The 288,358-nt window shown below is 38.8% G+C and overlaps 2 protein-coding genes across 6 annotated transcripts in view; both read right to left on the bottom strand.

The window, feature by feature from the left end:
- Positions 1–104,011: 104,011 nt before the first annotated feature.
- Positions 104,012–250,520, bottom strand: CPE (carboxypeptidase E). The gene is made up of 9 exons (XM_043483901.1): positions 250,056–250,520; positions 161,258–161,454; positions 159,418–159,585; positions 148,033–148,150; positions 146,254–146,436; positions 136,218–136,357; positions 118,899–118,998; positions 106,997–107,115; positions 104,012–105,196 (listed from the first exon to the last, which is right to left on the bottom strand). Exons 1-9 carry the CDS (start codon positions 250,357–250,359, stop codon positions 105,098–105,100), a joined length of 1,428 nt encoding a protein of 475 aa, XP_043339836.1. The 5' UTR covers positions 250,360–250,520; the 3' UTR covers positions 104,012–105,097.
- A 36,836-nt stretch (positions 250,521–287,356) lies between these two features.
- The window catches only part of MSMO1 (methylsterol monooxygenase 1), an 18,510-nt gene continuing 17,508 nt past the window's right edge, over positions 287,357–288,358 (bottom strand). For all 5 annotated transcript variants that reach the window (XM_043483863.1, XM_043483882.1, XM_043483852.1 and 2 more), the window contains one exon: positions 287,357–288,300. In XM_043483863.1, the coding sequence (XP_043339798.1) occupies positions 288,105–288,300 (196 nt within the window). In that variant the 3' untranslated portion in view covers positions 287,357–288,104. The remainder of the gene's footprint in view (positions 288,301–288,358) is intronic.

The following is a 288,358-nucleotide window of genomic DNA, read 5'->3' as shown; positions in this document are numbered from 1 at the left end:
CATTTCTCTAATAATTAGCAACATTGAACATCTTTTCATGTGCCTCTTGGCCATCTGTATGTCTTTGGAGAAATGTCTATTTAGGTTTTCTGCCCAGGTTTTTATTGGGTTGTTTTGATGTTATTAAGCCTCATGTGTTGTTTATAAATTTTGGAAACTAATCCATTGTTGATCACAAAATTTGCAAATATTTTCTCCCAATCTGTAGGTTGTCTTTTCATTTTGTTTATTTTTTCCTTTGCTATGCTAAAGCTTTTGAGTTTAAACAGGTCCCATTTGTTTATTTGTGTTTCTATTTCTATTATTTTGGGAGACAGTTCAAAGAAGATATTACTGCAATTTATGTCAGACTCTAGGAGTTTTGCAGTGTTTTGTCTCACATTTAATATCTGAGAAAGTGGTGAATATTGAGTAACAACCTATTTTGCTCTTAATTTCTTTAACATACATGACTGTTTAATTTGAAAATCATGGCATCTTATGTAGTTTATAATGCACATAATTGTAACACATATGACAACTACAGCATAAAAACAGAGGCATGGTCAATGGGCCTATATGGTTGGAAATTTTCTATATTTTACATGAAGCAAAGTGCTAATGTTAACTCTAAATAGAATGTGAGAAGTTAAAGTTGTATATTTTTATTGCTGAAACAGTGATTTTTAAATAAAAAAGCATATAACTAAAAAGCCAAAAATAAGCAAAAATAAACAGAGGACACAACTGGAAAATAATAATAACAAAAATAATAAGTGCATGTGAAGTCACTTCAGTCAAGTTCAACTCTTTGCAACACCATGGACGATAGCCCACAAGACTCCTCTGTCCATGGAATTTTCCAGAGAGGAATACTGGAGTGGGTTGCCATTTCCTTCTCCAGGAGATCTTCCTGACCTAAGGATTGAACCTGTGTCTCTTAAGTCTCCTGCATTCACAGGCAGATTCTTTACCACTAGTGTCACCTAGAAAAACTAATAATAACTACATGAAATATTAGTAGTCTTTATCAATTCAAAAAAAAATAGATTTTCACATTAGATTTTTAAAAGTAAGACTCAATGATATACTATCTATATAAACAATATAAATATTTTGTCAAGAGGGACTTGCCCAGCTTTATTATAAAACTGTAATAACTGATATAGTGCAAAGATAAGCAAACTGACCAAACTGAAGAATTATAGAATGCAAAAATAGCCCCCCAAACAGAAATGGATTTAATTTTTTCAAGGTAGGCAAAATCTTCTGTTTAGAAAAGAAAACTATAAGACTTATAGAAGACAATATAGGAAACTATGTATAAGACCTTGAGAGAACAAATGATTTCTCAAGACAAAGCAAAAACTAGCTGTGTTAGTTTCTTTCCAGAGAAAGAGAACCAATCAGAGATGATAAGTAGATACATAGATACACAGATAGATACATGGATAGATATAAATAGATGCGGGCATGCTAAGTTGCTTCAGTCATGTCCAACCCTATTCAACCCTATGAACCATAGTCTGCCAGGCTCTTCTGTCCATGGGATTCTTTAGACAGGAATACTGGAGTGGATTGCCAATTTCCTCCAGGGGATCTTCCCAACCCGGGGATCAAACCTGTGTCTTTTATGTCTCCTGCATTGGCAGGTGGGAAGATAGAAATAGATTTATTATAAGGAATAAGCTCACTTAATTAAAGAGGCTGTGTTGCTCTTCATCCTGTTCACAGTGCCAATTTTCTTGCCATTCACACTGTCAGCACTGTTCACTGAACCCAGGGTAGACAAGGTGCGAAGCTAAGAAGCCAGAAGAAAACTCAAGGAGCCATAGGAACTGCTGATGTGTTTATTCTCTCCTGGCTGGTGCAGCAGCCATAATAGTAGACACGCTATGTTCTCTCCTCTCGTGGCTGAACCAATGGACACAGCCATGACACAGCAGTAATGCCACCACTTTCTGGGTGGAGCTTACACATCCCTACAGCACAAAGTGACTTGTGACCAAGTAAGTACCTCGTGATGTGCATGCACAGTGCCATAAATGATCTCAGCTGCTACATAGTCATTATTTACAAAATGTGGAGCAAGAGAGCAAGAGAGCCTGAACATGTCATCTTGGCTAAGTAGCTCCCTCTGCACAGAGGCCAAGTCCCAAGATCTGAAGCCAGCAACCTGGAGACCTAGAAAAGCTGATAAAATTCCAGTCTGAATCTGAGTACTTGAGAACCAGGAGAGCTGACACTATAGTTTTTGTTTGAATGTGAGCAGGCCCAAAACCCAGAAAAAGACAATGTTCAAGTTCAAGTTTGTAGAACAAAAAGAACTGATGTGCCAGGTCGAGGCAATCAGGTAGAAGTTCCCTCATCATTTTTATTCTATTCAGGCCTTCAACTAATTTGATGATGCTCACTCACATTACAGAGGGCAAGCCACTTTACTCAGTCTCTGATTCAAATATTTGTCTCATTGAGAAACATCCCACAAACACAGCCAGAATAATTCCTACCAAATGTCTGGGTACCCTGTCGCCAATCAAGTTAATACATAGACTTAATCATTACAGGTTCACCCCTTGTCAGCTTGGCACCCATACACATCTCCTTAAACCATACTTAATTTCCAAGTAAAGACAATAACAAGGTCATAATTCAATCTTACACAATATAACTATGCTACCTACAACCAAAAATGCACTAACCCGATCCACAGGGCTTTTCCTTGAGTGATGTTTACTCTTCTCCTTGATGTCTATATCCTAACACCTAATGTCTATAACCTAAACACTATGATCTAAAATTAACAATGCTGAGGAGGCTGCAGAAGAAGGCAGAGTAGTAAGATGGAAGATTGTCAGCCTCCCCACAGATACATCAAAAACTCGTCAAGATATGGAACAATTTCTCTAAGGCAACCTCTGGGCGACAGCAGAAGACCCCAGACCTCCAGGGGGACAGGCAATGAAGTAGGAGAGAAGATGGAGACATAACAAGAGAAAAGACAGAGACCTTCTGGATGGGAGCTTCTGCCCCGAGGAAGGGAAAGAGTCCTGAAACAGGAGGAGTTCCCGTGCCCATAGAAGCTCCCTCGCAAGCAGGCCGAAGGGGAAGCTGCGGAGTCTCGGAAAACCGGGCAAAGCAGGGACTTAGAGGGCAGAAAACAGAGAAAGCCGCACTTCTCAGCCCTTAAACAGCTCACAGACTGTAGCCCTGACCAGTCTGCGGGCTCGGAGGACCGAGAGAAGCCCATAGAAACCCCAAGGCACAGAGGGCAGGCGTGGGGTGCTGAGAGAGGCGAAGCATACAAACCTCTCCAGAGCACACAACCCGCGGGGTGCAGAGGGAAGACCCGGGGAGCTGAAAGAGGAACACGCAAGTCTCCGCAATGCAGCAGGCATGATCAGGGACCCGAGAAAACATCCACACAAGCCCCTACCTGTCAAGCTTCAGTCAGCAGTGCAGGGAGGGACCAGGGAACAGAAGCACCAGCAATGATTCCAGGGACAAGTAGGGGGCTGGCAGCAGTGAAGATATGCTGAGAGGGTCACTTTGAAGTGTCTGTGGAAATAGAGGTGTCCAAAACTGCAAAAGCCAAAAGGACTGCCCAAAAACATACTGAACCCATAGACACCCCAAAACCTTCTACTGGACACTGAACTACCCTTCAGAGAGAGGAGATCCAACTCCATCAACCAGAACACAGGCACAAGCTCCCCCAACCAGGAAGACCTCACAGGACACTAACCCAACCCCATCCACAGGGGCAGACTCCACAACCAAGAACTACAACCTTGAGAACACTTTTTTCTTTTTTTCTTTTTTTCTTATAAATCACACTGTTCGTTCCCCCTACATATTTCTACCTTCACATTAACCTTTTGTGTTGCTGTGGAGTTTTGCTTCTTGCTTTTCTTGTTAAAAACAAAAATTCATGTTAAGATTTTTTTCTTTTTCACCTATTTTTTTGGTGATTTTTCTGATTTTGTTTTTTATATGTTTGACTGCTTTTCTTATAGTTCTTTACCCATTGTAGCTGTTTCTGAATATATATAAATCTTTTTCATATATGTATATTTTTATTTGCTTTTCTATTTTTTAATTTTATCTATTTTAACCCTCTTTTCCATCCCCTCCTTTTCTACTTTCTCTCCCTTCTCCTCTTTTTTTTTCTTTTTTTCTTCTCCCCTTTTTTCCTTCACTCTTTCTTTTTTTCCCCAACTAAGTTAAATTGTTGAGCTCTCTTTGCTATATTCCCCAGTTGGCTCATGCTCAGTTTTCCAGATTGAGCATTAGCTAGCTCTGCTTTTAATGGGTTAATATCACTTTTGGTTTCCCTTGTTCACAAAATCAATCTCCTGTACTCTTTTCTTTAGAATACTTTGGTTATAACTGTGTGTGTGGAAGTGTGTGTATATGTCCTATTATCTCTATAATTACCTGTTTGATCTGCTTGATCTCCTCACACTAGAACACAGGCACAAGTCACCCCTAATGAGAAGTCAGCACAAACCACTCAACCAACCTTTCTCTCCAAGGGCAAAACCAAAAGGAAGAAGAAATGCAACCCTGAAGCTTAGGGAAAGGAAACCTCAAGTGCAGAAAGTTAAAAAGAAAAATTAAAAGACAGAGAAAGTAAAAGTGAAGTTACTCAGTCGTGTCCAACTCTTTGCGGCCCCGTGGACTGTAGCCCACCAGGCTCCTCTGTCCATGGGATTCTCCAGACAAGAATACTGGAGTGGGTTGCCATTTCCTTCTCCAGGGGATCTTCTCAACCCAGGGCTCGAACTCAGGTCTCCCACATTGCAGGCAGATGCTTTAACCTCTGAGCCACCAGGGAAGCCCAAAAGACAGAGAAATACAGCACAAATGAAGGAACAAGGTAGAAACTCACAAGACCAAATAAATGAAGAGGAAATAAGCAATCTACCTGAAAGAGAATTCAGAATAATGATAGTAAAGATGCTCTGAAAACTTGAAAATAGAGTGGATAAAATGCAAGAAACACTTAACATGGTTAATACAATCACAAGAACATAGAAGAAATAAAGATTAAGCAAACAGAGATAAATAACACAATTACTGATATTAAAAATACTCTAGAAGGAACCAATAGCAGAATAACTGAGGCAGAGGAACAGAAAAGTGAGCTGGAGATAGAATGGTGGAAATAACTTCTGAAGAGCAGAATAAAGGGAAAATAATGAAAAGAATTGAGGAGAGCCTCAGAGGCATTTGGGACAATATTAAACACATCAACATTCAACTTACAGGGGTCCCAGAAGAAGAAGAAAAAGAGGTGCTGAGAAAACTTTTGAAGAAGCTATAGTTGAAAACTTCCCCAACATGGGGAAGGAAATAGTCAACCAAGTCCAAGAAGTGCAGAGACTCCCTTACAGGATAACCCAAGGAGAGACACATTGAGACACATATTAATCAAGCTAACGGAGACTAAACACAAAGAAAGAATATTAAAGGCAGCAAGGCAGAGGGGTGTCCTAAGATGGCAGAGGAATAGGACGGGGAGACCATTTTCTCCCCCACAAATTCATCAAAAGAACATTTGAACGTGGAGCAAATTCCACAGACCAACTTCTGAATGCTGACAGAGGACATCAGGCACCCAGAATGGCAGCCCATTGTCTTCAGAAAAAGGTAGGACAAAATATAAAAGATAAAAAGAGAGACAAAAGAGGTAGGGATGGAGATCCGTTCTGGGAAGGGAATCTTAAAAAAGAGAGAAGTTTCCAAACACCAGGAAACACTCTCTCCTGCGGGTCTGTGGGGAGTCTTGGAATCTCAGAGGGCAAAATAACCAGAAGGAAAAATAAATAAATAATTAAAACCCACAGATTACATGCCTAACAGCAACTCCCAGTGGAGCAGCAGCCCAGACGCTGGCATCCCCCACTAGCAAGCGGGGAGCGGGGGAGGGACAGGGAGGAGCGGGCTACATTGCTTAGGGTAAGGACCAGGCCTGAATGCCCTGAGGGCAATCTGAGGAATCTAGCTTGAGACAGCAATCCAGACTGTGGGATAGCTCTCCCTGGATCCCCATGAAAAGCCCTAACCTAGGACACAGCCAGGCCTGCTCACAGAACAAAGGACTGAGCAGAGCTAGCCGGCTGCAGACCAGCCCATCCCCCCACCCGAGACAGGCAGGCAAGGGCAGCCAGAGCCGGAAAAGGCAATAGGCCCCAGAGAGGCATCTGATACCAAACTGACTTCTCTGCTAACCAAGACTTCTTGGGATTCTGGACGGTCGTCATCTGCTGGAGGGATCGCAGCCAGAGACCAGCTCCCCAGAATAGACACACAGCACACCTAAGAAGGCGCACACATTGTACACCCAGAAAACAGAGCGGCTGGAACGGGGGAGGGGGTAAGCCGCAGCCTACAACTGGGGGCAAATACGCATGACAAGCACCTGGTCACCTGAGCTGCTTGGGCCTGGGCCGGGCGCAAAACGCAGGCCCAACCAAGTCTGCGCCTTTGTGGAGTACCCGAGACCCTGAACCTGAGCAGCTTAGACCTGGGAAGTGCATGTAAACCAGGGCCTGCATCAGACAGTTCCTGGCAGAGCAACCTAGAGTCTGAGCAGTGTAGACGGGGAGAGCACACACGCCATGAGCGGGGGCAACCCCCGTGTGAGCACTCGCCAGTGACAGTTGTTCCCAGTGTTCCTCCCTCTCCAAAGCACGACTGACCAAGCGAGCCTAAAACAAAAAAATAGTGACCACCACCGCACCCCTTGTGACAGGGCGGAAATTAGACACAGAAGAGACCAGCAGACAGAAGCTAAAATAAACAGAGGGAACCGCTTTGGAAGTGACAGGTGCAACAGATTAAAACCCTGGAATTAGCACCAACTACATAGGAAGGGGCCTATAGACCTTGAGAAGTACAAGCCGGACCAAGGAACTATCTGAAGATGAACTGACCCCACACTGTCTGCAACAGCTCCAGAGAAAGTCTCAGATATATTTTTACTACTATAATTTTTTAAATTAAAAAAAAAAATTTAAAAAAACTTTTTAAATTTTTTACTTTTAGTTTTTTTTATTTTTTAAGTCCCCATTACTCCTTTAATTTTCACTTTTATAACCTACTATTACCTTGCAAAAAAAAAGGCCCTATTTTTAAAACAAACTTCATATATACATATTTTATAATTTCTGTGACTTTATTTTTTTTGCTTTTTGCTTGTTTTTGTTTGTTTTTTTGTTTGTTGATTTGATTTTCTTTCTTTCTTTTTTTTTTTTAAATATTGTATTTTTGGGAATTTAACCTCTACTCAAGATTTTTAATCTTTGCTTTTTGGTATTTGTTATCAACTTTGTACCTTTAAGAACCCAACCTTCAGTACCCATTTTCACTCAGGAGCAGGATCACTAGCCTGATTGCTCTCTACCCCTTTTGACTCTCCTTTTTCTTCACCAGGTCGCCTCTATCTACCCCCACCCCCTTTTCCTCTCTGCCCAACTCGGTGAATCTCTTTGTGTGTTCCGGGCTGTGGAGAACACTTAGGGAACTGATTACTGGCTGGACCTGTCTCTCCCCTTCTGATTCCCCCTTTTATCCTCCCGGCCACCTCTGTCTCCTTCCTCCATCTTCTCCTCTCTGTGTAACCCCGTGAACATCTCTGAGGGGTCCAGACTGTGGCGAGCACATAGGGAAGCGATTACTGGCTAGCTTGCTCTCTCCCTTTTGATACCCCCTCTGTTCCTCCTGGTCACCTCTAACTCCCTCTTCCTTCTTCTCTTCTATGTAACTCTGTGTACCTCTCCGGGTGTCCCTCACTGCGGAGAAACTTTTCATCTTTAACCAAGATGTTGTATCATCGGTGCCGTATAGATGGAGAAGTCTTGAGGTTACTGTAAGAATAAGACTGAAAACCAGAGGCAGGAGGCTTTAGTCCAAATCCTGAGAACACCAGAGAACTTCTGACTCCAGGGAACATTAAACGATAGGAGCTCATCAAACGCCTCCATATCTATACTGAAATCAAGCACCACCCAAGAGCCAACAAGTTCCAGAGCAAGACATACCATGCAAATTCTCCAGCAACACAGGAACATAACCCTGAGCCTCAATATACAGACTGACCAAAGTCACACCAAACCCACTGACTTCTCAAAACTTATTACTGGACACTTCATTGCACTCCAGAGAGAAGAAATCCAGCTCCACCCACCAGAACACCGACACAAGCTTCCCTAACCAGAAAACTTTGACAAGCCACCCGTCCAACCCCACCCACAGTGAGGAACCTCCACAATAAAGAGGAACCACAGACTGCCAGACCACAGAAAGGCCACCCCAAACACGGCAATATAAACAGAATGAAAAGGCAGAGAAATACCCAACAGGTAAAGGAACAGGATAAATGCCAAAAAAACACACAAACAAACAAACAAAAGAGGAAGAGATAGGGAATCTACCTGATAAAGAATTCCAAATAATGATAATGAAAATGATCCAAAATCTTGAAAGCAAATTGGAGTTACAGATGAATAGCCTGGAGACAAGGATCAAGAAGATGCAAGAAAGGTTTAACAAAGACCTACAAGAAATAAAAAAGAGTCAGTATATAATGAATAATGCAATAAATGAGATCAAAAGCACTCTGGAGGGAACCAACAGTAGAATAATGGAGGCCGAAGATAGGATAAGTGAGGTAGAAGATAGAATGGTAGAAATAAATGAAACAGAGCGGGGTGGAAAGAATTAAAAGAAATGAGGACAAACTCAGAGACCTCTGGGACAATGTGAAATACCCCAACATTCGAATCATACGAGTCCCAGAAGAAGAGGACAAAAAGAAAGACCATGAGAAAATACTTGAGGAGATAATAGTTGAAAACTTCCCTAAAATGGGGAAGGAAATAATTACCCAAGTCCAAGAAACTCAGAGAGTCCCAAACAGGATAAACTCAAGGCAAAACACCCCAAGAGACATATTAATCAAATTAACAAAGATCAAACACAAACAACAAATATTAAAAGCAACAAGGGAAAAACAACAAATAACACGTAAGAGGATCCCCATAAGGATAACAGCTGATCTTTCAATAGAAACGCTTCAGGCCAGAAGGGAATGGCAGGACATACTTAAAGTGATGAAAGAAAATAACCTATAGCCCAGATTACTGTACCCAGCAAGGATCTCATTCATATATGAAGGAGAAATCAAAACTTTACAGACTAGCAAAAGCTGAGAGAATTCAGCACCACCAAACCAGCTCTCCAACAAATGCTAAAGGATCATCTCTACATAGGAAATACAGAAAGGGTGTATAAACTCGAACCCAAAACAATAAAGTAAATGGCAATGGGACCATACCTATCAATAATTACCTTAAATGTAAATGGGTTGAATGTCCCAACCAAAAGACAAAGTCTGGCTGAATGGACACAAAAACAAGACCCCTATATATGCAGTCTACAAGAGACCCACCTCAAAACAAGGGACACATACAGACTGAAAGTGAAGGGCTGGAAAAAGATATTCCATGCAAATAGAGACCAAAAGAAAGCAGGAGTAGCAATGCTCATATCAGATAAAATAGAGTTTAAAACAAAGGCTGTGAAAAGAGACAAAGATGGACACTATGTAATAATCAAAGGATCAATCCAAGAGGAAGATATAGCACTCATAAATATATATGTACCCAACATAGGAGCAGTACAATATGTAAGACAAATACTAACAAACATGAAAGGGGAAATCAACAGTAACACAATAATAGTGGGAGATTTTAATACTCCACTCACACCTATGGATAGATCAACTAAACAGAAAATTAACAAGGAAACACAAACTTAAAATGATACAATAGACCAGTTAGACTTAATTGATATCTATAGGACATTTCACTCCAAAACGATGAATTTCACATTTTTCTCAATCGCACACGGAACCTTATCCAGGATAGATCACATCCTGAGCCATAAATCTAGCCTTGGTAAATTCAAAAAATTGAAATCATTCCAAGCATCTTATCTGACCACAATGCAGTAAGATTAGATATCAATTGCAGGAGAAAAACTATTAAAAATTCCAACATATGGAGGCTGAATAACACTCTGCTGAACATCCAACAAATCACAGAAGAAATCAAAAAAGAAATTAAAATATGCATAGAAACAAATGAAAATGAAAACACAACAACCCAAAACCTATGGAACACTGTAAAAGCAATGCTAAGGGGAAGGTTCAGAGCAAAACAGGCTTACCTCAAGAAACAAGAAAAAAGTCAAATAACTAACTTAACTCTACACACAAAGCAACTTGAAAAGGAAGAAATTATGAACCCCAGGGTTAGTAGAAGGAAAAAACCTTAAAAATTAGGACAGAAATAAATGCAAAAGAAGCAAAAGAGACCATAGCAAAAATCAACAAAACCAAAAGCTGGTTCTTTGAGAAGGTAAATAAAATTGACAAACCATTAACCAGACTCATCAAGAAACAAAGGGAGAAAAATCAGATCAACAAAATTAGAAATGAAAATGGAGAGATCACAGCAGACAACACAGAAATACAAAAGATCATAAGAGACTATTATGAGTAACTATATGCAAATAAAATGGACAACGTGGAAGAAATGGACAAATTCTTAGAAAAGTACAATGTTCGAAAATTGAACCAGGAAGAAATAGAATCTCAATAGACCCATCACAAGCACAGAAATTCAAACTGTAATCAGAAATCTTCCAACAAACAGAAGCCCAGGACCAGATGGCTTCACAGCTGAATTCTACCAAAAATTTAGAGAAGAACTAACACCTATCCTACTCAAACTCTTCCAGAAAAGTGCAGAGGAAAGTAAATTTCCAAACTTTTTTATGAGGCCACCATCACCTTAATACCAAAACCTGACAAAGATTCCACACAAAAAAAGAAAACTATAGGCCAATATCACTGATGAACATAGATGCAAAATCCTTAACAAAATTCTAGCAAATAGAATCCAACACCATCTTGAAAAGATCATACATCATGACCAAGTGGGCTTTATCCCAGGGATGCAAGGATTCTTCAATATCTGCAAATCAATCAATGTAATACACCACATTAACAAATTGAAAAATAAAAACCATATGATTATCTCAATAGATGCAGAGAAAGCCTTTGACAAAATTCAACATCCATTATAATAAAAAAACCCTCCAGAAAGCAGGAATAGAAAGAACATACCTGAACATAATAAAAGCTATATATGACAAACCCTCAGCAAACATCCTCAATGGTGAAAAATTGAAAGCATTTCCCCTAAAGTCAAGTGAAAACAAAACAAGGGTGCCCACTCTCACCATTACTATTCAATATAGTTTTGGAAGCTTTGGCCACAGCAATAAGAGCAGAAAAAGATATAAAAGGAATCCAGATAGGAAAAGAACAAGTAAAACTCCCACTGTTTGCAGATGACATGATCCTCTACATAGAAGACCCTAAAGACTCCACCAGAAAATTATTAGAGCTAATCAATGAACATAGTAAAGTTGCAGGATATAAAATTAACACACAGAAATCCTTTGCATCCCTATACACTAACAATGAGAAAAGAGAAAGAGAAATTAAGGAAACAATTCCATTCACCATTGCAACGAAAAGGATAAAATACTTAGGAATAAATCTACCTAAAGAAACAAAAGATGTATATATAGAAAACTATAAAAACACTTATGAAAGAAATCAAAGAGGACACAAACAGATGGAGAAATATACCGTGTTCATGGATTGGAAGAATCAATATAGTGAAAATGAGTATATGACACAAAGCAATCTATAGATTCAATTCAATCCCTATCAAGGTACCAACGGTATTTTTCACAGAATTAGAACAAATAATTTCACAATTTGTATGGAAATACAAAAAACCTCGAATAGCCAAAGCAATCTTGAGAAAGAAGAATGGAACTGGAGGAATCAACCTGCCTGACTTCAGACTATACTACAAAGCCACAGTCATCAACACAGTATTGTACTGGCACAAAGACAGAAATATAGATCAATGGAACAGAATAGAAAGCCCAGAGATAAATCCACACACCTATGGACACCTTATCTTTGACAAAGGAGGCAAGAATATACAATGGAGAAAAGACAATCTCTTTAACAAGTGGTGCTGGGAAAACTGGTCAACCACTTGTAAAAGAATGAAACTAGAACACTTTCTAACACCATACACAAAAATAAATCAAAATGGATTAAAGATCTAAATGTAAGACCAGAAACTACAAAACTCCTAGAGGAAAACATAGGCAAAACACTCTCTGACACAAACCACAGCAGGATCCTCTATGACCCACCTCCCAGAATATTGGAAATAAAAGCAAAAATAAACAAATGGGACCTAATGAAACTTAAAAGCTTCTGCACAACAAAGGAAAATAAGCAAGGTGAAAAGACAGCCTTCAGAATGGGAGAAAATAATAGCAAATGAAGCAATGGATAAAGAATTAATCTCCAAAATATACAAGCAACTCCTGCAGCTCAACTCCAGAAAAATAAATGACCCAATCAAAAAGTGGGCCAAAGAACTAAACAGACATTTCTCCAAAGAAGACATACAGATGGCTAACAAACACATGAAAAGATGCTCAACATCACTCATTATCAGAGAAATGCAAATCAAAACCACAATGAGGTACCACCTCATGCCATTCAGAATGGCTGCTATCCAAATTTCTACAAGCAATAAGTGCTGGAGAGGGTATGGAGAAAAGGGAACCCTCTTACACTGCTGGTGGGAATGCAAACTAGTACAGCCACTATGGAGAACAGTGTGGAGATTCCTTAAAAAACTGGAAATAGAACTGCCATATGACCCAGCAATCCCACTCCTGGGCATACACACCGAGGAAACCAGAATTGAAAGAGACATGTGTACCACAGTGTTCATCACAGCACTGTTTATAATAGCCAGGACATGGAAGCAACCTAGATGTCCATCAGCAGATGAATGGATAATAAAGCTGTGGTACATATGCACAATGGAATATTACTAAGCCATTAAAAAGAAGACATTTGAATCAGCTCTAATGAGGTGGATGAACCTGGAGCCTATTATACAGAGTGAAGTAAGCCAGAAAGAAAAACACCAATACAGTATACTAATGCATATATATGGAATTTAGAAAGATGGTAATGATAACTCTATATGCAAGCCAGCAAGAGACACACAGACGTATTAAACAGTCTTTTGGACTCTGTGGGAGAGGGTGAGGGCAGGATGATATGGGAGAATGGCATTGAAACATGTAAATTATCATATGTGAAATGAATCACCAGTCTAGGTTCGATGCATGATACAGGATGCTCGGGGCTGGTGCACTGGGATGACCCAGAGGGATGGGATGGGGAGGGAGGTGGGAGGGGGGTTCAGGATGGGGAACACATGTATACCCATGGCAGATTCAAGTCAATGTATGGCAAAATCAATATAATGTTGTAAAGTAAAATAAATAAATTAATTAATTTTTTAAAAGCCTAAAATAAATAAATAAAAAAGAAACAAAATTTGTCTAACTCAAAAAAAAAAAAAAAGCAGCAAGGGAAAGACAGCAAGTAACATACAAGGGAAAACCCATATGATTAGCAATGCCTCTTTCAGCAGAATCCCTGCAAGTCATAAAGGAATGCAGGACATAATCAAAGTACTGAAAGAAACAAATCTACAGTCAAGATTACTATAACTGGCAAAGATTTCATTCAAAATTGATGGAGAAATCAAAAGCTTTATAGACAAGCAAAAGTTAAGAGAATTTAGCACCCCCAAGTCAGCCTTACAACAAATACTAAAGGGACTTACATAGCCAATAAACACAAGAGAAATTAAAGACCTACAAAAACAAATGCAAAACAATCAAGAAAATGCCAATAGAAACATGTATCAATAATTACCTTAAATGTTAACAGATTAAATGCATCAATCAAAAGAAAGAGACTGAATGGAAGAAAAAATAAGAACCATACATAAACTGCCTAGAAGAGATCACTTCAGACATAAAGACACATTCAGGCTGAAAGTAAAAGGATGGAAAAGGATATTCCTTGTGAATGGAAACCAAAAGAAAGCTAGAGTGGAAATCCTAATTTCAGACAAAATAGATTTTAAAATAAAGAATATTCTAAGAGATAAAGGGGAACACTATGTAACAATCAAGGGATCAATCCAAGAAGAAAGTGAATAAAAGAAAGTGAAAGTCGTTCAGTCATGTCCAACTCTTTGTGACCCCTTGGACTATGCAGTCCATGAAATTCTCTAGGCCAGAATACTGGAGTGGGTAGCATTTTCCTTCTTCAGGGGATCTTTCCACCCAGGAATAGAACCCAGGTCTCTTGCACTGCAGGCTGATTATTTACTAGCTGAGCCACAAGGGAAGCCCAATCCAAGAAGAGGACATAACAATTGTAAATATTTATGCACCCAACATAGGAGTACCTCAATACATAAGGCAAACACTAACAGATATAAGAGAGGAAATCAACAGTAACACAATAATAGTAGGGGACTTTAACATCCCACTTACACCAATGGAAAGATCATCAAAACAGAGAATCGATAAGAAAACACAAACCTTAAATGAAACATTGGATCCGTTCAGTCGGTCAGTATAGTCACTCAGTTGTGTCCAATTCTTTGCTACCCCATGAAGCGCAGCACACCAGGCCTCCCTGTCCATCACCAACTCCCAGAGTTTACTCAAATTCATGTCCATTGAGTTGGTGATGCCATCCAGCCATCTCATCCTTCTCTTCCTGCCCCCAATCCCTCCCAGCATCACAGTCTTTTCCAATGAGTCAATTCTTCGCATGAGGTGGCCAAAGTATTGGAGTTTCAGTTTCAGCATCAGTTCTTCCAATGAACACCCAGGACTGATCTCCTTTAGGATGGACTGGTTAGATGTCCTTGCAGGCCAAGGGACTCTCAAGAGTCTTCTCCAGCACCACAGTTCACAGCATTAACTCTTCGGCGCTCAGCTTTCTTCACCGCCCAACTCTCACATACATACATGACCACTGGAAAAACCATAGCTTTGACTAGATGGACCGTTGTTGGCAAAGTAATGTCTCTGATTTTTAATATGCTATCTAGGTTGGCCATCACTTTCCTTCCAAGGAGTAAGCGTATTTTCATTTCATGGCTGCAATCACCATCTACAGTGATTTTGGAGCCCAAAAAAATAAAGTCTGACACTGTTTCCCCATCTATTTGCCATGAAGTTATGGGACCAGATGCCATGATCTTTGTTTTCTGAATGTTGAGCTTTAAGCCAACTTTTTCACTCTCCTCTTTCACTTTCATCAAGTGGCTTTTTAGTTCCGCTTCACTTTCTGCCATAAGGGTGGTGTCATCTGCATATCTGAGGTTATTGGTATTTCTCCTGGCAATCTTGATTCCAGCTTGTGCTTCTTCCAGCCCAGAGTTTCTCATGATGTACTCTGCATAGAAGTTAAATAAGCAGGGTGACAATATACAGCCTTGACGTACTCCTTTTCCTCTTTGGAACCAGTCTGTTGTTCCATGCCCAGTTCTAACTGTTGCTTCCTGACCTGCATATACATTTCTCAAGAGGTGGGTCAGGTGGTCTGATATTCCCATCTCTTTCAGAATTTTCCACAGTTTGTTGTGATCCACACAGTCGAAGGCTTTGGCATAGTCAATAAAGCAGAAATAAATGTTTTTCTGGAACTCTCTTGCTTTTTCGATGATCTAGCGGATATTGGCAATCTGATCACTGGTTCCTCTGCCTTTTCTAAAACCAACTTGAACATCTGGAAGTTCACGGTTTATGTATTGCTGAAGCCCGGCTTGGAGAATTTTGAGCATTACTTTACTAGCGTGTGAGATGAGTGCAATTGTGCGGTAGTTCGAGCATTCTTTGGCATTGCCCTTCTTTGGGATTGGAATGAAAACTGACCTTTTCCAGTCCTGTGGCACTGCTGAGTTTTCCAAATTTGCTGTCATATTGAGTGCAGCACTTTCACAGCATCATCTTTCAGGATTTGGAATAGCTCAACTGGAATTCCATCACCTCCACTAGCTTTGTTCATCGTGATGCTTTCTAAGGCCCACTTGATACCACATTCCAGGATGTCTGTCTCTAGGTGAGTGATCACACCATCATGATTATCTGGGTAGTGAAGATATTTTTTGTACAGTTCTTCTGTGTATTCTTGTCACCTCTTCTTAATATCTTCTGCTTCTGTTAGGTCCATACCATTTCTGTGCTTTATTGAGCCCATCTTTGCATGAAATATTCCCTTGGTATCTCTAATTTTCTTGAAGAGATCTCTAGTCTTTCCCATTCTGTTGTTTTCCTCTATTTCTTTGCATTGATTGCTGAGGAAGGCTTTCTTATCTCTCCTTGCTATTCTTTGGAACTCTGCATTCAAATGGGGATATCTTTCCTTTTCTCCTTTGCTTTTTGCTTCTTTTCTTTTCACAGCTATTTGTAAGGCCTCCTCAGACAGCCATTTTGCTTTTTTACATTTCTTTTCCATTGGGGTGGTCTTGATCGCTGTCTCCATCCATCAAGAACCTCCATCCTTAGTTCATCAGTCACTCTGTCTATCAGATCTAGTCCCTTAAATCTATTTCTCACTTCCACTGATATCCTCAATATATGTAGAAAAATCCTTTGACAAAATTCAGCACTCATTTATGGTAAAAAATGCTTCAAAAAATGGGCATGGAAGGAAACTACCTCAACATGGTAAGGTCATATGATAATCCCGCAGCAATCATCATTCTCAATGGTGAAAAACCAAAAGCATTCCCTCTAAGATTAGGAACAAGACAAAGGTGTCCACTCTCATCACTATTATTCAATAGTGATTATAGTTTTGGAAGTGCTAGCTACAGCAATTAGAGACAAAAAAGAAATAAAATGAATCCAGATCAGAAAAGAGGAAGAAAAACTCTCACTGTTTGCAGATAACATACTATACATAGAAAATCCAAAATAAGCTATCAGAAAATTACTGGAGTTAATCAGTGAATTGAGCAAATGTCCAGGATATAAGGTCAATAAACAGAAATCACTTGCATTCCTATACATTAACAATGAAAAATCAGAAAGAAAAATTAAGGAATCAATTTTATTCACCATCAAAACAAACAAACAAACAAAAATTATCTAGGAACAAACCTACCAAAGAAGACAAAAGAATTGTAAATGGAAAATTATAAGACAATGATGAATTAAATCAAAGATAACCTAAACAAATGGAGAGATATTCCTGCTTAGGAAGAATCAATATTGTGAAAATGACTATATTTCCAAATTCAATCTGCAGGTTCATTGCAATCCCCATCAAACTATCAATGGCATTTTTCACAGAACTGGAAGAAAAAATTTCACAATTCATATGGAAAGACAGGAGAACCCGAATAGACAAAACAGTCTTGAGAAAAAAGAATGGAGCTGGAGGAATCAACCTTCCTGACTTTAGAATATACTACAAAGCTACAATCATCAAGACAGTATGGCAGAGGCACAAAAACAGAAATATAGACCAACGGAACAAGATAGAGAGCCCAGAGATAAACTCACTGACCTAGGGGTACTTTCTTTTGACAAAGGAGGCAAGAATATTCAATGGGCCAAGGAGAGTCTCTTCCATAAGCAGTGATGGGAAAACTGGACAGCTATGTGCAAAATAATGAAATTAGAACAGTTCTTAACACCAGACACAAAGATAAAGTCAAAATGGATTAAAGATCTAAATGTAAGACCAGAAACTATAAAATTTTTAGAAGAAAATATAGGCAGAACACTCGATGACATAAATCAAAGCTAGATTTTCTATGACCCACCTCCTAGAATAATGGAAATAAAAACAAAAGTAAACAAGCAGGATCCAATTAAACTTAAAAGCTTTTGCACAGAAAAGGAAACTACAAACAAGGTGAAAAGACAACCCTCAGAATTGGAGAAAATAATAGCAAAGGAAACAACTGACAAAGGATTAATTTCCAAAATATATGAGCAGTTCATACAATTTAATGCCAGAAAAACAAACAATCCAGTCAAAAAGTGGGAAAAAGATCCAAACAGACATTTTTCCAAAGACGACATACAAATGGCTAACAAACACATAAAAAGATGCTCAACACCACTCATTATTAGAGAAATGCAAATCAAAACTACAATGAGATACCACCTCACACCAGTCAGAATGACCATCATCAAAAAGTCTACAAACGATAAATGCTGGAGAGGGTGTAGAGAAAGGGAACTCTCTTGCATTGCTGGTGGGAGTGTAAATTGATACATCCAGTGTGGGAGTTGGCAAGGAGATTCCTTAAAAGACTAGGAATAAAATCACCATATGACCCAGCAATCCCACTACTAGGCATATACCCTGAGGAAACCAAAATTGAAAGAGAAACATGTATCCCATTGTTCATTGCAGCACTATTTACAATAGCTAGAACATGGGAGCAACCTAAATGTCCATTGACAGATGAATGGATAAAGAAGCTATGGTACATATATAGAATGGAACACTATTCAGCCATAAAAAAGGAATGCACTTGAGTCAGTTCCAATGAGGTGGATGAGCCTAGAGCCTATTATACAGAGTGAAGTAAGTCAGAGAAACATAAATATCATATACTGACGCATATATATGTAATCTAGAAAGATGATACTGATGAATTTAATTTCAGGACAACAATAGAGAACAGACCTATGGACATGGCGGGGAGGGGTGGAGGGAAAGGGTGAGATGTATAGAAAGAGTAACATGGAAACTTACAATAAATATGTAATGTGTAAAATAAACAGCCAATGGGAATTTTCTGTATAACTCGGGGAACTCAAACAGGGGCTCTGTGGCAATCTAGAAGCATGGGATGGGGAGGGAGATGGGAGGGAGGTTAGGGAAGGAGTGGACACAGGTGTACCTATGGATGATTTTTGTTGATGTTTGACAGAAAATCACAGAATTCTGTAAAGCAATTACCCTCCAGTTAAAAAAAAATAAATAAAATGGCAAAATGAGTAAAAAATAAAATAAAATTAACAATGCTTAAATACTACGATACAGGGTCCATACACCTTACATTACATTATAAGGGGATAAGAGAAAAAAGAAAACAAAATATATCTATATATATAATGTTCTATACATATTAAAATTTGTTGCATATTATATACATACACATACACTTTCATTAGAAAACAAGGAAGAAATGTTAATGACAGTTATAGGTCTTGTTTCTGTAACTGACATGCAGGACATAGCAGTCATATTTATAACCATGTTTTTCACTACCCATCTCATAGTCCCTTCACCCTCAACAAGCAGCTCAGCTAGTTATTGTTTTTCATCAAACCTTCATTCTGTTAGCAGTTTTTCCTGGGGTGGTTGTTTGTAGATTTCCATTGACCTTAATCACAGGGCAAGGTAACACTAAGAGATGCCCTATAAAATGTCTTGTATTCTAGATCTAATACTCTTCCTCTAGGCCAACATGGGCTTCCCAGGTGGTGCCATGGTAAAGAATCTGCCTGCCAAAGCAGGAGAGGTAAGAGACGGGGGTTCGATCCCTGGGTCAAGATCCTCTGGAGAAGGAAGGGGCAACCCACTCCAGTATTCAAGCCTGGGAAATCCCACGGCCGTGGGAGCCTGGTGGACTACAGTCCATGTGATCACAAAGAGTTGGGCACAGCTTAGCACACATGTAAGCAGGCCAATAGAGCATAAGTTTGTAGCAATAGGAAGCAAAGAGTTTCCTAAAGGTGTCTTTCTTATTTTTGTCATACCTGGACCAGTGAACCCTGGCTATGAGAGAAACAATGTCATATATTAGACACTGATTCAGAGCATATATAGCCTTCAAGAGTACCCCCACTTTAGTGGCAACCACTTTATGAACTGGGATTTCATCTTCTATTACAATGCAACCAGTTGCAGGATGAGATTCTAGGCTTGATATTCAGTAGTCTCAGCCTTGTAGCAACAGGAAACAAGGGTTTCATTCATGGCAGGCAAATTCAAACTCTTAAGGTCATCCTTTTCTTGTATCACTTTGTCCAGTGGAACAGACATCTGGAAAACCAGCCTAAGAACAACCAGCCTGCAAGTTACATCCACTGGTCTGACAAAAAAGTTTGAAACACTATATTCACAGTCACCTATCTCCTTGCTTTTTGATGGATTTGGAGTGCCCAGTGGTGAGATTCTGAGTATCTCTCTTCATCATCAGATCATGCCATGGATTATCAGTGTTCTCTACTTCTGGAAATAGAGCCATTAGCATCTTCAAATGTAATTAGGTTAGAGAGCCAATTTCAGAAACCAATTCAAGATATCTTGAATTTTTATCAGAACAGATTTAAAAACAGATACTTAAAGTTCTGTTCCTCTAAAACCACTCTTGGTACCAAAATCGGTATTAGTCAAGGTAACCATTGGCCTAGTCAAGTTGACACATAAAATTAACTATCACACTAACCAAAAGAAACATTTGATAAATGTAACCACATTAACTGTAAGAACTTCTTTTCATCAAAAGATACTATAAATAATTTGAAAAACAAGTCACAAATTTGGAAAGGACAATTGCAAAATAAGTGGTCACATAAAATTAATATCTAGACTATTTAAATAACTCTTGTGAATCAATCTCACTTATAATCAAAGAAATAAAATTAAAATTTAAAAGGCAGGATTTTATACCCACAGGATTGATAAAACAATATCAAGTACTGATAGGCTATGAAACAACTCTTACACACTTTATTAAGAAGGAAATTAGTCATAATAATCATCTTAGAAAATCATTTTACATTGCCTAATAAAATTCAGCATGCACAAATCCTATGACCCAGGAATTTTCTTAGGAATACATTCTAAAATCACACAGCAAATCTTGCCCTTGCCCAACAAGTCCTTCACAGAAATATTCTTACCAGTAAAGCTCAGTAATAATAGCGAAAATCTGAATAAAGCCCAAATACCTATCAGCATTAAAATTGAGACATCAATATGAAATAAACTTTTTAAAAATAAATTGAAGCATCAGGGCTTCCCTGGTGACTCAGTGGTAAAGAATCTGCCTGCCAGTGCAGTTGCCACAGGTTCAATCCCTGATCTGGGAATTGCCATGGAGCAACTAAGCCCATGTGCCACAACTATTCAATCTGTGCTCTAGAACCTGTGAGTTGCAACTACTGAGCCCATGCACCACAACTATTGAAGCCTGCATGCTCTAGACCTGGCACTCCACAACAAGAGAAGCCACCTCAATGAGAAGTCTTGTGGGCACCACCGCTAGGAAGTAACCCCTGCTCACTGTCACTAGAGAAAAGCCCATGCAGCAACAAAGACCCAGCACAGCCAAAAGTAAATAAATAAATATTTTTTTTTTTAAATTGAGGCATTAATCCTGTATGTATAATGGAACTCTATATGACAGTGACAATAAATATAGCTGCATGCACCAATAGTATATGGGGCACTGAGTCACTGAAGAATATAATAACAATAGTAATAATATATACAATTATTGTTCTTATCTTATAGATGAGGAAATTACAAGAGGGATGAAATAATTTGCCCAAATTGACCCAGCTACCTAGTGAAGAGGTTATAAAGTGGATTTCAAGCCCTAAGAATACAAGAGAAGTCTATTGGGTAAAGTTGGGTATGTAAAAAATGATTTGAGAATACACATAAGTATGTTTATTATGATATGAGAAAATATGTTGGGATGATTCACATAATGTTATTCCTCTAGATACAATTAAAGGAGGGGAATTTTGATATTTCAATATTAGTAGAATTATTTATTTCTTAAGCTGAGTGATATGTATATGGTTGTTCACTCTATTATAATTCTTGAGCCTCTGTTTATATATATATTATATATATATATATATATAATGTAAATATATACACTTACACATGTAAGTACACATATCTGTAAATGTGATTTTATATATGTGGCATGTTTGTGCACATATGTACACACTCCATGCTATGGTTGGATATGCTTTCCTCTTACTCCTTTACTGTAATCTCTGAAACTCAAGCCAGGAGGAAACTTCTGTCTTACTACAGACCTTCTTTACCACAGTGACACAGAAGGACCCTGTTCATAAATGGGGATGGAGAAAAACAAAAGGAAAAAAAGAGTATAAAGGAATAATTAGCTACTATTTAAAAAAACATTATACTATCACAGAAGAAGGAAATGTGAGAGAAGAGGAAATACTTGATAAGGTAGGAAGGGAAAAGAAGAAGAGACAGAGGTAAAGATAAAGTGATATTGAAGACAGGAAAAGGAAAGGAAGAAGGAGAAAAGGAAGGTCAACAAGTGTTTCTCTGAGTGGATTGCATAGTTTATCTGTGAGATGCTGAAAAGAATCTATGCCACTAGACACTTGTAAAAGGCCAACTATCATTGCCTGCCAGGAGTGGTCTCATGTACACCCAATGATCTAGAGATCTACAATAAATACCCAATGATCAAAGTTTACTTTAACTCTTATTAGCTATCCTAGTCACCATTCCTAGATACTTAAAGAATATATTTATTTGACATTGAATGCAAAAAGAAATTAAAGAATGGTTTAAATAGATGTTTACATTGATATAAATTTTAGCAAATCAATCAGGCTCACTCTGGGAGGAAGATAGAAATTGTGTGCTCCTAGAAAGCTCCTAGAAAGCATTTGAATATCATTTCTTTAAAACTCTATGCACTGAGAAGAGATATTCCTTGAGTACCACCCGGAAAGCTTACAAATTGTATTTCAGGCCCTGATTTATCACTGGGTGATAAATTTATTTATTTATTACCTGATTTATTGGGTGTTTTTCCAAGATAAAACAGTAAGAATCAAAGCTTATGAAAATTTTCAAACCTCTAATAATAAAAGAAATTAAACACCCTCGAGATTTCAATCAATAAATCTTGTGCAAGCAGAGACTTCTTATAACATCCACTGTTGTAGAGGATAAGAGGAAATGTGCATCCTCACAGAATAATGATTGGCAACATGAATAAGAAGCCTTAAGATGTGCCTATTTTATTATGATAATTCCATATCCAGGACCTTGATCTAAGGAAATTATCATGAATATGCTCAAAGTTTTAACTACATAAATGTCTGTTTCAATGCTATTATAGTAGTGAACAACAAGGGAAATGCCCAACTACTTAAGATTAAATAGTGGCATATTTACTGAATGGAATAATAATAATTTAAATGATATCAGAGAATGGAAATCAACATCAAAAATTAAAATATGTTAAGTGGAAAAATTCTTCTTAGAACCTATACATACAACTCTTCTGCCAGGTAGTTAACTTTAATATTTGAAGGAAGGAAATGGGAAGGAACAAGAGCTTCCCAGGTGATGCTAGTGGTATAGAATTCACCCTGCCAGTGGAGGAGACATAAGAGACATGAGTTTGACCCTGGATAGGAAAACTTCCTTGAAGGAGGGCATGGCAGCACACTCGTATTCCTTCCTGGAGAATCCCATGGACAGAAGAGCCTGATGGATCACTGTTGATAGGGTCACAAAGAGTAGATTATGGCTGAAGCAACTTAGGATATGCACACATAGATATGAAACATGGCTGGCAAAGAAAGTGAGTCTCACCAGTTGCCTAAGTCCAACACTGGTTGTAAGGCTCAAAATAAAGACTTGTTTCTTTTTCTAAAATAAATGATAAGCTATGTTCTATAAATACATACTATCAAAGAAGAAATGATTAAGAATATTTAAATTACCTTACTTTATTGATGGAGAAGGCAATGGCAACCCACTCCAGCACTCTTGCCTGGAAAATCCCATAGACGGAGGAGCCTGGTAGGCTGCAATCCATGGGGTCTTGAAAAATCAGACACGGCTGAGAGACTTCACTTTCACTTTTCACTTTCATACATTGGAGAAGGAAATGGCAATCCACTCCAGTGTTCTTGCCTGGAGAATCCCAGGGACCTGGGAGCCTGGTGGGCTGCCGTCTAAGGGGTCGCACAGAGTCGGACATGACTGAAGCAACTTAGCAGCAGCAACAGCAGCTTATTGATAAGGGAAAGAGAAAAATTTAATGAGTATTCAGTTTGCATACACGCCCATTAAGACTTTCTGATCATGGCTGATGTAAAGAAATTAAAATCAATCATGTTAAACCCCAATGAAGAAAACAAAATGTTGAGATGGTCAAAGCTCTGTAATCACAGACAATCATTCTTGAGAATGCCAATAGCCCATCTCCAAAAGTGGTATATTAGTCCTGGATCATTGATCTGGAACTTTGCAAAGGTAATTCTAATTGTTTATGTATTTTTATCCAAGAGAACAAAAACTTTCTCTCATCTACTTCCTAAAGGAAATTTATACATTCTTTCCCATAGGAATCAGGATTGGAATAATTGTATCCAGGATTTTCAACACATCTCACATATGTATGGAAAAAGAAATTATTATGAACTAAAAAGGCAAAACATTTTACATCTGTAAGACAAAGTGATTGAAAAGTGTATGTGTTAAAAAGGATGTTAAAGTCATGAAGAGCATGCATTTGTTGACCATAAACACAAACCACTAAATCTCAAAATACTAAATATGAGCAAAAAAAGAGATAGTTCTGGAACAACTTTACTAAACATATGAAATTCATTTCCCCCAATAAATTGTGTGAGGCAAAATTGGAATAATCCTAGAAGCAATTGGCTAGAGTTCTTTTGTTTATGGATTCCATATATTATGAAAAGAAGGTAGTAACGACAGTCTATGAAGACCATCAGAGCAGGAAATAGCCAAGCTCTTCCAAACATGTGTTCTCATGTCACTGACAGTTCCCAAATGGATTCTGTACAACGTCATTTATTGTATTTTACTTGCATTAGCACAGTGCCTGGTATAGAGCAAGTACTTAATATATATTCACTCAGTGACACCAAATAAAATCTATATATCCCAGTATCCTTCAAACCATCTTTTATCTTCAAACTGCTATGTCATTGCTCTTCAGTTCAGTTCAGTTCACTCAGTTGTGAGTCAGTTCTTCACATCAGGTGGCTGAAGTATTGGAGCCTCAGCTTCAGCATCAGTTCTTCCAATTTACTTAAAGTTGCCGTTATTTATATCTGTCATTTTAACACAAAAAACACTACTTAGCAAAGAATCTCATCATGCCACATCTCCTTCATCCAACAATTGTTTGATGAAATTTTGTTACTTTTTCAAAAGATCTATGAGAACTACAGGGGTGGCCACTCCCTGGATAAGATCATCCTTCAAGGGACAGTGAAAGTTGCTCAGTCATGTTCAACACTTTGTGATCCCATGGACTACAGTCCACGAAATTCTCCAGGCCAGAATACTGGAGTGGGTAGTCTTTCCCTTCTCCAAGGGATCTCCCCAAACCAGGGATTGAACCCAGGTCTTCTGCATTGTGGGTGGATCCCTTATGAGCTGAGCCACAAGGGAAGCCCAAGAATACTGGAGTGCATAACCTATCCCTTCTCCAAGGGATCTTCCTAATCGAGGAATTGAACCAGGGTCTCCTGCATTGCAGATGGGATTCTTTACCAACTGAGATATCAGGGAATCTGACTCAATGCAGGAGACCCCGGTTCAATTCCTGGGTTGGGAACATCCACTGGAGAAAGGAAAAGCTACCCCCTCCAGTATTCTGGCATGGAGAATTCCATGGACTGTATAGATCATGGGATTGCAAAGAGTCAGACATGACTGAGCAACTTTCACTTTCACGACAACTACAGAGTTGTGACTTGAATTCTATCTTGTCTTCTTGTCTTTGGAGAATAAAATTTGTGGAAAAATAAACCCTGCTTTCTTTCCTCTCTACCAAATTTTCTTATGCAGAGGCACCCAAAAACATCCCTTGCAAGTAGTAGTTCAAAATGCATGGCTACCTTTCAGGGTTGCCAAACTCTGTCAATAAAAGGAAATAGGCAAAATGCTATAAAATGCACTGTATGTGATGGCTCTGACAGATGTGTATGTAATAATTTACAAGATATTTCCCTCCTACCTGTTCCAACCTTCCCCTGAACCATAAGGAATGTGCCATGTATTTTTTTTTTTTTTTTAATTTTTTTATTAGTTGGAGGCTAATTACTTCACAACATTTCAGTGGGTTTTGTCATACATTGATATGAATCAGCCATAGATTTACACTTATTCCCCATCCCGATCCCCCCTCCCACCTCCCTCTTCACCCGACTCCTCTGGGTCTTCCCAGTGCACCAGGCCCGAGCACTTGTCTCATGCATCCCACCTGGGCTGGTGATCTGTTTCACCATAGATAGTATACATGCTGTTCTTTTGAAACATCCCACCCTCACATTCTCCCACAGAGTTCAATAGTCTGTTCTGTATTTCTGTGTCTCTTTTTCTGTTTTGCATATAGGGTTATCATTACCATCTTTCTAAATTCCATATATATGTCTTAGTATGCTGTAATGTTCTTTATCTTTCTGGCTTACTTCACTCTGTATAATGGGCTCCAGTTTCATCCATCTCATTAGGACTGATTCAAATGAATTCTTTTTGACGGCTGAGTAATATTCCATGGTGTATATGTACCACAGCTTCCTTATCCATTCATCTGCTGATGGGCATCTAGGTTGCTTCCATGTCCTGGCTATTATAAACAGTGCTGCAATGAACATTGGGGTGCACGTGTCTCTTTCAGATCTGGTTTCCTCAGTGTGTATGCCCAAAAGTGGGATTGCTGGGTCATATGGCAGTTCTATTTCCAGTTTTTTAAGGAATCTCCACACTGTTTGGAATGTGCCATGTATTTTAATCAGATTTCTTTACTAACCGTCTGGAACTTGCTATTGTAGCTGCAGAGAATAATGAGTCAAGATCTTCTCAAATTTCCAAGCTATCACTTCACATATCAATCAAAAATGAGTCTCAAGAGAAAGTGTATCCACAAAGGGATTCCCATAAGGATAACAGCTGATCTATCAATAGAAACCCTTCAGGCCAGAAAGGAATGGCAGGACATACTTAAAGCAATGAAAGAGAATATCCTACAACTTAGATTACTGTACCCAGCAAAGACCTCATTCAGATAAGAAGGAGAATTCAAACGCTTTACAGACAAGTGAAAGCTGAGAGAATTCAGCACCACCAAACCAGCTCTCCAACAAATGCTAAAGGATCTTCTCTAGACAGGAAACACAGAAAGGGTGTATAAACGTGAACCCAAAACAACAAAGTAAATGGCAATGGGACCATACCTATCAATAATTACCTTAAATGTAAATGGGTTGAATGTCCCAACCAAAAGACAAAGACTGGCTGAATGGACACAAAAACAAGACCCCTATATATGCTGTCTACAAGAGACCCACCTCAAAACAAGGGACACATACGGACTAAAAGTGAAGGGCTGGAAAAAAATATTTCATGCAAACAGAGACCAAAAGAAAGCAGGAGTAGCAATACTCATATCAGATAAAATAGGCTTTAAAATGAAGGCTGTGAAAAGAGACAAAGAAGATCACTACATAATCATCAAAGGATCAATCCAAGAAGATGTAACAATTATAAATATATATGCACCCAACATAGGAGCACCACAATATGTACGGCAAATGCTAACGAGTATGAAAGAGGAAATTAATAGTAACACAATAATAGTGGGAGACTTTAATACCCCACTCATAACTATGGATAGATCAACTAAACAGAAAATTAACAAGGAAACACAAACCTTAAATAACACAATGGACCAGCTAGACCTAATTGATATCTATAGGACATTTCACCCCAAAACAATCAATTTCACCTTTTTCTCAAGTACACATGGAACCTTCTCCAGAATAGATCACATCCTGGGCCATAAATCTAGCCTTGGGAAATTCAAAAAATTGAAATCATTCTAGTCATCTTTTCTGACCACAGTGCAGTAAGTTTAGATCTCAATTACAGGGAAAAAATTATTAAAAATTCAAACATATGGAGGCTAAATAACACGCTTCTGAATAACCAACAAATGATAGAAGAAATCAAAAAAGAAATCAGGAGACAAGTGCTCAGGCCTGGTGCACTAGGAAGACCCAGAGGGATTGGGTGGAGAGGGAGGTGGGAGGGGGGATCTGGATGGGGAATACACGTAAATCCATGGCTGATTCATGTCAATGTATGACAAAAACCACTACAATATTGCAAAGTAATTAGACTACAACTAATAAAAATAAATGGGAAAAAAAAAAAACCTGGAAAAAAAAAGAAATCAAAATATGCATAGAAACAAATGAAAATGAAAACGCAACAACCCAAAACCTATGGGACACTGTAAAAGCAGTGCTAAGGGGAAGGTTCATAGCATTACAGGCTTACCTCAAGAAACAAGAAAAAAGCCAAATAAATAGCCTAACTCTACACCTAAAGCAACTAGAGAAGGAAGAAATGAAGAATGCGAGGGTTAGTAGGAGGAAAGAAATCTTAAAAATTAGGGCAGAAATAAATGCAAAAGAAACTAAAGAGACCATAGCAAAAATCAGCAAAGCTAAAAGCTGTTTTTTTGAAAAAATAAACAAAAATGACAAACCGTTAGCAAGACTCATTAAGAAACAAAGGGAGAAGAACCAAATTAACAAAATTAGAAATGAAAATGGAGAGATAACAACAGACAACTCTGAAATACAAGGGATCATAAGAGACTACTACCAGCAGCTCTATGCCAATAAAATGGACGACTTGGAAGAAATGGACAAATTCTTAGAAAAGTATAACTTTCCAAAACTGAACCAGAAAGAAATAGAAGATCTTAACAGACCCATCACAAGCAAGGAAATCGAAACTGTAATCAGAAATCTTCCAGCAAACAAAAGCCCAGGACCAGATGGCTTCACAGCTCAATTCTACCAAAAGCTTAGAGAAGAGCTAACACTTATCTTACTCAAACTTCCAGAAAATTGCAGAAGGAGGTAAACTTCCAAACTCATTCTATGAGGTCACCATAACCCTAATTCCAAAACCAGACAAAGATGCCATAAAAAAAGAAAACTACAGGCCAATATCACTGATGAACATAGATGCAAAAATCCTTAACAAAATTCTAGCAAACAGAATCCAACAACATATTAAAAAAAAAATCATACATCATGACCAAGTGGGCTTTATCCCAGGAATGCAAAACTTCTTTAATATCCACAAAATAATCAATGTAATACACCACATTAACAAATTGAAAGATAAAAACCATATGATTATCTCAATAGATGCAGAAAAAGCCTTTGACAAGATTCAGCATTCATTTATGATTAAAACTCTCCAGAAAGCAGGAATAGAAGGAGCATACCTCAACATAGTAAAGGCTATATATGACAAACCCACAGCAAGCATTACCCTCAATGGTGAAAAATTGAAAGCATTTCCCTTAAAATCAGGAACAAGACAAGAGTGCCCACTCTCACCACTACTATTCAACATAGTTTTGGAAGTTTTAGCCACAGCAATCAGAGCATAAGAAGAAATAAAAGGAATCCAGTAGGAAAAGAAGAAGTGAAACTCTCGTTGTTTGCAGATGACATGATCCTCTACATAGAAAACCATCAAGACTCTACCATAAAATTGCTAGAGCTAATCAACGAATATAGTAAAGTTGCAGGATATAAAATTAACACACAGAAATCCTTTGCATTCCTATACACTAACAATGAGAAAACAGAAAGAGAAATTAAGGAAACAATACCATCCACCATTGCAACAAAAAGAATAAAATGCTTAGGAGTATATCTACCTAAAGAAACAAAAGACCTATATGTAGAAAACTATAAAACACTGATGAAAGAAATCAAAGAGGACACAAATAGATGGAGAAATATACCATGTTCATGGATTGGAAGAATCAATATTGTCAAAATGACTATACTACCCAAAGCAATCTATAGATTTAATTCAATCCCTAACAAGGTACCAACGGTATTTTTCACAGAACTAGAACAAATAATTTCACAATTTGTATGGAAATACAAAAAACCTCAAATAGCCAAAGTAATCTTGAGAAAGAAGAATGGAACTGGAGGAATCAACTTGCCTGACTTCAGACTATACTACAAAGCCACAGTCATCAAGACAGTATGGTACTGGCACAAAGACAGAAATATAGATCAATGGAACAGAATGGAAAGCCCAGAGATAAATCCACGAACCTATGGACACCTTATCTTCGACAAGGAGGCAAGGATATACAGTGGAAAAAAGACAACCCCTTTAACAAGTGGTGCTGGGAAAACTGGTCAACCACTTGTAAAAGAATGAAACTAGAACACTTTCTAACACCATACACAAAAATAAACTGGATTAAAGATCTAAATGTAAGAACAGAAACTATAAAACTCCTAGGGGAGAACATAGGCAAAACACTCTCTGACATGAATCACAGCAGGATCCTCTACGATCCACCTCCCAGAATATTGGAAATAAAAGCAAAAATAAACAAATGGGACCTAATGAAACTTAAAAGCTTTTGCACAACAAAGGAAACTATAAGCAAGGTGAAAAGACAGCCTTCAGATTGGGAGAAAATAATAGCAAATGAAGAAACAGACAAAGGATTAATCTCAAAAATATACAAGCAACTCCTACAGCTCAATTCCAGAAAAATAAATGACCCAATCAAAAAATGGGCCAAAGAACTAAACAGACATTTCTCCAAAGAAGACATACAGATGGCTAACAAACACATGAAAAGATGCTCAACATCACTCATTATTAGAGAAATGCAAATCAAAACCACAATGAGGTACCATTACACACCAGTCAGGATGGCTGCTATCCAAAAGTCTACAAGCAATAAATGCTGGAGAGGGTGTGGAGAAAAGGGAACCCTCTTGCACTGTTGGTGGGAATGCAAACTAGTATAGCCACTATGGAGAACAGTGTGGAGATTCCTTATAAAACTGGAAATAGAACTGCCATATGACCCAGCAATCCCACTCCTGGGCATACACACCGAGGAAACCAGATATGAAAGAGACACGTGCACCCCAATGTTCATCACAGCACTGTTTGTAATAGCCAGGACATGGAAGCAACCTCGATGTCCATCAGCAGACGAATAGATAAGCAAGCTGTGGTACATATACACCATGGAATATTACTCAGCCATTAAAAAGAATTAATTTGAATCAGTTCTAATGAGATGGATGAAACTGGAGCCCATTATACAGAGTGAAGTAAGCCAGAAAGATAACGACCAATACAGTATATTAATGCATATATATGGAATTTAGAATGATGGTAACGATAACCCTATACGCAAAACAGAAAAAGAGACACAGACGTACATAACAGACTTTTGGACTCTGTGGGAGAAGGCGAGGGTGGGATGTTTCAAGAGAACAGCATCGAAACATGTATATTATCTATGGTGAAACAGATCTCCAGCCCAGGTTGGATGCATGAGACAAGTGCTCGGGGCTGGTGCACTGGGAAGACCCAGAGGGATCAGGTAGAGAGGGATGTGGGAGGGGGGATCGGGATGGGGAACACATGTAAATCCATGGCTGATTCATGTCAATGTATGGCAAAAACCACTACAATATTGTAAAATAATTTGCCTCCAACTAATAAAAATAAATGGAAAAGAAAAAAATAAATAAAAATAAAGTTGATGTTTCTACAGAAAAAAAAAAAAAAGTGTGTCTTAGAAGCCCAAACTTGCTGTTCCTGCATCATCCTAATCACTGCTGGGATATAGAGGGAGTTGAAGTCATTAGAGCTAAACACCACACAGGAGACAAAACTAATAAGTCAAAGCATAAATTTTACTTCCTAGAATGAAGATAAAGTAGAGGAAGACAAGATAAAATAGTCAGTGGGAGTTTGGAGAGAGTCGATTTATAGGCAGGTTGATAAGAAGTCCAAGGTCCCCAAGGAGGAAAGAGGGATCTGGGGCTCTTGAAGAGGAGATAGGGGTCTGGAATTCTCAAGGAGGAGAAAAGAACAAACTTTCTTTTTTCTGCATTGCTTTGTCTTGGTCAATATAACATGTATCTTACTTTGTTTATCCTTAACAAGAACCTTCTGACTAATCTTGTTATCTTAAAACCTGTATTGCGGGAGTGGGTCTGGTAAGACCTTTCTATTGTTAGTTCTAATCTTGTTCATTTAAGATGTATGTTGTGGGAACAGGTCTGGTGAAAGAATATAAGACCTTGATAAGACTAGTGAGTGTAGGCAGTCTCTGTCCCCTCCTGATGTGTATGTCAGAAGCTTTCTCTGTCCCTTTTTGTACCTTAATAAAAATCCTGCTATACAAAAGCTCTCGAGTGATCAAGCCTGGTCCCTGGTCCCAAGGCTAAATCTTCTTCTTCGGAGATCACGAATCCAACATCGTTCAACATAAGCTCTCTGTTTGATGTTTAGTCAGGAAACGAAAGCACATGCCCTGTGACAACCTAGAGGGGTGGGGTAGGGAGAGGGAGGTGAGAGGGGAGATCAGGAGGGAGGGGACACATGTATACCTATGGCTGATTCATGTTGAGGTATGCGAAAGACCATCACAATGTTGCAAATTAATTATCCTCCAATTAAAATAAACAAAATTTTTTTAAAAATTTAAAGGATGGAAAAATATTTTCTCTCAATGATTCTCATAGACAGTATCTTTTTATTTTGAAAAAGTTCACATCCATACAAAATTGAAAGAATAGTACAACACACACTGGTATATCATTTACCTATATAAACCCACTGATAGTAAGCTTGTTTCATCTGCTTCATCTCTCTCTATGTTGCTGTTCAGTAACTCTGTCATGTCTGACTCTTTGTGACCCCATGGACTACAACATGCCAGACTTCCCTGTCCTTCGCTATCTTCCAGAGTTGGCTCAAACTCATGTTCATTGAGTCGGTGATGCCATCCAACCATCTCATCCTCTGTTGCCACCTTCTCCTTTCACATTCAATTTTTCCCAGCATCAGAGTCTTCCAGTGAGCCAGCTCTTTGCATCAGGTGGCCAAAGTATTTGAGTTTCAGCCTCAGTATCAGTCCTTCCAATGAATATTCAGGGTTGATTTCCTTTACGATGAACTGGTTTGACCTCCTTGATGTCCAAGGGACTCTCAGAAGTCTTGTCCAACACCGCTTCTCTACATCAGTTCAGTTCAGTCGCTCAGTCGTGTCCGACTCTTTGTGACCCCGTGAATCACAGCACACCAGGCCTTCCTGTCCATCACCAACTCCCAGAGTTTACTCAAACTCATGCCCATAGAGTCGGTGATGTCATCAGCCATCTCATCCTCTGTCGTCCCCTTCTTCTCCTGCCCCCAATCCCTCCCAGCATCACGGTCTTTTCCAGTGAGTCCACTCTTCACATGAGGTGGCCAAAGTATTGAAGTTTCAGTTTCAGCATCAGTTCTTCCAATGAACACCCAGGACTGATCTCCTTTAGGATGGACTGGTTAGATGTCCTTTCAGGCCAAGGGACTCTCAAGAGTCTTCTCCAGCACCACAGTTCAAAAGCATTAACTCTTTGGCGCTCAGCTTTCTTCACCATCCAACTCTCACACCCACACATGACCACTGGAAAAATCATAGCTTTGACTAGACGGACCTTTGTTGGCAAAGTAATGTCTCTGATTTTTAATATGCTATCTAGGTTGGCCATCACTTTCCTTCCAAGAAGTAAGTGTCTTCTAATTTAGTGGCTGCAATCACCATCTGCAGTGATTTTGGAGTGCCCAAAAATAAAGTCTGACACTGTTTCCACTGTTTCCCTATCTATTTGCCATGAAGTTATGGGACCAGATCTTTGTTTTCTGAATGTTGAGCTTTAAGCCAACTTTTTCACTCTCCTCTTTCACTTTCATCAAGAAGCTTTTTAGTTCCTGTTCACTTTCTGCCATAAGGGTGGTGTCATCTGCATATCTGAGGTTATTGATATTTCTCCTGGCAATCCTGATTCCAGCTTGTGCTTCTTCCAGCCCAGAGTTTCTCATGATGTGCTCTGCATAGAAGTTAAATAAAGCAGGGTGACAATATACAGCCTTGACATACTCCTTTTCCTCTTTGGAACCAGTCTGTTGTTCCATGTCCAGTTCTAACTGTTGCTTCCTGACCTGCATATAGGTTTCTTAAGAGGCAGGTCAGGTGGTCTGGTATTCCTATTTCTTTCAGAATTTTCCACAGTTTATTGTGATCCATACAGTCAAAGGCTTTGGCATAGTCAATAAAGCAGAAATAGATGTTTCTTTCTGGAACTCTCTTGCTTTTTCAATGATCCAGTGGATGTTGGCAAGTTGATCTATGGTTCCTCTGCCTTTTCTAAAACCAGCTTGAACACCTGGAAGTTCACAGTTCAATATCTAAGCCATAGTCAAATGGCCCCACTTGTCCCTAATATGTTCTTAGTAGCTTTTTTAAACATTCAGGATATGGTCAGATCTACATATTTGAATGCCATATGTACATTTCATCTTCCATTGTCTCCCACAGACCTTTATGACACTAAATCTTTTGGTGAATCCAGGCCAATTGTTCTACAGAATATTCCACTTTCTGAATTTGTTTGTTTCCTCAATGGATATGAATAAAACATTTCTGTCAAGAATTCCACTTAGGTGATGCTGAGTAATCACCTACTGCATCACACCTGAAGGCACCAATTTTAGGCTTGGCCATTGATGCAGGGCTGAGCTCCACCGTTTTATACAGCAGTTGCTGCCAGATCTTTCCACTGTTAAAGGCACGTGTTGTCACATTGGAATTAACAAGTGATATGTGGTGTGACACTTTGAAACCATGTTAATACTCTGTCACTCAATAACCTAAAATCTAATTGGCATTTAGAGATGTTCCTTGATTAAATTATTTTACTAGGAAATTTACAAAACAGAAAAATTTCTAATTCTGTCATTCCTTCTGCACTTATTACCTGACATACTGTGATCCTTTCATGGATCACAGCCTTATCATGTTGAAGGGGTTTGCATAACTCAGTGAAGCTATAAGCTTTGCCATGCAGGGCCACCCAAGATGGAAGAATCATAGTGAAGAGTTATGACAAAATGTGGTCCACTGGAGGTAGAAATGGCAACCCACTCCAGTATTCTTGCCAAGAGACCTCAGGGACAGTATGAAAAGACAGAGCGATATGATACCATATGATGAACGTTCCAAGTTAGAAGGTATCCAATATGCTACTGGGATGAATGGAAGTGGCTGGGTCAAAGCAGAAATGACACTCAGTTCTGGATGAGTCTAGTGAAAGTCCAGTGCTATAAAGAACAATATTGCATATGAAGTGGGAATGTTAGTTTCATGAATCAAGGTAAATCGGAAGTGGTCAAGAAAGAGAAGGCAAAATTGAACATCAACATCTTCAGAATCAGTGAACTGAAATGGACAGGAATAAGTGAATTTAATTCAGATGATCATTAAATCTACTACTATGGGCAAGAATCCCTTAGAAGAAATGGGGTAGCCCTCATCGTCAACAGAAGATTCAGAAATGCAATTCTGAATGCAATATTGAGTGCAATCTCAAAAATGATAATATGATCTCTGTTCCTTTCCAAGGCAAACCATTCAATATCACAATAATTCAAGTCTATGCCTGAGCCACTAATGCCAAAGAAGCTAAAGTTGAACAGATCTATGAAGACTACAAGACCTCATGGACCTATATATATATATGACATTCTTTTCATCATTGGGGATTGGAATGAAAAAGTAAGAAGTCAAGAGATACCTGGAGTAACAGGCAAATTTGGCCTTGGAGTACAAAACGAAGCAGGGTAAAGGTTGCTGAGTTTTGTCAGAGAACATACTAGTCATAGCAAACATTCTTTTCCAACAACCCAAGAGATGACTTGACACATGAAAACTACCAGGTGGTCAATACTAAAATCAGACTCACTATGTTTTTTGCAGCCTAAGGGGGAGAAGCTCTATACAGTCAGCAAAACCAAGACTTAGAGTTGATTATGGCTCAGATCATGACCTCCTTATTGCTAAATATAGGCTTAAATTGAAGACACTAGGGAAAACCACTAGGTCATACAGGTATGACCTAAATCATATCCCTTGTGATTATACAGTAGAGGTGATGAATAAATTCAAGGGATTAGATCTGATAGACAGAATCCCTGAAGAACTATGAGCAGAGGTTTATAATAATGTACAGGAGGCAGTGACCAAAACCAACCCAAAGAAAAAGAAATGCAAGAAGCTAAGTGGTTGTCTGAGGAGGCTTCAAATAGCTGAGGAAAGAAGAAAAGCACAAGGCAAGAGGGAAAGGGACATATATAACCAACTGAATGCAGAGTTCCAGAGAATAGCAAGGTGAGATCAGAAGACTTCTTAAAAGAACAGTGAAAAAAAATTGAGGAAAACAATAGAATGGGAGAGATGAGACAAGAAAGAAGAAAATTGGAGATATCAGGGAAAATTTCACACAAGCATGGACAAAATAAAGGACGGAAATGTTAAGAATCTAATAGAATTAAAAAAGATTAAGAAGAGGTGTCAAGAATACACAGAAGAACTACACAAGAAAGTCTTAACCTAAATAACCATGATGGTGTAGTCACTCACCTAGAGCCAGACACCCTGGAGTGTGAAGTTAAGTGGAGGAAGCATTCCTATGAAGAAATATTGTGGCAGTGACAGAATTCTAGCTGAATAATTTTTTTAAAAAGATACCATTAAATGCTGTAGTCAATATGTCAGAAAATTTTGAAAACTCATCAGTGGTCACAGGACTGGAAAAGGTGAATTTTCATTCCAATCCCAAAGAAGGACAATCCCAAAGAATGTCCCAACTACCATACATTTGTGGTCATTTCATAAGTTATCAAAGTTATGCTCAAAATCCTTCAAGCTAGGCTTCATCAGTACCTGAACCAGGAATTTTCACATGTACAAGCTTGGTTTCGAAAAGGCAGAGGAAACAGAGATCAAATTACCAGCATTCATTGAATCATGGAGAAAGTAGGAGTTCCAGAAAAACATCTACTTCTGCTTCATTGACTATGCTAAAGCCTTTGACTGTGTGGATCACAACAAAATATGGAAAATTCTTAGAGAGATGGGAGTACCTGACCACCTTATCTGTCTCCTGAGAAACCTGTATGCAGGTCAAGAAGAACAGTTAGAACTGGACAAGAAACAAGGAATTGGTTCAAAATTAGGTAAGGAGTACGTCAAGGCTGTATATTGTCACCTGACTTATTTAAATTATATGCAGAGTACATCATGAGAAATTCTGGGCTGGATGAATCACAAGCTGGAATCAAGATTGCCAGGAGAAGTATCAACAACTTCAGATATGCAGATGATACCACTCTAATGGCAAAAAGTGAAGAGGAACTGAAGAGCCTCTTTATGAGGGTGAAAGAGAAGAGTGAAAATGTTGGCTTAAAACTCAACGTAAAAAAGAGTAAGTTCATTGGGGCCAGTCTCAATCACTTCATGGCAAATAGATGGAGAAACAATGGAAGCAGTGACAGATTTTATTTCTTGGGCTCCAAAATCACTGCCAATGGTGACTACAGCCATGAAATTAAAAGATGCTTGCTCTTTGGAAGAAAAGTTATGACAAACCTAGACAGTGTATTAAATAGCAAAGACATCACTTTGCTGACAAAGTGTAGCCAAAGCTATGGTTCTTCCAGTAGTCTTGTATGAATGTGTGTGTTGGATCATAAAGAAGGCTGATCACCAAAGAAATGATGCTTTCATATTGTGGTGCTGGAGAAGACTCTTGAGTGTCCCTTGGACTGCAGAGATCAATGAAGTCAACCCTAAAGGAAATCAACCTTGAATATTCATTGGAAGGACTGGTGCTGAAGCTGAAACTCCAAGAGCGCTCTAAGAGCCAACTCATTAGAAAAGACCCTAATGCTGGGAAAGGTTGCGGGCAAAAGGAGAAGGGGGTTCCAGGGGATGAGATGGTTAGATAGCATGACTGACTCAATGGACATGAATTTAAGCAAACTCTGGGAGACAGTGGAGGACAGAGGAGCATGGTATGTTGCAGTCCATGAGGCTGCAAAGAGTAAGACAACTTAGTGAGTGAACATCAACATCAAAAATACAGATTTATAGAAGAGCTTTTATTTTCTTCTCTCTTTCTCCCTCTTTTTCTCCCTTTCTTTCTAATATCATTATGGAATCAAGGAGTTTTCATATTTGCTATCCTTTATTATCCATCAGAGGGCAAACAGAATGGAAACCACAATTATAGAAAACTAATCAAGCTGATCTCTTGGATCAAAGCCTTATCTAAGTCAATGAAATTATTAGCCATGCCCTGTAGGGTCACCCAAGACAGACAGGTCATGGTGGAGAATTATGACACAATGTGGTCCACTGGAGAAAGAAATGGCAAACCACTTCGTATTCTTGCTTGGGGGAACCCCATGAACTGTATTAAAAGGCAAAAAGATATGACACTGAAAGATGAGCTCACAAGTAGTTGGTGCCCAATAAGCTACTGGAGAAGAGCAGAGAAATAGCTCCAGAAAGAATGAAGAGGCTGAGCAAAAGTGAAAACAACACCCAGTTGTGGATGTGACTTCTGATAGAAGTAAAGTCCAATGCTGTAAAGAACAATATTGCATAGGAACCTGGAATGTTAGGTCCACAAATCAAAGGTAAATTGAAAATGGTCAAACAGCAGATGGCAAGAGTGGATATTGACATTTCAGAAATCAGTGGACTAAAATGGACAGGGACAAATTTAATTCAGATGACCACTATTTCTACAACTATGGTCAAGAATCACTTAGAAGAAATGGAATAATGCTCAGAGTCAACAAAAGAGTTTGAAATGCAGTACTTGGGTGCAATCTCAAAAACAACAGAATGATCTCTGTTCATTTCCAAGGCAAACTATTCAATATCACAATAATACAAGTCTATGCCCCAACCACTAATGCTGAAGAAGCTGAAGTTGAACAGTTCTATGAAGACCTACAAGACTTTATTGAAATAACACACACACACAAAAAAAAGTCCATTTCATCACAGGGAACTGAAATGCAAAAGTAGGAAGTCAAGAGATACCTGGAATAATAGGCAACTTTGGCCTTGGAGTACAGAATGAAACAAGGCACATGCTAACAGAGTTTTGCCAAGAGAAGGCACTGGTCATAGCAAACACCCTCTTCCAATAACATATGAGACAACTCTACAGATGGACATCACCAAATGGTCAATACCAAAATCAGATTGATTATACTCTTTGTAGCCAAAGATGGAGAAGCTCTATGCAGTCAGCGAAAACAAGACCTGGAGCTTACTGTGGCTCACATCATGAACTCCCTGTTTCAAAATTCAGACTTAAATTGAAGAAAATAGGGAAAACTGCTAGACCATTCAGGTATGACCTAAATCAACACTCTTATGATTATACAGTAGAAGTGACAAATAGATTCAAGGGATTAGATCTCATAGATAGAATGTTTGAAGAACTATGGATGGAGGTTCATAACATTAGACAGGATGTGGTGGTCAAAGCCAGCCCCAAGAAGAAGAAATGTGAAGATGCTTACTTTGAGGCACTAGTCTGCCATTTTCTCAGTCTGCTGGCTCCCCAATTAAAATCTCTTTGTTGCTTCAGCACATCGTTTCTCAGATTCATTGGCCTATCATGCAGTGAGAAGAGCAAGCTTGAACTTGGTAACAATTCTCTACTTTCAGGTTTTACTGATGGAACTGCAAGAATGGACTAAAAAGGCAACTGTAATTGAAGGACCAAAAGCCAGAGGCAGGAGACTTAACTCCAGAACTTTAGAATATCAGAGAACTCCAGACTCCAGGGAACATTAATAGACAAGAGCGCACCCAAAGTCTCCACACCTACACTGAAACCAAGCTTCATCCAAGAGTCAACAAGATCCAGTGAAAGACACACCACAATAATTCTCCAGCAAAGCAGGAACACAACCCTGATCATTAAAAAATGGGCTGTCGAAAGTCATGCTAGACCCATAGAAACCCCAAAACTCACTACTGGACACTTCATTGCACTCCAGACAGAAGAGATCCAGTTCCACACACCAGAACACAGACACAAGGTCCCCCAACCAGGAAACCTTGACAAGCCAGCAGTCCAATCCCACATAGAGGAAGAAGACTCTACAATTAAGAGGAACCACAAACTTCTAGACTGCAGAAAGGGCACTCCAAACACAGTAATCAAACAAATGAAAAGGCAAAGAAATATTCAACAGGTGAAGGGGCATGATAAAAACCCACCAAACCAAACAGAAGAGAAGGAGATAGGGAGCCTACCTGAAAAAGAATTCAGAATGATGATAACAAAATGATCTAAAATCTTAAAAAACAAAATGGAGCTGGAGATAAATAGACTAGAGACAAGAATTGAAAAGATGCAAGAAATGTTTAACAAAGACCTAGAAGAAATAAAGAAGAATCAATCAATAATGAATAATGTAATAACTGAGATCAAAAGCTGGAGGGAACCAACAGTAGATAAACTGAAGCAGAAGAGAGGATAAGTGAGATGGAAGATAGAATGGTGGAGATAAATGAAGTAGAGATGAAAAAAGAAATAATTAAAAGAAATGAAGACAACCTCAGAATCCTCTGGGACAATGTTAAATGCCCCAACATTCGAATCATAAGTGTCCCAGAAGAAGAAGATAAAAAGAAAGGGCATGAGAAAATAGTTGAAGAGATAATAGTTGAAAACTTCCCTAATATGAGGGAGGAAATAGCCACTCAAGTCCAAAAACCCAGAGAGTCCCAAACAGGAAAAACTCAAGGTAATACACCCCTAGACACATATTAATCAAACTAACAAAGATCAAACACAAAGAGCAAATATTAAAAGCAGCAAGGGAAAAACAACAAATAACACACAAGAGGATCACCATAAGGATAACAGCTGACCTTTCAATAGAAACTCTTCAGGCCAGAAGGGAATGACAGGGCATACTTATAGTGATAAAAGAAAAAAACCTATAACCAAGATTACTCTATCCAACAAAGATCTTGTTTAGATATGAAGGAGAAATCAAAAACTTTACAGACAAGCAAACCTGAGAGAATTCAGCACCACTAAACCAGCTCTTCAACAAATGCTAAAGGATCTTCTCTAGACAGGCAACACAGTAACGGCTTATAAAAACAAACCCAAAACAACAAAGTAAATGGTAACTAGATCCATACTTATCAATAATTACCTTAAAAGTAAATGGGCTAAATGCTCCAGCAAAAAGACAAAGACTGGCCAAATGGATACAAAAACACTACCCCTATACATGCTGTCTACAAGATACCCACCTCAAATCTAGGGACACATACAGATTGAAACTGAAGGGCTGCAAAAATATATTTCATTCAAATGGGAACCAAAAGAAAGCAGGAGTAACAATACTCATATGAGATAAAATAGACTATGAAATAAAAATTATGATAAGAGACGAAGAAGGACACTACATAAAGATCAAAGGATCAATCCAAAGAAGAAGATATAAAAATTATAAACATTTATATACCCAACATAGGAGCACCTCAATATGTAAGGCAAACGCTAACAAGCATGAATAGTAATACAATAATAGTGGGGGACCTTAATACCCCCACTCACACCTATGGATAAATCAACTAAACAGAAAATTAGCAAGGAAACACAGCTCTAAAAGATATGGACCAGTTAAAGTTAATTGATATCTATAGGACATTTCACCCCAAAACAATGGAATTCACATTTTTCTCAAGTGCACAGGAACATTATCCATTATAGATCACATCCTGGATGATAAATCTAGCCTTGGTAAATTCAGAAAAATTGAAATCATTTCAAACATCTTTTCCAATCACAATGCAGTAAGATTAGATGTCAACTACAGGGGGAAAAAAGCTATTAAAAACACAAACATATGGAGACTAAAAAACATGCTTGATCATGGAAGAAATCAAAAAGAAAATCAAAATATGCATAGAAAAAAATGAAAATGAAAACCCAATAACCAAAATTCTATGGGATTTAGTAGAAGCAGTGCTAAGAGGAAGATTCATAGCAATGCAAGCCTACCTCAAGAAACAAGAGAAACATCAAATAAACAACCTAACTTTATATCTAAAGCAACTAGAAAAAGAAGAATAGAAGAACCCCAAAGTAAGCAGAAGGAAAGAACTTATAAAAATCAGAGAAGAAATAAACGAAAAAGAAATGAAAGGAACTATAGCAAAATAAAAAAATAAAAACTGGTTCTTTGAGAAGAAAAAATAGACAAACCATTAGCCAGACTCATCAAGAAAAAAAGGGAGAAGAATCAAAGCAATAAAATTAGAAATGGAGATGGAGAAATCACAACAGACAACACAGAAATACAGAAGATCTTAAGAGACTACTATCAGCAACTATATGCCAATAAAATGGACAAACTGAAAAAAATTGACAAATTCTTAGAAAAGTATAACCTTCCAAAACTGAACCAGTAAGAAACAGAAAATCTTAACAGACCCATCACAAGTACAGAAATTGAAGTTGTAATAAAAAATAACCAAAAATATTCCAACAAACAAAAGCCCAGGACCAGAAGGCATCACAGGTGAATTCTACCAAAAATTTAGAGAAGAGCTAACACCTATTCTAGTCAAACTCTTCTAGAAAATTTCAGAAGAAGCCAACCCAAAAACTCACTCTGTGAGGCCACCACCACCCTAATACAAAAAACTTACAAAGATGTCACAAGAAAAGCAAACTACCAGCCAATATTACTGAGGAATATCCTCAACAAAATTCTCATCAAAATTTCCCAGCAAATATCCTTAACAGAATTCTAAAAAGCAGAATCCAACAACATATTGAAAAGATCATACATCATGACCAATTGGGCTTTATTCCAGGGATGCAAGGATTCTTTAATATTTGCAAATCAATCAATGTGATACACCATATTAACAAACTGAAAGGTAAAACCATATTATTATCCCAATAAATGCAGAGAAAGTGTTTGGCAAAATTCAACACCCATTTATGATAAAACTCTCCAGAAAGCAGGCATAGAAGGACCATACCTCAACATAATAAAAGCCATATACGACAAACCCACAGCAAACATTATCCTCAACAGTGAAAAATTGAAGAATTACCTATAAAATCAGAAGCAAGGCAAGGATGCCCACTCTCACCACTGCTATTCCACATAGTTTTGAAAGTCCTAGCCACAGCAATCAGAGAATAAAAAGAAATAAAAGGAATCCAGATTGGAAAAGAAGTAAAACTCTCACTGTTTGTGGATGACATGATCCTTGAGAGTTTACAGTGATCAGTGTTGGATTCATGATCTCCAGAGAAGATTTAGCTTCAGGACCAGGGACCAGGCTTGATCATTCAAGAGCTTTTGTGTAGCAGAGTTTTATTAAAGTATAAAAAAGAACAGAGAAAATCTTCTGACATAGACATCCAAAGGGGGACAGAGAGTTCCCCATTCTCTAGTCTAAGAAAGGGAATTATACACTTTGTTTATTATTTATTACAATAAATCAAAAGAATGTCTCAAGGTTGTAAAAGTTTTACCAGACCCACTCCCAGAATATACATTCTAAGATATCAGGATTAGTCAGAAGGTTTTCAGGAAGGAGAAATTGTCCTCAAACAGGATACAATGCTTTATATAATCCTTAGAACAGAGTTTAAACTAAGTTGTTTGTTGTGTAATCATCAGTTTACCAAAATTTATGTAACTAAGACTAAGGAATGTAAATGGGGGAAAAAAGATATTTGTCCTTTCCTCCACCTTGAGAATTCCAGACTTCTATCTCCTCTTCAAGAACCCCAGACCCCCTTCTCTTCCTCTGGGACCCCAGACTTCTTATCAACCTGCCTAGGAATTGATTCTGTCATCCTCTACATAGAAAACCCTAAAGACTCCACCAGAAAATTACTAGAGCTTATCAATGAATATAGTAAATTTTCAGGATATAAAATTAATACACAGATATAACTTGCAATTCTATACACTAACAGTGAGAAAACAGAAAGAGCAAACTATCCCATTCAGCATTAAAATGAAAAGAATCAAACACCTAGGAATAAATATACCCAATGAAACAAAAGACCCTTATATAGAAAACTATAAAACACTGATGAAATCAAACTGACACAAATAGATGGAGAAATATACCATGTTTGTGGATTGGAAGAATCAATATAATGAACATGAGTATACTAGACAAAGCAATCTATAGATTCAATGTAATCCCTATCAAGCTACCAATGGTATTTTTCACAGAACTAGAACAAATAATTTCAAAATTTGTATGGAAATACAAAAAAAAAAAAACAAACCCTCAATTAGCCAAAGTAATCTTGAGAAAGAAGAATGGAAATGGAAGAATCAACCTGCCTGACTTCAGACTATACTACAAAGCTACAGTCATCAAGACAGTATGGTACTCGCACAAAGACAGATACATAGATCAATGGAACAAAATAGAAAGCCCAAAGATAAATCCATGCTTCTATGGACACCTCATCTTTGAAAAAGGAGGCAAAAATATACAATGGAGAATAGACTATCTCTTTAACAAGTGGTGCTGGGTAAACTGGTCAACCACATGCTAAAAGAATGGAACTAGAACACTTTCTAACACCATACACAAAAATAAACTCAGAATGGATTAAAGATCTAGATGTAAGACTAGAAACTGTAAAACTTTTATAGGAAAACATAGGCAGAACACTCTCTGGCATAAATTACAGCAAGATCCTCTATGATCCACCTCCCAGAGCAATGGAAATAAAAAGAAAAATAAACAAATGGGACCTAATTAAAGCTTTTGCACAATGAAGCAAACTATAAGCAAGGTGAAAAGGTAGCCTTAGGAATGGGAGAAAATAAGAGTGAATGAAGCAACTGACAAAGAATCTCCAAAATATACAAGCAACACATGCAGCTCAACACCAGAAAAATAAATGACCCAATCAAGAAGTTGGCCAAAGAACTTGGTGATCATTTTACAATACATACAAGGGTGGAGTCATTGTGTCATCTACGCAAAGCTAATATAATGCTAGAAGTTACTTATGCCTTAATAATAATGTGAATCAGTGAATTTGTATCAGATCAGTTCAGATCAGTTCAGTTCAGTCACTCAGTCATGTCCGACTCCTTGCAACCCCATGGACTGCAGGACACCAGGCTTCCCTGTCCATCACAAACTCCCAGAGCTTGCTCAAACTCATGTCCATCAATTCAGTGATGCCTTCGAGCCATCTCACCCTCTGTCATCCCCTTATCCTCCTGCCTTCAATCTTTCCCAGCATGAGGGTCTTTTCCAATGAATCAGTTCTTCACATTGGGTAGCCAAAGTATTGGAGCTTCAGCTTTAGCATCAGTCTTTCAAATTAATATTCAGGACTGATTTGCTAAGATTGACTAGTTTGATCTCCTTGCAGTCCAAGCGACTCTCAAGAGTCTTCTCCAAGAACACAGTTCAAAAGCATCAATTCTTCAGCGCTCAGCTTTCTTTATAGTCCAACTTTCACATCCATACATGACTACTGGAAAAACCATAGCTTTGACTAGATGGACACTTTTTAGCAAAATAATGTCACTGCTTTTTAATATACTGTCTAGGTTGGTCATAGATTTTCTTCCGAGGACCAAGCATCTTTTAATTTCATGGCTGCAGTCACCATCTGCAGTGATTTTGGAGCCCCCCAAAATAAAGTCTGTCAATGTTTCCATTGTTTCCCCATCTATTTGCCATGAAGTTATGGGACAGGATGCCATGATCGTAGTTTCCTGAATGTTGTGTTTTAAGCCAACTTTTTCACTCTCCTCTTTCACTTTCATCAAGAAGATCTTTAGTTTTTCTTCACTGTCTCCCATAAGGGTAGTGTCATCTGTGTATCTGAGTATCTAGAATGCCCAGTTGTGGATGTGACTGGTGATGAAAGTAAAGTCTGATGCTTTAAGTCCAATATTGCATTGGAACCTGGAATGTTAGGTCCATTAATCATGGTAAATTGTATCAAATATTGACACAGGTTATGTGAATTGTATTTTGACACTAACTTTATTGTCCAAATTCTATTTTGCTTAAGCTCTTTAAGAAATTTGTCTTCTTGGAGTTTACAATGACATATATGAGGTAAAGTGCATCAGCCCTTAAGTGAACTATCTTCTGAATGTAATTTTCAAATGTAAAGTAAGTGTAAGTCACACTTACTTTTTATACTTACAAAGTATGTGTAAGTCACACTTACGTCAGCCTTTCTTTGTCTTGTTACTGCCCTAGCTTAGGTGTTTAGTTCCTCTCACTTGGACTTCAACATAACATGATAGGATGATAGGATGTTTTAGAATTCACATGTTGAAGTACTTGACAGTGAAGAGGCAAGATGCATGAAACATACCTTCAAATAGTCAGGAGGGAAAACTACAGAAAGCAAGTATGGAAAAATGTTAAGAATTGAACATAGAGGCTGCATATACAGGTTTTCATTGTGCTTATCTTTAAGCTTTTCTGTGCTTGAAAATTTTACAGCAAAATAAGGAAAAATAACTCCTTAATGGATTCAACCTACTCATCCTCTAAGTCTTTGCAAAGCAACTATAATTGTCTTCTTTAAACCTAATGATAATGTCACTCTCTTGTTTAGAAGACTTCAGGAACTCCAAAATCACCTCGTAGCATTGAAGACACTGTTTATTAATAACACTGATGATAAATATGGGCCCTGTGGTCGGACCACTTAGGCTCAAGTCCTAGAGTCCTTGTTATCTTGTGAAATGGACACATTTCTTAACCTCTCTGTGCCTCAAATTCCACATATGTGAAAAGAAAAGTGAAGTCACTCAGTCGTGTCTGACTCTTTGCAACCCCATGGACTGTAGCCTACCAGGCTCTTCCATCCATGGAATTTTCCAAGCAAGAGTACTGGAGTGGGTTGCCATTTCCTTCTCCAATATATGAAAAGAAGATAAATAATATCAGCACCTACCCCCACAAAGTGTCATAAGGATTAAATGGGCAAATACATGTAGCTCATAAAAGACTGTGTGCCTAGCACATAGTTACATATCACTGGTAGTTTTATGTAGGTTTAAGTTACTTCCTTTCATAATATTATTTTTAAAGGGTCCTTTGGTTACAAGCCTTTAGAAAAATGCCAGATTAAATTAAGTAAACAAGAATCTTGACTGTATGGATTCTAATTACAATTAAATATTTTAATGTCTCTAATGAATCTTCAGATATGTAAATCTCACATTCAGTGCATCTCCTTGGACAAGTACATTGTAATGTGACTTAGGGAACTGCCAAAGTAGGAAACAAAATCTCAGTTCCTTCACTTGTTTTTGAAGGGCTTCCAGGACAAAGCTCTACCCACCTGTCAGCCTCTCAGTCTTCCACTTTCACTTACTTTACTCTTCAGCCAAACTTCAATCCCTGCTACATCCCAGTGTGCCATTCATTTCCCCAAGAGTGCTTTCCTGTCTGCCTGCAGAAATTTTTTTCCCATCTCCACCCATCAAAGCCAGCTCATGTGGAGTTGCCTTTACAAAGACCACCCAGAAGCTCCCAGGTAAAATTAATTTTCTATCCTTACTCCCACTGCATATTTTGTTTGTTGTTGTTTAGTTGTGAAGCTATTTTCAACCCTTTTGCAACCCCAGGGACTGTAGCCTGCCAGGCTCCTCTGTTCATGGGATTTCCCAGACAAGAATACTAGAGTGGGTTGCCATTTCCTTCTCCAGGGGATCTTCCTGACCCAGGGATAACACCCACATTTCTTGCATTGGCAGGTGAATAATCTACCACTGAGCCACCAGAGAAAACTGAGTATTTTGTTCAAAATAGTGTAAAATTCTATGAAAATAAATGACATTTTATCATATATTATGGGTTTTTACTTTTATTTTTATGAAAAATTGTATTGGAATTATCTGTAATTGTGTAAGACGAGAAGCACATTCAAGATATAGAGGAAAACACTTGTTCACCACCGATTTTAATCTCTTCCCTCAAAGAATTTTTTAATCCTTTGTGACACACACTGGTAGTAGTATATTCTGAACTGAACATGTCTGTGTCCATACAAAGCTACACATTGCTAGAGGGTCACATTGAATCTGGTCATTTTCTACATCTCTCATAATACCTAACAGAGTTCAATCAGTTCAGCTCAGTTCAGTCGCTCAGTTGTGTCTGACTCCTTGTGACCCCATGGGCTATAGCCGGCCAGGTCTCCCTGTTCATCATCAACTCCCAGAGCTTGCTCAAACTCATGTCCATTGAGTCGGTGATGCCATCCAACCATTTCATTCTTTGTTGTCCCCTTCTCCTCCTGCCTTCAATATTTCCCAGCATCAAGGTCTTTCCAATAAATGCCATGTATGCTACATAAACATGTGGAACATTATTGACTATACAAAATCTGTACTCACACACTTTGATTCAGAATAGAAACAAGAAGAGAAAGAATAACTTTTAAAGTAATAGCTTTTTTGGAGAGGTGGGCAAAATGGCAAAGTAGGAAGACCCTGACCTCAAATCTTCCTTCTGTCACACTAAAAAAATAATTACAACTATTTGCAGAGCAACTACCAATCAGAATGGTCTGAAAACTAATCATAGAAAAGATTTTCTGCAACAAAATATATGAAGAAGGAACTACACTGAAATAAGTTGGAGGGGCAGAGTCCCAGTCTAGTCTAGACCCATATCCCTGGTCCATGACTCACAAAGAGGAAGATAATGAATCACAATTGCAGAGGTTCTCATCAAGGAGTGATGGATCCAAGCCCCACATCAGGACTGCAACCCAGAGGTTTTGCACCAGAACGACAAGGTCCCAGGATGTCTGGTTTTGAAGGCCAGTGGGGCTTGCATGGGGGAAAGATGGAGGGCTATAGTAAGCAGAGACTTTGCCCTTAAACGGCACACTCAAAATCTCACACATTTCAAGTCTCCCAGTGCAGAGTCAGTCATTAGAAAGGAGTCTGTCAGACCCACTTGCTTGCTGATCTTTGAGAGCTTCCTGGAGAGACAACTGAGACTCTCTCTGGTAGAGACAGTTGTGGCAGGTATTTTGGGAATCTCATTATACCATGAGGCCACTAGTGCTGGCAAGCACCATCTTTGTGTCCTTCTAACTTATTAGAGTCTGAGGCTTACTCACACACAAGTAAGTTAACACCAGTCCTGGGACACCTTGGGCCAAACTGCCAGCCATACAGGGACCCAGTCCCACACACTGAAGAGCTAGGCTCTTGCCCCCACAGCCAGCTGCCCTGAATCCAAGCCCTGCCCACTAGTGGGCTAGTAGCCAACCAAGCCAAAGGCCAGCCCCCCCCACCCCCCCACCCCCCCACAATTACCATTCTCCTAATAGCCCCACCACAACAGATAAGACAGAGTGCTGCTGGGCCACATAAGACATCATGTACATAAGACCATTTCTCCAAGATCTGAGAATTTGCCTGACCTATTTAACACATAGAAATAAATACAGATGATTAGGCAAAATGGGGAGACAAAGAAGTATGTTCTAAATAAAGAAACAAAGCAACAGTTTACAGGAAGAACTAAACAAAGTGGAGATAAGCAATCTACTTAATAAAGAATTCAAGGTAATGGTCATCAAGATGTTCAATGAACTCAGGAGAACAGTAGATGAACACAGAGAGAACAAAGTGTTAGAAAACAAAGAACCAAACAGAGTTGAGGATTACAATAACTGAAATTTTAAAATACACTGGAAAGAATCAAAAGTAGATTAGGTGATAAGATAATCTGTGTATTCAATGCAACCTCTGTCATAATTCCACTGGCATTTATCACAGAACTAGAACAAAAAATGCTAAAATGTAAAAAAATGTAAAATGTAAAAATGTAAAATGTAAAAAAAAAAAAACAAAAAACAAGAATAGTTAAAATAATATTGAGAAAGAAGAACAAAGGAAGAGGTATTATGCTTTCTGATTTCAAACTACAGTTTGAAATGTGCAAATCTACAGTAATCAAAATAGTATGGGAGGGGACATATGTATATCTATGGCAGATTCATGTTATGTTCGGCAGAAACCAACACAATATTGTAGAGGAATTATCCTTCAATTAAAAATAAATAAATTTAATTATATTTACCAAAAAAAAAAAAAACCAGTATGGTTCTGGAACAAAGATAGATATATGTAGATCAATAAAATAGAATAAACAACCCAGAAAGAAATACATACCTATATAGTCAATGAAGACTATACAATGGGGGAAAGGCAGCTTCTTCAATAAATAATGGTGGGAAAACTGGACAGCTATGTGCGGTAGATTATGTGCAGTGGATTATTTTCACACACTATACAAAAATAAATATATAAACTCAAAATTGATTAAAGATGTAAATGTCATATCTAAAGCCATAAAACTCCTGAATGAAAACATAAGTAGGAAAGGATTTTGACATTAGTCCTAGCAGTATTTTTTTTTTCAATCTATCTCCTCACACAAGTGCAACAAAAGCAAAAATAAACAAATTAAACTAGAAAGTTTACTCAAAATTGCTTTGGCAATTCTGGATATTTTGTGGTTCTGTATAAAATTTAGGATTATTTGTTCTAGTTTTATGAAAACATCATAGATATTTTCCATGCATATTTTATGAAAATGTCATGGGTAATGTCCACAAAGAGTCAGACATGACTAAGCAACTGAACTAACATGGGTATTTTGACAGGGATTACAATCTGTAGATTGTTTTAGGTAATATGGCCATTTTAACAATATTAATTCTTCCTAACCCAAGAGCATGAGATACCTTTCCATTTCTTTGAATCATCTTCAGTTTCCTTTACCAGTGTTTTATGGGTTTTAGCACATAGGTTTTTCACTTCCTTGGTCAAGTTTATTCCCAGATATTTTTTGATGCAATTTGAAATGGGATTTTATTTTACTCTCTCTTTCCCATATTTCACGGTAGTGTAAAAAAAAAAAAAAAATGCAACAGGTTTATGTGTGTTAATCTTGTATCCTGATACCTTGCTTAATTTATGAGTTCTAATAGTTTCATGTGTAATTTTTAAAAAGAAGATTCACACCAGTCATAAAGGCTATCCTCAAAAAGTCTTCAAATAATAAATGCTAGAGAGGGTGCAGACTCTGACACTCTTGATAGGCATGTAAAGTGGTACAGACATTATGGGAAATAGTATAGAGACTCCTTAAAAACTAAAATAGAGATACCATATAGTCCAGCAATTCTGTTCTTGGACATATATCCAGAAAAGGTGAAATTTTAATTTGAGAAAGATATATGCACCCCAGTGTTCATAAAAGAACTATTTACAATAGCCAAGACACAGAAACTACTTAATTGCCTGTCACTGGACAATTAATATAAGAAGCTATATATGTTGGAGATTGGCTTTTGCAGCAAATCTATGGACCTAGAGAAAATCATACTAAGTGAAGTAAGTCAGACAGAGAAACTCAAGTATTATATCATTTATATGTGGAATCTTATTTTTTTTATTTTTTTTAATAAAAATTAATCTACAAATAAAACAGAAACAGAATCACAGGCAGAAAACAAACTTATGACTACCAAAGAGGAAAAGGGTGGGAGGATGATAAATTAAGCATACGGGGTTAATAGATACTAGTTCAGTCCAGTTTCTCAGGCCTGTCCAACTCTTTGCAACCCCATGGATTGCAGCATGCCAAGCTTCCCTGTCCATCACCAACTCCTGGAGCTGGCTCACACTCATGTCCATCTAGTCAGTGATGCCATTCAACCATTTCATCCTCTGTTGTCCCCTTCTCCTCCTGCCTTAAATCTTTTCCAGCATCAGGGTCTTTTCCAATGCGTCAGTTCTTTGCATTAGGTGGCCAAAGTATTAGAGTTTAAGCATCAGTCTTTCCAATGAATATTCAGGACTGATTTCCTTTAAGATGGACTGGTTTGATCACCTTGCAGTCCAAGGGACTCGCAAGAGTCTTCTCCAACACCACAGTTCAAAAACATCGATTCTTTGATGCTCGGCTTTCTTTATGGTCCAACTCTCACATTTATACATGACTACTGGAAAAATCAAGCTTTAACTAGACGGACCTTTGTTGGCAAAGTAATGTCTCCACTTTTTAATATGCTGTCTAGATTGGTCATAGCTTTTCCTCCAAGGAGCAAGCATCTTTTAATTTCATCACTGCTGTCACCATCTGCAGTGATTTTGGAGCCCAAGAAAATAAACTCTGTCAATGTTTTCATTGTTTCCCCATCTATTTGCCATGAAGAAATGAGATCAGATGCCATGATCTTAGTTTTTTGTAATGGGTCAGATCATGAGCTCCTTGTTGCAAAATTCAGATTTAAATTGAAGAAAGCAGGGAAAACCACTAGATCATTCAGGTATGACTGAAATCAAATCCCTTATGATTATAAAGTGGAAGTGACAGATTAGGGATTAGATCTGATAGAGTGCCTGAAGAACTATGGACAGAGGTTTGTGATGTTGTACAGGAGGCAGTGATCAAGACCATCCCCAAGAAAAACAAATGCTAAAAGGCAAAATGGTTGTCTGAGGAGACCTTACAAATAGGTGAGAAAATGAGAAAGTGAAAGGCAAAGGAGAAAAGGAAAGATATACCCATCTGAATGCAGAGTTCCAAAGAATAGCAAAGAGAGATAGGAAAACTTTACTCAGTGATCAACTTAAAAAAAAAAAAAAAGAGGAAAACGATAGAATGAGGAAGACTAAAGATTTCTTTAAGAAAATTAGAGATACCAAGGGAATATTTCATGCAAAGATGGGCACAATACAGGACTGAAATGGTATGGACCTAACAGAAGCAGAAGATGTTAAGAAGAGGTGACAAGAATATGCAAAAGAACTATACATAAAAGATCTTCATGACCCAGATAACCACGATGGTGTGATCACTCACCTAGAGCCAGACATCCTGGAATGTGAAGTCAAGCGGGCCTTAGGAAGCATCACTACAAACAAAGCTACTGGAGGTGATGGAATTCCAGTTGAGCTATTTCAAATCCTAAAAGACAATGCTGTGAAACTGCTGCTCTCAATATGCCAGCAAATTTGGAATACTCAGCAGTGGCCACAGGACTGGAAAAGGTCAATTTTCATTCCAATCCCAAAGAAAGGCAATGCCAAATAATGTTCAAACTACCACACAATTGCACTCACCTCACATGCTAGCAAAATAATGCTCAAAATTCTCCAAGCCAGGCTTCAACAGTGCATGAACCAAGAACTTCCAGATGTTCAACCTGGATTTAGAAAAGGTAGAGGAAACAGAGATTAAATTGCCAACACCCATTGCATCATAGACAAAGCAAGAGAATTCCAGAAAAACATTTGCTTCTTCTTTATTCACTGTGTGCATCACATCAAACTGTGGAAAATTCTTCAAGAGATGGGAATACCAGACCACTTTATCTGCCTCCTGAGAAATCTGTATGAAGGTCAAGAAACAAAAGTTAGAACCAGATGTGGAACAGTGGACTGGTTCAAAATTGGGAAAGGAGTACTTCAGGGCTATAAATTTAACTTATTTGGAGAGTAAATCATGCAAAATGCTGGGCTGGATGAGTTGGAATCAAACAAAAGCTGGAATCAAGCTTGCTGGGAGAAATATCAATAACCTCAGATTTGAAGATGACACCACCTTTATGGCAGAAACAAAGAAGAACTAAAGAGCCTCTTAATGAAAGTGAAAGAGGAGAGTGGAAAATTTGGCTTAAAACAAATACTAAACTATACATAAAATAGATAAGCAACAGGATTTACTATATAATGCAGGGAATTATAGTCAATATTTTGTGAGAACCTACAATGAATGTATATAAATTATATATATATATATATATATATATGTGTGTGTGTGTGTGTGTGTGTGTGTGTGTGTATCACTTTTTTGTACACTTGAAACTAACACAATGTTGTAAGTCAACTTTCTGTACTGTACTTTCTGTGCTAATTTTTAAAAATAAAGAACTTTTTCTGCTTCTCCATTTGAATGCTACAAACTACCTGAAGAAATGAACTCTGTAAACCAACTGAACATTTTAATTTCACTTTAGTAATGGCAACAGTCAAGGTGCAGAAATCAAAACTTACTATGGAGAAAGCAAATGTTATTTGGGCAGCAGAACTCACTGACATGAAATCCGGTAGGAAATGGTGATTTGATATGTTCAGATTCTGATCATCTGGAACTATAGCTTTTGTTCAGCTGCTCAGTAGTGTTTGACTCCGCAACCCTATGGACTGAAACATGCCTGCAATCTTTCTTGTCCTTCACTGTCTCTTGGAGTCTGCACAAACTCATGTCCATTGAGCTGGTGATGCCATCCAACCATGTCATCCTCTGTCTTCCTCTTTTCCTCCTGCCCTCAGTCTTTCCCAGCATCATGGTCTTTTCCAATGAGTCAGTTCTTCACATCAGGTGGCCAAAGTATTGGAGCTTCAGCTCCAGCACCAGTCCTTCCAATAAATATTCAGGGTTGATTGCCTTTAGGAAAAGAATGAATGATACACATCTAATGAATTGTTTTAGAACTTCCCTATAGGAAGCTTCTAAGTTTGATTTGTGTTGGAGAAATTTTGATTAAAAAAGGAACATGTGCATGGTGTTATGAATATAGTACAAAAAGTGGCCTTCTTGGACCTCAAATCATGTAATTCTAGAAGACAACATAAGGAGAGTAATGTCTGGAGATATCCACCTAGAATTTCTAATCTCTCAGGCAATAAGCAATTTGATATTTTATATGAGACCCTTTACACCAGAAACAAAATGCCCTACCAAAAATTGGTGCTGCAAATTCTGTAAGCTTTAAGCACTGTGAGTGATTCCAAAGCAAAAGGAAACAACTAAATTGTGTACAGACAACATTTCATTCCCATGCAGTAGTGACATTAGCAGAGCTTATTTTAAACCAGGCCAAGGAGGGCTGAGAGGTATAGATTTTGGCTGCTTTCAGAAGGGGGCTAAAGGCATTTGTAGAAAATAATAACATGAAAATTCTGTGGACTTATATAGATTAAATCACAAATCAGTCTTTCTGGAAACATAAAGACAGTGAAAGGGGTCATCTTGTTATTGTTCAAAGGTATTATGGTACTCAAATGACTGAACTAATCATAAGTGAAGCAGAGAAGGAAGAATCTGACTCTCTAGCTTTTCCAGGCATCATTGGTCTAACCATGACTTAGACGTTTGACTCTGTTTGGAAAATTTAAGTGGATATGAAAAAATTGCCAGGCTTCAAAATCTTCATGGAAGCAAATTTAAAAACATAATTACCTTGGGTCCTGCAAAAAAAAAAAGGGGGGGGGGAATGCATTTGTCTATATTATCATTTGAAATAACAAGTATGTTCTCATGTGGTTTTCTTCTTCCTACTCCTGAAATGTGAATTGCAATCTTAAAGCCTTCAGTTATAAGTAATGTACTTCATATGTGATCTCCTGAAGCAAATAGTTTTTGTAGAAGGAGAAAGCTGGAATAATGGTCTGAAGAGCTTGAAAGATGACTTCTTTCAAATCATGGATTGGCCACTCACTAGGTTGTATCTTTAGTTAAGACTCCAAGCTTCAGTTTCATGATCTAAAAAATGGGATAAATTATACCTACTATACAGTATTGTAAAGATAAAATAAGACAATTAATGTACAGTGCTTTACCTGTAGTAAGTCTGCCTTTATTTTTCAGTCTTTCTATTTGAGAATCTAGGTAAAACCATGTTGTTGTTCAGTCACTCAGTCATGCCCAACTCTTTGCAGTCCAATGGACTGCAGCATGCCAGCCATGACAGATAGTAAATACATATTTTATTATCTAATATAGTCTATTTTTCTCAACCAGAAAAGTGTCTGACTGCTTCCATATTCTTCATCATAAAATTTAATTCCTTGGTGATGCAAAGCAGTAAAATCACTGTGTGATTACGACCATCAAAGTCTTGTGTGTGCTAAGTCACTTCAGTTGTTCTTTGTGAACCCATGGAGTGTAGCCCATCAAGCTCTTCTCCAGGCAATACTGGAGTGGGTTGCCATGCCCCCCTCCACATAATCTTCCCAACCTAGGGATCAAACCCACATGTCATGTCTCCTAAATCGGCAGGCTTGTTCTTTACCACTGAGCTACCTGGGAAGCCCTACCATTGAAGCCTTACTATTTATCATTCAAGTACTTTGAGTAACTTTTTATATTCTCATCTGATTCTCATGGTAAAACTAGCTTTATGCCTTTTTTTTTTGCTAAAGCAGGCAATAGAGCACAAAAACTTAAACAATCTGCTTATAGTTACACAGCTTATAAGTGGCAGCCCTGAAACTCAACCCCAAGCAGTCTGACTCAAGGGCCCATACTCTCAGAAACTATTACTTACAATGATGAATACACACTCAGTTCCTAGAATACTTTTGTTCCCAGTGAGAGAGACAATGTGTGCTGCCATCACTTGATAACAACTGCCCTCAGACCTCTCCTGCTCTCACACACACAAGTACAAAGTCATTTTCAATGATAAAGCTCACGCCTCATTTCATATGAGATTCTTTAGGAACTACCAGGAAAAGTGCTAGGATTTCACCTACTTCAGTACTGCATTGAAAGCTTATATACCTATTAAAGGAAAGCTACCTTCTGACTCCAAGAAACTTGTCTGTGTGTTGTGCCAGCATATCCAACTTTTTGTAAGCCCATGGACTTTAGGCCACCAGGCTCCTCTGTCCATGAAATTCTCCAAGCAAGAATACTGGAGTCTGTTGCCATTTCCTTCTCCACCAGAATCTTGTCTGGTATCTAACAAAGAAAACCTATCATTAGTCTCTTCCTCCATTTTTCACTTCATTGGTGGATTAGTAGATTAGTGATGCCATTGAGGGGAGAGTTATTCCTCTCACTGTCCACCAGCTAATTTCTTCATCCTTCAGACCCCCTCTTGATTCCCTTTCACAGACTCTTAAGCTACTCACTCACCCAGCCTGTAACTTTCAATACCATGAAATGGTAATGATGTCAGTTCCTAAATTTATACCTCCAACTGAGACAAGGTATTGACCCCTGCAATGATCAACACACATTTCAATCTTGACATGTCTTAAACTGAATTCCAGGTCCTCAACCTCAAAACCTGCCCCATCCTCAGTCTCTCTCATCTCAATTAGTGGCTCCTCTACTTTTAAGTTGGTCAGACCAAATGTCTGTCCAACAGACAAATGATCATGCCTCCTCTCTTTATCTCCTGCTCTCTTTAAAAATGTTCCATCCAAAACTAGAAAAAATGGTACTGATGAACCTAGTAGAAATGGATTTGTGGACATAGTAGGGTATGGTGAGGATGGGATGAACTGAGAAAATAGCATTTACCTATATGCTCTATCACTTGTGAAACAGTTAGTGGGAAGTTGCTAAATAGCACAGGGAGCTCAGTCTGGTGCTCTGTGATGACTTAGAAGGATGGGATGGGGGAAGGAATGGAGGCTCAGGAAGGAAGGGATATATATATAATTATGAGTGGGTCACATTGCTGTTTGGCAGAAACCAACACAAAATTGTAAAACAATTTTCCACCAATTAAAAAATATTTTTTTTTAAATTTCCATCCAATCCACCAGGAAATTCTATTAGCTGTACCTTCAAAGTCTAACCTGAATTTTACCACTTCTCAATACCATCCACATCCATACTACTATAATATTTCTCTGATTTTTGGGTATCTTGGCATCCCTCTTTGATCCTTTAAAACTTTTGTCACAACAGCAAGAGTGATCCTCTTATAAGTAAGATGATGTCTCTGTTCAGAACATTATGGCTCCTGGTTCTGACCAAGATAGTGTTTCAATGGCCTACAAGGCCCTACGTGGTCTGCCACTCACTACCTCTCTGACAAGTCCCCTAAATCTCTCTATTCCTTCTGGCCACATTGGCTTCCATGCAGCTCCTTGAACTCACCAGCTGTGTTCCTGCTTGCTCCAGGAGCTTGCACTTTCTCATCTCTGACCACAGCTATTTCTCTCATTTCTTTCAAGTTTTCAGGCATACTTTGCCCTCTCAAAAAGGCCCTTTCTCACCACACCATTAAAAATTGCAGATTCTTACTCTGTGCAGTTTTTCTCCTTTCACAGCTTTATTCTTCTCCATAGCACTTATATTGGAAGCAATCTACTACAAAATTAGCTTCTTTTGTTTGTCTGTGTCACTAAAGAAACAAGTCAAAAGAATTCAATATGGAAATCTTTCTTCAAAAGCTTGCTCGAATCTGGGAGGTATCAAAATCTCTTCCAAGAATAAGAAAGAAGAATGTTATAGGATTATTTCAGCATATTCCAAACAGAAAAATCAAGTTACAAGTCTGAATTATCTGAAGCCTGAAAGAAAAGAGGTTAGAAAACTTTTTACTCCTAAGAGCAAGCTGACTTTGCACTTTTATTTTTTAAAAATTTGGTGTGCTTTTGATATATTTTGTGTTCTCTTTTTGTTTTGTTTTTACTCCTAGTACACAATTACCCCCCTCAAGACAGCTATCTTTATTTAATTTTTTTCATTTATTTTTATTAGTGGGAGGCTAATTACTTTACAATATTGTAGTGGGTTTTGTCATACATTGACATGAATTAGCCATGGATTTACATGTATTCCCCATCCCGATCCCGCCTCCTGCCTCCATCTCTACCTGATCCCTCTGGGTCTTCCCAGTGCACCAGCCCCGAGCACTTGTCTCATGCATCCAACCTGGGCTGGTGATCTGTTTCACCATAGATAATATACATGTTTCAATGCTGTTCTCTTGAAACATCCCACCCTTGCCTTCTCCCACAGAGTCCAAAAGTCTGTTCTGTACATCTGTGTCTCTTTTTCTGTTTTGCATATAGGGTTATCATTACATCTTTCTAAATTCCATATATATGTGTTAGGATGCTGTAATGTTCTTTATCTTTCTGGCTTACTTCACTCTGTATAATGGGCTCCAGTTTCATCCATCTCATTAGAACTGATTCAAATGAATTCTTTTTAACAGCTGAGTAATATTTCATGGTGTATATGTACCACAGCTTCCTTATCCGTTCATCTGCTGATGGGCATCTAGGTTGCTTCCATGTCCTGGCTATTATAAACAGTGCTGCGATGAACATTTTCCTGCAGTTCAATTCCAGAAAAATAAATGACCCAATCAAAAAATGGGCCAAAGAACTAAACAGACATTTCTCCAAAGAAAACATACAGATAGCTGACAAACACATGAAAAGATGCTCAACATCACTCATTATCAGAGAAATGCAAATCAAAACCACAATGATGTACCATTACATGCCAGTCAGGATGGCTGCTATCCAAAAGTCTACAAGACAGCTGTCTTTAAACTGCGATAGCATACGTTAAACTTGCTTTGAAAATGGGGAAAATAAATTTTCTTAGCTTTTTGTTGGTGTTATATTGCCATCTAGTGATGAAAAACTATATGACTAGTACACAGCTAAAAGGCAAAATAACAGTAAAATCTCCACATGACTTTTCCTTTCCTTTCCTTTTTAAAATTTTATTGGAGTGCGGTTGGTTTACAATGTTATGTTAGTTTTATGTGTATAGAAAAAATGAATTAGCTATTTATATGCATATATCCATTTTTTTTTAAAGATTCTTTTCCCTTATAGGTTATTATAGAGTGTTAAGTAGGGTTACTGTGTTATGTGTCCCATATAGGTCATTATAGAGTATTAAATAGGGTTACTGTGTTATGCAGTAGGTTCTTAATAGTTACCTATTTTATATATAGTATTGTGTATATATCAATCCCTCGCCCATATCTCCTGGTATCCTTAAATTTGTTTTCTACATCTGTGATTGTGTTTTATAAATAAGTTCATTTGTACCCGTTTTTTAGATTCCACACATAAGTGCACATATAGGGCTTCCCAAGTGGTGCTGGTAACTAGCTCCTGCCTGCCAGTGCAGGAGACTTAAGAGACACAGGTTTGATCCCTGGGTTGGGAATATCCCTGGAGGAGAGCATGGCAACTCACTTCAGTTTTCTTGCCTGGAGAATTCCATGGACAGAGGACCCCAGTGGACTAAGTCCATAGGGTCATAGAGTTGGACATGACTGAAACCACTGCACTGCACATAAGTGATATTATATATTTTTCTTTGTCTGACTTACTTCACTGACTTTACTTCAGTCTCTAGGTTCATCCATGTCACTGCAAATGGCATTACCTCATTCTTTTTTATGGCTGAGTAATATCCCATTGTACTTTATCCATTCCTCTGTTGATGGACACTTAGACTCCTTCCATGTCCTGGCTATTGTAAATAGTGTTGCAATGAACATCGGGGTGCATGCGTCTTTTAAAATTATTATTTTTTCCAGATATATGGTCAAGAGTGGGATTGCTGGATCATATGGTAGTTCTAAAGCAAATATAAACAAATGGTACCTAATTAAACTTAAAAGATTTGCACAACAAAGGAAACCATAAACAAAACAAAAAGACAATCACAGAATTGGAGAAAATGTTTGCAAATGAAGTGACTGACAAGGGGTTAATCTCCAAAATAATCAGCATGTGCAGCTCACTATCAAAAAAAGAAAAAGAAAAAAAATGGACAAAAGTTCTAAATAGCTATTTCTCTAAAGAAGATATACAAACAACCAAAAAAGCACATGAAAAGACTCTCGACATCACTAATTATTAGAGAAATGCAAATAGAAACTATACTCACACTGGTCAGAATGGCCATCATCAAAAAATCTACAAACAATAAATGCTTGGGAGGTTGTGGAGAAAAGGGAACCCTCCTACACTGGTTGTGGGAATGTAAATAGGTACAAAAAGCTATGTGGAATGTAGAAAAGGATACAAATGCACTTACTTACAAGACAGAAGTGGAGTCAGAGATGTAGAAAACTAATCTACAGTTACTGGGGGACAAAGCAGGGAGGGATAAATTAGGAGACTGGGATTGATATATACACACTACTGATAGTGAACAATGTCAGAAACCTGATCTCCAAAGCAGATTTAGCTTCAGGATCACTCAGAACCAGGCTTGATCACTCAGAACTTTTGGGTGGCAGAAGTTTTATTACAGTGAAAAAGGACAGAGAAAGATTCTGACACAGACTTCAGAAGGACAGAGAGTGCTCACTCGCTAATCTTAGCAAGGGAGTTATATACTTTTTCAATTGGTTATTACTGTAAATCAAAAGAATGCCTCTAGGTTATGCACTTCTTACCAGACCCACTCCCACAATTTACATTTTAAGATAACAGGATTAGAGCTAACAATAGAAAGATCTTACCAGACCCACTCCCACAACATACACTTCAAAATGACAGGATTAGTCAAAAGGTTCTTAAGGAGAAACATGTCCTCAAGCAGAATACATTGTTGTTATATAAGCATTGGTACAGTGTGTGTGTGCTAGTTGCTCAGTTATGTCTTTGTGACCCCATGGACTGTAGCCCTCCAGGCTCCTTTGTCCATGGGATTCTCCAGGCAAGAATACTGGAGTGGGTTTGCCATTTCCTTCTCAGAGCTTAAGGAAAAACATATCCTTGAGCAAGATGAGTTATTTTGTTGTATAATCATTAACTCTGGGATTAAACAAAAAATGTTTGTCATTTTCTCCTCCAGAGTCCCAGACCCCTTTCTCCTCCTCAGAGACCCCAGACTACCTAAGAATTAACTCTCTCACTACTATAAAATAGTATAAAATAGATATATAAAATAGATAGTATAGCATAGGGAATTCTACTCAAATCTCCATAATGATCTGTATGGGAAAAGAATCTAAAAAAGAGTGAATATACGTATAACTGAGTAACTTAACTGTACAGCATAAGCTAACACAACATTGTAAATCAACTATATTTCAATAAAAATTAATTATAAAAAAACTACACATCCAGCTTATCAAGCTTTGCCTTGGACATCCCTTCCAGATAATCTGCTGAGTTAGAACTTCCTCCTGACCAAAGCTTGCCCCTGACATGTCCAATGGAAAATGATTTCTGTATTTGATAACTTCCCTGTACCAAATAAAAAGGGCTTTCCTAGTAGCTCAATTGATAAAGAATCCGCCTGCAATGCAGAAGACCCTGCTTCAATTCCTGGATTGGGAAGATCCTCTGGAGCAGGGATAGGCTACCCACTCCAGTATTCTTGGGCTTCCATGGTGGCTAAGCTGGTAAAGAATCTGCCTGCAATGCAGAAGACCTGGGTTCGATCCCTGGAGAAGGGAACAGCTACCCACTCCAGTATTCTGGCCTGGAGAATTCCATGGACTATATGGTCCATGGGGTCTGAAAGAATCAGACGTGACTTTCCCTTTCACTTTTTCCTGTGCCAAGTTGACAGCTTTTGCATGATTCATAAATCACTTTAATGGTACTCATGAAGAAAACACCCTATTTGGGAGATGTAATTCACTAACATCTCTTCTGGCTTCAGGGCGATCAGGGGATGCTTTGGTCAGGGACTTGAAACACTTTTCTATCCACTTCAAAGCAGAGAAACTGTTGAGACCAGTGTAGTTCCATTTATATACATGTGAACACAAATATTTATGCATATTTTTGGGATCAATGATAATCACAAAACACTCATATTACATAAAGTTATTCATCTTCTGATAAATTTACACTATTGCACTCAACTGACACTTAAGCCCCTGGAAATTACCAGCTTTTATGAATATTTTTTTCTGTCTAATAAGCCCAAACTGCTAGTTTATTTGCCTTTCATCTCTCACCACACTTATTTTATATAATAAATACATGTGATAATTTTATAATAAATATTTTAATTGGCTTATTCTAAAGATAACATATAAAGAAAAATCTGATACAGAAATTAGAATACATTCACTTAGTTGCTTTTATATGAACAAAAAGGGATTGGTATATACATATAAGATCATCTTGTTTGGTTAACATCTGGTGTGGATATATTTAGAGAATAAGGAGGTCTCCAGAGAGATGGAAGCATATTTACAAAATGAAACAGAGATGGTGGTACAAGCCTTGTAATCTAGCAATTTATTGCCACTGTGAAAAGCAAGGATATCCTTCATTTTTATTCAAGGGAGTTAAATGTGTTTCTCATGGGAAAGATTGTTACAGTTATGGATACTGTGTGCTACCTCAATCCATTCAGTTACTATAACAAAGTATCATAGACTGGTATTTATAAACAACAGACATTTATTTCCCAAAGTTCTGGAAGCTGGAGTTCAAGACACAAGCAGGTTCAGTGTCTGGGCTCTTGCCCACTTTCTGGTTCATACATGGCTATTTTCTTGCTGCGTCCTCACAAGGCAGAAGGGATAAGGGAGCTGTCTGGGGTCTCTTTATAGGGGCACCAATCCATTCATAACTGCTACATCCTTGTGACCTCATCACCCCACAAAGGCCCCACCTCCAAATACCATTACAATGGGCATTGGGATTTAACATATGAATTCCGGGGGGAGAGACACAAGCATTAGGTCTACAGCTTATGTAAACAACATATTCTTATAAGAAGGGACAGTAAGGTAAGGTGTTTATTGAAACTCCAAAAGCAGAGACTAAATCTTATCTATTTAAATAGCTCATTAGTAGATAATGAGTAATTAACTGATTTTATTTTGCCTTGTCTTGGTAGCAAAATTTTAAAATAAAGCTTAGAAAAGTGTCTGATATACCATAAACTACACACAAGTTGCACACAAGATGACTGAGTAGAAGGACATGTGCTTATCTGCTGCAAGAACTCCAAAATCACAACTCACTGCTGAACAACCATTGACAGGAGAATGTTGGATCCCCCCAAAAAAAGATACCCCACATCCAAAGGCAAAGGAGAAGCCCCAGCAAGATAGTAGAAGGGGTGAAATCACATTTAGAATCAAACCCCATATTTGGAGACAGCCTCAGAGAGTTCAAACAAAACCTACTGCACAGCAGGATCCAGACACCCCACAGAGACTGATCCAGGCCTGCCTGTGAGAGTTTGATTGTCTCCTGAGAAGGTACAGGTCAGCAGTGGCCTGCCAGAGGGGCAGGGGCTCTGGGTGCAACAAACCTGGGTCACACAGCATATGGCATAAGCCCCTTTTGGAAGAGGTTGCCATTAACCCCACCTTAGAACCACCAAGCAGACAACCAACTGCAGAACAATTATACCAAATAAATTCTTACACTGTTAAGAAAGTTCCAGGGCCAATAACAGATTTTCCAATCAGGGGATCTGGAAAAGGGACTGAGAACCCCCAGGGAAACTGACTTTGGAGGCAAGTGGGATTTGATTACAGAATTTCCATAGGACTGGGGAAATAGGCTCTTGGAGGGCACAAACAAAACCTTGTGTGTACCAGGATCCAGGAGAAAGGAGCAGTGACCCTACAAGAAACTGCCCCAGACTTGCCTGTGAGTGTCCAGGAGTCTCTGGCAGAGGCATGGGTCTGCGATGGCCTGCTGCAGGGTTGGGGGCACTGAATGCAGCAGTGCCTCTTTTGGAAGGAGGCCAACATCATCTTCATTAACTCCACCAAGGTTTGGTATCAGGTCAAACAACAGGGAGGGAACACAGCACTGCCCATAAACAGAAAATTGAATTAAAGATTTACTGAGCATGGCCCTGCTCAACACAGCAGGATCCAGTTTCCCCCACAGTCAGTCTCTCACATGGACCATGGCCTTGTCTAACTCAATGAAACTGCGAGCCATGCTGTGTAGGGCCAACAAAGACAGACGGGCTATGGTGGAGAGTTCTGACAAAATGCAGTCCACTGGAGAAGGAAATAGCAAACCACTTCAGTCTTCTTGCCTTGAGAACCCCATGAACAATACGAAAAGGCAAAAATACATGACACTGAAAGAAGAACGCCCTAGGTTGGTAGGTGCCCAATATGTTAATGGAGAAGAGTAGAGAAATAATTCCAGAAAGAATGAAGAGATGCAGCCAAAGCAAAAACAACACCCAGGTTGTTATATGACTGGTGATTGAATTAAAGTCCAATGCTGTAAAGAACAATATTGCACAGGAACCTGGTATGTTACGTCCAGGAATCAAGGTAAATCAGAAGTGGTCAAACATGAGATGGCAAGAGAGAACATCAACATTTTAGGAATCAGCCCTAAACTGGGCTGGAAGGGGTGAATTTAATTCAGATGACAATTACATCTACTACTGTGGGCAAGAATTTCTTATAGGAAATGGAATGGCCATCATAGTCAACAAAGGAGTCCAAAATGCAGTACTTGGATGCAATCTCAAAAATGACAGAATGATCTCTGTTCATTTCCAGGCAAACCGTTCAATAACACAGTAATCCAAGTCCATGCCCCAACAAGTAATGCTAAAGAAGCTGAAGTTAAAAGGTTCTATGAAGACTTGCAAGACTTTCTAGAACTAACACCAAAAAAAGATGTCCTTTTCATCATAGGGGACTGGAATGCAAAAGGAGGAAGTCAAGAGTTACATGGAGAAACAGACAAATTTGGTCTTGGAGTACAGAATGAAGCAGGGCAAAGGCTACCAGAATTTTGCCAAGAGAACACACTGGTCATAGCAAACACCCTCTTCCAACAACACAACAGAAAACTCTACCCATGAACATCACCAGATGACCAATACTGAATCAGATTGATTATTATTTTTCCAGCCAAAGATGGAGAAGGTATATGCAGTCAATTAAAACAAGACTGTGAGCTGACTGTGGCTCAGAACATGAATTCTTTATTGCAAAATTCAGACATAAATTGAAGAAAGTAGGGAAACCACTAGACTATACAGGTATGACCTAAATCAAATCCCTTATGATTATACAGTGGAAGTGACAAATGGATTCAAGGGATTATATCTGATAGAGTGTTTGAAGAACTATAGACAGAGGTTTGTGACACTGTACAGAAGGCAAGGATCAAGACCATCCCCATGGAAAAGAAATGCTAAAAGGCAAAATGATTGTCTAAGGAAGGCTTACAAATAGCTGAGAAAAGAAGAGATGCTAAAGGCAAAGGAGAAAAGGAAATATATACACATTTGAATGCAGAGTTCCAAAGAATAGCAAGGAGAGATAAGAAAGCCTTCCTCAGTGATCAATGCAAAGAAATAGAGAAAAGCAGTAGAATGGGAAAGCTTAGAGATCTCTTCAAGAAAATTAGAGATACCAAGGGAACATTCCATGCAAGGATGGTCACGATAAAGGAAAGAAATGGTATGGACCTAACAGAAGTAGAAGATTTTAAGAAGAGGTGGCAAGAATACACAGAAGAACTGTACAAAAAAAGATCTTCAAGACCCAGATAATCACAATGGTGTGATCACTCACCTAGAGCCAGACATCCTGGAATGTGAAATCAAGTGGACCTTAGAAAGCATCACTATGAACAAAGCTAGTGGACATGATGGAATTTGAATTAAGCAATTACAAATCCTTAAAAATGATGCTGTGAAAGTACTGCACTCAATACGCCAGCAAAGTTGGAAAACTCAGCAGTGGTCACAGGACTGGAAAAGGTCAGTTTTCATTCCAATCCCCAAAAAAGGCAATGCCAAATAATGTTCAAACACAATTACACTCACCTCATATGCTAGCAAAGTAATGCTCAAAATTCTCCAAGCCAGGCTTCAGCAGTATGTGAATCGAGTGCTTCCAGATGTTCAAACTAGATGTAGAAAAGGCAAAATAACCAGAGGTCAAATTGCTAACATCTGTTGCATCATAGAAAAGCAAGAGAGTTCCAGAAAAATATCTACTTCTGCTTTATTCATTACTCCAAAGCCTTTGACTGTGTGCATCACATCAAACTGTAGAAAATTCTTCAAGAGATGGGAATACCAGACCAACTTACTTGCCTCCTGAGAAATCTGTATGCAGGTCAAGAAGCAACAGTTAGAACCAGACATGGAACAGACTGGTTCCAAGTTGTGAAAGGAGTTCAACAAGGTTGTATATTGTCACCCTTCTTATTTAGCTTATATACAGAGTACATCATGAGAAACACTGGGCTGGATGAAGCACAAGCTGGAATCAAGATTGCCAGGAGAAATATCAATAACCTCAGATGACACCACCCTTATGGCAGAAAGCAAAGAACTAAAGAACCTCTTGATGAAAGTGAAAGAGGAGAGTGAAAAAGTTGCCTTAAAACTCAACTTTCAAAAACTTAAGATCATGGCATCTGATCCCATCACTTCATGGCAAATAGATGGGGAAACAATGGAAGCAGTGAGAGACTTTCTTTTCTTGGGCTCCAAAATCACTGCAGATCGTGACTGCAGCCATGAAATTAAAAGACACTTGCTCCTTGGAAGAAAAGCTATGCCCAAACTAGACAGCATATTAAAAAGCAGAGACATTATTTTGCCAACAAAGGTCCTTCTAGTCAAAGCTATGGTTTTTCTAGTAATCATGTATAAATGTGAGAGTTGGACCATAAAGAAAGCTGAGTGACAAAGAATTGATGCTTTTGAACTGTGGTGTTGGAGAAGACTCTTGAGAGTCCCTTGGACTGTAAGAAAATCAAACCAGTCCATAGTAAAGGAAGTCAGTCTTGAATATTCATTGGAAGGATTGATGCTGAAGCTGAAGGTGCAATATTTTGGCCACCTGATTAAAGAACTGACTCATTGGAAAAGACACTGATGCTGGGCAAGATTGAAGGCAGGAGCAGAAGGGGAAGACAGAGGATGAGATGGATGGATGGCATCACTAACTCGATGGATATGAGTTTGAGCAAGCTCCGTGAGTTGGTGATTGACAGTGAAGCCTGGTATGCTGCAGTCCACAGGGTTGCAAAAAGTCGGACATGACTGAGCAACTGAACTGAACTGATACCATAAACATTTAATAAATAATAGTGACTCACTAATCGAAGTTGTGCTATATATTTGAGCTGTTAGAGGCAAAAGTGGCTCAGACGGTAAAGGGTCTGTCTACAGTGAGGGAGACCCAGATACGATCCCTTGGTCAGGAAGATCCTCTGGAGAAGGAAATGGCAACCCACTCCAGTACTCTTGTTTGGAAAATCCCATGGACAGAGGAGCATGGTAGGCTACAGTCCATGGGTTCCAAAGAGTGGGACACGACTGAGCGACTTCACTTTCTTTTTCTTTAGGGCAGAAAGTGAAGAGGAAGAGAAAGCGAAGAAGTCGTTTTCATAGTAGGGGACTGGAATGCAAAAGTAGGAAGTCAAGAGATACGTGGAGTAACAGGCAAATTTGGCCTTGCAATACAAAATGAGGCAGACAAAGACTAACAGCGTTTTACCAAGAGAATACACTGATCATAGCAAACTCTGTCTCAGCAACTGGCAAATTCATGTTTTATATATCAGGTTTAAAAAAAAATGTAAGAGCAGCTAATGAATAAAGAGCCAGAACCGACACTGAAGTCCCAAAGATTTGTGACTTCTAACTACTGCACTACTGCCTCCAGTAAATAATATACCATGCACATCAGTTAATCAAATATTTCTTGAGAAACTATTATGCTACATTTTTTCATTTTAAAAATAGGGCACAGTGTCTGTATCAAGCTTACACTGGGAATAAGAATATAAACAAAAATTTAACGAAGCGTGATACATCCAATGAAAGAGTTATAAGGTTGTGAGAGCACAAAAATGTTCAGCAATTCAGGAAGTAAAGAGGAGGAGAGTAGGGCTGGCCTCACAGAATTTCAAAGCTGTGGACACTAATATGTGTTTGCACACATGAAAAATACATGTATTTAAGAGAAAGAACAGCTAAATGCAAATGTGTTATTAGCCTTTCAGAGACCTCTTGATGCCAACTTGCAAGGTCTGTTTGGCCTGCAGTTCTTTTGGAAGCCAAGAGGGTGTCACAGTGAAAGGTTGTTGCTGAACGATAAGACGCCAGGATTCTGGGCCTCCGGAGGAGACGAATTCAATCCGGGGCCAGAGACGAGGCTGGATCGCTCAGAGCTTTTGTGTAATAAAGTTTTATTAAAGTATAAAGGAGATAGAGAAAGCTTCTGACATAGGCATCAGAAGGGGGCAAAAGAGCACCCCCCTCCTAGTCTTTAGCTGTAAGTTATATAGTCATTCACAGTCTGTTAATGAAAAGAAAGGAATGTCTTAGAATTTAGAATGGCACCAGATAATTCATCCCTGGCCATAAAACGATTGACTTGAATCTTGTAGAAGGGCAGATTACCAAACAAATAGTTTCATTTACATAGATTAGGGTTAGTAATAGTAAGTAGGTTAGGCCCTTTGGCGAACCAACTTGAAAGATAGAGTCTGGGGTACATTAACATAGCTTAAGACAACATTTCCATAAGAAAAAAGAAATGTATTGGTTAACTCAAGGTTTGAGAGTAGTTAGCTTCAGGTGAAACCAGGTGTCATGGCAACACAGCATTTTAAGAGAAACCATCTTTTAAATTTGTATAGAGAAGGAAAAAAAGTATTTATAGTTTGTCTCCTCCTGCCGCTTAAGAGAGATAAAAATGTCTGGCACTTGCAGCCTGTTTCCTCCGTTTGGAGACCCCCTGGCCTTCCTGCCTGTTACCCTCTCATTCCCCCCTCTTCTTTTAGAAGAATTATGTTGCCTAGGGAAAGCGGGCATAGTTCTCATTCCATAACTGCTTCTGAGCTGACAAGGGGCATTGTCCCTAAATTGGTGAGGCAACATATTCTCCTAATCCTCATAGTGAGGATGTCTGATCAAGGGGCCCCAAATAGTGGTCCGAAGAAGCTGCAGTGATAGCAGGAGTTTGAGCAACCATTTGTAACTTAAAAGCTTTCATGTGACTAGAAACAAATCCAGTTACACAGTTACAGATGCAGGGAGCAAACAGCAAAAACAAAACAATCAGAATTATTGTAATTAAGATAGTTTTCCACCATGGGGAACTAGTTAACATCTTCCAAAGTGAGGCGATTGAGGCTTCAGGAGTATCCATGGCCCCAATCATCTTGTTCATGTGTTTAGTGAAGTGAGTAACATTAGTGCTTGAAAGGTCGGGGCATGCCCCCGGGAAAGTGCTGCAAGGCAAATTCCGGAGGCTGGCTAAACTTCCAGGGGCTGGTCCCCTGCAGCCTGGTCCAATCAGGTACCAACTTAGAGCCCTCGGACACTGACCACCGCTGTAGCCCGCGCTTTCTTCCTTATATGAAAAGACCTGGCCTGGACACCCGGCCCGGACTATAAAACCCCTCCCCACCCCTCATACCTTGCAGACTCCCTTTGTCTCCTCACTCACCAGCCCCCGGGAGTTCTGCGCGAGAGCGACGCTTAATAAAAGGCCTTTACCACCGGTCCTTAGAGGCGGCTTTTTTTTTCTCCCGCGGCGTTTTCTAACAGTGCTCATATCAGGTATATATGTACAGCATTGGATATGAATGATGGCACAAGTTCCTCCTTGTGCAGCTGTCAGAATATCTAAAGCCAATCTGTTTTGTAAACCCACCTTTCTAATTTGTGCTTGTTCAGCATTAAGAACTGAAATCGCTTTTTGAGAATCTTGTAATGCCTGTTGAGTAAAATTAGTCAAAGCATCCACTCGAAGCATAACATCTGCAGTTCCCAAAGAGGGGACAAACACTGCAGCCAAATAATCATACCAGTGAAATACAGACCTTGCCCACCGAGTTTTAAGGTGGGGTAAATTAGCAGGTTTTTCTGGAAGCTCTGAAAATATAAAGCCATGAGTAAAGGCTAGACCCAGGGTGCATCTCCCTATCCAGCCAGGGGGAAGCCAAGCCCATAGGTAAAAGCCACATATCCAATAAGTCCCATTTGGAGCAAGCCAGCGTGACTGAGATATCCAGTCCCAATTAGTGCCTGGCCAGACAAAGGGAGATCCTGAACTGGGGTTGGAAAACACGGGAATGATTATGTTACATATTTCCTGAGGCAAAAATCCCAATTGTTTCCAATCATTGTAATTAAGTTGTTGGCTAACTTTGGGGGATGGCTCTGTTTGTTCCCAGCATATAGGGGCAGTAGATATTAGATGTCCTTTTTCAGGAGTTAGCCATATAACCTCATCCCATATTTGATAAACATCAGGTAAAAAACCATCAGATCTAGACCTATTTGTCTTATGTGTAGCAAAATAGTCATTAAACTGAGACAGTGTATAATCAGAATTAAAAGTCACGTTATGTCCATAGTTAAGGTACAAAGTATTGCACCAGTCCATTCTAAGGTTGTTAGATGTCATCAGATGAAGAAGAGGCATCACCTGTGATTGTTGTCAAAGGTATTCGCAGACCTGGAGAAAGTCTTTTCCTTGAAGTGGAGATGTCCACCACGGGAATCCTTCCACTGATGAAGAGGGGAGTGCTCCGCAGACCCAGCAGTTAGACTGATTGTGGAATGCAGCATAGGAGTGAGCCCAGGACAGGAAAGCATTGTCTTGAGGATCAAGCGGCAGACTCAGGATTTCTGGAGTCAGCAGAAGTAGGCTCACATAGATTATCAGGCCCATCTGAAACATATAAAGTCAGAGCATAGAAAGTAAAAACATAAAATGACATCACTTAGTTCTGGTCAGGGTGCCATTGTTAGGGGAAGCACACTGATTGAAACCGCCCACCCTGGCCAGGCACCATAGTAACCATTTGCATGAGTTGTTTTATGGCAGGAGATCCTGATAAGGAATACAGAACTAATAGGCCACCACCAGCCGGAAGATCGAGAGGAGACACTACCTGTCCGTCCACTTCCCAGAATCCCTCTTGCTAGCATCCATCTTGGCTGAGCGATGCGTGCGCCACCAGGAAAGACTCTGAATTAGAATGATTGGCCAAAGACCACCTGGAAACTAATCCCATCACCATAAAACCCAAGACTGCGAGCCACGCGGCAGAGCAGTTCTCCTGGGTTCCCTTACCTACTGCTCTCCACCCGGGTGCCCTTTCCCAATAAAATCTCTTGCTTTGTCAGCATGTGTCTCCTCGGACAATTCATTTCCGAGTGTTAGACAAGAGCCCAGTTTCGGGCCCTGGAAGGGGTCCCCCTTCCTGCAACACCATCTCTTGACTCGAGTGTGATGTACCCATGAATCAATTCCTGGCACTTTGACAGCTGTGGGAGAAGAAAGAATGACCTGGTAAGGGCCTTCCCAGAGGGGCTCAAGGGATGGGCCCCCAGATCCCAATGTTTTTATGAGGACCTCAGTTCCTGGCTCAAATAGAGTCTTTCTGGATTCAGGGGCTGGAGTCGTCTGCCAGAGTTCTGTTAATGCCTGTTGAAAAGCTGAGAGCTGAGTTACATAATTAGTTAACTCCAAGGCTTCAGGATCTATAACAATGTCTGTGCGTAAGAAAGGCCTTCCATAAATACATTCAAAGGGGGACAGTCCTTCCTTTTTTGGGGCAGTTGGAGCCCTCATTAAAGCTATGGATAGGACTTTAATCCAGTTGTCCTGCGTTTCTTGAGTTAATTTGCACAGATGTCTTTTGATAATGTCATTAGCTTTTTCAACCTTTCCTGAGGATTGGGGTCTCCAGGAACAGTGTAAGTGATTCTCTATTCCTAGAGCTTTAGACACACCCTGAGTTATAGCAGTTTTAAAGGCGGAGCCATTGTCACTCTGAAGGCTCCGTGGCAGCCCAAACCTGGGGATAATTTCATGGATTAAAATCTTTATAACCTCCTTAGCTCATTCACCACGACAGGGGAAAGCCTCAATCCATCCAGTAAAAGTATCCACCCAAACTTGTAAGCAAGAATATCCATTAGCTTTTGGCATATGAGTAAAATCAATTTCCCAGTCCTCTCCAGGATACTTTCCTTTTCATTGTAATCCAGATTTTGCTAGCTTTTCAGTCTTTGGGTTATTTTTCTGACAAACCTCACACCGTTTGATAATGTTCTTTAAAGTTTTCATTACATTTTTACCTTCAAACAGATGAGAAGCCATCTGGTAAGTACTTTCTACACCCAAATGAAAACTCTGATGCAATCCCTTAAGAATTTTCCACTGAGCACTTTCAGGAATTATTAATCGTCCATCCTCGGACTGTAACCATCCTTTATCAGTAATCTTTGCTCCTCTTTTCTCATATCTTTTTAATTCTTCCTCAGTATATTGTGGTTTTTCCTGTTCCACAGGACCAGTCCAGATCAAAGGCGTCTGTAGGGAGGGGGTTTCATAAAGTGCCGCTTTTTTTGGTTTGAGAGTCAGCTAGCAGGTTACCGGAGGCTACTTTACTCCCATCCCTGCTGTGCCCTTTGCAATGCATAACCACTACTTCTTTAGGATAATAGATAGCAGTTAAAAGTCTCTCAATCTCTCTGAAATGCTTAATAGGTTCTCCTGTTGCTGGTTTAAACTGTCTTTCTTTCCATATTGCAGCATGAGCGTGTATAGTTAAATAAGCATACTTAGAATCCGTGTAGATATTTACCCGTTGCCCTTTTCTTAACTCTAGAGCTCGGGTCATAGCCACAAGCTCCACTAACTGGGCACTGGTTTCCTGGGGGAGAGATTTTGCTTCTAAAACCTGTTCAGCAGTCACCACAGCATAACCTGCTTTACGCTTTCCATCCCGAACAAAAGAACTGCCATCTGTAAATATTTCCATGTCAGGATTGTCTAATGGGGTATCCATTAGCTCCTCCTGAGCTGCATAGTTTAAAGTTAGGAATTGAGAACAATCGTGATCAGGTGTTTCATTTTCCCTCTCGGGAAGGAAAGTAGCAGGATTTAAATTTTCACAAACTTTAAGCTTAGTTACTGGTCCTTCTAACAATGACTGATATTTAAGAAGCCTACTGTCTGTCATCCAAATATTAACCTTAGAATTTAAGATTCCACTCACATCATGAGAAGTCAGTACAGTAAGGTTTCGTCCATTAATTATTTTTAAAGCTTCAGGTGCTAATAAAGCAGTGGCCCCAATTACTCTTAGGCAGTGGGGCCACCCACGTGCAATTACATCTAATTCTTTGCTTAGATAAGCAATAGGTTACTCGTGAGGCCCTCGGGGTTGTGTCATAACTCCCAAGACCACACCTTTTCTTTCAGTGACAAACAAGTTAAATTCTGACCCTGTGGGCAAACTCAAAGCGGGAGCTTGCAGGAGAGCAGTCTGAAGAACCTTAAAAGCCTTTTGAGTATCTGGAGACCAAACCAGTTTGTCGGTTAGGGCCTGCTGAGTTTCAGCTATAAGTTTATATAAAGGCCGGGCAAGTTCCCCATAGCCCGGAATCCAAATATGACAGTAGCCTGTGATTCCCAAAAATCCTCTCAGTTGTCTTAAAGTCATAGGTAGGGGATGGTTTAGGATAGGTTTAATTCTCTCAGGGCCTATGGCCCTAGTCCCTTCTAATATGATTAGGCCCAGATATCTAACAGATTGTTGACAAAGCTGAGCCTTCTCTCTGATGCCTTGTAACCGCAGCCTGCCAGAAAGTTTAAGAAATCTTCTGAGGCTCGTGAACAAGCTTCCTCTGTCTCAGGACAGAGCAAAATATCATCTATATATTGTAACACCACCGCTATAGAGCTATTAAAGTTTTGTAGATCCCGTGACAAACTTTGTCCAAATAAGTGAGGACTGTCACGAAATCCCTGGGGCAAAACTGTCCAGGTTAACTGAGAAGCTGGCTGCGCGGGGTCTTCAAAGGCAAATAGAAATTGACTTTTCTCCGCCAAAGGCACTGAGTAGAAGGCATCTTTCAAATCAATTACTGAGAAATATTTGTCTCATTAAGGAATTTCAGACAATAGAATATAAGGATTAGGCACTACGGGGTATAAAGGAAACACAGCCTCATTTATTATTCGTAAATCTTGAGCTAGTCTCCATTTATCATTTGATTTCTTTATACCCAAAATAGGAGTGTTGCATGGACAGTTACAGGGAATTAATAGTCCATGCTCCTTTAAATTCTCAATGATGGGTTTTAACCCTTCCTTAACCTCAGGTTTCAGTGGATATTGCTTCTTATGTGGGAATAAGTGTGGGTCTTTGAGCTTGACAACTACAGGAATAGCATTTTGTGCTCGACCCACAGATTTTTCATCAGCCCATACTCTAGGATTCACATTTTGTTCAATTAAAGGGAAAGAAAGGGAGGGCTCCATATTCATGAAAACAGAGGCATGGACCTTGCTCAGTATATCCCTCCCCAAAAGGGGTGAGGGTGATTCTGGCACTATAAGAAATTCGTGTGAAAATAGCACAGAATCCCAGTTGCAAGATAGAGAATAACTGAAATAATACCTTTTGGCTCGTCCAGACAGTCCCATTATGGAAGCGGATTGGAAAGAAAGTGGGCCAGGGGCTTCAGTAAGCACGGAGTAAGTTGCCCCAGTATCTAAAAGGATATTGACGGATTGGCCTCCCACTGTTATCAATACCGGGGTTCCTCAGGTGTAATTAGGATGGGAGCTTGTGTGGGGACCCCCAGGCACCTTCATCCTGATTGTCTTGAGAGTCAGACCCTTGAGACCTATGCCTCTGGGGACAGTCTCTCCTCCAATGTGGTTCCTTGCAGACCGGACATGGAGCCGGGGCGGCTTAGATGCCTGAGGGCAATCCCGCTTGAGATGCCCCTCCTTTCCACAGCAATAGCAAGCCCATCCCTTTTCACCTGGGTCCCTCTGGGCATTTTTCTCAGGCTGTTTAAGAATGGTTTTCATAGCCATTGCGAGGGCTTCCGCCTTTTCCTTCATCTTTCTCTGCCTTTCTTTCTTTTCCTCATATTCCCTACCATAATAGACTGTCTGAGCCAGTTGTAACAGATTATCTAAAGACTGATTTGGTCCATACGCCCGTTTTGATAACTTACGGCGAATATTTGGAGTGAGAAATCTATCCTTTAAGATCACTTTTCCCTCTTCACTTTCAGGATCAATCTCAGTGAATCTGCGAAGGGCTTCTCTCAGTCTGTCTAGGAATTTACCAGGAGCTTCCTTCTCCTCCTGTTCTATGTCTGCCAGTTTGCCATAGTTTAAAGACTTAGAACGCGCCTGCCTGAGTCCTTCAAGAATACATCTGACAAAATGACTCTGATCCCATCTTCCTTTAGCAGTGTTATAGTCCCAGTCTGGTTCTGTAGCTGGGACTGCCTGACTCCCAGTGGGGAGGGCATTTATCTCGTCCTCCCTCTTTCCTACTGATTCATTACCAAGCCATTCATCTCCATAAGCAACCGCTTTTCCCAAAACTCGAGCTTTTGAGTCAGGAGTCAACGTTTGTCCCAAGATATATATCACATCCTTCCAAGTAAGGTCATAATGCGGAGTAATACCTTTAAAAGCTCTAATATACTTTTCTGGGTCCTCTAAATAGTCTCCCAGATCCTCCTTAATTCTTTGTATCTCTTGATAAGAAAAAGGCTTATTAACTCTCATAGACTGATAATTTCTCCCAGTGGGTACTTCATGAAGAGGCAACAGCATGAGTGGCTGTCCCTCAGTCTCTCTGGCTGCTCTGCGCATGTCCCAGGGATAGATTGGAGAAACCTGCTTTTCTTTATCTCTTACTTCAGTGGTCTGAGTTTCTACTGAAACCAGAGTAGTCTGAAGTCGTACTGAGACAGGAATTGTTTGGACCTCTACGTGAGCGGTTCGAGTCTCAATTTGGGTTCCCACTGAGACCGAGGCAGTTTTAATCTCAGTTGGTGTTTCCACTGAGACCAAAGCAGTTTGAACCTCAGCTTGAAGCCCCGGATATGGGGGCAAAGTAGGAGGACAGGGGGGAGCTGAAGGTTTCACACCCAAATCTACACCCTTAGGACATAAGTTTGGCATATTTCACAGAGAGAAAAAGGGCAACACATACACTACTTCTACCCATTTCCCTTGTTTTTTACAGAACCGGTCTAATTGTAAAACAGTATTATACTTAAGAGACCCTCCAACTGGCCACCGTTTGCTGTCCTCCAGTGGGTACCACAGCCATGCAGTATCACATAGGAAGACCAGGTGTGTTCTTTAAGCTCTGGGGATCAAATCTATCCCAGTTTTTCAGGATACAGTTCAAAGGAGTGAGGCTGGAACTGTTAGCTCCCATCTGTAAGAGAGAAAAAAAGTGACCAGCACCATTTTTCTACCAGAGGCGTCCCTCCCTGCTCTAGATGGGGGTGTAGACGGACGTTACACCAAAAGCTTTTCCTTCCTGGTCGGATTTAGTCTGTTCCTTACCGACCCAGGCGTCAGACTCGTCCCTCCCGGTTCTATCACCGAGACGGGGTGGGGAGGCACCAGGGGTAGACCTGATGGCTTCCCTGACTGACGTCCAGCTCTTCACCTTGCTTGCCTCTGATGCCACTCGGGGTGCAATCAGAGTAACCTTCCAGAATGCCTCCCAAACTAAGACCTCTGGGGGAAACATTCATCACCTGAGTGCCTGTACACGACCCTGAGTGTATTCCTGACCACAATAAGACCTGTACGAAGTTAAAACTGACATGTTCTTTGCAAGCATCACCACACTGGTATAAGAGCCTCCTCTGGTCCACTAAGAGCCAGTGTTAGCAAAGGAAAAAAACCATTGCAGTTCCAATCCGAGTAACCTTTAACCTCAGAGATGCTCTTGGAGTTAGAGCTCCATCTAGCTTCCAACTTTCCATGCCTAAAGAGGCTAGGCGCTTCCTGACTACCAATCCCAGTTTGAGACCTAGGCCACAGTAGAGTAGAAACATAGATCACAAGCCCCTTGAAAGTCTATGATCCAATAGATAAGGTTAGTACTTCTAATTCCCAAGGAGTTATGAAATGGTCAAAGAGACCGAAAAGTTTGACCGAGAAGGGAGAGTTCAGTCCACACGCTTTGCCCATTTCTGGTCGGTTCCTGAGGGAGACATTGGTTGCATCTTGGCAGTGGCAGGTCGGTATAAACCCCTGACAGGTTTCTGCCATAAGCCTTATGAGGTTGCCGCAGAACCGCAGAACAGGGCTCCTCACTTGCTTCACGCAGGGCGTGTCATTCATTCACACAAGCACACCGTAGAGTTAGTAAAGTACAGCGGAAAATGTGTTCACTCGGAGAACAAAGAACTAGAGCTCCAAGCATCCTTACCTTGTCCTGAAGGATCCCGGGTGAGCCCCCAAGATGAAAGGTTGTTGCTGAACGATAAGACGCCGGGATTCTTGGCCTCTGGAGGAGACGAATTCAATCCGGGACCAGAGACGAGGCTGGATCACTCAGAGCTTTTGTGTAATAAAGTTTTATTAAAGTATAAAGGAGATAGAGAAAGCTTCTGACATAGGCATCAGAAGCGGGCAAAAGAGCACCCCCTCCTAGTCTTTAGCTGTATGTTATATAGTCACTCACCGTCTGTTAATGAAAAGAAAGGAATGTCTTAGAATTTAGAATGGCACCAGATAATTCATCCCTGGCCATAAAACGATTGACTTGAATCTTGTAGAAGGGCAGATTACCAAACGAATAGTTTTGTTTACATAGGTTAGGGAACAATATCTGAGTAAGTAGGTTAGGCCCTTTGGCGAACCAACTTGAAAGATAGAGTCTGGGGTACATTAACATAGCTTAAGACAACATTTCCATAAGAAAAAAGAAATGTATTGGTTAACTCAAGGTTTGAAAGTAGTTAGCTTCAGGTGAAACCAGGTGTCATGGCAACACAGCATTTTAAGAGAAACCTCCTTTTAAATTTGTATAGAGAAGAAAAAATATACCGCTGGTTTGTTTCCTCCTGCCACTTAAGAGAGATAAAAACGTCTGGCACTTGCAGCCTATTTCCTCTGTTTGGAGACCCCTGGCCTTCCTGCCTGTTACCCTGTCAACAGTGAATCCCAAATCAGTGAGAAATGAAACTGAAAAGTTTTTAGAACAAATTCATTTTACTTTCTAAAAAGTATGCTTTTTCTTATCATTTATATGCCATATTTTATTAAGTGAACTAACAAAAAGGTAATGAATATAGCTTAAAATATGATAAAAATACTGACTTTGAAATTTTGCATATGAACTTACACCATGGGCAGGACAATAGGCTCCCTTGAACAAAGTAGGCATGACAGAGAAGCAAGGATGATGAGTTATGAAGATATTTTTACTTTATAAACAGATACAAGGGATTCTCTATTTATTATTTCCTCAGACTGATGTATCCTTATTTCTTACAGAAAAATAGTGTTATAGATCTTATTACAAAAACCACACATACTGAGATGTACTTGAAAAGATACACAAAGTTATTTCATTCTTTCACCAAGTTGTAGACCCTTGGTGAAACTTCCTCTCTAGAAGGAAAGACAGAACACACCTTTGCATCATTCATGAAAAAAAAACATAACCCACAAGAGACAAAGTACAGACCAGAAGTCAGTCTTTTAAGAGATCAGCCAAAAAATCTTAAGCGATTTTAAAATTTTAATCTTGAGTGCCCCAGAAATATGCAGGTGTGAGTTTGTCAGCATCAAATGCGGTTGATCATGTGGTAAAAGCAGTTTTCTTATGGCATCCTAGCCATAAAAAGCTGCCATTGCCCTTCTAAGATACACAGAAAATTTTCACCTTATAATAAGTGAGCACTGTACTTAGAAAAAAAAAAAAAAAAAACCTTCTTTTCAACTTTATCCTAGCCTACAAATCTAACTTAAAAACTTCCAGATGTTCAAGCTGGATTTAGAAAAGGCAGAGAAACAAGAGATCAAATCGCCGACATCCACTGGATCATCTAAAAAGCAAGAGAGTTCCAGAGAAACGCCTACTTCTTTTTTATTAACTACGCCAAAGCCTTTGACTCTGTGGATCATAACAAACTCTGGAAAAGTAGGGAAAGCGGCCAGTGAATAGTGGACACCCAGCAATATATTTTTCTCCATCATTTCCTTAATTCCCATTACTCCATACTCAGGCATTTTGATAAGTTTAAGATGCTCTTTACTTGATGACACAGTCAAATAACTCATTCAAATATTTGCTTTTAGTATGTTTCTAGATATTTCTCCTATAGGAGAAATCGGCAAGGGAAATAAAGCCAAAATAAACTAATGGGACTCCACCAAACTAGAAAGCTTCTGCACAGCAAAGGAAACCATCAATAAAAAAAGACAGCCTACCAAATGGGAGAAGATATTTGCAAGTGATATATCTGATGTGTTAGTATATAAAATATATATTTACACATACATAATACATATATCACTATAAAATTTTATATATAAAATACATAAAGAATTCATACAACAGAAGAACAAAAGTCATCAGAAAATCTGATAGACAACTTTCCAAAGAAGACATGAAGATAGCCAACTGACACATGAAAAAGTGTTCTCACACCACGAATTATTAGGAAAATGCAAATTAAAACCACAATGAGATATCACCTTACACTTGTCAGAATAGCTGTCATCAAAAAGATGAAAAATAGCAAATGTTAATGAGGAGGTGGAGAAAAAGGAACACTCATACACTATTAGTGGAAATGTAAATTGATGAGGCTGCTATGGAAAATAATATGGATGTTCCTCAAAAAGCTAAAAGTAGAGTTGATGGAAAGATGGCAGATGAGCAAGATTGGGAGATAAACTTCCTCCCCACAAATACATCAGAAATACATCTGCATGTGGAACAACTCCAACAGAACACCTTTTGAATGCTGAATGAAACCCAGATTTTCAAAAAGTAATCTTTGTTATATTGCATTTTTCCCATGTTTTTGATTTTGTACTTTTGCTAATCTAGTTTTAAGTATTCATGTTCACTTATGGGTTTGTTTATTGACTTGATTGCTCTCTTTTTTGATTCTTATTTTTAATTCTTTCTTTTTCTCTTTTTACTCTTTGTAAATGTGTAAGTTTCCTTGGCTGATCTTGGCTGTTAAGTGTTGCTTTTACCATTAGTCTTGGAGTCTTGTCTTCTGTGCTGTGTGGACTATGAAATCTTGGTGCTACAGTAAGGAGGTGGGCCTGAACTTCCAAAGAGGGAGACCTAAGTCCAGGACTTTGTACCACCAGAGACCTCCTGCCCCATGGAGCATTAATCAGTGAGAGCTTTCGCAAAGGCCTCCATCACAATTCTAAGGCTAGATTCAATCCAAAGAACAGCAAGCTCCAGTGCCAGATGCCTCATGCCAAACTTTCAGTAAAACAAGAATGCAATCCTGTTAGCAGACAGTCTGCCCATAAGAATACCAAGCCCCTAGAAACCCCCAAACTCACTACTAGACATGGCACTGCCCTTCAGAAAGACAAGATATAGCTCCATCCGCAAGAACACAGGCACAAGTCCCCCCAACCAGAAAAGCCTAACAGGGTCCAACCCCACCCATGGAGGGAAGACACCACAAATAAGGGGAACTACAGTCTTTGAGCCGGCAGAAAGGAGATGACAAACATAGTAAATTAAACAAAACAAAAAGACAAAGAAACATGCAGCAGATGAAGGAACATGGTAACACCCACAAGACCAAACAAATGAAGGAGAAGCAGGCAGCCTACCTGAAAAATAACTCAGGGTAAGAATAGTAAAGATGATCCAAAATCTAAGAAATAAAAGAGAGACACAAAGGGAATGGAGGCATGGATCAAGAAGATACATGAAATATTTAACAAGGACCTAGAATAAACAAAGAACAGACAATCAGCAACAAACAACAGAATGAGACAAAGGATGTACTACAGGAAACCAGTAACATAATAACTGAAGCAGAAAAACAGATATGTGAACTGGGGTGGAAATAGTTGAAGCAGAGTAGAATTAAAAAAAAAAAAAAAAAGGATGAAAAGAAATGAAGACAGCCTCAGAGGCTCTTGGGACTACATTAAGTGCACCAACATCCAAATTATAAGGGTTACAGAAGAAGAAGGAAAAAAGAAAGGGTATGAGAAAATACTTGTTGAGATTATAGTCAAAAAAATCCTCTAACATGGGGAAGGAAATAGCCTCCCAAGTCCAGACAGACAAAGAGATCCATAAAAAAATAAACCCAAAGAGAAATATGCCAATCAAACATATTAATTGAAACATATTATTCAGAAACATATTAATCAAACTAACAAACACAAAGAAAAATATTAAAAGGAGCAAAGAAAAAGCAACAAATAATATACAGGGGGGTCCCCATAAGACTAACAGCTGATCTTTCAACAGAAATTTGGCAGGCCAGAAGGGAGTAACAGGATATACTTAAAGTGATGAAAGGGAAAAAACCTACAACCAAGATTACTCTATCCAGCAAGGATCTCATTCAGATTCAAAGGAGAAATCAAAAACTTTACAGATAAGCAAAAGTCAGGAGAATTCAGCACAATCAAACCAGTCTTACAACAAATGCTAAAGGAACTTCTCTAGAAAACGAAACATAAGAGAAAGAAAAGGCCTACAGAAACAAACCTAAAACAATGAAGTAAATGTTAATAGCATCATATATATCAATAATTACCTTAAATGTAAATGGATTTAAAGATCCAACCAAAAGAAGTAGATTGGGTGAAAGGCCATAAAAACAAGACCCCTATATCTGCTGTCTACAAGAGACCTACTTCATAACTAGAGATATATACAGATTGAAAGTGAGGGGATGGAAAAAGATATTCCATGCAAATTGAAATCAAAATAAAGCAGAGGTAGCAATACTCATATCAGATAAAATAGACTCTAAAATAAAGACCATTTCAAGAAACAGTGAAGGACTACATAACAATTAAGTGATCAATCCAAGAAGAAGATATAACAATTATAAATATACATGCACCCAACATAGGAGCATCTCAATACCTAAGGCAAATGCCAACAGTTCCTAAAAGTGACTCAGAAGTAGCACAATAATGGTGAGGGATTTAACACTCCAATCACATCAATGGACAGATCATCCAGACAAATTGAAATTATTTCAAGCATCATTTCTGACCACAGTGCTATAAAATTAGATGTCAAATACAGGAAAATGCCTATAAAAAACACAGACACATGGAGGCTAAACAATATGCTCTGAATATCCAAAGGGTCACTGAAGAAATCAAAGAGGAAATTAAAAAAAAAAAATACCTAGAAACAAATGACAATGAAAACACAACTAAAAACCTATGGGATGCAATAAAAGCGGTGGTAAGAGGGAAGTTTATAGCAATACAAGCCTACCTTAAGAAACAAGAGAAATATCAAATAACCTAAACTTACACATAAAGCAACTAGAAAAAGAAGAACCAAAAACTCCAAAATTAGTAGAAGGAAAGAAATCCTAAAGATCAGAGCAGAAGTAAATGAAATGAAGACAATAGCAAAGATCAATAAAACTAAAACTTGTTCTTTGAGAAAATAAACAAATTTGACAAACCATTAGCCAGACTCGTCCAGAAAAAAACTGAGAAGACTCAAATCAATAAAATTAGAAAAGAAAAAGAAGTGACAACAGACAATTCAGAAATGCAAAGGATCATAAGAGACTACTAAGAGCAACTATGCCAATAAAATAGATGACCTGGAAGAATTGGAAAAATTCTTAGGAAAGTATAATCTTTTAAAACTGAATGAGAAAGAAGTTGAAAATTTGAACAGACCAATCACAAGCAGGGACATCAAACCTGTGATCAAAAACCTTCCACAAACAAAAGCCCATGGCCAGATGGCTTCACAGGTGAATTCTGGCAAAAGAGCTAATACTTATCTTTCTCAAACTCTTCCAGAAAATTGCAGAGGAAGGAACACTTCCAAACTCATTATATGAGGCCAACATCACCCTGACACAGAAATCAGACAAAGATATCACAAAAAAAAAAAAACACACACACACACAAAATTACAAGCCAATGTCACTGATGAACATAGATGGAAAAATCCTCAACAAAATTCTAACAAACAGAATCCATGATCAAGTGGGCTATATCCCTGGGATGCAAGGTTAGGTTGCTTGCATGTCCTAGCTATTGTAAACAGTGCTGCAATGAACATGTGGGTACACGTGTCTCTTTTCATTCTGATTTCCTCAGTGTGTATGCCCAGCAGTGGTATTGCTGGGTCATATGGCAGTTCTATTTTCAGTTTTTTAAGGAATCTCCACACTGTTCTCCATAGTGGCTGTACTAGTTTGCATTCCCACCAACAGTGGAAGAGGGTTCCCTTTTCACCATACCCTCTCCAGTATTTATTGTTTGTAGACTTTTTGCTAGCAGCCATTCTGAATGGCATGAAGTGGTACCTCATTGTGGTTTTGATTTGCATTTCTCTGATAATGAGTGATGTTGAGCATCTTTTCATGTGTTTGTTAGCCATTTGTATGTCTTCTTTGGAGAAATGTCTGTTTAGTTCTTTGGCCCACTTTTTGATTGGGTCATTTATTTTTCTGGAGTTGAGCTGCAGGAGTTGCTTGTATATTTTGGAGATTAATTCTCTGTCAATTGCCTTGTTTGCTTTTATTTTCTCCCATTCTGAAGGCTGTCTTTTCACCTTACTTATAGTTTCCTTTGTTGTGCAAAAGCTTTTAAGTTTAATTAGGTCCCAACTGTTTATTTTTGCTTTTATTTCCATTACTCTGGGAGGTGAGTCATAGAGGATCTTGCTGTGATTTAAGTCAGAGTGTTCTGCCTATGCTTTCCTCTAGAAGTTTTATAGGTCCTGGTCTTACATTTAAATCTTTAATCCATTTTGAGTTTACCTTTGTGCATGGTGTTAGAAAGTGGTCTAGTTTCATTCTTTTACAGGTGGTTGACCAGTTTTCCCAGGACTATTTGTTAAAGGGATTGTCTTTTCTCCATTGTATATTTTTGCCTCCTCTGTCAAAGATGAAGTGTCCATAGATGTGTGGATTTATCTCTGGGCTTTCTATTTTGTTCCATTGATCTATATTCCTGTCTTTGTGCCAGTACCATAATGTCTTGATGACTGTAGCTTTGTAGTATAGTCTGAAGTCAGGAAGATTGATTTCTCCAGTTCCATTCTTCTTTCTCAAGATTTCTTTGGTTATTCAAGATTTTTTGTATTTCCATAGAAATTGTGAAATTATTTGTTCTAGTTCTGTGAAAAATACCATTGGTAGCTTGATAGGGATTGCATTGAATCTATAGATTGCCCTGGGTAGTATACTCATTTTCACTATATTGATTCTTCTGATCCATGAACATGGTATATTCCTCCATCTATTTGTGTCATCTTTGATTTCTTTCATCAATGCTTTATAATTTTCTATATATAGGTCTTTTGTTTCTTTAGATTTATTTATTTCTAAGTATTTTATTCCTTTTGTAGCAATGGTGAACGGATTGTTTCCTTAACTTTTTTGTTTTCTCATTGTTAGTGTATAGGAATGCAAGGGATTTCTGTGTATTAATTTTATATCCTGCAACTTTACTATATTCATTGATTAGCTCCAGTAATTTTCTGGTGGTGTCTTTAGGGTTCTCTACATAGAGGGTCATGTCATCTGCAAACAGTGAGAGTGTTACTTCTTCTTTTCCAATCTGGATTCTTTTTATTTCTTTTTCTTCTCTGACTGCCGTGGCTAAAACTTCCAAACCTATGTTGAATAGTAGTGGTGAGAGTGGGCACCCTTGTCTTGTTCCTGACTTTGGGGGAAGTGCTTTCAATTTTTTGCCAATGTTTGCTGTGGGTTAATTATATATGGCTTTTATTATGTTGAGGTATGTTCCTCCTATGCCTGCTTTCTGGAGAGTTTTTGTCGTAAATGGATGTTGAATTTTGCCAAAGGCTTTCTCTGCATCCATTGAGGTAATAGTATGATTTTTATCCTTCAATTTGTTAATGCAGTGTATCACATTTATTGATTTGCAAAATTGAAGAATCCTTGCATCCCTGAGATAAAGCTGACTTGGTCATGATGTATAATCTTTTCAATGTATTGTTGAATTCTGTTTGCTAGAATTTTGTTGAGGATTTTTGCATCTATGTTCATCTGTGATATTGGCCTGTAGTTTTCTTTTTTTGTGGTGTCTGTCTGGTTTTGGTATTTGGGTGATGGTGGCCTCACAGCATGAGTTTGGGAGTTGACCTTCCTTTGTAATTTTCTGAAAGAGTTTGAGAAGGATAGGTGTTAGCTCTTCTCTAAATTTTTGGTGGAATTCACCTGTGAAGCCATCTGGTCCTGGGCTTTTGTTTGTTAGAAGATTTTTTATTATAGTTTCTATTCTGTGCTTGTGATGGGTCTATACAGATTTTCTATTTCTTCCTGGTTCAGTTTTGGGAAGTTATACTTTTCTAAGAATTCATCCATTTCTTCCAAGTTGTCCATTTTATTGGCATATAGTTGCCGATAGTAGTCTCTTATGATCTTTTGTATTTCTGTGTTGTCTGTTGTGATTTCTCCATTTTCATTTCTAATTTTGTTGATTTGATTCTTCTCCCTTTTATTCTTGATGAGTCTTGCTAATGGTTTGTCTATTTTATTTATCTTCTCAAAGAACCAGCTTTTAGTTTTGGTGATTTTTGCTATATTCTCCTTTGTTTCTTTGTCATTTATTTCTGCCCTAATTTTCATGATTTCTTTCCTTATACTAACCCTGGGGTTCTTCACTTCTTCTTTTTCTAGTTGCTTTAGTGTAAAGTTAGGTTATTTATTTGATTTTTCTCTTGTTTCTTGAGGTAAGCTTGTAATGCTATGAACCTTCCCCTTAACACTGCTTTTACTGAATCCCATAGGTCTTGTGTTGTCATTGTTATCCTGGGCCATAAATATAGTCTTAACAAATTCAAATAAACTGAAATCATTTCAAGCATCTTTTCTGATCACAATGCAGTAAGATTAGATGTCAACTACGGGGGGGGGGGGCACTATTAAAAATACAAACATATGGAGGCTAAATAACAGGCTTCTGAATAACCAATAAATCATGGAAAAAATCAAAAAGGAAACCAAAATATGCATAGAAACAAATGAAAATGTAGTTACTTTGGATTCTGTCTTTCTTCAAGCTGGTTCTGCCTAAGACTCAGAACTGATAATGGCTCAACAAACCAATAGGTTTTACTCATGGAAATGTTCTTGTAAGCCATGTTAATGAAACTATGTATTTGCTTGGAAATCTGCCTGTCTTCAAAATTCATGTCAACTGTTTTATGGCCTGGGATGACTCCACTTTTGCCAATGCTATCTCAAAATGCAAGTTGTGGGTGAGGGGCCTGGGATCACTCTGACTTTGAGACATTTTCTTTCTCTAATTAGCAGCTTACTAATAGGAAAATCCTATGGATGGAGAAGCCTGGTAGGCTACAGTCCATGGGGTCACCAAGAGTCGGACATGACTGAGCAACTTCACTTTCACTTTTCAATAGGTATATAGCTTCTTGCTAAAAACTAGTAAGGGAGGCACTCTTTCTGCCCCCTGCTGATGTCTATGTCAGAAGCTTTCTCTATCTCTTTTATACTTTAATAAAAGTTTGTTACACAAACGCTCCAAGTGATCAAGCCTCATCAATGGACCCAGATCAAATTCCTTTTCTCCAGAGGCCAAGAATCCCAGGGTCATTCACAGCTCATAGTGACAACCTTTCACAGGGATGGACGTATGCCTGGTGGTGTCAGAGCTGATTTTTTCAGGAATTTCCAGAGTAAATATTAGTATAAATGTGGGTGAGAAGAAACAGCAATTTTAGCCAAAAGGTTCAGTGGAAAGCTGTAAGTCATCTAATCATAACAATAAGAAGAATGCATTATTATGATACATGAAATTTGACTAACTCAACCTCTGGTTTACATATTTTGTATTTGTTATGCTTCCTTTTGTGGTAATAAGTTAGTGATTTCTTAGAAATTCAGTAAATATTCATTAACCAGGTTTTTTAAGTCCATGAATAGGTTTTCTGCCAATAAACACAGAGTTAGTTACCATTTAATTCTGAAAAATCATATAGAAAAGAAATATCAGAAAAAGACTGTACTTTGTCCAGTTTTACAACAATTATAGTAGGTACATTTTGTGTTAAGTAAAAAGGGCAGGGTTATTTGTGTCTATTTCATCAGTGTTTTCTTCCTTGTAAGTTTTCTAAACTTGTCAAATGGATTGCTTGCTGTTGATCAGACTCTGATCATATTTGTGCATCAATGTTGGACAACTTTGTTCAAGGTCCGCCTGTTTTCCTGACACCACGTGCCTTCCTTTCCCATATCATCATCCTTCTGAAAGATACCTGAGGATAGACATTCATGCCCAGTAACTCTATGTCCCACCATTTTCCATCACTGGCCTCTCAACATGGATGTTTAGCTGAAGATATTTCAGAAGCACCAAGATTTCAAAATGCAGGCTGAACACTAACCTCACAAATCTTAAAGTACTGATTCATTATGGTTTTATTGCTCTTTTTCATTTTATCATTCTGGCTTTATGATTGCTAATTAAATACAACAATGAGTAGCAAAATATCAATAATTATTTTATATCATTTTCAGTTATTCAAATACCACTATAGATGACACTAAAATTATACCTAAAGAAGATCCTTTTACATAAGGCTCACATCACTTTTCCTTTTCTGCCCACTGATATCATGGTCAGGCTCAAATCAACTTTGGCTACCTGGACTGATCCTGATCTAACAGAGGGATATTTAAACAGCTCTAAGAGTCTTTTTTTTTTTTTTTTTAGCTCTAAGAGTCTTATCTCCATCTCAGTATTATACCATTGCACTTCTGATAACTAGGTTTTCATCTCGTTTCCAAGTTCTGATCCCACCTGTGGGTCTTTTACCTGGGATTTTTTTCATGATTCCAGTTTCTCAGTACCGAATCTAGTAACTTATCTTGCAATAAAAGCAATAGTATAACATATCTTTGGGTAATAATAACACATTGTTGAGAAATAATAATTACATTTTGAGCACTTACTACATACCAGGCAGTTTTCAAAATGCATTACACATTAATTCATTTAATATGTGCATCACAGGTGCTTCCTGCCAGCCTGCCTCCTAGAATTGTAAACTGACTGAGAATCTTCATCCAGGAACAGAAGCCTCTCTCTTCAAGGAGAGCAGACTTAACACTAAGGGTCCCTTCATCCCTTTAGTGAAGTGTTAATACATCAACTTCTACCTGACTTTAGAGGCTCTACTATTTCATTTTGTATCTTCCCATCCACTGTTGCTGTAGCTTATCCTGAATGCAATGTCAAGAAAGACAGTTTCTGAAATTAGAGCCAGCAGTTTGTCAGCTTCCCAGGAAGTGGGGAATAAGAGGCATTTGTGGTGCCAAGCTCTCCTTTCCTCAAGTGCCCTGCTTTGTTATCAGTTACTGACATGTCCTGGAAAATCCTAAAATGCATCTCTCTACAGAATTCATTTGAGGGCTAAATATCACCATATACACAAGGAACTTGATGGAACTAATTGATTCACACTAGTTCCATGTAGCGAGAAGCTATCAAACATAAGCTTATCATATTTATTTGCAAAATGTTCTAAAATTGTCTTTAAAGGGCTTTTTTTCAGAATAAGTAATAAATACTCCCCAGAAACCCAAAATATAGCAATCAGCGTATGTGAAATACTCAAAAATATATAACAAGAGTTTGCTTAATCAGGAAGAATACAAATCTTCCCAGGTCATCCTAGAAAAATAAGGAAACAGGGAAGGCTCAGGGTCAAGCAATCGGGAGTGTTAATCTTGGTCTGTCACTTACTAGCTGTGTGAAGTGAGGAATTTAAGTTCTGCATCTGTTTCTTCATCTGTTAAATAAAAATGCTGAGACATTTCTGTCTTATCGGGCTGTGACGTGGCTTCAAAATATGGCATTTCATATTTTGAAATGCCTGTCACGGAGAGTGACACAGATACATGCTCAGGAGTGGTGAGGATGCTACTGATGTAATGCTGATGAGTACAATGATGATGGCCATGGACAGGACCCTGGAGATGTGCTACTTGGCTCTCTGGGAGAAATCACAGGATAGGATGAACATTTGGTAATTGATGAAGGAAATGTCAAAGAAAATAATTGAGAAAGGAAAAGAAGGGAAAGGGGGAAAAGAGCTAAGATATATTAAAAACTAGAAGAGTCCCAAGAAAGTAAAGCAACCTAAACAATCTAAAGCAATTTGAAACCAGCCTTGTAGCCCCTGGCATCATAAACATTTCCTACAAGCTTCATCAAGGTGATTTTTCTTTTCTCAGCCATTACAGATATTTGAAAATCTGCTTAGGTTGCAATGAGGATCCTTAACCCAACTGAGTTTTGCACTGTCTTTAAAAACATTGATTCTCCAGGAATTTGAGATGATTTAAATTAATCATATGAAACTAAAGGTATGCATTCAATATGACACTATGCTACAAACAGAAGTTAGAAATTGGGTTGATTCTTTGGCTGTCTTGTAGAAAGAAATCAAGGATAAAGAATCAGAACATTCATAAGTACCTAGAATGAATGTTTACCTAAGAATAGCAAAAGCAGGAAATAGTATATACATAAAGTGAGCCCTGAAATTCTGTGCTATTCTACCAGATTTTTCTGAGGTAGACTCCCCAAATGTTATCCAATCACAACAACAGAAGATGACCCTCATCAGAGTTTTGAAAGAGAAGCTGAGTCATATTTTGGAAAAAAATGATGTTTTTAGTCTCCCACAACATCAAATTGTGGAAAGATTTCAGAAGTATAAGTAAAATATGACTATATGAATACCAAAGTTTAAAGTTCCCTTCCTGCAAGTTTATCTTGGGATGAACTGAAAATCAAAATGTGAGTGGAGGTTAGCTATTCCTTCTGTAGTAATGTCTAATTTTCATTGTCAATGAGGAAAAAACAAAGTTCAAGTATGCTCATTATTTCACTAAAATCAACTGCCTAGTCCTCTCCCTTCCTGATTTTGGTTACCTAAAATAATCTGGTCTTGTTGTCTATGGTTTGATTTGTTTACCCCTCAGCTTTCATAACCCTCATGTTCTTCTCTGCTCTAACTTGTACTTTCAAATCAAATCAGAGTTTACATTTATGCTAAGTTATGTGAGGCACAAATGTGACATAACCCTCCAAAAAAGGTAAGTGTCATCTTGGAAATAAGAGAAGTACACTATTCAAAATGCAAGAGGTGCTGGTCCAATTTCACCTTTGGAAAAATATTTCACTTTTGGAAAAAAAAGAAAAGAAAAGTCACACTGAACATATTATTTATGTCTCTTAAAGGTTTTAGGGATTCAATACATAATATCCATTTCTTCCATTGCTGAGTTTAGAACCAACTGAAAAATAAGACACAGAAGACTAACATGTTAAACTGTCAACTTTATTATTGGTAAACTAATTGGAGAAGGTGACATTTAATCTGTGGACAAAAGAGCCTGTTAATTCTCCACTCCTACAAGTCCTTCCTGCATCTCAGCAGACACACCCACACCTCCTTCAGTGCTTTGGGGGAGTCTGAAGTTGTCTCTGCCTGGGGCAGAAGAGGAAGGAAAAGGGGGAGGTTATAGTTCTTTCATAGATTTGTTACACTCAATTAGCTTACTTGTCATCACCTATTTGTTCCGGGCTTCTCTGTATGAAAGAGTGAGTGAAGGATGAACTGGAGGCCAAGAGACTTGTTCTAGCAGGGGTCCTTCAATGTAGAAATATTGACCAAATGAAAGGAATTTCCTTGTTGTTGTTCAGTTGCTAATTTGTGTCTGACTATTTGCAACAAGTACAGACTTTCCTGTACTTCACTATTTCCCAGAGTTTGCTCAGACTCATGTCCATTGAGTCAGAGATGCCACCCAACTGTCTCATCCTGTGTTGCCCACTTTTTCTCCTGCCCTCAGTCTTTCCCAGCATCTTGTCAGCTCCTTGCACCAGGTGACCCAAGTATTTGAGCTTCAGTTTCAGCATCAGTCCATCCCATGACGATTAAGGGTTGATTTGCTTTAGGACTGACTGGTTTGATCATCTTGCAGTCCAAGGGACTCTTACCCTTGGAGTCCAGCACCACAGTTCAAAAGCATCAGTTCTTTAGTGCTCAGTCTTCTTTATGTTCCAACTCTCATATGCATACATGACTACTGGAAAAACCATAGCTTTGACTATACAGACTTTTGTCGACAAAATGACATCTCTGCTTTTTAAAACGCTGTCTACATTTGTCATAGCGATTCTTCCAAGGAGCAAACATATTTTAATTTCATGCCTGCAGTCACCATCTGCAGTCATATTTTTAGCCCAAGAAAATAAAATCTGACACTGCTTCCATTATTTCCACATTTATTTGCCATGAAGTGATAGGACCAGATACCATGATCTTAGATTTTTGAATGCCAATTCTAAGCCAGCTTTCTCATGCTCCTCTTTTGCCCTCATCAAGAGGCTCTTTAGTTTCTCTTCACTTTCTGCCATTAAAGTGGTATCACATGCATATCTGAGATTGTTGATATTTCTCCCAGCAGTTTTGATTCAGCTCAGCATTTCCCATGATGTATTCCCATTGTATTCACCCAGTCCAGCATTTCCTTTAAGGAGGGCTGAGAGGAGCTACTCCACGTTCAAGGTCAGGATGGGCGGCTGTGAGAAGATACCCCCCATCTAAGGTAAGGAGAAGCCGTGAAGAGATACCCCACATCGCGGTAAGAGAAAGCCAAGTAAGACGGTAGGTGTTGCAAGAGGGCATCAAAGGGCAGACACACTAAAACCATAATCATAGAAAACTAGACAATCTGATCACAGGACCACAGCCTTGTCTAACTCAATGAAACTAAGCCATGCCATGTGGGGCCACCCAAGACGGTCGGGTCATGGTGGAGAGGTCCGACAGAATGTGGTCCACGGGAGAAGGGAATGGCAAACCACTTCAGTATTCTTGCCTTGAGAATCCCATGAACAATATGAGAAGGCAAAATGATAGGATACTGAATGAGGAACTCCCCAGGTCGGTAGGTGCCCAATATGCTAATGGAGATCAGTGGAAAAATAACTCCAGAAAGAATGAAGGGATGGAGCCAAAGCAAAAACAATACCCAGTTGTGGATGGGACTGGTGATAGAAGCAAGGTCTGATGCTATAAACAGCAATATTGCATAGGAACCTGGAATGTTAAGTCTATGAATCAAGGCAAATTGGAAGTGGTCAAACAGGAGATGGCAAGAGTGAATGTCAACATTCTAGGAATCAGTGAACTAAAATGGACTGGAATGGGTGAATGTAACTCAGATGACCATTATACCTACTACTGTGGGCAGGAATCCCTTAGAAGAAATGGAGTAGCCATCATGGTCAACAAAAGAGTCCAAAATGCAGTACTTGGATGCAATCTCAAAAATGACAGAATGATCCCTGTTCATTTCCAAGGCAAACCATTCAATATCATGGTAATCCAAGCCTATGCCCCAACCAGTAATGTTGAAGAAGCTGAAGTTGAATGGTTCTATGAAGACCTACAAGACCTTTTAGAACTAACACCCAAAAAAGATGCCCTTTTCATTATAGGGGACTGGAATTCAAAAGTAGGAAGTCAAGAAACACCTGGAGTAACAGGGAAATTTGGCCTTGGAGTACGGAATGAAGCAGGACAAAGGCTAATAGAGTTTTGCCAAGAGAACGCACTGGTCATAGCAAACACCCTCTTCCAACAACATAAGAGAAGACGCTACACATGAACATCACCAGATGGTCAACACCAAAATCAGATTGATTATATTCTTTGCAGCCAAAGATGGAGAAGCTCTATACAGTCAGCAAAAACAAGACCAGGAGCTGACTGTGGCTCAGATCATGAACTCCTTATTGCCAAATTCAGGCTTAAACTGAAGAAAGTAGGGAAAACCACTAGACCATTCAGGTATGACCTAAATCAAATCCCTTATGACTATACAGTGGACGTGAGAAATAGATTTAAGGGACTAGATCTGATAGAGAGCCTGATGAACTATGGATGGAAGTTCATGACATTGTACAGGAGACAGGGATCAAGACCATCCCCATGGAAAGGAAATGCAAAAAGGCAAAATGGTTATCTGAGGAGGCCTTACAATAGCTGTGAAAAGAAAAGAAGCAAAAAGCAAAGGAGAAAAGGAAAGATATTCCCATTTGAATGCAGAGTTCCAAAGAATAGCAAGGAGAGATAAGAAAGCCTTCCTCAGCGATCAATGCAAAGAAATAGAGGAAAACAACAGAATGGGAAAGACTAGAGATCTCTTCAAGAAAATTAGAGATATCAAGGGAACATTTCACACAAAGATGGGTTCGATAAAGGACAGAAATGGTATGGACCTAACAGAAGCAGAAGGTATTAAGAAGAGGTGGCAAGAATACACAGAAGAACTGTACAAAAATGATCTTCATGACCCAGAAAATCACAAAGGTGTGATCACTCACCTAAGCCAGACATCCTGGAATGTGGTATCAAGAAAGCATCACAATGGACAAAGCTAGTGGATGTGATGGAATTCCAGTTGAGCTATTTCAAATCCTGAAAGATGATGCTGTGAAAGTGCTACACTCAATATGCCAGCAAATTTGGAAAACTCAGCAGTGGCCACAGGACTGGAAAAGGTCAGTTTTCATTCCAATCCCTAAGAAAGGCAATGCCAAAGAATGCTCAAACTACCGCACAATTACACTCATCTTACACGCTAGTAAAGTAATGCTCAAAATTCTCCAAGCCAGGCTTCAGCAATACATGAACCGAGAACTTCCAGATGTTCAAGCTGGTTTTAGAAAAAGCAGAGGAACCAGAGATTAAATTGCCAATATCTGCTGGGTCATCAAAAAAGCAAGAGAGTTCCAGAAAATCATCTATTTCTGCTTTATTGACTATGCCAAAGCCTTCGTCTGTGTGGATCACAACAAACTGTGGAAAATTCTGAAGGAAATGGGAATATCAGACCACCTGACCTGCCTCTTGAGAAACGTGTATGCAGGTCAGGAAGCTACAGTTAGAACTGGGCATGGAACAACAGACTGGTTCCAAATAGGAAAAGCAGTATGTCAAGACTGTATATTGTCACCCTGCTTATTTAACTTCTATGTAGAGTACATCATGAGAAATGCTGGGGTAGAAGAAGCACAAGCTGGAATCAAGATTGCTGGGAGAAATATCAATAACCTCAGATACACAGGTGACACCACCCTTATGGCAGAGAGTAAAGAGGAACTGAAAAGCCTCTTGATGAAAGTGAAAGAGGAGAGTGAAAATTTTGGCTTAAAGCTTAACATTCAGGATCTTAGATCATGGCATCTGGTTCCATCACCTCATGGAAATAGATGGGGAGACAGTAGAAACAGTGTCAGACTTCATTTTGGGGGGCTCCAAAATCACTGCGAATGGTGACTGCAGCCATGAAAATAAAAGATGCTTACTCCTTGGAAGGAAAGTTATGACCAACCTAGATAGCATATTAAAAAGCAGAGACATTACTTTGCCAACAGTGGACTGTCTGGTCAAGGCTATGGTTTTTCCAGTGGCATGTACGGATGTGAGAGTTGGACTGTGAAGAAAGCTGAGCACCGAAAAATTGATGATTTTGAACTGTGGTGTTGGAGAAGACTCTTGAGAGTCCCTTGGACTGCAAGGAGATCCAACCAGTCCATCCTGAAGGAGATCAGTCCTGGGTGTTCATTGGAAGGACTGATACTGAAGCTGAAACTCCAATACTTTGGCCACCTGATGCGAAGAGTTGACTCATTGGAAAAGACCCTGATGCTGGGAGGGATTGGGGGCAGGAGCAGAAGGTGACGACAGAAGATATGATGGCTGGATGGCATCACCGACTCGATGGGCATGAGTTTGAGTAAACTCCGGGAGTTTGTGATGGACAGGGAGGCCTGGCATGCTGAGATTCATGGGGTCCCAAAGAGTCGGACACGACTGAGCGACTGAACTGAACTGAACTAAGGGAACATTTCATGCATAGATCAGCACAATAAAGGACAGAAATGTTATGGACCTAAAAGAAGAAGAAGATATTAAGAAGAGGTGACAAGAATACACAGAAGAACTATACGTAAAAAGATCTTAATAACCCAGATAACCATGATGGTGTGATCACTCACCTAGAGTGAGACATCCTGCAATGTAAACTCAAGTTGGTCTTAGTGAAATCGGAAACCAAGTTCTTGTTTGCAGGGCAAAAGAATGAACTTCAAGCACACAGATCTCACAGTAGCAAGCAAATAGGATTTATTTTAAGAAGAAAGTACAAATCTCTCAGCATAGACACTGAGAGCGGGCAAAGAGTCCCCTAAAGGTGGGATAACAGCAACTTATATCCTCATTAGTATTGATCTGTACATTTGGTATTGATCTGGTTGGTTCCTGTCCATAACATATGTCATTTCTAGCCAATCATTTTAAAATGTTTAACTTGATACTTTTACGACTTCTTTTGATTCCCAGTTTCTAAGTCTCCTAATACATTGAGTTACCATCCTGTGACCCTACCTTATGACCTTCGCCATTCCACAAAGGACCAGATATAGGCCAAAAGTTGATTTTCTACCTTTTGTTTTTCTTTTAGATAAGAGGGCCAGGAGTTAATGGTTGTCCTGTCCAGGATCTGAGTGTTCGATCTACCAGACTGAAGATGAATTGCTCTGAAAGTCAGGAAACTGAAACAAAGGGTATAGCTTTAGGTTGTGGAGTGAGATGTTTACTGAAAAAAAGATGGAGATCAAAGAGCCCTACACTGACTGCCTGCCTAGCAATTTCTACCTCATTAGGAAGCATCACTATGAACAAAGCTTAAAGGAAGTGATGGAATTCCAGCTGAGCTATTCCAAATCCTAAAAGATGATGCTGTTAAAGTACTTCACTCAATATGCCAGCAAATTTGGAAAACCCAGAGTAGCCACAGCACTGGGAAAGGTCAGTTTTCATTACAATACCAAAGAAGGACAGTGCCAAAGAATGTTCAAACTACAGTCCCATTGTGCTAGTTTCACATGATAGCAAGGTAATACTCAAAATCCTCCAAGTTAGGCTTCAAACAGTATGTGTACTGAGAATGTCCAGATGCACAAGCTGAATTTAAAAAGACAGAGGAAGCAGAGATCAAATCCCCAACATCCTTTAGATCATAGAAAAAGCAAGAGAATTCCTGAAAAACATCTACATCTGTTTAATTGACCACCCTAAAGCCTTTGACTGTGTCAATCACAACAAACTGTGGAAAATTCTTCAAGAGATATGAATGCCAAACCACCTGACCTGCCTCCTGAGAAACCTATATGCAGTTAAGAAGCAGACATGGAATAATGGACTGGTTCCAAATTGGGAAAGGAGTACATCAAGGCTGTATATTCTCACCCTGTTTATTTAATTTATATGCAGAGTACTTCATGTGAAATGCCAGGCTGGATGAAGCACATGCTTGAGTCAAGATTGCTGGGAAAAATATAAGCAACTTCAGATATGCATATGACACCACCCTTATGGCAAAAAATCAAAGAGGAATTAGAGTCTCTTGATGAAAGTGAAAGAGGATAGTGAAAAAACTGGCTTAAAACTCAACATTCAAAAACTAAGATCATGGTATACAGTTGCATCACTTCATGGCAAATAGATGGGAAAACAAAGGAAATATTGACAGACTTTATTTTCTTAAGCTACAAAATTACTGCGGCTGGTGACTGCAGCCATGAAGCTAAGAGATGTTTGTTTCTCAGAAGAAAAGCAATGAGAAACGTAGACAATGTATTGAAAAGCAGAGATATTACTTTGTCAACAAAGGTCCATATAGTCAAACCTATGGTTTTTCCAGTAGTCATTCATGGGTGTGAGAGTTGGACCATAAAGAAGGCTGAGCACTGAAGAATGAATGCTCATGAACTGGTGTTGGAGAAGACTCTTGAGAGTCCCTTGGACACCAAGGAGATCAATCCAGTCAATCCTAAAGGAAATAAACCCTGAATATTAATCAGAAGAACTGATGCTGATGCTGAAACTCCAATACTTTGGCCACCCAATGGGAAGAGCCAACTCACTGGAAAAGACCCTGATGCTGGGAAAGACTGAGGACAGGAGGAGAAGGGGACGACAGAGGACAAAATGGTTGTATGGAATCACTGACTGAATGGACATGAGTTTGAGCAAGTTCTGGGAGATTGTTAAGTATAGGGAAGCCTGGCATGCTGCAGTCCATGGGTTTGCAAAGAGTCAGACATGACTGAGTGACGAGCAACAACTACTTCTAGCTTAAAACCATTCAGTGATTCTAAAATCAAAACCCCATAATCTCAATTCTGGTCCATAAGGTCCTGCATGACTTTAGGCCTGCTGACTTGCCCAGCCTTGACTTCCCACCTCCCTTTCTATTCCTTCAGCAATCCATGTTCTTTCCTACCTCCCAATGCCTCTACATCTGCTGTTCCTTCTACCTAGCAGAGACTGCAGGTGTTCACCAAAGATCAAGTTCTCCTTCACCAGCCGAGGTGTGCTGATGGACTACGTTTCCTAGATTCTCTTGCAATTATTATGGCCAGAGGATACAATTCTAGGCAATATTATGTGAGTAGAAGTAGCATATACTACTTCCAGGCCTGATTCATACAGGCAACCCTAACCTGCTACTCCATGGTCTTTCCTCTTTCCCACTGGCTACAATGAAGACGAACACCAGCAACTTTGGTGGCCACATGTAGAAGATGGCAGATCATCTGTCAGAATGAGACTCAGAATGGCAAGGTAGAGAAAAGTCATCTAATTTTTCTGTCTTCTGCTCAGTACAGGTATCTGAGCAAGAAATATAATTCTATCATGTTTAAGCCAGTATATATTTTTGCAGCTATTACAATGGTTAAAACTATGTAATAAAAAACCTATACCCACCTTAAATTGAAAACAGTATAAAAAACCACTAGGCCATTCAGGTATGACCTAAATGAAATCCGTTATGATTATACAGTGGAGGTGAATCTATTCAGATTCAAGGGATTAGATCCTGTAGATAGAGTGCCCAAAGAACTATGAACAGAGGATCATAACTTTGTATAGGAGGCAGTGACAAAAAACAGCCTTAAGAAAAAGAAATGCAAGAAGGCAAAGTGGTTGTCTGAGGAAGCCTCATAAATAGCTGAGGAAAGAAGAGAAGTAAAAGGCAAAGGAGAAAGGTAAAGATATATCCAACTGAATGCTCTGTTACAGAGAATAGCAAGGAGAGATAGGAAGGCATTAAGTGAATAATACAAAGAAATGGAGGAAAACAATAGGATGGGGAAGACTACAGTTCTCTTCAAGAAAATTAGAGCTACCAAGGGAACATTTCATGCAAAGATGGGCATGATAAAGGACAGAAATGGTAAGCTAACAGAAGAACAAGAGATTAAGAAGAGGTGGTAGTAAGAAAGCACAAAACTATACAAGAAAGGCCTTAATGCCCCGGATAACCATGACGGTGTAATCACTCACCTAGAGCCACATGTTTAGTGCTGCACTGAATATGACAGCAAATTTGGAAACCTCAGCAGTTGCCACAGGACTGGAAAAGGTCAGTTTTCATTCCAATCCCAAGGAGGACAATGACAAAGAATGTTCAAACTCTTGTACAATTGTGCTCATTTCACATGCTAGCAGGGTAAAGCTCAAAATCCTTCAAGTTAAGCTTCAACAGTATGTGAAGTGAAAACTTCTAGATGTACAAGCTGGATTTAGAAAAGGCAGAGGAATCAGAAATCAAATTGTCAATATTTGTTGGATCGTAGAAAAAGCATGACAATTCTAGAGAGACCTCTACTTCTGCCTCATTGACTACCCTAAAACCTTTGACTATGTGGATCACAACAAAATGTGGAAAATTCTTAAAGAGTTGGGAATACCAGACCACCTTTCTTGTCTCCTGAGAAATCTGTATGCAAGTCAAGAAGCAATAGATAGAACTGGACATGGAACAATGGATTGGTTCAAAACTGGGAAAGGTGTACAACAAGGCTGTATATTGTCACCCTGCTTATTTAACTTACATACAGAGTACATTCATGCAAAATTCTGGACTGGATGAATCACAAGCTGGCATCAAGTTTTCTGGGAAAAATATCAATAACCTCAGATATGCAGATGACACTGCTCTAATGGCAGAAAGGGCAGAACTAAAGAGACTCTTGATGAGGGTGAAATAGGATAGAGAAAAGGCTGGCTTAAAACTTAGCATTCAGAAAACTAAGATCATGGCATCCAGTCCCATAACTTCAAGGCAAATAGATGGGGAAAAATTGGAAACAGTGACAGAGTTTATTTTCTTGGGCTTCAAAATTACTGTGGCCAGTGACTGCAGCCATGAAATCAAAAGACGCTTGCTCCTTGGAAGAAATGCTGTGACAAACCTACACAGTATATTAAAAAGCAGAGAAATCACTTTGCTGACAAAAATCCATATAGTCAAAGCTATGGTTTTTCCAGTAGTCAGGTATGGACGTGAGAGTCAGACTATAAAGAAAGTTGACTGCTGAAGAATTGATGCTTTTGAACTGTGGTGTTGAAGAAGACTCTTGAGAGTCCCTTGAACTTCAAGGAGATCAAACCAGTGAATCCTAAAGGAAATCAACCCTGAATATTTGTTGGAAGGACTGATGATGCAGTTGAAATTTCCACCTGCTATGAAGAGACAACTCATTGTAAAAGATCCTGATGCTGTGAAAGATTGAATGCAGGAGGAGAAGAGGGCAACAGAGGATCAGATGGTTGGATGGCATTACCGTCTCAATGGACATGAGTTTGAGCAAGTTCTGGGAGATGGTGAAGGTCAGGGAACCCTGGTGGATTGCAGTCCATGGGATCACAAAGAGTCAGACGTCAATTAGTGACTGAACAACAACATCAACCTGAAGCATTGCTCAACCATATCACCACCACCATACATACAAATGCATGCTCAGTAACTCTGCATTGCTCACACATACTCAGTTGGTAGGAGCCCAATATGCTCCTGGAGATCAATGGAGAACTAACTCCAAAAAGAATGAAGAGACAGAGTCAAAGCAAAAACAGCACCCAGTTATGGATGTGACTGGTGATGGAAGTAAAGTTCAATGCTGTAAAGAGCAATTTTGCATAGGAACCTGGAATGTTAGGTCCATGAATCAAGGCAAATTGGAAGTGGTCAAACAGGAGATGGTAAAAGTGAACATCGACATTTTAGGAATCAGAAAACTAAAATGGACGGGAATGGGTGAATTTAACTCAGATGACCATTATATCTACTACTTTGGGCAAGAATCCCTTAGAAGAAATGCACTGGCTATCATACTCAACAATAGTCTGAAATGCAGTATTTGGATGTACTCTCAAAAACGACAGAATGATCTCTGTTCATTTCAAAGGCAAACCATTAAATATCACAGTAGTTCAAGTCTATGCCCCAACCAATAATGCTGAAGAAGCTGAAATAGAATGGTTCTATGAAGACCTGCAAGACCTTCTAGAACTAACACCAAAAAAAGATGTCTTTCATTATAGGGGACTGGAATGCAAAAGAAGAAAGTCAAGAAATACCTGGAGTAAGGAGCAAATTTGGCCTTGGAGTACAGAATGAAACAAGGCAAAGGCTCACAGAGTTTGGCCAAGAGAACACACTGGTCATAGCAAACACCCTCTTCCAACAACACAAGAGAAGACTCTACACATGGACATCACCAGATGGCCAACACCGATATCAGATTGATTATATTCTTTGCAGCCAAAGATGGAGAAGTTCTATACAGTCAGCAAAACCAAGACTTCGACCTGACTGTGGCTCAGATCATGAACTCCTTATTGCCAAATTCAGGCTGAAATTGAAGAAAGTAGGGAAAACCACTAGACCATTCAGGTATGACCTAAATCAAATCCCTTATGACTATACAGTGGAAGTGACAAATGATTCAAGGTGTTAGAGCTGATATAGTGCCTGAAGAACTCTGGACAGAGGTTCGTGACATTGTATAGGAGGCAGGGATCAAGATCATCCCCAAGAAAAAGAAATGTAAAAAGGCAAAATGGTTGTCTGAAGAGGCCTTACAAGCCACTATGAAAAGAAGAGAAGTGAAAGGCAAAGGAAAAAAGGAAAGATTTACCCATTTGAATTCAGAGTTCCAACGACTAGCAAGGAGAGATAAGAAAGCCTTCATCAGTGATCAATGCAAAGAAAGAGAGGAAAACAACAGAATGGGAAAGACCAGAGACCTCTTCATAAAAATTAGAGATACCAAGGGAAATTTTCATGCAGAGATGGGCACAATAAAGGACAGAAATGGAATGGACCTAACAGAAGTAGAAGATATTAAGAAGAGGTGGCAAGAATACACAGAACTATACAAAAAAAGATCTTCATGACCCAGATGATCACAATGGTGTGATCACTCACCTAGAGCCAGATGTCCTGGAATGCGAAGTCAAGAGGGTCTTAAGAAACATCACAACAAACAAAGCTAGTGGAGGTAATGGAATTCCAGTTGAGCTATTACAAATCCTCAAACATGATGCTGTTAAAGTGCTGCACTCAATATGCTAGAAAATTTGGAAAACTCAGCAGTGGCCACAGGACTGGAAAAGGTCAGTTTCATTCCAATCCCAAAGATAGACAATGCCAAAGAATGCTCAAACTACCGCATAATTCTATTTATCTCCCACGCTACCAAAGTAATGCTCAAAATTCTCCAAGCCAGGCTTCAACAGTACATGAACCGTGAACTTCCACATGCTCAAACTGGATTTAGAAAAGGCAGAGGAACCAGAGATCAAATTGCCAACATCCGTTGGATCATTGAAAAAGCAATAGAGTTCCATAAAAACATCTACTCCTGCTTTACTGACTACACCAAAGCCTTTGACTGTGTGGATAACAACAAAATGTGGAGAATTCTTTAAGAGATGGGAATACCAGACCACCTGACCTGCCTCTTAAGAAATCTGTATGCAGGTCAGGAAGCAATAGTTAGAACTGGACATGGAACAACAGACTGACTCCAAATAGGAAAAGAAGTACATCAAGGCTGTATATTGTCACCCTGCTTATTTAACTTATGTGCAAAGTACGTCATGACAAATGCTGGACTGGATGAAACACAAGCTGGAATCAAGATTGCTGGGAGAATTATCAATAACCTCAGATATGCAGATGACACCAGTCTTATGGCAGAAAGCAAAGAACTAAAGAGCCTCTTGATGAAAGTGAAAGAGGAGAGTGAAAAAGTTGGCTTAAAGCTCAACATTCAGAAAACTAAGATCATGACATCTGGTCCCATCACTTCATGGCAAATAGATGGGGAAACAGTGGAAACAATGACAGACTCTATTTTGGGGGGCTCCAAAATCACTGCAGATGGTGACTGCAGTCATAAGATTAAAAGACACTTGCTCTTTGGAGGAAAAGTTATGATCAACCTAGACAGCTTATTAAAAAGCAGAGACGTTAGTTTTCCTACAAAGGTCTGTCTAGTCAAAACTATGGTTTTTCTAGTAGTTATGTATGGATGTGAGAGTTGGACTATAAAGAAAGCTGAGTGCGGAAGAACTGATGCCTTTGAATTGTGGTGTTGGAGAAGACTCTTGAGCGTCCCTTGGACTGCAGGGAGATCCAACCAGTCTATCCTAAAGGAAATCAGTCCTGAATATTCATTGGAAGGACTGATGCTGAAGCTGAAACTCCAGTACTTCGGCCACGTGATGTGAAGAACTGACTCATTTGAAAAGACCCTGATGCTGGGAAAGATTGAATGCAGGAGGTGAACGGGATGACAGAGGATAAGATGGTTGGATGGCATCACCGACTCAATGGACATGAGTTTGAGTAAACTCCGGGAGTTTGTGATGGACAGGGAGGCCTGGCATGCTGCAGTCCATGGGGTTGCAAAGAGTCGGACACGACTGAGCAACTGAACTGACCGAACTGAGCTCATAGTCTAAGTATGGGCTTAACTTGCACTGAGAGGCCATCCCTGAATCTAGTCTAAAGCAAGTTGCTCTGACATTTCTTTTTATCCACACTCTAGTCCTTCCTATCACTTTACTCATCACAATGCTTAATTACATATTCATTTTTGTGTATATGTATTTAAAGTTTATGTCCACACCTGATCAATGGAATCACATTTTGTCCACCAAAACAATATACACAGTGCACGCAGTGCAGTGCTTGCACTGTGCTTGGCATACAGCAGTAACTTAATAAATTTAAAATTATAGAAGATGAATCAATGAAAGGATGCTCTCAAGGGAATATGTTTTTTATCACAAGATCAAAACTGTAGACCAAACATAATAGAGAATTAAAATACATACCATAGGGATTTTTTAAAATCTTTATTCATTCAGAATGCAATTCTGAGACAATCTACAACCAAGAGAAACCCTACCCTTTGAAGTAGTGTTAGCACACTGAATAATATAACACTATTGTGCCAATGTATACAGCAAGAAATCAATTTCCACTTCTTTCGTAAAACTTCTCACTAAACATGTACATTTTATTGCCGTCAAGAATGCGTTAACAAGATCATACTCCTATAGCTAGACAGTACAATACACAATGATGATTAATACAGGACTGTTTAAGTCTTTCAGTATGGTGTTCACAACTCAAGCTGTAGCTGTTGACCTTTCCAATGGTATTCATTATGTGACACTGTCACCAAATACATTAATTAAAAGGACTCACTATTTTTTCTTTTTTTTTGCTTTTAACTTTTATCATGTCAAAGTACCCCTTGTTTACTCTCCCCCTGTATCCATAGCACAGATGCTTTTTCAAATACATTTTCCTTATTTTTTTTTTTTTTTTAGGATTTTTAAAGTTTTTTACTTTATATTAGAGTATAGTCGATTACCAATGTTGTGATAGTTTTGGGTGTATGGCAAAGGGACTCAATCATGTATATACATGTATCCATTCTCTCCCAAATATCCCTCCCCTCCAGGCTGCCAGATAACACTAAGCAGAGTTCTCTGTACTATACAGTAGGACCTTGTTGGTTATCCATTTTAAATACAGCAGTGTGTACATGCTGATCCCAGACTCCCTATCTCTTCTTCCCCTATGGCAACCATCAGTGGACTCACTAATTTTTAAAAGCTAGAATTACTCAAAAAGTTCTGTACTATAAATAACACATGGAATATTATATCTAAGCCTAAAATGGTATAATCACTTAAATCTCCTCTACAGTCCTCTGTATCACATATATAGGAAAAAGAATGTTATAGACCATGTTCTTATATTTTAACCTAAGAGTCTATTTTAAGTAATGTTTATTAATATTTAAATGATCAAAAATAAATGTTAAATATTAACTGCACAAAATCTAAAAGAAAATGGCCACATTACATCATACTACATACATTATATAGATTAAAAGCAATTAATTAGAAGCCTTCTTAAAAATTTAAAGTTTCTGACATCATCTTCCACCATTCCATTAATTCTTCCTTCTCTTCTTCTTTCCTTTCAGAAAATGACTCCAGTTCAAAATCAACCTAAAGGAGAAAATAATAATATATTATTATCAAATTGATTATGCACTTATAAAAACTAAAATTAAAAATGAAGAGCAGGTTTAGAGTTTATTAGAATAATCTCAATCTAGCCATCTGAATTAAAGTAAATCCTAAAAAATCTCTCATGATAACCAAAAAGATACTTTTGGGGAAAAAGAATAGTTAGGGGAAAAGTCATTATGTTTGAAATGTGCTTTGATCTAATAGGGTCTCAAAGAATCGGACATGACTAAATCAATTTAGCACATGCACAGGATTATTGGAAAGCAGATTATTTATAGGCAGATTATTTAAAGACAGTCTTTTCTCCCATAAAAAGATGTAACTTCCCTCACATCACCCCACTGTCTCCTCCCTCACTGCGTCCAAACGTCTGTTCTTTACGCCTGCGTCTCCTTTGCTGCCCTGCTAGCAGGATCATCAGTCCTGTCTTTCTAGATTCCATATATGTGCATTAATATTGTCTTTCTCTTTTTAACTTACTTCACTCTGTCTAGGGCTGATTAATACTGATGTATGGCAGAAACCATCACAATATTGTAAAGTAATTATCTTCTAATTAAAAATAAAAATTAAAAAAAAAAAAACCCCATACATAGCTTTTACAGGGTTCTGTTTTCCAGAATCTTGAATCTGTGAAAGAACTGATGGAAATACACACACCTCCAAACCACCATGAAGATCAGTAACCCAGGAGCTCAACTCTCCTATAGACTGGTCATCCTCATTAGGTCTATGGAGAATTCATACATTTCCCCACAAAGGACTATTTAAAATATGCAACCTCTTTTTGACCCATGAAATAGCCCTGCTCCATTCCACATGGAGCTAAGAGCTCTTTTATTTGGCCATTCAAGCTTATGGTTATTTAACAGTGTGACTACTCAATACCTCCTTGAATTAACACATAGCAGAAAGGCCAAGGGTCAAAATAGTTGAAATCTTTTATAACCTGACTCTGAAGGCACATTTTTCCAGGATTTATTTGTTCAAATTTACCTCCTGATTTTAATACATATCCATCCTAATAAACACATACAATCAAAACCAAAGGACCATTTAAAAACCCAAGATATTTAGCTTGCAAATCCAAGCATTTATACTCCAAACTTTGGGTATATAACCAAAAATACAATAAATTCTTTTCAAGTAAGGCTTTCAATTGGAAATCCTGTAGGCCATTCCATAGTAATATATTACAAGGATAATAGTATAATCATGCTCTATGAAAATTTTGGTCTCATCACCATCACCCTTACTAGTAAAATACCAATAAATGGCATCTACTTAAATAGGTATCATTTTTTATAGTTCTTATCATAGAGACCTGACTTTGCTCATAGTATGTGCTTAATAGATGTTTAGCGCCTAAAATTATGTTGCAGGCCTAATTTATTTTTCAAAATACTTATTGAGTAAGGTATGATACTAGCTGTTAGGGATAAAAAGATAAACAGAGCATTATTTAGATGTAAATCAAGATCAGCAAATAGAAGCTTAATTTTTTAAAGTTTTATTTAATTTTTTTCGTGGATATCCTCAGAAAATGAGAAATGGTAACAGAGTTTCACACTGAGTGTTATTAAATTAAACACTGAGCCTCTGCGCAAGTCACTTAACTTTTCGAGGCCTCAGTTTTCTCATCTCTTAACACATGGACAACAGGGTAATAATAATTCTACATCATAGAGTTATTATGAAAGCTAAATATAATGATTTAAATATGCCTGACCCACGGTAAGTGCTTAATAAATTTTAGCTATTATCACAATCACTTACCCTGACAGCAGGGCTATAAGGAACTGCTACTTTCTTTGCTATTGCCAGATAGCCTGGCGCTGAGGCTGTAAGTTTATAGTTTCCAGGAACGAGCAATCTCCAGTAATCACCATCCTTTGCTGTGGGGAACAGAATATCAAGTCACAGGCACAGGTGAGAAATGCATAGTTATGCCACCTAAATTCAATTTTTATTCCCTGTCTTTAGATATTTATAGAATTTCATGAAATTCCATTGAAAAGAGTATGACACTCTCTAGAAAGCACCATTTCTTATAGCAGTTTTACAGATATTAATGATATCTAATGAATCTTCTAATATGATGAACCATCATATTCACATCAGAAATAACACAGATTAATGGATATTCTCAAGTCCCCAAGCTGCTGGCACCATGATTTGATTCTTACTGCCATCTGGCTGTGAAGATCTGAGAGTCTGGGTAGGCATCTCACAAAGTGTGACCCAATGGCATCTCTTTGGAAATCCCGAGGGATGTGTTAGAATTTAGATTTTTAAAGACTCAGAATAGCTGGTCTGGCCTGCTTTCTAAGATTGCATTTTCAACCAGTTTTCCAGAGGATTTCTAAGCAGAGTTGTGTTCCTGCACCTACATCCTCTCCTTGAGCAGCTTAGGTTCCCAGGCTCCCCAGTCATCCACTCACATGTCTCCTTCAACTGATGTACTGTTCCCCACCTGCTTATATGCCTGGCAAGCCACCAGCACTGGGAAACACCCACCCCTCTACTCTCTGCCTGCCTCTGTGGCTGCAAGGGGCTCGGGAAAACACACACCGATGATGAGCTGTCCCCTGTCTACAAACACAAGGCCCTGTCCTGCGCTGTCTTCCTCTCAAGTCCTTTCACTTTCCTGTTTCCTAGATTAGTGCACATCAATCACCTGGGAAATAGTAAGGAACAAATTCTAATTCCCTAGATCTGGGGTGAGGCCTGAGATTCTGCATTTCTAGCTAGTTCCAGGTGATGCTGAATTCAATCTTGGTAGGGGCCACACTCTGAATAGCAAGGTCCAAGTGGAATTCTCCCTTTTCCTAACACCTGTACAGCATTCTCTTCATCCTCACTCTTAGTTGATGCTTCACATTGTATTAATATTTCACTGTGAATATGGAAACCATCTGAAAAAATAAGCTCCCATCACCATCTCTTCTCCTCTCTGGACTCTACATCTTTAAGCTAGTGTCTCATTTCTCTTCACTTTACAGCAAAAGTTCTAGAAAGACTTGTCAATACTCCCCATTTCAGGCCCTTTTCTCCTCCTCCACAGTCCACTGAAATAGGCTCATCAAGCCTCCACAGTGCCTCATTCAAAGGTGCATCTTTCCTGACAGTTCACATTTCATCTCTCCTGAAACACTTTCAGGCTTCCCAGACAAGGCACTAGGTTTTCTCCCCACCTTTGACTCCACTGCCGCATTGCTTGTTTCTCCTGACTACCCTATGCTGCCCTTGAAAAGCTGCAGTGTCAAGGGAGAACAAGACGGCGGAGGGGTAGGTGGACGTGGAGTACATCTCTCTCCATGGATACATCAGGAACACACCTTCAGACACAGAAGTGCATGTAGAACACCAGCTGAGAGCGGACAGGAGGACCTGACCAGCGGAAAAGAACATAAAGACCCACGCAAAACTCGGTAGGATGAAGGAAGTGGGGGGGGGGGGAACAGGAGTGTTAGTAGGACTGGATCTGCCTCTGGTGGGTGGGGGAACTGAAGCAGGGGTCAGACCCCACATCAGGTCTGAGTCAGAGGAGAAACATTTAAGGCTGAGAGTAAAACAGCTGATCTGTGGCAGCCTAAATGGAATGAGAATCAGACAGTCCTTGCCACAGCCATACATACCCCGGGCAGGAATGCTGGTCTCCTGGAAGGGGCAGCTGCTGGATGCTGGAGTTTAGGGATTGTGGAGCAATCTCAGGGTGAGGGCTGCTGTTGACTGCAGAAAGATGGATTGAGGGGATGTGAGGGAGGAGACAGTGGTGGGAAATGCTGGTAGAAGAAAGCCAGGCAACCATGGAAGCAAGGCAATACTGCTGAGTCACACATATGGGGTGGAGCCATCACCATAGCCTCTCTCTCCCCACACGCCAGCATTGGCATCTGAACAACAGAGGCTGGCCCATCAAATGCCCGACTGCACTGAACTACAGAGTAGGACCCCATCCAGGGTGCTCCTTTCAGTGACTGATGCACCAAACTACAGAGTAGGAGCCCACCCAGGTGCCCCTTTAAGTGTCCCATGTGCTGATCTACAGAGTATGACCCCAGCCAGGGGGCCCCTCTATGTGCCTGACACAGCGAACAACAGAGAAGGACCCCAGGCAAAGGAGCCTCTAAGTGCCTGAATGGGTGGAGCTGTGAAGAAAGACGGGCCACAGAGGCCTTCTGAGCACCAGCCACAAGAGGCTCAAAAAAGACTCTGGTAGGGCCATAACTCCTGCAGGGGAAGCGGTCTGTGTCCCTGCACATTTGGCGCCGCCAGGGTCCCCAAAACCCAAGCAGCTGCGCCATGTTCATGCTCAACTCTCACTGGGGCAGAGATGCCATAGTCAAAAAAAATAGCCTTGCATTTATGCACGTGGGGTCACTTTGGTCGTGTCCGACTCTTTGCTACTCTGTAGACTGTGGCCTGCCAGGCTTCTCTGTCAGAGAGAGGGTTCTCCAAACAAGAATACTGGAGTGTATTGGCTAAGACTACTTGCCATCCCTTCTAGAGCACTGTTTCCTGCTGCCCTAGCCGCCAACCCCCCTGAGTACCTGGTGCTGCCAGAACCCCTGCGACCCAAGCAGCCACACCACCTCCACACCTGGCCCTCACTGGGGCAGACCCAAGTCCTCCAGGGCAGCCTCAGGAGCAAACCCCACTGGACGACCCACATGCAGAGGTGGGAATAAAACTGCAACTGAAACCCAGGGGCAGTGAGGCTAAGAAAGAAGATTCAAAACCTTCCCACCAGATGTACAAGCTGCAGATTAAATCCACACAACCAACTAAGCAGATTTTGTGTCTATGGAATGTATAAAAGGCCATTGAGAGCGCCCACAAAAGAAAATGCACTAGCTCTGATAGCTGTGGACACTGGAGGCAAGAACACACAGGAGTAAGACCAGATTAGAATCTGAGCAGCCCCCACAGCAGGTTCAGATATCAGCACAGTGTTGGAGGGCATCCTAGGGAGGTGAGGTGGACTGTGACTCCCAGCGTGGGAAAGGACCCTTACAGCACTGACTCAAGAAAAACATTTATTATTCTTCTTTTTGCTTTTTCTTTTTTCCCCCTCTGTTATAGTTGTTGATTTTATTGGCATTAAGAAATCCAATTAAGCTTTTGAGTTTTTTCTTTTTTTCCCTCAGTCACATTTTGTATTGTTGTCATAAACTTCTGCCTTTACACTGGCTTTTACAGTTCTGTGGAGTTTTCCTCTTTTTGTTTTCTGTTTTTTTTTGTTTGTTTGTTTGTTTTTAATTTTTAATTTTTTAAACGTATTATTATTTTTTCCACACTTATTCCTTTGCTTGCTGTTCCTACTGTTCTTTTCCCCTTGCAGTTAATCTTTAACATATATAAATCTTCTTTATCTATCTCTATTTAACTTTGCATATCTATTCTTTCTTTCTTTTCTTTCTCTCCATTCCTCTCAACATATTTGTTAGTTTTATCTTCATTGCTTTATTCCCCAATTGGCAGCTTTCTTTAGTTTTGTTTTCCAGTTTGTGCTTTAATTAGTTTTGTTCTGGTAGGTATAATTTTTGGTTTCCTTTGTTTGCTGGGTCAATATATTGTACTTTATCTTTGTAGGACTGTTTTGACTTTGCTTATGGGTGTATATGTATATGTGCATATCCAGTCACATTTTCTATTGTTGTTATAAACCTTTGCCTCTACACTGCACTTTTGCAGTTCTGTGGAGTTTTCCTCCCCCCACCCCCCTTTTTCTTTCTTCTTCCTTTTTTTCCTCTTTTCTATTTTTAATAATTTTAATTTTTAATTTTTTAAACCTATTATATTTTTTCTACATTTATTCCTTTGCGTTTCCTACTGTTCTTTTCCCCTTGCAGTTAATCTTTAACGTATATAAATCTTCTTCACCTACCCCTATTTAACCTTGCATATCTATTCTTTCTTTCTTTCCTTTCCTCTTAACATATTTGTTAGTTTTGTTTTCACTGCTTCATTCCCCACTTGGCACCTTGCTTTAAGCTTTGTTTTCCAGTTTGTTCTTAAGTTAGTTTTATTCTTAACTGGTAAATATAATTTTTTATTTCCTCTGTTCGCTGGATCAATGTACTGTACTTTATTTTTGTTGGATTGTTTTCATTTTGCTCATGGGTGTATATGTATATGTGTATATTCCATTATTTTAACTATTATTTGCCTGATTTTGTAACTGCATTTGTCTGGGGTTCATCTTTGGTTTCTCATTTGGATATTTGTTTTAATCTCACTTAATGCCATAACAAATCACTTGTGGTCTTCATTCCTGACCAGAAATCAAACCCTGAGCCTTTGGAGTGGGAGCACTGACTCCAAGACTCTAGACTACCAGAGAACTAACCCTAAGGAGTATCAAATAGTGAGAACTCATACAAAGGAAACCACTGAAATAAAAGACCCAGCATCACCCAATCACCAGTAGCACCCTGTGCAGAATGCTTCATCTAAACAAGAAACAAAACAAAAACACAAACGCAATCATCAGCAGACATCAGATTACCACCTCACTCAGCCTTGCCCATCAGAGGAAAAACAAGCAACCAAAAACTCAGCACAAATCTCACCCTATATGAAGCTCACACAAATACCAGGTGAATCTTAGGAGGGCAGAAACCAAAAGGAAGAAAGAAGTCAACCTTCTTCAAGGAAAGAATTCAACTTTCCTTCAAGCCTGGGAAAAGGAAACCTTAAACACAATAACTTAAAAAAAAGAAAAGAAAAGGCAGAGAAATGCTGCACAAATGAAGGAACAAACTAGAAACACAGAAGTCCACATAAATGAAGAGGAAATAGGAAAATTACCTGGAAAAGAATTCAGAATAACGATAGTAAAGATAATCAAAACTTTGAAAATAAAATGGAGAAAATTCAAGAATCAATTAACAAAGACCTAGAAGAATTAAAGAATAAACACAGAGACAAACAACACGATTACTGAAACTAAAAACACTCTAGAAGGAACCAATAGCGGGATATCTGAATCAGAAGAATGAATCAGTGGGCTGGAAGATACAATGATGGAAATAACTTCTCAGAAGCAGAATAAAGTAAAAAGAATTAAAAGAGCTGAGGACGGTCTCAGAGACCTATGGAACCATGTCAAATTCACCAACATTCGAATTATAGGGGTCCCAGAAGAAGAGAAAAGAAAGGGTATAAGAAAATTTTTGAAGAGATTATAGTTGAAAATTACCCCCAACATGGAAAAGGAAACAGTCAACCAAGTCCAAGAGGCACAAAGAGCCCCATACAGGATAAACCCAAGGAGAAACAGGCCAAGACACATACTAATCATACTAACAAAAACTAAACACACACAAAAAATATTAATGTTGGGACCAGCCCAACAACAAACCGACCTGAGGGAGTGGTGCCACAGAACAATAAGGAAAAAGAAGACTCAGAAATAAAGTGGGGATCAGGGGACTGATGCCAATTACAGGCAAAAGCCCAGATACTAATCCTTGCATGCCTTTTATTGTTAATTTATACTTCCTTACTCGTGCACTGGAGATATCTATTCTTTACAATCTCAGATCGGGGATAAAGATATACAATGCACAGTCCTCAATGTCAAACCTCCAGGCCTTTCATGACTTTCTTTAGCCCTTTGACTAGTGATACCCTTTCTCAGCAACTCCCTCAAGGCTCTGGCTATGGGAACAGTCACTAATGGTTTTCCATCAGTCACATCAGTACTTCAACATCTTGTTTTCAAGATGTCTTTCCACGATGTACCTTTTACTGCTCCCAGCCCTTCACCTGGGGGAGATGAGAAAGTTATTCTTATTTTGCAAAGAGGCCCTGTTAATTATAATACAGGTTTGTGCATAGCAAAGTGAAGTGAAGTGAAGTTGCTCAGTCGTGTCTGACTCTTTGTGACCCCATGGACTGTAGCCTACAAGACTCCTCTGTCCATGGAATTTTCCAGGCAAGAGTACTGGAGTGGGTTGCCATTTCCTTCTCCAGGGGATCTTCCTGGCCCAGTGATCAAACCCAGGTCTCCCACATTGCAGGCAGACACTTTACGATCTGAGCCACCAGGGAAGCATATTCCCTACAATTAAAAGCAGCAAGGGAGAAGCAACAGTAACATACAAGGGAAACCCCATGCCCTTACCAGCTGATCTTTCAGCAGAAATTCTAAAGGCCAGAAGGGAATGGCAGGATATATTTAAAATATTGAAAGGGAAAAATCTACAACCAAGATTACTGTCCCAGCAAGGATCTCATTCAAAATTGTTGGAGAAATAAAAAGATTTTCAGACAAGCAAAAGTTAAGAGAATTCAGTACCACCATCCAGCTTTATGACAAATGTTAAATGGACTTACATAGTCAAAAAAAAAAAAAAAACAACAGAAGAAAAGAGATCTACAAAATCAACCCCAAATAATTAGAAAATGGCATGGGAACATATATATCAATAATTACTTTAAATGTAAATGGATTAAATGCTCCAACCATTCAGAGTGGCTGAATGGATACCAAATAAATAAATAAATAAATCCATATATATGCTGTCTACAAGAAATCCACTTCAGACCTCAAGACACATACAGACTGAAAGTGAGAGGACAGAAAAATATATTCCATGCAAATGGGAAGCAAAAGAAAGCTGGAGTAGAAATCCTCATATCACACAAAATAGACCTTAAAATAAAGATTACAAGAGATAAGGAAGGACACTACATAATGATCAAGGGATCAATTCAAGAGGAAGATATAACTATTGTAAATATCTATGCACCCAACATAGGAGCACCTCAATATATTAGACAAACACTAACAGACATAAAAGGAGAAATTGACAGTAACACAACAATAGTAGGAGACTTTAACACCCCACTGACACCAATGGACATATCATCAAAACAGAAAATTAATAAGGAAACACAAGTCTTAAATGATACATTAGATGGGACGGATCTTATTGATGTCTTCAGGATATTCCATTCAAATGCAGAAGAATATACCTTCTAAAGTGCACCTGGAACCTTCTCCAGGATAGACCACATCATGGGTCACAAATCAAACTTCAGTTAATTTAAGAAAATTGAAATCGTATCAAGCATCTTCTCTGACCACGACATGCTATGAGACTAGATATCAATTACAAAAAGAAAGAAAGAAAGAAAGAAAAACTGTAATAAATGCAAACACATGGAGATTAAACAACACATTTCTAAACAACCAACAGGTCACTGAAGAAATCGAAGGGGAAATCAAAAAAATTTCTAGAAACAAATGACAGTGAAAACACAACAACTCAAAACCTATGGGATGCAGCAAAAGCAGTTCTAAGAGGGAAGTTTATAGAAATACAATCCTACCTCAAGAAACAAGGAAAACATCAAATAGACAACCTAACTTTACACCTAAAGCAACTGGAAAAAGAAGAACAACAACAAAAAAAAATTAGTAGAAGGAAAGAAATCATAAAGATCTGAGCAGAAATAAATGAAAAAGAAATAAAAAAAAATAGTAAAGATTAATAAAACTAAAAGTTGGTTCTTTGAGAAGATAAACAAAATTTACAAACCCTTAGCCAGACTCATAAAGAAAAAAATGAAGAATCAAATAAACAAAATTAGAAATGAAAAAGGAGAGGTTACAATAGACAATGCAGATATACAAAGGATTATAAGAGACTATTATGAAAAATTATATGGCAATAAAATAGATAACCTAAAATTATGAACAACCCAATTACAAGCACTGAAACTGAAACTGTGATCAAACATCCCCCCTAAAAAACCAAAAGCCCAGGACCAGATGGCTTCACAGGAGAATTCTATCACACATTTAGAGAACTAATGCCGATCCTTCTAAAATGCTTTTAAAAAATTTCAGAGGAAGGAACACTTCCAAATTCATTTTATAAGGCCACCATCACCCTGATACCAAAACCAGACAAGGACAATACAAAAAAGAAGAAAACTACAGGCCAATATCACTGATGAACATAGACGCAAAAATCCTCAACAAAATTTTAGCAAGCAGAATTCAGCAATACATCAAAACACTCATATATCATGATCAAGTTGAGTTTGTTCCAGGGATGCAAGGATTCTTCAATATATGGACATCCATCAATGTGATACACCACATTAACAAATTGAAAGATAAAAACCATATGATAATCTCAATAGATGCAGAAAAAAACCTTTGACAAAATTCAGCACCCATTTATGATTAAAACTCTTCAAACAATGGGCATAGAAGGAACCTACCTCAACATAGTAAAGGCCATAAACATTATTCTCAATGGTGAAAAACCAAAAACATTGCCTCTAAGATCAGAAACAAGACAAGGGTGCCCACTTTCACCACTATTATTAAACATAGTTCTGGAAGTTTTAGCTACAGCAATCAGAGAAGAAAAAGAAAGAAAAGGAATGCAGATTGGAAAAGAAGAAGTAAAGTTCTCACTGTTTGCAGATGACATGATACTGTACATAGAAAACCCTGAAGATAGTATCAGAAAATTACTAGAGCTAATCAGTGAATTTAGCAAAGTTGCAGGATACAAAATCCATACACAGAAATTACTTACATTTCTATATACCAACAATGAAAAATCAGAAAGAGAAATTAAGAATCAATCCCATTCACCATTGCAACAAAAAGAATTAAATATCTAGGAAGCAACTTACCTAAGGAGACAAAAGAATTGTACACAGAAAATTATAAGGCACTAATGAAAGAAATCAAAGAAGACATAAACAGAGGGAGAAATATACCATGTTCCTGGGTAGGAAGAATCAATATTGTGAAAATGACTATACTACCAAATGCAATCTACAGATTTAATGCAATCCCTATCAAATTACCAATGGTATTTTTCATAGAACTGGAACAAAAAATTTCACAATTCATAGGAAACACAAAAGACCCTGATTAGCCAAAGCAGTATTGAGAAACAATGGAGCTGGAGGAATCAATCTTCCTGACTTCAGGTTATACTACAAAGCTACAGTCATCAAGACAGTATGGTACTGGCACAAAAACAGAAATACAGACCAATGGAACAAAATAGAGAGCCCAGAAAAAAAAAACACAAAAAACCATGCACCTATGGGTACCTTATTTTTGACAAAAGAGGCAAAATACAATGGGGCAAAGAGAGCCTCTTCAATCAATGGTGCTGGGAAAACTCAACGGCTACACGTAAAAGAAGGAAATTAGAACACTTCCTAACACCACACACAAAGATAAACTCAAAATGGATTAAAGACCTAAATGTAAGACCAGAAACTATAAAACTCTTAGAGGAAAACATAGGTAGGATACTTGATGACATATATCAAAGCAAGATCCTCTATGACCCACCTCCTAAAGTAATGGAAATAAAAACAAAAGTAAACAAGTGGGACCTGATTAAACTTAAAAGCTTTTGCACAGCAAAGAAAACTATAAGCAAGGTGAAAAGACAACCCTCAGAATGGGAGAAAACAATAGCAAATGAAAAAAACTGACAAAGGGTTAATTTCCAAAATATACAAGTAGCTCATACAACTCATTGCCAGAAAAGCAAACAGCCCAATCAAAAAGCGGGAAAAAGACCTAAACAGACATGTCTCCAAAGAAGACATACAGATGGATAACAAACACATGAAAAGATGCTCAATATTGCTCATTATTAGAGAAGTGCAGATCAAAACTACAATGAGATATCACCTCACCCTAGTCAAAATGGCCCTTATCAAAAAGCCTACAAACAATAAATGCTGGAGAGGGTGTGGAGAAAAAGGAATGCTCTTGCACTTCTGCTGGAAATGTAAATTGATACAGCCATTATGGAAGATGGTATGGAGAGTCCTTAAAAAAAAAAAAAAAAAACTAGGAATAAAACCACCATATGACCCAGCAATCCCACTTCTAGGCATATACCCTGAGGAAACCAAAATTGAAAGAGAAACATGTAGCCCGTTGTTCACTACAGCACTATTTACAAAAGCTAGAACAAGGAAGCAACCTAGATGCCCATCGACAGATGAATGGATAAAGAAGTTCTGGTACATATACACAATGGAATATTACTCAGTCATAAAAAGGAATGCATTTGAGTCAGTTCTAATGAGGTGGATGAACCTAGAACATATACAGAGTGAAGTGAGTCAGAAAGAGAAAGATAAATACTGTATTCTAACGCATATATATGGAATCTAGAAAAATGGTACTGAACAATTTATTTACAGGGCAATAATAGAGAAACAGACATAGAGAACAGACTTACAGACATGGGGAGAGGGGAGGAGAGGGTGAGATGTGTGGAGAGAGTAACATGGAAACTTACATTACCATATGTAACATAGATAGCCAACGGGACTTTGCTGTGTGGCTCAGGAAACTCAAACAGGGGCTCTGTATCAACCTAGAGGGATGGGATGGGGGGAGATGGGAGGGAGGTTCAAAAGGGAGGGGACATATATATAGCTATGGCTGATTCATGTTGAGGTTTGACAGAAAACAGCAAAATTCTGTAAAGCAATTATCCTTCAATAAAAAATAAATTAATTTTTAAAAAAGCTGCAGTCCCAGAACCTGCTCTTCAGATTTCATTCCTTTCTACCTATTTATACTGCCAATGTGAGATTTTCCTAAAATTTTCACATCTGGAATGCAGAGAAAATAATGTTTACATGTTACTAAGGTTAACAAAAGCAGTTGATTGTGGCCATAAGGCGTACGGCCTAGGTCCTTCAAGAAGTCCGTCCCCGGGGGTGAAGGGAGCAATAATTTGGCACAGATTCTGGTATATTGGTTCAGAAGGTGGGCTGGCACTTCATCAGGTGTTGATAAGCACTGTCGTTTGAATAAATAAATGGAATTTTAGAAAAAAAATCAAGATTAAAAAATACAAATTATAAATGTGGAGGTTAAATAAGAGTTAATGGTATAGGATGTTTGGGAACTAATTTAAAGGTTAACTAATGCAAAGGTCTTGAAACTTGTAGAGTTAATAGCTAAAAAGATATTGTTGTTTTTGATAAGATACCAACAAATGAGAATTACACTAAAATGAGTTGGAAAGATGTTTATTAACTGGAATAGACAAGTTTGCCAGAAAAACACACCATTTCCCCCAAACTAGGAAAATGGAAAGAGGGCTTTAAACCTAGAAATAACAAACATCAACTTCAACCCTGTAAGGTCCTTTTCAACCTTGGATACCTCTGGCTTTATGACACAGATCAAATGAAGAAATGGATGGGAAATCCTAGACAATAAAACACAGGCAGTTACCCTTCTTCCTACTCTTCTGCTCCCTCCTGAGGTCCACCAATTAACAGCACTTTAAAACCTCTTCTTAGGAGAGATCATTAAGATACAGCATTTTAATTCCAACTGGTTCATCTTCCTTTGCCTTGACAACTGCAGAGCCTCACAGATGGCCCAACCTCACAGCTCTGGGGTGAGACAGCTGAGGAAACTATGCCACCTGCTGCACCCCAATTTCTAAATAGAGCAGCCATCCTAAGTAACTGCCTGACCTGTTCCCCAGATAAAAATTTAACCAGATCAAAGCTGGAGAGAGACAGTGTAAAGAGACATGAGGCATTTAATTGCTTTGCAAAGAACAGTATAAGAATATAACGATGCTAAGAAGTAGCCACGGTTTCCTATGCAATACTAGAGCCTCTGATCACAGCAAAGAATACCCACCAGATGTGACATCATGGTCTATTCCTTCCACAGAGATGGTGGCATTGGCAATTGGGTTACCCTGAAGATCTCGGACAAATCCTTTAGCTCCTCGGTGTATCTGTGATGGTCAAGAATAACCAAAAATATTTGTATTAGAAACAACCTAAAAACATGCTTAATATCAAACATCTCCTTATTTTCTAGCAAAATACTGCAGATTCCTATTTTTTAGGAATCAAAACAAGCCCAAAAAGTCACTAAATTTTGTGTACATTCTTTACTCTGCTTTTTCTCAAGTAGACAAATGAGAAGTAACCCCTGGAAAATTGATTTCTTATTCTGAGTCAAATAAGACTTTGAAATACCTTCCAAATCACCAAAACAAACAAACAAACAAAAACCTGTCAATATGTAAAACACCTCTGGTCTGAACGTATGTCATTTCTTTCTACTTTGCTGCTGCTGCTGCTGCTAAGTTACTTCATTCGTGTCCAACTCTGTGTGACCCCATAGATGGCAGCCCACCAGGCCCCCCCGTCCCTGGGATTCTCCAGGCAAGAACACTGGAGTGGGTTGCCATGTCCTTCTCCAATGCATGAAAATGAAAAGTGGAAATGAAGTCGCTCAGTTGTGTCCGACTCTTAGCGACCCATGGACTGCAGCCCACCAGGCTCCTCCATCCGTGGGATTTTCCAGGCAAGAGTACTGGAGTGGGGTGCCATTGCCTTCTCCGGCTTTCTATTTTAAATTTGGTTAACTATGTATACTTTATATGCCAGCTGTCAGTTAACAAGATATCACATTATAGCCCTTCAATACTTGTTCCTTTTAGATAAAAGGATATACATACTGTGAATATTTTTGCATTAAACCCACTAATAATGTTATTTTGGTTGAAAATCAGTGCATGAAAAGTCAGTGAACTTACTAACTGAAAACTGGGTTTATTAATAAAATAGAAAATTTTATATTGAGAAAAAGCTATTGAATTAAGTTGCTGTCAGCAAGTAACTACTACAATGAAAACTACAAAAACAACTTTATTTCTAAATGATAATTCAACTATGTCAACATGTATTTGAAGTAAAGGAGGGTCTGAGAAAGTACTGCTTCTGAAATGTCAAATGATAATCTATCAATCTTGATAATTTAGCAAAACACCATCCACCCAGCTCCAGTTGCTCCCCACTCATATGACCCCAGAAAATGAATTTTATTTTGCTACTGATGATATTCACATATTTTCCTACAGAAAGTAGGATAAATCTCATGTGTCCCTTTGTCACTAGAGAGTAAATATGACAGTGGTACAATGTTTTATCAAAGAGATACCCTTTGTATAATAGTAAAAATTTTTTTGAATTTGTTATTTAAAAAAAAAAAGCAAAACTCTTTAAAAGTAACACATAATTCTTATCTCTAAAGGCAATTTACTCATGGCAAAAAAGTGATACAGGGACTTTCCGGGTGGTTCAGTGGCTAAGACTGTGCGCTCTCAATGCAGGGGAGCTGGGTTTGATCCTTGGTCAGAGAACTAGATCCCACATGCCACAACTAAAAAATCCTGCATGCTGAAGATTGAAGATCCTATGTGCTGAAACTAAGATCCAATGCAGCCAAATAAATAAACATTTTTGTAAAAAGTGATATGTTTGCAGTAATAATAATAATTTTAATGGCAACCAGGAAAGTAAGAAGAGAGTAAACATGTTTTTAGAACAAAAGGCATTTTTAACCTTTTCCCAAAGACTCACCTGTGGACTAGCCACCAAAATTGAATAAGACTGAAATTTAGCTACTGGAAACAAGAGAAGTTAGCTTTCTGAATGAAATTCACATGGTAAAAGTATTAGAAAAATTGTGGAGATCAATTTATTCATCTCCGGGCACTATAATCCTGATATGTAAGTTTGAAATTTCCTCACCATTGAAAAAATAAACCAATCACTTCAAAAACATATAATTCACCTACATTGGGTATAAATATATCCATTGATATTCATAACTGTACTTTTTTCTGCCTCTGCAATCCAAGACTTAAATTACAGTATGTGATTAACAAATAGTTATGTTAGGTAGGAAATTAGGCATGAGCAACAAGCAGTGGCCTAGCCAAAAAGGATGCAAGCTGATCTCTAGACTCCATCCTAGACACACCCAGGAGAGCTCACAGACGTGCTACAAAAATAACCACAGAGACTTTTCCAACTCCTGCACATGCACCCTAGGCACGCAGTGAATACAAACTAACCACAGGGGCTTCTCCAAGTAACCTTAGGCAGCTAGGGGCCCATTAAGGGCTCATAAATACTCATAATATGTATGGCTTTATGGATTCTTACATAGTCATAAATACGTATGTGTTCATATACACATATATCTGATTGTACAAACTGAATTACGTGAAAGACATGCACAACAGAGACTGTTGCTGTGTATCTTGCAACTGCCAACTGGCCTTGAGTGTGTGCCCTTTCCTGATAGGTGGTGAGTAGAGGCCCTATTTTGCACAGCACAGAACCAAGAGGAAGAGGCAGGAAGTATAAAAGGAGAAGCCAAGAGGGATTGTTATGACTCCTTTGGGGTTGGCCTACTTCCACGTTTCTTTAATAAAAGTTCTGCCTGCTTGAGCTATAACTGAGCTGTAACTTGTCTGTTGCTTCAAGCCCTTTAGTCTATCATTCTAAATCTTTGTTACTATGAGACAAGAACCAAGGGTGAGAGATAAACCAACTTGACGGTTAAATAAATAAATGTCTCATATGCCAATTACGGAGCATTATTTTTCTGTTTCAAATTTTCCACTATAGGAATAAATCTCAATGGAAATGTTATGGGATAACAGGACTCCACAGGAATGCAGACTGGAAAACACAGTCACTTTATGGTGTTTGCAAAAGAAATCCCAGAAGTTTATTAATAAATTTCACTCATATCTGGGGAAGTTATTTTACTACACCTGTTCTTCCTATAATTCTCCCTGCCCAGATTCCAGACATTTAAATCAAGCAAGGCCAAAAAAAAAAAAAAAAAATTAAAAAATCAAATTCTTCATTGTTGCTAGAATTGCTTAATGCCAATAACCCTTAAATCTTCAAATACTTAAGTGGCCCCCAGAGGGATTGCTGAAATTGAGACTCTGGGGTCCTCCCTTCAAGGAGTGTGATTCAGTGTTGAGAATGAAAACTCATTTTTAACAATAATCTAGATGAGTCAGAGGCAAGTGATCGTGAACGATTCTTTGAAAAATTCTTTGGAAATTTTGAGAACTAGACAGTTCCATGGCTATTCTATAGGAGCTGTTCTTAGAAACTATTTACGCTGATTAACTTTACAACTCCAGGTCCTAAAAACATCCTCTTAAGGCTCTGCAAGAGATTTCTTCTCAACCAATTATTGAATTAGATCTCCTAATCACCAATCGAATTTTGCCAAGAAATGCACTGGTCATAGCAAACACCCTCTTCCAAAAAAAGACTCTACACATGGACATCACCAGATGGCCAACACCAAAATCAGATTGATTATATTCTTTGCAGCAAAAGAAGGAGAAGATCTATACAGTCAGCAAAAATAAGACCAGGAGCTGACTGTGGCTCAGATCATGAACTCCTTATGCCATATTCAGACTTAAATAGGAGAAAGTAGGGAAACCACTAGATCATTCAGTTATGACCTAAATCAAATCCCTCACAATAATACAGTAGAAGTGAGAAATAGATTTGAGGGACTAGATGTGATAGACAGAGTGCCTGATGAACTATGAATGGAGATTCATGACATTGTACAGGAGACAAGGATCAAGACCATCCCCAAGAAAAAGAAATGCAAAAAAGCAAAATGGCTGTCTGAGGAGGCCTCAAAAATAGCTGTGAAACAAGGAGAAGTGAAAAGCAAAGGAGAAAAGGAAAGATATTTCCATTTGAATGCAGAGTTCCAAAGAATAGCAAGGAGAGATAAGAAAGCCTTCCTCAGTGATCAGGGCAAAGAAATAGAGGAAAACAATAGAATGGGAAAGACTAGAGATTTCTTCAAGAAAATTAGAGATACCAAGGGAATATTTCAGGCAAAGATGGGCTCAATAAAGGACAGAAATGGTATGGACCTAAAAAAAAAAAAAAAAAAAAAGATATTAAGAAGAGGTGGCAAGAATACACAGTCAGTTCAGTCAGTTCAGTCACTCAGTCGTGTCTGACTCTTCGCGACCTGATGAATCGCAGCACGCCAGGCCTCCCTGTCCATCACAAACTCCCGGAGTTTACTCAAACTTATGCCCATCGAGTCGGTGATGCCATCCAGCCATCTCATACTCTGTCATCCCCTTCTCCTCCTGCCCCCAATCCCTCCCAGAATCAGGGTCTTTTCCAACGAGTCAACTCTTTACATGAGGTGGCCAAAGTATTGGAGTTTCAGCTTCAGCATCAGTGCTTCCAATGAACACCCAGGACTTATCTCCTTCAGGATGGACTGGTTGGATCTCCTTGCAGTCCAAGGGACTCTCAACAGTCTTCTCCAACACCACAGTTCAAAAGCATCAATTTTTTGGTGCTCACCTTTCTTCACAGTCCAACTCTGACATCCACACATGACCACTGAAAAAACCATAGCCTTGACCAGATGGACCTTTGTTGGCAAAGTGATGTCTCTGCTTTTTAATATGCTATCTAAGCTGGTCATCATTTCCTTCCATGGAGTAAGCGTCTTTTAATTTCATGCCTGCAGTCACCATCTGCAGTGATTTGGAGCCCCCAAAAAATAAAGTCTGACACTGTTTCCACTGTCTCCCCATCTATTTCCCATGAGGTGATGGGACCAGATGCCACGATTTTGTTTTCTGAATGTTAAGCTTTCAGCCAACGTTTTCACTCTTCTCTTTCACTTTTATCAAGTGGCTTTTTAGTTTCTCTTCACTTTCTGCCCTAAGGGTGGTGTCATCTGCATATCTGAGGTTATTGATATTTCTCCCAGCAATCTTGATTCCAGCTTATGTTTCTTCCAGCCGAGCATTTCTCATTATATACTCTGCATATAAGTTAAATAAGCAGGGTGACAATATACAGCCTTGACATACTCCTTTTCCTATTTGGAACCAGTCTGTTGTTCCATGCCCAGTTCTAACTGTTGCTTCCTGACCTGCATACACGTTTCTCAACAGGCAGGTCAAGTGGTCTGGTATTCCCATCTCCTTCAGAATTTTCCACAGTTTATTGTGATCCACACAGTCGAAGGCTTTGGCATAGTCAATAAAGCAGAAATAGACATTTTTCTGAAACTCTCTTGCTTTTTCAATGACCCAGTGGATATTGGCTATTTGATCTCTGGTTCCTCTGCCTTTTCGAAAACCAGCTTGAACATCTGGAAGTTCTCGGTTCATGTATTGCTGAAGCCTAGCTTGGAGAATTTTTAGCATTACCTTACTAACGTGTGAGATGAGTGCAAGATAACACAGAACTGTACAAAAAAGATCTTCATGACCAGATAATCACAATGGTGTGATCACTCACCTAGAGCCAGATATCCTGGAATGCGAAGTCAAGTTGGCCTTAGGAAGCATCACTACGAACAAAGCTAGTGGAGGTGATGGAATTCCAGTTGAGCTATTTCAAAGCCTAAAAGATAATGCTGTTAAAGTGCTACACTCAATATGCTAGCATTTTTGGAAAACTCAGCAGTGGCCACAGGACTGGAAAAGGCCAGTTTTCAGTCCAATCCCAAAGAATGCTCAAACTACCACACAATTGCACTCATCTCACATGCTAGTAAAGTAATCCTCAAAATTCTATAATTTTAGAATATATTTTTTAAAAAAATATATAAAAGATAAAAAGAGAGACAAAAGAATTAGGGATGGAGATCCGTCCAGGGAAGTGAGTCTTAAAAGAGGAAGTTTCCAAACACCAGGAAACCCTCTCACTGGCGTGCCTGGGGGAAGTTTTCGAATCTCGGAGGGCAACCTAACCAGGAGGAAAAATAAATAAAACACACAGATTACAAGCCTAAAAGCAACTCCCAGCAGAAAAGTACCCCAGACGCCCACATCCGCCACCAGCAAGGGGTGGCTGAACGGAGAGGAGCGGGAGGCATTGCTTAGGGTAAGGACCAGGCCTGAATGCCCTGAGGGCAATCTGAGGGACCTAACGTGAGATAGCAACTTAAACTGTGGGATAGCAAGAGAGAGAGAGAGAGAGAGAGAGAATTAACCTGTGAAAAGCCCCAACCTAAGGCACAGCCGGCCGTTCGCAGAACAAAGGACAGAGAAGAGCTAGCCAGCTGCGGACCAGCCCATCCCCCACTGGAGGCAGGAGGCAGCCGGGAGGCGGCTGCCAGGCCAGAAAGGGGCAAACTCGGCCCCAGAGACGGCATCCCCTACCAAACTGCAAACAGGCTTCCAGTTTCTAACCAAAGACTTCCTGAGATTCTGGATGGTTGACATCCGCCGGGAGGGTTGCAGCCAGAGATCAGCTCCCCAGAAGAGACACAAGGCGCACCGCATGGGCACGCCTGGAAATCGAGTCTGGGACGGGGAGGGGAGAAGTCCTGCTCGTCAAGCTCCTGGTTGCCTGAGCTGCTAGGACCCTGAACAGCACAAAACGCAGGCCCAACCGAGTCTGCGCCTTTGTGGAGTACCCGAGAACCTGAACCTGAGCGGCTTGGGCCTGGGAAGTGCACATAACTCAGGGCCCGCTCCCTGTAGAGCAGCCTGGAGCCTGAGCAGTGTAGACGGGGAAAGCACATGCGTGAGCGGGGACAAACCCAGTGTGGCCGGAACACTGTGAGTGCTCCCCACACACACCAGTGACATTTGTCTGCAGCGCCCCTCCCTCCCTGCCGCACGACTGAACAAGCGAACCTAAACAAGAGACCACCTCCGCCCACTTGTGTCCCGGTGGAAATTAGACACTGAAGAGACCTGCAAACAGAAGCCAAATAGACAAAGGGAACCGCTTCAGAAGTGACCGGTGCAACAGATTAAAATCCCATAGTTAACACTGACTACACTGGAAGGGGCCTATAGATATTGAGAAGTGTAAGCTGGAACAAGGAGTTATCTGAAACTGAACCAAACCCACACTGCCCGCAACAGCTCCAGAGAAATTCCTAGATATATTTTTACTACTATTATTTTTTTTAATTAAAAATTTTTTTCCTTTTTTTTTTAAGTCCTCTATTACTCCTTAATTTTCATTTTTATAACCCACAAAACCTTGCAAAAAAAAAAAGACCCTATTTTTAAAGCAAACTTCATATATATTTCTTTCATTTTTTTGTGATTTTGGTTTTTTTAATATTGTATTTTTAAGAGTTTAACCTCTACTCCAGATTTTTAATTTTTGTTTTTCAGTATTTGATATCAATTTTGGACATTTAAGAATCCAATCTTCAGTACCCATTTTTACTCAGGAATGTGATTACTGGTTTGATCACTCTCTCCCCCTTTTGACTCTCCTTTTTCTCCCCCAGATCACCCCTATTTCCTCCCTTCCCCTTCTCTTCTCAATCCAATTCTGTGAATCTCTGTGGGTGTTCTGGGCTGTGGAGAACATTAGGGAACAGAGTACTGCCTAAATCTCTCTCTCTACTCTTGAGTCCCCCTTTTTCTCCTCCTGCTCACCTCTATCTCCTTCCTCCCTCTGCTCTTCTTCATGTAATTCTGTGAACCTCTCTGGGTGTCCCTCACTGTGGAGAATCCTTTCCCCATTAACCTAGAAGTTTTATTATCAGTGCTGTATGGAGGGAGAAGTCTTGAGGCTACTGAAAGAATAAGACTGAAACCCAGAGGCAAGAGGCTTAAGCCCAAAACCTGAGAACACCAGAGAACTCCTGACTACAGGGAACATTAATTAATAAGAGATCATCCAAAAGCCTCCATACCTACACTGAAACCAACCACCACCCAAGAGCCAATAAGTTCCAGAGCAAGACATACCACGCAAATTCTCCAGCAACGCAGGAACATAGCCCTGAGTGTCAATATACAGGCTGCCCAAAGTCACACCAAACCCATAGACCCATCTCAAAACTCACTACTGGACACTCCATTGCACTCCAGAGAGAAGAAATCCAGCTCCACCCACCAGAACACTGACACAAGCTTCCCTAACCAGGAAGCTTGTTAAGCCAATCGTCCAACCCCACCCACTGGGCGAAACCTCCACAATAAAAAGGAACCACAGACTACCAGAATACAGAAAGGCCACCGCAAACACAGCAATCTAAATAAGATGAAAAGGCAGAGAAATATCCAGCAGGTAAAGGAACATGAGAAATGCCCACCAAGCCAAACAAAAGAAAAGGAGATAGGGAATCTACCTGGAAAATAATTTAGAATAATGATAATAAAAATGATCCAAAATCTTGAAAACAAAGTAGAGTTACAGATAAATATTCTGGAGAAAAGGATTGAGAAGATGCAAGAAATGTTTAACAAGGACCTAGAAGAAATAAAAAAGAGTCAATTAAAAATGAATAATGCAATAAATGAGATTAAAAACACTCTGGAGGGAACCAAAAGTAGAATAACGGAGGCAGAAGATAGGATAAGTGAGGTAGAAGATAAAATGGTGGAAATACATGAAGCAGAGAGGAAAAAAGAAAAAAAGAATCAAAAGAAATGAGGAAAACCTCAGGGACCTCTGGGAAATGTGAAACGCCCCAACATTCAAATCATAGGAGTCCCAGAAGAAGAAGACAAAAAGAAAGGCCATGAGAAGATACTCGAGGAGATAATAGCTGAAAACTTCCCCCAAATGGGGAAGGAAATAGTCACCCAAGTCCAAGAAACCCAGAGAGTCCCAAACAGGATAAACCCAAGGCGAAACACCCCAAGACACATATTAATCAAATTAACAAAGATCAAATACAAAGAACACATATTAAAAGCAGCAAGGGAGAAACAACATATAACACACAAGGGGATTCCCATAAGGATAACAGCTGATATATCAATAGAAACTCTTTAGGCCAGAAGGGAATGGCAGGACATACTTAAAGTAATGAAAGAGAATAACCTACAACCCAGATTACTGTACCCAGCAAGGATCTCATTCAGATATGAAGGAGAATTCAAAAGCTTTACAGACAAGCAAAAGCTGAGAGAATTCAGCACCACCAAACCAGCTCTTCAACAAATGCTAAAGGATCTTCTCTAGACAGGAAACACAGAAAGGTTGTATAAACGTGAACCCAAAACAACAAAGTAAATGGCAACAGGACCATTCTTATCAATAATTACATTAAATGTAAATGGGTTGAATGTCCCAACCAAAAGACAAAGACTGGTTAACTGGATACAAAAGCAAGACCCCTATATATGCTGTCTACAGGTGACCCACCTCAAAACAAGGGACACAGACAGACTGAGAGTGAAGGGATGGAAAAAAATGTTTCATGCAAATAGAGACCAAAAGAAAGCAGGAGTCGCAATACTCATATCAGATAAAATAGACTTTAAAATGAAGGCTGTGAAAAGAGACAAAGAAGGACACTACATAATGATCAAAGGAACAATCCAAGAAGAAGATATAACAATTATAAATATATATGCACCCAACATAGGAGAACCGCAATATGTAAGGCAAATGCTAACAAGTGTGAAAGGGGAAATTAACAATAACACAATAATAGTGGGAGACTTTAATACCCCACTCACACATATGCATGGATCAATTAAACAGAAAATAACAAGGAAACACAAACTTTAAATGACACAATGGACCAGCTAGACCTAATTGATATCTATAGGACATTTCACCCCAAAACAATCAATTTCACCTTTTTCTCAAGTGCACACCGAACCTTCTCCAGACTAAATACATCCTGGGCCATAAATCTAGCCTTGGTAAATTGAAAAAAACTGAAATCATTCCAGTCATATTTTCTGACCAAACACAGTAAGATTAGATCTCAATTACAGAAAAAAAAAAAAAAAAAAAGTTAAATATTCCAACATATGGAGACTAAATAACATGCTTCTGAATAAGAAACAAATCACAGAAGAAATCTAAAAAGAAATCAAAATATGCATAGAAAAGAATGAAAATGAAAAGAAAACAACCCAAAACCTATGGGACACTGTAAAAGCAGTGCTAAGGGGAAGGTTCATAGCAATACAGGCTTACCTCAAGAAACAAGAAAAAAGTCAAATAAATAACCTAACTCTACAACTAAAGAAACTAGAGAAGGAAGAAATGAAGAACTCTAGGGTTAGTAGAAGGAAAGAAATCTTAAAAATTAGGGCAGGAATAAATGCAAAAGAAACAGAAGAGACCATAGCAAAAATCAACAAAGCCAAAAGCTGGGTTTTTTGAAAACATAAATAAAATCGACAAACCGTTAGCCAGACTCATCAAGAAACAAAGGGAGAAGAACCAAATCAACAAAATTAGATGAAAATGGAGAGATCACAACAGACAACTCTGAAATACAAAGGATCATAAGAGACTACTACCAGCAGCTCTATGCAAATAAAATGGACAACTTGGAAGAAATGGACAAATTCTTAGAAAAGTACAACTTTCCAAAACTGAACCAGGAAGAAATAGAAGATCTTAAAAGACCCATCACAAGCACAGAAATCGAAACTGTAATCAGAAATCTTCCAGCAAACAAAAGCCCAGGACCAGACGGCTTCACAGCTGAATTCTACCAAAAATTTAGAGAAGACCTAACACCTACCTTACTCAAACTCTTCCAGAAAATTGCAGAAGAAGGCAAACTTCCAAACTCATTCTATGAGGCCACCATCACCCTAATACCAAAACCACACAAGGATGCCACACAAAAAAAGAAAACTATAGGCCTATGTTCACTGATGAACATAGATGCAAAAATCCTTGACAAACTTGTAGCAAACAGAATCCAACAACATTAAAAAGATCATACATCATGACCAAGTGGGCTTTATCCCAGGAATGCAAGGATTCTTTAATATCTGCAAAACAATCAATGTCATATGCCACATTAACAAATTTAAAGATAACAACCGTATGATTATCTCAATAGATGCAGAAAAAGCCTTTGAAAAAATTCAACATCCATTTATGATAAAAACTCTCCAGAAAGCAGGCATAGAAGGAACATACCTCAACATAATAAACGCTATATACGACAAACCCACAGCAAACATTATCCTCAATGGTGAAAAATTGAAAGCATTTCCCTTAAAGTCAGGAACAAGACAAGGGTGCCCACTCTCACCACTACTATTCAACATAGTTTTGGAAGTGTTGGCCACAGCAATCAGAGCAGAAAAAGAAATAAAACGAATCCAGATAGGAAGAGAAGTAAAACTCTCATTGTTTGCAGACAACATGATCCTCTACATAGGAAACCCTAAAGACTCTACCAAAAAATTACTACAGCTAATCAATGAATACAGTAATGTCATAGGATATAAAATTAACACACAGAAATCCTTTGCATTCCTATACACTAACAATGAGAAAACAGAAAGAGAAATTAAGGAAACAATACCATTCATCATTGCAACAAAAAGAATAAAATACTTAGGAGTATATCTACCTAAAGAAACAAAAGACCTATATGTAGAAAACTATAAAACACTAATGAAAGAAATCAAAGAGGACACAAATAGATAGAGAAATATACCGTGTTCATGGATTGGAGGAATCAATATTTTGAAAATGACTACGGTACCCAAAGCAATCTATAGATTCAATGCAATCCCTATCAAGCTACTAACGGTGTTTTTCACAGAACTAGAACAAATAATCTCACAATTTGTATGGAAATACAAAAAACCTCGAATAGCCAAAGTAATCTTGAGAAAGAAGAATGGAACTGGAGGAATCAACCTGCCTGACTTCAGGCTCTACTACAAAGCCACAGTCATCAAGACAGTGTGGTACTGGCACAGAGACAGAAATGTAGATCAATGGAACAAAATAGAAAGCCCAGAGATAAATCCACGTACCTATGGACACCTTATCTTTGACAAAGGAGGCAAGACTATACAATGGAAAAAAGACAACCTCTTTAACAAGTGGTGCTGGGAAAACTGGTCAACCACTTGTAAAAGAATGAACCTAGAACACTCTCTAACACCATACACAAAAATAAACTCAAAATGGATTAAAGATTTAAATGTAAGACCAGGACCTATAAAACTTCTAGAGGAAAGCATAGACAGAACACTCTGACTTAAATCACAGCAAGATCCTCTATGACTCACCTCCCAGAGTAATGGAAATAAAAACAAAAATAAAAAGTTGGACCTAATTAAACTTAAAAGCTTTTGCACAACAAAGGAAACTATAAGCAAGGTGAAAAGACAGCCTTCAGAATGGGAGAAAATAATAGCAAACAAAGCAATTGACAGAGAATTAATCTCCAAAATATACAAGCAACTCCTGCAGCTCAATACCAGAAAAATAAATGACCCAATCAAAAAGTGGGCCAAAGAACTAAACAGACATTTCTCCAAAGAAGACATACAGATGGCTAACAAACACATGAAAAGATGCTTAACATCACTCATTATCAGAGAAATGCAAATTAAAACCACAATGAGGTACCATTACACGCCAGTCAGAATGGCTGCTATCCAAAAGTCTACAAGCAATAAATGCTGGAGAGGGTGTGGAGAAAAGGGAACCCTCTTACACTGCTGGTGGGAATGTAAACTAGTATAGCCACTATGGAGAACAGTGTGAAGATTCCTTATAAAACTGGAAATAGAACTGCCATATGACCCAGCAATTCCACTCCTGGGCATACACACTGAGGAAACTAGATCTGAAAGAGACAAGTGCACCCTAATGTTCATCGCAGCACTGTTTATAATTGCCAGGACATGGAAGCAACCTAGATGCCCATCAGCAGACAAATGGATAAGAAAGCTGTGGTACATATACACAATGGAATATTACTCAGCCATTAAAAAGAATTCATTTGAATCGATTCTAATGAGACAGATGAAACTGGAGCCCATTATACAGAGTGAAGTAAGTCAGAAAGATAAAGACCAATACAGTATATTAATGCATATATATGGAATTTAGAAAGATGGTAACTATAACTCTATATGCAAAACAGAAAAAGAGACACAGATGTATAGAACAGACTTTTGGACTCTATGGGAGAAGGTGAGAATAACATTGAAACATATATATTATCAAGTGTGAAACAGATCGTCAGTCCAGATTGGATGCATGGGACAGGTCCTCAGGGCTGGTACACTGGGATGACCCAGAGGAATGGGATGGGGAGGGAGGTGGTAGGTGCGTTCAGGATGGGGAACACATGCAAATCCATGGCTGATTCATGTCAATGTATGGCAAAAACCACTACAATATTTTAAAGTAATTAGCCTCCAACTAATGAAAATAAATGGAAAAAAAAAAAAAAAGAAATAAGATGGATTGATGAAGAGAGAGATAAGAAAGAGAGAGGAGTTAGATAAGTATGTGACCAGGGATATACAGTTAGATATTAATTACAAATCCAATGGAGAGAGGAATGTTCATTATACATTAATTTCCATTTTTGCTATATGTTTGAAATCTTCTGTAATAAGGGGTTGGAATAAAAAAAAATAAAAAAAAAAAAAAACGCTTCCTCCTTGGAAGAAAGTTATGACCAACCTAGACAGCATATTAAAAAGCAGAGATAAAAAAAATAATTTAAAAAAATAAATTAAAAAAAATAAAAAGCAGAGATATTACTTTGCCAACAAATGTCTGTCTAGTCAAGGCTATGGTTTTTCCAGTAGTCATGTATGGATGTGATAGTTGGACTACAAAGAAAGCTGAGTGCTGAAGAATTGATACTTTTGAACTATGGTGTTGGAGAAGACTCTTGAGAGTCTCTTGGACTGCAAGGAGATCCAACCGGTGCATCTTAAAGAAAATCAGTCCTGAATATTCATTGAAAGGACTGATGCTGAAGCTGAAACTCCAATACTTTGGCCACCTCCTGCGAAGAGCTGACTCATTTGAAAAGACCCTGATGCTGGGTAAGATTGATGGCAGGAGAAGGGGATGACAGAGGATGAGATAGTTGGATGGCATCACCGACTAAATGGACATGAGTTTGGGTAGACCTCAGGAGTTGGTGATGGACAGGGAGGCCTGGCGTGCTGTGGTCCAAGGAGTCACAGAGTCGGACACGACTGAGTGACTGAACTGAAATGAACTGAATCTCATATTTTCATCTGTTATAAAACTAGTCAATGATTAGATTTTAGGCGCAGGTGTTCAATTATTAATCACCAGCATAATGTTCTACTGTCAAGAAACAATTTCAACACAAAAGTTCTGGCAGCCTTCACTGATATTCCACCAGCCTTTGATTCCCTAATCTGGAGTGTCCTTTGAGGCAAGCTGGTGTGGGTTCACTGCAAATACCAATCTTACTGCTTCCATACATTCTGTACAATAATAGTGATGTTACACCAGGATGGGTCACAGTGATCTGTAGACAGATCAAATTTTCATTTCAGGTGGCATAAAACAGGACTGTATAAAACATCTGATCCCTCTTCTTTTCTGCTGATTCTTACATAAACTGATACAGCTTTTAGATTAATTAATGCACCTGCCACCATAAATATGACAGTCATTCTACTCTTTCTGATGGCACACATTTGGGTTTTGTTTTATAGTGCATTTTTTCTCAAGAACTAAGATAGGACTTCCTTGGTAGTCTAATGGTTAAGAATCCATCTGCCAATGCAGGGAACATGGATTCAATCCCTGGTCCAGGAAGATTCCACATGCCATAACCATGCACCCAACGACTGAGCCTGGGCACCACAACTACTAAGCCTGTGCTCTAGAGCCTGTGAGCCACAACTACTGAGCTTGCACACTCTAGAACCCATGCTCTGAGACCAGAGAAGACACCACAATAAGAAGTCTGCACACCACAACTAGTGAGTAGCCCCCACTCACTGCAACTAGAATAAGTTCATGTGCAGCAATGAAGTTTCAGCACAGTCAAAAATAAATAAATTAGAACTAAGAACTTAAATAGCAGCTGAACTTTTTCTTTTCATTGTTGATGGGGTAAAAATTTTACTGACATCAACTGTAGGGAATCCTAGAGCATAGCTCCTAGAAGCCTTTTCTGAACTGGCAGCACTGGGTTAAGGACCCTTCTGTGTACTGCTATTGCTCTTTATTTTAGCATTTATCATCCTCTCTTGTAGTTAGGTATTGATATCTGAACTTAAGACTAAATGCACTCTCCCCAGAGCCTTACAGGGTGCCTAGGACACAAAAGTAGCTTAATAAATTTTTGCTGTAAAAATAAATAAATAAAATGAAAAGCATTGAATTAAGGATGCATTCTTTGATATCTAAGGAAAGAACACACCAAATAACCCCATCTTACTTACTCAGCCTACAACTTTACTTTTCAATTTTGCTCTTCAAATATCCATCCAAATATAGCTCTCCTCAAATGACATTCTACAAGGGTACCCACTAAGGTTTTTTCAGAATCAACATAGCTAATTAGCTTTGTTGTTGGAAAATATCTTTTTGTGTTAACATGTACTTTTATGTTAATTCCACTGACTGATAAAAATCCTGTATAATGGATGTTTTTTAATCACTGTCATCACTGTATCTATTCCATGATAATACCGCTTAGTAAGGTATATGGATACTTGTGGAGAAGGCAATGGCAACCCACTCCAGTTCTCTTGCCTGGAAAATCCCATGGACAGAGAAGCCTGGTAGGCTGCAGTCCATGGGGTCGCTAAAAGTCAGGCACGACTGAGCGAGTTCTCTTTGACTTTTCACTTTCATGCATTGGAGAAGGAAATGGCAGCCCACTCCAGTATTCTTGCCTGGAGAATCCCAGGGGCGGGGGAGCCTGGTGGGCTGCCATCTATGGGGTCGCACAGAGTCGGACATGACTGAAGCGACTTAGCAGCAGCAGCATGGATACTTGACAAGTGTAAAAGAATTCTTAAGCTGATTTCACATTTTTAATGCATTGGGTTCACGTGTATATGTTTCTATGTACTTGTGGGTGTGAGCTAAGTCACTTCAGTGGTGTCCTATTCTTTACAACCCTATGGACTGTAGCCCACCAGGCTCCTCTGTCCTTGGACTTTCCCAGGGGTTTCCATTCCCTTCTCCAGAGGATCTTCCTGACCCAGGGATCAAACTCGCATCTCTTATGTCTCCTCTATTGGCAAGCAGGTTCTTTACCACTGATGCCACCTGGGAAGCCTGTTTATATGTACATGTATGTGCAAATAGCTACTTATCTATATAATAGCATTTGTTTATAACAAATTCGTTTAAAAATCAGTCTATACTACCTGCCAGTATATGAAACTAATATCACTCTCCCTGACTTCGGACGTAAATGGCCACATACAGGATGGAAAGTGAAACTGTCCAGGCACTGCAAACCAAGAACAGAGTCCTTAGGTCTTTCCCAACAGTACTGTCCCTGGTGTCAGTCTCTACCTAGTACAGAGGGGTGGGGCTAACAGGGAACTGGCCTGGATCAAGTCTGAACAGGTATTTTACTCTGACACATGGTGAGGTTCTCCAAAATTCTGTACAGTGACTCTCTGCTAAAGATCTAAATTTATGTCATGAGAGGCAACACAGCATGGTGATTCTGGAACAAGAGAGCCTGGATTCTGGCAGAATAACTTCAGGCAAGTTGTTTAACTTCTCTGTGCCTCTGATTTCTTATTTTTAATTCATGAATGATAATGGTGGTGGAATTAAAGAAGATGATGTTGATGATGATATAACTTTCCTCATGGGGTTGTGAGAATTAAATTAATAGATTACTACATGTAAGGCATTTAGAATAATGCCTGGGAAAGAGTTAATGCCCAGTAACTGTAACTTACCCATCATTACCATTACCTCATCTCCAGTTGAGTCTGGGCTGAGATGAGTGAGACATAAGGAGACTTTCACTCCTAGGTGCTGATCCTACACCTGCATAACCCTGGGAGTGAATGGCTCATTAAATTTTGCATCCTGGGTGCCTCATTTACTTCATTCTAGTTTTGTCCCTGCCTGGAATGTCTGACAAACCCAAGGTGATCAGGGTAGAGGAGGATCCTAGGATTGCCCTTGATTAATGCAATATGAAAGAAAATAGGGTGTCACCCTACCTTTCTATAACTCCAGTGTAATCAGTTTGCAGCAAATATTCATGAACTAAAAAACCAATTACAAATGAAAGACTATTTGAATAATGACTGATGCATTTTCCAAATGCATCATTCTTACTCTGGGTCAGGTGGATTCATATAGTCTGGGATCCTCTTAGGGGACTACTGTGCACCAGGTTACTATTGTGCACTTAGATCTCCCATTTTATGCTGGAGACTGGGTTTACCTGCTGAATGTAGCTAATGAGGGAGTTTTTGTTATCCTCCCAGTAGTTCTTCAAAGTCTCTTCAGGTGGAAACTTTTCACAGCTAAGCTCCACAGTGATCTCAAAGCAGTTGCTGCTGAGGTAATTGAAATCTTGCATTCCTGCCAAAACACCAAATGAAAAGTTAAAATATGCATGTGGCGACTAGAACCCACACCGACTGTTCTGCTAACAGCCAGGTAAAAACTGTACCAATCCATGCATCTTGAGGAGACTGTGGGAAATTGCAAATGAAATCACCTACTATATGGGAAGGAACAACATTCTTGGGGGATAGTTACCACTTCACAAGCACAGATTCTCTCAGGTTCTTAAGCAGTCATTTAGTGTAATGCACTGCTGTTGTATAGTGCTAAAGCAAGATCAGCCACATCCTACAGTGCTGGAATCAACTTCAAAGACAACAGGAGAGTGACATCATCAAAATGGTGAGGCAGGAATTTTCTACTGTCTTCCCTCCCCCCAAAAAACACAAATTTTAATAATTACCCATGAATAGAGTGTGTTTGTGGAAGTTCAGGAATCTAATGGAAAAGTTAAAGCACACCACTGGAGAAAAAATTCAAGATTGGACATGTTGAAGGGAGGAAGAGGAACAGTTTCACTTCACCTGTATCACCTCCTTCCCTAAGGTGGCATAGCTTAGTGCCAAAGAGACCTAATTAGTAATATGAAAACATATAAAAACATACAACACACTGATAAAGGTAAGTATATAGTTAGATTCAGAATATTCTAGTACTGTAATATGAAAGTGTTTTATTCACTTAACTCTACTATAAAGTTTTTAAAATATTAAAAATAAGTATAGCTACAATAATCTGTTCATAGATACACAAAATGGAAAGATGTAAATTGTGACATCAAAACATAAAATGTAGGGTAAAGTTTTTGCTTGCAATCAAAGTTAAGTTGTTGACGGCCTAAAATGGACTATTACACTATAAGATGTTTTATGTAAGTCACATGGTAACCATAAACCAAAAACCTATTCAAAAACAGTAAACAGAAAAGAATCAAAGCATACCATGGTAGAAAATCATCAATTCACAAAGAAAGAGAGCAAGAGAGGAAGAAACGAACAGTAATTTCAAAACAGAAAACAACAATATGGCAAGGCCTTACCTGCCAATAATTATTTTAAATGTAAACAGATTAAATTCTTTAATCAAAAGGCATAGAGTAGTTCAATAGATTTAAAAAAATAAGGCCCAACTATGTGATGCCTACAAGAAACTCATTTCGGGTTTAAGAACACACATAAGCTCAAAGTGAAGGGATGACAAAAGATATTCAGTGCTTATGAAAGCCAAAAGAGAGAAGAGGTAGCAGTACTTTTCTCAAAAAAAATACAGTTTAAGTCAAAACCTGTAATAAGAGACAAATATCATATTTTGATAAAGGGGTCAATTCATCAAAGGATGATACACTATCAAAAATACATAAACACTCAACATTGGAGTATCTAAATATATTAAGCATATATTAAATATATCTAAATATATACTAATAGGCCTGAAGAGAGGAATGACTACAGTACTATAACAGTAGGGGACTTCAATATCCTACTTCCAATAATGGATAACTAGATCATCCATACAGTCTCAGCAAGGAAACACTGGCCTTGAACTATACTTTATATTAAATGAACCTAACAGCCATACAGAACAAGCCATCCAACAACTGCAGAATAAACATTCTTCTCAAGCACACATGGAACATTCTCTAGGATAGATCATATCATAGGTTACAAAACAAATCTCAGCAGACTAGAGTAGGCTGAAATCATGCTAATTATGTTTTCCAACCATAATGGTACAGAACTAGAAATCATAACAAGACAAAAACTAGAAAATTGACAAACATGTAGAAAAGTAAACAACACGCTTTTGAACAAGTCAAAGGGAAACCAAAATATCTTGAACAAATGAAAACAATAACACAACCTACCAAAACTTATGAGATGTAGCAAAAGCAATCCTAAGAAAGAAGCTCATTATGATAAATGCATACATTTAAAAGAAAAAAGAAATGTGTAAAATATACTCTTTAATCTTACACTTCAAAAAACTAGAAAATGAACAAATAAAGCACAAAGCTGCAGAAAGATGAGAATAATAAGGATCAAAGCAGAAATAAATGAAATAGAGGCAGGGAAAACAATAGAAAAGATAAATCTAAGGGCTGGGTTTTTTTTATTTTTTCTTATTGTTTTATTTATTTTTTAATTAATTTATTTTAATTGGAGAAGAATTACTTTATAATATTGTGATATTTTTTGCCACACATCAACATGAATCAGCCATGGGTACACATGGCTGGTTTCTGAAAAGATAAAATAGACAAAGCTTTAGTTAGACTTACCAAGAATAAAAGAAAGGGGAGAAATTTCAACTAATACCATAGAAATGCAAAGGATCATAAAAGACTGTGAACAATTATAGCCCAAAACCGGACAACCTAGAAGGAGTGGATACATTCAAAGAAACATACAACTTACCAAGACTGAACCAGGAAGAAACAGAAAAAAAAAAAAAAAAAAAATCAATTACTAGTAGGGAAATTGAATCAGTAATCAAAAACTTTCCAAAAAGAAAAGCCAAGAATCAGAAGGTTTCACTGGTGAATTCTACCAAACATTTAAAGAAGAATTAACACAAATCCTCATCAAAATCTTCCAAAAAACTGAAGAGAAGGGAACACTCTCAAACTTTTTTTTACAAGTCCAGCATAATGCTGATTCCAAAGCCAGATAAGGGTACTACAGAAAAAGAAATTACAGGCTAATTATCATGATGAATAAAGATGCAAAAATTATCAACAAAAAATTAGCAAACTGAATTCAACAGCACATAAAAAACATCATACACCATGATCGAGTGAAGTTTATCCCTAGGATGCAAGGATGGTTCAAAAAAGACAAATCAACAAATATAATATACTGCATTAATAGAATGAAAGATAAAAATTAAATGATCATCTCAAAATATGAAGGAAAATCACCTGAAAAAATTCAGCATGTTTTCATGATAAAAACTCTCAACAGGTTGGGTAGGAAAGGAACATACCTTAACATAATAAAGTCCATATACAACAATTCCATAACTATCATTATACTCAATGTTGAAAGATTTAAAGCTCCTCCTCTAAGATCAAGAACAAGACAAGGAAGCCTACTCTCACTATTCCTATTCAATATAGTGTTAGAAGTCCTAGCCAGAGAAAAGAGGCAAGAATAATAAATAAAAGACACACATGTTAGAAAGGAAGAAGTAAATTTACCTCTGTCTGTAATGATATAACCTTATCTATAGAAAACCCTAGAGACTACCGAGCACACACACACACACACACACACACACACACACACACAAAACTATTGGGATGAATAAAATAATCCATTAAAGTTGCAGGATACCAAATCAACACACGAAAACCAGTTACCTTTCTATCTGCTAACAAAAAACTACCCAACAAACATATAAAGAAACCAATCTCACCTACAATAGCAACAAAAACAATAAAATACTCAGGAACAAATTTAACCAAGGAGATGAAAGAGCTGAAGAAAGAAAATTATAAGACAGTAATAAAAGAAATGAAAGAAGGTACAATGATAATGGAAAGATAGCCCATGTTCATAAATGTAATACTGTTAAAATATCCATAGCACTCAAAGCTATCTATAGACTGAATACAATCCCTGTCAAAGTACCAATAACATTTTTCGGAAAGCTAGGGGAAAAATCTTAAGATGCATATAGAAACACAAAAGACAATGATAGCCAAAACAATCTTGAAAAAAAGAACAAAGAAAAAATAAGCACTTCCTTATTTCAAGTGAAAAGTGAAAGTGTTAGTACTCAGTCATGTCCAACTCTGCAACCCCATAGACTGTAGCCAACCAGGTTCCTCTGTCCATGGAATTCTCCAAGCAAGAATACTGGAGTGGGTAGCCATTTCCTTCTCCAAGGGATCTTCCCAACCCAGTGATCAAACCCAGGTCACCTACATTGCAAACCATATTACCAAACTACAATAATCAAAACAGTTTGGTATCAGCATAAAAACAGATACATATCACTGAACAAAATCAAGAGTGAGCCCAGAAATAAACCCTGATATATACAGTCAACTAATATTTTACAACAGAGCCAAGAATGCTCAATGGAAATAAGATAGTCTCTTTAATAAAAAGTTTTGGGAAAACTGGATACATACCTGTAAAAGCATCAAATGGGACTTTTATCTTACACTAACACAAAAATTAATTTAAAATGGATTAAAGGATTAAATTCAAGACTTTGAACTGTAAAGCTCCTAGAAGGAAACAGAGAAAAAAGCTCCCAACATCAGTCTTAACTAAATTTGGGGGGTATGACTCCAAAAGTATAGATTAGTGCAAAAGTGTTTGTGGTTTTTGCATTGTTGAAATTTGTCATTTGATACTGGAATATATTCTTAAATAAATGTGGTTATTTTATACATCATTTTACTGCACAACATCTAGCTTTATGTTTTTTGCTAATGACTTATTACTTGCTGTTTATTTTATATTTATTTTAGACTATAGAAATGATGCTATACAAAAAGCAAATTTGAGTGATCATCTGATTTGAGTTCAAAATGAGTCATAAAGCAGTGGAGACAACTTGCAACAACACTGCATTTGGCCCAGGAACTGCTAATGAACATACAGTGCAGCAGTGGTTCAAGAAGTTTGGCAATGGAGACAAGAGCCTTGAAGATGAGGAGCACAGTGGCTGGCCTGTGGAAGCTGACAATGACCAGCTAAGAAGATCATCAACACTGGCCCTCTTACAACTACACGAGAAGTTGATGAAGACTCAACATCAGTCATTCTATAATCATGAGGCATTTGAAGCAAACTGAAAAGGTGAAAAAGCTCAATAAGTGAGCTGATTGAAAATTTAAAAAATCATTTTATAAGCGTCATCTTCTCTTATTCTACATAACAACAATGAACCATTTCTCAATCAGACTGTGATGTGCAAAAAAAAAGTGGATTTTACATGACAATAATGCAATAACCAGCTTAGTGGTTGGACCAAGAAGAAGCTCCAAAGCACTTCCTAAAGTCAAACTTGCATCAAAAAAAGATCATCGTCACTGTTTAGTGGTCTGCTGCTATCTGATCCACCACAGCTTTCTGATTCCTGGCAAAACCATTACATCTGAGAAGTATGCTCAGCAAATCAATGAGATGCACCCAAAACTACAATGCCTGCAGCTGGCATTGGTCAATGGAAAGGGCCCAATTCTTCTGTATGACAACACCCAACTACACATCACACAACTAACGCTTCAAAAGTTGAATGAATTGGGCTATGAAGTTTGGCCTCAACCACCATATTCATCTGACTTCTTGCCAACCATCTACCACTTCTTCAAGCATCTTGAAAGAGTTAACTTAGGCAGGTTGATAGGCAGTCCAGGGCCCTTTAAGGAGAAAGTGAACATTCTCACTCATGCTTTCCTTAAGCCTTGTGCAACAGTGTATCTTGCCCAAGAGAACTGGCTTTTCTTTAGATATGGAGCTAATGAATATACAGCAGCCATATATTCTACTCGGGAAAATGCTTTTCTTAGACCCCATTAGGCTTTACTTAGGCTCTATGTTAATTATTATAATTGTAACAAAGCTTGTCTGCTGTTTCTCAGCAACAATATATCTCACCCAGAAATATGTTGCCAGGAACTTATTCCTTCTGGCTAATCTTGTACTGAAGTTATCTCAGGATGCATGCCTTGGGAGAGGGCCTGGTAGAACTTTTATAACCTTGAGGTATTCTTTTTATCTATTCTTAGCAGCCAGTTGAAAAGTATATAATGCTCTGCTTAAACTAGTGAGTTGGGTACTCTTTCTACCCCTTTCTGATGTCAGAAGCTTCTATGTCAGAAGCTTTCTCTGCCCTATCACTATATATAATATTTTGCTGCTGCACAAAGCTCGGAGTGACTGAGACTGTGTTGGTCCCAGAGTTAAATCTTCTCGTTCAGAGACCACAAACTTGGCACCAAACACCATAAGCTATCAATCTCAAAAACGTTTTACAAAGAAAATGCTTCCACAACCAGCAAGAGGCAGAAAAAGCTTTCCTAGATTTCACTGAATCCCAAAGCATGGATTTTTATGTTATAGGAATAAACAAACATTTCTTGTTGGCAAAAAGGTGTTCACTGTAATGGTTCCTATTTTGATTAATAAACACGTAATTTGAGCCTAATTATAATAATGTAAAATTCATAGTCTGAAACCACAATTTTGTTTACACCAACTTAATAGAAGTAACAAAAGCAAAACTTAATAAGTGGGACTGCATCAAACTGAAAGCTTCTGCACAGCAAAAGATACAGCCAACAAAATGGAAAGGCAATTTAAGGAATGAGAGAAAGTATTTCCAAATCATATATTGGATAAGGAGCTAATATCCAAAAAAAGTAAGGCACTCATACAACTCAAAACTTGATTATTATTTAATGAGCAAAAGACCTGAATAGACATTTTTCCAAAGAAGACACACAGATGGCCTACAGGCACATGAAAAGATGTTAAACATTGTTAGTCATCAGAGAAATGCAAATGAAAACCACAATGAGATATCACCTCACACCTGTCAGAATGGCTATATTCAAAAAGGACACAAATAACATCAGTTGACAAGAATGCAGAGAAGAACCCCAAACACTGTTGTAGGAAATGCAAATTGGTGCAGATACTACAGAAAACAGTATGAAGCTTTCTGAACAAACTAAGAATAGAAATACCATATAGCCCGACATACATCCAAAAAGAGACAAAAACACTAATTCAAAAATATACATACACCCCAACATTCAAGCAGCATTATTTACACTTGACAGAATATAAAAGCAACCTAAGTATCCATCAACAGATGAGTGGATGAAGATGTGGTATATACACACAATGGGACACTCAGTTCAGTTCCGTTCAGTTCAGTCACTCAGTCATGTCCGACTCTTTGCGACCCCATGAATCGCAGCACGCCAGGTCTCCCTGTCCATCACAAACTCCCGGAGTTTACTCAAACTCATGCCCATCGAGTCGTTGATGCCATCAGCCACCTCATCCTCGGTCGTCCCCTTCTCCTCCTGCCCCCAATCCCTCCCAGCATCAGGGTCTTTTCCAATGAGTCAACTCTTCGCATGAGGTGGCCAAAGTACTGGAGTTTCAGCTTCAGCATCAGTCCTTCCAATGAACACCCAGGACTTATCTCCTTCAGGATGGACTGGTTGGATCTCCTTGCAGTCCAAGGGACTCTCAAGAGTCTTCTCCAACACCACAGTTCAAAAGCATCAATTTTTCGGCACTCAGCTTTCTTCACAGTCCAACTCTCACATCCATATGTGACTGCTGGAAAAACCATAGCCTTGACCAGATGGACTTTTGTTGGCAAAGTAATGTCTCTGCTTTTTAATATGCTATCTTGGTTGGTCATAACTTTCCTTCCAAGGAGTAAGCATCTTTTAATTTCATGCCTGCAGTCACCATCTGCAGTGATTTTGGAGCCCCAAAAAAATAAAGTCTGACACTGTTTCCACTGTCTCCCCATCTATTTCCCATGAGGTGATGGGACCAGATGCCATGATCTTAGTTTTCTGAATGTTGAGCTTTAAACCAACTTTTTCACTCTCCTCTTTCACTTTCATCAAGAGGCTTTTCAGTTCCGCTTCACTCTCTGCCCTAAGGGTGGTGTCATCTGCATATCTGAGGTTATTGATATTTCTCCCAGCAATCTTGATTCCAGCTTGTGCTTCTTCTACCCCAGCATTTCTCATTATATACTCTGCATATAAGTTAAATAAGCAGGGTGACAATATATAGCCTTGACGTACTCCTCTTCCTATTTGGAACCAGTCTGTTGTTCCATGCCCAGTTCTAACTGTTGCTTCCTGACCTGCATATAGGTTTCTCAAGAAGCAGGTCAGGTGGTCTGTTATTCCCATCTCTTTCAGAATTTTCCACAGTTTATTGTGATCCACACAGTCGAAGGCTTTGGCGTAGTCAATAAAGCAGAAATAAATGTTTTCTGGAACTCTCTTGCTTTTTCGATGATCCAGCAGATATTGGCAATTTGATCTCTGGTTCCTCTACCTTTTCTAAAACCAGCTTGAACATCTGGAAGTTCTCGGTTCATGTATTGCTGAAGCCTGGCTTGGAGAATTTTGAGCATTACTTTACTAGCATGTGAGATGAGTGAAATTGTGCAGTAGTTTGAGCATTCTTTGGGATTGCCTTTCTTAGGGATTGGAATGAAAACTGACCTTTTCCACTCCTGTGGCCACTGCTGAGTTTTCCAAATTTGCTGGCATATTGAGTGTAGCACTTTCACAGCATCATCTTTCAGGATTTGAAATAGCTCAACTGGAATTCCATCACATCCACTAGCTACTCAGCCATAAAAAAGAATGAAATTTTGACATTTGCAATATGAATGGACTTGGAGGGTATTATGCCTAATGAAATAAGTCATACAGAGAAAGAAATACTGTAAATCCCTTACACACATGATCTAAAAAATAAAGCAGTGAATATAACAACAACAAGGAAAAAAAAAAACAGATTCACAGATATAGAGAACTAACTAGTGGTTATTACCAGTGGGGAGAGCAAGGAGGGGAGGGGAAAGATAGGAGTAGAAGTTTAAGAGGTACAAATTATTACATATAAAATAAATAAGCTACAAGGATATATTATATAGCATAGGGAAGATAGCCAATATTTTATATGGCAACCCACTCCAATATCCCTGCCTGAAAAAATCATATGGATAGAGGAGCCTGGTGGGCTACAGTCCATGGTGTCACACAAAGTCAGACATGACTGAGCAACTGAGCACAAAGAAATTGAGTACAACCTTTAAAAATTCTGAATCACTATGTTGTACACCTGTAACTTACATAATATTGTACATCAACTACCTCAGTTTTAAATAAAACAAGTTAAACATATATCAGAAAGAAAAATATCTGAAAGAATATACTTATCAAGGCATAATTCAACAAGAACAACAACAAAATCTTATTAAACAAACCAAGTCCTATAATTAGCCACTACTGCTACTGTCCTAATTCTCTTTTCACTTTCCTTTTCAGGTGGGCCACAAAAAATTGTTCTTAGGCAGAGGAAAAAACAGTATCTTTACATTTCACTCTTTATCCTTGGTAGAGGTGATACTACACAAATGTGAGTGATCCAGGTAGCCAGAAAAATAAGAGTTCTTCAAAGTTCATACTCGAACAGAGAGCTGTAAGAGCTGCCTTGATATCTAGAAATGCTTCCTCCAGCTGCGCTGAGGTGGGTTTTTCCATTTCCAGACTCAATAAAATGTGTAGAGCTTCCTGAACTGATAATAGTACTTACTGCAGTAATGAATAAACATCCCATATGAAGTGGAACTTATTAAGTAAAAACAAAAGGTATGTGAACCAAGATATGCTAAAGGCCAAAGCCAGCCCTCTAAAATATACATTTACATATGTCAAAGCATGACTAACATATAATCATGATGGTACCTTGTTCCCTAAAGCCAGAATTTGAAAACTAGGGTAATTAACAGTGTTCAATTTGTATTTTCCCAGTGGATATCTTCAGTTCCTCTCCTATGTCTCTTCTACATCTCAAACTCATGTCCATTGAGTCAGTGATGCCATCCAACCATCTCATCCTCTGTCCTCCCCTTCTCCTCCTGCCTTCAATCTTTCCCAGCATCAGGGTCTTTTCCAATGAGCCGGTTTTTCTCATCACGTTGCCAGAGTATTGGAGTTTCAGCTTCAGCATCAGTCTTTCTAATAAGTATTCAGGACTGATTTCCATTAGGGTTGACCAATTGGATCTCCTTGCAATCCAAGAGACTCTCAAGTCTTCTCTCATACCACAGTTCAAAAGCTAAATATAAACGGTAATTATTTTTTAAAAGCCACTACTCACATGGAGAGTGAAAGGGAAACTCACCTCCAGGCACGCTGTACCATGCAGCACCATTGGTCGTTCCTTCTACAAAGCTGCTGTCGTCATCATTCTTGCGACATGGGGGCCGATCTGGGTCCGACATCGGGGGGTTGAAGGATGAGTACGCCCGAGCTAAGCTTTGGAAGATGTCGTCATCTGGGCAGGAGCTGTATTCGTGAGCACTGCCTGGAAAATAAAGCCACAACACTAAAGAAACCGACACAAACCAGCACTGCATGTTTCCTGAATATGGATTTAGTGTTGATCTCCTGCTGATGCATTTTCAGCTCATCACTATGGGAAAGGAGTGAAGGCTTAAGTTCTCAACAATTACACTTAGTTTTCTTTCAGGTTTTATAAGGTCCACTCCTGATACCGCAAAGTAGAAATTGAGTAGAATGTACATTCTTCTAATGAATTGAAAGCTTCACAAGAAAAGATGACAAGCACATAGTAAATTGGACTTGGGAAGACAGTAAGGAGATTTCCATTGTTAAAATTTTTAATTTATAAATTGCGCCTGTACAAATCCAATAGGCACCGTGAACCACTGTCACACATAGTATCACACACATATAGTGTCACACATAGTATCTGAATTTACAGTTTTTAAAAATCTCCTACCACTGAAATAAATAATATATATTTTGGCACACAGTATTTTTATTCTCTATTACCAGATATATGAGTCCTTTAAATCTCCCAGCTATTGACAAACCATAAAGTCTCTAAATTTCAAGGATGTTTCACCAAAGAATCTTCAAAATTCAAAGTTTCCAATATATACAACTATCCTGTGTTGGTGCTTTCAAACTGTGGTGCTGGAGAAGACTCTTGAGAGTTCCTTGGATGGCAAGGAGGTCAACCCAGTCAATCTTAAAGGAAATGAACACTAAATATTCATTGGAAGGACTGATGCTGAAGCTGAAGCTTCAATACTTTGGCCACCTGATGTGAAGAGCTGACTTACTAGAAAAGACTCTGATGCTGAGAAAGACTGAGGGCAGGAGGAGTAGGGAATGACAGAGGATGAGATGGTTGAATGGCATCACCAACTCAGTGGATGCGAATTTGAGCAAACTCTGGGAGACAGTGAAGGACAGGGAAGACTGGCATGCTACAGTCCACAGGGTCACAAAGCATCAGACATGGCTTAGAGGCTGAACAACAACAATATTCTGTATTACAAAGACCTAACTCTTCAAAGTCTCCTGAAAATTGATTCAAAGCAGGTAATTTCTTGGAACAACAAAAATTAAGCTGAGAATATCTATCTGGCTAAAGTTTGCTGTGGCTGAAGATTAGCTAAAACTAGTTTTCACTTCTTCTCCCTGACATTGCCAAGAAACAGTTCCAAATGTAGAAGTGTGAATGCATAATAAGACACATGCAGAGATATTCATGGGCCTCTGATGGAGTTCTAAAAGTTTGCCTTCAGTTTTAAGCTGTCTTGTACATAAAACTACATAGATCTATTATTCCTCCATTTACTGGAATCCAAGAGTTACCCAAGTTCACGACTTCTGTTTTTTTTCCCCTTTCTCTTACCTAAGTGATTATGCTTCTCTTCACTTAATTTTTTTTTTAATTACAGTCTTTTTTTGCCAGGTATATGCCAATGCCACATGAAACAGGGGATATTCCAGTGAAACAGATGTATTTCTATAGGCAAAATCACTGAACAACCAGTTCCTTAAAAGAATATTACAGAAATCATTCAATAAACCCTTGTAAAGTAATTGTAAACCTTGAATTAATTAAAGAAACAGGAAGAACACCTACCACTCCGCGTCTCATCATATGGATAATTGGCCACAAGGTCTCCTCCATGAAGATTGGCTGAGAGCACAAAAGGAATATCCATAATCCAATGAATGACAGCCTTCGTCTCAGGAGCAAGCTGTATTAAAGATTAGAGATTGAAAGGATTCTAAATGCTTTGGTGGGGTCACTTGACAGAAAAGACATATAAAAGGTAAGAACAATAACAACTCAAATCTGGTCATATTCCAAGCAGTCTGTGATTGTTTTCATAGAAGAAAGAAAACAGGAGCATTCCTCATCTCTATCTTTCTCAGACTTATAATAAAAAATATTTCTACTTCCTTAAAAGTTCTATTTAAAAGCTGCCAGTTTTCTTTCTTTGTAACTTGAAAAACAGCATACAAATCATTTACAAATTTGGATACATCTCCATCTGAACTTGTTAATAATAACTAATGATAATATAAGGAGAAAAGAAAATATCTGAACTGAACAAGGTTCTTCTTTATGGTGGTTCAACTCAAGAAAGGTGGTAGATTTTCTGTCCAAGTTTTGCTTACTATTTCTCCAATTCCCTTCAACCACATCAACATTTTTCCTATAAAAAAATTAAATTGAGTCTTTATCAGATTTCACCACCAAATAATGCACTTTGGGATGATCATTAAAAATTTTAAAACAGCAAAAGTTTTAGGAATTCATGTGGCCTTTTGAAATTTTCACAGCCCCTCTTACCTTGGAAGCAAAACAAAGGAGGAAAGAAATCTATACCAAAGAATTAATCTGAGCCAAAAGCTTGATACTTTTATGTGATGTGTTTTTAATAGCAACTAGGAAGATTCTCAAACTCCCAAGTACCTTTTTGATTTGAATTCCCCCGCCTCCCACTGGAGATGTGGTTCATATTGTTCTTAGGGACAGAATATCTAAAAAACGCTGGATAGTATATTTCACATGGGTGAGTTCTATGTTATGTGAATCATATGTTAATAAACCTGCTTTTTAAAAAGAGAAAAAGAAAAAATAATACAGTCCTGAGTACACAAAGTAGTATGTAACTATTAGATTTTTGCCTACTGTTAGTTCCTATACAGAGACTTACTTACATATATTGCATATACTGTTCATGTTACTAAATGATCAAAAACAAACAAACTCTACAATTTTATCAATTAAACTTAATTTCTCTTTGACTATTAATAGAGTCTTTTAGACTGACTAAATGATGAAATATCCTCAGTACTGTAATCACATATTTAACTAATCCATAGAGGCGGCTTTGGAGCACCCCTAAATAGGGCTGGTTAGGCCAGTCCTTAACAGAATCCAGAGCCAAATATAACCTACTTTTTAAACTTTCATTGAGAGACTATAAATGTTCAAGTATTATGCTCTATAATTACATAACCTGGCTCTTAAAATATATCAAAGCCATGTTTATTCTATATTCTTCACAACTCTAGCCACTAAAGACAAGTATTTAATATAATTATTTGATACAACCATTGTTTGGATGGAATCCAAGCCAAGGCCCATATACTGAGCCCAGATAATGGTGGACATAACCAGACTGAAGGCCTCAAGAACAGATGAGAAATGATTCAGCAGGAAGAACTCCAGGGAACAGAAGAGACCCTGTGCTCAGAGAGGTTCAGAAGAGCAAAGAGACCATCTGGAGGACTTGGTAAAAATGTATATTCCTTTCCATCACTCAACCCCTTAGCATATACACCCCAGACTTCCTGATTCAGTATTCACAGGAATCTGAATTTTTTAATTGACATATAGTTGATGTACAATATTACATGAGTTTCACGTATACAGCATAGTGATTTTCAATTTTTAGAGGTTATATTCCATTTATAATATAATTTTATTATAAAATACTGGCTATGTTCCCTGTGCTGTACAATATATCCCTGCAGCCTATTTATTTTATTCATGGTAGTTTGAACCTCTTAATCCCCTACCCCTATCTAGCTCTTTCCCTTCCCCCTCCCCGCTGGTAACCACTAGATCTCTATATCTGTGAGTCTGCTTCTTTTTTGTTATATTCAGTAGTCTGTTTTATATTTTATTTTATTTTTTTTTTTTTTAATTTTTAAGCTTGCTTTACTTGAACCTTTTGGGCTACAAAAATGCTGATCACACCATTTTATGAGATTTGGTCACACGGAATTGTGTTTTGGACAAAGCCTGGCACCACTATGATTCCATTAGTTAATTTAGGTTCAGTCCCTCAGTCGTGTCTGACTCTTTGTAACCCCATGGACTGCAGCACACCAGGCCTCCCTGTCCATCACCAACTCCCAGAGTTCACCCAAATTCATGTCCATTGCATCGGTGATGCCATCCAACCATCTCATCCTCTATCCTCCCCTTCTCCTCCCACCTTGAATCTTTCCCAGCTTCAGGGTCTTTTCCAATGAGTCAGTTCTTCGCATCAGGTGGCCAAACTGTTGGAGTTTCAGCTTCAAAATCAGTCTTTCCAATGAACACCCAGGATTGATCTCCTTTAGGATGGACTGGTTGGATCTCCTTGCAGTCCAAGCAACTCTCAAAAGTCTTCTCCAACACCACAGTTCAAAAGCATCAATTCTTTGGTGCTCAGCTTTCCTTATACTCCACTCTCACATCCAAACATGACTATTGGAAAAACCATAGCCTTGACAAGATGGACCTTTCTTGGCAAAGTAAAGTCTCTGCTTTCTAATATGCTGTCTGGGTTGGACATAACTTTCCTTCCAAGGAGTAAACATCTTTTAATTTCGTGGCTGCAATCACCATCTGCAGTGATTTTGGAGCCCAAAAAAATAAAGTCTGTCACTGTTTCCACTGTTTCCCCATCTATTTGCCATGAAGTGAAGGGACCAGATGCCATGATTTTAGTTTTCTGAATGTTGAGCTTTAAGCCAACTTTTTCACTCTCCTCTTTCACTTTCATCAAGAGGCTCTTTAGTTCTTCTTCACTTTCTGCCATAAGGGTGGTGTCATCTGTATATCTGAGATTATTGATATTTCTCCCGGCAAACTTGATTCCAGCTTGTGCTTCATCCAGCCCAGCGTCTCTCATGATGTACTCTGCATATAAGTTAAATAAGCAGGGTGACAATATACAGCCTTAACGTACTCCTTTCCCTATTTGGAACCAGTCTGTTGTTCCGTGTCCAGTTCTAACTGTTGCTTCCTGACCTACATACAGGTTTCTCAAGAGGCAGGTCAGGTGGTCTGGTATTCCCATCTCTTGAAGAATTTTCCACAGTTTATTGTGATCCACACAGTCAAATGCTTTGGCATAGTCAATAAAGTAGAAATAGATGTTTTTCTGGAACTCTTAAGATTTCACATATAGGTGATCCCATACAGTATTTATCTATCTCTGTCTGACTTAGTCCACTTAATACCCTCCATATCCATCCATGTTGTTGCAAATGGCAACATTTTACTCTTTTTTCATGGCTGAGTAGTTTTCCATTGTGTGTGTATGTGTGTGTGCTTCTTTATCTAGTCATCTGTTGCTTCCATATCTTGCCTATTGTAAATAAGGAATCTGCCTTTTTAATCTTCATTCCTACAACTCTATAGATTTCAAAACCACTCTAATGATACAACATCTTCCCTCATAGCTCAGTTGGCAAAGAATCTGCTTGCAATGCAGGAGACCCTGGTTCAGTTCCTGGATAGGGAAGATCTGCTGGAGAAGGGATAGGCTACCCACTGCAGTATTCTTGGGTTTCCTTTGTGGCTCAGCTGGTAAAGAATCTGCCTGCAATGTAGATCTGGATTCGATCCCTGGTGAAGGGAAAGTCTACCCACTCCAGTATTCTGGCCTGGAGAATTCCATGGACTGGATAGTCCATGGGGTCACAAAGAGTCAGAAACGACTAAGCAACTTTCACTTTCTAATGATTCAGAGAACAGATTGATGGTTGCCAGAGGCAAATTACAAACTCTGGATTATAAAATAAATCCTGGGCATGTAATGAATAGCATAGAGACTATAGTTAATAATACCATATTGTATACTTGAAAGTTGCTAAGAGAAAATATCTTAAAAGTTCTCATCACAAACAAGAAAAAAAAAAGTGTAACTATGTATGGTGATAAGTGTTAACTAGACTTATTATCCAATCATCTCACAATATATACAAATATCAAATCAATATGTTGTATGCTTCAAATTAAATAATGTTATACATTAATTTTATCTATAGGTATGTGTCTATATCTATACCTATACATATCTCTCAGTTCAGTTCAGTTCAGTCGCTCAGTCATGTCCGACTCTTTGTGACCCCATGAATCGCAGCACACCAAGCCTCCCTGTCCATCACAAACTCCCGGAGTTTACCCAAATTCATGCCCATCGAGTCTGTGAAGCCATCCAGCCATCTCATCCTCGGTCGTCCCCTTCTCCTCCTGCCCCCAATCCCTCCCAGAATCAGGGTCTTTTCCAATGAGTCAACTCTTCGCATCAGGTGGCCAAAGTATTGGAGTTTCAGCTTCAGCATCAGTCCTTCCAATGAACACCCAGGACTGATCTCCTTCAGGATGGACTGGTTGGATCTCCTTGCAATCCAAGGGACTCTCAAGAGTCTTCTCCAACACCACAATTCAAAAGCATCAATTTTTTGGTGCTCAGCTTTCTTCACAGTCCAACTCTCACATCCATATGTGACTGCTGGAAAAACCATAGCCTTGACCAGACAGTCCACTGTTGGCAAAGTAATGTCTCTGCTTTTTAATATGCTATCTAGGTTGGTCATAACTTTCCTTCCAAGGAGTAAGCGTCTTTTAATTTCATGCCTGCAGTCACCATGTGCAGTGATTTGGGAGCCCAAAAAAACAAAGTCTGACACTGTTTCTACTGTCTCCCCATCTATTTCCCATGAGGTGATGGGACCAGATGCCGTGATCTTAGTTTTCTGAGTGTTAAGCTTTAAGTCAACTTCTTCACTCTCCTCTTTCACTTTCATCAAGAGGCTTTTTATCTATAGATATATATAAACACAGTACCTACATACCTACATTTGAGCTATTTCAAATCCTGAAAGATGACGCTGTGAAAGTGCTGCACTCAATATGACAGCAAGTTTGGAAAACTCAGCAGTGGCCACAGGACTGGAAAAGGTCAGTTTTCAGTCCAATCCCTAAGAAAGGCAATCTGAAAGAATGCTCAAACTATCACACAATTGAACTCATCTCACTTCTTAGTGAAGTAATGCTCAAAATTCTCCAAGCCAGGCTTCAACAGTACATGAACTGTGAACTTCCAGATGTTCAAGCTGGTTTTAGAAAAGGCAGAGGAACCAGAGATCAAATTGCCAATATCTGCTGGATCATCGAAAAAGCAAGAGAGTTCCAGAAAACATCTATTTCTGCTTTATTGACTACGCCAAAGCCTTCGACTGTGTGGATCACAATAAACTGTGGAAAGTTCTGAAAGAGATGGGAATACCAGACCACCTGACCTGCCTCCTGAAAAATCTGTATGCAAGTCAGGAAGCAACAGTTAGAACTGGATATGGAACAACAGAGTTGTTCCAAATAGGAAAAGGAGTACGTCAAGGCTATATATTGTCACCCTGCTTATTTAACTTATATGCAGAGTACATCATGAGAAACGCTGGGCTGGATGAAGCACAGACTGGAATCAAGATTGCCGGGAAAAATATCATTAACCTCAGATATGCAGATGACATCATCCTTATGGCAGAAAGTGAAGAAGAACTAAAGAGCCTCTTGATGAAAGTGAAAGAGGAAAGTGAAAAAGTTGGCTTAAAGCTCAACATCCAGAAAACAAAGATCATGGCATGTGGTCCCATAACTTCATGGCAAAAAGTTGGGGAAACAGTGGAAACAGTGACAGACTTTATTTTGGGGGACTCCAAAATCACTGCAGATGTTGAGCACAGCCATGAAATTAAAAGATGCTTACTCCTTGGAAGGAAAGTTATGACCAACCCAGACAGCATATTAAAAAGCAGAGACATTACTTTGCCACCAAAGATCTGTCTGGTCAAGGCTATGGTTTTTCCAGTAGTCATGTAGGGATGTGAGAGTTGGACTATAAAGAAAGCTGAGCACTGAAGAACTGATGCTTTTGAACTCTGGTGTTGGAGAAGACTCCTGAGAGTCCCTTGGACTGCAAGGAGATCCAACCAGTCCATCCTAAAGGAAATCAGTCCTGAATGTTCATTGGAAGGACTGATATTGAAGCTGAAACTCCAATACTTTGGCCACCTGATGGGAAGAGCTGACTCATTTGAAAAGACCCTGATGCTGGGAAAGATTGAAGGCAGTAGAAGGGCACGACAGTGGATGAGATGGTTGGATGGCATCACTGACTCAGTGGACATGAGTTTGAGTAAACTCTGGTAGTTGGTGATGGACAGGGAGGCCTGGCGTGCTTCATGCCATGAGGTTGCAAAGAGTTGGACACGACTGAGCGACTGAACTGAACTTAACATACCTTCATAGCACTAAAAGGCTAAGAAGAGGGAAGTGAGAAAGGGGTGATGTGTAATTACATGAATGAAATGCCTATTATGTATCTTGTACTCGGCCATGTCAAAACACTGTCTAAGCCTAATTGACAAAGATGGAAAAAGGAGATGAGGCAGACATGGGCAATATCATCCCATGATTTAAGCAGATTTAGTGAAGATTTAGTAAAATATAAACAAATCTTGCTTCTGTTCCAGAAAAGAGTTCAAAACTTAATTTTTATATATTTCTCTTTTTATTACCTTTATAATACCCAGGAAAGGTATTGGCATTGAGACTTTTTAAAATAAAAGCTCTAATTTTTTTTTTTTAAATTGTCATGAACAGGCATCTTTTTTAAAGTATTGCTTAAACTAGATATATGTAAATAATATAAATCTTATAGAAATATTATATAGGTTCCATTGGGGAAGAGGATGCAGTGCTGGCTGAAAATGACAGCATTTTCACTAAAACTGTTGATCTAATATCCTGTCAACATGAGTTTATTTCATGATTGTTCAATGGTTGGTAACATGAATTCTTTTTCTCATTGCTTAGTTTCTTTTTTTCTATACAATAGTAAAAGATGTTTATCAGTTTTCATAAGCAATAGACAAAAAGTAAAAGATAATTACAATTGCAAGCCATGATAGTTACATGATTCACTTAACAATGTAAAATAATTACATACAATTTGGGGGGTCAAATAGAGTGATGTAGTAAGTGGAAGTGCATACATGCACATGTTTTCATCCACCCAATCAATCTATGTTTTTTAGTTGGTGTGTTTAATCCATTTACATTTGAAGTAATTATTGATATGCATGATACCATTTTCTTAATTTTGGGGGGTTTATTTTCTGTAGGTCTTTTCCTTCTCTTGTGTTTCCTGCCTGGAGAAGTTCCTTTGGCATTTGTTTTCAAGCTGGTCTGGTGGTGCTGAGTTCTCTTAACCTTTGCTTGTCCGGAAAGCTTTTGATTTCTCCATCAACTCTGAAGGAGAGTTTTGCTTAGAGTATTCTTGGTTGTAGGTTCTTCCCTTTCATCACTTTAAATGTATCATGCCATTCCCTCTGGCTTGTAGAGTTCCGTTGAGAAATCAGCCTGATGGGAGTTCCTTTATGTTATTTGTTGTTTTTCCCTTTTTGCTTTCAATATTTTATCTTTGTCTTTAATTTTTGTCAATTTGATCACTATGTGCCTTGATGTGTGTCTCCATGGGTTTATCCTGCCTGGGGCTCTCTATGTTTCCTGGAATTAGTTAACTAGTTCCTTTCCTATGGTAGGGAAGTTTTCAGTTATTATGTCTTCAAATATTTTCTCAGGACCTTTCTCTCTCTCTTTTCCTTCTGGGACTTCTATAATGCAAATGTTGATGCATTTAATATTATCCCAGAGGTCTCTCAGGCTGTCTTTATTTATTTTCATTCTTTTTTCTATATTCTGTTCTGTGGCAGTGATTTCCACCATTCTGTCCTCCAAGTCATTTATCCTTCTGCCTCAGTTATTCTGCTATTGATTCCTTCACATCTTCTCCATTCTTTCCCCAAGAACCTAGATCATCTTCACTATCATAACTCTGAATTGTTTTTTCTGGAAGGTTACCTGTCCCCACTTCATTTAGTTGTTTTTCTGGGGTTTTATCTTGTCCCTTCACCTGGGACATAACTTTCTGCTTTTTCATCATGACTAGCTTTTTGTAATGTGGTTTTTGTTTTAGCTGCTATGGGACTGCAGTTCTTCTTGCTTCTTCTGCCTGCCCTCTGATGCAAGAGGCTAAGAGGCTTGTGTAAGCTTCCTGATGGGAGGGACTGGCAGTGGGAAAAACTGGGTCTTGCTCTGGTGGGCAGGGCCTTGCTCAGTAAAGCTTTAATCCAATTATCTGCTGATGGGTGGGGTTGCACTCCCTCCCTGGTAGTTGTTTGGCCTGAGCAACCCAGCCCTGTCTATGGGCTCTACGGTAGAGTTAATGGTAACCTCCAAGAGGGCTTTCATCAAAGAGCACCTTCCCAGACTACTGCTGCCAGTGTCCCAGTCCCTGTGGTGAGCCCTGCTGACCCACACCTTAACAGGAAACCCTTCATTTTGGCTCAGTCTTCTTTGGGGTCACTGTTCCTTTCCTCTAGGTCTTGGTGTGCATAAGATTTTTATTTGTGCCCTCCAAGAATGGAGTCTCTGTTTCCCCCAGTCTTGTGGAAGTCCTATAGTCAAATCCTACTGGCCTGCAAGGTCAAGTTCCCTGGGAATTCCCCCTGGGATCCCCAGGCAGGGAAGTCTGATGTAGGGTTCAGAATCTCCACAACAGTGAGAGAACTTCTTTGGTATTATTGTTCTCCAGTTTGCAGGTCACCTACCAGCAGGTATGGAATTTGATTTTATCATGATTGCACCCCTCCTATCATATTTCTCTGTGATTTCTTCTTTGTCTTTAGATGTGGAGTATCTTTTTTGTGGTGGGTTCCAGTGTCCTCCTATTGATGGTCGTTCAACAGCTAGTTGTGATTTTGGTGCTCTCACAGAAGGAGATGCTCTCATTTCTTAGTTGTAATAGACAGCATGGGCAATGAGGAAAATCTGGGAAGATAGCCACACTAAGCTTTCAGAACAATTTTTCATTTCTGTCTTATGCCACAGCACACAGGACTATCCTCTTTTCCCTTCTGATCACCGCTGCCCTTTTCTTTTCCAGTCCTCCCTTCTCCCAGAAAAGGTGGTTTAGGGGCAGAAAAAATGAAGATCTGTGACTCAAAAGCAACAATGTTTAAGTCACCCATTTATCAAGTTCTGCCAAAATCCTTGGCCCCAGGCAGCCCTTTCACAGACTGATCCCCATTTATAGACTCAGCCCAGGTTTCTGGGATGAATTCTAAATATAGACAGGAAAATTTTTAAGATTTTTAGACCAATAATCTGAGACTCCCTCTCTCCTGGATCTAACAGTGTCCCAGCCATGTGCTGAATGCATGTCTGGAACTCCAGCAGCTGGTTTTCAGATGTTGTAATATGCTTGCCATGCTTGATTGAACTCATTCATAATAGGCGTCAAGCCTACTATGTGTTAGATTCAAATAAGAATTCTAATTCCTGTATTCAAGGGACTGAAATCTAAAATCAAAAAGAAAAACAGCTATATAAACACATAATAATATGACATATATAAAGTTCTATGTAACTATAAGCACCAGGCTGGAAGTATATATAAAGAACATAAAAGCAGGCTTAACAGAATGTCTGGAAGAGCAGAGAAAGGCTTCACAGAGGAGGTGATATGGAAGGAAAGTGAAAAGTACTGTGAAGAGCTGGAATAAGCACATGTATGAAGACATAAAGTTATTAGAAGATGGTACACTTAAGGAGCACATGGCATATCAAAGCCAGATTAAGGAGTGGCTGAACTGGCAGCTACTAGGGGCCAAGGGAAATTTGAATGGTCCTGGAGCTATAATAAAATGGAGACACTGTCCCTTCCAATCTCTCACTTGGAAAGGTACTAGGAGTTGATAAGTAAGAGTGGAATTGCCAGGAAAGACACAAGAGGCAGTAGGGGCTGCCATGAGCAGTCCTCACCATTCCTCCATAATGGGCTCACTTCCTCTCCATGGAACTAAACACAGTGTTCAAACAGTATAAGCTTAAGACTCAATGTTTAGTGGGTGTATGTGTGTCCATTTGACCCTATGGGCCATAATAAAGCACTGAGAAACAACGCTGACACAGGAGTGAGAATTCTAGATCCTGACCTCAAGCACTTCAAATATACTAACTCACTCAATCCTCATAACCACTCTATGCAATAGACACTATAATCATCTCCATATTTCAGATGAAGACAAGGAAGCACACAGCGGTTAAATAACTTTGCAAAACTCATACGGCAAGGACAGAACCAACATTTGAACCAAGGTGGCTGCCTCCAGAATCTTCACACTAAACCATCACAGTGGTCTCACATTTTGAGCTTTTACTTTGTTCTTTGGAGCAATGGAGATCTGACAAATTTAGAGGTTTTAAGCAATTTATTTTAAGCATTTTTTTCTGTATGAAGATCACTCCGGAGGAATTTGAGAAGACTGAAAGGAGTTGAGAAAGGCTGAACCCAAAACAAGGATGGGGGCTACTTTCCTCATCAGAACAGAAGACCATAGGGCCTGAGTTTTCAGAGAAGAGAGAGGCTGAGAGTGTCACCGAGATCTGGTAACATTGTGTGGGGAGTGGTGACAGACAGAAAATTCAAGGTTTTGATGATCGAGTAAATGAGAGAATAGTGTTTTCTTAGGAAAAGATTTATTTCTGACCATGCTAAGTTTGAGGCCCTAGATGTCACCAGATGAAGGGACTGAGTGAGTAAGTGAAGAGATCTGGGAGAATCTCAGATATAATCTCAGGTATAATCAACAACACACGAAAGGTACAGAAGAGGATGAAAACCCAGGGAGAGAAATAACGGTAGCAGATGGGACCCTAAAGGCCAGTGTTTAAGCCAAGGCAGAAGAAGCAGGGAAAGAAACTCAGAAGTGATTTAAAAGGTACTAGAAGAGGTAGAAGAAAGTAGAGTTCTACAAAGCAGGAGAAAGTTCTGGAAAAGAAGAAAAAGTCAACAGTGTAAAGTGCTGTAGAAGAAGTGAATCAAATGTGCTGATAAAGGGCCCTTAAATAGGCCAAAAATACTTTCTAGACAACTGGGTTACTCCCTCCTGCCCCTACCATTACATTCTATGCCATAAATTCATGACCAATTCTAGTGGCAGGACTAGTTTCCAGGCCCCAGGCTCCCAGCCTTGACTTTCACAGCCTCAGGGCAGTATCCCATACAAGCATTCATGACACTTCTGCATCCCTCATTGTTATGAAGATAATAGATGTATTTCCTTAGGCTGGAGGACAGAACCCAAGAAAACCATACATGTTCTCTACCTTTGTGTTTTGATCCACAATTTTCTTCAGATTTTTCAACAGATGATTATTTGGACCACCTTCTTTCTCATTAACATAAACTATTCTGTCTAGGTCAGGAAAGTTCCGATTCAGATCTATTCCCTGGGCATTGCTTCGACCCACAAACCAGTCCTTCAGCTCACCAAGCTAGAAAAAAATCAGAGGAAAATCATCAGTTATTTTTTGTTAATGTTATCATCTATTTAAAGTCTTCATTAATGGCTTTTAAAATAATTTATAAGACTATTCATTTCAACAATATCCTCCTACAGTGGCATTTCACTATCTAAGTGATACACGCATGAAAGTATCAGGTTTAAAGCATTTGTTATGGATATTTTGAAAACATTCTCAATGAACAATATTTTAAATGTTAATTATACATACAAGATATTCAACACCAAACTGCATATATGTTAGCTGTTAATGTAGATGGCATGTCTCACAGCACAATACTGTTTACTTGGTTTAAGCAAAATACTCACTGTCTCTGAAAACCACAGCAATCTACTCACAAATATTGGAAAGAATAAATTCCTAAAGAAGGTTAGGCATTTAAAATGAGTTTAACGTGATTTATTTACATATTACCTCTCTCTAATAGTCTTAATGAAAAAATGTGAGCTCTGTAACTTTTGTTTCAACTTTGTAAATTGAAAATTTTCTGCTTAATTCTAAACACTTCATTTCACTAATGATATAATCCAGGAACTTAATAAATTTCTAGCATACTCAGTTACATTCCATTTTTTGTTTTACTATTAATACTAAATCTCTAATACAGAGATAATGTCCATATTCTTAAAGTCATGCAAGTTCAGATAGCTTAGAAAGTGAGGAATCAAAATCTATAAGACAAAAGATAGCAATGACAGTTTTTTGTCCATCCTGACAGTCCTTAATATCACTTTAAAATAGTCAATAATTTAATTCTCTAGGTACTAGAATATACTAGAATTTTTCTCTTCATAACTTTAGAAATTATAACAACACTATACTTATAGAAATTCACTGTTTGGGTTTCTTACAAGGTCAAATGGTAATTGGATCTTTTATTTTTATTGTACAAAACAAATTCTTAGCTATAGATTAACATACTGAATATATACTTTAATATGTTCCCATTAAACATGAAAATTATTTCAAACTGCAGAAAACAACAAATAAAATGTCCTCCATCCCTGTCCAAACAAAAAGGGAGCAAACTTAATTATGAGAACATAATTACTACCCAGTGTCTCTAACAGTTAAAATTTACTAAACTAGTTTTTTATTTATGGTAGGAAGGTTTTGTTCTGTTTATTTGTTTGTTTTCTACTTTATGGATCATGTATATCAATAGATAAGAAAAGGATTAAGCATCCATAAAACATTATCTAGCCAAAAATCCTTATTTCTTGATTTCAGTAGATGGCAATATGATATCATCTCATTTAGAAACAGCAATGGCCTCGCTCTTCAATACATGGGAATAGATAACTGTCAACCTTCTGGCTTTCTAGAAAGAAAGTTACCTAGTGACAAACATGAATGAATAAATATGATTCATTTAACAACAATAACAAAACAATTAAATATTGACTTATAAAATTTCTCATTTGAAATTTCTGTGGAAGAAACCCTCACCCACCATTCCTTACCTTCTAAACATTTTTCTTACCCAGAAATTGAATACCATATCACTTATACCCAGCCCTTCACTCTCTGTAAGCTTCATGTGAGCATATATTCCTTGTCTATAATTATATACGTACAAACCTTAAAAAAAAATCATAAAAAAAAAAAATTCATGCTCTGCTGTGATCTGACCCACACCCACCTGAGATGCTGCCTTTTCAAAGCCATCAGGGTTCAGGGAGGGCATGATGTGGATTCGGGTGTTGTGGATCAGCTGGACAATTGTCTCATTCCCTTTTTGGTACTCATTGCACAGGTACTGGGCCAGAAAAATGAGCAGCTCCCGTCCAACAGCTTCATTGCCATGCATATTCCCAATGTATTTAAATTCAGGCTCACCTAAAAGCCCAAAAATAAATAATATAGATACTTTTTCTATCATACCAAAGAGAAGGCAAATAACATACTGTGTAAAAAAAAGTTATACAGTTACTAAGTTATTACACAAAGATTATAATTTCTTTGCCCTCCACAATTGATATCTAAGAAATCTAATCTAAACATAAAATACTTAACATTTCCCTTCCATCTTTTGAGTTCTCTCTTCCCAGTTTCCCACTTACTGTACACTGAATTTTGACCTCCAAAATCATAAGTCTAAATCCTAAGTTTGAATGTAACTGTATCTGGAGATATGACCCTTAAGGAGGTAATTAAGGTTAAATGAGGTCATAACCCAGAAGGACTACTGCCCTTATAAGAAAATGAAGAGAGAGATAGCAGAAGCAAGAAGAGCTACAATCCTAGAGCCTGCAAAATTAAAGCAACAATTGCAGAAAGTTAGACAAAATGAAAATGCAGAGGATTATGTCCTAGATGAAGGAACAAGATAAAATCCCCAGAAAAACAACTAAATGAAGTGGAGATAGGCAAAAGTCCAAAAAAAAAGAAAAAAAAAAAAGAAAATTCAGAATAATTATAGTGAACATGATCCAGGATCTCAGAAAAAGAATGGAGGCAAAGACTGAGAAGATGCAAGAAAAGGTTAACAAAGACCTAGAAGAACTAAAGAACAAACAGAGACGAACAATACTATAACTGAAATGAAAAATTTACTAGAAGGAATCAATAGCAGAATAACTGAGACAAATGAGCAGATAAGTGACCTGGAAGAAAGAATGGTGGAAATCACACTGAAGAACAGAATAAAGAAAAAAGAATTAAAAGAAATGAGGATAGCTTAAGAGACCTCTGGGACAACATTAAATGCACCAACATTCACATTATAGGGGTCCCAGAAGAAGAGAGAGAGGGGACTTGAGAAAATATTTGAAGTCATGATAGCTGAAAACTTCCCTAATATGGAAAAGGAAACAGTCAACCAAGTCCAGTAAGCACAGAGAATCCCACGCAGGATAAACACAAGGAGAAACATACCTAGACACATACTAATCAAATTGACAAAAACTAAAGACAAAGAAAAAATATTGAAAGTAACAAGGAAAAAATGAAAAATAATTCACAAGGAAACTCTCATAAGGCCATCAGCTAATTTCTCAGCAGAAACGATGCAAGCTGAAGGGAGTGTCATGATATATGTAAAGGTGTGAAAGGGCAGAATATATAACCAAGAAAACTCTACCCAGTGAGAATCTCATTCAGATTTGATGGAGACATAAAAAGCTTTACACAACTAAAAGCTAAGAGAATCCAGCATCACCAGACCAGTTTTACAACAAATGCTAAAGGACTCCTCTAGGCAGAAAAGAGAATAGGAGTTATAAGAAAAAATAATTCTACACATTCAGTTCAGCTCAGTCCACTCTGTCGTGTCTGACTCTTTGTGACTTCATGGTCTGCAGCACACCAGGCTTCCTTGTCCTTCAGAACATGCTCAAGCTCATGTCCATTGAGTTGATGATGCCATCCAACCATCTCATCCTCTGTCATCCTCTTCTCCACCTGTCTTCAATCTTTCCCAGGATCAGGGTCTTTTCCAATGTGTCGGCTCTTCTCATCAATTGGCCAAAGTATTGGAGCTTTAGCTTCAGCATCAGTCTTTCCAAAGAATATTCAGGACTGATTTCCTTAACGTTTGACTGGTTTGATCTTCTTGCAGTCCAAGGGACTCTCAAGAGTCTTCTACAGTGCCACAGTTCAAAAGCATCAATTTTTTGGCACTCAGCTTTCTTTATGGTTCAATTCTCACATCCATACATGACTATTGGGAAAACCATAGCTTTGACTAGACGGACCTTTGTTGGAACTAATGTCTTTGTTTTTTAATACGCTGTCTAGGTTTGTCATAGTTTTTCTTCAAAGGAGCAAGCATCTTTCAATTTCATGGCTGCAGTCACCATCTGCAGTGATTTTGGAGCCCAAGAACATAAAGTCTCTCACTGTTTCCATTGTTTCCCTATCTGCCATGAAGTGATGGGACCAGATGCCATGATGTTTGTTTTTGAATGTTGAGTTTCAAGCCAGCTTTTTTCATGCTCCTCTTTCATTTTCATCAAGAGGCTCTTTAGTTCCTCTTGTTTTCTACCATAAGATTGGTGTCACTTGAATATCTGAGGCTACTGATATTTCTCCCAGCATCTTTGATTCCAGGGTGTGCTTCATCCAGCCCAGCATTTCACATGATGCACTCTGCATACAAGTTAAGTAAGCAGGATGATAATATACAGCCTTGAAATATTCCTTTCCCAATTTGGATCCAGTCTGTTGTTCCATGTCCCGTTTTAACTGTTGCTTCATGACTGGCACACAAATTCCTCAGGAGGCTGGTAAAGTGGCCTGGCATTCCCATCTCTTTCCGAATTTTCCACAGTTTGTTGTGATCCACACAGTCAAAGGCTTTGGTGTAATCAATAAAGCAGAATGGTGCAAAGAATGTTGGCAATTTGATCTCTGGTTCCTCTGCCTTTTCTAAATCCAGCTTCAACATCTGGAAGTTCTCAGTTCACGCACTGTTGAAACCTAGCTTGGAGAATTTTGAGCATTACTTTGCTAGTGTGTGAAAAGAGAACAATTGCATGGTAGTTTAAACATTCTTTGGCACTGCCTTTCTTTGGGATTGGAAGGAAAATTGACCTTTTCCAGTCCTGTGGCCACTGCTGAGTTTTCCAATTTTGTTGGCATATTGAGTGCAGCACTTTCACAGCATCATCTTTGAGGGTTTGAAATAGCTCAACTGGAATTCCATCACCTCCAGTAGCTTTGTTTGTAGTGATGCTTCCTAAGGCCCACTTGACTTCACATTCCAGGATGTCTGGCTCTAGGTGAGTAATCACACCATCATGGTTATCTGGGTCATGAAGATCTTTTTTGTATAGCTCTTTGGTGTATTCTTGTCACCTTTTCTTAATATCTTCTGCTTCTGTTAGGTCCATACCATTTCTGCCCTTTATTGTGCCCATCTGTGCATGAAATATTCCCTTGGTATCTCTAATTTGCTTGAAGAGATCTCTAGTCTTTCCCATTCTATGGTTTTCCTCTATTTATTTTCTTGGTCACTGAGGGAGACTTTCTTATCTCTCCTTGCTATTCTTTGGAACTCTGTTTCCATGTTGAACAGTTCTATGATGACCAACAAGACCTTTTAGAACTAACACCAAAAAAAAAAAAAAAAAGATGTCCTTTTCATCATAGAGGATTGGAATGCAAAAGGAAGAAATCAAGAAATACCTGGAGTAACAGGCAAGTTTAGCCTTGGAGTACAAATGAAGCAGGGGAAAGGCTAACAGAATTTTGCCAAGAGAACACAATGGTCATAGCAAGAGATGACTTTATACTTGGACTTCACCAGATGGTCAATACTGAAATCAGATTGATTATATTCTTTGGAGATGAAGATGGAGAAGCTCTATACAGTCAGCAAAACCAAGACTGGGAGTTGACTGTGGCTCAGATCATGAACTCCTTATTGCAAAATTCAGACTTAAATTGAAGAAAGTAGGGAAAACCACTAGACCATTAAGGTATGACCTAAATCAAATCCCTTATGATTATACAGTGGCAGTAACAAATAGATTGAAGGGATTAGATTTGATATACAGAGTGCCTGAAGAACTATGGACAGAGGTTCTACACATTCAAATTATTATATCAAAACCTCATGGGAATAGGAAACCCCAAAGCTACAATAGATATACACACACAAAAGAAAAAGCAATGCAAACACAAAAATAAAGATGCAATCAAACCACAAGAGATGAGAACAAAAGAGGAAGAGAAGAAAAAAGACCAACAAAAACAAATCCAAAACATTAAGCAAATGGCAATAAGAATACACATCTCAATAATTACCTTAAATATAAATGTAGTAAATGCACCAACCAGAAGACATAGACTGGTTGGGTGGATTTAAAGAACAGTATCTTTATATATGCTTTCTATAAAAGACCTACCTCAGACCTAGGGACACATACAGACTGAACATGAGGGGATGGAAGAAGGTATTCCATGTAAATGGACATCAAATGAAAGCTGGAAAATCAATATTCATAATAGAGAAAATAGACTTTAAAACAAAAACTGTTACAAGAGACAAAGAAGGACACTACATTATGATCAAGGGATCAATCTAAGAAGATTTAACAATTGTTAAGTATACATGCACACAACATAGGAGCACAATATATAAGGCAAATAATAACAGCCATAAAGGGAGAAATTAACAGTAACACAATAATAGTAACAGAAGTCAGCTCCCGATTTTCATCAATGGACAGATCATCCAAACAGAAAATCAATAAGAAAACACAGGCTTTAAATGACAAATTATACCAGATGGACCTAATTTTTATTTATAGAGCATTCCATCCAAAAGCAGCAGATTCTTTCCAAGTGCACATGGAACATTCTCCAGGATTGACCACATGCTAGACCATAAAGCAAGCCTTAAAATTTAAGAAAACTGCAATCATACCAAGCATCTTTTCTGATCACAACACTATGAGATTAGAAATAAACTATAGGAAAAAAAGTAAAAAACACAAACAATTGGGGCTCAAGAATATTCTACTAAACAACCAATGGATCACTGAATAAATAAATAAAAAAAATACCTAGAGACAAATGAAGGTGAAAGCACACTGATTCAAAGCCTATGAAATGCAGCAAAAGCAGTCCTAAGAGGGGAGTTTACTGCAGTACAATCTTACCTCAGGAAACAAGAAAAGTCTCAAAGAAACAACTTAACCTACATCTAAAATAACTAGAGAAAGAAGAACAAATAAAACCTTAAGTTAGCAGAAGCAAAGAAATCATAAAGATCTGAGCAGAAATAAATGAAACAGAGACAAAAAATAATAATAATAATAAAAATTTATGAAACTTAAAGCTGGTTCTTTGAAAAGATAAAAAAAGATTGATAAACCTTTAGCCAGACTCTTCAAGAAAAAAAGGAGAGGGCTCATATCAATAAAGTTAGAAAAGAAAAAGAAGTTACAGTTGACACCATAGAAATACAAAGGATCATAAGAGGCTACTACCAGCAACTGTATGCCCATTAAATGGACACCCTGAAAGAAATGGACAAATTGTTAGAAAGATAAAGTCTCCCAAGACTGAATCAGGAAGAAATAGAAAACATGAACAGACTAATCACAACACTGAAATTGAAACTGTGGTTTAAAATTTTCCAATAAACAAAAGTCCAGGATCAGCTGGCTTCACAGTCGAATTCTATCAAACACTTAGAGAAAACTTACTATGTATCCTTCTAAGAGGATTAACAATCATGTAAGAAGGCCAGGGGTCCCCAAGCAACAGGAGGAAATAAACTGCAAGTGGCAGACATTTTTTTCTCTTCTAATTCTGTGCTGTCATGATGACACCTGGTTCTGCCTGAACTTAACTTTTCTCAAACCTTGAGCTGACCAATGCGTTTTTCTCATTGAAATGTTTTTCTTAAGCGATGTTAATGAACTATGTATTTGCTTGGAAATCTGCCTTTCTTCAAGATTCATGTCAATTGTTTTACGGCCAGGGATGACTCCCCTTGTGCCAGTGCTATCTCAAAATGCATGTTGCAGGGGAGGGGGCCTTGTACAACTCTCTCAGTCTTGAGACATTTCTGTTATCTGGTTAGCAGCTTGCTAACAAACATATCGGAGAAGGCAATAGCAACCCACTCCAGTACTCTTGCCTGGAAAATACCATGGACGGAGGAGCCTGGTAGGCTGCAGTCCACAGGGTCGTGAAGAGTCAGACACGACTGAGCGACTTCACTTTCACTTTTCACTCTCATGCATTGGAGAAGGAAATGGCAACCCACTCCAGTGTTCTTGCCTGGAGAATCCCAGGGACGGGGGAGCCTGGTGGGCTGCCGTCTATGGGGTCACACAGAGTCGGACACGACTGAAGTGACTTAGCAGCAGCAGCAGCAGCAACAGGTATATAACGCTTTGCTAAGAGCTCACAAGGGGGCACTCTTTCTGCCCCTTCTGATGTCTATATCAGAAGCTTTCTCTATCTCTTTTATACCTTAATAAAACTTTGCTACAGAAAAGTTTTGAGTGATCAAGTCTCATCACTGCCTGTGGATTCAAACCCTCTCCTCTGGAGGCCACGAATCCTGGTGTCATTCACAGCTCACAGCCAGAGCCTTTCACTTCTGAAAATGTTCCAGAACAACTGCAAAGGCAGAACAATTCCCAAACTCATTCTGTGAGGCCACCATCACCCTTATACCAAAACCAGATAAAGATATCACAAAAAAGAAAATTACAGGCCAATATCACTGTAAAGAATATGCCTAGAATGTAGCAGACCTGGGTTTGATCCCTAGGTTGGGGATATCTCCTGAAGGAGGGCATGGCAACCCACTCCAGTATTCTTGCCCAGAGAATCCCCATGGACAGAGAAGCCTGGCGGGCAACAGTCCATGGGGTTGCAAAGGGTCAGACACAACTGAGCAACTAAGCACACACACACATCACTGATGAACATAGATGCAAAAATCCTTAACAAATATTAGCAATCTGAATCCACAGTCCATTAAAAGGATCATGCACCATGATCAAGTAGAATTTATCCTAGAGATACAAGGATTTTTCAATATCAGCAAATCAATCAGTATGATATACCACATCAACAAATTGAAGAATAAAAACCATATGATCATCTCAATAGATGTGGGAAAAGTTTTTGATAAAATTCAACAGCTATTTATGATGAAAGCTCTCCAGAAAGTGTTATACAAGGAACATACCTCAACATAATAAAGCCCATATACAGCAAACCTGCAGCTAACATCATGCTCAATTGTGAAAGGCTGAAAGCGTTTCCTCTAAGATCAGGGGCAAGATAAGGATGTCCACACTCACCACCTTTATTCAACACGGTTTTGGAAGTCCTGGCTACAACAATCAGAGAAGAAGAAGAAATAAAGGAATACAAGTTGGAAAAGAAGATAAACTGTCACTGTCTGCAGATGACATAATACTATACATAGAAAATCCTAAAAATGTTACCAGGAAACTACTAAAGCTCATCCAGGAATCTGGTAAAATTGTAGACTACAAAATTCATACACAGAAATCTTTTGCATTTCTATACACTAACAATGAAAGTTCAGAAAGAAAAATTCAAGAAACAATCTCATTAACCACTACATCAAAAAGAATAAGATACCAAGGAATACACCTATTTAATGAGAAAAAAGACTGTACTCTGAAAACTATAAGATGCTGATGAAAGAAATTGAAGAAGACACAAGCAAATGAAAGATATACCATGTTTGTGGATTGGAAGAATCAATATCATCAAAATGACTGTCCTACCCAAGGCAATCTACAAGATTCAATGCAATTCTTATCAAATTACCAATCGCATTTCTCACAGAACTAAAACAAAAAATCTTAAAATTTGTATGGAGACATAAAAGACATCTAATAGCCAAAGCAATTTTGAGAAAGAAAAATGGAGCAGGAAGAATCAAGCTCCCTGACTTCAGACTATAAAAGCTATAGCCATCAAAGCAATAAGGTATCATGGAATAGGATAGAAAGCCTGGAAATAAACCCATGCACCTGTGGTCAATTAATCTATGACAAAGGAGGCAAAACTAAAGAATCATAGAAAGACAGTCTCTTTAACAAATGGTGCTGAGAAAACTGGACAGCTACATGTAAGAAAATGAAACTAGGTCATTCTTTTAAACCACACAAAAAAACAAGTTCAAAATGGATAAAAGACCTAAATGTGAGACTAGACACTATTAAACTCCTAGAGGAAAACATAGGCAGAACACTCTCTAACATAAATCACAGCAATATCTTTTTCAATCTATCTCCCAGAATAAATGGGAATAAAAACAAAAATAAACAAATGGGACCTACTTAAACTCAAAAGCTTTTGAACAATAAGAAAACAATAAGCAAAATAAAAAGACCACCAATGGATTGGGAGGAAATATTGGCAAATGATGTGACCCACAAATAGCTCATAAGGCTTTATATCATCAAAACAAACAACCCAATCAAAAACTGGACAGAAGACCTAAATAGACATTTCTTCAAAGACATACTAATGACCAAGAGCCACATGCAAAGATGTTCAACATCACTTATTATTAGAGAAATGCAAAACTACAATGAAATATCACACAAGTCAGAATGGCTATCATCAAAAAATCCATAAACAATAAATGCTGGAGAGGTGTGGAGAGAAGGGAACATTCCTATACTCTTGGTGGGCATGGAAGTTGGTACAGCCACTATGGAGAACAGTATGGAGGTTTCTTAAGAAACTAAAAATAGAGCTACACTATGACCCTGCAACTCTACTCCTGGAATATATCCAGAGAAAAACATGGTTCTAAAGGATACAAGCTCCCTAAGTGTCATCACAGCACTATTTACAATAGCCAAGAAAAAGAATGAATAATGCTATTTGCAGCAACATGATGGACACAGAGATTGTCATACTGAGTGAAGTAAGTCAGACAGATAAAGAGAAACATCATGATATCCCTTATATGCAGAATCTAAAAATAAATGAAACAAATGAAACTATCTACAAAATAGAAACAGACTCACATACTTAGAGAACAAAATTATGGTTACAGGGGTTGGGGAGGAAAGATGGAGAAGGGATCGTTAGGTAGCTTGGGATCAACATGTACACACTGCTATATATATCGTGGATAACAAAATAAGGACCTAAGTATGGCACAGGGAACTCTACTCAAAATTATGTGGCAGCCTGGATGGGAAGGGAGTTTGGGGAGATTGGATACACATATATGTATGATTGAGTTCCCTTTGCTGTATGAAACTACCACAACTTTGCTAATTGGCTATACTCCAATATAAAATAAAAAGTTAAAAAAAAAAAGAAGAAGAAGAGGAAGAGACCCCAAAGATTCCTCCCTACCCTCTCTCTCTCTTCAGATGCATGAAGAAGAGCCAATGTGAGGACACTGTGGAAAGGCAGCTACCTAAAAGCCAGGAAGAGGGGCTTCGTTAGAAACCAACACTGCAGATACCTTGACCTTGAAATCCCAGCTTATAGAACTGTGAGAAAACAACTGTCCGTTGTGGCATTCTGTTATACCACAAATATACCACTCTACCCCCAATAACTAATAATAGTACATTCTGTGTCTCCTTTCCTTAAACACTGAACTTTCATATTTTCTTATTTAGTCCCTATCAAACATCTTAAAATAGGTATTATTATCCACCTCTACTTTAAGGTAAGCAAACTAAAATTAAGACTGCTTAAGAGGCCTCACCTCAGTTACACAGCCAATGGACCCAGGATTCAAACGTTGGTCTCCTTATTTAGTTAAGAATCTACATTTTTTTGTTAAAACCATCATGACAAAAAGCATTAACTTCTAGAGTCAGACTGTGTGTGCTCAAATCCTGGCAGCAATTCTTGCTGGCTGGCCTCAAGTACTTATTTTAGCTCTCTGTGGCTCTATTTCCCCATTTATAAATGAAATACTAGATTCTACCTCACAATGTTACTATAAGAACTAAGTGAAATAATGAGTGTCTGGCCAAAAAAAAAAAAAAGTGTTTGCTTTATTTTTTTTAAATATCATTATCATATCACATTATCTTGTCATTGTGAGAAGCTTTACCTCACATAATCTAGTTTTCTCTTTGTAAAAGCTCACTAAAATACTGAAGACACTTATTATCATTATTGTAGAAATGCAGCAAAAGAAGGTAAGTTTCGTTTAAGGGCCCAGAATTCAAACATAAACCATGCTGCCCATTTCATTGCATTTTATAAGGAGTAATAAAACTGCAGAGCATGGCTGCAAAATAATCTGAATTAATCTGTTGTTCTGATCCTTTCTGCTTCACCCATCCAACAGGCCCAATTTCTGCAGTGGAAAAGATATTCCCATTAAAAAAAAAAAAAAAAAGAAGTTGGAATTATCCTTCTCTGAGAAATACATTATCTAAATATTTTCTGTGTGATTTGAGTGACTGCCAGCTTTAGAAACCATGTCCCTTGTGACTTCTCAGCCTGAGCTGAAGCTAATCCTAACCTAAGGATCAGGTGGGAGCAGTCAAAGCTATATTTATATGACCTTCATTTTTCACTTGGAAGGAAGGTCCCCATAAAACTACACTCAGGGACTCGCGCAGAAGGTATGTATGTGGGAAGTAAGTTCTTTCCTTCTGATTGGAAGTCATAATAATCTTGTACCTTTCTGTCAAACTCACCCTCTCGGTGTGTGTGTTGGTGGGACTGAGGTGCAGGGGAAGCCGCCATAGTCCACTGAGACTGGACCAAAAGAAAACAGAGACCAGGATGCCAGGAGGTCTCAGAAGCCTGCCTCCCCAAAGTATTTGAGAAGATTGCAATGTCGGAGGCTTTCTGGTCATGTTGCTTTACCCCAATACAACTTTGAAGCTTCAGTCACTCAAAAGAGCTTGGCCCACAACCCATAATGAGCACATTGAAATTTTCTATTTCTCTTCTGGATTAAAAAACAAAAAAAATTTTAATGACTTAAAGGAGAAATAGTAAACTCAGTCACTTAGCCAAATTTGGCTGCCAGAGCCTAAACTTGTGTTTGAATCTGAATGCTCTGGCATAGAGCATACAGTTTCCAGTCTGCCACAGGTGGCGCCATGCCATATCACTGCTTTATTTGTTTCCAGAGTCACAAAATTTCCAGTGTGGTTTTACTTCTTTAACTATGTAGAAAATCTCAGAAACAAATCTCTCCCAATACGCTTATTATATTTGTAAGAAGGTAGTAATGACAATAGCAATGCTTTAGGCTGACATAAAGGTAGGATTGTAAAGGTCATTTTAGGGAAGATATTCATATATGGAAATAAAGTACAAGGCATATATGCATTAGCAAAAGAAAATAAAGTGTATTTTCATACACTTCTTTGGTCTTCAGGAATAAATTTTATTGCTAGATAATGCTACCACCAGAAAATAGAAGGGTTATAATCTTTTAGGGCTTCCCTTGTGACTTAGATGGTAAAGAATTTGCCTACAATGTGGGAGACCTGGGTTCAATCCCTGGGTTAGGAACATCCCTTGGAGGAGGGCATGGCAATCCACTCCAATATTCTTGCCTGGAGAATCCCCATAGACAGAAGAGCCTGGTGAGCTACAGTCCATGGGGTCACAAAGAGTTGGACACAGCTGAGCAAGTAAGAACACCACAGCACAGCACATGATCTTTTAAGTTTACTGTCTTATGAGATAAGGAAGATTCACAGTTCAAATACAGCATTTGTTGAATGTATGCAAATATGCAAATCCCTGTGTCAGAGAGTATAGGGGCTCCAAAGCATGTAAAGCAGCACTCTTAAACTCAAGGAATGCAGGGTCTAGAGGAGGGTGCAGACATGCAGACAGCAGTCAGGAAGGAGGCAAACAGGAAGAAGTAAGAAATGTTGTGTCCATAATCAACCAGCTTCAAGTCCCCAAGATGAAATGCCACCACTGCTCTGGCCTCTTTCTAGCCCTTTTCCCTCCCAAAGCCAGAGCTAGTTTTTGAGAAATAAAATATTTTCTGCCATATCAGTAAACAAGGATGTCACAGTCAGCAGTGGTTACAGCCCTCCAATGTCAGCTGGTGAACCCTAAGGGCACTGAGGAAGGGGAAAAATATGTGTGAATTACCACTCACCAGACTGCAGCCACTCCCTACGCAGAGCCCCAAGGGAGCTCAGGAAGTGAAAAACAATATACTGGCCCCAGATAAGTGAGGTACATGTGAAAGAAATGATTTCAGTGAGCCCAGACTCTTGCATCTTACCATACATAGAAAAGTGCTAAGTTCTTTAATTGGGGATGCCTGGTTTTCTTTCAGTTCAGTTCAGTCGCTCAGTCGGGTCCAACTCTTTGCGACCCCATGGATTGCAGCAGGCCAGGCCTCCCTGTCCATCACCAAATCCTGGAGTTTACTCAAACTCATGTTCATCGAGTCGGTGATGCCATCCAGCCATCTCATCCTCTGTCGTCCCCTTCTCCTCTCGCCTTCAATCTTGGCCAGCATCAGGGTCTTTTCAAATGAGTCAGCTCTTCCCATCAGGTGGCCAAAGTATTGGAGTTTCAGCTTCAACATCAAGTCCTTCCAATGAATATTCAGGACTGATTTCCTTTAGGATGGACTGGTTGGATCTCTTTGCAGTCCAAGGGACTCTCAGGAGTCTTCTCCAACACCACAGTTCAAAAGCATCAGTCCTTCAGCGCTTAGCTTTCTCTATAGTCCAACTCTCACATCCATATGTGACCACTGGAAAAAACAAAAAACAAAAAAACAAAAAAAAAAACAGAAAAACCATAGCCTGACAAGACAGATATTTGTTGGCAAAGTCATATCTCTGCTTTTTAAATATGTTGTCTAGATTGATCATAACTTTTCTTCCAAGGAGTGTCTTTTAATTTCATGGCTGCAGTCACCATCTGCAGTGATTTTGGAGCCCAATAAAATAAAGTGTACCACTGTTTCCACTGTTTCCCCATCTATTTGACATGAAGTGATGGGACCGCATGCCATGATCTTTGTTTTCTGAATGTTGAGCTTTAAGCCAACTTTTTCACTCTCCTTTTTCACTTTCATCAAGAGGCTCTTTAGTTCTTCACTTTTTCCCATAAGGGGGGTGTCATCTGCATATCTGAGGTTATTGATATTTCTCCCAGCAATCTTGATTCCAGCTTGTGCTTCCTCCAGGCCAGGGTTTCTCATGATGTACTCTGCGTATAAGTTAAATAAGCAGGGTGACAATATATAGCCTTGACATACTCCTTTCCTGATTTGGAACCAGTCTGTTGTTCCATACCCAGTTCTAACTGTTGCTTCCTGACCTGCATACAGATTTCTCAGGAGGCAGGTCAGGTGGTCTGGTATTCCCATCTCTTTAAGAATTTTCCACACTTTACTGTAATCCACACAGTCACAGACTTTGGCATAGTCAATAAAGTAGAAATAGATGTTTTTCTGGAACTCTCTTGCTTTTTTGATGATCCAGTGGATGTTGGCAATTTGATCTCTGGTTCCTCTGCCTTTTCTAAAACCAGCTTCAACATCTGGAAGTTCACGGTTTACGTATTGTTGAAGCCTGGCTTGGAAAATTTTGAGCATTACTTTGCTAGCATGTGAGATGAGTGCAATTGTGTGGTAGTTTGAACATTCTTTGGCATTGCCTTTCTTAGGGATTGGGCTGAAAACTGAACTTTTCCAGTCCTGTGGCCACTGCTGGGTTTTCCAAATTTGCTGGCATAGAGTGCAACACTTTCACAGCATCATCTTTTAGGATTTAAAATAGCTCAACTGGAATTCCATCACTTCCATTAGCTTTGTTCATAGTGATGCTTCCTAAGACCCACTTGACTTCACATTCCAGGATGTCTGGCTCTAGGTGAGTGATCACACCATCGTGGTTATCTGGGTGATGAAGATCTTTTTTTGTATAGTTCTTCTGTGTATTCTTGCCACCTTCTTAATACCTTCTGTTTCTGTTAGGTCCATACCATTTCTGTCCTTTATTTTGCCCATCTTTGCCTAAAATGTTCCCTTGGTATCTCTAACTTTCTTGAAGAGATCTCTAGTCTTTCCCATTCTATTGTTTTCCTCTACTTCTTTGCACTGATACTTGAGGAAGGCTTTCTTATCTCTTCTTGCTATTCTTTGGAACTCTGCATTCAGATGGATATACCTTTCCTTTTCTCCTTTGCTTTTGACTTCTCTTCTCAGCTACTTGTAAGGCCTCCTCAGACAACCATTTTGCCCTTTTGTATTTCTTTTTCTTGGGGATAGTCTTGCTCCCTGACTCCTGTACAATGTCACGAACATCTGTCCATGGTTTTCTTCTATTAACAATAATCTTTTGATGTTCAAACTACCTTCCCTTTGTTGCAAAACTTCTAAATAACCTGGTTCCGCTTCATGCCTCCTCGGAGCAGTTCTCTCAGGGTTACTTAAGATGCTGTCTTCTGGGCTTGGAGTTCTAAAAATTCCCACTGAATAAAATATAACTCTCAACTTTAAGGTTGTGAGCATTTTTAAGTTGACACTTCTCAAAATACAGTCTTCATCTGGTTCCCTCTATGTGAAAATATATCAGCTAACTTCCCACTGGCCTATTCTATAAACAGCAAAGTTCTTCATAGTGTTTCAGCAGGCAGGTAGCTGGATTGAGCAGAAAAAGGAGAGCATGAGCCAGTTGGCTGGACACCATGCATCTTGTAAACAGTGCACATCCGTGGACAGATAAAGAAAAGGAGGAACCTTCAGACTGACAGGAAACCACACATTTTGGGGTGATAAGCTTCCTGGAGGCAGACAAAGAAAGGTGGGAAAAGCCGAGAATCTCCAATGTCCAAATGTAACCTGTTGCTCATTATGTTATCATTACAATAAAATTAGCCTAGAAGCTAAGAAGTACCCATCATGCACTGATGCCCTAACAATTCTAATCTAAGCTAAATAAGGACAAAAATCCCTCCTCCCCTCGGGAAGGTGGAGGTGGGATAAAAATCAAGGAAGAAGACCCTCCAAACTCCTTCTTCCCCAATGAATATTCCACCCATTCATTTGTATGCCCCTCATAATGAGCTTGCCAAAGAAACCCAGCTACTCACTTGTCTGCCAGCTCTCCCTCTGAGAGCATATTCTTACTTAAATAAATCCTCACTTTACTCTCTTGATTTCCCTGTCTCATTTCTGAATGAAGGGTCTGGCCTGAGGACTCTGGTGTCTCCTGAGCACCATCTCCTCTCCCATCTTCCAGCCATACTTCCTTCAGTGCAGGGCTCTTCCTGTGATGCTCTTTACTCCTCACACACATTTTGATCTCTCATCTCTATGATCATGTTAACTATGATTTCCTTAGAGCACTTTTGTCACAGTTCAGTTCCTTTGTTATCTTTAATATCTCAGTTGGAAAATGTACATTAATCAGAGTGATTATATGTTTAATCCCCACCCCACACTGTATGTAGTGGGATGGTGTCCATGTCAGCTTACATATTTATCACCTGTGCCTGGCACTGAGTCTGAGACACAGTGAGAGAATAGTTAAACACATTATTAAGTAAATAAAGGAAGACTCTTCTAAATCCCATGATCCCAGCAGCATAGCTAAGAGTAAAACTTGCCCTTGAGATGTTCCTTTCTGGAATAGTGAGAGGAATAATTGAATAACTGAAGGGGGCCTGAGGCAGGGTCAGGGAAGTCAAGCCTGAGGCCTCAGCACTTGTTGCCCTGTCTCACATTCTCAGGCAGGAATGGAAATTCTTCTTTGGGAATGAAGGCAACAGTGTTGTGAACAGCTGATCTCCTAGGAAGAAGATTAATCTCCATGATCACAGAGAACCACAAAAACTCTCCAGGCAAGCAGCTCCCTAAGGTTGTTTTTGCTGAAAGGTCCAAACAAAGGATTCTGAAGAGACTTTGCCTTCATAATCTTTAATCCAGAAATAGAGATAAAATGGAAGGATTTAGACTTGGTATAAGCTTCTCTGTGTCAATTTAATTTCAATTTGTTTAACAAAAGAGTGGCAGCTTTTCCTCAGCAGTTACTTTTGTTTTCTGTGGCTATACAGATGGAGTTTACAACAGGATGACATATGCATTCCTGTTTAGCAGATCCAAGGTTTAACGTGGACGTCATTCCTCGTGGATATAACTGGTGATGCATGTGTACCTGGGCGTGGGCTTATCTCTCTCCTGGCAACAAGAAGAAAATGCAGCAGCCACACTTCCCAGTACACTTGGGAATGGTTGTTTTTACTTTTGTCTTACTTTACTCAGTATCTTTTTATGAAGTAGTTACCCTGTTAAGTGATTCTGCAGGTGAGGAATCACACTTGCACAGGCTGTATACCATTGGCTCAGGAAGTACAGTTTTCCTGTGGCATCAATTTTTCCTCAATTTTGTGAACTATCAGTTTTCCAGTTTTCCAAGCACACAATCCTCAATTAGGCCAGCATTAAAAGACAGTCAACTCACAAACCACATTCAGTCTGGTTGGGCTGAGTTTCTGTCTTTCTCATCTGTGTCTCAGAATGCACCTGAGTGGATCTGTAGTCTCATCAGAACAAGATAAGAATAACTTACAAGAATTTTTAAACCTAAGATCCAAACTTGTATTGAAGTCAGAAATAATAAATACTAAACTGGAGCAAACAAATGATTTTAAACTCAATTTTTCCCACGTGAATTGATATGATTTGAATAACTAAATCAGGAAGAAAGGAGAGGGGAAAGGGAGGAAGGAATTTCTATTGCTTTAAAAATAAAACATAAGTATTTTCCAGCCCAGAACCCCACCTTTCAGCATTTGAGTGAAGTCTGCAGCTGACAGCAGAATGGCAAATCCCCAAATAGGAGTAATTAATGACCAGAGAGACCATGAAACAGAATCCATATTCAATCAGCTGAGCCTGAAATAAAATGACCAAATAAATGGGGGAAAGTAAAAAACAATACTGCCTGCCTTTCCCACAAAAAAACTTTCACCTCCTTATTTGACCCAATTAGTCCCTCTAATATGTTTTCCTCCTGGAAATAATTGACAGACAGGCTGACTATTGGGTAGAATAAGTGATCAAATATTTTAATACCCTTTTAAATCTTAGAGTCAGTTATTTAATGACTTTATGGGAAGAAACCTGCAGAGGGAAAATATCTAGTGGAAAATGAGATAAATGTGAAAGTGGGTGGTAAATTGTGAAGTTCTATTTAAGAGGTGTAGCATCACTATACAGAAAAAATAGGCAGACTAAGGGTACTTTAAGAAAGAACTTGATGATAGTAACAAACACTTCATCTTTCATCCTGAATCCTGAAAATAGAAATGGAACTCATACCAAGATTAATCCACCAACATCAAGTTATTACCAAAATATAATTTCAGCAACTCATTTGAAGTAAATATATGTGCTCAGTTGTGTCTGACTCTTTGGGACCCCATGGACTATAGCTCACAAGGCACCTCTGTCCATGGGATTTTTCAGACAAGAATACTGGAATGGGCTGCCATGTTCTACTCCATATAAATTCTCCAGGCAAGAACATTGGCATAGGTAGCCATTCCCTTCTCCAGGGGATCTTCCTGACCCAGGGATCAATCTCAGGTCTCCTACACAGCATGAAGATTCTTTACCATCTGAGTTACCAAGGAAGCCCCCACCAGGGAAATGCTCAAATACCTCCATATACTTAACTCACTGATTACACAGTTCTTAGAGCTAGGGACAATTCCAAATACATGTCCCCTGGTACATGTAATATACTAAACACACTGCCTAATATCTATAGCATCCAAAACTAAAACCCCATTTCCCAAAGACATTATGTTAAAATGAGAACATAATCAATGATTTTGAGAAACAGATAAACAGTTACACAAGCAGCACAGTCACTGAACTGACTTGATTCACTGTGCAAGCAAGTCAGATACGCCTTTGGAACAGATGGCCTTTTAATCAATGACCTTCCTTGCTCAGTGCTAAACCTGAGATTAAGACATTAGTGTTAGTAATGATTTCCAATTGTTTGACATCCTAATATATTATAGCCTGTAAATCATTCTTACAGAGTGAACCCTGCAAGTCTCCTAGAACTTGTGGACAAATAATAGTCATTAATTGGCTCCTGTGTTAGCACATCTTAGCAACCTAAAATGCTGAGCAAATTCCTAAAAGAAATGCAAATAATCAATGGAAGAGAGTGACTATGGTTATAAAATTATATTCCTCTTCTACAGAAGTGATGAGAAGCAAAGAAAGAAGGAAGGGAAAAAGAAATATTTTAAAGAAATATTTGTAAAGAAGTATTTACAATACTTGTTTTCACATGTGAATGCTAGATTACAATGCAAAGCTGGTAAATATTTAATAGCCAGCTCTGATCTGTAGCATTTGCTAATTTCCATGCTGTAAATACTCCCACCATAGCCAATTTGAAGCTATATATTGAGGTCAATTTGCCCACAACTTTACTGAACAGTAAAAAATAGGTCTCATAAACTAGTACAATCATATACCAGCATACCACTGCATATGGAGAGCAATTATTTGGGATGTATGACTTTCAGTTTCTTTATAAGTTTTCCAGAAGGGGAATCTGAGGCCTAGAAAATCTGAAGGCTTTTCAAATACATGATAAGAAATACAATCAGATTAGCTTCTACTCTACTGTCTTTATGTTTAGTTTTATACAGGAAGAATTGAAAGAGGTTCAGATTTTTTTTTTTTTTTCTTATATTGAGATAGACCTGTTATCCAAAACACTGCACCATTGTTCATTCATTCTAGGAGGAAGGAAAGGTAGAGAGAAGTGGGGAATATTTTGGGGCTGAGTTAATTATCCTAGCAGTTACTAATTCACTGGACCCTTTGCTCTAAACTTGGTCACAATAAATCAATGAAAAAAAATTTAACTTTAACCTATTCAATAGTTTTTCTAAGATATTTATCAGCAATTTCATGTCTTCAAAGTTCCTCTGTTCTTCTTACAGTCTTGAACTACAAGGCTATCTTTATGATGGAAAAGGCAATATAATTTCTGTGCCCACTCACAGAAATCAGTATTTAAAATTAGTAATGTGAAACATTTCATAATTACTGAGGAGAGACTGCCCACAAAAACCTTTAGATTCAGAAAAATCTTTGACTAAAAAACATCTTGAAGTGAACACAGAAAACTTTTAATACAGAAATGAGATAAGGCAGTTATTGTTTTAATTATATAGTCTCATGATAGATAATCTTTCTATAATCATAGAATTGCTTTAAAGCACCACAACAGTTATAGATCTCCTCAAAAGCTTGGTAGGATGTGTTTGTGCATTCATTTACTAAAAATGGCTTTTGGACCTTAAAGCATCCTTTGAAAGTATTAATTTCTAGTTATTTTAGATAACTCAGAAGATTTTGCTGTCTTTCACCAGTATTCTTATCAAATAAAATAAACTATAAGGAAAATTTTATCTAAGAGGCCAGGAACAGACTAGAATTAAAAGAACTGGCAGTAGAAGAGAAGAAAGGAAACAGGAAAGGACCTAGTTTCAGACAACTGATTATGATCCAGTCCTTGCCTATTCTCTCACTAACATATTTGGCTGTGATTGGTATGTCTATTTGAAAAATTAATGCTCATGAAGAATTCACTTTGTATCTTGAGAAGATTAGGTGTAGCATCAAGTTTCTGAAGATTGAACTTTAAGTTTCCTAAAGTTGTTATGTAGGGAAGGATTTAACTGATTCTGCAAAAGTCCAGAGGACAAAACTAGAATTGAAACTAGAAGGTTCCAACAGGGAGCATTTAATACAGGTGAAAAACAAATCTTTCAGCTGGAGCTGTTGAAAGATAGAATGGCTGGGATGAAGTCATTAATTCCTCTGAAAGGCATAAACCTATCTCAGAGATGGTATAGAGGTTGGACTGGATGGTCTCTTAAACATCATCCTATGATTCCATTGAAATAGGACCTTTGACAAACTATTGGTATTCAAGCATCTAAACTTGTACTATACAAATCACAACCCTCAATACATGATAGTTGACAATTTTGATAGTTCTCTGGAAGAGAAAATGGTGAATCATCATAGTGAACTATGACATGATCACAAAACATAATGAAAAAACATAAGTCTATTTCCACCAATGCCGATGAATAAAGAGTTCATCTTATTTCAAAAATGAATATTTGAGAGGGTGAATAAAATTTGTGTGGGTGGAAAATGCCAAGCATTTCTAGCAGACATGGATGAATGATGAAGAAAACCCTCAATTTTCTAATAAGCAGATAAAGTGGTAGCACAAGTATGTGCACTACCTAAAACAAAATCAGCAATGTAAAAGCTTAGTTGATCAGTCCCTCCCCAGAAACTCCTTGGTAATTTTTTTTCAATTTCCTCAGGAAAAAAACAACTCCAAAGTCAAATTTATTTGTCAAAATATCTTCAAGATGTTGTTTTTTTCAACATCATAACTAAAGACTTGCAATGCTAAACATATACCAGTCTCAGAAGAAATGGGCAATGCAGTAGAATCTTTGAAGATGAGCAAAGGATCAAATAGAGCCTGGGTCTCTCTGCTGCCTCAGCACTGAAGCCAGCACCTAGCCAGTTATGGCTCACCTGTGGGAGGGCTGGGTCTACTCCAGGTCTCCCTCCAGATCACTCCATATCAGGGCATGAATGAAGTATCTGCTCTTTTTTTCAAAGTCTTTAAAGAAAAGCATGTTGACATAACAGCTCTGTAGGTCAGAATCACTTGTGGGCTTCCTATACATACAGATTTCTGAGCTCCATTACCATAGATCATACTTCAAAAGGGCTGAGGAAGAGGCTGAACACATGTATTTTTTAAAGGATCTAGAGGCGATTCTGATGCCCTTCCAGGATTGAGGAGTGGTTAAGGAGGCAGGTACAGGGAAAGTCTAGTGGTGGGAGGAGGTCAATAATGACACCAGACAGGTGGGAATTTCAACACCTAATTCCATCAGAATATAACCTGAGTAGAGTGATAGTTCTTAACAATTTGTGGGTCATGAACTTTTTTTGAGAAGTTGATTTAAAACAACACTATGAATTCTTTTTCCTCACATTTGCAAGAAAAAAATCCACAAAATTATGTAAAGATCTTACAAATGTAAGGAATTGTATACTAAACAATGTATGGAAAGAGGGGATTTACATGTCAGGAAAGAGGGAAAAGCATAGCCACCATAAATATTAATCTCTTACACAGGCTTGTTTTCTCTTCTAAACAAACAGGAGACTATTATGTGCACTTCCTTCCTGCAGATGGAACACGAAAGCAATTTGGCATTGTTTAAAAAGTTGGGGAAGTGGGGAGCATGCACTTGGGTAAGACAAACTTGGGTTTGAATTTCAGCTCTAACATATCTAAACTTCTGCACCTTCTCTGAGCCCTAGTGTTCTTTTCTGTAAATTGGCTTATTAAAACCTCTTTAGTTGACTTGTTGAGAGGATTAAATAAGAAAATATATAGATATTTTGCACCATCCCAAACAAATAATAGGTAACCAACAAATGGAAGTAACATCACCAATGACAAACATTGCTATGATGATATGAACAATCGTCCCTACCCAAGACACATAGAGGCTAGAAGTTCCCAACAGGAATATGAGGTTATGCTTGGATCTTTCAAAGAACTATGGAACCAAAGTGGGTTTGGAAAACTAACCAATCCTTCCAGGAATGTAGATGATAATTTCAGCATAGTGTCAACCTATCCCATATAGCAGGCTCTCTGAGACTGGACATGCACATGAATGGCCTGGAGATCCTGTCAAAATGTAGATTCCAATTCAGTAGCTCTGCAGTGGGGCAAGAGAGCCTGAAGCTCTAATAATCTCCCTGTTGATACCATGCTGTTAGTCTGTGGACCACTTTTTCAATATGGAAAGACTATCTGAAACCTCTAAAATCAAGAATAGGGGAGAGAAGGAGATCATAAGAGAGACTGACTTTTAAATAATAATAACTTTTTAGAAACTTGAGTGCTTTTTCTTATTGTTGGCTTACTCTAATCAACCTAAGTGCCTACCACCCCTAAGGCATACAGCATAATTCTGGAGGCCATGACACGGCCTTAGGTCTAAGATTCACTATAAATGCTAAACTGTGTGACTGAAAAACTAGCTGCTGGTGTATTCCAAGCTAGATGCAGCAAGATGGTAGACTATTACAGGGTTTCCTGAAATAACCCTAAACGCTCTGAAACTATTCAGATCACAGGAAAGCACATGGCTCTTCTCAATTCTAAATTCAATGTTTAACTTTTAAATATACATGAAATAATTATGTATAGAGCTACATTTTTAATATAGGTATGAATAAATTATGAGTAGAGTCTTTAGGACATGTACTATCATATTTTTATTTTGTTTATAGTTTTCTCATTAAGTACTTTCATGATTTTCACTGATTGAAACTATTCTAATTTTACCTCCCACTCCATCTCACCCATTTTCTGTTACTCTTTGTATTTCCTCAGAGACTAAGACCTATAGAAAAAAAATTTTTGCAATGAAGAGAAAAGGTTAGTAAAATAAGGGACAACATCATACAAGGTCAAGTAGACAACTAAACAAATCCACATGGCCCCCCAAAAGACTAGAGATTTCTGATCTTATATAATACTTCATATTAGCTTGTATTGGTATTTTACCTTTTTCTTCCCTTAGGGATTCTTTAATGTTATTTTAAATAAATGTTCTACAAGCATTCAAAAGTTAAAAAAAAAAACAAAACAAAAAACCTGAAATGTTTTTATGAGTTACCTGGCTTCAGTTAAAAGATGATGAAGAAATAATGTCCTAAGTATTAACTAATTACTTTTAATTTCATGTGATCACAAATAAACCATATCTAGAATCCCAAAATATCAACATAATTTTTTATATTGAATCTTGTTACTTTTGCTATCATTGGTTTCGTTCATGATTCTTTTAAAGCTATTTAAGACTGTATATTTGGATGGTTTGAGATATCTTGTCAAAACATTCTTATGGGTACATTTCTTACTGAACAAAATAAACAGTTGTCTGTTTAATGATAAGAATCATCATGTGCATCAAAAGTTTCTATCTAAAAAGATTTGCTAACTGCTTAACATCTCAGAAAAAGAAACATAATTATATCTCAAGCCCAACAAGAGAAAAGAATGTCTTTTCTGGGAACAGAATTAAATAACTAAAAACAAACAGAAAAAATGCACATGAAACTGCACAAAATTAAAACAACCAAAAACTTACACAGCTCTATTTACACAGATAAATATGTATACTTCAACAGCTTCTTCCAAAAAGTTACAGTAATTCACATACCCATCAGCAATGTATGACAGTATTTGTTTATCCATACCATTGCCAGCAATGGAGCTTATTGCCTATTTTCAATTTTAATAATAATTTCAATTTAATTTTAATTTCTTTTATTACAGAAGTTGAACTTCTTTTATATATTTCATACATTTGTACTGGCCATCTGCCTTCCATCTTAAATACCTTGTTTAATTGCAGGCTTTGTCTATTTTTTTAACCATATTTCTACTTTTCTTATTGTTTTATAGAAGCTCATTGAACATTAAGTACAAGTTTCTTATTTATCATGTAGTCTTGCAAATATTTTCTCAGTTTAGACTTATTTTCTTACTTTTTGTTGTATACTTCCCACACAAAAATTCCTAATTTTGTTAGTCAAAAATTTTTCAACTCTTTTTAAGATTTTTCCTCTCTTTTAAGGAAAATTAAACAAATGTAATTCTAAAGTTTCTTCTATTTATCATTTTAATCTTTGTATTTACATCTTTATTCTACCTCATATATATATATATATATATGATGTGAAATAGCTTTTAACTTTATCTTGTTCCAGATGGAGACCATAATTGGAGGCCTATAACATTTTCCCTCTGAATTTAAACTAGACATTTATCACAAATTAGATTTCCATATATAACTTAAATCTATTTCTGGATGTTTTTCTTTTCTACTAGTTCCTGGATTTCATATCATGCTGTTTTGATTAGATAATCTTAAAAGTATATTTGAACAGCTGGTAATACAATATAATTTTCCTTTTCCAAGATATTCTCTAGAATTCTGATACATTCATTTTTTCACACAAAAGTGAAAATAATTTCTTTCATTTCAAAAACATAAGACTCCGGTTGGAATTTCATTAAAAATGCACATTCATTTTGGAAGAATTAGTATTTTCATGATTTTAAGTCTTCCTGTGAATTCAGTTTTCATTTATTCAACTCATCAATAATGTTGTACATCCTTCCTCACACAAAAACTGCACCCTTCTTGTTAAATATATTCCTAGATATATAATGATGAAGGGAATATATTTTCCACTACTATATCTAACTTATTATTGCTACTATTTTTAAAAAACTGTTAACTTTTTGTCATTCCCTTTATTTTTTCAAAGGCAAAGAAAATACTAAGAACTAAGAATGGCCTTCCCTTGGGCATCCAGTTGGTATAACTTGTCCCTATTTATACACTTTGGTTTAAAATAAGGCTTTTAAATAGATAATTCAGGCATGTGACTTAAATCTCAGGTTACAAAAGGATTGTCTCTTTTTAGTTAAAAGATACTGTATTTTCATGAAGAAATTTAAAATTCTTATTATGTTTTAACACTTCTGTTTTCTTTGTTGCACGTTCCTTTTCCTGTGCTTATGTATTTTAAGATATTTCAGTTGATGTACATACAATTTTGTTTTTTACTTAGGTATTATAAATTGCAGGGTTGTATATTTGATTTCTTTTTATATCATAAGTCATTCACATAGAACTGGTCATTTGGTTGCTTGTCAGTGATCGCTCTGTGATAAAGCATTTTTAAGTGTGAAAAAAAAAAAAAGAAAATACTAAAATCAGCAAAAGAAGGTGGGAAATTTTCAAAGCTATAAGCAAAAATTAACCAATACAATAGGAAATATTAATTAAATAAGTTTTCTTGAGCTTGAAAAGAGGGGAAAAAAAAAGGTAAAATAAATTTACATACTATTAGAAGAAAGGGGAAAACTAACATAAATGTAGACAAAGTTAAAATCACTTTTATTCTTATTAGTAAAAAAAAAAAAAAAAGGCAACAAAAGAGAAAGGAAACAAGTGGGACTACATCAAACCTGTGAACTGTTTTCCCCACTTGGCCATCATCATTCCCAAACCTCCACCTCAATTAAAAGCTATTTCTTTGTCTAATATGTTTCAAACCCAAATCGGCTGTCGACTTAAGAAGATAATGTCAAAATGCAAGTTCTGGAGATAGACAGGCTAGATTTCTGTGTTTTATCATTTACCAGCTGGGAAACTTTGGGCAAGGTATTTATCGTCTGTACCTCAGTTTCCTCAACTCGGACACTGGAATAACAATAAAACCTACTTCATAGTGTTATTGGGAGGATTAAATTTAAAAATCTATTAAAAGCACTTAGGATAGTGGCTTGCATGTAATAAATGCCTCAAAATGTTAACTATTTGATAATGGTGATGATGGTGGAGAGGAGGGAAGAGAGAGGGGAGTAGGAGAAAAGAGAGGAAGAGGAGAAAGCACTCTGCTGCTTGCTAAATTCTTTATCCTGACTTCTGTGTGGAAGGCACTTCCAATGACTCTTAACATGCTCCTTCTCAGAATTCCTAGAGAAACTTCAAAATGATCCGAACCTCAAGAGAGGCCCAAATCTTTGTACTTAGGACCCCTTTAACTGGTCTTTGCTAAGCTCTTTCATTTATTCATTCACATAAGTATTAATTGAGTGTCTGCTATGAGCCAGGCCTTGGGGTCACAGTGGAAAACAAAGCAGATGTAGACCTTGCCTTCATGAAACTTCAAGTCTCTTAGACCTTGGGTTCTGAATTCTGGGATTACTCTTAGGTTTCATTGCTCTTCCTCAAAGTAACATAACGGCTTCTCCTAGAGCTCTGACTCAATAGCACAGAATCGGATCCGAAGACACAACTGTAGGTTGACTCAACTTTATTTTCACTGCAGAATAAAAGGAGTGTTGATACAAAATCTGCCTATTCCTCTGTTATCTCAGTCCAGTAGAACTTTCTGTACTGTTGACAATTTCCTATATCTGTGCTGTCCACTATAGTAACATGAGGGCACCCAAAATGTGGCTAGTGCAACTGAGAACTGAATTTTTAATTATATGTAATTTTAATATCTGTATGTGGCTACCATATTGAAGAACACAATATTGAACACATATTGAAGAAAATTTTTGTTTGTAACAATCTGGAAACTGAATTTGGCCTTATTATTATTATTAATTCCCTGTAGGCTGAGTTTATTTACATTGCAAAAAAAAAAAAAAGGTCTGAGGAATATTGGAAGGAAGTTCAGAAATAGTACTGTGGACAAACAAGCACAAGCTGCAGTTATACTTTGGAATAAAACTTCATTCTTTTGCATAGAAAGAAACGTTCTTTAGTAGGGAAATTTTAAAAGGTTCTGCCAAACAAGAAATGCTACTTGAATAATAAGAATTTACTCACCTCACTCACCCCCCCAAAAAAGAATTTACTCCCTTCTCTTAGCAGGAGAGATGATCAATGATTAGAACAATTTACAAATGTCAGTTTGAACACATCTGCATTCATAGCCTGGGACAGCAGTGAGAGAATGGAGGGGATGTTGCAGCGCCTGAATCTCCCTTGCTTTGTCTCCCTTTTGATGGTCTTTGTACTGATGAAAATTTCCATTCAGTGACATCCTGCAGTTCCTTTAAGGTACAGTATTTTCTATTCTTCTTTTACTTATGAGATTAGATTAAAGGGAGTGGATTTTTAAGATTTCTGTCATACTGATATTTTTTGATGCTGTCCCTACAATAAGGAGTATAGAAGCCACACTGGAAACCAAGTCCCTAAGTCAGAGCGGGTTATCAGACATTCAGTAGCCAGTGTTGATCAAGAATTCACAGGTCTCAGGGAAAGTCCCTCAAGGCAAGTATCTCCCAGTTGGAGATACAGAGACAGATGTGGCCATACTTTCTTGCTCAGTCCTTGGAATTAGCCCAACACTGATGTTAACATTTACTAAAGGTTAGAAGCTCAAACTACCACACAATTGCACTCATCTCACACGCTAGTAAGGTAATGCTTAAAATTCTCCAAGCCAGGCTTCAACAATACTTCAACCGTGAACTTCCAGATGTTCAAGCTGGTTTTAGAAAAGGAAGAGGAACCAGAGATCAAATTGCCAACATCCACTGGATCATCAAAAAAGCACGAGAGTCCCAGAAAAACATCTAGTTCTGCTTTCTTGACTATGCCAAAGCCTTTGACTATGTGCATCACAATAAACTGTGGAAAATTCTGAAAGAGAAGGGAATACCAGACCACCTGACCTGCCTCTTGGGAAACCTGTATGCAGGTCAAGAAGCAGCAGTTAGAACTGGACATGGACCAACAGACTGGTTCCAAATAGGAAAAGGAGTACGTCAAGGCTGTATATTGTCACCCTGCTTATTTAACTTATATGCAGAGTACATCATGAGAAACGCTGGGCTGGATGAAGCACAAGCTGGAATCAAGATTGCCAGGAGAAATATGAATAACCTCAGATTTGCAGATGACACCACCCTTATGGTAGAAAATGAAAAAGAACTAAAGAGCCTCTTGATGAAAGTGAAAGAGGAGAGTGAAAAAGTTGGCTTAAAGCTCAACATTCAGAAAACTAAGATCATGGCATCAGGTCCTATCACTTCATGGCAAATAGATGGGGAAACAGTGGAAAGAGTGGCTGACTTTATTTTGGCGGGGCTCCAAAGTCACTGCAGATGGTGACTGCAGCCATGAAATTAAAAGATGCTTACTCCTTGGAAGGAAAGTTATGACCAACCTAGACAGCATATTAAAAAGCAAACACATTACTTTGTCAACAAAGGTCTGTCTAGTCAAGGCTATGGTTTTTCCAGTAGTCATGTATGGACATGAGAGTTGGACCATAAAGAAAGCTGAGCACGGAAAAATTGATGCTTTTGAACTGTGGTGTTAGAGAAGACTTTTTGAGAGTCCATTGATATGCAAGGAGATCCAACCAGTCCATCCTAAAGGAGATCAGTCCTGAGTTTTCATTGGAAGAATTGATGTTGAAGCTGAAACTCCAATAGTTTGGCTACCTGATGGGAAAAGCTGACTCATCTGAAAAGACCCTGAGGTTGGGAAAGATTGAAGGTAGCAGGAGAAGGGGACGACAGAGGATGGGATGGTTAGATGGCATCACTGACTCAATGGACATGAATCTGGATAAACTCTGGTGTTGGTGATGGACAGGGAGGCCTGGCGTGCTGCGGTTCATGGGGTCACAAAGAGTCGGACACTACTGAGCTACTGAACTAAACTGAATAGGTCATAGTGACACTATAACATAGCTCAATTGGGAGGGTATGAAGAGCATATCCTGTAAAGTGGATAAGGCTTTATTACACAGAAATTATTATAAAAATTTACTCTTGTTCATTACCATGGTGTTTCTATGAATCATAAAATCAGTGACATTTCCCAAAACCTTGGAAGTAATACCAATGTTCCAGAAACCAGTTTGGAAGGGGGTATGGCAATAGCTGAGTTTTCCAAATTTGCTGGCATACTGCATGCAGCACTTTCACAGCATCATCTTTTAGGACTTGAAATAGCTCAACTGGAATTCCATCACATCCACTAACTTTGTCTGTAGTGATGCTTTCTAAGGCCCACTTGACTTCACATTCCAGGATATCTGTCTCTAGGTGAGTGATCGCACCATCGTGGTTATCTGGGTCGTGAAGAGCTTTTTTGGATAGTTCTTCTGTGTATTCTTGCCACCTCTTCTTAATATCTTCTGCTTCTGTTAGGTCCATACCATTTCTGTCCTTTATCAAACCCATCTTTGCCTGAAATGTTCCCTTGATATCTCTAATTTTCTTGAAGAGATCTCTAGTCTTTCCCATTCTGTTGTTTCCCTCTGTTTCATTGATCGCTGAGGAAGGCTTTCTTATCTCTCCTGGCTCTTCTTTGGAACTCTGCATTCAAATGGGAATATCTTTCCTTTTCTCCTTTGCTTTTCACTTCTCTTCTTCTCACAGCTATTTGTAAGACCTCCTCAGACAACCATTTTGCCTTTTTGCATTTCTTTTCCATGGGGATGATCTTGATCCTTGTCTCCTGTACAATGTCACGAACCTCCATCCATAGTTCATCAGGCACTCTGTCTATCAGATCTAGTCCCTTAAATCTATTTCCCACTTCCACTGTATAGTCATAAGGGATTTGATTTAGGTCATACCTGAATGGTCTAGTGGTTTTCCCTACTTTCTTCAGTTTAAGTCTGAATTTGGCAATAAGGAGTTCATGATCTGAGCCACAGTCAGCTCCCGGTCTTGTTTTTGCTGACTGTATAGAGCTTCTCCATCTTTGGCTGCAAAGAATATAATCAATCTGATTTCAGTGTTGACCATCTGGTGATGTCCATGTGTAGCATCTTCTCTTGTGTTTTTGGAAGAGGGTGTTTGCTATGACCAGTGCATTCTCTTGGTAAAACTCTATTAGCCTTTGCCCTGCTTCATTCCATACTTCAAGGCCAAATTTCCCTGCTACTCCAGGTGTTTCTTGACTTCCTACTTTTGCATTCCAGTCCCCTATAATGAAAAAGGCATCTTTTTTGGGTGTTAGTTCTAAAAGGTCTTGTAGGTCTTCATAGAACGATTCAAATTCAGCCTCTTCAGCATTACTGGTTGGGGCATAGGCTTGGATTACCATGATATTGAATGGTTTGTCTTGGAAACGAACAGAGATCATTCTGTCATTTTTGAGATTGCATCCAAGTACTGCATTTTGGACTCTTTTGTTGACCATGATGGCTACTCCATTTCTTCTAAGGGATTCCTGCCCACAGTAGTAGCTATAATGGTCTTCTGAGTTAAATTCACTCATTCCAGTCCATTTTAGTTCGCTGATTCCTAGAATGTTGACATTCACTCTTGCCATCTCCTGTATGACCACTTCCAATTTGCCTTGATTCATTCCTAGCATTCCAGGTTCAAAGCAGAGATATTACTTTGCCAACAAAGGTCCATCTAGTCAAGGCTATGGTTTTTCCAGTGGTCATTTATGGATGTGAGAGTTGGACTGTGAAGAAAGCTGAGCGCCAAAAAATCGATGCTTTTGAACTGTGGTGTTGAAGAAGCCTCTTGAGAGTCCCTTGGACTACAAGGAGATCCAACCAGTCCATCCTAAAGGAGATCTGTCCTGGGTGTTCATTGGAAGGACTGATGCTGAAGCTGAAACTCCAGCACTTTGGCCACCTCATTCAAAGAGTTGACTCATTGGAAAAGACTCTGATGCTGGGAGGGATTGGGGGCAGGAGGAGAAGGGGACAACAGAGAATCAGATGGCTGGATGGCATCACCGACTCTATGGACATGAGTTTGAGTAAACTCTGGGAGTTTGTGATGGACAGGGAGGCCTGGCGTGCTGCGATTCATGGGATCACAAAGAGTCAGACACGACTGAGTGACTGAACTGAACTGAACTGGTGGCAGTAGCTGAGGGAATTATGAAACTTATGCTTGGTTCATTTCTGCTTCAAATTGAATACTTTGGTAATACTTTCATTTGCTAATATACATGTTATAAGGGGGTCTTCAGTTCAGTTCAGTTCAGTTCAGTCACTCAGTCATGTCCGACTCTTTGCAAGGGAGTCTTAGATGATCTGAATTCTGAATAAGTAAACAAAGTTATTTTCTATGATGGTGAAGATTAACTCTAAAGCCACCAATCTTCCTGCCTCCCACTGATTCAGCACTGACAAAACCATTAGGGGCCTTTGTGGTTAAAGACATCACTGCATGAGAAGTATTTTGAAAACTTGGGAAAGATACATGGAAAATAAAAACAGAAAACACACATAAACACACTGTGCTTTTTGCAGGAAAAACTGAACAAGAAAGAAAGGCTGGTGTGGAAGTCTTATGTAAAGCAACATAACAGCATAATTATAGAATGAAAACAATAGACTTTCAGCTAAGGTATTCAAATCTAAAAAACTCTAGAAAGTGTAGAAGTAAATCTTCAAACAGGAAAATTGTATTTTGTTCATTCATCAGGTTAATGAGTTGATCTGGGAAAGTTTAGCTGTCTCGTAAGTCCATCAGCTCCCCATCACCTAAACATTCTTTTCTCTAGAACACTGACATTTTCTCAGTTTAAGAAATCTGCTCTCCTTTTCTAATCAGATGGCTGCCCCAAGCTTCTGGTATACAGAGAATTCTAGCAGCAACTGCAAATTTATATTCTCCTCATTAGTAACAGCATCCTTTTATTGTTAGTCTCTGAATTTTTTATGAGTAGGAAATGCAGCATTAACTTTTTGTCACATAAGATATGTTTAAAATTGAGATAAAATCTTCAGAGACATAAAAAATTGCTGTAGCCAGCTTCTGCCACAACATATTGTTTTACCCATGTGGATAAATCAGCAATAGAGAACACAGATGGCTCTTACTTGAATAATTTACTTTTAACAATTTAAGTAGGGAATGAAGTCCTCTTAACTTATACATCAAAATGAAAAACAAGGACATGGCCTACTTCCTTCCCCAGTTAAGTCTATGGTTTTTCCTCTCTTCTACCTTATCTATTTCCCTTTTCAGATGATCTTTTTGTTGCCTTGATAAATTTTAAAGTTGACTTAACCCAAGGCCACTCTTGGCAATTACTCAGTTCAGTTCAGTTCAGTTGCTCAGTTGTGTCTGACTCTTTGCGACCCCAAGGATTGCAGCACACCAGGCCTCCCTGTCCATCACCAACTCCCGGAGTTTACTCAAACTCATGTCCATTGAGTCAGTGATGCCATCCAACCAGCTCATCCTCTGTCGTTCCCTTCACCTCCTGCCTTCGATCTTTCCCAGCATCAGGGTCTTTTCAAATGAGTCAGTACTTTGCATCAGGTGGCCAAAGTATTGGAGTTTCAGCTTCAACATCAGTCCTTCCAATGAATATTCAGGACTGATTTCCTCTAAGATGGACTGGTTGGATCTCCTTGCAGTCCAAGGGACTCTCAAGAGTCTTCTCCAACACCACACTTCAAAAGCATCAACTCTGTGACACAGCTTTCTTTATAGTCCAACTTTCATGTCCATCCTTACATGACTACTGGAAAAACCATAGCTTTGACTAGACAGACTTTTGTTGGCAAAGTAACGTGTCTGCTTTTTAATATGCTGTCTAGGTTGGTCATAACATTTCTTCCAAGCAGCTAGTGTCTTTTAATTTCATGGATACAGTCACCATCTGCAGTGATTTTGGAGCCCAAAAAAATAAAGTCAGTCACTGTTTCCCCATCTATTTGCCATAAAGTGATGGGATCAGATACCATGATCTTAATTTTCTGAATGTTCAGCTTTAAGCCAACTTTTTCACTCTCCTCTTTCACTTTCATCAAGAAGCTCTTTAGTTCTTCTTCACTTTCCGCCATAAGACTGGTGTCATCTGCATATCTAAGGTTATTGATGTTTCTCCCAGAAATCTTGACTCCAGCTTGTGTTTCATCCAGTCCAGCATTTTTCATGATGTACTCTGCAGATAAGTTAAATAAGCAGGGTGACAATATACAGCCTTGATGTACTCCTTTCCCGATTTGGAACCAGTCTGTTGTTCCATGTCCAGTTCTAACTGTTGCTTCCTGACTTGCATACAGAGTTCTCAAGAGGTAGGTCAGGTGGTCTGATATTGCCATCTCTTTCAGAATTTTCCACAGTTTGTTGTGATCCACACAGTCAAAGTCTTTGGCATAGTCAATAAACAGAAGTAGATGTTTTTTCTGGAAATCTCTTGCTTTTTTGATGATCCAGTGGCAATTACCAGACAGCCAGTTTTTACGTTTTGTTATTTGGAGGTGGGGGTTTTTTGGTAGTGGTTATTAATTGGGTTGGTTTCTTCGTTGTTTTTTTAGAAACGTGAAACTAGACTATTTACCCAAAAATATCTTTTGTGAAACAGGCAAATGAAATGCTTTCTCAATATTCTTTTTTTCTATGTCAGAATTAAAGAGCCAGATTCTCTGAAGGTTTAAGTCTCTTCCCGGCTGCAAATCAGACACCTTTGAAAAATACACTTACTCTTTTAGAACACCAGGACACATTAGCCAGAACTGCCTTGTGCCAAATCACCCATTGTGAAAGGGACAAGTCTTCACACTGGAAGTGTGTCCAAGCACCTCTGCCTCTGCCCAGTCTTTGCACTAAAATAATAGTGAGCTTACTATTTTTTCATTTCCTTATATATTTCAGGAGTAAGAGTTTTTAATGTTTTAACAAAAAGTTTTAAAGATTGTAACTTTTCCCATTATTCATTAAGACTGCTCTGTATGGTCAGTCATTTTTATGATCCTACATTGCTATGTGAAGAGGAAACTGCCTATGTATTTAGGTATCATCACCACAAAAGTGGCATCTAAAGCTGTGACACTGTGTGAGACCTACTTAGGAAAATGTTTTATCAACTGCTGGTGGTGACTCATAAGTGTGTACTACAATGAATTTAGTGGGTGTAAAGAGAATGTTTAATGAATTAGAAAAGAGAAAAGAATACATCAAAGTGCATTGTGTTGGGAGGACTTTGACGCGGTGTGTGTGTGTGTGCACGCACACGCGTGCGCTCAGGAATCTCATCAAATGTAATTTTTTTTTTTACTACATATGAATCAAAATGTGTTTCAAAGTCATTGAGCAAAGAAATGTATACAGACAGAGAAAAAGGATCAAGGACAAAGTCCCAGATACTCTAAATATTTGAGTTTGGGTAGTAGAAGGAACTATAAAGCAAATAGAGAAGAGTCAGCCAGTGAGAAAAGAGAACTAAGAAACCAAGTCAAAAAGTGTTTTAAGAAGGAAGAAATGACCAGCAAGAGCGACTACTGATCCAATTACTACTGTATCAGCAACGTGGGTCCTTACAGTCTCAGTCACGGAGACAGTAACCTTCAGTGGAATTGAAGGAAAAAAAGCTTAACTGGAATTTATTCAACAGGAAGGAAAGTGAAGACTCCAACACAAAGGTCTTCCAGTAAAATGGCACAGATTGATACACCAAATGTGTGAGGGGCATGGCACCAATGAAGTGAAAAATGTCAGTACACATGTTATCAATTATGGCACATAAACTGTGCTCAAAGGTACTATTATACATATTGTTTTTCTCCCCTTCTATACCTTTTATGAATCATAGAGCTAAGAGGGCACACAAGAGGTAATAGTACTCATATTTCCAAAACTTTAGGTAATTTTTAATATTTTGCATCATAGTTATAATCATTTTCTATGACTAAACAACCTATGACCTGTTCCACTAAATTAACTATACATCTCTTTGTAACAACCCAAGCTCAAGCTTTCATCCTTTCTTCCTTTGTTTCTCTGAATTATTTTCCAAGTTGTATTCTCTTCTACAGTCCAAAAAGCATTAGCATTTCAATTCCCCCAGAGGTTGGGAAATTAAAATGGGGGAAGCCTGTGGGGGAAGCCTTTTTCAGGCTTCAGAAGCAGGAGAGCAGGCCTCTGACCTGCCTGGACACTGCCCGGATTCTGTGTCTGATGGATATGGAGCCCACTCAACACCAACGCTCCTGAGCTCACAGGAAATATGGCTCATAGATCAATACAAGAAGATCTAAAGCAAAAAAAAAAAAAAACCTAGGAGGCTGGGGAAAGGCAGGGACATGTTGAAAACTCACTAGGAAATGGGGCTGGAGCTCCATCTTTCCAGAGTGAGCAGCTGCAGCAGGGGGCTGAGGCCAAGGGCTGAAGGGCTGGCTATCTTTGGAGGTAAGTTTACTGGAAAAGGCCAGAGCACAGGGCTGCTCATGAGCAACCAGCAAAGCCAGAGTTTCCTCTGATAGGGCAGGCGCTGCATCAGTAACAGGAGACGATGGCTCAGACATGCCCAGTGTCCCTTTCAATCCTTAGTCTCCTCCAGACTGTGCCAGCATCCTTCAACATAAATCCAAATATTCAACTTAAATCATTTTCTGATCGCTCTTTTCACTTCTGAAGAACAACTTGCTCACCCTAAATTTCGCTCTCCATTAATAAGCCTGAAAAGTGTATATCCTTAAATTTCTTTTTACATTTCTTTTATAAAGCATATAGATATATCATTTTCATATAGATCTATATTTTTTTCCAAACTTCAACATGAAATGAAAACTATATATTTTACTAGCACGCAGTTTCAATTATCAATCATAATTTGAATTTCAGAGAGCCCTTATTACCGTCCTTTTGGGACTTGTGCTAAAAATGATAATACTTAATATTAATTGACAACAATTTTAGTCTGTTACCTTCAAAATGTCATTGAAATGGGATCCTGTGGAATATATCTATAAACATCATTCTGAAATCCCACACAAGCACTTAGGTTTAAAATCAGGCCCCCATAATAGTTTTCATGTTATTTTGTCACACATTGTTTTGCACTGCTTTAAAAAATTTTGTGCAAACATACCAGTGTGACATTTTCTCCAGAGAAGTCTTGTAGCAAATATAACTAAGGTTATTTCTTCCCAAAATTGAAGTTAAATTTTCCAAAATAAGTTAAAAAATTCCCAAAAACTAGTTAAAAATTAACTTATTAAGCAGATAATTTTTTTAATCAAAACTATCCCTTATATATATTTACATACACATATACATGGAAAGAGGGCAAAAAAAGACTAATGCCAAAAGCACTACTGTGATTATTTATATTTTAATTTTCCCAGCTATTGTGCATGTCTTTCTTTTATAAACCAGAAATGGTCCATTTCAGATAGACACAAGAGATTTTTACTTCCTCTTACTTCTAAAAGAATTTGAGGCAGCTTACACAATTTAACATTACATAAATTGTTGTTGTCCCTGTTTAGTTGCTAAGTCGTATCCAACTCTTTTGTGACCTGATATGAAAATAAATAAAAAGACTAAAATCAATCCTTTTAAAAAGCATGGTATCAATAAATGACATTATTTCTATTTTTCTTTGATATTTGCACTCAGCTTGCAAACAGAAGAATGACTCCCGAGAGAATCCTGGCTGAACTCATGCTAGCTGAGGTTATGACTTCCCCAGGGATTAAAAGTTAAGCATTATCCTTCTTATCAGTCATTAGTCATATATACAGCATGAAAAATAATCTAAAACCACAAGTCCAGCATAAACAAGAATTTATAATCCCTTACAGTTTGTCTTGGTGGTTTATTTTTCTAATATTATATGTATGTATATTTAGCCATTCTCATAAATTTTAAGTGTTGGTAATGTGACAGTGTGTGTAAAAGAACTAAGAATCTTCTCAGTATGCTTACTTTGGGAATGCTTTCGTACAGGTTTGGATTTCTAAACATTTCAAATAGGGGAGGTACAGGGTATTACTAGAAACTCTTAAATAGGTGACCTTTAAAGAATCACAACTCTGAGTCCACATCCTCTGTCATCCCCTCTGGCCTGCTGTTAACCCACAGTCTGCACAGGCAGAAGTAAGTGCAGTTATGAATCCACCAGCTTCTATGCGAACTCAGGCAAACTGAGAACTGCCCCGCTGAACCTAGACGAAACTGCTGACTCACAGATTTATGAAAAAAATCAGATGACTGTTTTAAAGCCACTAAGTTTGAGGGTGGTTTATTATGTAGCAATAGATAACAAACTAATACAGGAGAGAAGAGTGACAGGACTGGTTAAGAGAAACAGTAAAGACTGATGTTGTTAAATGATAAACTGAAGTATACTAAAATTTTTTAGAATTTATTTCAGCAAAATGTGATTCAAATCAGGCAGTATCCAATCTAGCAAATAGAAAGGAACTCCATGAAGCTGTGCAAAATGGAGAACTTCTACAGGCAGAAGGGAGCACCAAAGGAAGCTATACAAGGCTGAAACACAAGCAGGTCGCTTACTGCAAAATGACTTTCCTTCAGTGAAGGGCAGACATCTATCGGGCAGATTACCTACTAGTGCTGACAAGTGCTTCCTAACTGACTGGTTAAGATTTCATTTCCAAATTTGCTGTATCACTCAAGGTACTCAAACTAGGGCTCTGAAACAACCTAGAGGGGTGAGGAGGTTCAAGAGGGTGGGCACATATGTATACCTATGGTTGATTCATGTTGATGTTTGGCAGAAACCAACACAATACTGTAGAGCAATTATCCTTCAATTAAAAATTATTTTTAAAAAAGAGAATAGAAAAGAGATTCCATTTCCAAGGGACCAGAAACTATAATTAAGTCTGGTTTGGTGATGTGGGGGTCAGCATGAATGATTCCATATGCTATAAGAGGAGATGCCACATACAAAAGAGAAGAAAGCATTGTGACTACAAAGGCAGACACTACAGTGAGGTGGCCACAAGCCAAGGAATGCTGGCAGCAACCACATGCTGGAAGAGGAAAGGAAGGGGCTCACCCCTAGGGCTTCTGGAGGGAGCACTGGCCCTGCCAACACCTTTATTACAGCTCAGTAATGCTAATCTCAAAATTCTGGCCTCCGTATAAATAAATGAAAAAAAATTTTTTAATTTAAAAAAAAGGGGAGGGAGGTGGGAGCGGGGTTCAGGATAGGGAACACATGTAAATCCATGGCTGATTCATATCAATGTATGGCAAAAACCACTACACTATTGTAAAGTAATTAGCCTCCAACTAATATAAATAAATGAAAAAAAAATTCTGGCCTCCAAAACTGTAGAGAATAAATTTCTGTTGTTTCAAACCACCAAATTTGTTGCATAACCCACAGGAAACTAATACAATTGGTAACGCATGTATATGGGAAACAAGCTGTCTTTATGTGTGATGTCAAAGAAAATATTATCTCCCATTACAGATAGATCTTTTTTCTTTGAGCAGCAGGTCATTCTTTGAGTGTTTTCACACTGGAATACTTCACACTTGCCAAGGAGTAAGAAAATACAGCATAAAGCATTAAATCTTAAGGAAAGAGTTCATTTCACTAATAAGTAATAAAAACATTATTTTTATTTATAGAATGCAATATAAATTCATATGATTTTCTTGAAGAAGAAAATTACACCTAAAATAAATATCAATTGTACAAGGTAGGGGTGCTTAAGAGTGCACCCTGAGATTGTTGGAGATTCTAAATCACTATCCCCTACTGCTAGGGGAAATTTCATGAAAAATACAGAGATGAGTTATATTCACATGTATTCACACAACAGGGACAGTGGATACTTCTGACAGAGGCTTAGAGAAATGAAGCGTCATCAGTAGGGAGTTCTGTCCACATTGTAGAAGACAGGGTCTACTTCAGAGGTCTAATATTCAGAAACAAAGAATCAAAAAATTTTGTAAGTTCTTACCCAATGTTCATGTAATTTTTTTTTAATTCAGAAAGCATTCTCCACAAAACAAATAAATTATTCTACATCCACAAAATGGAATATTATTCAACCATTAATATGTCCTCCAAATCCCTGTGGTTTGGAGTGGTTGAGGAGATGTTTCTGATAAAATGCTTTAAAAAAGCAAGACAAAACTATAATATCTACATACACATATGCATGGAAAGAGGGCAAAAAAGTAATGCTGAAGCACTGCTGTGGTTATTTATGTTTTTCATTTTCCCAACTGTGTGCATGCCTTTCTTTTATAAACCAGAAATGGTCCACCTCAGATGGACACAGATTTTTACTTCTTCCTATATCTGAAAGAATTTGAGGCAGCATACAGAAATTATGAGGCTTCCTTGGTGGCTCAGACAGTAAAGGATCTGCCTGCAATGCAGGAGACCGGATTCAATCCCTGGGTTGGGAAGATCCCCTGGAGAAGGGAATCTTCTCCACTCCAGTATTCTTGTCTGAAGAATTCCATGGACAGAGGAGCCTGGTGGGCTACAGTCCATGGGGTCACAGAGTCAGACATGACTAAGTGACTAACATTTTCACTTCACACAATTTAACATTACATAAACTGCTGTTGTTTTTGTTTAGTTACTAGGTCATGCCTGACTCTTCTGCTACCCCATGGACTTCAGGCCACCTGGCTACTGTGTCTATGGGATTTCCCAGGTAGAGTGGTTGCCATTTCCTTCTCCAGGGGATCATCCTGACCCAGGGATTGAACCCTCATCCTCTGCATTTGCAGGAAGATTCTTTACCACCGAGCCACCAGGAAAGCCTCTTACATAAACTAGACAACTGAAATTGAAAACAGAATCAAGACCAACAAAAGAGGTGTCTCAAACTTTACTGTGCACAGAAATCACCTGGGACTGTGTTGACTCAGAGACTTTGCTCCAGTGAGTCTGTCTGGAACCTGAGAGACTGCACTTCTAAAGCAGGTGTCGCCAATGCTACTGGCAGAAGGGCGGGATGGGTGCCACACTTCAGAGAGCAAGGAGAGAAACAGGGAGCAGGTGGCATAGAGTGCCTGAGATGACATACTCAATATAGCTGGACACTGGATTTAGCATTTTTCCTACTTGTTTAAACAGAATGAATCACCATACATACCAAAGGCTAACTTTGGAAACTGTAGTTTAGTAAAAAGAATTTCTCCAAAACCCGGACTTAAATTTTATTTTTAAAAAGTACAGAAGTTTGCGGCACACGCTTCTTGAAAAAACAGTATTTATAGATTTACAAAGACTTTGGTTGAGCCACTAAAATAGAGCCTTAAATTTCTAGTGTTGAAAGGCATTCCCCAGGAGAAGTTTTTTCAGTATGGGAAAATTACCAGTTATTTTGACTTGGCTGAAGACTCTAGATCATAGCTAGTAAGAGCCCTGAAATCCAAAACACAGAGAGCAATATAGAAAGTTTATTGCTGAAGTCTTCAAGCAATTCATTCAGGCACTTATCAGTATTTAGATTTCTCCTTCTGTCTTACAAAAATTATATAATGTACATCAACATTATAAAAAACATTTACTACTGTACATAAACACTTAAGATACCTCTAAACTAAAGAAGGTATAACTATGGCACTATTGCCCTTTGGGATCAGATTATTTATCATCGCAGGGCTGTCCTGTGCCCCACAGGATGTTTAGCATCATCTATGGCCTCTACACAACAGATGCTAGTAAAACTTCCCCATGAATTGTGACAACCAAAAATGTCTCCCGACATTGATAAACACTCCCTGGGAAGCAATCTCCCCTTGAAAACCACTAATTTAAAACATCTGCTTGGACTTCTTGGTATTAAGGAACTTTTTAGAGAAATATCTTACTTTTAAATGTATCTGACCTTGAGAAATCTTTGCACAATTTTAAGTACATTGTCAATATCTTAACAACTCTGACAGATTATCTTTCATTTGCAGCTCATCTTTATTCAAGAAACAGGCAGGTTGAATTTTCTATTAAATATTTTCCTAAACAAGAATCAGGCAAAGTTTTCACCCTGTCTCTGTTTGTAGGCACATAAAGGGAATATTAATCTGAAATATTGCTTGAACAGAGTTTTATAAATACCTTAGACTTGAAATTAATTCAAGAACCAGAAAATACAGTAAGAAAAAAGGAACTGTAGCAGTTTCTTAATAAGATAAAACTATAGAAGCTGAAAAATCAAAGTAAAAACTCATAAGTTAAATACAAAGAACCAATAAATATTAAAAGAGAATTTATATTTTTACATTAATAAAAAGATTATAAATCTATATTATCTTTATGATCAGCAACAATGGAGTTAAAAATAGATTTCTGCTTTTTAAATCATTATAGAAACTAAAAGATGATGACCCTTGGTGCAAAATGCAGAATAGAAGCAAATAGTAATAGAAAATAAAAGAATGACAAGATTAAACATCATAATTATGGAAATCAATGTCAGTCTTTTATATTTTAATATCAAAATGATAAAAAGCCTAAGATATGATGAGAAATAACTAACTCTACAACTTCTGATAAATATACCTAAAATAAAATGACATGGAAATATTTTTTAAAAGAATATGTATAATGCATATAAAGCAAATCAAAAAATAAAAAGGTAAGCTAATTTGCAGAGTTGACTTTAACTTTTTCTAAAAGGAAGTCATATTTTGAAGTTACAATATTACTGAGTACATATAAGTCTGAATAATGCATCAAGAAAAGTACATACAAAAACACCTTTGGAGATATAATTAGAAAACTGTCAAAGTACAATTATATAAGAGATCAACCAACTTTAATAAGTTTTCAGTAGGTCAAGCAGACAAAAAGAAGAATAGCAGAGGTTTTTAAAAAGAAAGATAAATATTTTTGATTACATATTTAACTTGATAATCTAGAAATGAGGACTTTACCTTCTAAGCATACAAATGAAACATAATGACTAGTTACATAACTGGTCATAGAGAAATTTCTGAGTAATTTTAAAAGGCAAAGTTGTATAAATAAAACTATAGATCACATTCTCTAATAACCGTACAACAAAACTGGTAATTAATAAAAAGTTTGAAAAGAAGCTTGTCACTCTGCTTATCTTTAACTTATATATAGAGTACATCACATGAAATGACAGGCTGGATGAAGCTCAAGCTGGAATCAAGATTGCGGGGAGAAATATCAATAACCTCAGATATGCAGATGATATCATCCTTATGGCAGAGAGTGAAGATGAACTAAAGAGCCTCTTGATGAAAGTGAAGGAGGAGAGTGAAAAAGCTGGTTTAAACTTCAACATTCAAAAATCCAAGATCATGGCATCCAGTCCCCTTGCCACTTCATGGCAAATAGGAAAAAAATGGAAACAGTGACAGACTTTATTTTCTTGAGCTCCAAAATCACTGCAGATGGTGACTGCAGCCACGAAATTAAGACACTGCTCCTTGGAAGTAAAGCTATGACAAACCTAGACAGCGTATTGAGAAGTAGAGACATCACCTGTGGCTGATTCATGTCGATGTATGGCAAAAACCACCACAATATTGTAAAGTCATTAGCCTTGAATTAAAATAAATAACAATTTTTTAAAAAAAGAAAAGCAAAGACATCACTTTGCTGACAAAGGTCTGTATAGTCAAAGCTATGGTTTTTTTCAGTAGTCACTCACGGATGTGAGAGTTGGACCATAAAGAAGGTTGAGTGCTAAAGAACTGATGCTTTCAAATTACGGTGCTGGAGAAGACTCTTGAGAGTCCTTTGGACAGCAAGGATATCAAACCAGTAAATCCTAAAGGAAATCAACTCTGAATATTCATTGAAAGGACCGAGGCTGAAGCTGAAACTCCAATACTTTGGCCACCTGATGCAAAGAGCAGATTCACTGGAAAAGACCCTGCTGGGAAAGACTGAGGGCAGGAAGAGAAGAGGACGCAGAGGATGAAATGGTTGGATGGCATCACAAACTCAATGGAGATAAGTTTGTGTAAATTCCAGGAGATAGTGAAGGACAGGGAAGCCTGGCATGATGCAGTCCACAAAGTCAGACAAGACTGAACAACTGAACAACAACAAATAAAATTAGAAAGTTTAAAACTTTTTTCCTACAAAATTGCACAATTTTTTTAGAGAAAAAATTAAAAACAAAATAGCAATAATGAGTTTGCTTTACCAAAACCTTTAGGATTGGTCCCTTTAGGGTTTCCCTGGTAGCTCAGCTGGTAAAGAGTCCACCCACAATCCAAGAGACCCCAGTTTGATTCCTAGGCCAAGAAGTTCCCTGGAGAAGAGATAGGCTACCCACTCCAGTATTCTTGGGCTTCTCCGGTGGCTCAGGTGGTAAAGAATCCTCCTGCAATGTGGGAGATCTGGGTTCAATTCCATGGTTGCAAAGATTCCCTGGAGAAGGGAACAGCTACCCAACTCCAGTATACTGGCCTGGAGAATTCAATGGACAGAGAAGCCTGACAGGCTAAAATCTATGAGGTTGCAAAGAGTCCAACAGGACAGAATGACTTTCACTCAGGATTTAGTGAGTTGGGATTGGTCAAAGGTATATGTATTCAGAGATATTATCATGATTTTTTCATATTTGCATATTAAAATAAATGGAAAAAACTATTTAAAAATTTAAAAAGATGGAAAATTCCTTTAAAAATAAGTAAAAGTAAACAAATAAGATGGAAAAACTGTGAATTGAATAAACAAATTCCAAAGCTCCTGTTTTGAAGCAATGATAATGTTGATGAAATAGACTGTGTGTGTTAGTCACTCAGTCATGTCTGACTCTTTGCGACCCCATGGATTGGGGCCCACCAGGCTCCTCCATCCATGGGATTTTCCAGGCAAGAATACTGGAGTAGGTTGCCATTCCCTTCTCAAGGGATGAAATAGACTAACAGTTTCCAAACTGGTGTTAAGAAAAAGCCAGTAACTGTGCCAAGAAACTCTTCCTCTACACAAATAAGTTCTTTATTTTTAAGTTCTTTAAAACATTAAATAGGCCAGGAGTTTTCTCTTTTAAGTTAAAACTTCTCAGATCTTTTCTTATGTTAATATGTACTTTGAATCCTCAAGGAGGGTATTTACTATAATTTACCAAGCTTATTTGCTCTCTTTTTTAGTATTCTAAGGAGAACAGTTTGCAAAATCCTGTACTAGACAAACTCCTAGCAAAACTACTCATGAAAAAAGCAGAAATAATAAATTAGAAAAATAGAAATAATATATAGAGAAAAATGTGCTAAAATGGAATGCTATGCACAGTCACACATTAATTAAAATGGGAGAACACAATAAGAAAACACTACCTTCTCATTTTAACTTTTGTTTTAAATCAGGATGTGATATTAATCAGGAATATAAGATGGATGAAAATGTAAGCACAAAATATTTAGCCTAAATCAAATTTTAAGTGAGGATCTGTAACTATAATTCAAATTGTCCTTTCTCCCGCTGAAAAGATAGGCTGTTTGAAGGGAGACAAAGAAATTTCAAGTGTTTCTCTTTTAAAAGTGAGAAGGATAGGGGATTTGTTAGGCAAATGTTAGGGGTTCTTTGGGCAAACTTGGAGAAGGAAAGGGAATGCACCCATTGGGAATGATCCCTACTTCAGTGAGACACAGGGACAGGAACTTTAAATTGCCAAGTCCAGGAAATGGAATGGGGCAGAGGTTATTTGCTGATCAGTCACACAAGGGACATAAACATTAAGATTCAGTCCCTTCTCTGCACACTGGAGGACAAGGAGTCAGGCATGCACATCCTGAAAGTAAACCCTTCAATATCTATTATTTTCTTCCCCAAAGAAACCATCAGCCTATAGAGCACAGCAATGAAAAGTCTCCAGATCCAATTATGAGGGGAGCAGGAAAAAACAGAGTTAGATGGTAAAATACTTTTTACTTTACTATCACACTTAAGTGTTTGCCTTAAGATTATGCTTAATTTGGCCCAGTCTTAGGCAATTAAAGGAAAAGAGCAGATGATCACACAGTGTTAAGAAATGTAATTTTCTTATATGATACAGACCTAAATATATTTACTATTACATTAATAAATATGTTGATTTCTTTAAATGATTTTATGAAAATAAAGTACAACTCTAATTCCAAATCTGACAAAAATTATATAAAATAGAGTAGTCAACTGAAAAAAATGCACAACCTAAAAGCTGGGAATTATTGGGGGCAATATGAGGACTTAAGCCAGGGATACAGGCTCTCAGTAGCTCTGAGAGACAACTCTGAAGAGGGAAGGGAGGAGCCAGGATATATAGGAGTTTTTGCAACCAGGTAATCAGAACATCAAAAGATTACTGTTAATTAAAGACAACCAGACATCTAAAGTTAATGAATTTAACACTTTTCTATGTTATCATGCTTATGCTCAGTCACTTAAGTCGTGTCCTTCTCTTTGCAACCCATGGACTGTGGGCCGCCTGGCTCCTCTGTCCGTGGGGTTTTCCAGATAAAAATACTGGAGTAGTTTGCCATTTCCTTGTCCAGGTTATCTTCCCTACACGAGGACTGAACTCATGTCTCCTGTGTCTCCTGCCTTGGCAGGTGGATTCTTTACCACTGAACCACCAGGGAAGACCTTCTTCTATGTATAGGCGGATGCAAGAGTCAGGGTTTATTAAATTATTCCTTTGATATGCATCTTAGCTCTCTAGGGTCAGTATCCTGCTTTTTTCCATCCTGAATCCCCACAGGTGCACAGCGAGAAGGAAGGTGACTGCAGTGTCTGACTGCTAGATGGTGGGCATCCTCTTTCTATCCTGAGTTCTCTTGGCTCGCTGTTGGGGCAGCTGTAATGTGATGGCTTGAAGGCTGCAACACTGTTTGTGACTGATATGTCAGGGAACATTTTTCATTGACAAAGCCAATCTCCTTTATGAAAATAGACATAAAAATCTAAGTGAAACATCAGAAAACAGAATATATTAGAACAATTCGCCCCAGTCAGAGTTTTTTGCAATATCTTTTAAATAAAAAATTATTTCAAGTCAAAACAACATTTGATAAAACTAATTAAAGGCTAATTAAGGCTTAACATATTGAATTGGCGAGTGTAGAAGTACAGTCATTTACATGCTCAGGTAGGCACACAGACCATCATGCAGTGATACAGAGTCATTCCCTTAAAGGTCAGAGGAAAGAGACATCTAATGGTATTGTTATGCAACAATGTACTAGAAATTCTTAACTTTTACTATACACATGTAAATAAATTAAGATATGTAAACTCTGAAAAAGAAAATGCAAACATCATATACAAATTATATCATATATTCAGAAAAACTGAAAGGATCAACTGAACTATCATTTGAGAGGTAAGCAAAATGGCCAAAAATAAGATACATATACAAAAAATGAATAGTTCTTATGCTCCAGCAATAACAACTTTAAAATACTATTAAAAAAATAAATAAATAAATAAAATAAAATACTATTGAAAGACAATTCATCCACAGTAGCAATAAAAGCATTGTTTATACAGGAATGACTATAATGAGAAGTATATTACCAATATTAATAAACTGTTAGAATTTTCTGAGAAACAAAAGATATAGAATATTTTCATTTTTCCCAGATTCATTCTTTGATGCATTTTCAGTCAGTATAAAAGAGGATATTTTTGTTACATGATAAAATGATTCTATAGCCAACATCACAGTCAAATGGCAAAAAGCTGAAAGCACTTCTTTTCAAAGATAAGGAGCAAGATACAGATGCCCACTCTTGCCATTTCTATTTAGTATAGTATTAGAAGTCATAGAGCAATCAGAGAAGAAAGAGAATTAAAAGCAATCCAAATTGGAAAGAAATAAAACCATCACTGTTTGCACATGACTGATACTATATATAGAAAATCCTAAAGACATTGCCAAAAAACTTAGAACTCATCAATGAATTCAATAAAGTTGCAGGATACACAATTAGAAGTATATATACTTCTAATACTAATACTAATAGTAATATATATATACACTATAAATATAATATATATAATATATATAATAATAATACATATAATATAATAATATATATACTATATAGTATATAGGTACTGTATATATATATATTACAGTATATTTATACATAATATTAAGTGTTATATATAATAATATTGTATTATTATTATAAATAATATAACAGCATTGTATTATATATAAGATAAAAATATATATACTGTATATAGAAGTCTATTGCATTTTTATACATTAAGAATGAGCTATCAGAAAGAGAAATTAAGAAAACATTGTCGTTTACAATTACATCAAAAATAATAAAATACCTAGGAATAAATCTAGCTAATGAGGTAAACGACTCATACTCAGAAAACTAAAAGACTAATGACAGAAACTTAAGACATCACAAACAAATTGAAAGATATACTGTGTTCATGGATTGGGAGAATTAAAACTATTAAAATGGTCATACTAACACAGTCTACAGATTCAATGCAAGCCCTATCTAAATACCTAAGTCAGTTTTCACATCACTAGAACAAATAATTCTAAAATTTGTATGGAAATACAAAAGATCCCAAATAGCCAAGTAACCTTATGAAATGCAAACAGGCTGAAAGTATTAAACTTCTGATTTCAAACTATACTACAGCAGTATTGTAATCAAGCCATTATGGTACTGGCACAAAAACAGACACATAGATCAATGGAATAGAATAGCCCAGAAACAAATCCACATGTATATGGTCAATTAATCTGTAAAAAAGCAAGCAAGAATGTACAAAGGGGAAAAGACAGCTTCTTCAATAAACAGTACTGGGAAAACTGGACAGCTAAGTGTAAAAGAATCAAACTGGATTACTTCCTCACACCAAGTACAAAAATAAATTCAAATATGGATTAAAGATTTAAATATAAGACCTAAAACCATAAAAATCCTAGAAGAAAACATAGGTAGTACACTCTTTGACACTGGTCTTACCAATATTTTTTTGGATTTTTCTACTGAAGCAAGGGAAACAAAAGCAAAAATAAACAAATGGAAACACAACAAACTAAAAAACATCTACACAGTGAAGGAAACTATCAACAAAATGAAAACTCAGCCTAGTGTATGGGAGGGGATATTTGCCAATTATATGCCTGATAAAGGACTAATATCCAAAATATATAAAGAACTTACAACTCAATGTCAAAAAACAACCAATTTGATTTTAAAATGGGCAGAGGATCTGAACAGACACTTTTCAAAGACGACATTCAGATCATCAACAGGCACATTAAAAAAAAAAATCTCAACATCATTAACCAACAAGGAAATACAAATCAAAACCACAAAATACCAGCTCACACTTGTCAGAATGTCACCTGATATCTGTCTTCAAGGAAAACAAATAACAAGTGCTGGTGAGAATGAAAAAAAAAAGGGGGGGAACCCTAATAACTCTTGGTGGGAATGTAAACTGGTGCAGCAGTTTACTATGGAAAATAGCATGGAGTTTCCTCAAAAAATTAAAAACTATTTTAATTAAAATTTAATTAAAATTCAAATTAAAAATTAAAATTAAGAACTATGACATGATTTAGTAATTGCATTTTTTCTGAAGAAAGCAAAAACATTAATTAATTCAAAGAGATATATGTGCCCCTATGTAGAATGCAGCATTATTTATAATAGCCAAGATACAGAAGCAACCTAAGTGTCCATCAATAGATGTGGCATATACATACAATTAAATATTAATCAGTCATAAAAAATGAAATTTGCCATTTGTGACAACATGGATGAATTTAGAGAGTATTATGTTGAGTGAAATAAGTCAGAGAAAGATATAGATACTGTATGATCTCACTTATACGTGAAATCTAGGAAACAAAACAACATGAAAACAGACTCATAGATCCAGAGAACAAATGTGGTTGCCAAATGGGAAGGCAAATTGGTAAAGGGGATTGGTAAAGGGGAAATTGGTAAAGGGGATTAAGAGTATCAACCTCCAGTTACATAATAAATAAATCCTAAAATGGAATATAGAGTATAAGTAATATAGTCAATAACATTTTAATAAATTTGTATGAGGACAGATGGTTAATGAACTTATCATAGTGATCATTTCACAATATACTTAGATGTCAAACCATTATGTAGTATACCTGAAATAATATTGTACATCAACTACATTTCAATTTTAAAAATTTAAGCATAGACAATTAAGTCCTTTATTCCCTATTCCCAATTCTAAGTGTTTGACTGTGTCTACCGTAAAACATTGACAATGAAGTTTTTTCAAATTCTCCCAATCCCATGCCAAATGATCCATTCTCCCTGCTATATTTTCCCCTCAACTTTCTAATTAAAATTCTGTACCTTAAGCCTGAACATTTTTATTTCTCCTTTTCTACATCCCATACCAAAGGCCTTTCTAATGAAAAAAAAAAAAAAAATCCAAAAATGTTTTGTATTTTCTTTCGGTTAAAAAATTAAAATTGCCATCCTATTGCCATTCTTAGGGGAATTGCTTATTACATCAAAAATGTGAAAAACAAAACTTTTAAAATAATTTTGGTCACAGTCTCTAAATAAACAAAACCTCTAATGGAATAACCCATATCACATTTCTGTTATCCTGACACAAATACACACTGTTTTGGTACTATTACTGTTTCTTTTAATAAACACTAGCCAAAGTTTTAATTTTTTCACCAAACCTTAAAATATAGATGAATAATTTTACAGTCTGTGATTTTTAGCACAATTACCCCTCACTGAATACTTCCTGTCACCATATGCCTCTGTTAAGGCCAAATAGAACATTTCTTGGCTTGCTTCCTTTTCTGCAATCTGTTGTCTGGAATTTTTCTCACCACCTCCTGGCCTTCTGTATTTTTGGAGAGCAGCTCCAATCTGATCGAGTCTCAGCTCTTCCCACTCATGTGTTCCTGGTTTTTCCAATGGATCTTGAATGTCAATCAATGGGCTAAGTTCTCATTCACATAAAATGTGTTTGCCTTGCTGTCAGCTAAAGATACTTGCGTTTTAAGCCAACACATTTATTACTTCCTGTATCTATTATTCCAAACAACTGTTGCATCTGTATCTTCTGTCTTAAAGGTGTAGAGGACAAGAAACTTAGTTCCCCTCAGAATTTTACTCCAACAGTGAGTGCAACAGTGCATGTGTATGCTAAGTCACTTCAGTCGTGTCCGACTCATTGCAAACCTATGGACTGTAGCCTGTCAGTCTCCTTTGTCCATGGGATTCTCCCAGCAAGAATAATGGAGTGGTTTTGCCATGCCCTCCTCTACGGGATCATCCCAACCCAGGGATCAAACCCAAGTCTATGTCTCCTGTATAAGAATAGGTGGGTTCTTTACCACTAGCACCACCTGGGAAGCCCAAGTGTAACAATATCATATGAATTTGATCCTTAAAGTCCTTCATAACTTACATTCAGTGAAATACCTTACACAGAACCATGGGGGAAAACATCAGACTTTGTTAATACTGAGTAGAAAATGATTTATGGGCCTGACTTGACTTTTCTCATCCACCATAAATTACTTTGTAAGGGTCCACCACGTTCCAGGCATTATTCCAGTAGCTGAAGAGTCAACATATTAAAGTTATTATTAAAGAGATAACATATTAATGTTATAACAGAAGTTATAGAAGTTACAGAACTTATAGCCCTAGACACTTTTGGAGAGTTAAATGGTGAGGTTTCTCCCTTATCCTGACATCATCTACTTATTTTAGTGCTCTTTTCTACATAGCTTTTTCTGGAATAAAATCTAGGAGGTTCTAAGTTTAATGTACTTATTGCCATTGAAAAAGACAAAGCCAGTGATGAAAAACTCTAATTGCCAACAAATATTTATGACTGAATAAGTGAATAGCTCCTAGCTCTACTGTTCATTAGTTTTGCAATTCTAAAGCTAATTAGTCCCTCTGAGCTTGTTTTCTTATCTCTAAAGTAAAATTCCCACCTCAATAGATTATTGTATTAAAGAAGGAAATAATCCATATCAAGTCCCAGACCACAAATGTTGCTCAATAATGTAGTTCTATATATACCTACCCCTGGTAGCTCAGATCGTAAAGCATCTACCTACAACGTGAGAGACGCTGGTTCAGTCCCTGGGTCAGGAAGTTCTCCTGGAGAAGGAAATGCAACCCACTCCAGTATTCTTGCCTAGAAAATCCCATGAATGGAGGAACCTTGTAGGCTACTGTCCATGGGATTGCAGAGTCGGACACAATTGAGCAACTTCACTTTCTTTTCTTTCACATATACCTATGGCTGATTCATGTTACTATATGGCAGAAACCAACACAATATTGCAAAGCAATTATCCTGCAATTAAAAATAAATTAAAAAAAAAAGAAAAATAATATAGCCATCTATAAATCAAATGTCATCCAATAATATCAAGAGAACCATATTTCACTGAGTCCAAACATTTTCATATGGCTACATATGCCTTTTAGGAAATTCACTCATTTAAAAAAAAAGTTCAAATTAAACAGAATGGACAGTTTTCCAATTTCCATAATCATCAACACTGCAACTGCCACTCACCCTGTACCAGCTACCCCATTCCATATTATCTTCAAGTCTGAGAAAATGCCTTATCTCTCTACCTCTTGAATTCAGTGGTCAATTTACACCTTTTATAAGAAACCTACCAGCTTTCCAAATAAAATCCAATCCCTATCCTGAAACATTACATTGAAGAAAGCATTATCCAATACGGTGAAAAGAATTGGTTGGCAGTTTCAACTCTTTTTTTCTGAACTCGCATTCACTTTGACTCACTCAGACTTTTAAAAAAGTCAGACTTTGTTAATACTGGACAGAAAATGATTTACAGTTCTGAGTTTTCTTGTCTACCGTAAATCATTTATTAAGTGCCCACTGTGCATCAAGCACGGTTCTGGGTGCTGAGGATACAGTGCTGGAAAAGACAGACAAAATGCCTACCTCTCCAAGCAGAAGGCCTAACATGATGTGTGACTGCAAAACAGGGTGATGAACAGGCAGCTGTGGGTTTACTACAATGTATATGGCCAATCTAAGCCAGGCCTTGGGAACTGGAGGAATCTTACCTACTCTGAAATCTAAAGAGTAAGAAGAAGCTAGTCAAAGATAGGAAGAGTAGACTGTGAAGAGGGAAACAGCATGTGCAAAACCTGGAACTGGAGTGTTTGGGGCTGTCGAGATAAAGTTACATGGAAGGGCTTAAACTGCCTATTGTGTTTCCTTCCCTTGCTGGTTTCCAATCTGCTACCCCAAAGCCTCTAACTTCCCACGTGTAAGTGCTTCACCCTGCCATGAGCTGTGCTAATGAAAACTGGAAGCAGTATTTTGTGTCCTCAAGTGGGGGCGAGCGTGAGGAGAGCAGGCCCCCAGAACCAGGCCTGTGATGGCAGCTGGACTGCTGACAGCACCCAGGGGAGGAAAGTGGAGGGAGGCAGGCAGAGTCAGGATCAGACTTGGGTACACCTTCTGTGGATACACCTTCTCCCTCCATCACCCAGCATGGAAGATCAGGCTGAGTTGTACTAAAAAGCCCAGAGCCTCCCTGCACTGAACCAGCAAGCACTGACTTGGTCTCAGTTAAAGTTATCGCTGAGCTAGCAGAGGAGTATAGCTGGTGGCCAAGCTGGCAGGGAATACAGATGAGAATGTGCTCCCCTGGACCAGCACCTAAGTCTCCAAAAAAGCATGAACACCATGCATACAACTAGAGAACTCCAGCCAAGTTCATATTCTCTCTGTTTTATATCTACTGTTTAAATCTAGTGGATATAGATCCTAAAAAAAAAAAAACTAAACTACACACTCAAGCAAAGAGCCTGTCTTCTTTGAGGGCTATATATAATAGCATGGTGAAGTTTTACATAGTCTTCCCTGATAGCTCAGTTGGTAAAGGATCTGCCTGCAATGCAGGAGACCCCGGTTCGATTCCTGGGTAGGGAAGATCTGCTGGAGAAGGGATAGGATACCCATTCCTACCCACTCCACTATTCTTGGGCTTCCCTTGTAGCTCAGCTGGTAAAGAATCCAACTGCAATGCAGGAGACCTGGATTCAATCCCCGGGTTGGGAAGATCCCCTGGCGAAGGGAACGGTTACTCATTCCAGTATTCTGGCCTGGAGAATTCCATGGACTATATAGTCTATGGGGTTGCGAAGAGTTGGACACCACTGAGCAACTTTCACTTTCATTGTCACTTTTTAATAAAATTTAGTTCATTTCTCCCATTTTACTTACAAGGCAGACAAAGGACTTATTCGTGACAATTTTGATCTATACGTAATTATTATCTACATAATTGAAATTATGCACTTTCAAGTTGTGAAATAATTAGGTGATGCTTGGGGACCAGAAGGCTTCCCTGGAGGCTCAGATGGTAAAGAATCTGCAATGCAGGAGACCTGGGTTCAATCCCTGGGTTGGGAAGATACCCTGGAGTAGGGCATGGCAACCCACTCCAGTATTCTTACCTGGAGAATCCCCACGGACAGAGGAGCCTGATGGGCTACAGTCCATGGGGTCACAAAGAGTTGGACATGACTGAGCAACTAAACACAGCACAGCGCAGGGGACCAGAGACAGACACGGAATATAAATGTTTACACAAAAGTTTGTACTTCTGAAAATTTAAGCATTATTATTGTTAATTACCTCAAAACATATCTTCAAGGAAAATAACACTGAGAAAATATTAAAGACTGTGGTGACAGCTACCCTAAATAATGACGCTTTCATTTTGCTATATTTAATTCTAGTGGTAAAATAATTTATTAAAATTACCTTCCGGGTAGCAGGGTAGTTTTAAAAGACAACTCAAGTCAGTTCTTACAGATCATTCCCTAGAGAACAACTTATTTTACATGGGAAGAAATACAATCCTATCTGTTACCCCCACATCAGAAGAAGCAGATTAGCTCAACACCACAGAAACCTGTAAAAAAACTTTCTGTGAAGGTTTTCCCAGTCAGGAAGTCAATGATGCAGAGAAACTTTCAGATTTGGCACTATTAACTTTTTCACTGATTTTAGCTGTTAAAGATTTGTGATCAGCAAGGCTAAGGATGTAACAAAGATTCTAGACCAATGTTTCCTTCAAACATATTAATTTGGAGTTAACTTATAACACGGAGGTAATAACTGGAAAACTCATCTTAGTGTTAACATTGCTACAAAAATTGGCTTCCTGTCCTTCCAATCTGGCACTTATTCTTTGCAACCCCATGGACTGAAGATTGGAGAGTTAAACAAAAAGATTTGTATTCTGTATTGATTATGTTCTAGCAACTCTAAGTACTGAACGCTTTTGTAAGCTAGAGGAGAAAAAGACCACAGAGGAGTTACTTGACTGTTTGACAAGACACAGTATTACGTGGTGATCTTGCACAAGGGCAACGATGCTCTTTTGGTTTTCCTCCTGCCTGATTCATGCTCCATTCCTTCACAGTCTCTTATATTGTCTCTTCTTGACTTTTCTGACCTCTAAATGTGAGGGTCCCAGAGAGAATACACAGAACTATACAAAAAAGATCTTCATGACCCAGATAATCAGGATGGTGTGATCACTCACCTAGAGCCAGACACCCTGGAATGTGAAGTCAAGTGGGCCTTAGAAAGCATCACTACAAACAAAGCTAGTGGAGGTGATGGAATTCCAGCTGAGCTATTTCAAATCCTAAAAGATGATGCTGTGAAAGTGCTGCACTCAATATGCCAGCAAATTTGGAAAATTCAGCAGTGGCCACAGGACTGGAAAAGGTCATTTTTCATTCTAATCCCTAAGAAAGAAAGGCAATGCCAAAGAATGCTCAAACTACCACACAATTGCACTCATCTCACACGCTAGTAAAGTAATGCTCAAAATACTCCAAGCCAGGCTTCAACAATACATGAGCCGTGAACTTCCAGATATTCAAACTGCTTTTAGAAAAAGAAGAGGAACCAGAGATCAAATTGCCAACATCTGTTGGATCATCAAAAAAGCAAGAGAGTTCCATAAAAACATCTATTTCTGCTTTATTGACTATGCCAAAGCCTTTGACTGTGTATCACCACAAACTGTGGAAAATTCTGAAAGAGATGGGAATACCAGACCACCTGACCTGCCTCTTGAGAAAACTGTATGCAGGTCAAGAAGCAACATTAGAATGGGACATGGAACAATAGACTGGTTCCAAATAGGAAAAGGAGTACCTCAAAGCTGTACATTGTCACTCTGCTTATTTAACTGATATGCAGAGTACAGCATGAGAAATGCTGGGCTGGAGGAAGCACAAGCTGGAATCAAGATTTCTGGAAGAAATATCAATAACCTCAGATATGCAGATGACACCATCCTTATGGCATAAAGTGAAGAAGAACTAAAAAGCTTCTTGATGAAAGTGAAAAAAAGAGAGTGAAAAAGTTGGCTTAAAACTCAACATTCAGAAAACTAAGATCGTGACATCTGGTCCCATCACCTCATGGGAAATAGACAGGGAAACAGTGGAAACAGTGTCAGACTTTATTTTCTTGGGCTCCAAAATCACTGCAGATGGTGATTGCAGCCCTGAAATTAAAAGACGCTTGCTACTTGGAAGAAACGTTATGACCAACTTAGACAGCATATTAAAAAACAGAGACATTACTTTGCCAACAAATGTCCATCTAGTCAAAGCTATGGTTTTTCCAGTATTCATGTATGGATGTGAGAGTTGGACTATAAAGAAAGCTGAGAGTTGAAAAATTGATGCTTCTGAACTGAGGTGTTGAAGAAGACTCTTGAGAGTCCCCTGGACAGCAAAGAGATCCAATCAGTCCATCCTAAAAGAAATCAGTCCTGAATATTCATTGGAAGGACTGATGTTGAAGCTGAAACACCAATACTTTGGCCACCTGATTCAAAACACTGACTCATTTGAAAAGACCCTCATGCTGGGAAAGGTTGAAGGCGAGAGGAGAAGGGGACGACAGAAGATGAGATGGTTGGATGGCATCACCAACTCAATGGACATGAGTTTGAATAAACTCTGGTAGTTAGTGATGGACAGGGAGGCCTGGCGTGCTACAGTCCAATGGGGTTGCAAGCGGTTGGACACGACTAAGCGACTGAACTGAACTAGACTGACTCAGGAGAAGCAAGTTCCATCCCTGGGTCAGGAAGATCCCCTAGAGGAGGAAATGGCAACCTACTCCAGTATTCCTGCCTGAAAAGTCCCATGAACAGAAGAGCCTAGTGGGCTATAGTCCAAAGAGTCTCAAAAAGTCACTAAGGTTCATTTCAAAATACAAATATTATCATCAGCAAATGACCAACTATTGCTTCAGTCATGTGACATGGTACTTTTTTAGCTCAATTTTATTTCTGGATACATTTTTCTGATTCACTTTACATATATGTGTGTGTGTGTGTGTGTGTGTGTGTGTGTATGTATATATGGCCACCGAGGTTATTTTTGCCAACATTTCTTTGGATAAACAGTACAAACCAATTTGGATTTTTATCAAACTACTGTAACGATGGAGCCAGGCAGCCTTCAAAGGAACACTTTTCAGCTTGTTAACACACACACAATTTATTCAGAAAAAATTTTCTTACCTTCCTGACTGCATTACTGTTGCTATTTTTCTTACATAAAAGCTATTCTTAGAAGCCTAACAAATTTTATTTTTCAAATAAGAACATCTGGCTTTAGGTTGTATACAACTACACTTATTATTTAAATTCATCCTTCTTTAAGGCAGGTCATCCTATTCATTACAAGACTCTTTAAAATTTATAACTTTGCTTTTATTTATAATAAAAAAAACTTTCTTTGGAATAAAATACATCTTACCCAAAAAGGCAGAACTATTTTCAAAATATGTTCATCTGACCAATTTGATACATAAAGCCCTTCAAGGAATAATTCCTCAAGTTATTTTAGGAGAACCAATGAAAAAGTAAAAGCTTAAAATGCAAATTACACACTTTAAAAAGTTCTAAATCCTTCATTGATTTTATTTTGCTATTGTATTCTAGGAAAAGTAAACAAATCTTTCAAGAAATAATAAAGCTAAGACTTTTTTTTTCTCAGTAAGCTATAAGCAAGCTCAGAAAATGTTTCAAACTGAGCATTCTTCTTATCCATATTAGAAACAGTATTCTCCAAGTGCTATTAATAATTTAACTTAGAATCATAAATATGCATGAATGGAAGATCACTTGTCCTATCCCAATGCTCAGAAAGACCTTGGACTACACTTTTCCAGAAAAATAAATATTTAGTATCTCCGGGCATGTCTATGCCAGATGCTCTAAGGAAGATGAAGACTTTAAAGGCAGCTTCCTGGACTCTGGGCTGCACTGGTTGCCCCTCCTCTGTGTTCCCACGGCAGTATCCCATAATATGCACTATGTGCCATAATTATGTTAACAAGTCAGTTTCCCACAGAAAAGTTTCCAAGCCATTTTAGTCACCCCTGCTTTTTCATTTGAGAAAACAAGCTCAGAAAGGTTAAATAACTGGCTTAAAGTCTCAAAAGTAGTAAGTGATAAAGCCAGGATTCAATTAAGAGACATCTGATTACAAAGTCCCTCAGAGTCTCCATTATATGTTATATGCCAATTAAATTTCAATTAAAAGAGAGAGAGATTGAGAGAGAGACAGCCTGCTAAGAAGTTTGAGTCTGACCAGAGTACAGGCAGATCACTGGAGGGTTTTGAGCAGAGGAGCTGTCTAGATTGATGTTTGGCAGAAAACACTCTTCAACAGTGAGGAGAATGGGGAAGGAGGACATGCTGATTGGAGGCTGGTAAGCCAACCAGGAGCCTGGGGCATTAACCAAGTTAGAGATGGAGGAGCTGGCCCCAGAACTTCCCCTCGATGTAGTGATACAAATACAGCACTTTCTAATTTTTTTATCTTTTCATATGTTTTCAATGTGAAGAAAAATACTTGCCCTGCTTGCCTCACGGGCTACTGTTACCGCTAAGACAGCACACAGTAGCAAGGCTGACTGCATGAACTGGGTGTGCGGCACATGGGAGCACAGACTTGGGGGTGAGAAAGTCTGGGTTCCAACACTGTCTTCTCTGCTTCCTCCTTGAAACTTTGGGCAAGTTACGTCACCTCTCTGTGCCTCGGTTCCCTAACACGTGAAATAGAGGTAATACTGGTGCCTAATTCAGAGAGTTTCTTGAGAGGATTTAATGAAAGAATGTCTGTTTTATTTATGGCCTTATTTCCAGCATCTAGAATTGTGTCTGGTATTTAGTAAGTGCTTATTAATGTTACGGAGAAGGCAATGGCACACCACTCCAGTACTCTTGCCTGGAAAATCCCATGGACAGAGGAACCTGGTAGGCTGCAGTGCATGGGGTCGCTAAAAGTCGGACACGACTGAGCGACTTCACTTTCACTTTTCACTTTCATGCACTGGAGAAGGAAATGGCAACCCACTCCAGTGTTCTTGTCTGGAGAATCCCAGGGACGGGGGAGCCTGGTGGGCTGCCATCTACGGGGTCGCACAGGGTCGGACACGACTGAAGTGACTTAGCAGCAGCAGCAGTAGCGGTATTAATGTTAAAATTAATTTGAAAATTATAAAGGACTATGTAATTGTAATGAGTTCCTCTTCTTTTACAAGATGGTTTTGGCTATCTGAGAGCTTCCCAGATGGCTCAGTGGTAAAGAATCTGCCTGTCAATTCAGGAGACACAGGTTCGATCCCTGGGTCAGGAATAGCCCCTGGAGGAGGAAATGGAAACCCAGTCCAGTATTCTTACCTGGAGAATCCCATGGACAGAGGAGCCTGGTGGGCTGCAGTCCATAGGGTCACAAAGAGTCAGACACAACTGAATCACTGAGCACTCATATGTAATTGTGAGGAGTCACTGTAACTATAAAATGTATTTAATGTCTCCAATTTCCCCCACCAACACTATACTAAAAAAATCCACAATCTTTGTTAATAGCACATCTATTCTGTTAAACATAAAAAGGAAGTTTACATCCTTCTGTTTCTTTCTTAACTTTTCCATTATGTGCTCTGTTCTTTCAAACAAAAGCCCATGTATTGAATGTATTTGTAAACCCTCAGTTTCAGGCTGGCTCGGACCCAAATGCCCTCCAGCATCACCTACACCTGCTGTGCTCATGAACAGATACTGTTTCACCAAAGAGCTGTCCCTTGGGTGAGACATACCAGCTCAGATGATGGCAGCAGCTTGCTATGCCAAAAGTTATGAATGAGTACATAAAAGATGGTTCCATCGTAGACAGAGGGTACTTTCATATTTGAAGAGAGAGACTCATTCTCATGGAGGAATTTAGACACACAGACCCTACTGTTCTGCACACTTGCTTTCTCCACTCCTTCCGGTAAAGTAAGGTTTTCTCCTCCAATCATCAGCAACAGGTGTAGTGCTTCATCCAGCAGGGCCAGAATCCACTGAACAACTCATAAGACTCTAATAAGGGCAAACTCTTCACTTTGAATACAATTATTGAAAAATATCATTTGATCATATAAACAAAATGTGTTTGCCACCCTATCCCCTGACAGGCCCTACCTATGAGAAAGTGGCTTCAAGCACATTACAAGGTTTCCGCTGTGTACCATAAAGAATTAGAATTCAAGTGGCCATACCTAAAAAAGAGAACACTGGTTTCCATCTTCATTCAAAAGAGACTAAGGAGGCCACAGTTGGCCAATCATTTAGCGATTTCTGTGGTACTGACTGGCCAACTGTATGGAATGTTAAGTGGATTCTACCAGATGGCTGACTGTGAACTCCAGAATGAGAAAAACAATGAGACAAGGGGCCACGGGAAGTTGAGGGGAAAAAGCAGCAAGGAGTTAGGAGGAAGGGAGAGAGGGAAAGGAGGGAAGGGAGAGAGAAAGTGGGAAAGGAGAGGAAGACGGGAAAGATGGAGGAAAAGAAGCAGAGTTGAGAGAGTAATTTTTTAAATAAACAAGCACTGACAGTGCCTCTCCTATGTGGCTAAAAAAGCTTCCTTTCTAATAACTCCTGCAGCTGCTGCTGCTGCTAAGTCGCTTCAGTCATGGCCAACTCTGTGCGACCCCATGGACTGCAGCCCACCAGGCTCCCCCGTCCCTGGGATTCTCCAGGCAAGAACAGGGGAGTGGGTTGCCATTTCCTTCTCCAGTGCATGAAAGTGAAAAGTGAAAGTGAAGTCGCTCTGTCCTGTGCAACTCTTCGCAACCCCATGGACTGCAGCCCACCAGGCTCCTCCGTCCATGGGATTCTCCAGGCAAGAGTACTGGAGTGGGGTGCCATTGCCTTCTCTGTTTCTAATAACACTTGTTTTAATTTCTTTTCACAGAAGACAAAAGGGGGGGTGGTTAATATTTCCTCCATAGAAGAAAAAGACCAACTCTCAGAAACAATGAGTTAGATTTTTATCTTAAGTGATAGTGTGGTTAAGATCATGTACAACAATACTGAAATAATCACTTCCTTATATATTTCATGTCTGAAAGACTATAATGGCTTCCATTCACACACTCTCTGGTCCTGGATTCATCTCCCTGTGCAGTCAGGAAATTACCTTTGACATCCCCCAAACCAGACTTCCTGCTGAACTGTTGCTCTTTAGCTTCAAATCCTGTAGCACGCACAGAAAGAGAATGCCAACACACACACACACACACACACACACACACACGCACACACACACACACAATGTACCTAAGAGGCAAGATAACACCATGAATGAAAAAATATTTAGAGCAAGATTTTCTCATTCTCTAAATTAATCCCAGGTTTTTAGTTTTGTGTGTTAGTCACTCAGTCTTGTCCAACTCTTTGCAATCCCATGGACTGTAGCCCACCAGGCTCCTCTGTCCATGGAATTCTCCAGGCAAGAATACTGGAGCTGGCTGCCATTTCCTTCTCCAGGGGATCTTCCCAACCCAGGTATCAAACCCAGGTCTCCTGCATTACAAGTGGATGGTTTATCATCTGAGCTACTAGGGAAGCCCAGGGTTTTAGTCAAGCCTTTCAAATATCTGCTAATAAATTATTCCACCCTTCATCTGGGGAAGGAATAAATGTGAAAACAAATTTGATCCACTTCCTTTCGTTATTTTTTCTTTTTTTTTCAATAGCTATAGACTTATAAAACTTCTGCCTCTTAAATCAAACGGTACTGAGATTTTATTTCAGCACTTTTGGGGATGAAAAAATACATCCAAATGTATACTAAAAAATAAATTCCATTAATAGCTGGGTCTTTGGCAGCTGACAGAGTTACTGGTCTCTTTAATTTACTCACCCAGAGAAGTTGTGAGTTCTTTGGGCACAACTGTGAATAAGACCATTAATAATCAGCCTGCATCAAAAAGGAATCAGTTCAAAGCTCTTGGCTTCAATGATCATTTTTTCGATTCTTTACAAATTGAATTGTCCTTCTCAGTAGATCATTCATACAGTTCAAGACTGATCCACTAAGATCCCTGATTTTCTAAATTAATTAATTTAGAAGCCTTGTATGGCTGATAGATACAGAGGCAACCAGTACACAATCCTGAGATTCTATAAATTCCATTAATATTGCTTCTGCAATGAATTTACAGAACTCAGCAATACAAAGATTACTAGGTGAGCATAAAATCTAAACAAGCTATAGTGTAAAACAATAAAGACTAGTCCATTCATGTTTACTGCAGGATGAGGTTATCACAGTATTTCAAAGCTTCTTAGAAAAGGAACACATTTGAGTCAGTTCTGATGAGGTGGATGAACCTAGAACCTATTATACAGAGTGAAATGAGTCAGAAAGAGAAAGATAAATATCGTATTCTAACACATATATACAGAATCTAGAAAAAGGGTACTGAAGAATTTATTTCCAGGGCAGCAATGGAGAAACAGACATAGAGAATAGACTTATGGACATGGGGAGGGTGAAGGAGAGGGTGAGATGTATGGAAAGAGTAACATGGAAACTTACATCACCATATGTAAAATAGATAGCCAATGGGACTTCGCTGTGTGGCTCAAGAAACTCAAACAGAGGCTCTGTATTAATCTAGAGGGGTGAGATGGGGTGGGAGATGGGAAGGAGGTTCAAAAGGAAGAGGATACATGTATACCTATGGCTGATTCATGTTGAGGTTTGACAGAAAACAAAATTCTATAAAGCAATTATCCTTCAATAAAAAAATAAATTTAAAAAAAGAATAACCCCCTCAATAAAAAACTTCTTAGAAAAGCTTCTATTTTTTATATTTTCTTTATCAAGATTTCATTTGTACTTTGAAAGACTTAAAGCCAAAGAGAATCATCAAATTAAGTCCATTATTTAATTTTAGTCTCTCATACAAATGGCATCAATTCACTGCAACTGACTGTGGGATAGAAGATTCTAACCAGCCTCGCTCATATTACTTTCCTGCATCAGATTCACAGTCTAGCTGCTCTCTCTACACTTCTTCCATCAACTGCTCCTGAACACCACCCACTCCACAACAAGATTGCCACTGCACTCAGTAGCTCAGCTGCTATAGGAAAAGCTGTGACCAAAAAAATGTAAGAAAATACATTTCTAAAAAAAAAAAATAAAATAAAATACATTTCTACTCTGTGATTTCAGCAGTTGGAGGCAAAGACTTGAGATGGGTTTCTTTTTTACTTTAAAAAAAAAATGTATTGCTATATAGTTGATTTACAATGTTGCATCAATTTCAGGTGTACAATAAAGTGATTCAGTTATACATACATATATATATTTTCTTTTTTAATACTCTGCCATTGTAGGTTATTATAAGATATTTAGTAGACTTCCTTAGTTATCTATTTTATATATAGCAGTGAAGTGAAGTCTGTCAGCAGTGTCCAACTCTTTGCAACCCCATGGACTGTAGCCCACCAGGCTCCTCCATCCACAGAATTTTCCAGGCAAGAGTACTGAAGTGGGTTGCCATATGTATATTTTAATCTCAAAGTACTAATTTATCCTACTCCTAGGTAACCATAAGTTTCTTTTCTATGTACTTGAGTCTACTTCTATTTTGTAAATAATTTCATTGGTATACTTTTTACAGTCCACATATAGGCCATATCATATGATATGTCTAACTTACTTCACTTATTATTATAATCTCTAGGTCTATCAATGTTGCTGCAAATGGCATTCTTTCATTCTTTTTATGGCTGAGTAATACTTCCTTGTATTTGTATACCACATCCTTTTATCCATTCAGTGCTGCAACTAACACTGGGGTGCATGTATATTTTTTAATTACTGTTATCTCTGATTATGTGCCCAAGAGTGGAATTGCAGAGTCAAGGAGGCAAGAAAATACAACGGAGAAAGACAGGCTCTTCAATAAATGAGCTTCCCTGGCGGCTCAGACGGTAAAGAATCAGCCTGCAACGCAGGAGACCCAAGTTCAATCCCAGGGTTGGGAAGATCATCTGGAGAAGGAAACGGCCACCCACTGCAGTATGCCTGCCTGAATATAAGTGGCAGAGAAAACTGGACAGCTATGTGTGAAAGAATGAAATGAGAACACTTTCTAACACCATGTTGTTGTTGTTTAGTTGCTAAATCATGTCCGACTCTTTCTGACCCCATGGTCTGCAGCACGCCAGGCTTTCTTGTCCTTCACTATCTCCCTGAGTTTGCTCAAACTCATGTCCATTGAGTCAGTGATGCCATCCAAACATCTAATCCTCTGTTGCCCCCTTCTCCTCCTGTCCTCAATCTCTCCCAGCATCAGAGTCTTTTCCAATGAGTCAGCTCTTCCCATCAGGTGGCCAAAGTACTGGAGCTTCAGCTTCAGCATCAGTCTTTCCAATGAATATTCAGGCTTGGTTTCCCTTAGGATTGATGGGTTTGATCTCCTTGCAATCCAAGGAACACTCAGGAGTCTTCTCCAGCACCACAATTCAAAAGTATCAATTCTTCGGCACTCAGTCTTCTTTATGGTCCAACTCTCACATCAGTTCATGACTACTGGAAAAACTAAAGCTTTGACTATACAGATCTTTGTCAACAAAATGATGTCTCTGCTTTTTTTTTTTTTTTGTCTCTGCTTTTTATTAATAATTATTAATACATTAATTAGAAAACCTAGACAAATTATCTAGGTTTGTCATAGCTTTCCTTCCAAGGAGCAAGTGTCTTTTAATTTCATGGCTGCACTCACCATAGTGGTTTACAAAATAATATCTGGAGCCCATGAAAATAAATCTGTCATTGCTTCTACTACTTCCCCTTCTATTTGCCATGAAGTGATGGGACCAGATATCACGATCTTAGTTTTCATAATGTTGAATTTCAAGCCAGCTCTTTCACTCTCATCAAGAGACTCGTTAGTTCCTTTTTGCACATGTGCATGCTCAGTAGATTCAGTCATGTCTGACTCTCTGCAACCCCATGGACTGTAGCTCGCCATGTTCTTCTGTTCATGGGATTCTCTAGGCAAGAATACTGGAGTGAATTGCCATGCACTGCTCCAGGGGATCTTCCCGATCCAGGAATCGAACTCAAGTCTCCTGCATCTCCTGCACTGCAAGCAGATTCTTTACTGATGACCCATCAGGTAAACCCAATTCCTCTTCACTTCCTGCCATTAGAGTGGTATCATTTGCATATCTGAGATTGTCCATATTTCTCCTGGCAATCTTGGTTCCAGATTGTGACTCATCCAGCCCAGGATTTCACATGGTGTACTCTGCATATGTTAAATAAGCAGGGTGACAATATATACCCTTGTCATACTGCTTTCCAACTTTGAACCAGTTCCTGTCCCATTCTAACTGTTGTTTCTTGACCCTCATACATTTCTCAGGAGACAGGTAAGGCCATCTGGTACTCCTAAGAATTTTCCACAATTTGTTGTGATCCACACAGTCAAAGGCTTTAGCATAGATAGTGAAGCAGAAGTAGATGTTTTCCTGGAACTCCCTAAATTTCTACATAATCCAATGAATGTTGACAATTTGACCTCTGGTTCCTCAGCCTTTTCTAAATCCAGCTTGTATATCTGGAAGTTCTCGTTTAACATACTGTTGAAGCCTAGCTTGAAGGATTTTGAACCTTATCTTGCTAGTGTGTGAAATGACCACAATTGTATGGTAATTTGAACCTTCCTTGGTATTGCCTTGCTTTGGGATTGGAATGCAAACTGACTGTTTCTAGTCCTGTGGCCACTGCTGAGTTTTCCAAATTTGCTGACATACTGACTGCAGCTTGCTAACAGCATCATCTTTTAGGATTTTAAATAGCTTAGCTAGAATTCCACCACCTTCACTAGCTTTGTTTGTAGTAATGCTTCCTAAGACTCCCTTGACTTCATACTCCAGGATGTCCAGCTCTAGGTTTGTGACCACACCATCGTAGTGATCCAGGTCATTAAGACATTTCTGTGTAGTTTTTCTGTGTATTCTTGCCACTTCTTCTTAATCTCTTCTATATCTATTAGGTCCTTACCATTTCTGCCCTTTATTGTGCCCATCCTTGCATGAATGTTCCCTTGATATCTCCAATTTTCTTGAAGAGATCTCTTATCTTTCCCATTCTATTGTTTTCCTGTGTTTCTTTACATTGTTCATTTAAGGCTTTCTTATCTCTCCTTGCTGTTCTCCAGAACCCTGATTCAGTTGAGATATCTTTCCCTTTCTCTCTTGCCTTTCACTTTTCTTTCCTCAGCTCTTTGTAAAGCCTTCTCAGACAACCACTTTGCCTTCTTGCATTTCCTTTTCTTTGGGATGGTTTTGGTCACTGCCTCCTGTACAATGTTATGGACCTCCATCCATAGTTCTTCAGGCACTCTCTCTACTAGATCTAATCTCATGAATCTAGTCATCACCTCCACTGTATAATCATAAGGGATTTGATTTAGGTCATACCTGAAAGGCCTAGTTGCTTTCCCTACTCTCTTCATTTTAAGGTTGAATTTTGCAATAAGAAGCTCCCTCATTTGAGCACAAGAATCATTTTAGCAGGTAGCATTAACTCAGCAGAAGGCTTGCCCTGAAATATACTCTCCAGTAAGTCTACTCCCATCTTTAATATTCCCAGTATTTGAATGAAGCAAAGATGGAAATATGAGTTAAGAGTTGTTTTCAATGGTGGAATGGAAGCTGGTTTGGGTGGCAGTCTCTAGGAAGACTCAGTCAAGAGCTATCCTCTCCTGCCAATCAGATGTGCTCAGGTAAGGATCACAGTGAGGGAGACAGTCATTAATGCATCCTGACAGGTTCCTGAGGAAAAAAGAGCAAGGCCTTCTGACTTTTTACAAACTGCTGTACAGTATGAAAGAGGTATGTGATGCAGTTAGCTCCTGGGAAAAGTGATGCCATGGCAGTGAGGGATGAAATTCTCAGCTAGTTCAGGTCATTTTGTGAATAGCATGTGTCACTTCCTGGAAATATACTGGTTGGCCCGAAAGTTCATTTGAGTTTCCATAAAATATTATGAAAAACCTGAACTTTGGGGCCAACCTTATAGTAAATAAACCCTGGAGCAGGAAACAGCAGCCCACTCCAGTATTCTTGCCTGGGAAATCCCCTGGACAGAGGAGCCTGGTGGGCTACAGTCCATAGGGTCACAAAGAGTCAGACACGACTGAGCAACAGCATGCACATGCACTTCCCCAGGAGCATATTGTACATCTTCCAACCTGGGCAGGGCTCATCATCTGGTGTCGAATCTTTATGCCTTTTCATACTGTACATGGGGTTCTCTAGGCAAGAATACTGGAGTGGGTTGCCATTTCTATGTCCAGTGGATCACATTTTGTCATAACTCTTCACTATGACCTATTTGGGTGCCCCTGCTTAGCATGGCTCAAAGCTTCATCGAGTTGCGCAAGCCCCTTTGCCACAACAAGACTGTGATCCATGAAGGGAAAAAAAGAGACATACAAAAGGCACATGAAAAGATGCTTAGCATCATTATTTGTTAGAGAAATGCAAATCAAGTAACAATGAGATACCACTTCACACCTAGTAGAATGACTATATCAAAATGACATAAAATAACCAGGTATTGATATAGGAAAATCAGAACCTTCATATATTGATGGGAGGAATGTAAAATGGTGCAGCCACTTTAGAAAACAGGCACTTTCTTAAACATGTAAAACTAAGAGTTACAATACAACCCAGCAATTTCATTGCTAGGACTGTATCTAAAAAAATGACAACATATGTCTACACAAAAACTTGTACATGAATGTTCATAGCAGCATTGTTCATATAATCAAAAAGTAGAAAGCAATCCAAATGTCTATCAGCTGGTGAATGGCTAAACTGTGGAATATTCATATAAATAAATATTATTTGGCAATAAAAATGAATTAAGTACTGTTATGTGCTACAACATGGATGAATCTTGAAAATATTATGCTAAATAAAAGAAGCCAATTAACAAAAGACCACACATTGTATGATTCTATATATATCAAATACTTAGAAAAGGCAAATCCATAGAGACAAAAAGTAGATTAGTGATTGCCAAGGGCTGCAGGAAATGAGGAAATAAAGAATGACTGCTAATGGGTACAGGGTTCCTCGTTAGGGAAATAAAAATGCTCTAAAATTGCCTGTGGTGATGGCTGCACAGAACTGTGAATACACTGTGTAAATTGTTTGGTGTGTGATATCTTTTTCAATAAATAAAACTTACTGTAATAAATATACTATAGTAAAAATAATAATAACAGTAAGGCTTCAGCCATTAAAATAAAAGCAGCGAGTTTTAGGATAGAGCTTGAGAACAGTATGACTGAAATTTCAGGGACAAAATCTGTGATGTCAGTTCAATTATATTCTTCTTAATTACAGTGTATCAAAGGAAATTTTTTAAAAAGATGAAAATTAAGATTAAAAATGTAAATTCAAGGGGCCATTGACTTTAACTTTTTATGTCATTAGCAAGTCAGAAAATACATCCCTGTGGCATATATGTAATTTAAATTTTCAAAAATTAAATCATTGTCACATTAATAGTAATGACAACACTTCAGAGCTGGGGCCCTAGTGATTGTCTATTTCAACTTGTGGTTTTTACAAAAATTAACTTCTCTAACATTTTTCATACCACTCCACACTGCCTCCTTACCAGTATGCAAACATCAGCTTTTACTTAATGCAGCTCTAATAAGTTGTCTTCTGGAACATGTTTCAGTGGTCTCAAGTTTGAAGTTTCTTTTGTCTTAAATTTTTCATATTACCTTCTTTTCAAGCTTAGCTCACTTGAGTATTTGCTATAATGGTAGGTGGTGATGATTTCCTTTGGTGATATACATACAGCATAAACATTTCAGCTTTTTTTCTTTTAATACATTTTCTAGGTAGCTATACAGAGCTAGAAAAGAATCAAGTAGCCATCTAAGAGCTCTTCATAATTCCCATTCATTTTTAGTGAATTTTTCTTTCCCAGTGCTAGACTTCTAAAAAGTTTAATATCTGAGCTTTAACATCTCACATTTAAAATCTGAGGTCAAATTTGGTGTGTCTACACTTCAAGACCGACTATTTCCCAATATTTGTTCCAAATCTTGAAAAAAAGAAGGAAGTCTGGAAATTAACATTTCATAGTTCAAAGTAAAAATTATTCCAAAGGAAAAGAAAAAATTTTACAAGTATTTTAAAAACATAGATAGTTTTCCCCTTTCCATTTTTCAACTCGCCAAATTTATTATATTTCCATATCAAATCTTTTCTCTTTAGTGGAAATAAATCTTTTTGTGATATACTTTTGAAAGTCTTATCTTACTTCACATGGTATCATATAACAAGCTAGAATCCCCTGAGGCACAAACACCCTTCACAGTGAATTATGTATCAGGAGAAGTTCCCACGTGCTGTGCTCAGTCACTCGGTCGTGTCCGACTCTTGGCGACCCCATGGACTGTAGCCCGCCAGGCTCCTCTCTTTATGGGATTCTTCAGGCAAGAATACTGGAGTGGGTTGCCATTTCCTTCTCCAGAAGTCTCCATAACTATGAGAATAATAAAGGCATCACAACTGGGGCCAGTCATTTACAAAAATCATGCAAAATCTGAAGAGGCAAATTAATATCTAAGTAAACAGTGGGTGAATCAAGCTGAAGATGTTTTCCTTCATTATTGCACATTCTCCTTTCTCACACATAGAATGGCTCAAAACAGTCATGATAAAGTTTTACTAAATCTTTAATAAATATATCTTATCAATGAAAATGAAGTTATAGTCTTCTGAAGAACAGATATGAAAAATAATCTACAGATTTATCACCTTGTGCTACCTATCTTTTCCTCTTTATCCCACTGTCACCACCCTCTTCTAAGTTCTCATCAAGTTATGCCACTATTATTTCAATGGCTTCTTGGCCATTTTCCCTGCCTTCACTTTCAGTACATCTGGCTTGATAATAAAATAACTAATTTTACTAAAACACCACTTTTCATAGAGTCACCCTCATACTTCAAAGCTTACAGATTCCCCTGTTACCCACCATCATCTCTAAGGTTCTCTGCTCAGCTCTGGGTTCCCCTGAACATGAACCCACCTCCACTCAGATAGGCAGGTGTTCTGCATCTCATCAAGATGGGAAATATGGGAGGAGAATAAGGTTTGAGGAATAATAATAATTCCCATTACTTATTAAGATTATTGTGTGCCATGAGCCATTATTAGCATATTACATGTGCTATCTCATTCTCTCCCCACATAAATCATTCTTGAGAGGTTTCTTGGTATTACAGAATGAACAGAATTCTCATCAATGCTACCACTTGAAGGCTGAAGAGAAGAAAGGGACCTCAGAAGTGACTGAGAAATATGAGGAGAACCAGGAGAGTTACTCAGCACAAGTCAAAGAAAAGGCATTTCCAATCACAGTAAAAGATCATGATCAACTCATAAAGCAAAAAAATTAAATAAGGTCAAGTAAGACAAAAAATGAAAACTGCTCACTGAAATTGTTAGTTAAGAGCTACGGTGACTCAGAACTTGTCATCCAAACCTGGACAGTTTTGAGAGTGAAAGAGAGCTCTATTAGCAACTACCTCAGGATCATGGAATATTGTCCTGTGCAAACCAGGACATAAGGACACCCTGTTAAGAGGTCACCAGTCCCCTTCATGCAAACAGTTTCAATAGACAGAAGCAGTGCAAGCCACACTGTTGTGCATTCAGAAGAAAAGTGAGATGAAGACTAGTTTTTCAAGAACTTTAGTTTGACTGATGGGTAACAAAAAGGTTAGTGTTGTAGTGGAACACTTCCTCCCCTTCCTCTGTCTGACTCGCTCCTCTCAACTCTACTGAAACTGCTTCCCCATATGGCACCAATGATTTCCATCATAATATGTATTAATACAGTATCATCCCTACTATATTAGAAGCTCCTTAAAATTGGGGTGTCTCTTAACAAATAAACAACATTAATTTATTATTTAGAATGGATAGTCGTCATTTGTGTAATAGATGCACTTGACATCTTTTCACTTCTTACTTGAAAATCCATTGTTATCACTCTCAAATGCAGAAGAAAAACCAACTATTCATGCTCTAACCTGTTAAGCATCCTCAGTAATCGTTATTTTAAAAAACACAGTGTGAGAGGATGTTTTATTGAATAGGTACATTTTTAGGTACATAAAAATTAATGTGACCATGTAAAGGTGTGTATTTAGGGAATTAAATTTATATAACATATGTTATTTATGTAATATATGTAAAGCTCAAAAATAAAGCTTTTTAATTTCTAGTGTCATAGACAAGAATTATGAATTACTAATTGGCTATAATAGGCAGTGATTTGAAGTAGAATTTCTCAGTCACTTATTTCTAAAAACAACTAATGTCAGCAAAGCCTGTTTCTAACACCTCAGGGTGTCACCCCGTATTCTTTGTCCAACAGAACTGTCTGTACCTTTTGAAACAGCTAATGACAGATGGTCTCCTCAATAAAAAACAGCAGGAGGCAACACATTAATGCTACTCAGCAAGCAAGTCTGCAGACACTCAACCAATGAAATTAGTCTTCAGTTGCTAAGCCATCCTGTCACCATGGCAACATCTAGTTCAGAAAAAATATTGGCTTTTCAAATTAAAAGGGCCATCTATCTTAAAATTTCAGTATCCTCCAAGCTTATGATGGTCTTACTTCAGCTAAAAGAACTGCCTAGATTTTCTCACTCATCTCAAATCAGACTTACCCATGAAAAGTCATTTGCCCTTTCACTTAAAAATATTTATTTACACTCAGTTTCTAACTTTATTGACTTCCTAGATAAACACATTCCATTTAAAGGTGTTTTTGTGTGTATGTATTTATGTGCACAAACTTGCAGGCTAAAAGCTATAAATATAATGACAAATGTTACTGCCTTAGAAAATTTTCACTGGTATGTATTCTTATCAGTCTGTTATTATACCTGATTAGAGAGAATAATCAAAGAAATAAATAATGTGGTAAGATCAGAATGACATTCTTATTATTGAGATACCCAATATGAACTTTCAAAGTAACAATTAAATCTTATTTTTAAAACAGCTTCATATTTAAGTTGAAATGATAATTTGCCCAAGGAAAATGATTATTTTACCTCATGAAAATGCAGAGAATCTGAAATAATGTTTAGAAATACATTGTATAATCAAGATATGATGGCGAGGTGGAGAGGAGCCTTATTTTGGAAGCAAGAACACAGGCTATCTTAGATCATGGCAGCAACTCCCACTCAAATCACATGGTAAGGAGAATTCTCCAAAACAAAAGAAAGGCGAGAAGGGAGATAATTCAGAAAAAGGAAAGGGGATGAAGCAAATGGTGTCTAATGTACTTATTTTTATATTTAACTAACAATGTAGCTATATATAAATATATTTTTCATATCTTGGTTTTGCCACTTATAAGCCTATGATCTCTCAGGTAAGGGAATAAATCACTCATCTATCTGTGCTTTAACTTCCTAATTTATAGAATAGAAATAATAATAGTACCAACTCCATAGGGGTTGAGGATTAGATGAGTTAAGCTTTTAAATAGTACTTGACATATACTGAGCATTTCCTAACTATGAGGGGGGAAAAGTATATTCATTGTACATTTTGCAACGTTTAAACTTTTTGTTTAATCTTTCTATTTCATCTTTAAATTTGATTTTTTTTCTTACTTCTACTGTTTCCTAATGTTTTTTTTTTTTACATTTGCTTTACTTCCTTCTTTTATTTTGTTATATTTCAGTCTGTCTTAACCTTTTTGCCATCTTTTATTATCTTAACTTCATATCTGAGATTTCCTATATTTGATGGCTCACTTCCTAGGAGATACCTCAAAGCCAAGTTGTAGGAGTTACAACAGACAGACTGACACCAGGCCACAAACCACGGTTGTGACACTGACAGCTCCTACATCACTCTGTCACCTCCCCCTAATTAAAGATGACTTCAGGAACTCATCCCAGGAAACAAAACCTCACTGTGCAAAAAAATGCAGCTGATGTTCTGAAAAGTTTTTTTCATGAAAACGGTTGTATTTGAAATTTCCAATTAAGAGTGCATATATGTATGTACACACACGTGCGCACATACACGCACTTTCCCTTTAAAGGGAGGAGAAAAGAGCAAAGTAAATGGAACATCTTTGAGGTGCCTCCTTTTTGTGGGGAGAAAAATGTTGCAATGGTCTTAGAACAACTGACTGGATAGAGGTCAATGTAATTTTTTCTTTATCATACTTAAGAGAAGGGTAGAATTCCACATCTCAGAATTAGCCAAGTCCTCTGGCCCATGCATGTGTGACTGGGTCGTCACATCCTGCTTCTGAAGTACTCCAGGCACCTGTGGGCCCTGCACATAATGGATTAGCACCTTCTAGAATTAACACTTCCCAAGGGTCCTGTACAATTCCCTACATGGGAAAGAACAGCTAATACCCTTGAACTACATAAAATGCACAGCATTTATGATTTCAAGGTTTATACTAAGTGTCTATTTAGCTTCTAAACTGAATACATACTTAATAGAAAGCAAGAAAGAAATGAAAGCTGATTCACAGTCTTTTCTCTTTATTATAATCCATTTATACAAAAGGACTTGGAAATGATGGTAATAAGTCACTGTTTATTAGTCTGGCAAAAAGAAATGGCTGCTAATAAAACTGCCCAAAGGATCCCAGCATTACTTGCTGACCCCTACTACACACAGAAATCTCGTTCCCCAACCTTCTTCCTGCCCTTGCACCTGATTAGGCTCTGGGCTCCCACTCTCCTAATGCCCAACAGTTATGACTGTACACAGACCAAAAGGAGATTAAAGTTATTATGTGAATCATTCAGACCAAACACTTTCACCTGAAATAATGGTCATCAAAAGGTAAGTAATTTACCCCATATTAACCCCATATTAACTATCTTGTCATTTCACTGTGTTATTAGCCCCCTTCCTGATCATGAGAATACAACCTCTCATACAAACTTCAGCATGAAGATATGGGCATGTTTTTCGTTTGTGCATATCCTGATTACAAATTGCCAACAGAATTTATCATCTACTCATCTTGGTGGACTTTCTCAAATGGCAAGAAACAAAACAAAAACTTTCAACTATATTTTATAAATATTCTTAAATTCCTGCAATAATGAATTCCACTATTCCCTAAACAATAATTTAAGGACACACTTTACTCCAAGCACAGTTCTTATACATATTTATTCTTTTACTATAGGCTATTTGTTAGGTATGCAACATAATATCAATAATTCTCATACCATTGTAATGTGTTATAAAAGATTCACAAATAAAGTTCTTTTTTCATTTTTAATTGGAATATAATTGTTTTACAGTGTTGTGTTAGTTTCTACCATACAACAGTGTGAATCAGCCATGCGTATACATAAATCCCCTTCCTGTTAGGCCTCCCTTCCACCCTTCCCCACCCAACCCATCTAGGTCATCAGAGAGAACCGAGCTTACCCTGTGCTATATGGCAGCTTCCCAATAGCCATCTAATGCCAAAAAGAAAAGAAAACCCTCTTGCACTGTTGGTGGGAATGTAAATTGATGCAACCAGTATGAAGGACAGAATGGGTGTTCCTTAAAAAACTATAAATAAAACTACCATGTTACCCAGAAATCCCACTACTGGGCATATACTCTGAGAAAAGTATAACGCAAAAAGACACATGTACCTGAATGTTCACTGCAGCACTACTTACAAAAGCAAGGACATGGAAGCAACCTAATCGTCCACCAACAGACGAATGAATAAAGAAGACGTGGTACAAATATACAATAGACTATTACTCAGCCATAAAAGGAACAAAATTGGGTTATTTGTAGTGATATGGATGAACCTAGAGTCTGTCATACAGAGTGAAGTAAGTCCGAAAGAGAAAAATAAATATCATATATTAATGCATATATATGAAATCTAGAAAAATGGTACTGGAGATGCAGACATAGAGAACAGACTTACAGGCACAGTGGGGGAAGGAGAAGGCAGGGCAAATTGAAATACTGGAAATAAAGTTCTTTAAGAAATTGTATGCTGATGGTTTAGAAAAATTCTTGATAAATATGTGATCCTATTTTGTGCAAACAACTTTTTTCACATCAAAATGTAATGTAGACACTTGAACAGGTCAACACAAGTGCTGTTTTTCTGAAAGGAAACCTCACCCAATTTCAGTTATTTATATTCCATGCCCTTAATCTCCACCAATACAACATATGATTCATTCTGCTTGCTGCACAAATCTCAAATTGGCTTACAAACCATAACCCAAAGGCTCTCATCCAGTGTTAACATTCTCTTGGGATCAGGATTCCAATTTAGAATACACAACTCAGGAATCTGGAAGTATACTGTAAATGATCAGTAAAATGGGGGACATCTGGCTGACATTCCAAAAACATGCCTTTATGGCTTCTAGGAAGCACTGGGGTATAGGGTATATCTGATCTTTGTAAATAAGGTTAATAATTTCTTGTTTCATAACTCCTGTGTTACTGTCTTTGCTTGGACAACCTCTGGTTTTGGCGATATTGAAACAAGATTAAGTACTTCATCCAATCTCCCAAAGCAACCTACCACACAAAGCATCACAGAGCATAGAAGATTGTGTGATGTCTCCATTAACAAGGTCTGTTATCCCCAAAGTTCTCCTGAGACATTGTCTTTCTGTCCTCTCTGACTCTCCACCAAGCCTCTGAAAATATGTCTCTTCTTTTTATTCAACTTAGCCCGTTCCTGAGCCCCAAAGACCCGGATCTCAAAAGAGTTCATCAGAACAGCCTTTCAACAAAAGCTTGTTTCTTCCTTGAGAAAGGGTTCTACTGCCAAGAAAAATAAGATTTTCTGTATATACTTACAGTATGCCAAAGTGATTTAACCTCAATCCTTTCTGGATTTCTTGCCTCTCAACATACTTTCCCACCACCCAAGTCCTATTATCCTACCTGGAAACACAGACCCATTTACAAATTATAGATCAGTAAACTGTGCTAAAGAATTGAAAATACACTAAGTTACATTCCTGTACACACCAGCACAGACTTCAGTCCACATAAATAATTCATGACCCTTATTGATCACAGAATAAATAGTTATATTTATCCCCCATCTGTATACATTGCTGTGGGGAATATTTTGAGAATAATGCCCAACCTCCTATATCAGGAAATGGGTTCTAGCCTTCAAGGCTAAATAAACTTGAGCACACTGTTCAAAAATCTCTCTGAAGCTATTTATTCATATTTAAAATAAGAGTACTCCTTTCAGCTAGGGGAAAAACCTATAATTCAGTGTTTCACAATGCTACATAACATTAATGAAGATTGGGTTTAACATAAGGAGTAATTTAAAATCAATTTAACCTAATCAAAAATGCATAATTGTAAATTGTAAATAATAAATCTTCATAGTGAAATTTTCTCCCAAAAGCATTCAACAAACTACACAATCATATTTAAGTGTTAGATAAGAGTAGCTAGATGAATGTTCTAGAGGGGCTGCAGTACATGAAGAAAAACTATGGGTTGCATCTTCCTTCAAAAACCCAGACTATAGCACTCTTCTTGTTGTGGTTCTTATTTTGTTGTTAAATACAATCTTTGAAATGCTTAAATGGGTTATATATAACTGCTGGAAACTGGCCTAATAAAATCAAAATTACTTGACATTTTTTTACTCTGTGCCTTTAAGAGAGTGTTCAGTAATAGCTAACTTGAGGGAAAATAATAGCTACCTTGAGGGGCTTCCCTGTTGTCTCAGATGGTAAGGAATCTGCCTGCAATGTGTGAGACCCAGGTTTGATCCCTGGGTTGGGAAGATCCCCTGGAAATGGCAACCCACTCTAGTATTCTTGCCTGGAGAATCCCATGAACAGGGGGGCCTAGTGGGCTACAGTCTGTGGGGTTACAAAGGGGCAGACATAACTGAGCAACTAACCCTGAGGGGAAAGGAACTGTCCCTCTACCTTGAGGCGAAAAGGAATTATTACCTATTACAAGTAACACATATTATATGCTTAATACCATTACATTTATATGATAACCATATCATTATGGTGGTTGTTGTTGTTGTTGTTCACCAAGTCATATCTGACTCTTTGTGACCCCTTGGACTACAAGGGATCCCTGTCCCTCACCATCTCCTGGAGTTTGCCCAAGATCATGTCTATTGAATCAGTGATGTCATCCAACCATCTCATCCTCTGTTGCCCTCTTCTCCTTCTGCCTTCAATCTCTCCCAGCATCAGAGTCTTTTTCAAAGAGTCAGCTCTTCACATCAGGTGGCCAAAGCTTCAGTCATTAGTCGTTCCAATGAGTATTCAGGGTTGATTTCCTCTAAAATTGACTGGCTTGATCTCCTTGCTGTCCAAGGGACTCTCAAGAATCTTCTCCAGCACCACAGTTCAAAAGCATCAGTTCTTCAGTGCTCTGCCTTCTTTATGGTCCAGCTCTCACATGCATACGTGACTATATGACCTTTGTTGGCAAAGTGATGTCGTTGCTTTTTAATACACTGTCTAGGTTTGTCATAGCTTTCCTGCCAAGAAGCAATCGTCTTCTAATTTCATGGCTGCAGTCAACATCTGTAGTGATTTTAGAGTTCAAGAAGAGGAAATCTGTCACTGTTTCCACCTATCCCCTTCTATTTGCCATGAAGTAATGGGGCCAGATGCCATGATTTTAGTTTTTTTTAATACTGAGTTTCAAGCCAGCTGTTTCACTCTCCTCTTTCACCCTCATCCCTTTCATGAATCACTGCCTTGTCATGGTGAAGGGTTGCATAACTCAATGAAGCTATGAGCCATGCCATGCAGGGCCACCCAAGACAGATAAGACATAGTTCAGACAAAATGTGATCCACTGGAGAAGAGAATGGCAAACCACTCCAGTATACTTGCCATGAGAACCCCATGAACTATATAAAAAGGCAAAAAGATATATATATATATATCTGTCCAAGAGACTCTCAAGAGTCTTCTCCAGCACCATAGTTCAAAAGCATATCATAACCTCCATCTCAAATAGTTTTACCCTCATGATGAGGGAAATCAACCCTAAAGGACAACACCCTAAAAACTATATTATCTCTAACAAGGTGGAAATTTCAAGTTAATGGAATGTGTCATTATTTCACATTAATGGAATATAATTATATGTCACAATGCTAACTGAATATAGCTATGACACCACCATTGGGATAGTGGAGAAAAAGACATAAGATGCATCAATGATCTAATACTGGCACAGAATGAAGTCCTCTCATCTATTTTCCAGATGTGGTTCATCCTTTAAGACCTGCTCAAATCCCCACATCCTTCTGAATGCCTTCCTTTGATGATCTCTGTCAATTTACTGTAGAAACTGAATTATACCTCCATATTAAGTACCCTGTTAAAAACTGCTGTGTGCTGCTCCTTTTGTAAGTATCTCTTCAATGTTCAGAATGTCACTAAAACAGCAGGCACTTGGCTATTCTTGTGAAGTACATTCAGTTCAGTTCTGTTGCTTAGTCATGTCTGACTCTTTGTGACCCCATGAACCACAGCACGCCAGGCCTCCCTGTCCATCACCAACTCCCAGAGTCCACCCAAAGTGAAGTACATTACAGATACAAATATAGTAGCATATACAGTAATGAAAGATGCACTTCATTCTGCCCTGCACTATTCAAGAGTTTGAGTTTTAAGTGTGAACTGGTTAAAAGCAATTCTATCTGGTATTTCCAAGTGTTCTTGCCTGGAGAATCTTGCTCCTGGGATGGGAGCCTGGTGGGCTGCCATCTGTGGGGTCGCACAGAGTCACGCAAGACGCGACTTGGCAGCAGCAGCAGCAGTGAATGAATGCTTTCAGTTTTCTTGGTAATTTGTACAATTAGGGTGATTTATACCTGCAAGGTTAATATGATATAAAAATACTAAAGTGTTACTACCTTGGTCAGGAAACAGGACATCATGGAAAGTCTGGTATGAACCAGCTACAAAGGAGAGCCTTCTTGGCCTCTTGAAAATGCTGGTAAGGGTATGAATGTTTTGCTTATGCTACTGTCTTTACAGAGGCTATAAAGGCATTACCTTTATTCTATAAATTTTGGGGAAATTACCAGCCAGCCTCACCCTCTGTAGATTCATTTCAGAAACATGTTTTCATTCACTCCCTCTCCTTGTGCACAGATGGAATAGAATTACTGCAGCCAACGATTCAGCCTCAATGTTAAAAAAACAGCAACAATACAAGCTTTAAAACTATCCAGGAAAAATGCTTGATGCTCCTGAAAGTTATGTGTCATTTTTAAAAATATACTTTGTGCAAACTCAAATAGAGTCCAAAGAGAAGGGGAAATGTTTGTCAGAATAATACAAGGTGCCATCCAGCGATTTGAATCAACTATGAAAAAGCACATCAAAAGGTCTAGAAATAATGTAAAAGATGTCTCAGAAATATATTAAAGACATGTATCACATATTTCATAGCTTTTACCATTAATGCAAGACCTAGAGTTGTCCTCAACATACAGCACCTCATGTAGACACCAGAGTGAAATTAATTCTGTCAATGAGATTCCTCCAGGTCGTCCACAGGTAACAGTGAAGAATGACAAACTGGGCACTAAGGTGGGTTTGAAAAGTACATGAGATTGTGTAAAACACACATATGAACCAATTCTCCATGAATACTGAAAGATGACTGCACAGCCTTAACCAAAATGTGCATTATTTTAAGACTCAAATTGCTCCTTCTACAGCTATTAAAAATAACTTCCTTTAAAAATAAACACCTGTTTATTTTACAATAACACCTGTTACCTGTCTTTTTTACAATCTAACTGTTCTTAATATATTCACTAAAATTTTTCAAAACATAAGTAACAGCAATTATGTGCTTTTTAATAGGGAATTAAGATCATTGTGACAAGGTCTCTAAAAAAGAAGACAATCCACATTTCTAATTTTTCTTTTAAATACCTCTTTTCAACAACAGGCAAACTCTCCTTGGATCTTTAAGTCCCCATAAAGATAAGTGTTATCTAATTCCTCACCTGTGATAGGTATGAAAAAGCTGTTTATTTAGGACCAAACTGGAGATTATTTATGGGGAGCCATGAAGTAAATGAGCCAGGACAACGTGGGTTTGTGCATGCTAAGTCACTTCAGTCATGTCCAACTCTGTGCAACCATTTGGACTGTAGCCCATAAGGCTCCTCTGTCTACGGAATCCTCCAGGCAAGATACTGGAGTGGGTTTTCAGGTCCTCCTCCAGGGGATCCTCCTGGGCCAGGGATCAAACCCAGCCCTCCCTTGTTTGCAGGCAGGTTCTTTACCATCTGTGCCACCAAGGAAGCCCCACATTTATCAGAGGAAGCCTCCCAGCTGATATCCAGATGACGACCCTGTCTTATTCTAATACCCACAGAAGAGGAGGAAGCAGAAGGGGAGGAGTAGAAGAATAGGAAAGGCTACATCCATCTACTGTGGTCTCCAAACTCATCTCAGAGGGTACCTAGGCAGAATCTTCATGAAAAGAAAGGCAAATGTGGCCAAATATTTAAAATCCTGGTGGAATATATGACTATATTTAAAGAGGAAAATAATAGCCCAGGAAAATTTTCTGAAAAAAAAAAAAAATTTGCAAAATGATTTTTCATATAAGCCACTTAGATAAAAGAGAAAATCCTTTAATTTCTGATAAAAGCTACAGATAAAAGTAAAAACAATTAAAATGAAGGGATTCTATAGGTGCAAGTGAAATTTAAAATAATGTAAAATGACTGCTCCCACCGTCATCAAGACTTAGATAAAACCTACATGTCTATATGATATTTTAGTCTAAGTGTTAATATAGCATTAGTCACTATACATCTATAAAATACTTACATGAGAAATATCCATATTTTGCATTGCATTAGCATCTTCCAACGGAGAAGGCAATGACACCCCACTCCAGTACTCTTGCCTGGAAAATCCCATGGATGGAGGAGCCTGGTAGGCTGCAGTCCATGGGGTCACTAAGAGGCGGGCACGACTGAGCGACTTTGCTTTCACTTTTCACTTTGATGCATTGGATAAGGAAATGGCAACCCACTCCAGTGTTCTTGCCTGGAGAATCCCAAGGACAGAGAAGCCTAATGGGCTGCCGTCTATGGGGTCGCACAGAGTGGGACACAACTGAAGCGACTTAGCAGCAGCAGCAGCAGCATCTTCCAAAAACTGAATTTGACTCTTGAGAGAATATATTTAACAAACAGATTTGTCTCTATATGTTTCATTATATAGGTCCTGCTGATTTTGTAGAGTTAGTGCTGTTTCCCAAAGTATGTTAACTTAATTTTCATGATGCTGATTATGTGTAGAATCTGGCCTAACATAAATACTGAGTTCCACAGTGAATAAGACTGGTTTTCTCTAATAAAATTTTTTAAATTGTGCTGAACAACATCACAACTTGAGACAAATGGAGCTATTTCAACAGAACTATCATACTTTAAAAGCAGATGTCCAGTGCCATACCTAAAACACAAAAGGGCAAAAACCATTTTATTTTGCAAATATCTAAGATTTCTAGTAGTTTCACTTGCAGATACTGTCTTTATATCCACTACATCAAGAATAGTATAAGGAACTATTTGACCCTTGCATCTTATGTGCAGCATACATTTTGCAGAATCAAGGGATGTGTCCACTAGTTATGTGCATGTGTGCATGCTAAGTCGCTTCAATCATGTCCAACTATTTGCGACCCTATGGACTATAGCCCACCAGGCTCCTCGATCCATGGGATTATCCAGGCAAGAATGCTGGAGTGAGTTGCCGTGCCTTCCTCCAGGGGAGATTTTCCCTACCCAGGGATTGAACCCATGTCTCTTATGTCTCCTGCACTGGCAGGAGAAAGAAAGGGTTCTTTACCACTAGTGTCACTTCGGAAGTCCATCCACTGGCTATACAACATGTCAGTTAAGTTCAACATTCATGAAAGAGTGAATCCAAGACCAATACCCAAATACACATTTCAGTACACTAAGGAACTGCCTGAAAGAGTGACTGGCAGATAAAGGAAAATAGCATGTACATCATGAATATTCATTAACTAGTCCCTAAATTAAATTGACAGTACAAGCTATATTAACAAAAGCCTATAGTTTCTTTTCATCTTGCAAAGTTTATTCCAGCTTAGAATGCTACATAGCAATTTTTATAATGGTTATGAGAAAAGGTTGTTTTAAAAATTACCCCTTGGCCAGGAAGAGAAACATACGAAGTATTTAGGACGTTGATCAGGGAGGTGATGGTCCAACCTGTATATTCAAGTTATCCTACCCTGAACTCCTGGTCAAAGCTTGTGATTTGCCCAATTTGCTGAACTGAGCACTAGAAACAAGAGATTTCTTGGGGGAAAAACATTACAGTACGGCAATGAAGGGAAATTTTCTGGTTTTGAATACTTTAGGCTATAGAGGAAGGGAAGTCAGGCAGGTCCACTCTGGCAGCATCACGTAGACCTACACATTTGAGTAGCTGCCTGCATGTGCAAATACATGAGATAATTGTTGCCTTTCCTAATTACCTTGACATAAATCACCACAGCAAGGGAATATTTTTAGAATCCGTAGAAGTCCCATTTAAAAAATAAGTAATCTGTGTCCATTTTTTAAATATTAAAATTTCTATTTGAAATCAAGTACCTTTAATATCAGCAGCATTATTATTATTGAACTATGGTGTCAGAGTGATTTCACAGTAAACAGATCTCTATTTAAATAACAAAATATTTACTGGTAGTAGAAAGTTGTTTCAGGGTTTACTATCATAATTAACTTACTTATTTTTGTTTTGTTTAAGAATCAACTCTGTAACTCTGTACAAAAGCTACCCTCAAAGTTACTAATTGTGAACAAAGTCGAAGATAAATCATTCAAACATATTCAGAGACACTGACAACCAAACAGTCCCTTCTTCGAGGCCATATTGTATTAGAAAGAGCTGGCTGCTAGAAGGCCTAGGAAAACTTCATCCTGAATTTCAAAAGAAACAAAACATTCACAGAGCAAAGGACTGGCAGCAATTCTTGTAATTAACATGCTTAGTCGCTTCAGTTGCGTCTAACTGTGCGACCTATAGCCATATGGACTGCAGCCCGCCAGGCTCCTCTGTCCATGGGATTCTCCAGGCAGGAATACTGGAGTGGGTTGCCAGGCCCTCCTTCAGGGGATCTTCCTGAGCCACGGATCGAACCCAGTTCTCCTGCATTGTAGGCAGATTCTTTACCACTGAGCCACCAGGGAAGCCCCAAATCTTTATGCTGCTGCTGCTAAGTCACTTCAGTCGTGTCCGACTCTGTGTGACCCCACAAACAGCAGCCCACGGGCTCCCCCATCCCTGGGATTCTCCAGGCAAGAACACTGGAGTGGGCTGCCATTTCCTTATGCTACCGCTCTTCAAAGAACTATGGAAACACAAAGAAAAGATCCCGGTGCGGGTAAGAAAATTAGGCAGGGGTAAGAAAGGATTCGAAGATCCTTCCCCTATACTGAGTCAGTAAAAGAATAAAGCAATCAGGACCTGAGCACTTTCATTATAAATTCTTCAGAAAAGTAAGTTAGTTTGCCAAAGTAAATCCTGGAGTTGCCCTAGGTTTATTTAGCTACCTGAAGATACAGTCATAAAGACATTCTCAAATAATGATGAACACTTTCACTGTTTCCACTTAATGAAGCAAAATAAGATGTCAAACTGAAGCAAAGAAGGAATGGCCTACATTTTAAAAACTGAGAGAAGACAAACACTTGTTAACAAGGATACCCAGGTAATGGGAAGGAGTCCCTCAGAGCCTCCCACTTGGCTTATGCAGATGGGCTTCCACTGTAACAGGTAAGCCTCCAAAGGCTCCTGTGATGACCAGCCAAGGAGGCCCCCTTCCAACGGGGAAAGCCGATGAGCACAGGCTAGACCAATTTGCAATCATGAAGAAACATTTTAACAAATTAGCCCATGTTCTTAATAACTACATAAAAGCAACTTTATTAAATTATGTTCTATATTACTTTGGTCTCACAGAAGCCCTGCGAGGTTTGAGTTCTTAAAGTATTCCTATGTCAGCCCACTTCAGTATCCTTGCCTGGGAAATCCCACGGACAGAGGGAACCTGGCAGGTTACAGTCCACAGAGTCGCAAAAGAGTCAGACACGACTTAGCAAATAAACAACAACGATTTTACTGACAAGAAAAGGAGGCAAACAGAAGTTAAAAGCATGAAGCTACTTAACAATAAAAGAATCGGAATGCATTTGTCATTTTAATCTTTCCAATCAAAAGTATCTGTCCTCAAAATCACATTCTTAATTCAATAAGCATATCTTAAGAGATTATACAAGTCATTAGCTATTTATGGGCAAAAAAAAAAAAAAAATGGAAAACATATGCTCCACATCCCTGAGGAACTCCTTATTTGAGTGTCTCTGCTAAAGAATTACCAAATAAATCCCTCAAAATATGAAAATGAATAATAATAAGGACTGCAAGGAGATCCAACCAGTCCATCCTAAAGGAAATGAGTCCTGGGTGTTCATTGGAAGGACTGATGTTGAAGATGAAACTCCAATACTTTGGCCACCTGATGCGAAGAGCTGACTCAACTGAAAAGACCCTGATGCTGGGAAAGATTGAAGACGGGAACGACAGAGGATGAGATGGTTGGATGGCATCACCAACTCAATAGACATGAGTTTGGGTGAACTCCGGGAGTTGGTGATGGACAGGGAGGCCTGGCGTGCTGCGGTTCATGGGGTGGCAAAGAGTCGGACACGACTGAGCAACTGAACTGCCTGACTGATTGAGTCCTATGCTTTTCAAACTAGTGTAATACCAGGTACAAGATAAGCTCCTTGGGGACAAAAAGAAGTTCCATGGTGAAAATACTGTAGGATATACAGTTGGAGGTTTGAAACACACATTATCATATTTCAAGTCTTGCCACACCCAAACCTTTTTATCTTTTGTTTACCTAATCCTTTTCAAACCAAGCTTAACTAATATTCCATAGAATACACTTTGGGAAAAGCCAGTCATGTGTCACTTTGGGAGCTGTTTTTGTATTTGTCAAAAATAGCTTTCCCAAAGAACCATAAAGGTGAGTATTGGAATACCCTCTGTGCTACACAATGAGGTAGATGCTGGCAGAGGATTCCTTTGCTGCCTCTCAAATCAGTTTTCACAGAAAGACACTTACTTTATCTAAGCACAGGATACAAGGTTAGGGGCCAGCTCAATTTCCTCTCTTCCTTTAGCCAATCACAAGTCAATCAAATACATTATTTCTGGCAAGAGCTACACTGACTCACTTGGGTCTAAAAATAACTCTTGACCACATGTAGTACATCTAGATCCTTCTCCAGAATCTAACATCAATATTCACCAGTTGTAAGGTGTTACTCAACTATAAGCATTTCCCACTAAATCACACTAATCTAGTAATAAAAGAGGCCATACAAAATAACCAAAATCCCCACTTCTTTTTTCTTTTTTGAGTTGTACATAAATTTTGCCAGCATTTAATGTTCCATCACAATATTTGGCAAATGCACACTGGCATCCATACACTTTAAATCTGAACAGATTTGGGGAGGAACAAGTCCAAAATAATCATTCCAGACTTTGAGAGAGGAAAGTCTATGCCCTAAAGAACATTTCTAAGATAACATTTTAGCTATAAATCAGATTTACTCCCCAACAGCAATTTTAAACTGCATGTAAAAGAATTAAGAGCTTTAAACAAACTAATCTTAACTCATGTTTAGCCCTGAGAGGAGTAGTCTGGGAAAACAGATTCCATTGCTTAGACATAAATTGATAAAGGTTTCTTTTATGAGTATTGCAATGATAAATATGCATGCCTAGGAAAGCATATGTTTGGGTTCAAGCATATGAGTCCCTATGTGTAGAAATATTTTAAATGTATAAAATATAAGCAAAGAGAAAGAAAACTGGGAAACAAGAACAGGCTCGGCAGGTATGTCTCATGGGAACACGTCTGAGTGCAGAGCCTAAATCTTAGCTGCGCCTCTATCCCAGCCTCAGGTCTGGAGTCCAGATTCACGACATGTGCGGAGATGAGACTGGGGCCAAGACCACGCACAGGTCTTCTGAGAATGGCTAGACGCGTCACCCCCGTCCAGCAGATTTGTCCGGTCCTCCAAAGTAACGAAAACAATAACTGAGATCCAACTGGTCAGAATAGATGTTGATATCCTCCCTCACCAATTCCAAAGAGAATTTTCTTTCTCTTTTGATGAATTCAAATGCAGAATACCTGAGAGAATAAATCATTTTCAGGAGATGAGTTCAGATTCAGCCCATGGTCTGGTGCTAAACAAGTCTGATGATCATTTTTTTTTTTTTCCACTTAGGCAGGCAGTTGGTGGGATCAAGGAACACCCTCTGTCCATAACTACAAATCTAACCAAGTCAACTTCTACCACAGAGAAAGCCTTGATATTGTCATGTGTTGGGGAGAGTTTTTCTATGATGATACTAAATATTTGGGCATGATCTACAATTTTTTAAAGTTCAGAAAAACAATTTAGATGAAGACATGTGACACCTCACTCATGTTGGGAGATAAAATGAATATGGGCAACTTCATCAATGTTTAAGTCAAGTAAACAAATTTGTTAAGCTAAACATTATTTCTGAGTAACTTCATCAGAAACATTATTTCAACCCTCCCCAAAACACTTATAATATGAAAACAGTTGCAGTACATTGGAATTGGTAAATTTCAGTAATCAGTATATCCCTGCCTTCTCATCATCCATTCTTCAATAACCAAATGCCCCTGACCTAATGTCCATAGTCTCCTTTCTCTGGGCCTCCCACTCCCTTCGTGCAGCCCTGACGAACTTCATACTGTCCTCTAAGCTCCCAACTCTCAATCTCCCACAGGGCGAGAACCATCCTGTGTATCACTATACAACCTACGTAAGTTTGCTCACCTAGTGTGTGGGCGTTCAAAACACACTGAATTAATCCATTTCTATCTCAAAATAAGTATGAAAATTCCTTTTCATTCCTTAAAATATTTTAATCTAAAAAGGAATATGAAGGCCATTTAAGAATGGTGACTACATCCCTTCATTCAAAACTTCCTAAAAGTTAATTCCCACAAGTGCTATTAAGTTCATATACTGATCAGATCTCTGCAACCAAAGCCAGTGCTCTCGGACAACCCAGAGTGATAGAGGGGAGGGTGGGGACGGAAATGAGTGGGGGATTCAGGATGGGGGGACACATGTATACCTGTGGCCAATTCATCACAATATTGTAAAGTAATTATCCTCCAGTTAAATAATTGAAAACTAACAAAGACAGGGGCTTTCCTGGTGGCCCAGTGGTTAAGAATTTGCCTTTCTATGCAGGGGACTGGGTGAAACCCTTGTTGGGAAACCAAAATACCCCATGCCATGGGGCAACTGAGCTCACTGCCTCAACTAAAGAACTTGCATGCTGCAACTCCCGGAGCCCACACACGACAACTGGGGAGTCCATGCGCCAAAGCAAAAACTCACACCTGACTGACTAAGACCACATGCAGCTAAATATATAAATAATTTTTTAAGAAAAGACAATAGGAGTTGCTCATGCTAAAGCCTCACAAGACCAAACCAAGACTAAATTACAGTTTTGGCTCTTTCAGAAATGAAATCTTAACCCAATCAATTAGGAATCCTCTGGTCAGTACAACATCCTATAAAAGGGAGTAACTTTGTAATAAGCAACCCATTTTTTTGCCTAGTGTAACTTCCTTGTTCCAGCTCCCATCTACCTATAAGTCTTTCATTTTGTACACATCTTAGGAACATCTTTCTATCTGCTAGATTGAATGATGTTCAACTCATGAATCACCAAATAGTCAATAAGATTTTTAAAATTTACTCAGTTGATTTTTTTTTTTTAATTAGTTCCCTGAAGATTTCCAACCTGTTCATCTCTTCTTAAAAGATGGTGGAGGGGGAAATCACCCTGTGTTTCTCATGCTGCCTCATAACAGTTTATTGCAACCTTTAAAAATACAATTGGTAGTCATTTTGTATTCTATTCATTAAGTAATACCATCAACTTAGTTTCCTTCATTTAACAAGCAGTAAAGCAGGTAATGTAAATATTTCTTTCTTCACCTTCTTAAAATGAGTTAAGTTGCTGTATTTTGTGTTTAAAAGGAACAAAACATGGAAGGCATTGTGTTATTCAGCAAGTGACTGACTCATCCTTTTCCCTAATGTGACCTGAGTGCCTGCTATGTGCCAAACCTGGCCTAGGTGCTGGAGACACAGCTCTACCCCAAGGAGCCTAGAGCTGGAGAAAGGGACCTGCAGATCTTGACAGACTATACATGTCAGATATTTAAGCAAAAGAATTATGGTTTTCATTTTCAAAAGCATATCACATTTTAACAGTAATATCACTTTACAATTTTGCTTCTAAACTTGAAGACAACAAAAAGTTAACATTTGCTTTCATATGATCTCTTGGAAGAAACAACAAAATCTGAGGAGCAATCTATGATAAAATAACCAAAGGTTCCAATTAAGTAGGCAGGAGAATCACAAATATTTAGATTCTCTTTATCTTTAGATGTCTTTAGATTCTCTTTAGATCTCTTTAGATATCTTTAGATTCTCTTTATATCTAAGATGTCTTGACTTCACTTATCTAAAATAACTGAAAATGAGTTTTCACATATAAAATTTTTCTTTATCTTCAGATACAAATATGAAACTAACTTTCCAAATTTCCGATTCTACATGCTGGATCCTGCCAGAGAGCATTCAGTTCAGTTCAGTTGCTCAGTCCTGTCCGACTCTTTGCGACCCCATGGACGCCAGGGGGTCCAGCACGCCAGGCTTCCCTGTCCGTCACCAACTCCTAAAACCTACTCAAACTCATGTCCATCACATCTGTGATGTCATCCAACCATCTCATCCTCTGTCCTCCCCTTCTTCTCCTGCCTTCAAACTTTCCCAGCATCAGACAGCATTACTGAAAATGTTTTCCAGGATCTAGTTTTAGGGTTTTGATAGCAAAATTATGCAAACCTTTCCATTTACATTATTTGAAGGTAAGAAATGTTTCCCATTTTACTAAAAATTTACTATTGATCAGACCATACTCCTTCCATTTGAAGATCAAAGTGTCTCCATGGATCACATATTTTAATCTCATCTCAGTTTGGTTCTTAAATATCATTATAAAACTATTCTGGCCCTACATTTGAGAGTTTTTACCTGTTTTCTTGCTTTGTCATTAAAAAAGAAAAAAAAAAAGGATACCATGCTGATGTAATTAGCCCAGATTACTTTAACCTTTATGGTCATAAGACCAGGTCTTAAAAGTTATATTATTTTCAAAGAGCAAAGAAAAAGAAGGACCAAGAACATTTTTCAAAATATTTCTTTATTAATACCAGATGCGTAACATTTAACATAAATTAAAACGTGCCCTAACACACTCAAGAGGATGATGAATAAGATGGTCATATGAAAACATCCGTTGTAATAAAATCCTGATCGCAAACTACTCATCTCCAAGGGCTAGAATAGGGGAAAAAAGGGAATATTCCTTTTTCCTTAGTAAGACTGTGTGCAGTTTTGAGATCGAAATGCCTGCCAGAGGCGGCTTTATCACCCTCTACCCACCAGTGTTACCAAGATACTTAACATCCCAGCAGTGTGTGTTACCTAATACGCACATACAGGTAGAGATGGGTACCTAGAGCCTCCAAGGCCAATAAACTGGTCCTCTGGTAATTAGGAAACAAATGATAAATGACTTTTCCTCATCTCCTCAATCCCTGCCTTCTGCACCTTACCGTTCTACTCCAGCTTGCAAGGAAGGACGACCTCCTTCCTGAGGCCTCACAGTTATTCCCTACGGTTTTAGGCACAGCGAAGGCGGAGGGGGGGGGGGGGTTTACAGCGGGTTTGCGGGGGCGCAGATTTGCTTGCTGCGCTCCTACCTGCATCAGGGGCAGCCCCTCCGGCCTGGGCTTACCCAGGGGGAGTGGTGTGCAAGGCTGGGGAGGACAGCCAGCCGACAGGGCTTGGCAAGCCCCAGCCCCAGCCCCAGCCCTCCCCACGCGTCCACTTTCCACCCCGGGTGCCTCGCGCCCTCCTCTCCCACCGCCGGGCCACCCCGCGCGGCTCCCTTACCCGGCTCGTGGACGCCGGGGCTGTCGGACAGCTCGAGAACCAGCAGCTCGCGGCCCTCGAAGCTGCGCCCCACCGTGTAGATCCTGCTGACCGCGGCGCACTGCAGCCACACGGACACGAGCGCCTCACGAAGCTCTGGGTAGCGGTGGTACTCAAAAGAGATGCCGTCCTCCTGCGGCCGCCGGCGCCGCCTCGAGCCCGCGGCAGGGCCCGCAGCCCCCCGGGCCTCGGCGCCCAGCAGCCAGGCACAGGCGGCCAGTGAGCCGCACAGCGCCAGCAGCGCGCAGCCCCCTCGCCGGACCATCCCGTCCCGCGTCTCCTGTGCGGCCTCCTCTGGGCCCGGAACCTCGGGGCGCACTGCCTGCGGGTCCCCTCGACTCGCCTCCCGGCGGCCTGGAGCGGGGAGGGCAGCGAAGACCTGAGCAGGGACCGCGAAGCAGGAGAGGAGCGCAGGACGCACCGCCGCCGAGTGCGGGACGCAAGGGAGGCGGCGCGGAGCCCGGGGAGGCGCACGGGCGGGGCGGGGCGGGGCGGGCGGCGCCGCCGGCCGGATTCGCGGCTAACCGGGGGCCGCTCTGCGATTTGCGGGTTTGGAGCCACGTCAGAGTCAAATGGCGCCGCTAGGACCCAGGTGAGATGACAGCTAAGGTCGGAGGTGGGCACGTTGCTGTCAGCATTGAGAGACCGTGACAGTGCCTGTGGGCGGTGTGTGGGGGGAGCCACTCTGAGACTGTTAGTGAGTCTTTTAACGTGTCATCAGTTCCAAGCCGACCAGGTTTCCATCTTGATGCTCCCAAGACTAGAGAATATTCCAGAAAAAAAAAAAGAAAGAAAGAAAGAAACACAAAGGCAGCCACTTGCCTTCTGCCCGTGATGTGTCTTTAATAATTGTACTGATAGTTCAAACACAAACCCACTGGTTGGATGTTCATTGATTGCACGGTCTGTCTGAAAAACAGAACACTGGGCACTTGGATTTAGAGGTTTAAGAAACCGAAAATGCGTTTTATCGATTTGCAGATAGTGTCTTTAATTGTATTTATGCACATACCTGGGTGGTAACAGCAGCGAAGGAAAAGAGTAAGACAATGTCATCTGCCAGTGCCTGTGCCAGCCCCCTTCTGCAGTTCCTGTGGGGAAAGCAGAGTACAGCCCGAGCGCTGGTCAAGGGATTTAGTTGGGTATTAAGCTTAAATCTTTCCAAAACAGCTTTTCCAGGTGGCTCAGGCTCAGAGTGTCTTACCTGGTTGTAACTAAGATGATGCCAGGACTGCAGTCATCTGAAGGCTTGACTGGGGCTAAAGAATCTTCCTCCAAGAAAAAAAGTTAAAGGTCAAAACTATTACAGAAAGAAAACTCTGATCATGAAAGATAATCTCTCCATTCCCCTCCCATAATTATTGCAAAAATATAAAATCATTTATAGCTTTAGATACCCAGCCTTTACACAGAATTTGTAGTGGAACAAATGTTATTCTGAAGAGGTTGCCTTTTGGATTCAATAATAGCACAAATCTAAGTAAATAATCCATTGGGTATTTCAACCGAGCAGGAAAAATAGACATCATGTGAGTAATTTTTTATGTTAAACATTTTGTTTTTGTCTTAACTCATTCTTTTCCCCCTGAACAGTGCAGTGCACTGAATAAAAACTCTCTCTTGGGAATGGATTCATTAAAAAAAATGGTGCTGTTTCAAAACTTTCTGACAGCAGCATGGATCTTTTTTGAAATTTTTTGGGATGAACTGCCACTGTAAAGACATGCCACTCAGTTGAATTTGGACTTGGCCATGTTCCTTGTCACTTTAGGCAGAGGTAAGAACCCTATGTTTTTCTCAGTGACCAATCTCAGTTTGATTACATGGTTCAAAAGTTTGAAACCAGAGTTATAATTAGATTTCTAAAAACATGCCCCAAAGAACAACCTAGAAAAAGAAAACAGTGTAGCTAAAACCAATAACTTCAACAGTGGAAGGTTAAGATTTTCAGGTTAGCAATTTAAGGTAACCACACTAATTTGTGGCAAGATGGGTCATATACTAGCGACAACACATGTAAACAGCATATGGTTTGGTGAAGTCCTGTGTTACCCTTAAGTTTCTCTTAAAACAAAGGGTGTGTTTTCTATTTTCTCCCAAATCTCAGTTTTATGGATTTTTTTTTTTTTTTTTTTTTTTGCTTTTTTGTAAACAGGTAAGATTCTGCCAGCGCTGTGGTCTCACTTGAAAGGGATCTTTTGGAAGAACCTTTGAAGTTTGTTTTCTTTATCTATTAAAGTGAAATATTTGGATTCATTCAAGTGCAGCAGGGTCATCTAGAGAATTTGTAAAATGTGCAGATTTCTAAACACCCACCAATGCAGAAGGTCTGAGATGGGTTTCAGGTATTAACAAGGTTCCAGGTTTTAATAAGAATCCACGTATTTTTTATTTTGATGTTTGATTGATGAACATGCTTCAAACATCTCAAATACTCTGAAGGTTTTCTTTTTGAGAAAAGTTCCTGTTCACCAAAACTCTGGTGAACATAAACCAAGAAATCAATTCACAAGAATTAAAACTTTATTTTTTAATTTCTGGGCAATTTTAGGTGTAGGTCAGCTTCACTGCAGTGTAATTATTTTTTGTAGTTTCATAGGCAATTGTGTAAAAGGTTACATACCAATCCTGATTGCTAGATAGAAAATCTTGCATGCTAAGCATTTAATATGTTTGACCCTGTGCATTCATGGGTAAATCTAGTGTGCAGGCACATTTTAAATTATTCATATATATGCACACACACACAAGGAAGAAAGAGATCAGTTTTTTGTGTCACTTCTGAACATCTATATAAGGATATTTAAGCCCCCTGAAGCTTCACTTCCTGCATCACTTCTATTATTTTCAAATCCAGAAACTGTCTCTTCCTATATCCCAAACCTTGTATTCAGTTCAGTTCAGTCAGTTCAGTTCAGTTCAGTTCAGTTCAGTTCAGTCATGTTCAACTCTTTGCAACCCCATGAACTGCAGCACGCCAGGCCTCCCTGTCCATCACCAGCTCCCGGAGTTTACTCAAACTCATGTTCATTGAGTTGGTGATGCCATCCAACCATGCCATCCTCAGTTGTCCCCTTCTCCTCCTGCCTTCAATCTTTCTCAACATCAGGGTCTTTTTAAATGAGTCAGTTCTTTGCATGAGGTGGCCAAAGTATTGGAGTTTCAGCTTTAATATCAGTCCTACCAATGAACACCCAGGACTGATTTCCTTTAGGATGGACTGGTTGGATCTCCTTGCAGTCCAAGGGACTCTCAAGAGTCTTCTCCAACACCACACTTCAAAAGCATCAATTCTTCTGCACTCAGTTTTCTTTATAGTTCACCTCTCAGATCCATACATGACTACTGGAAAAACCATAGCCTTGACTAGATGGACCTTTGTGGACAAAGTAATGTCTCTGCTTTTCAATATGCTGTCTAGGTTGGTCATAACTTTCCTTCCAAGGAGTAAGCGTCTTTTAATCTCATGGCTACAATCACCATCTACAGTGATTTTGGAGCCCCCCAAAATAAAGCCAGCCACTGTTTCCACTGTTCCCCATCTATTTGCCATGAAGTGATGGGACCAGATGCCATGATCTTAGTTTTCTGAATGTTGAGCTTTAAGCCAACTTTTTCACTCTCCTCTTTCACTTTCATCAAGAGGCTGTTTAGTTATTCTTCACTTTCTGCCATAAGGGTGGTGTCATCTGCATATCTGAGGTTATTGCTATTTCTCCCAGCAATCTTAATTCCAGCTTGTGCTTCTTCCAGCCCAGCGTTTCTCATGATGTACTCTGCATATGTGTTAAATAAGCAGGGTGACAATATACAGCCTTGACGTACTCTGTTTCCCATTTGGAACCAGTATGTTGTTCCATGTATCACTTCCTTCCAAAGCCCTGTCTAGTCATCTACTCCAGAAAGATTCTGTAAACACATAGCTTTATATCTATCTGGTGGTAAATGTTGACTCTCAACTTTCCTTGGGGTATAAAACCTGATTTAGAGTGCTGATTTCCATCATGTAAATATTCCCACCATGGCTGATTTCAAATTGCCACTGTGACATGACTGAACGCAGCCTTGAAAAGAGGTATGTAGTACCGTACTTTCAGTCAAATTCTTTATCTCCTCCCTTTCAAGAGGGAGGGCTTAATTCCTTTCTACTTGAGTGTAGGCAGTAGTGACTTGCTTCTAATGAATGCAATATAGCAGAAGTGATAGGATATATCTACAGGTGGTGCTGGTGGTAAAGAACCCTGAATGCAATATAGCAGAAGTGATAGGATATATCTACAGGTGGTGCTAGTGGTAAAGAACCCGCCTGCCCGAGCAGGAGACGTAAGAGACAAGGGTTTGATATCTGGATCAGGAAGATCCCACGGAGAGGGGACTGGCAACCCACTCCAGTATTCTTGCCTGGATAATCCCATGGACAGAGGAGCCTGGGGGTTCATGGTCCATAGGGTCAAAAAGATTCAGACACAGCTGAAGTGACTTAGCACACATGAACGCATTAAAATTAGGTTATAATAAGACTCTCTCGCTCCCCCTCCTTCTCATATCACTTGTCCTGGACAAGTTGTCTGCTGTGTTGTAGAGATGCTTACACAGCAAGGACTGCAGGAAGCCTCTGTAGAAGCCTAAGAGAGACCTGAAAGCTCTGCACCCAGCAGCCATGAGTTACTGAGGCCTGCCAGCAGCCATGGGAACAAATCTGTTAGCCCAGGAAAGCCTGGGAGAGCTGCTTGACTGACAGCTGAACTCCAACCTCCTTAGATACCCTGAGCCAGAACCATCCAGTAAGGCAGCAACAGTTTCCCAACCAACAAAGTGTTAGAGAATAAATGTGTGTTGTTTCAAGCTGCAGAGATTGAGAATAATTAATACATACAGTTTGCTTCCTAGGTCATGCAGTGTTAAAGAATCTACGTGCCAGTGCAGGAGATGCAGGTTTGATCCCTGGATTGGGAAGATCCCATGGAGAAGGAACTGGCAACCCGCTCCAGTATTCTTGCCTCAAAACTCCCATGGACAGAGGAGCCTGGTGGGCTACAGTCCAGGAGGCTCACAAAGAGTGGGATACGACTGAGCAACTGAGCACACGCACAACACATAAACAGTATCTCCCATGTAGATACAAGAGACAGAAACAACCTTGAGCACACAGAGGGTAATACAATATGGCAGAATATGAAGAAGTGATGGGTTTTCATTATTCATTGCCTTTGTTCTTCATTGTTGTTCAATCACTATCATGTCCAACTCTTTGCGACCCCGTGACCTCAGCACACCAGGCTTCCCTGTCCTTCAGTATCTCCTGGAGTTTGCTCAAACTCATGTCCATTGAGTCAGTGATGCCATCCAACCATCTCATCCTCTGTCGTTCCCTTCTCCTCCTGCCTTCAATCTTTCCCAATATCAGGGTCTTTTCCAATGAGTCGGCTCTTCCTATCAGGTAGCCAAAGTATTAGAGCTTCAGCTTCAACATCAGTCCTTCCAATGAATATTCAGGACTGATTTCCTTTAGGATGTACTGATTTGATCTCCTTGCAGTCCAAGGGATTCTCAAGAGTCGTCTCCAACACCACAATTCAAAAGCTTCAGTTCTCCGGTGCTCAGCTTTCTTTATGGTCCAACTCCCACATCCATACATGACTGCTGGAACAACCATAGATTTGACTATAGAGACCTTTGTTGGCAAAGTAACATCTCTGCTGTTTAATATGCTGTCTCGATTGGTCATAGCTTTTCTTCCAAGGAGCAAGCATCTTTCACTTTTATGGCTGCAGTCACAATCTGCAGTGATTTTGGAGCCCGAGAAAAGTCTGTCACTGTTTCCTTTGTTTCCCCATCTATTTTCCATGAAGTGATGGAACCGGATGCCATGATCTAATTTTTTGAATGTTGAGTTTTAAGCCAGCTTTTTCACTGTCATCTTTCACCTTCATCAAGAAGCTTCATATGTGAAATGAATTGCCAGTCCAGGTTCGATGCATGATACAGGATGCTCGCAGCTGGTGCACTGGGATGACCCAGAGGGATGGGATGGGGAGGGAGTAGGGAGGGGGGTTCAGGATGGGGAACACATGTACACCCATGGCGGATTCAAGTCAATGTATAGCAAAACCAATACAATGTTGTAAAGTAAAATAAATAAATAAATTTTTTAAAAAAAGAAGCTCATTAGTTCCTCTTCACTTTCTGCCATAAGGGTGGTATCATCTGCATATCTAAGGTTACTGATATTTCTCCCAGCAATCTTGATTCCACCTTGTGCTTTATCCAGCCTGGCATTTCACATGATGCACTCTGCATGTAAGTTAAATAAGCAGGGTGACAATATACAGCCTTGAGGTACTCTTTTCCCAATTTGGAACCAGTTTGTTGTTCCATGTCCAGTTCTAACTGTTGCTTCTTGACCTGCATACAGATTTCTCAGGAGGCAGGTAAGGTGGTCTCATATTCCCATCACTTTAAGAATTTTCCACAGTTTATTGTGATCTACATGGTCAAAGGCTTTAGCACAGTCAATGAAGTAGAAGTAGATGTTTTTCTGGAATTCCCTTGTTTTTCCTATGATCCCACTGATATTGGCAATTTGATCTCTGGTTCCTCTGCCTTTTCTAAAGCTAGCTGGTACATCTGTAAGTTTTTCATATAATTTATTTAGTTGCAAGTTTATATAATTTATATTTTAATAAATAATAACTATTTAACAAGTGATTCATAAGATTCCTTCAGTTTTACCATCGCCTCTTGCAGGTGTCAACCAAGAAACCCAGAAGTTGCAAATAAGAAAAGCATTATCTGGAGGTCCTAGAAACTGCAGTACTGGAGACATAGATTCAGGCAAAACTGAGAGTTCAAAGGAAGAGAAGGAGTCAGGGGTGTATAAAGGCAAAAGCCACAAGATTGTTAAAGTTTTCTGGCAAAAATCATGATGAACTTTGATGCAAGAAGGAGATATTTTTCCTTAAAGGATAGGATGCCAGAGTTATTTAGGGTAAGGGCCCAATAAGCGTCTTGAGTTTCTGGGACATTGGGCAGATGTTCTGGATGCTCAAGTTAAGAGAGTAAGTGGTCAAAAGGACAGATTCCATCCAGAGTCACTTCCTCGGTGGCCTTGAGGCTTTGTCTCAGAGCTCTCTTAGTAGTGCCTACTGTGCTTGACTTTCCTCCCACACAGGATGGTTCCACTCTTCCCTCCGCAGGCCCCACTCCTCACTCAGCAGGACCCCTTTCAGCCTGGCCCTCCTCTGTGGTTCCCCATAGAGGCAAGGTTGCATTGAACTTCAGGGTTCATGAACTTTCCACATCAGAATCACCTGGTGAGCATGGCCACATTCTGGACCAGTTGAATACAGTTTTCTGGGGCTGGGGCTTAGAAGTCTGCATTTAAGCCAGCTCACCCCACCCGCATCCTCTCAGGGGGACTGTGGTGCATAATGGGATTAGAGGAATACTGTCTGGTTAAGGAGACTAGTGTTGAGGTTTGACAGACAGCATTCTAATCCCAGGTCTGTTTATTCCTAGAAGCTACTCCATGACTTCACCCTAAAATAAGGGACACAGCATTCCATGAACTCATAATAATGCAAGCAGAGGGAAGCAGAGTCAAAGAGAGAAGATGCTATGCTACTGGCTTGGAAGATGGAGGAAAAGGCCACCAAACCAAGGAATGCTGGCAGACACTAGAAGATGAAAAAGAAACTAAGCCCTTTTTTCCCCCAGCTTCCATGCTAAATAAGTAAGAATTTATCTCCATGTAAACTCACTTCATTTTCTGTAAACCACACTGTTCTCTTTCTGACATGGGGCGTGTGGATGCCCCATGGGTGGGCATGAATCAGGAGGGCAGCAAGTTTCAGGTCCCTACACTCATACTCATGTGGCTCGAAAGTGCCCAGGCCAGACAGCACCTCAAGGAAGGGCCTCTGGGCCAGCAGAGACTGCAGTGAGCTCAGCTTCTGGTCCACAGAGCTGAGCTCCACCTTTATGGCCATCCTCCCCTGCCTCCCAGCTGGTGGGCACAAGAGGAGTGCTCACTGAAGGAGTCTTCGAGCTCCTTCCCTCCCTGCCAGGACAGTCTCCAGCCATGGTCAGGGGCCAGTCCTCTCACTGGTCTGGCAGCACCACTCAGTCAGCCTGCTTTGGAATCCTTCCTCCTTCCCATGAACTCCCAACACACTGCAGGGCTTTCCTGGTAAGCCCTGGAGAAACTCTGACCAAATTCTGCTTGACTTTCTCTCCATCCACGCCATGAAGCCTGTGTCCCTGACTTGACCAGGGCTGCAGCTGGTCTCATGGGTCTCCCATTTTTCCCATTTCTCATTTTTTTCATCATTGGGTTGTGTGCAAACGAAGCATCAGGCAGGTGTCCTCAAAATATTCATGGCACTTTTAATTGTCACTGTGTAATTAATAAAACAAAACTGAGTAAAGTGATAAATACAAGAGTACAAAAACATTGAATGCCTTGGAAGCACTTGAATTTTAAAAATGGAATTAGATATGAATAAGAAAACAGTGAAGGACTGAGGAAAAGATAAAAAATCTCAAAAGACACTGCTTTTAGATTTGTTCCAAAATCTGACTCTAAAACTGTAATGGTAGAAAACACGTTATGGGGAGAAATTCTCATCCCAACAACCAAACCCAACAGGTGGATAACCAGACACTTACGTTTTAAGTTCAAATAAGTTACTTAAAGTGTGCTTTCTTCTTCTTTGTAAATGACTCTCCTCTTTAACTGATTCTTTCATTAAATACCCACTGCATATTCCAGTTGTATCAGCTTAGTGGGTGGATGTACCACGCAGACAGTTAACAGACACAGCACTCTGAACCCACCACGTGAATCAGCAAGATAAAACTCCCATTTACAGCTATCACAGCCTAAAACCTAATAACCAGCTCAAATTAAATGTAATCCAAAGGGTTTATCACTGTTATTGTACAGATCTATGTGTGCGTGCTAAGTTGCTTCAGTCCTGTCTGACTCTTGGAGATCTTATGCACTGTAACCTGCCTAGCTCCTCTGTCCATGGGATTCTCCAGGCAAGAATATTGGAGTGGGTTGCCATGCCCTCCTCCAGGGAATCTTCCAGACCAGGGATCAAACTCTTGTCTCTTGCATCTCCTGCTTTGACAGGCAGCACCTGGGAAGCATTCTACAGCTCTAGGGCTCAGTCGCTTTTCAGTCGTGTCAGATTCTTTACAACCCCATGCACTGTAGCCCGCCAGGCTCCTCTGTCCGTAGGATTCTCCAGGCAAGAAGGCTGGAGTGAGTTGCCATGTCCTTCTCCAGGGGATCTTCCTGACTCAGGGATCGAACCTGCATCTCATGTCTCTTGCATTGGCAGGTGGATTCTTTACAGCTGAACTTCCGGGGAAACCCCTGCTACAGCTCTGTCCATACCACTTTCTCTGTACCCCAAAGGCCACCCCAGTATTTTTGATTTCCCAGCAGCACAACTCAACACAAACACAGTATGAGTCATATATGTTATTTTGAACTTGTTAGGAGCCATGTTTCTTAAAAAGGGAAGAGGGGAAATTAATTTTAATAATAATTTTAACCCAATATATTCCAAATACTATCATTTCAACTTGAAAACAGCATAAATTATTAATGAATTTTTTTCATTCTAAGTCTTCGAAATCGCTTGTGTAATCCACATTATAACACATCAGCACAATTCAGATTATCCGTATTTCCTGAGCTCACAGCTCACAAGTGGCTGGTGACAGCTATGTTGGACAGGTGTTCTTATATTCCTACCTTCTAAAATTATTCCTTCTGCTTTATTTTCCCAGATAATGCCTTAGCACAGGCTCTGGTTATTTCTTGCCTGGACTATGGTAACATCCTCCCCTGAAGATTATTCCTCTCATCAGCGGTTAACCTCAGTTGCTAATCTTGCTGCCAAAACCACCTTTTTCCTCATTCACCTGGATTATGCCATCCACCATCCTGCCCTGTCCATCACTCAGTGGATCAATGCCAAAGCTGTGATCCTCTTCCTCAGAGAATTTCCTTAGAGAGCTCACTTCTTGTGCCTCCTCCTGCTTCTTTCACTAGCACATTTTCTCTCTCAAATTCCTGCCCCATCACCCCTCAAACCACAACACATTTATGTCTACTCTTTCCTTACCCCTGTGCTGTCCCTTTCTGCTCCCTAGTCCAGCCTCAATCCACTAACCTACTCCTGTTCTCACTTCCCCACCAAGCACTCTTCCCCTCTCCTGAAATTGCAGCTGCCTGCTCTCCGTGCAAACTCTCCTTGGCCAACTCTCTTCTCTCCTTTAGAAAACACTGAAATTCTCACTTTTTACTTTCCCCATTAGTTATCATCCAATGCTTCAACTTTCTCACAGCACATCCTCTCTCCCATGTGAATTCTCCTCTGTGGGTTCTGGCCCCACCCAGACTGAACATCCCCTGGCCTTGCCTGGGCTTCCTCAGGCCCGCACTTGGCCTGCTGTCCTGCTCCCTCTTCACATGCTCCATCTGGGTGACCTCATCCTTGCTCATGGTATCAATTATCACCTCTCTGTTTGTCACGCCTAAGGTTGAGTCCTTTATCCATTCCCTCCCACTGAGAGGCAGAGACTGGCCTGGCTTGTGTGTTTGCCTCCACAGCCCAGCACAGAGGGCCTCGGCCACCAGGACTCAACACGCTTGCAGACAGTGGGTAAACTGCTAACTTGCTACCGGCTGCCTTCTACTTTTGGCGCTGAGACTAATGCCTGTGTTTTTAATGCTCTGATTACTCAGTGAATTCCTGGGCTCTTTCATTCTTCTGCAGGTTCCCTTCCTTGGTTTGACACAACCAGTGTCCTCTTCACTCATCAACCACATGTACTAAGTTGTTTGCATGTAACAAGACATTTGCCGTGATCTCATTTTATCTATGTAATTCTTCAACGTAGTTCCTATCTCTGTCGACATTGTTGTTGTTCGTGTGGTCAGTTTAAGTAAACTGCATCACACATATATAATATGCAAAAGAGAAAGGTGGATTTTTCTATGATGTTCTTATCTTTGGAAACCAAATTACTGAAGTGAAAATCAAATTGCCATTTTCCATCATGTAAACCTCTCAAAGAATGATTGATTTTCCCTTCAACTGCTGGAAGCCAATCAACATGAATAATTCATGACAACTTCATACACAGGATGCCAACTTTATGGAGCTCAGGAATATTAAACATTATGTAGATCATGATGAAGTACTGAAACTCCTCATTACAAACAATAAACATGCCTTATCTACTACATAATATTTCTTGTATCTTTTTAAATCTCAAATGCCCAAGAAAGAAAGTTGTTCACCTCTTAGTTTTGCCACCCCATGGACTGTAGCCCACCAGACTCCTCTGTTTATGGAATTTTCCAGGCAAGAATACAGGAATAGGTAGCCATTCCCTTCTCCAGGGGATCTTCCTGACACAGGGATCGAATCTGGATCTCCTGCATTGCAGGTAGAGTCTTTACCGCCAAGAATGAATTTTCTTTCTGCCTACTCCTCTCCACCTATATGTTTATAGAACATATGAAATGTCAAAGTGAAACAGTCTCTTATCTGAGGAAGCTGCCCATTTTCCTGTAAACTTAAAAGTATTAAGATAAGTAAATATATGTTGCACCCACACGTATAAGTTAAGGTGTCTTCTGCCTTGGCCAACATTTGGAAGCTTCTGCTTCTAGAGGGACTGACCAAGGTGCTAATGAGATTAAAATTGAGGCTGACTGATGACTCCAGTACAGAGGGGAAAACAAGAAAGTCAACAAGCAAATTTCTTACTCATTACCAGGACTGTACCTTTAATTTCAAAGAAGCTTTGTGGATAGCAACAAACCCACCGAAGGAATGACTTACATCATCCTGTGGGTAAGTGAGCAGTCAGTCACATCATTATTTGCAAAAGAAAAAAGTATAGCACATTCATCAAGTGGATGCTCAAACACTGTTCATAGACATCTGTGACTTTAACGTGGTACAGTTTCAGTCATTGATATTATGCACCTCGGTGTGGATTGATTAGTCTTTGAAGTTAAATCGGACTTTTCCTACACCCCATACATAGGACTGGGATTGGCCTTTTTGTTGAAAAGTAACTCATAGGTTGAGTCTTGCTCCAAGTCAAAGAAGAAAGCAGTTTGGCTTATTCCTCTCTCAGTTGCATGATTTACTCCACGACTCTACATCCAGAGAGGGAGAGGGCAGACTAATACACCAGGAGAGAAGGGGCCAGGAAGTCTGGAGCGGTGGCTGCCCAGAGGGTTCTGCTGGCCAGTCATTCCTTCCTGTGAGTGCCTTAGTAGACTGTCCCCTTTAGGGGAAATCCCGTGGTGAAAGGAAAAGAGTGTAGCTGAGAACCTAGGTGGGATTTGTGTTAGAGAGGAAGAGTGGGGTGGGAGGAGAGAAATAGTGAGACAGAGAGGAGGGCAAGGGGGAGAGTGAAAAAAATAAGAGGGAGAGAGGAAGAAAACAAGCAAAAGTAAGGCAGGTGAAAATCTGGTAATCTCTCTATTCAAGGGTCATAGAAGTTTAATAACTCCATCTACTTTGTGATGAGTGTGGGAAATTTGGAAGATTAGTCCCAAATCAAACTGAGAAATATCTTCATATATCTTATTTGAGATACGCAGTTGCCTAACAACAACAAATAAAATCTGTAACATTTACAAAGTGTTTCCTCTGAATTTTCTAACTTGATTCTCACAATGACCTCATTTCATTATCCACATTTTAAAGACAAGTCACCTAAATTTATGGAGGATAAATTCCAAAGCAAGGGGACACTGGGTCAAAGAGAAATATTATAACTCAAAGATATATTTTACAGTTACTCCATTTAATCTTGTGGATCTGAATGATTATATTTTAGAAAAACATACTATAAATCTAGAGGCTTAATATGTTACTGGAGCCAAGCATGAATTTTCTTTCTGCCTACTCCTCTCCACCCATGAACAAATTGTTCCTCAGTCTTTGTCAATGATAAATTGTGATATGTCTTTAACAACTATAAAATGTGATGATGGTGTTTACCACCACCACCATTTAACTTAAAATGATATACTCTGGTATTTAAAGCAGTATTCCAAAAATATAGTAAAAAAGATAGCAAAAACATAAAATATTATGCTAGACCCTAGTAGCTATCTCACATCCACACATGACTACTGGAAAAGCCATAGCCTTGACTAGACAGACCTTTGTTGGCAAAGTAACGCCTCTTCTTTTTAATATGCTGTCTAGGTTGATCATAACTTTTCTTACAAGGAGTAAGTGTCTTTTAATTTCATGGCTGCAGTCACCATCTGCAGTGATTTTGGAGCCCAAAAAAATAGTCTGCCACTGTTTCCCCATCTATTTGCCATAAAGTGATAGGATAGGATGCCATGATCTTAGTTTTCTGAATGTTGCGCTTTAAGCCAACTTTTTCACTCTCCTCTTTCACTTTCATCAAGAGGCTCTTTAATTCTTCTTCACTTTCTGCCATAAGGGTGGTGTCATTTTGTTCTGTTCAGTTCAGTTCAGTTCAGTCGCTCAGTTGAGTCCAACTCTTTGCGACCTCAAGAATCGCAGCACGCCAGGCCTCCCTGTCCATCACCAACTCCCAGAGTCCACCAAAACCCATGTCCATTGAGTTGGTGATGCCATCCAGCCATCTCATCCTCTGTCGTCCCCTTCTGTTCCTGCCCTCAATCTTTCCCAGCATCAGGGTCTTTTCAGATGAGTCAGCTCTTCCCATCAGGTGGCCAAAGTATTGGAGTTTCAGCTTCAACATCAGTCCTTCCAATGAACACCCAGGACTGATCTCCTTTAGGATGGACTGGTTGGATCTCCTTGCTGTCCAAGGGACTCTCAAGGGTCTTCACCAACACCACAGTTCAAAAGCATCATTTCTTTGGCACTCAGCTTTCTTTATAGTCCAACTCTCACATCCATACATGACCACTGGAAAAACCATAGCCTTGACTAGACAGACCTTCATTTTGTTTGACAATAACTAAATATTCATTCACTTAATATTTACATTGAAACCAGTTTCCTTCTAAGCATTTTTGTCAACCTCTTCTGGTTTCAGTTAAAAATAGTCATATTTTCATTTTATTTAGCTTTCCTAGTACCCTCAAACACTGTGTAGGAACTGGGGATGCTACTGTGAGTAAAATAACCACTACAACAGTCATTGAGGGAAATTTTACAGACAAGCAAATTGGCCCTTGCAATGCAATATGCTCAGTGGTATGGTAGGGAAAGTACATCAGAAAACTACCCATACCACACTTGGAAAGAAAAGATCAGAAAATGATCATCAGAAATACCTGATATGAAACAAAATGCATGGGAGTTAGCCAGGTGAAGAGGACCAAATTTCTGGGAGATGAAAGATTGTTCTTTCATCTTTCATTGTTCTTTCATTGTTCTCTGCATCAGGCAGAGAAAATGTAAGTGCCAAGAGGCAAGAGAGAATAAGGTTCTTTGCAGGGCTGAGCAGCTTGGTATGGACCTGATTGGAGCAGTACAAGTAGAGTCAATTGAACCTGTAACCATATGAAAATGATTATAACAATAAGTTAAAATATCTCCATTAGAATCACAGGCAGAGCTGGAAGTATCATTGGAAACAAACCTGTTCAAATGTTCCCTCATCTCAGAGATTTCTTCTGTGAAATACTGATTAAGGATCCTATAGCTGCTGCCTTGGAGAAGGAAATGGCAGCCCACTCCAGTATTCTTGCCCGGAGAATCCCATGGACAGAGGAGCCTGGTGTGCTGCTGTCCATAGTGTTGTACAGAGTTGGACATGACTGAAGCAACTTAGCATGCATGCATGCATTGGACAAGGAAATGGCAACCCATTCCAGTGTTCTTGCCTGGACAACCCCAGGCATGGAGGAGCCTGGTGGGCTGCTGTCTATGGGGTCGCACAGAGTCGGACATGACAGAAGTGACGCAGCAGCAGCAGCAGCTGCTGCTTAAGCCATCAAGGAAGAAGCAAGCAACAAACTCTAATGGCTAGAAAGTTCTTTCAAAGTTTGAGCTATTTAAAAATAATTCTATAACTTTATTTCCTAGTAAAATTCTTCTCTCTGAGGCAATAAGGAATGCCTCAGCCTCTTCTACAGAAAAATTTGTATTTAGTCCTTTTGTAACCAATCAGTGCTTTCTAAAAGAACTTCTGTAATGATGAACATGTTTTATAATTTATGCTATCAATTGCATCAGTAGCTACATGTAGCCAGTCACTTTCATACTTGATAAAGCAGCTCTACAGTAGGTCTCTACATTCACTCACACTATTTTGGTGTCATTATTGCTGGGCCTTAAGTCCTTCCTGACTAGCTAATCTAATCACACGGACACAGCCTTGTCTAATTCAGTGAAACTAAGCCATGCCGTGTGGGGCCGCCCAAGATGGTCATGGTGGAGAGGTCTGACAGAATGTGGTCCACTGGAGAAGAAAATGGCAAACCACTTCAGTATACTTGCCTTCAGAACCCCATGAACAGTATGAAAAGGCAAAAAGATAGGACACTGAAAGAACTTCCCAGGTCGGTAGGTGCACGATATGCTACTGGAGATCAGTGGAGAAATAACTCCAGAAAGAATGAAGGGATGGAGCCAAAGCAAAAAACAACACCCAGTTGTGGATGGAACTGGTGATAGAAGCAAGGTCTGATGCTGTAAAGAGCAATATTGCATAGGAACCTGGAGTGTTAGGTCCATGAATCAAGGCAAATTGGAAGTGGTCAAACAGGAGATGCCAAGAGTGAATGTTGACATTCTAGGAATCAGCAAACTAAGATGGACTGGAATGGGTGAATTTAACTCAGATGATCATTATATCTACTACTGTAGGCAGGAATCCCTTAGAAGAAATGGAGTAGCCATCATGGTCAACAAAAGAGTCCAAAATGCAACACTTGGATACAATTTCAAAAATGACAGAATGATCTCTCTTCATTTCCAAGACAAACCATTCAATATCATGGAAATCTAAGCCTATGCCCCAACCAGTAATGCTGAAGAAGCTGAAGTTGAATGGTTCTATGAAGACCTACAAGACCTTTTAGAACTAACTCCCCAAAAAGATCTCCTTTTCATTACAGGGGACTGGAATGCAAAAGTAGGAAGTCAGAAAACACCTGGAGTAACAGGCAAGTTTGGCCTTGGGGTATGGAATGAAGCAGGGCGAAGGCTAATAGAGTTTTGCCAAGAGAACGCACTGGTCATAGCAAACACCCTCTTCCAACAAAAGAGAAGACTTTACACATGGACATCACCAGATGGTCAACATCAAAATTTTGATTATATTCTTTGCAGCCAAAGATGGAGAAGCTCTATACAGTCAGCAAAAAACAAGACCAGGAGCTGACCATGGCTCAGATCATGAACTGCTTATTGCCAAATTCAGACTTAAACTGAAGAAAGTAGGGATAACCACTAGACCATTCAGGTATGACCTAAATCAAATCCCTTATGATTATACAGTAGAAATAAGAAATAGATTTAAGGGACTAGATCTTATCAGATCTGATAAGATAAGATAAGATCTTATCAGATCTTAACAGAGTACCTGATGAACTATGGACAAAGGTTCCTGACATTGTACAGAAGACAGGGATCAAAACCATCCCCATGGAAAAGAAATGCAAATAAGCAAAATGGCTGTGGGAGGATGCCTTAAAAACAGCTGTGAAAAGAAGAGAAGTGAAAAGCAAAGGAGAAAAGGAAAGATATTCCCATTTGAATGCAGAGTTCCAAAGAATAGCAAGGAGAGATAAGAAAGGCTTCCTCAGTGATCAATGCAAAGAAATAGAGGAAAACAACAGAATGGGAAAGACTAGAGATCTCTTCAAGAAAATTAGAGATACCAAGGGAACATTTCACGCAAAGATGGGTTTGATAAAGGACAGAAATGGCCTGGACCTAACAGAAGCAGAAGATATTAAGAACAGGTGGCAAGAATACACAGAAGAACTGTACAAAAAAGATCTTCATGACCCAGATAACCACGATGGTGTGATCACTCACCTAGAGCCAGACATCCTGGAATGTGAAGTCTGGTGGGCCTTAGAAAGCATCACTATGAACAAAGCTAGTGGAGGTGATGGAATTCCAGTTGAGCTATTTCAAATCCTGAAAGATGATGCTATGAAAGTGCTGCACTCAATATGCCAGCAAATTTGGAAAACTCAGCAGTGGCCACAGGACTTGGAAAAGGTCAGTTTTCATTCCAATCCCAAAGAAAGGAAATGGCAAAGAATGCTCGAACTACCACACAATTGCACTCATCTCACACCTAGTAAAGTAATGCTCAAAATTCTCCAAGCCAGGCTTCAGCAATACGTGAACTGTGAACTTCCAGATGTTCAAGCTGGTTTTAGAAAAGGCAGATGAAGCAGAGATCAAATTGCCAACATCCGCTGAATCATTAAAAAAGCAAGAGAGTTCCAGAAAAACATCTATTTCTGCTTTATTGACTATGCCAAAGCCTTTGACTGTGTGGATCACAATCAACTGTGGAAAATTCTTAAAGACGTGGAAATACCAGACCACCTGACGTGTCTCTTGAGAAACCTGTATGCAAGTCAGGAAGCAACAGTTAGAACTGGACATGGACCAACAGACTGGTTCCAAATAGGAAAAGGAGTACTTCAAGGCTGTATATTGTCACGTGCTTATTTAACTTATATGCAGAGTACATCATGAGAAATGCTGGGCTGGAAGAAGCACAAGCTGGAATCAAGATTGCTGGGAGAAATACTAATAACCTCAGATATGCAGACGACACCACCCTTATGGCAGACAGTGAAGAGAAACTAAAAAGCCTCTTGATGAAAGTGAAGGAGAGTGAAAAATTTGGCTTAAAGCTCAACATTCAGAAAACTAAGATCTTGGCATCTGGTCCAATCACTTCATGGGAAATAGATTGGAAAACAGTGGAAACAGTGTCAGACTTTATTTTTGGGGGCTCCAAAATCACTGCAGATGGTGACTGCAGCCTTGAAATTAAAAGACACTTACTCCTTGGAAGGAAAGTTATGACCAAACTAGATAGCGTATTTAAAATCAGACATTACTTTGACAACAAAGGTCCATCTAATGAAGGCTATGGTTTTTCCATTGTCATGTATGGATGTGAGAGTTGGACGGTGAAGAAAGGTGAGCGCCGAAAAATTGATGCTTTTGAACTGTGGTGTTGGAGAATACTCTTGAGAGTCCCTTGGACTGCAAGGAGATCCAACCAGCCTATCCTAAAGGAGATCAGTCCTGGGTGTTCATTGGAAGGCGTGAGGCTGAAGCTGAAACTCCAATACTTTGGCCACCTGATGCGAAGAGTTGACTCATTGGGAAAAAACCCTGATGCTGGGAAGGATTGGGGGCAGGAGGAGAAGGGGATGACAGAGGATGAGATGGCTGGATGGCATCACCAACTCGCTGGACATGGGTTTGGGTAGACTCTGGGAGTTGGTGATGGACAAGGAGGCCTTTTGTACTGTGATTCATGGGGTCACAAAGAGTCGGACATGACTAAGTGACTGAAGTGAACTGAACTGAACTGAAGCCTTTCCTGGTCATTGTTTTGAATCAAAATGTACCATAGTACTCATGATATACTCTTCCAGGTGCTGTCAACCAAACAGTCAAATGAGATGACTGATTATTCTCTCTGAAGTTTGGGCTTGCCAATAATTCAGTTTAATATTTTCTTAACATTGGAGTAGGTTAGTGCTTGTACTCTACTAAAACTCAAGTTCTTCAGGTGTGTATTGCTATTTATCTAAGTCTGTAACTCTAAGCTTCCATTTTAATAGCTGAACTTTAAATGAAAGCAAAAAATTTATTGGTTGTTGAGTCTGTCTTGTAAAACAAAGTGTTAGCTTTCTTTTTTCCGTTTGTCTTGATCAATAATTTGATAAGTTCGCCTTCAGTGGTATTATCCAAATCAATGAGTTTAACAGGAAAAGACCACCCCAATGTTTACTGTCACAGCACAGAAACTCTCACTAATCAAGATAATTTGTATTTTGCTGTTAAACCAGGTAGAATTCTAACTATGTTTGCGTGCCAAGTCGCTTCAGTTGTGTCCAACTCTTTCCAACCCTATGGACTGTAGCCCTCCAGGCTCCTCTGTCCATGAAATTCTCCAGGCAAGAATACTGGAATGGGCTACCATGCCCTTCTCCAGGGGATCTTCTGGACCCAGGGATCAAACCTGCATCTCCTGTGGCTCCTGCATTGCAGGCAGATTGTTTACTGTCACCAGGGAAGCCCATAAGAATATCACTATATTCCTGGTCAAAAGTGATAAAGAGGTAGTCAAGTTCTTGATCTGGGTAGTGACTGCACGAATGTGATCATTTATCAAACTGTGGGGTTTTGTTTGCATGATGTATTTCAATTAAAACCCTCTAACACAGTATTGAAAAATAGTGACAACAGCATTGCAGTCTCTATTCAGAACTCTGTTCACAAAGGCTTTATGTCACCAGCCTCTTCCCCTAGCTCTCCACAGACACCCCTCAAAGGGAGCAGATTATTCTCTGGAGAAATTGAACAAGAGAGGCTGAGGATTCTCCAGATAGTGGAGAGGCCTTGTGTGAGGTAGGTATACAGCTGAGAACAGAGGCATTTGGCTGAACTTGGGGATCCTAAGTCCCTTTTCCATAGCTGATCCTCAGAATGATGGCATTGGGGAATATTCTTCCCCATGCAGAGATTAGGAGACTCTTCCCTGAAGAAACTGAATTCAACCTAAAGAAAGAGACAAAGTCTGAAAAAAACAGAGTGATGCCTTATCATCTAAAGTGGTTTTAGAATCATGTTTGCAAATGCTTCCCTTTCTCAGAAATGTAACTCATTTGAAGCTGGTAACTTCATAGTTCATTTAAATTTATTATGCACTTGATGAAATATCTCCTCCTCTGTATTGGGGTTCAATTCCCTCTCAGCAGAGCTATTTGATTCATTTTCCACCTTGCACATAGATTTACCCTGATGCAGAAGGGCAGGCACTGAGTGGCTCTGAAGCCCCCTAGATACTAACAGTGTGCCACCCATTCCTCAGGAGTAGCCCCTGCCTTACTCTCATGGCTTCCTCTTTACCTTCTTCCTTCACTAGCAGATGAGTTATTTTCTAGCATGAGAAAGCTCAGAGACGCTTCACGGAATACAAGAAGTCTTGCTCAAATCTGCCAAAAGATGAAACAAAGTTTTACATATTTGTTTTTTTTTTTTTTAAGTTAATTTATTTTAATTGGAAGCTAATTATTTTACAGTATTGTGGTGGTTTTTGCCACACATTGACATGAATCAGCCATGGGTGCACATGTGTACCCCCATCCTGAACTCCCCTCCTACTTTCTTCCCCACCCCATCCCTCTGGGTTGTCCCAGAGCATTGGCCTGCTTCATGCATTGAACTTGCACTGGTAATCTATTTTACATATGGTTATATACATGTTTCAATGTTATTCTCTCAAATCATCCCACCTTCACCTTCTCTCACATAGTCCAAAAGTCTTCTTTACTTCTGTGTCTCTTTCGCTGTCTTACATTGTTACTGTCTTTCTAAATTCCGTAGATATGCATTAATATACTATATTTGTGTTTCTCTTTCTGACTTACTTCACTCTGTATAATAGGCTCCAGTTTCATTCACTTCATTAGAACTGACTCAAATGCATTCTTTCTTAAGCTGAGTAATATTCCATTGTGTATATGTATACCTGCATATCCATTCATCTGCCAACAGACATCTAGGTTGCTTCCATGTCCTAGCTATTGTAAGCAGTGCTGCAATGAACATTGGGGTACATACATCTCTTTCAATTTTGGTTTCCTTGGTGTGGATGGCCTGCAGTGGGATTGCTAGGTTGTATGGCAGTTCTATTTCCAGTTTTTTAAGGAATCTCCACACTGTTCTCCATAGTGGCTGAACTAGTTTGCATTCCCACCAACAGTGGAAGAGGGTTCCCTATTCTCCACATCCTCTCCAGCATCAATTATTTCTAGACTTTTTTATTTATTTATTTATTTTATTGAAGGATATTTGCTTTACAGAATTTTGTTGTTTTCTGTCAAACCTCAACTTGAATCAGCCATAGGTGTACATATGTCCCCTCCCTTTTGAACCCCTCTCCCATCTCCCTCCCCATCCCACCCCACTAGGTTGATATAGAGCCCCTGTTTGAGTTTCCTGAGCCATACAGCAAATTCCCGTTGACTATCTATTTAACACATGGCAATGTAAGTTCCCATGTTACTCTTTCCATATATCTCACCCTCTCCTCCCCTCTCCCCATGTCCACAAGTCTATTCTCTATGTCTGTTTCTCCATTGTTGCCCTGTAAATAAATTCTTCAGTACCATTTTTCTAGATTCTGTATGTGTGTTGAGTGAGTGAGTGAAGTCGCTCAGTCATGTCCGACTCTTTGCGACCCCATGGACTGTAGCCTACGACTCCTCTGCCCATGGGATTTTCCAGGCAAGATACTGGAGTGGGTTGCCATTCCCTTCTCCAGGAGATCTTCCCAACCCAGGGCTTTACCGTCTGAGCCACCAGGGAAGTAATATGTGTGTTAGAATACGATATTTATCTTTCGCTTTCTGACTCACTTCACTCTGTATGATAAATTCTAGTATTGTTTGTAGACTTTTTGATGGCAGCTATTCTGAACTGTGTGAGATGGTGCTTCATTGCATTTCTCTGAAAATGAGTGGTGTTGAGCATCTTTTAATGTATTTGTTAGCCATCTGTATGTCTTCTTTGGAGAAATGTCTGTTTAGTTCTTTAGCCCACTTTTTAATTGGGTCATTTATTTTTCTAGTATTGAGCTGCATGAGCTGCTTGTATGTTTTGGAGATTAATTTTTTCTCAGTTGTTTCATTTGCTATTATTTTCTCCCATTCTGAAGGCTGCCTTTTCACCTTGCTTATAGTTTCCTTCATTGTGCAAAAGTTTTTAGTTTAATTAGGTCCCATTTGTTTATTTTTGTTTTTATTTCCATTACTCTGAGAGATGGGTCATAGAGGATCTTGCTGTGATTTATCTCAGAGAGTGCTCTGCCTATGTTTCCCTCTGAGAGTTTTAGAGCTTCTGGTCTTACATTTAGATCTTTAATCTACTTTGAGTTTAATCTATTCTTGTGTATGGTGTTAGAAAGTGTTCTAGTTTCATTTTTTTACACATGGTTGATCAGTTTTCCCACCCAGCAACACTTGTTAAAGAAGTTGTCTTTTCTCCATTGTGTATTTTTGCCTCCTTTGTCAAAGATGAGGTGTCCATAGGTGCATGGATTTATCTCTGGGCTTTCTATTTTGTTCCATTGATCTATATTTCTGTCTTTGTGCCAGTTCCATACTGTCTTGATGACTGTGGTTTTGTAGTATAGTCTGAAGTCAGGAAAGTTGATTCTTCCAGTTCCATTATTCTTTCTCTAGATTGCTTTGGCTGTTCCAGGTTTTTTGTGTTTCACAAACAAATTGTGAAATTATTTGTTTTAGTTCTGTGAAAAATACTGTTGATAGTTTGATAGGGATTGCATTGAATCTATCAATTGCTTTGGTTAGTATACTCATTTTCACTATATCAATTCTCCCAATCCACGAGCATGTCATATTTCTCCATCTATTTGTGTCATATTTGATTTCTTTCACCAGTGTTTTATATTTTCCTATATTGAGGTCTTTTGTTTCTTTAGGTAAATCTTATTCCTAAGTATTTTATTCTTTTCATTGCAATGGTGAATGGGATTGTTTCCTTAATTTGTCTTTCTCTTTTTTCATTGCTAGTGTATAGGAATGCAAGGGATTTTTGTATATTAATTTTATATCCTGCAACTTTACTATATTCATCAATTAGCTCTAGAAATTTTCTGGTGGGGTCTTTAGGGTTTTTTATGCAGAGGATCATGTCACCTGCAAACAGTGACAGTTTACTTCTTCTTTTCCAATCTGGGTCCCTTTTATGTCTTTTTCTTCTCTGACTGCTGTGGCTAGGACTTCCAAAACTATGTTGAATAGTAGTAGTATGAGTGGGAAGCCTTGTCTTGTCCCTGATTTTAGAGGAAATGCTTTCAATTTTTTGCCTTTGAGGATAATATATGCTGTGGGTGTGTCATATATGGCTTTTGTTATGTTGAGGTATGTTCCTTCTTTGCCTACTTTCTGGAGCTTTTATCACAAATGGGTGTTGAATTTTGTCAAAGACTTTGTGCATCTATTGAGATAAACATATGTTTTTTATCTTTCAATTTGTTCATATGGTGTATCACATTGATTGATTTGTGAATACTGAAGAATCCTTCAACCCCTGGAATAAAGCCCACTTGGTAATGATGAATGATCTTTTTAATGTTGTTGGATTCTGGTTGCTAGAATTTTGTTGAGGATCTATGCATCAATATTCATCAGTGATATTGGCCTGTAGTTTTCTTTTTTGTTTCTGGCATCTCTGTTTGATTTTGATATTAGGGTGATGGTGGCCACTTAGAATGAGTTTGGGAGTTGACCATCCTCTGCAATTTTCTGGAAGAGCTTGAGTAGGGTAGGTGTTAGCTCTTCTCTAGATTTTTGGTAGAATTCACCTGTGAAGCCATCTGGTCCTGGGCTTTTGTTTGTTGGAATATTTTTTTATTACAGCTTCAATTTCCGTGCTTGTGATGGGTCTGTTAAGATTTTATATTTCTTCCTGGTTCAGTATTGGAAGGTTATACTTTTCTAAGAATTTGTCCATTTCTTTCAAGTTGTCCATTTTATTGGCATATAATTGCTCACAGTAGTCTCTTATGATCTTTTGTATTTCTGTGTTGGCTGTTGTGATTTGCCATTTTCGTTACTACTTTTATTGATTTGATTCTTCTCCCTTTTTTTCTTGATGAATCTGGCTAATGGTTTGTCTATTTTAGATGTCTTCTCAAAGAGCCAGCTTTTAGATTTGTTGATCTTTGCTATAATCTCCATTTCTTTTTCACTTATTTCTGCTCTGATTTTTATGATTTATTTCCTTCTACTAACTTTGGGGTCCTTCTGTTCTTCTTTTTCTAGTTGCTTTAGATGCAAAGTTGGGTTGTTTATTTGATGTTTCTCAAGGTAGGCTTATATTGCTATGAACCTCTCTCATATCACTACTTTTACTGAATCCCATAGGTTTTGGATTGTTGTGCTTTAATTTTCATTTGTTTCTATGCATATTTTGATTTCCTTTTTTATTTCTTCTATGATCTGTTGGTTATCCAGAAGTTTGTTGTTTAGCCTCCATATGTTTATATTTTTAATAGTTTTTTCTCCTGTTCAGTTCAGTTGTGTATAACTCCTTGTGACCCCATGGACTGCAGCATGCCAGGCTCCCTGTCCATCACCAACTCCAGGAGCTTGCTCAAACTCATGGCCATCGAGTCAGTGATATCATCCAATTATCCTCTGTCATCCCCTTCTCTTCCCATCTTCAATCTTTTCCAATGAGTCAGTTCTTCACATCAGGTGGCCAAAGTATTGGAGTTTCAGCTTCAACATCAGTCCTTCAAATGAATATTCAGGACTGATTTCCTTGAGGATTGACTGGTTGGATCTCCTTGCAGTCCAAGGGACTCTCAAGAGTATTCTCCAAAACCACAGTTCAAAAGCATCAGTTCTTCAGAGCTCAGCTTTTTTTATGCTCCAACTCTCACATCCATATATGACTACTTAAAAAACCATAGATTTGACTAGACGGACCTTTGTTAGTAAAGTGATGTCTCTGCTTTTTAATATGCTGTCTAGGTTGGTCATAGCTTTTCTTCCAAGGAGCAAGCATCTCTTAATTTCATGGTTACCGTGATTTTGGACATTTAATCTTACCATATTTTGATCAAAAAGATGCTTGAAATGATTTCAATTTTTAGAAATTTACCAAGACCAGATATGGCCCAGGATGTGATCTATCCTGGAAAATGCTCTGTGTGCACTTGAGAAAAAGCTGAAATCTACTCTTTTGGGGTGAAATGCCCGTAAATATCAATTAACTCTAACTGGTCCATTGTATCATTTAAAGCTTGTGTTTCCTCACTAATTTTCTGTTTGGTTGAGCTATACATAGGTGAGAGTGGGGTATTAAAGCCCCTCACTATTGTGTTACTGTTAATTTCCCCTTTCATTCTTGTTAGCATTTGCCTTCCATGTTGTGGTGCTCCTATGTTGGGTGCATATATATTTATAAATGTTATATCTTCTTGGATTGATCCCTTGGGCATTATGTAGTGTCCTTATCACAGTCTTTATTTCAAAGTCTATTTTATCTGATATGAGTATTGCTATTCCTGCTTTCCTTTGGTCTCCATTTGCATGAAATATCTTTTTCCAGCCCCTCACTTTCAGTATGTATGTGTCCCTAGGTTTGAGGTAGTCTCTTGTAGACAGCATATATAGGGGTCTTGTTTTTGTATCTATTTGGCCAGTCTTTGTCTTTTGGTTGCAGCCATTAATTCATTTACATTTAAGGTAACTATTGATAAGCATGATCCTGTTACCATTTACTTTGTTGTTTTGGGTTCGTTTTTAGAAACCTTTTCTGTGTTTCCTGTCTAGAGAAGATCCTTTAGCACTGGTTGAAGGGCTGGTTTTGTGGCGCTGAGTTCTCTCAGCTTTTGCTTATCTGTAAAGCTTTTGATTTCTCCTCCGTATCTAAATGAGATCCTTGCTAGGCAGATTAATCTTGGTTGTAGTTTTTCTCTTTCATCACCTTAAGTATGTCCTGCCATTCTCTTCTGGCCTGAGCAATATCTATTGAAAGATTAGCTGTTATCTTTATGGGGATCCCCTTGTGTGTTATTTGTTGCTTTTCCCTTGCTGCTTTTAATATTTGCTCTTTGTGTTTGATGTTTGTTAGTTTGATTAATATGTGACTTGGGGTGTTTCACCTTGAGTTTCTCCTGTTTGAGACTCTCTGGATTTCTTGGACTTGGGTGGCTATTTCCTTCTCCATTTTAGGGAAGTTTTTGACTATTGTCTCCTCAAGTATTTTCTCATGCCCTTTCTTATTGTCTTCTTTTACGGGAACACCTATGATTCAAATGTTGGGGCATTTTACATTGTCCCTAAGGTCTCTGAGGTAGTCCTCATTTCTTTTAATTCTTTTTTTCTTTTAACCTCTCTGCTTCATTTATTTCCACCATTCTATCTTCCACCTCAATTATCCTATCTTCTGCCTCAGTTATTCTACTGTTGGTTCCCTCCAGTTCAGTTCAGTTCAGTCGCTGAGTCATGTCCGACTCTTTGTAACCCCATGAATCGCAGCATGCCAGGCCTCCCTGTCCATCACAAACTCCCGGAGTTTACTCAAACTCATGCCCATCGAGTCGGTGATGCCATCCAGCCATCTCATCCTCGGTCATCCCCTTCTCCTCCTGCCCCCAGTCCCTCCCAGCATCAGTGTCTTTTCCAATGAGTCAACTCTTCGCATCAGGTGGCCAAAGTATTGGAGTTTCAGCTTCAGCATCAGTCCTTCCAATGAACACCCAGGACTGATCTCCTTTAGGATGGACTGGTTGGATCTCCTTGCAGTCCAAGGGACTCTCAAGAGTCTTCTCCAACACCACAATTCAAAAGCATCAATTATTTGGTTCTCAGCTTTCTTCACAGTCCAACTCTCACATCCATGCATCACCACTGGAAAAACCATAGCCTTGACCAGACGGACCTTTGTTGGCAAAATGATGTCTCTGCTTTTTAATATGCTATCTAGGTTGGTCATAATTTTCCTTCCAAGGAGTAAGCGTCTTTTAATTTCATGGCTGCAGTCACCATCTGCAGTGATTTTGGAGCCCCCAAAAATAAAGTCTGACACTGTTTCCACTGTCTCCCCGTCTATTTCCCATGAGGTGATAGGACCAGATGCCATGCTCTTAGTTTTCTGAACGTTGAGCTTTAAGCCAAATTTTTCACTCTCCTCTTTCACTTTCATCAAGAGGCTTTTTAGTTTCTCTTCACTGTTTGCCATAAGGGTGGTGTCATCTGCATATCTGAGATTATTGATATTTCTCCCTGCAATCTTGATTCCAGCTTGTGCTTCTTCCAGCCCAGCATTTCTCATGATGTACTCTGCATATAGGTTAAATAAGCACGTGACAATATACAGCCTTGAAGTACTCCTTTTCCTATTTGGAACCAGTCTGTTGGTCCATGTCCAGTTCTAACTGTTGCTTCCTGACTTGCATACAGGTTTCTCAAGAGGCAGGTCAGGTGGTCTGATATTCCCATCTCCTTCAGAATTTTCCACAGTTTATTGTGATCCACACAGTCAAAGGCTTTGGCATAGTCAATAAAGCAAAAATAGATGTTTTTCTGGGACTCTCTTGCTTTTTTGATGATCCAGTGGATGTTGGCAATTTGATCTCTGCTTCATCTGCCTTTTCTAAAACCAGCTTGAACATCTGGAAGTTCACAGTTCATGTATTGCTGAAGCCTGGCTTGGAGAATTTTGAGCATTACTTTACTAGGTGTGAGATGAGTGCAATTGTGTGGTAGTTCGAGCATTCTTTGCCATTTCCTTTCTTTGGGATTGGAATGAAAACTGACCTTTTCCAAGTCCTGTGGCCACTGCTGAGTTTTCCAAATTTGCTGGCATATTGAGTGCAGCACTTTCATAGCATCATCTTTCAGGATTTGAAATAGCTCAACTGGAATTCCATCACCTCCACTAGCTTTGTTCATAGTGATGCTTTCTAAGGCCCACCAGACTTCACATTCCAGGATGTCTGGCTCTAGGTGAGTGATCACACCATCGTGGTTATCTGGGTCATGAAGATCTTTTTTGTACAGTTCTGTGTATTCTTGCCACCTGTTCTTAATATCTTCTGCTTCTGTTAGGTCCAGGCCATTTCTGTCCTTTATCAAACCCATCTTTGCGTGAAATGTTCCCTTGGTATCTCTAATTTTCTTGAAGAGATCTCTAGTCTTTCCCATTCTGTTGTTTTCCTCTATTTCTTTGCATTGATCACTGAGGAAGCCTTTCTTATCTCTCCTTGCTATTCTTTGGAACTCTGCATTCAAATGGGAATATCTTTCCTCTTCCCCTTTGCTCTTTGCTTCTCTTCTTTTCACAGCTATTTGTAAGGCCTCCCTAGACAACCATTTTGCCTTTTTGCATTTCTTTTCCATGGGGATGGTCATGGTGGTTCCCTCCAGAGCACTTTTAATCTCAGTTAATGCATTGTTCCTTATTGATTGACTCTTCTTTACTTCTTCTAGGTCCGTGTTAAACATGTGTGGCATCTTCTCAATATTTGTCTCTAGTCTATTTATCTGTAACTCCATTTTGTTTTCAAGATTTTGGATCATCTTTACCATCATTGTTCTGAGTACTTTTTCAGGTAGACTCCCTATCTACCTGGTTTGGTGGGTTTTATCACGTTCCTTCACCTGCTGAATATTTCTCGGCCTTTTCATTTTGCCTAGATTGCTGTGTTTGGGGTGCCCTTTTGCAGGCTGGAACTTCATGGTTCCTCTTAACTGTTTAGTCTGCTCCCTGTGGGTGGGGTTGGACCAGTGGCTTTTCACAGTTTCTTGGTTGTGGGAACTTGTGTCCGTGTTCTGGTGGGTGGAGCTGGATCTTGTCTCCCTGGAGTGCAATGAAGCATCCAGTAGTGAGTTTTGGGGGGATCCATGTGTTTGGCATAGCTTTGGGCAGTCCGTCTTTAATGTTCACAATTGTGTTCCTGTTTTGCTGGAGAATTAGTGTGGTGTGTTTTTCACGGGAACTTGTTGGCTCCTGTGTGGAGCTTGATTTCAGTGTAGGTGTGGAGACTTTTGGGTGAGCTCTTGTCTATTAATGTTCCCTGGAGCCGGGAGTTCTCTGATGTTCTAAAATTCTGGAGTTAAGCCTCCTGCTTCTGGCTCAGTCCTTCTCTTACAGTAGACTCAAGACTCCTTCATATAGCACAGAAGATAAGACCTCTGTGTTAATGGTGAAACAATTCTCCACAGCCAGTAACACCCAGAGATATTTACAGAATTATATAGAGAAGAGGGAGGAAGGAGATAGAGGTGACCAGGAGGAAAAAAGGGAGAGTCAAAAGCGGGGAGAGCAATCTAGCCAGTGATCAAATCCCTAAGTACTCTCCATAGCCTGGAACATTCAGAGAAATTCACAGAGTTATATAGAGAAGAGAAGAGGGAGGAGGGAGATAGAAGTGACCTGCAGGAGAAAGGGGTGAGTCAAAAGGTGATACACCAATTAAGGCAATAATCAAATCCCTAAGTGAAAATGGAGACTGAAGATTAGATTCTTAAAGGTACAAAATTGATAACAAATCTCAAAAAGCAAAGATTAAAAACCTAGAATAGAGGTTAGACTCTCAAAAATACTATATAAAATACAAAACAAAATTAATCACAGAAATTAAAAAATATATATGGAATTTGTTTTAAAAAATAGGTTTTTTTTGAAAGGTAGTAGTAGGTTATAAAAATAAAAGTTAGAGGAGTAATAAAGAACTAAAAGTTTAAAAAAATTAAAAAGTGATAATAGTAAAAATATATCTAGGAATTTCTCTGGAGCTGCTGTGGGCAGTGTGGGGTTCAGTGCCAGATAGTCCCGTGTTCTGGCTTGTACTTGTTCTCAAGGTCTATAGGTGTCTATCAAATGCAGTCTCAGCATTAACTGCAGGGTTTTAATCTGTTGCATCTGTCACTTCCAGAGTGGTTCCTCCTTCTTTGCTTATCTTGGCTTCCTCTATTTGCAGGTCACTTCAGTGTCTAACCTCTCCCCTGACACAAGGGGGCAGACATGGCCACTCATTTAGGCTCGCTTGTTCAGTTGTGCTGTGGGGAGGGAGGGACACTGCAAACAAATCTGCTGGCACGTGTGGGGAGTGCTCACAGTGAACGGTCCACACTGGGTTTGCCACAGCCCAAGGAGGCATGTACTTCCCAGGTCCACACTGCTCAGGCTCCAGCATGCTCTGCAAGGACACTGTCCCAAGTGGACCCTGTGTTTCATGCACTTCCCAGCTCTAAGCTGCTCAGGTTCTCAGAGGCTCCACAGGGGCACAGATCCAGACAGGCTATGCATTTTGTGCTCTTCCCAGGTCCAAGCAGCTCAGGCGACTGGGTGCTTGTTGAGCATCCCATCCCAAGTGTTCATGCGTCTTCTACACCTCCACGGCCCCGGCTGCTCAGTTTCCCGGGCGCACCATGAGAGCACAGTCCCAGGTGTGGCAGGTGTCTCCTCTGGGGAGCTGATCTCTTCCTGTGACACTCCTGGCAGATGTGAGCCGACTAGTATCCCAGGAAGATGTGGTTAGCAACTGGCAGCCTGCTCACAGTTTGGTGGAAGATGCAGTCTCTGGGGCCAAGATTGCAGCAGCCTCTTGCTTTCCGGGTCTGGCTGTCACACACCTGCCTTTCTGCCTCTGGGGAGGGAGGACCCTCCCTATATGGCAGCCAGCTTGCTCTCCTTTGGTAATTGTTCACTCCTTTGTTCTGTGAGTGTGGCAGGGGTCACTGTGCAGCATGACAGCCTTTCTCAGAAAGGTCTTTTTTTCTGTCTCTGTGGTAATCCCACATTTTGGGTTGCTATCTCACATTAGCTTCCTCAGATAGTCCTCAGGGCATTCGGGCCTGGTTCTTAACCTAAGGACCAATGATGCAGCCTGTGCCTCCCTGCCCAGCCCCCACTTCTCTGACATCACTAGTGGTTGTGGTTCGGTGCATATTCTGTGGGTTTTGTTTTTTTTTTCCTCCAAGTTATGTTGCCCTCTGAGATTTCAAAACTCCCCACAGACACACCTGTAAGGGGGTTTCCTACTGTGTGGAAACTTTTCTCCTCCTTCACAACTCCCTCCCTAGGATGGGTGTCCATCCTAAATCTTTTGTCTTCTCTGTTTTCATCTTTTATATTTTGTCCTACCTCCTTTTGAAGAGATTGGGCTGCCTTTCTGGGTGCCTGGTGTCCTCTGCCAGTGTCCAGAAGTTGTTTTGTGGAAGTTGCTCAACATTCAACTCATCTTTTGATAAATTTGTGGGGGAGAAAGTGGTCTCCCCATCTATTCCTCTGCCATCTTGGGACAACCCCCCTACATTTTTCTTGTTAGGTAGGATTTCTTGTCAAGTTAAATACACACACATATGCCCTCTAATCTGTAACTTGTTCCCTAAAAGAGCACATCAAACTGCATATTCCATGAGAATTTGTACCTATGATATCAAACTTTAGGATCCTGAAGAATTAGCACAAAGACTTCAACTGGCCCAAGCAGCCCCACACCTAGGTTTTGTCATGCACTTCAAACATCACTTGCTCCCCTCCTGTACCCCCACTATTGGCTCTTATTACTTAAGACACTCTGAATTGTTTAAATGGCAATATAATTGGCAAATCCTATATTAAGTTGCTATTACAATAGTCTCCCCTTTTTTAAATTAATAAAACATTTCTTGATCTCCTATCATGTACAAGGCATCATGCCAGGTGTACAGAGGATATGGGAGGAAAGATGGAGAATAGTAAGTTCCCAGCTCTGCAGTCACTCATGACCTGCCTGACTTTGACCTTATTAATAACCCTCACTGAACCTCTTAAAGGCTCAGAAAGAGATTAGCAAGAACAATGTTACAGGAGAATGAAAGTACATAGAAATCTTTGGATTAAAAGAGGTAGCAATCCAAGGCAAAATGTGCTGAGGCATGAGAGACAGAGGTTAGTGATCCAGAATGGGGAGGAGGGAGAAGGGTGGGAGGCTGATGTTCCCTGAAGCAGCACAGGGCCTCAGTGAGGAAGTCGGGGCTGGTGGGAGGGGGCTGGAATTGGTTCAATTAGAAAACATGGAGGGAATTTTTAATACAATAGCTAACATTTATTGCACACAGCAACACGTACTTCACATGTAACATTTTAATCACTCCTCACCAACTCCCTATGAAATGTTATTATCCTCATTTCAGGATGAAGAAATTGGTGTAGAGTAGCAGGAGAGAGAAAGGTTTTCCAGGAAGTGGACCAGTTACTTGGAGCAAAGGGACAAGGCTCAGTCCTGCCTAGTGCTAGGTTCATTCTACTGTGAGCAAGTCTACTGCTTGATAGCCTAGGCTCTGAGCCTCCAACTGCACAGAGCTCCACCCTTCCCGAGTTCTATTTTTTCAAAACTTGAAAGTAGCATAGTGGGTTCTACCATCTTCCACCCTCATCCTTTCAACACGTGGAGCACAAGTGTGTCCTAAGACGTCTTACCACAGCCCTCTGGTGACTTTATGGGAGAACGTCAGCATTTGACAACCACTTGCCACAGCATCTGTTTGACCAAAGGCATAGCTCACTCTTCTGAACATTAGCTGGAAGATGTTGATCTTTTCAAAGAATAGATTGGGATTAAATCCTCAGAGACAAACATACAGCCCTCTGTGCATTCACGCATGAAGACTTTGAACAGTCTTTCTCCAACTTGGGGAATTTATAACCCTAGGCTTTATGTGAGAGTTTAGGAGTTAAAAGTTGAGACAGGAATTTCTTTAAATATTGCAGATCCAAGCTTTTCCAAAGGTTGAAATGTCTTTAGCCAGATTATATAGAAAAGAGTAACATACTAATAGCATGCATGCTCAATCACTTCAGTGGTGTCTCTCTTTGCAACGCTATGGACTGTAGCCCACCAGGCTCCTCTGTCCATGGGATTCTCCAGGCAAGAATACTGGAGTGGGTTGCCCTGTCCTCTTCCAGGGGATCTTCCCTACCCAGGGATTAAACCTGGGTTTCCTGTGTTGGAGGCAGATTCTTTATCACTGACCTACCAGGGAAGCTCAAAATATTAATTAATTATAACATTATAGATATTAACTCTAAGCATATCCTACACCTTCATTTTAATTATATTAACTTTAAGCTTTCAAATTACTACTTCAGCAAAATTCAAAATAGATAATCTAAGAAACAAAGAATCCCTTGTTTTCTAGACAGGTCTATGTATGGTTTTTTACTCTAGTCTTCATATTTATTTGTTTCTGTCCCACTGTCAAGTGCTAAAAAAAGATAGCTTGATTCAGGTAATCTTAAAAGAAGTCTGGTCAGTAAATCATATCAAAATTCATTTGTACTGAAGTGCCTATTAATGAGTCTTTCTAGATGGCTACTGGCTTAGAACTTTTTCTTTCCTTTCAAAGCATCTGTACTCTCAAAAAATTGTGCATAAGGGTTAAATTCTGGGAAGCATATTCTGAGATTTTCTAGAAGATGCAAGTCTGCAGTGTCTGCATGTAGTGGCCACAATCATGGTTTCTAAAGTCAAGAGTCTGGTCCCATATGCCCAGATTAACTTCACCTCTGAGACAGTTCCTTCACATATAAATAGAAAAAAAAGGCAACTACATTCCAGAGCAATAAGTGAGATCAAGCACAATTCACAGTAAAAGTTATCTAGTATGAAAAGAGAATTAAACATAACAAGTTGTTTAAAAATATTTAGCACCATTTTCAACAGTAGGTGTCACTCTACTCTTAGTTCAGACCCCTGTGTTCCAAGAGTATTAGGGAATGTAGATGATAAAAGAATTCCCCTAGATACCTTACAACTAAACAGCATAGTTTGAGGTACAGCCTCAAAATTGTTGTTTGAGAGTTAAGAACAGACTTATTAAACACACACACACACACACACACACACACATTGGGGGAGGGTTGGAAAGTGACCCCCCAGGTCCATAGGTGTCCACTATGCTACTGGGGAGTAGCGGATAAATAGTTCTAGAAAGAATGAAGAGGCTGAGTCAAAGCAGAAAAGATGCCCCGTCTGTCTGGTGGTGAAAGTAAAATCTGATGAGAAAGTAAAGTCCAATGCTGTAAAGAAGCATATTGCATAGGAATCTGGAATGTTAGGGCCATGAATCAAGGTAAACTGGACGTGGTCAAGCAGATGACAAGAGTGAACATTGACATTTTACAAAATCAGTGAACTAAAATGGATGGAGTAGGCTAATTTAATTCAGATGAACATTACATTTACTACTGTTGGCAAGAATCCCTTAAAAGGGATGAAGTAGCTCTCATAGTTAGAAAAAAGAGTCTGAAATGCATTACTTGGGTACAGTCTCAAAAACGACAGCATGATCTTGGTTCATTTCCAAGGCAAACCATTCAAATATCATAGTAATCCAAGTCTATGCCCCAACAACTAATGCTAAAGAAGCTGAAGTCAAACGGTTCTATGAAGACCTACAAGACCTTCTAGAACTAACACCAAAAGTTCTTTTCATCATAGGGGATTGAAATGCAAAAGTAAATAGTCAAGAGACACCTGCAGTAACAGGCAAGTTTGGCCTTGGAGCACAGAATGAAGCAGGGCAAAGGCTAACAGGAGTTTTTCCCAGAGAATGCACAGGTCATAGCAAACACCCTCTTCAAACAACACAAAAGACAACTCTACACATGGACATCACCAGATGGGTCAATATTGAAATCAGATTGATTATATTCTTTGCAGCTGAAGACGGAAATGTTCTATACAGTGGGCAAAAACAAGGCTTGGTGCTGACTGTGGCTTAGATCATAAACTCTTTATTGCAAAATTCAGACTTAAAGAACATATGGAAATCCACTAGGCCACTCAGGTATGACCTACATCAAATCCTTTATGATTATACGGTGGAAGTGACAAAAAGATTCAAGGGATTAGATCTGAAAGACTGCCTGAAAAACTATGGATGGAGGTTAGTAATACTGTACAGGAGGTGGTGACCAGAACCATCCCAAGAAAATGAAACGCAAGAAAACAAAATGGTTGTCTGAGGAAGCGTTACAAATAGCTGAGAAAAGATGTCAAAGGCAAAGGAGAAAGGGAAAGATAGACCCAACTGAATGCAGAGTTCCAGAGAATACCAAGAAGAGATAAGAAAGCCTTCTTAAGTGAACAATGCAAAGAAACAGAAGAAAACAATAGAATGGGAGATGAGAGATCTCTTCAAGAAAATTAGAGATAGCAAGGGAACATTTCATGCAAAGATGGGCATGATAAAGGCAGAAATGCTAAGGACCTAACAGAAGCAGAAGAGATTAAAAAGAGGTGGCAAGAATACACAGAATTGTACAAAAAAGGTCTTAATGATTCAGATAACCACTATGGTGTGGTTACAAATCTAGAGCTGGACATCCTGGAGTGTGAAGTGGGCCTTAGGAAGCATTACAACCAACAAAGCTAGTGTGTGGATGACTGAATTCCAGCTGAGCTATTTCAAATCCTAAAAGATGTTGCTCTTAAAGTGTTGCACTCAATATGTCAGTAAATCTGGAAAACTCAGCAGTGACCACAGGACTGGAAAAGATTTTCATTACAATCTCAAAGGAGTGCAATGCCAAAGAATATTCAAACTACCATACAATTGCACTCATTTCACATTCCAGGAAGGTAATGCTCAAAATCCTTCAAGCCTGGCTTCAACAGTACGTGAAATGAAAACTTCCGGGTGTACAAACTGGCTTTAGAAAAGGCAGAAGAATCAGAGATCAAAATTGTCAACAACTGTTGGATCATAGAAAAAGCAAAAGAATTCCAGAAAAACATCTACTTCCATTTCATTGACTATGCCAAAGCCTTTGTGTGGATCACAACAAACTGTGGAAAATTCTTCAAGTTATGGGAATACCAGACCACCTTACCTGCCTCCTGAGAAACCTGTACACAGGTCAACAAGCAAGTTAGAACTGGACATGGAACAATGGACTGGTTCAAAATTGGGAAAGGAGTACATTAGGCTGTATATTGCCACTCTACTTATTATTTAACTTACACATCATGTGCAATGCCAGGCTGGATGAATCACAAGCTAGCATCAAGATATCTGGGAGAAATATAAACAACCTCAGATATGTAGATAACACCAATTCAATGGCAGAAAGTGGAGAGAAACTAGAGCCTCCTGATGAAGATAAAAGAGATGAGTGAAAAGGCTGGCTTAAAACTCAACATTCATAAAACTAAGATTCTTACATCCAGTCCCACAACTTCATGGCAAATACATGGGGAAACAATGGAAACAGTGACATTTTTATTTTCTTGGGTTTCAAAGTCACTCTGGACAGTGACTGCAGCCATGAAATTAAGACGCCTGTACCTTGGAAGAAAAGTTATGACAAACCAAGACAGCATATTACAAAGCGGAGACATTACTTCGTGGACAAAGGTCCATCTAGTCAAGGCTATGGTTTTTCCAGTAGTTATGTATGGATGTGAGAATTGAACCATAAAGAAGGCTGAGTGCTAAAGAAATGATGCTTTTGAACTGTGGTGTTGCAGAAGACTCTTGTGAGTCTCTGGACAGCAAGGAGGTCAAGCTAGTCAATCCTAAAGGAAACCAACTCTAAATATTAATCAGAAGGACTGAGGCTGAAGCTCCAATACTTTGGCCACCTGATGTGCAGAACCAACTCATTGGAAAAGACCTTGATGCTGGAAAAGACTGAAGGCTGGAGAAGGGAACAACAGAGGATGAGATGGTTGGATGGCATCATTTACCATGGATGGACATGATTTGAGCAAACTCCATGAGATACTAAAGGGCAAGGAAGCCTGGCATGCTGTAGTCCATGGTGTTATACAGTGGGACATGACTTAGCAACCAAACAACAGCCAGAGTCTGAGCTGTAACTTTCTCAGTCCCTATTTGAACCTCTTTACTGTGTAAGTATTAAAAATAAAAAAAAGAAATTTACTAGAAGATAGCTCCATATTTTTTAGAAATTACAAATTGGTACTACCATATACAAAGTTAGAATTATCACCTCTCAATTTAAGCTAGACTCTAGATGTGTAAGTGTGTGTGCTCAGTCATGTCTGACTCTTTGTGACCTCATGGACTATAACCCACCTCACTCTTCTGTCCATGGGATTTCCCAGGCAAGAATATTGGAATGAGTTGCCACTTCCTTTTCCTGGGGATCTCTCCAACCCAGGGATTGAACCCATGTCTCCTGCATTGGCAGGTGGATTTTTTCCCACTGGGCTACCTACTTGAAATTAAGTCAGCCCTAAAAATTCTGTCTCTATTCTTCCATCTTTATATTTTCTAAGTGGAGTAAAGAGCTGTTTCAATATCCTCCGTTTTATTAGGTCAACAGAATTTCCCACAATAGCCTGATAAATACATGTTGAAACTGTCAAAAAGTTTAAGAAATGAAGCATTTAAAAAGATAAAATTATTCCTTTTGTTATAAAACTTAATTTAGTGATTTTTATACTTTTCTTGATAAGAATAAATAAAAGGTGACAAATGATATTTTAAATTGGAAACGAAATAATCAAACAAAATCACATTTATTTCAATAGCTCCAAGTGCAAATACAGCAAGTCAGTACACAAAGTTTCAGGACACAATTTAAGTACAAAGAAAACTGGATATACAAAAATGAAAGCTCAATTTTTTAAAAAGTTCAAGTAACCTGAAAACCTTTAGACTAACGCAGTCTTTCATCAATTCATAAATGCCTTAATTTATAGATAACAGTGGTACATTGTAAGCAAAAAGGACTTCCCAAAGAAAGAGTCACTTCAAACTGGTCAGCTCCAGATAAGAAATTCCTTGCACTGGCTATTCTGGGTTCGGCACTCACTCATACTGTACAGACTGGTTCAATCCATGGCATTTGATTTTTACGCAAATTCCAAAAAGGTATTTAAAGTTCAATAGGAGGCCAACACCACTACCAAGAGTTCCTGAAATGGCCAATATATATTTAAAAGGTTTAAAGACCAATTTTGGCTTCACGCCTATGGTACAATGTTGGGGGAAAGACTTCAATTAATACTGTTTCCATTACTTAAATCCTTTATGTAAGATTAGCAAAATGGCCCTTAAAACTTCCTCAGGAAAACTGTACTTAACTATATGAAAGCTCCCACTAGGAAATTAATTAAAAGTTGTTAATATTCTTTTTAATCACTTACTGACCAAGTCATACGTATATTTCTGCTCCTCAGAAGTAATGTTAGCTACTAGCTTCAATTCAGGAAATGCATATTTGCCGGAAGGTTTACATGAGATGCTTATTCAGTCTTTTTCTCAACTTTCTTCATCTTTTCATTGTAGGCATTAAATTGAGAGTCTGTTCCAAAAATTCTGTCCCACCATGTAAATGTTGAAGCATAGTTTCCAATGAAGTTCATGTGGTGGAAATCGTGATGCCGAGAACCAGCATAGAAAGGAATGAGATTTAAAGGGTTGAGAGGAATGTCATAACCACTGAAATGAAAATGATAAAGATTATTAAGGAAGCAAATACACCTTCAATAATCAACTT

The sequence above is a fragment of the Cervus canadensis genome, chromosome 1 (genome assembly GCF_019320065.1).
Source record: "Cervus canadensis isolate Bull #8, Minnesota chromosome 1, ASM1932006v1, whole genome shotgun sequence".
Lineage (NCBI taxonomy): Eukaryota > Metazoa > Chordata > Mammalia > Artiodactyla > Cervidae > Cervus > Cervus canadensis.
This window is presented reverse-complemented; position numbering and strand designations above follow the sequence as displayed.

What these genes read in the sequence shown, in the direction of transcription:
- CPE (XM_043483901.1), bottom strand. Translation starts at nt 250,359, where the DNA reads ATGGTCCGGCGAGGGGGCTGCGCGCTGCTGGCGCTGTGCGGCTCACTG. An exon ending in TTGAAAAGGCAGCATCTCAG is followed by an intron (nt 159,586 to 161,257) that starts GTGGGTGTGGGT and finishes ATTTTTTTCTAG; the next exon opens with CTTGGTGAGCTGAAGGACTG. An exon ending in TCATTAGCTACATTCAGCAG is followed by an intron (nt 118,999 to 136,217) that starts GTAAACCCAGTC and finishes TGACCATCACAG; the next exon opens with ATACACCGAGGAGCTAAAGG.